Below are 288,358 nucleotides of genomic sequence, written 5' to 3'. Positions count from 1 at the left end.
TTGGAACATTTAACTTAAGGAGAGGGGGATTGAGCGGGTAAACAAAGCATTCCTTTCCCTTTCATCACCATTTAACTGTTCCCTTCACATTCGGTCTCACCTCTCGGCCAATGCCCCCCCCCCCCCTCCACCCCACACCAGAAAACTTGTCAAATAAATATAAATCAAAAAGAAAAGGTTGCGCCAGTAATTTAGCGCTCTGTCGCTTAATCTGTCTTTGTTACTTCTTCTCATTTCTAACAATGATGGTGCCAACTATCTCCCAGAATGCTTGCGGGAGAAGATAGCGAGGCTCAAGTAGCACCATGGCTGTGGTGTTCCAGATATATAGCTTGGAAGGCCATTTGGTTATACTCAAGAGGATGGTTGTTGTGTCAGTCATTTGCCGCGCCTGCTAAAGAGTGCACTTAGCATCCTCTGTTTCCCCCTCACAAGCATGTGAGGAGTGACATGATACTGTACAAGAGTCTGGACAACATATAACATTTCAAAGCAATTTCCTAATTGGTTCCAGGCCAAGGTCGATAGCCTATATGGGAGCAATCCCTTTCGCTCCAACTTTTTCATCCACAGATTGGAAAACATTAAAGTGTTAAGTAAACTTGACCCAGGCAAGCTAATTCATTGGGAAATAAATGGGCTTTTGAACATTCAGTGCTATATCAGTGACAGTCAGGCTGTGGATCACCACCACAACCCCCTTGGACGGTCACCATATGTCTATGGCAATGTTTGCAAAATGGCTTTCGTGTAAAGCGGTGTGAAGGCATTTATGGCAATTACTGTTTTGGAAGATTGACTGTTTCCAAATGATCATAAATAAACTAGCTTGGATACTTAGCAATACTTCTAATAAGGATTAGTCAGTTCTAACTAGTACGTATCTAAATCGTCTAAAAAATTGGAACTTTGTGGTTTTATTTTCCTTATAATTACATTCAGTCTAAACTGAAGGATGATAATAATGGTAAAGGGCACAATTGATCCTATTTTTTGGTTTTTATCTTAAGTATGCATGGACGTGATAGCATCACTTAGACTCACAAATTACGTGACTTATCATACATGGAATTCAACTTTTAACTGCCACTATATTTTGTGTTTTAAAAACTTGGAGAGGGACTAACACCCACAAGGTTAAAAATATTTGGAATCCAATTACTTATTTTTTGTCTTTAGTAATCCTGTCAGGTTATTCAAGAATTTATTTGTCACAGACCACAATAAACAACGCTCATAGTGCCAATACGTTTTTACATGACCTTGTGAACTATAAGCATCAACAAAGACCTGCTAAGTATATCCAACTATACATTTAATAATCGATACTCAAGCATGATTTGGTGTGTTAATTTTTCATAACATTTCATACTGGGCTCTATTGACACATTGCTGACATTGGACATTGTTAAAGACTACAACAGTTTATAAAGTCATATCGTATTTTTATACTCATGACTTCTGGAAGGAATAAACATTTTGATCCACACAAATTTAAAATACTGAAATGAGATGAAAATGAGACAAATAATTGACTTTTCCTATTTCACTGTAGGACAGATGTCCAACAATGTTTTATTGGTTTTAATACACAAAACAAAATGAGGGTGGAATTAATCCAAATACAAGGCTTGTGGACTTGGTTTTGAATTTTATTTATACAGTAAGGGAGTGGATCCATTAAAATATGAATATAGATTATCTGTTATATACTGTATAAGCTCTTTACACTGAATGCACCTCAAAACTCGAGTCCAATACGCAATGATGAGGTAGACAGTAATGGTATTTTCCACCCTCTGCAAAAAAAAATATTGAATACACCTTAAATTACTCTTATCAATGTAAGAAATATATGATTATCATGAAACTCTGTACATCACAAATAATAAAATAATTATAGAATAGAAATTATACCGATTTGAGTGCATTTTGTATATGTACAAAGAAATGCAGTTCTCTCATTTTTTCATTCTGAGCACTTTGTAAAGTTATCGACTATACAAAATATTTACAGCTCAAAAATAATGAACAGCAGTGCATTCAAAGCTAATGTGCATTTTAAAATCGCTTCATTTGCGAGTCTCTCATTTTACATTTTCCTCACCAAACGTTCAAATATCTTCTTGGCGCAGTAAACTGCGGAAGTGCATTTCATAACGATGCAGATTTTTGAGCAAAAAAAAAAAGGTTCACCTCATGTGTGTGCTTTAGACAATATCTTTTTACAAAAACAGAGGGCCAGCAAGTCCGTTTTGTCCTTTTCTGTCCACAAAAGCACACGCTAACCCTCATAGCGCCTCCAGCCCGGTCTGCAGTCAGGCAAAAATCTCTTGAAGGCATTAGCTCCTCTTCTTTGACTCTGTGTGTGCCTGTGTGCGTGTGTGTGTGTGAGACATTCTATCTCCTTTCATTTCTTCTTTTTTTTTTTCCTTCAAAACATGCACTTGTACAGCCTTCAATGGCTCCAGCCGGACAGAGGCAATTATGAGCTGGATGCAGACCCAAAAGAGTCGGCCCTACGGACAGGATTGCACGACAAGAGCTTGCAAGTCCAAACGCTGGCAGCCAAAAAGCCTCTGTGCTCTACAGCCACAGCACGAACAGGTGCACGGTGGCATCCAATGGGATTTTGTCACACAATGAACACATCTCTGGGAAACAAGGGCCTGTTTGATGACTAGGAACTTTTGCATGGTTGGGAAATAACACTTTAAGGCAGAGAGTGTGCATTTTTGTGAGCAGTGAATTAGAATAAATAAGCAAGTATCACATCAAGCGTCCCATGTGGATGTCACGAGTTGAGGTATCCTGTAAGGACTCTTCCACCCATACAACCTTATCGTCATGGATTTTTATGTTTTTCTTTAAAAAAAAAATCATTTTAAGTTGATTGGCCGCTACCTGCACCCACACTGTTCCACCACCATGTCCTCATACTGCTTGTACACCACATTGTTGCCCGAGTCTATGTACAGGATGCTGATTGGGCTCAGTTTGGTGGGGACACAGCAGCTTGGAGGGGTGCTGTTGGGGTCCATGGAGTTCATCAGAGTCTGTATGATGGCATGGTTGGTAGGTTCCAGGTGAGATCTGAGCGGGAAGTCACACACTCCTTCGCAGTGGTACGCCTCGTAGTCCAAGGGCGCGATGATCCAGTCGTCCCAGCCCAGCTCTTTGAAATTCACATGCAACGCCTTTTTGCTGCACCTGGATTTGGATTTCTTCCCGTGTCTTTTGCCATGGCGGTTGCTCAGCGCTGTCCTCCTCCGCCTCCGGGGCCCCTCCCCTTTGACCCCGCTGAGGGACGCACCTTTCCCCTCCACCTCCTCCTCCGCTGAAGTTCTCACCACCTCTATCTCCTTGATAGACCTCCGTGACTTAATCTTCTCCTTCATCTCGTTGAAGAAGTTCTCCCTTTTCTTAGAGCGGGTGTAGACCACCAGGATGGCTTTCTCCTGCTGGGACCGCCCGCTCCTGTCCAGACCCAGCACCCTGAGGTCCAACTCATTGTCAGAATTACTGAGAGTGACTCTGAGCTGAAAGCAGAGATGGTTCCCTTTATGTTCATGATGATGATGATGTTTAAGAGATTTAAACATGTCCTTAACGTCCAGAACCTCCCATCTGGACTTGGTAGCGTCCAAAGGGTCCAGCAGTCTGGAGTCCAGCAGCATATCAGAGTTGCAGGGATAAAGTTGGATGTGGTAGAGGCCTGTCGTCTGTAAGTCTCCCAACGCTCTCCTAAATATCCTTAACTCTGCCCCAACCAGCTCCTCTTTGTCTGAAAGGGTTGAGACATCAAACAGATACTTTTGTCTTCGCAGAGGAGGGTGCAAAAGATCGTCTGCAAGGATAAAAGAAGAAAATAATTGCAGTCAGATTCACTTAGGGTGTACAGTGTTCAGATGGGGGAGGGAGGGGACTCACGGAAGCCTTAGCTCCACCCCCCTCCAAAACCTACACTAAACCAACCTGATAGAAAAACACATTCATTATTTGTACTCATTTTGTGCTTCAAAAAACATCCTCTTCTTATACATTGAAATGTTGTGTTAATGCAAAAATATTATAATAATAAGTGTTTTACTATACTTGAATAGTTATGTATTTTACCGTTCTGCACAAAGGTTTGGTCCCTTACGGAGGCACAAGTTGAATGAAATGGACCGTGTATTGACATAAATAACATCGAGACGTGCAATTTCATGAAAAAGCGCACCATACACATAATTCAGTATTTTTAAGTCATTTCTTGATCAATTGTGCGCCTCTTAAATGATCAATGAAATACATTTGCGTCTGCGTTTGGGGAAAGTTGATCACTAAATGTTGTTGATGTATCTATATTTATTTGTATGTTTATTTATTCCTTTATCGATCTCATTATTTATTGCATACCTGCAAGCTCCAAACTTTCGGTCTTTGACACCTTTTAATTCATACTCCAGCAAACCGCGCATGGGTTCAAAATGAACCTAGATTTCCAAAGCACGCAGTCTTCCAGGCCGTTTGCAAAAACATCTATTTTTGCTTAATTGTTGTCATTTGTTTACTTTCAGGACGCATGTCTCAAACATTAGCCGACATCATTAACGATGTGTTTCGTTTAAATTGCCATCGCTCTCAAATTATGCTTATAGTCGCGGCTTCATTGGTTCTTGTGCGATATCGAAATTAATTTAACCATTTGCATTTATTCATTATTTACGTATATATTTTAAAGAGTATTGTCGATTTTTACAACAACAAAAAAGTTGGGGTAAGTTTGTGCTGCTCAAAGGCAACAATACACAATGCATTATAGAGCACTGCGGGGGGGGCACATATTCCATCAATGTGACGCTGTTGTTAAGAAAAAACAAAATTTTGCAAAGCCTAAAGCAAATATTTGACCTATATCGTCGACATGGCAGACTCGGAAGACACACGATTTTAATATAAGTTTAAAAACGAGAGCGACACTTGTTTTTGTGTGTGTGTTTTTTTTTAATACATAGGCCTATTTTAGCCGGTGAAATCGTGAAACATGCGTATTGTTTATTACTTTGTTTAAATATTCTGGTTGAGAAAGAAAAAACGTTAGAATGAACGCTTGCTTGGGTTGACCATGCAGCATAATATCAAACTTCTTGGAAAAATTAAAGTGACTAGGCTGCGTGCGTACACACTTGTGATTTGTTCAAGCTATTCTAAATAGATATTTGATTCTACTTGTCAGTTTCCCTCCGTGAACCCTGCCGAGGAAAACCGTAAAAAGCAGATTGAAACCTTGTGCTTGTTTCTGTGACTTGCGCGTCTGGTCTGCATTACGTTTCTTTTCTACCTTTTTTTAACAAGACCTTAAACAAAATCGAATATAAGTTCACCAAATAATTAACAGCCTGAATTCCCATCTTTCTCATTAAAGCACTTCCCCTCTTATATTTCATCTCATCTTGCCAACGACAACATCCCCCTTAAAATGGCCCTTGAACCGACTGGGTGAACAGCCTGTTGAAATTACTGACATATTCGTGTTGACAGACAAGAATGTACCACGTTTTCTTAATATCGAGATTCCGTTAGATTGCTTTCTACGCAATTTTTCTCGTATATCAACAAATGCAAATGATATTTTTCAATATTTCAATGGCAATTAATAAAATGAGATATAATGACACCACAGTGGTTTTAGAATTTTGAAACGTTTGTAATCTCGAAATTACATTCAAAAGTATAGCCTTAAAATATGCATGTCTAGGTCTTTTTATTTTTAAAATAATATTGAGTCCAATAAAAATCTTATTTATAATCTGCAAATTAAAATGGGCTGGTGAGGAAAGGCGCAGCGCATGCTTGTGCATATAAGCAGGCCTCAACTTTGCCTTGAGTTTTATTCCCAGTTGAGTTAAATGTTGCAGGTTCCCTAATAAAATGCAACACTTAAGGGATTTTGTGAGGACCCTTAAAAAACAAAGCTGAACGTGAGGCAGTCTATTTTCCATAATGAATTGTAATTGGTGAGGGAATTTGCTACAACAATAAAATAATACAAATCACTTCACAGCAGGGGAAATGGTTATTATTTTTGTTGTTTTACCTTTCCCCCGGCGAAGTCGTTCATTTGGTTATGCATCCTCGTGGCCTTTGAGTCAATACGGAAGAAGACAGTGTTTGGTATGTTATGACATGAACACTCAATTAGATGACTGAGCTCAAATACCCCAATCAGCCGTTCGATGCCATGCGGCTCTCAGAGGGTCTCGACTCGGGGTCAGAGCCACTGACACGCCACATCACAATCACCGGCGAAGAGGGCGACATAAGACCCCCCCACCCCCCTCCCCTCCCAGTCCCATCGCATCCGTTCACACGGCAAAAAGCACAAGGTTAAAATCTCGTTTTGACTTCGTTTTGCGTCTCACGATGAAGCTGGAATTTACTTTTTATTTCTAACTATAGAAAAGCGAGTCAAATGTTGACCGGAGAGCTGTAATAATTTTTATTCTTGACTGCCTGTCTTGTAGCCGATTCATTACAAATAATGTGGACTGACCACGATTAATAAATAGGCCGTGGTGTGTGCAAGTGGTGGAGGGTACCTGTATTTCAATTGCAATATTGAAATGACAATCACCAAACACTTGCCACCACACTATTAATCCCTCAAACACCTGCTCCTCGCACCTATGTAGTTCTCTCCATAGACTGTCTGCAGTCAATTAATTTCCATGGATATTTGAAGGTCTTGTGGAGTTTTTCTTTTTTTTTTTAAGCCTGCACTGACACTGATTTACAACCTTCGTTTAGAGAGCGTCTCAATTAGTGTTTTACTGTCGTGTTACCCAGGGGTTAAGTGTTGCGCGAAAGACTAAGAGGGAAAAGTTTTGTCCATGTGAGAAAATTATGTATCCGCAAATGAATCCAACCGCAATTGCATGGTTTTCTCCATTTTCTAATTCGCAGAGTTTCTTCTATTTTTTTATGCCAGGTAGTTCAACCAAAAAGGAAACTTTGCAAGATGAATGTGACAGAGCTGGCCGCGGCCCCAAACCAACCTGTTCCTCTGTCCACGAAACTTGTTATGGTGTTGGCAGATTTAGAGGAGCGGAAAAAGCTCGCGTTTAGTCCGAGTTTCTCCGCTGCGGAATACGTCCTGTAAATAGAGAGCATGTACTCGTGGGGCACGACATCGTCCTTAAGATCTTCTTTATGCTGGCCCATCATATGATGAGAAGAGGCGAAGATGTCTTTTAGGAGTTTGGTTGACCTTTGTCCGCCCTGATGAGGGAGCCTGGCTCCCCTGTTCCTCTTCGGGCTAGAGGGAGAGATGATAGCAGCTGACTGGAAACATGGTATATTCCAAAGGAAAACAAGGAGCAGGCTCACATAAAGCGTAACAACTCGAAATGCAAACATGGCTGGAGGGTGAGGGGAGACGTCGAATGTGGAAAGATTCGTATTTTCCTTCCCTTGGATGGAGGGGTCCGCCTGAGCCGGAGATGGTCTGCGCGTCAGGGTGTAAGATTGCTTTGCGCCCTCGAGAAGTGCGTTTTGCGCTCTGGACTCCACACAAGAGCAGAGCCTGTTAGGCCGATTGAAACACGCCCCCACGGTCGCCCGGTGCTTCCCAATTTCATGACATCCACTTGCAAACACCGAGCCAAAGGCCATACTAGCGACCCGGGAATCCATGTGGGAAAGTTTTTGTTGTGGTTTCGCAACTCATTTATTTATTGTTTCCCTGATAGAGTCTGAAACATGCAAAAATATGCGTGCCTACAAATATTCCAATGCCATTAAAATAAAACCACATTCATAAATGATGATTTACGACTCGTGTGGGATCAGCATCATTCTTCACGTTAATGAAAGCATAAAATAGTCTTGAGTCCAAAATGTATATGGGATGGGGACTATAATGGTCTTTATCTTAAAGTCGTTGGGACTAAAGCCTCCAAGGACATATCCGATCAGATTAGATAAGATTTTACGTCTAGATTGTTGAAAAGTACTTACTAGTGATCATAAACCTGTGTCAAAATAACCATTATCGATTATGCAACCATGGCAAAATATATTTGCATGTACTTTTCTTTTTTTGTTGGTCACTGGACACCTGCAAATTATGAAGGGGGATTTAGCATCCCATTAATTAACAGAATTGAGTGCACCGATCCTTGCCAAACTTGCAGAACATCGGAGTCCCGTGCAGTACAGCTGGTCAATGACAAACATGCGTTTAGAATGGCTTCAGCGACCTCTAGTGTCTTATTGTTCACCATTGAAATCAACTGCAAACGTTGGTAAACTTTGATCAATTAAACGTCTCAAGAAAGAAACAGCAAACGGTCTTAGAAAAAGAAAGATGTCTTTGTTCACGTGTTTGAAATACTATAGTTGCATAGTTTTACTTTTTGAAACAAACTACTGAAAATAGATGAATTTATGCCTTTGTGCCTTTGTGCCTTTGTGTAAGTAGACATACCTATTATGTCACGCACTCGTAGTCCCATATTGGGAACAGCAAGGTCAATTCTTCTTTTTTTGTTTTGTACTGAAAACATTTATGTTTCTAATCACAAGATGGATTGGATACCATGCAAGAGTTCAGAATTTCAGTTTTGTTTCATGGTGTTTACATATTATTATTATTATTATTATTATTATTATTATTATTATTATTATTATTATTATTATTATTATTATTATTATTATTATTATTATTATTATTATTACTTGTAGCAGGCCACCAAACAAAAATCTCACGGCAAAGGAATATATGCGTACTATTTTGTACCTTCTGCCATCTAGTGGAGGAGCATTTTGTTGTTCTATCACGTCGTCTACACTATGCGACTTAAGGCTTCTCTATTCCATACAGATATGCAAGATATGTTGTATATTATCTGTTGTAAATAGATTATTTGTAAACCAATTAAATCAAATTGGATAATTTCCTGAGACACACGCATCTGATGAATACTCAAGGCGAGGGAAGGCATAATATTATAATAGTATTTGGATATCATTCATGTAAACCACAATACAATTACGTGAGCAGAAACGAACAAAATTTGTGAGTCATTTTTTTAGGGCTTTAGCGACCTCAGATGAGGAAAAAGTCATTACTCGTTACTTCCAGCAGAGGTCATCAGTGACGTCAAAACGTTGTTTGTTTGGTCACGTCCTGACATTTCACTCAGTTCCACCCAGCGACCATTAAGACTCTAATGGCGGTCCACTTTAGCTTGCTTTCAAATGATGAGCACCCACGCGCAATAGGTTCGATAGAACGCATAGGATGAGAATGGCAGTTTTAGATGTTTACTTTAGCGTATGAATAGAGATCGAACATAATAAAAGCCATAAAACACGAGCACCCCACAACCCGTCGTTCAGTACCATGGAGAGCGATCTTGAATTGCATCAAAATATTTTCGTGTTCTTAACTTGTAACATTTATGCTATCTTTATTTGATTTATTCTCGATCTCGATGATGATACCATGGGATGGATTACATCTGCCGTTCCATATTTGCTCATCTTTGTCCCTGCACAGCTCACAGGGCGACTCAAGAGTTAATGCGTTATGTAACACCCAGAGGATGCTCGTCATCATGTGCGCGCACAGTCAGAGGTCCAATGGTGTATGTACTCTCCGGGTCCATCCGTACTGTAGAACACAACCTGGTACCAGCAACTGGACGTGTATTTGTGCGACGTAACCGTCTTCGTGGGACCGCTGCAAAACATCAGGTGAGCATATTGATGGAGACATTTGTATCAAGAATATTGTAGGGATGTTTTTGAACAAATAAACTGCGCACATAAGAACAGGTGTGTGTGTGGGGGGTGGGGGGGGGGATATGTTGTTTATTATGACGATGCAAATAATGGTACTATTTGGAGACCGGTCTGAAATAAATTCTGTTGTGTATGTGTTGATTCCAAAGGGAAAACACATTTAATTGTTGTAGGTAGGGCATCAATACAAAGGAAACAAATTGAATGACGAGTTACAAAAGAAGACAGAAATTTTGAAAATATAATTTGAAGTTCCTTTTACTGTTGTTAGTAATCAGTTCTGAATTATTGCAACGGTCAGAGAGAGAGAGAGAGAGAGAGAGAGAGAGAGAGAGAGAGAGAGAGAGAGAGAGAGAGAGAGAGAGAGAGAGAGAGAGAGAGAGAGAGAGAGAGAGAGAGAGAGAGAGAGAGAGAGAGAGAGAGAGAGAGAGAGAGAGAGAGAGAGAGAGATTAGAGTTCTATTTATTGCTTTGTACCATACTTGCAGAAAATCTAATGCAAGCATAACAGGCTTTACGTAAATTCACATTGTACTCGTCGATTATCATCCGTAATGTCCAAATATGAACGATTCAACACAGGGGTCTGACTGAATTGAGGGAATAAAGAGATAAACAGCTTGACATGAGTCCCTGTGTGGATCATCATTAGAAAGCAGTTGGACTGGAGGGGATTAAAAGATTTTAAAACTAGACTGTTTAAAACGTGCACATACAAATCAGTTTGTTTACACAGAATGAAAGGCATGCAGAATGTGAACGCCTCTGTTTTGTCAATTGGTAGCACCCACACTTAACATTTCAACATTACTAATGAAAGAAATAGTGTAAAGATGAGCTGAAGAGATTGACAAGCTGTGTAAATGAGGACAGAAATGCTCCCTTCCTCAGCATTCCCTTTGTTGCCAAGACTGTTGCTAGGGCACCGGGATAAATGCTTTTCTCTGCTTGATTCTGTTGTGCATCTGATCATGTCCAATGGCACTTGGGTTGGAGAGGATATTGAATCTAAAATACATAATGGAGGTCACCTAGATCTCTGTTCTATTTTGAAGTCTGATAATGAAAAATGGAGTTTCAATCCCATGGCACTCAGCTCTATTTCCACCATCCTTTGTGGTTTGAATTAAGAAGCTGTCATCATCCACATACAAAATCATCTGATTTACTTTTGGCCACTAAATGGTTGATACATGAATGCATATTATAATCTCAATAAATACGTATTGGTGCAAATAAAAAATAATGAATATATAGACCCGACATTTTACAAAAGAGCCAAGCAGGACAAAAATCTGGGGGTCAATTACATCATAGGAGCAATGAAAGATGCATCACATCTGCACTTATGCAACTGACCCATTAAAGAAAGCTGCTGAGAAGCAGTGCAGCGAACAAACCAGAAGTGATGACACAATAGATTTTATTCAAGCATGAGAAGACATTCTGCATTATTTAGCTTCAAAGCATTAATACAAAATGTTTGTTCTTTGTTTAGCTGTGTGGGGGGGGGAGTTAATCCATAGAGAGTTGATTTCTACTTCGGTCTTTGTTTTATTTTAAAGCCAAAATTCCACCTTAATGTGAACATTTTCTGTTTTTGCTTATGGGTTAAGTGGACAGTGGTGTGATTTTTGTGGGGAAATTTGGCCTTACATAATCATAAAATTAAATTGAAATCATTCGTGGAGTGTGCACGTTACCCTCATACTTGCGTTGCTTTTCTACGGGTTCTTCGACTGCCCCCCACAACCCCAAACCATGCATTATAGATTGACTAAAGACTGTCAACCATTCGATGGTGTAACTCGACTCTTGTCCATCTGGGATCTGTGCCTAAGGTTTGTCATTCTGAGCGGGGAAAGCTAAAGAAAAATGTCATTCGTCCATCCATTCATTTTTGATATCACATATTCTGTTTACAGAGAATTGGAGGCTACTCACCCTGGAATGATCACTTTACAAATTGAAAAATGATCATTCACAATCGCATTTTCGCCATCTGAATGGGAACTGAGCACACATGGTCATTGTGTCATCTTTAAAGCTGTAAGGGTTTTGTCGGCATTTAATTCAATACAATTAGAATTTGGATTTAAGTCTATCCTGGTTCAATCCGATCATTAGAAAAGAGCTTTGAGATAGTGTGAAATGCAATAAGGATGCCCTTTTAGAATTTTAGTGTCAATACTCAGTTTGTTTCATAAGTTGGAAATATTAGAATGTACTTCTTGTGACATCTGTACTGGTCTGTGTAATGTGTGCGTGCGCTTGCGTTTATCAATGTGTGTTATTATAGCAATGATGCAACCCAAAGGGGGCCTTTTTCTTTACTGTTTTGTTTACTGTTTGTCACTTCAATTCAAAATTCTGTTCAAAACTCAATTCTTTTTTTGCATGTGTGATCAGTGAGAATCTACTACATGAAACACAATGGGACCATTCCAGGAGTATGAGGTTAGTCGTTATGAATTTGCTGTTAGACATCATTTGGTATGTTTAGTGTACTACAGTACAAATGGCACTCAATGGATGTGTACTTCATACAAGCAGGAAAAGAAGTCTCCACAGAAAGGAAGCCCTCGGAGTCGCATCCCACGTTTGGTCCTCCAGCCCTTCCAGCCAAAGGGCAATGGCTCTCCTCTTTCTGACTCTCCTTTCTCAGAGGAGGAGGGCAAAGAGTGTGACATCAGCTCAGATCACTCCAAAAGAACAATCAGCACCAACAGTTTTTACTCAGGTAAGAATTTCTGTGCCAAATGTCTGTCTTGTCTGTCTGTCTGTCTACTTGACCGAGTGATACATAGATATCAACGTAGATATAAATATATAAATATAGATACAGTGATATTCATAGATATGTAAAACTGGGTCAAAAACAACCCAAATTGAGTTGAAAATTGGACCAGCCCAACAAAACAACCATTTTTTTTCATACAGAACAACCCCGATTTATTTTTTGCAAAACAACTTCTCTAACCCACTTTCCTGGGTCAGTCCAATTTTTAACCCAGCAGTTTTAAAGGTGTGTGTGTGCTTAAGGTCAAGCTCTCGTGTGTCTAGTTTTGGTTATTACTATCTGTGTGCCTATCTACAATATAGATGACACCGGCTGCCCCACTAGTCAGTCTGTGTCCCCCTCCAAAACTCCGTCAGGCTCAGAGGAGAGTGCCCACAGCTCGCCAACACTACCCGAACGTAAGGCCAAAGTGAAGAGGGTACGAGTCATAGCTGAGGGCAGTCGTGAACCACGGAGTACACCAAAGCACAAGAAGGCGCTGAGGTCGGCCATGAAAACCAGAGGTAAAGAAAGAAGCAAAATTTGATTATCTTGCTTTGTTTCTGCTTATTTATTGTTTGAAAAGAAAACCTTTCCAGTCTCAAACTATCTCCATGAAATTACAAATGTATCAGCATCTTACAAAAACTGTGCCAACTAAAGGAGAAAATCATTACTCATGTGTGTTTAACTTTGAGGGAAGTTATCCTATCCCTCTTCTTCCATCTTAAATCTGTAAATACAGTTTGTGACACATGACTCCAGGGGGGAATAAATTGATAGGTCGATGGAAAATGTTCTGGGGCTTAGGCAATTAGGGTGATTAGTGGGAGGTTACTTGACTTGGTGAATGTGAACAGACTTCAAGCTGACTCCGAAAGTGGTGGAGAAAATGTTTTTGCCCAATTAGTTTGACACAGTCATCACTGGACACAGCACTATGGTTTTGTTTGATAACAAGAGCTGTCTCTCAGGTTTGGATGACATTTTATTTTCAATTAAATGTCAGATTCTTTGCCTTTAGCTTCAATCAATATTGATGATCATTTTGTCAATCCTTCAACCGGCTGTGACAGAACCGCTGAGCTTGTTTTCTCGATGCACATTGATGACTTGACAACCAAAGCAAGCATTATTTGAGTCAGCAATTGGTAACATACAATTCTTCCTCATGCAGGAAGTGAGGCAGACTTTAGCTCCTCCAGCAGTACAGGGAGCCTAAAAAGAAGAGAGAGCCTCACCAAATCTGGAAAGAAGACTCTCTCTCGCAGGTATCCTGATTTTCATGTTCTTTTGCACTCCCAAGTTTTTAATTCATTAGATGTGTTTGTTTTTTGCATTACATTAATTTACTTTATTATAATTACTTCACATTGCCCACATCAGTTTGCTCCCAGTCTTCAAACCAGCAGGGAGCCAGTCCCCCAACCGTGATGCAGACCTATACGCTCCTTACCAGGCTCCACCAAGAGCGGCATCGTCAACCAATAGTAGCAGCTGTAACTCCAGCCCTACATCCAGGTTCATATTTTTATGTCAAGCTATGATTTTTCAACACTTTATCTTGTTTACAGTCATATGAAAGCTGACACTAACTCATTTTATTTAGGGCAAAGAGTATGGGGGGGATACTAGATTTACAATCCATGAGGTGACTAGGGCATTGATTCTGAAGTTATCCCACGCCTTCACTTTCCCAAGCAATAAAAAAACATGCCGCTTTTGTTTCACTACATTTCTTTGTTTATTTCAATTGTATTCTTTGTGGATGAGAGGTAAAACACTTTCATCCAAGTCTCAGGGTATCAGGAAATTGTACAGTTGAAAGAGACTAGTTTGCCCCCAAATCCTCCTGCTCATCCTCTACAGGAAAGAAAAAAACATTATTGGAGAATCATGCCATGCATACAATTGGTGTCGAGAGGATTTTTTAGGATTCTAACCCTATCATGTATTTAGGTAAACTAGAATTCTGTTTCTTGTCTGCATGCCAGTAATCCAGCATCAGACAGTAATTCTCTGGCTCCAGTAAACATCTGTCCCGGCAAAACCCTTTCAGACAAATTGCCTATTGCATGCAGTGATTTCAGTGTTTTATAATAAATGGTTGGAGTGTTTTGTTAATTTTTGTTTTAAGTTCATTTCTCTCCCCAACAGGCGAGTAAACTTCAGCCGCTACCATTCATGTGGCGATAACCATGGAATCAGACCCCCCAACCCTGAGCAATACCTCACGCCTCTGCAGCAAAAAGAAGTGGCCATCAGACACCTGAAAACAAAGCTACTGGAATCTGACAGCAGGGTTCATGACAGGTGAGGTAGCATCCAGTTTAGTGGTGATTTTAATTATGTGTGTGTTGGGCGTCATAGATGTGAGATTGTAGATGTGATGTAATAGCCACCTCCTGAAGCGCCACTCGACTGACTGACTAAATTACATAAGCCCCCCACAAATGTCATGACAATGCTCGAGTTTGGTCTTGCATGAAACTTTCTTCTGGATTCAGCTTTGGAATGAATATTTCATAGTGCTCAGTTGGGCTAGTGCAAGATAGTTGGCAGTCGACAGGAAAGTCATGCAATGCCTTCCTCATTATCTTCAAATGACAGTGAATGTTTTTGTTATTTTTTAGGGAGGCAGAAATTGTGGATCTCAAAGGCCAACTCAGCAGAATGAGAGAAGACTGGATTGAGGAAGAGTGTCACCGGGTTGAGGCCCAATTGTCCCTCAAAGAAGCCCGTAAGGAAATCAAACAGCTGCGCCAGGTTGTGGAGACCATGAAGAGCAGCCTGATGGAAAAAGATAAGGGAATACAGAAGTACTTCATCGACATCAACATCCAAAACAGGAAGCTGGAGGCCCTCTTGCAAAGCATGGAACTTGCTCAGAGTGGTGCCAACCTTCAAGAAGACAACACACAGGAATTCCTCTTTCAGAGCCCTGATATAGTTGGGAAAAAGATAGTTGGGGATGAAGAAATTGGAATGGAGCTAGGAGATCAAGGGGTGGAGGCCATGGCTGACAGTGGGCTGCTAATAAATGACGAGATGGCCAACAGAGGTGATATGTTGGAGCAGGTCTTCATGTCCACTCCAGTAGATTTTCGTCTGGACCCCATCAACAAGCCGAAACCTGTGATCGAATCAGGCTTTGGAATGTCCATATTATCGGAAATATCCAATCCATCTCCACCGGCCATACCAGCTACTATCAACAGCTGCGTTTCATGCTCTGTTAAGAAGACCGAAGATAAGAATCTCCAGACTGACATGATGCCGATGTCACATGACCTTCAGGCTCTCCTATACCAGCTTCTCCGACTTGAAGGGAGTAGAAGACAGACTTTGTCCATCTCCAGCACTGTTCTGGTTCTCCCAAACCTGGACACCCCTACGGCCACTTCTGCACATTCCCCTGACTTGAGCTGTCCCCCACCCAACATGCTGACCCCTACTCCACTTGACAGCAAAATCATCACAACTGACTCAGGCATGGGCGACTCAGAACTGGTGGAGAACCCGCGGTTCATGGATGAGCTGGATTTTGAGGTGAGCACAGAGAAACAACATCCTTCACCGGGATCAGGCGTGATCACCAAGCAATACTGGAGCAACAGTTTCCTGGTAGATCTGGTTGCCGTCGCGGCGCCTGTGCTCCCCACAGTGGCTTGGCTATACTCGCGACACGGTGTGGATAAAAGCACTCCAGTCAACATTGTGGCTCTCATCAGAGGCTGTTGCATCATGGGATTGCACTCCCTTCGACACATCGCTCACAAGCCAGACGTATAATGGCTTCCGACTTGCAGGCACACGGCTCACTTTGAATTAGAAGCACTTAAGCATTTTTGAGAATATATTCCTATATTATTTGCTTTTCCTGAACACCTTTCCGCTGTTGAGTACATCACTATATTTACTATGAGTCTAAGCAAAATTATGACATGGAAGGGAATATCTATTAATGAGTGTAGAGTTTATTTATAGTTTCTCAATAAGATGATCATCTGGGCAGATGTTTTTTCTTATTGTTTTATAGATGCTGTCCCAGGTCATCCTTGCTGAAAATCAAAGCACTTGTTCAGTTTTTGGGAAACAAAAGATGGAATGTTTGTATCAGTTTTGTAATGTTGAGTTGTCCAAAAATGAACTTTAATCCTTCAGCCAAAGCTTTAATGTAAAATCTATTTTTTCCTCTTTCCCCCAAATAAGCAGAGATTTATTCCTGTAAGTTGACCCTTTTGTATTAACTGAAAGTTGATGTTTCACAGCAAATGACTGTTTGTGCCTATGTGCAATACCTGTACCCGTGGTTTGCATCAGATGTCCGTGTATATTATTAAAGCATGATTAATACAGTACCTAGACTCCTGACCCTTTTTTTCTAGCTCCACAAATTAATGTGGTACCATGAGACTTGAGTGACTCCAGCTAGAATTTTGAAATGAGCCATATTTATCTTTTTTCTTGTGAGCAAAATTAAAAAAGAAATATTAATGCGGTGTGGTCATAGTGAGCATTTGAAACAAGCAGCCTAGTGAACAATTTTTCATATCAGATGCTTAAAGATGTTTATTGTCAAACTAAAAATGAAGTGCTTCAGATTTTTGACGCATTTGACCCAAACCTGTAAAGTTCAGTCAAAATGGGCATTAGTGTGCATAGTGCCCATTTGGTAGTCCCACAAGCACTTTAGCGATTCGGCTTATGCTAATTTCATTTCCCAGTCTGCTGTCATGCGGCACTAGCAAATTCACAAGTGCAGTATTTTCAAAACATATTTCATAGTCCTCTTTGTTGAGAAATGTATATATTTTTTTAATTCATGTAAGCTAGAGCCATTACAGACTCAATGCCTACTTTTACACAATGGGCGTTGAACACAAACCAATGTAAACAATATAACATTATTTCTATGGGCTTTGGATGAATGCCATTTCCATTCATTTTTTGTGGGGAAAGATGATTTGGGATAAGTCCCAGTGGGGATCTGTTGTCAATTTGACAAATTTTGTATTAAAAAACTGCTTGATATAAGATCAATATAATGTCAAACACTCTGTTGATTTTGACTCGTGTCATATTGATATTTAATTGACATCAGATGCCCACTGGGGTGTTTTGGAGTGATGAGCATGGTTATGAAACAATTAATTAAACTAGTGTCTCAAATCGCCACTGTGCGTCACTCTTATGTAAGAGGCCCATAAAAGTTGGCAAAAATCCTAAATTATTTACGACGTTCACATTAATATATAAAAGGGAGCTATCCAGACTTTACCCAAACAGCATTCCCATGCCTGCTCAGCTTGGATAAAAGTTTTCTCAGTATTCTTTTTTCACATCTTTTAAGCGTCAACAGGGTAAAGTGCATTAAATCCACTGTCATGTCAACTAACAGAGGGAGAGATCATTCCGTCAAAATATCCACGTGTCCTCCTCCAGACCTCCAGGGGGAAGAGAAAAATCAGCCACATCACAATTCAACAAACTTCCTGTCAGATGCCAGGGGCATATTGTCTACAGATCAGCACGTGAGCTCAGCTGGGGGAACAAACAAGGGTTAGTGAAAGAAAAAAATGCTTAAACAGAGAACGCAAAGGAAAAAAACCCCAAAGAGACTCCTCAGTTCCTGGTCAAACACAACTGGTAGGAAATAGACTTGGATGCTATAGTTCTAAGTTTGATTAATGCATAGTTTGTTTGAAATGTTTGGTTTGAGCAACAAGCTGTTTATTTGAACTTTGAGTGGCTCAATCAATTTGAAGTATTCACAAAGGCAAAGTGTATGTTTATGTTTTGCATATGCTTATGTTTAAATGCTGAGTTAAGTTGCTCATTTTCTTTTACTTAGTTACTTATGCTTCATATTTTCTTGGTATATGTATGAAATTACTGAACTAATTCAATGTTTTCTTTGTTTAAGGGAATCAACCTAATCACCCTCTAATTAACCTTGCCATAGACTGCAAAAAGAGAAAGAAGGAAGGAAAGGAAGATCGGAGTTGTTCTTGCAATGCCCTTTTTCTAGTTGTGTCGAAGAACTGGGGAAAATCAGGACAGCTTGACATCCACTTAAGTGGTTGTCTCTGGAGCTGTAAATCTGCAAACAAACCAGGTTAGTGCCACATCAGCTACTATTTCTGTCTACCAACACTTGCATTCAGTCATGATGTATTTAATGACAAGTCTAACATACACAAGAAAAATATGATAAAAGAAGTAAAAGGAAGTAATCCTAATGTGACGTCATTGCACTCTGCCATGTTGTGCTATCTCCATGTTATATCATCAAAATATCTTAGTTCAGTAAGCATCAAGCCTCAGTCAAAGGATGCTGTAACACCCTCCATGGTAGGCTTGCATTATTATTATTATTATTATATTATCAGATGACTTTCAAGGCCAAACAGGAAATATTAATACTGACCATTCACTTCATCATTTGTTGAATCTGTACCTACATTTACAATAAATATCTGATCTGAGCCAAATTAATAAAAGCAGGCTGGCAATTTTTTATTTTAAAGTCACGTTTAAAAAAAAAAGTTTTCTCACCGTCGCTAAAGTGCACTGTGCATGTTGTTTTATGCTGAGTTATTGGAAATACTAAATTAATGCTTAATCTTTTAAATGTTTTTGAAAGTTACCGAATAAAGTTTTCAACATTTCATTCATACATAATACTCGTTTTTATTTTTCCCACCTTCAAATTCCAAATTGTTTGCTTGATGTCAAAGCTGTAAAACAACTTCAAAAATGAACTTTCTTCAAATACCACCTTTTTTAAATTATACTGCTGCTAATTGTACAGTATTTTCACAGCCAGCAGAGAACTCCACATCTACAAAATAAAAATGTAATTCTTTTTCCTGCTCAGTTTACATTATTTCAACTTTTTAAAGGCAAAACTGCGTCATTCATTTGCACCATCTTTCTTTGTTACAGAACTGCGTTTGGTCATTACATCCATTCCAACTCAATTTATTTAAAAAGCATATTATTCACCTGAATCTTACACAAAATGCTGCAAGAGCGTATTTGATGACGATGACTTTAGTAACAGTCCTGTTTTTAATAGTCAAAGCAAAACAATGTAATGTACATCAGAAAGAATACATAAACCATAAATCAATTTCTGATTGAACACACCAAAAGCACCATGCAAACCATTTAAACAGGGAGTGCTTATTGCTTCAGAATGTAGTAGATTCACAAAGGCTGCTGCTGTAAAGACTTGCTTTCTTTATTCAAACCTGGTCATAGTCTTTATTACTAAAGCTGAATAACAATTGCCAGTATGCTTAAGCGATCAATCTCTTTCAAGACTGCAAACCACAGAATTGTAAATTTCACTTCACAAAGGCTGCCAGTGAAAGTCTAATCACAAATGGAGGGGCCTACAATAAGTTATGTAGCTACTGAAAATGATCGATTCCTCATAAATGGCATCTATAAAACACAATTCCAATGAAGTTAGGATGTTGTGTAAAACTGTGGAAATAGAATTCCACCTACAAAGTTTTAAAACTTAAGTGGACTCACTTCTCAAATGCTTATTGAGTGATTTCAAAAGGAAAGGCGATGCGACACAGCGGTAAATATGACCTTGTCCCAGCTTTCTTGGAACATGTTGCAAGCAAAAACTCAAATTGAGAGATATCAACGTTGATCAATTTGAACAAAAATATCTCATTTGAAAATGGGTTGAAATTGATTTTGAAAACATTGTGATCTGTTTTTATTTATGCTTTACACAATGTCCGTGGGGTTTGTATTTGTAATATTGACTAGATAGTGACTGCATATTTTCCATATGTTAATAGCCATGTTGTTACCATAGGAACCCACAGCTTTAAATTACAAGACAGCGTATGCTATTGTCTTTAATTACTAATTTTGCAATGGTACAGTGCAAAAAATCATTGGGGAATTAAACCTTTTAAGCAATGAAACATAAAACCCAAAAACAATTATTAAGCAGACCAATGACACAGATAAACAGCGATTCTTAAAAATAATTACTACATCTCTTTTTTTAACCAGTGTGGTTAAAAATAAGATAAAGAAAATAAATTGTACACCATATATGAAAAAGTTGTACAATACAGATTTGAGTTTATTTACACGCCGTGACCAGGACCTGTGCTTACTAGCACATACACCTAATAGACAGGGGATAGATATTGAAATTCTTTAAGAGCAAATGACTCACAAATATGGTAGAAAATGCAGTTTGTAAGCAAGCCAAGGATTAATTGTTGTAACTCAAAGATGGACGAGAAAAGCGGCTAGACAAGAACAGATTACTGAAAATGTAGTAGTGCAGCATTTTGCAGAACTTTGGATGGTTTGATGATTTTGAACAAACTCACAACTGATTCAGTGTCTTTCCCTTGAGATCCTCTGGCTCAAAACTGAGCACTGGCATATGTTACGAAAGCTTAACCGCCATCTTCTGCTCTTTCTTCATCATCCTCTGAGCCTCTTTTTCTATCTTCTTCCTCTGTTGCTCCATGGACCGCTTTTCTCTGTCAGCCAATTTCTGTTGTCTGTTACAAGGATTACAGTTTACAAGATTTATAGATCAGAAAACATGTTCATGTGCGTTTGAGTGCAATAAATGTCACCTATTTTTTTTCCCCTTATTAATACACAGTAGTGGTACATGCTGCTATCTACTGGTCAGAGTGAACATGCATGCCCATTATCTGTATGACAGTACAGTAATAGATGCTTTACCTGAGCACCTCCTCTGCTTCCCAGGTGGCGTCAGACTCCTCCTCCCAAGCATTGGTGTCCCCCTGCCAAGTGTCCATTTCGCCAAGCTCTGCCTGTAGAAAAACAGACACTGAGAATTCAACAGCATAAATATAACCGAATGCAATCTCACGGTTCTGTTTCTGCATTAAAACAACACAACCACTCGCAGGCCCGGTTTGGTAACGAAATAAAGGTGGACTCTTGCCACTAAATAAATTACAAACTTTTATTTTCATGTTACGCATCAAACGGTGTGCTATTTAAAAACAGAGCACATCATATCAACACTTTTACTGGAATTTTTCAGAGGTGGTGAGGTTGTGGGGAAGCCTGAAAATCTTGATGCAACTGTTGAGACTAAGACAGACATAGTGTAATGACAAACTGAGGGTGAATGACAAAACCAACAAATTTCTAGCACCTATCTTATGGCATGCATCTGTATCTGTATGTTTTTGTGTCGAGCTATGTCATATTTAGCTTGAGCTAAGGTTTTACTCCCCCTCCTTTTTTAAAACCGAATTTGACTTTAAGCTCTACCTGTGTGAAATGTCAATTATCTTTAATTAAGGAATGGATTTTTTTTTATTTTTAAAAAGACTCATCGATTAATTGGAGAAAAAAACAACAACAAATTAATCGTTTATTAGAATAATGTCTTTCATGGCTATAAACATTACGCATGACTGAAGCTTCAGAGATGATAAACGATAACTCACTGAAGGTGGACAGAAAGTCATCATATCCTGAGAGACTGCCAGTCTGCTGGAGAAACCTGCTGACCCATCAGGCACCAGGTAGTTCAATGGCTCCCTTTTCTTTAACACTATCTGCAAAGTGGAACAAGACATACCGTAAAACAGCAATTATAAATCATTAAATGTTTTTTTGAATCTGCAACTTATTTACAATACATACGTATATCGTAATAGAAATTCTAAACAGAATTCGCTATACACCACTGATGGCAAAAATAAAAAATACATCTCCCACGCAGTGTTTGTGGCGCCATAAAAACATGCAAATAAAGGCAGTGCCTTGTTTTACAGTACGACTTACAAGAAACACTTTCATAATTCATAATTCCTCAAGCGTGTCCATCATATTTGACTGCATTAAAATGTTTGATAAAGTTCATATAGCAGCATTATCAAATCATAATTATATAAATTATAAAGATTTCTTTGTGATGTAATTATGATAAAGATATAGCCTACCTTCTGTGTTTTCCTGATGGTTGGTGCCATGTCTTTGAAGTAGTCGGGCTCTTCAATCTCAGTGGGTTGAGGGGTAACGTTTCCATTACCACCTTCGATCTTAATACTTGTTGGAGCATCTTCATCCCAAGAACTCCATTCTTCGACATCTGGCTGTGTGCAGGGAGGAAAATTATGTGTTAAAATTCATAGAGTTCGGAAATGTTGGCAAAACATTTAACAGACGTTCGCCAACAGTTTTTATTATTCTTGTCGCAAGAGAAATACTGGTGAACGTTTGTGACCTTGAACAAACCCTGCCAAAAACGTAACATTCGCTGCCTTTGAACACACTCGCAATTGTTTGCCCCTGAGTGGGATAGGGGAACTTTAAGAATTTTCAAACACAAATGTCTGTCCTTGTGTTTTTTTCCTTCTTACCGGGCTATAGTAGATGATTAATTTCACAGAGTTTACGACTAACCTGTTTTGGTATGGATGATGAGAAATCCACTGTGGTCGGGAGAGTTATTTGATCCCCACTGAGCTTTCGGCCCCTTCCACTCCTAGTTTGTTGGCAAACAATAACAAAAAGAAAGGGAAGTAGTTAAACTGATAAACAACAATGTGCAACTGGAGGCCTGCTGCAACAGCCAGATTAACCCCTTGACTAGTCTAATTAATATATAAATAAAAAACATGACTATATTATCAAACAACCCCACTCCCCCCAAAAATATTCTTCAAAAAACATTATTAATCAGTCAACATACAGAAATTGGAGGGGGGGTTCTTGAATATACAGGAAAAAACAAAAATAAATATGCAAATTATTGATTGTTACAGCTGCAGCTGTTGTAAAATGCACTATATAAATATAGTTGTATGGTATTGTATAAAAAGCGACTGTAGTTTTAACATCACCAACCACCGCTAGTTGGCAGACATGTCTTAGTTTCACTTATTCTGTTCTATAGTCCTTCTTGTTTTATATTGTGTCGCGTACTTGTATGTCTATCGTGTTATGTGTCTCGTCACCGTGGGATAGAGAAAAACGTAATTTCGGTCTCTGTGTGTTGTGACGTGGAGAGATTGACAATAAAGCTGACTTTGACTTTGACTTTGACATGAGGAGGGAGGCTTAATAGTTTTTATGCGATCCCTTTTAACAGAACAAAATAAATAATGAAGTAATTTTTTTTTGCTTGTAACCTTTTCTTCTTGGTTTAGGTTGGTGGATCTTTCATACATGTATTGAAAAAGGCATTGTCAAAAAATAAATCCTGCATGTTTGCACAAATTTAGTCAATATTTTAAATAGTATTTTGTCATACATTTGGTTGGGAAGTACTATGTGGCCCCGCAATAGCAGTGATGAAAAACTGCCAGCATTTAGGATGTCCATCCCTGGTGCAGAAAATGGATGGATGGATAAATTAAGGGCATATTATTCAATTACAGATGCCCAACCACTACAGTTATCATATTAGAATAATACTGATACAGTTGTCCAAATAGCTTGTTCGAAAGTTTTTGTTAACACTTACCTGCATATCAACCTCTTAAAAAAAGACAGCAAACTGGCCAGGCATGTGCAGATCTTAAACAGACGGAATTGAGTGATGGCCATGACGAAATTGAGCTGGTGAAAGAAATAATCACTTTTATCATTCTTGTGGATTTGCTGTCAACTATCAACAACTATATTGTAATATTAAACAATGTCAATATCAAGCAAAGCACCGAATGTAGTAAAGAGAACAAATAATGTAACGTTTGTGCATTTCAAGGCTCTCCAGCAAGCGTTCTCTTTATTATCGATCGTTTCAATAATTCAGCCACAAGCGTAAATTACCGTATGCAAAGCTGATATTCCCTTTTGTGTTGCTGACGAGACAAGTTCATTTATGCTGCATGCTAGCTTAGCCAATAGAAAAGCATTTTATTTCCAAATCCCTCAGTGGCCTGGTGGAATGTGACTAAATCTGCTAGATATTAAATGACGGCGAGGTCACAACCATGAAAGAAATACATACTCCGCTGCTGTTTCATGACAGAACTCTAATGTCGTTGCTCATCTCTCTTGCGCAGCTGCCATCTTGGAGCTCAGTTGGGAGGAGCAGGAACAAGGAAATAAGAGACGCCTTGCAAGCTGCCTTCATTCATCCATTCATTAAGTCTCGGAGTTCACGAAAAAAATATATATATTTGCGTCACTAATCAGAATTACTCATTAAATTGACAGATTCTGGCTTTGAGGATTTATTACACTGTAATAAATAAATATGCTGTATATTTTAATGAATTAAATACGTCGCAACCTCTGTCATTATTATTATGATGATGATGATGATGATGATGATTATTATTATTATGATGATGATGAGTATTATCAGCGATGTAATGCTGCATTGGTGGGAAATCGGTAGGGCTGATTCTAATAAAACAGTTTGTTCACGATACATTTTTTGCCTCCGGCTTTTCTTCCTAATCATTTCCTAAATTTATATAAATAAAAGAACATTGTATCTTTCTTACATTTCACCAAATAACTTAAGGTAGGAACACAACGGCATACCTTCATGCAGTTATTAAAAATTACGTTGTGTTACGTGAAGTTATTTCGAATAACAGATTTTTGTAATAATGATTGAATTATGCTAAATATGTTTATAAACGGTAAATTGTGTTTTGCCTTCTATGTATTTTGGCTTTATGGGCTCGCCATTATCGACTGACGTCATATTAGCCCAAAAGCGTCAGCCCAAAGTACCCAATCAACACGAGAGTTAAACGGAAGTGCAGTATTTAAAAACGTTCAGTTGAGTTTAGGGCGAAAAACACCGCTCGACTTGATAACTCAGTTAAAAAAAGGATTAACGTGACTATCATCTCCACGGTAAGAGCCCCCTAAATATATGTAAGGGTAATAAAAACAAGAACCATCATACGATTTGTCCATAGAATAAAGTAACATAGTGCAATATTTGGAATATTCTGTTGACTGTTTGGCGCATCTTAGGACAAGGCCTGACTTGTGTCTTGTCTGACATCTTGGCAGTGGTAGGGCAAACATATCGTTCGACTTCGGTGAAATAAGGATTAACGCCACTGGCATATTTGCACGGTGAGAGGCGACAACATATTTAGGCATAACAACTCATGCGACTCGTCGATAGTAGCAACCTAGCGTGATCAGTCGCTGTACAAAATCGTAAAGTTATTTTGCGAGGCTCAGCCACGTTAAATGCTTCAAATTTCGCCTGCAGTAATTGTTTTCCCCATTGTTGCTGCATCCACTCATTGTGAACTGATTCTTATTTGCCAATCTGGCTACAACCCCCCCCCCCCCCCCCCCCCAAAAAAAACCCAGCAAAATACAAACAAAAATACATGTACAGTGTTGTCCATGGACATACATGTCGTTATCTCTCTTTAGATGGAAGAAACGCATACGGAGAGAATGCAGAAACTTGCCATGGTTTGTCAACAGCTCAACAAGATTAAAAAACATCTCAATGAAGGTACTTTGAATGCTTTGTTATCCTATCATCTACTATACACAGGTTTAATCAGCTCTTTTTTATTGCCATGACTTTCAGATGACACTGATAATATTAACCAGCTCATCAGCTTAAATTCGTCTGAAGCTTGTCTGTCATACTTGATGAACCTGGAGAAGAAAGGGGACCCACACTCTGATTCGAATCATCTCACTCGACTCATTAGTTTTTACACAAGAGTGTTTTCAAATATGCCACTTGGACTACACTACAAAAATGAGAGTTACGCCAGGATGTTAGTACGATTTGCAGAGTTGAAAGCGTAAGTGACCTTGTTATAAATCATGTGCAAGTGGTTTCCCTTCTTTTCAATACTACTACTGTGATACTGTATTTCTAAAAGGTAGAATTTACCTATTCTGATCCTTTGATTTCTGTATATATCGGCTGCATTTTTAAAAGCTCTAGTTGTGGCAGAGTTTAGGACCAGGCCTTTCAGCCAGAAGACCTGCTTCTGCCACACGGTGCTATTTTCATCTGATACTAATGTTTTTCATTTTGTAGAATTCAAGATGTCAACGAGGCTGAGGCCAACTTCAATTTGGCAAGGTCTCATTGTCAGAACTTTGCATTTGTTCACATCGCACATGCAAAGTTTGTGCATTCTCAAGGTACGAACGAACATTTTTGTATTAGTGTAAATTATCACATAGTATCTGACATCTTTTTTTTTTTTTTTTTTTGTCATCAGGCAACATAAAGAAATGTATGTATATATTGCAAAACGCAATTGAACTGGGTGCCGACCCAAAAGAACTACTGGAGACTGCCTTGCTACGTTTGCAGGGAGAAAAACGTCACAGTTTCTCGCCGGATGACAAAGAAAATTACCCATGTAAGAATCTTTGCTTTCATCTTCCAATTAGTTTCTGGGGCTACCCATCCAAATTCAGTTATTTGTTGTGTTTGAACAAATTGTACTGTGCATGGCTGACAGTTGATTGTAGTCTGTCCATTTTGTGTATATGCTTTGTTGTCCTATCACCTACTGTGCACAGCCTTAAGTTAGAGTTCATCGTGTCTTTAGGCACTTTATACACAGCATTAACATTGACAATATACACGTGTATTTGTCCAGGTCAGGGTGAGAGGTTACTCTATTATTTTCATTTAGAAGTGTCCTCTTGGAATTCTGATCGAACATATCAGTCATTAAAACATTTTCAAGTATACATTATACTTGATGCAAAGTTTATCAATTGTCATTGTATTTTTGACAGATTTGTTAAACAGTACTGCTCATGATGTTAAAAAAGGCTCAGAGTTCCAGAAAGTAAGCAGGATATCGGACGGGAAAGGTGAATTGCATCTGTCAGGCAGTATCAATTTAGGGTAAGGTGAACGACTACTTCCAACTTTGAACCTGCTTCTTGCCATTTAGAAAAACATGTCACTTTTGTTCTCTTAATCACAGAAGTAAAATACTCAGTGTATCATCAGACCAGCTGCAGAATCGGATATCTGCATCTCAATGCAAGAGTCTGGTGAGAATTTGATTCCTCTGTGTTGGTTTTAATTGCTATTTATTATAAGTATATTTATTGGTGTTGAATTTTTTTTCCCCTTTTATATATTAGCCAGGCAGAGTTCCCAATGTTCCTTCCTCCATCCCAGAAAAGAATTGTGATGGCGGTGGTGATTATGTCAATGAGAGCCCATCAAATAGCACTGATGGATTAATTATAAAGAACTTATCCAGGTATATTTTAAACAAGATTACCTGCAAAAGTACGGTCTAAAAAAGCAAAATGAGATATGTACGACAACAAATGTGTTGTGTGTAAATGGTGTCTTTGTGTTTCAGGCAAACGTCTGGTTCTCATGAGATCACAAAGCTTGGGTTATTCTCGGCAAGGAAAGCCCCTGAAGATCACCACTTGGACAGCTTTCCGGTTTGCATTTTGTATTCATGTTTTAGTATTCCTGATCACAGTTTTTAGTGCTCAGTTCAGGAGTGATGTTGTAGCAGGGGTAAAAAAAAAAGAAAAAAAAAACATGTTCATCATTGCAGACACCATCCACTACCCCGGTAAATGGACCTTTTGAAGTCCAGGACTCCGTGGAGCCCATGATTACTCATCTTGATGCGGATGATTCAAAGAATACCCTCAAATTAGACGGTAATAATAGATGATGTTGATACTTGCCTCCATAATACTGGAGTGACCAAAATGTGTTTCTTTTGAGGGGAGGGGTTGACTTTTGTCTGACTTTTAGCTTTGTCTTTGCAGATGTAACTTCCGATTTTGAGCAAGTCCTTCTGTCAAATTCCCTTGAGTCGTGTTGGACTTACCTGGTTAACCTTGAAAAAGGAGGCAACCCTCACACAGACATCAACCTGCTTAACAAACTCAAGGATTGCTATTCTAAAATTTTCATACGTCTGCCCATAAGACGGTACAACAAGAACTCTTGCTATGCAAGATTACTGATCAAATATGCAGAACTAAAGGGGTAAGTGTTCACGTTGTACTTTTACTGCATTACCCTGTAGTGTGTTTCCTAACCTTAAATAATGAAGATCTGAATCATCTCAATTTACTCACACTTTGATTTGCTCATAATGGAATCTGGGCCTGTTTAATTTCACAAAATGTGGATATATTAGTGGGAAGCCATGACTTAATGGGAACCCTGCTTACAAAGGGGTATTAGTGTATTGTATGCGTACAAACACATACAATTGACTGTTTCATAAGAAGACATTTATTTCATGTTTAACAGTGAAGCAGTGCGGGAGCTCCTGAAGTGACATGGGGGAAAATGTTTCTCATTCCAACGGTCTGTTTTTGAAACGTTTCGCATTTAATTTTTTTGTTTTTCTTTTAAAGCATTGATGACCTTGATGAAGCTGAAGACCATTTCATAGTTGCAAGATCCCAGTGCAAATCATTTGCATTTGTGCATGTAGCTTATGCTCAGTTTGTGGCTTCTCAAGGTAATGCAACATTTGTTATTTTTGCCTGCTGATTAAAACGAGCTGTGAAAGCATGACAGTTTGTTGATTTTGTAAATCAATTTCAGAACACTCTTTTTGTCCTCTTTATTCAGGCAATGTGAACAAGGCGATTTCAATACTGCTCAAAGCTCAGTCATTGGATGCCAAGCCAGCTGAGCTGCTGGAGGTGGCGTTGCAGAAGCTGAAAGCTGGAGAGAAACAACTTGTTTCCACCGAGAAAGAGCAACTCTCTCTAGGTATTCTTAAAGCCAGTTATTGGAAGGTCTGGACAGCAATGACATGCAGAGGGCCATGAGCTCTCTTATAGCCTAATTCAAAGCCTAACTCCTTAAAAGGAAAGCTCATAACTGGTGACAGCTTGTTTTAGCAGTTATGCAAATCTTGACTTTAAAATTAAAACCCTAGTAAATCTCAAACCAGTAATCAGCCCATACCTAGTATTTTTTTCCCCCCATTCTTTTTTTAAATTAACTTGCCAATGTTGTTGAATCCAAGAATCCCAGCTCCCTGATAAGGTTGCTGGAAACCAAACCGTGGAAGATCCCAAACCGGCCAGCAAAGAGGGTGTATCAGTTGGGGAATGGAAGATGACAACGCAGAAGGATGTTATTGCAGAGGTTTGACATCTTTATACATTTTCTGCAAAATGTCACCTGACTGTGTGGAGGACTTCTTATGATCAAAGGCCTTTAAATTGGTCACATAAATTCATCAAATATGAAAAATGCGTATGGTCCTTTAAATTATCCATTTAAATTACTACTTGGAAATGTATTTACGATGAAAAAATCGGCGTCCATGACAAAACCGCGTGGAATCAAAGTGTGTAAAATTGAGGTTTAGGTGCAATTGGAATGTCAACCCTGCTAACTTTAGTCACAAAAGAAGCAATATTTTTTTCTTAAAATCCATCAAATGGCCTAATACGATTGGCGTAATGCTGCAATTGCAGTTTCAAGGTCACCTAACTAGTGTCAGGCTGGTCAGTTGAAGACCGTTTTCATGATCTGTGATGTTTTCAAGCCAGAACAGCCATTCCGAATTTGCAACATATTTTCTAATTCAACTTCCTGTCAAATTGAACTCCATTTTGCATGCTTCTTCATCTTATTTTCAGATGAAACGTGTTACACCACCTGATTCCAAACAGATTCCTCATGTCGTGAAATCCATCCCGACTCCATCTCTTTGGCTTCCATCGACATTAAATCCACGGACTCCAAATAACTATAGAAGCACATGTGCAAATAGGTAATAAACACGACCGTTGAATATCATGCATTTATTTGTCTGCCTGCTTTGAACACAAAAACCCTTTAGATTTAGATGACAATTGGAAAGCATTATTGTTGAATGATTTTTTTTTTTTATTTAACAACTGTTACAACTAACTTCTATTTTCAGCTTTATTACTCCTATTGTAAAGAGAGACCGTCCAGGGTTGTGTTCATCCAGAGATGCAGCACACAGAGTTGAACCTGTTCAGCAGCCTTGCACACCTTTGAATCACTCAACTGGATTTCACATTCCACAGGTACAACTTTTTAACTTGTGCAACAACTGTATAGTAAAACCCTGATCACAATTCTTAAGGACGAAAGTGTACTGGAGGAAGGAAACATCTAACAATCTCTACTTACTTCCATTTCCACTTTGTATCACATTCTGTCTGGATATGTGTTACCGGTATTACAATTAAATAACACAATTCAAAACTTACTATGCAACTGAAAAATAAATCATTTAAAATAAAAGTCAATCAGATTTGGTATGACTTAGTATAAATATAACTAACACAAAACTGATACACGTATTTTCTCATACCAACAGGCTTCCCTCACATCACTGTCAAATGACTCCATTACCATAAAAGGCAAGCAGTTCTTCATTCTTAAAATGATTGGACGTGGTGGATCCAGCAAGGTAAATGATAACGGAAAGGAAAGATATATGATGAAACTGTGTTGTGCATATAAAATAATAATACATAGTCATTAGTATTCATTCGTATTGACGAAGTCTTGACTTAAAGATTTTTTTTTTTTTTTTTAGGTGTACCAGGTCCTAGATCATAAAAAACAGTTGTTTGCGGTGAAATACGTAAACCTTGAGGAAGCGGATGCTCAGACAGTGGAAAGTTACAAAAATGAGATTGAACATCTGAATCACTTGCAACAATACAGCGATCAAATCATAAAGCTCTACGACTAGTAAGTACACAGACTGCTTGGAAAGAATTCCATTGTATAAAACAATGAATTATTCTTTTCATCACTTTAGCAGGTCTGGTTTTACTATCTCACAAATTGTTACTTGTACTTCATATTTGAGGGAAATACATGGAAATGCACTATGTAACATTTTTTAATGTTCTCACGGTCCTGTTTTTGCAGTGAAATAACAAACGACTACATTTATATGCTGATGGAGTGTGGCAACTTGGATCTAAACACTTGGCTGCGTAACCGAACGACTGTCAATCCACTTGAGAGGAAGTTCTACTGGAAGAACATGCTAGAAGCTGTCCATACTATTCACAAACACGGTGCATATTTTATTTTCCTCTCATCGTCCCTCATTAGACTTGCTAACATGTATTCATTTCAAACCAATCTTATGCATACTTTTTCTCTTGAATGCAGGCATCATTCACAGTGACTTAAAGCCAGCAAATTTTGTCATTGTCAATGCGTCACTAAAGCTCATTGACTTTGGCATTGCAAATCGCATGCAGCCGGATGTAACAAGCATTATGAAGGACACCCAAGTAAGATATTATAGAGTAGTTAAAAGTCAATGAATGTTCGATGTACAAGTGAAATAAAACATGGTCAGAGTAAATGCAATTGGCGTTATTGTGTAATAGTTGTCTTTCAATCACAGGTTGGAACCCTGAACTATATGCCCCCTGAGGCAATTAAAGATACTTCATCCCAGCATGGAAAAGCACGTTCAAAAGTACTTTTTCTTCTGTTTATTCAACATAATAAGTATCTTTCTGATTGCAGAAGTGTGTCTGATAACCTTTGGGGTGTTTGTTTTGTCTCTCAGATTAGTCCAAAAGGTGATGTGTGGTCCCTCGGATGTATCCTGTATTGCATGACCTACAAAAAGACTCCATTCCAAAGTATCACCAATCAAATCGCCAAGCTGCATGCCATCATCGATCCCAAACATGACATTGAATTTGCTGACATCTCAGAGAAGGATTTATTGGATGTTTTGAAAGTAAGTGACCTGAAACTATACACACTTGTATTGGTAATTATCATTGTATGCTGCAAGCATCGCTCCGCATTTCAATATTTACATTTTGCGTTCATATTCTCAATTTTACAAAAGGCACTAAGGCTGCTTGATTATGGGTAAAAATCATCATCATGATTAGTATTTTCAATATTGAAATCACGATTATTTACACAACTATGTTTTTGAAATTAGAAAAGCATTTATTGAACATGTCTGGAACAGTATTTATTGAACATGTTTATAAAAAAAAAACCTCTCCTGTTAACAGTGTTGGGAAAGCTCATTTTCTACAAAAACTAGTTCAATGTTCAGTTCACAAAATTTAAAATAAATTTGTCAGTGCATAGTTAATAATTGAAAGTTAATGATGTAAGTTAATGGTACCAAAAAATTAACTAAAGAAATGCATATATATATATTGGCTAACTTCTTCTGTGCTGTGTCATGAAGCTGATAAATTTGTAACTGCTAATATCGTCTTATGTTGGACAGAGGTGCTTGGTACGAAATCCCAGAGAGCGAATTTCCATCGTGGAACTGCTGGAGCATCCATACCTGCAACTTAAACCACAAGGTTCTCCGAAAACAGGTATAGACATTCTACACACTAATGCATACAGTAGTACTTGACATGATTAAGCTGTAGCATTTACCAACATTTCTGGACTGAAAAGCACACCACCGGATCTAAATTTAGCCATAAAAATATGTGCATACTGTTTTCTGGCTGCTTCGCTTTACTAGCCACAAATCTGTGTGTTATGAAGTTCTGTGTATTCAGCCTTATTAGCAGCATATGTCAAATAACATTTCTGGAAGAACCTGGAAAAATGTTTGCCACTTTGTCTAGCATATTCCTTAGCTGACAATCCATAAACGCGTTTGCGAAACTACATTCGCCAGAAGTCTCTGGTGGCTAGAATATATCCCACCGGGTTGTCGTAGGGGATTTCTATGCCATGAAAATGAGGCTCTAAAGCAGCTACGCCAGGACAAGATTCCCATCCACGTTTGTTGTCATGTCCAAATTTTCTGCCCCCTCATCTCGCTATTTCATCTCCTCTCAGTGACGTGTGTCTCACGGATGACCACAAAGGGTTCTAAAGCGGCGTGTGAAATTGGGTGTTAATGTATCCCCTATAATTTGGAATGTTGTGAAAGTCAGAATTAGATTCAAAGGCACATTTTCAACTCTTTTCAGAACGTCCATGCAACAGTGATCTCAAGAAAATACTAACTGACCTCGCAGCCCTCCAGTCTCCCAATAGCATCATCAGAGCTGCGAATGTAAGATTTACTTAATAAATTGACTGCTCTTTTTCTTCAGCCATTTCATCATCTCACACTGTGTTTGTCTCTCAACAGAATCTGGCCAAAATGTGCAACAGTGGCAGGAAGCTGGATGTGGCAGAGTGTGCAAAGTCGATTAGCTATGTAGAAAAATAAATGTAAATAGGTTTGTGTGTGTTTATTCTGTTTTTGTTTTGTTTTTTTACTTGGATACAGTGAAAATTAAAATTCTGCAAGATATTGAACAGAATTAAAGTAAAGAGGTTTGCTTTTTTGTTTATTTGAAAATGCAAATTCTGCAAAATATTGAACAAAACACTTTTAGAGATAAAAATGTTCATTTCATCTTCATTTTATTGTCTGTTTAAATAAATCTACTGTATCTTCCTCATCATGTGTTCAAGTAATTTCAAATAGTGCCGTGCAAAACTATAGAAAGGTTCACCATTACACAAAAGAAAGTTACTGGTAATTTTTTACCGGCTTTGATTCGCAACTCCGACTCAATGTGCTTTCCGATTGAAAGTCGGAAAATTCCAACTTTCTCACACTCCCCAAATGCAACATTATAGTCTATTCATATCATGCGTCCATGGTCATATGACATAGATGATTTGCGTACACGCCCCCTCTTTTAACCAATCAAACCACTGTATGTTTCTGAAATGCCCATGCTTAAAAAAATAAAGAGGGTCCACTTTTGCAACAGTGATACTATAGTAACCACTGACATAAATGCATGTTTTTTTATTCTTAGAAAAGTACGATTTTATAAACAAAAACAAAATGTTACAGATCACTTATTTTATCAGCTAAGGCGCTCTTATTTATAGAGGTGGTTAGTTGTAATAGACGATCTTCGAAGTTTGGTTCTGTATACACGGATCACAACAATAATGGCGGCTGCAGCACGACTTTTCCTTCGAGGCGTATACTCGAAACTTCCTATCTCCAGTGTATCGACGGTACCGCAAAGCCCATTTGGACCTGCATTGCTGAAACTGTCACCGAACTGCAACTCCGATCCCAAAACACAGCGTAGACATGCAGCACACTTCACCTTCCAGCCCGACCTCGTCCCGACCCAGTATGGTGAGTAGCTAGCAGCTGTTCAGCTAGCTTTTTTCCCTGCGCTCCTAGCACAAAATAAAGTCATGTAAATTGTAAAAGATCAGTTTGTTTAGAAAACGTAACTACTTCTGTTCACGTAGAGTATATACACCTTTAATCAGATCTATTCTCTTTTGTTATTGTTTTTGTTGTGTCCGATTTTTACATTGTCTCTCTTTATTTATGTGTTTTACTGCTGGCAACTGAATTTCCCCCTGGGGAGCATTAAAGTATCTATCTATATAGAAACTTCAATTTGTTACAATTTTCATATACACTGTTCTACACGGATTACATTTGCAAATTGACTTTTGATTAAATGGATGTTTGCCTCCTCCTGACAATAAACTGTCAATAAGCGCAACAACTGTAAAAGCGACAATTAATATAATTATAGAATAACATAAAATCTACCTGTTTGTGTTAGTAATGCCCTGAAATATGACACCACCTGGACCGTTTGTAAACTTGGCGATCAAATTTAAAACTAGTTTCTGTTAAGCAACAAAATTAAAACCAAAAAGTAATTCATATTTTTTCCCTGTAAATTAAAGTACACAAAACTCTTAGATGACCCATGTCTTGAATTCAAAGCATGCATAACGATGGGTTTTTAAGTCAAAGCAAAAAAAAATCCATCCATCCATCCATCCATCCATCCATCCATCCATCCATCCATTCATTCATTCATTCATCCATCCATCCATCCATCCATCCATCCATCCATCCATCCATCCATCCATTCATTCATTCATTCATTCATTCATTCATTCATTCATTCATTCATTCCCACCCAATCCATCCATTCCCACCCAATCCATCTCCCCTTAGTGGGATAGGGGCTTTAATGATTCAAAATCGTTGCTGATGTTAACAATGGCTTATTAAATGACAAACAATTAGAAGCCAGAGGTTTAGTGCATTCCTTGAAAATTTTCAACCGAATATGTAATTCATGTATGTGTTCTTTAAGTGTTCTCATTTTTAATCTTACACAAGTAACTGGGAGATTAACATATATCTTATGCAAAAAGTGTATTAAGCAATATTCTTCTTGTTGATCTTTTTGTATGTGCACGTTATTGTAGGACCAACACAGAAGATGAATTTTTTCCAGTCAATTACGAGTGCCTTGGACAACACTCTTTCAAGTGACCCCACAGCAGGTATTTTGTTAAAATGTTTTTCTTGTAAAGTTTTTTTAAATTAATTTCTTAGTTTTCACACAGTATATCATATTAGGCAAAAGTCCTGTTCAACATGGAAAACAAGAAGTCAACCTAATGCTTCTTTTTACTCATCCCGCTTTTAAAACAATATTACATATTTGTGAGACTTGTGCCAAAACCAACACATATGCCTTACTCATTAGAGCTAAGTGCTCCTCAACAACTTCTCTTTGTAAAATCTGGGCCCATTTCACTTTGTCAATGTAATCAGACCCTAGCCTGCTTTCAGTTTTTATACAACTGTTTTACATCCCTCATGCAGAGCAAAATGTAACTGTGCGTTGTTTATTTGCAGTCATCTTTGGGGAAGATGTGGCGTTCGGTGGAGTGTTCCGATGCACAGTCGGTCTGAGAGACAAATACGGTAAGTTTAAACCACCTCAACACCATCTATCTCTTCACCATCAAAACGAAACGTCGGCAGCAGCTTTTTCTCTGCTTTGTATTAATTTTCCACAAGGTGGCAGCAGAGTATTTAAAACCCCTTTCACTTTCTGGGGGCTCCAGTTTGGAGTTCACTGTTCACCTAGAGGACCAAAAGGACCCTTTTGCAAATATTTCTTCAGCATAGCCCCAGAAACTCAATATGATGTGACAGTTCTCTATGAACAATACAACTGTAATTATTGTTAGTTATTGCCTATTGTATATACTTGATCATCTGTGTGGCATTGAAATTAAATTCCAATTAAATACATTTAGTTTATTGTACTGCTTGTAACTGATGTGTCAAAGACATACTGCAGGTATAAATACATTGTAGCCCTGACTAAAACGTTAACTTTAACCAAATTAACCGCCACAGCATCATGATATCAATTACTTCTTTGAAACTTGAATGGGAGCAAGTTATTGTGACTTGTGTGTCCTTGCTCCAATCGGTTAAATGTCAGCTGTGAAAAGGGAACTGCAGTAATATGTAATGATTAAAACACAATATATAGCAATTGTTTCCATGTTGTGTGCATTTGAAAGCATTTAAGGGACAGGACAAAAGAGCAGAGAAGCAGCAATTGCTATGCCTGTGACTGGAGTTGTCACTAGACTGATGCATTGCACGTTTCTACAGCAACTGTTGAAACATGCCCGGGGCCTGTCTATCAACACTTTGTTCAGCTCCTGGAGATGTGACGTGATTAAGCTGACTTCATCATTTGTGTATTTGACTGAAATCAGTAAGGCTTTAGTCATTTGCGGCTTTTGATGTTTGTATCGATATGTATGAGTAAAAAATCAAATAAAATAGTAGTAATTTTAACACCAATGATTGTTAAATTGCGGTCAAGTATGTTTTTTTTTTTGGTTTTTTTTAAGTCTACCAAGAAAGCCATTAAAGTAGTATGGTGGAACCTTTTCAGCTCTTACTAGATAAACCGAAAGATCTTATCACATGACAGTAATGTCATAAATGGTCACATACACAACAGTGTACATCATGTGTGTTTTTGTCATTTCATTTTTATCTTACATTGTTGTTGTATTGCCATTCTTTTAAACCAACAGCCAAATTTCTTCTCCAAATAGCAACACTTCTGCTGATTTATACTATTCTCTTAGGTGATGACATGCAGAGAAGAATCGTCTAAAATCATAGTCTCCACGTATTTTCAGTTGATTTTGGTGCGTTTGCTTTGGTTGTGTCTTTTGATATTGTGGAGTCTCAAATCAATCGCACAATAGCTGGCTTTGCCTTTGTTTTCATTGACGTCAGAAATGTTGACCTTTTGGAGAGGGACCATTATTTTCCATCTCATCCTTGTGTACAGTGACAAGCGCAAAGCTGTTTTTATCCCTCTCACCACTGAAAGGGAAGGAGCACACATCTACCACCTGCAGGAACTATACAGAAAAGAGGTTAATGCAGGGCAAGCCACTATATGAATGGCTTTTATGATGTTTTCATCTTGGCTCTCCACCATCACCTTTTTGGCTCGCATTACCTCACTAAAAATATACTATGTTAGGCTAGGTTCACAATGCAGCCTGATTCCAATTTTTTGCCCGTATGGGACACTTATCTGAACAGTTCAATCCAAAAAAAATTCAAATGCAACCAAGGCCTTTTTCATGTGTGGATTTCAATCAAATATGTATGCGGCCTTAGTAGGGCTGCTCGATTATGGGTAAAAATCATAATCACGATTATTTTATTCAATATTGAAATCACAATTATTTACATTATGTTTTTGAAATTGGAAAAGCATTTATTGAACATGTCTGGAAAACTATTTATTGAACATCTTTTAAAAAAAGCACTCATTTTCTACACAAATTAATTCAAAGTTCATCTGAAATTTTAAAATCAACTGGTTAAGTCCATAGTTCACAATTGAAATTGGCACTTTATATGTGAAGGGAGAATGACATTTAAATACACACTGATAGCGTGGGCGTGCCTCTGAGCAATGTGCGTCACTGCGTATGTGACTGAGTTCAAGCGCAGGAGGCGGCAGCCGGCCACGAGCACCAACTGGTGCAGGAGGAGTTAGGACACGAGACAATATCACGTGTTTGTTCTTTTATTTACTGTAAAAGTACAATACATGCACAGTGTGGGAATAGTTATCAAGTGAATGGGAAAGGTTTATGTAGCGTAAACGCATTGGGAAGATTTAACAAAAATTTAATATTGTGTACTGGACCACAACGCAACAGGAAATTCATGACTCACTTTGGTTTCGCTATGCATAATGTCCCCAAGGTTTGTGTAATGGGGCAATTCTTAAGATGGACACTTTGCAGTGCTTTGCAAGATAAACCATACATCTAATTAATGTACAATACACCCATGCCTTCTCGTGGCCAACAAGAAACACTACGTGTTGGAAATTCCAACACATTGGTGTTTAGATTTCTAGAGACTTTGCAGGATTTTGTTTTTCACGGGTGATTCTGGAACGCATCTCCCGTGAAAAAAGAGGTATCGGTGTATTTGAAAAATATTCCGATTTCCTGCCTCGTTGAATAAAATACCAAGTTTTCTTTGACTGATAATATCTGGCTCTTTTTACGATGCTCTGATTATATTAATAAAAGTCTTTTCATATTTTTCTTTGCAAAAAGTCCCCAGAAAATTGCTTTCTCTCTGAAACAGGGACTTCAGTTGAGCTGAGGGAAGTTCAATATTGGTCAATTTTGGCCCCATTCCTTTGGATGTCTGCTAAAAAGCTGAAAGTAAATAGGAATTTCATCTTTCAGCATGACAATGACCCCAAGCATACAGGTACATCCAAATCAACAAATTGTTTAACCAGAAGAGTGTTCCACATTGGCCAAAAGCAGCAAACGTAGGGTGAGAGGCGGGGCACATGGAGTACTGATCAACCAGTCCGTCACATAGCTGACACACACAGTGGGTTTCCATCCACCAGCTTTTATTTGAATTTTCAAAAATTGCAAAAATAACCCAAAAAGGAAACGGTATGAATAACAATTCACCGCCAAAATATTGTGCTTGGAGGAGGTGTATTTGTCAACAAAATAATACTTTGCTCCTTTAGCAGGTTTTGCCAATACGTAAACGACAGGACCAGATACAATGTCGCACATTTAGATCGGATCACAAAACATATCGATGGACGGTAAAGTAAGCTATGTTTGGAGGGAGACGAAAAAAGTAAAATGTTTCTGGATTTATTAAAAGAATCAAACATTAATGGGGGAACGTACCTGTGTTCCCATACAGATGGAGAACAATGTGGTAGTCTCCTTATCTCCGACAGTATAGTCTAGTGGCATATCCCACAGTCCCGTGCCGCTGACCATACGGCTAGTCTGCTTTGCCATTTCTTTGGAAATACACTAGCAGGTGTAAAGGTTTTAAGTAGACTGATAATTTGTAGCAGTGGAGAAGTACGCAGAGACTTTAGACAGGTGAGCAGGGTTTCCTCCAAATTAGGGAAAGCCCACCACCACCACAACCAACAGCCTTTTAAGCATCACTTGTTTGACTCAAACTTAGACTAATAAGCTCACTTTGATCATTGAACTTTTCATTCGGGTTTGTGACAGACAAAGAAAGTAAAGAGAAAGCAAAAATAACTATCTTAATCCAAATTTTAGAGTGCGCATTCTTCCGACTGCATTTTAGATTACAGGGTGGTGAAAGGGAAAATGGAATCCCTGTCAAAAATAGGATCTGTTTTTCCATCATTTATTTTTTTAACAGTCTGGATCACTGAATAGGTTTGTTACATCTAAAAGCTTGCATTGCATTTTCAGAGTGCTGTAGCAGTATTAAGAATGTCTCCTGTTTATATTCTTGCCATTTTATGCAAACTGGTCAAATGAAACATCATGCCAAGTGGTTATTGAATTTGCAGTTACATATATAGTGAATATATACGTATATATATACTATATGCGTGCACAGACACACACACACACACTTACACACGCACACATTTACGTAAAGAAATGCATTTGTAATATACTGTACATGGTACTTTTGCAGTACCTGTATAAAATTGTTTTTAAAAAATTTTGTTCCAGTATATGCAATAATTGCTTTTTTTTGTGTGTAATTGTTTATAATGTTTTAAATGATTGCAATTGTTACCCATATCAGTGTGTTTCAAATTTGCTCCGTAATTATTGTTATTATAGCCTTTTATTACCTCAATTTTAGAACCTCAAATTAACAGAGCTGGGATAGAAAATTGTCTCCATTCAAGTCAAAACACCTCTCTGCAATGTACCTTTCAACAAAGCAATACTAGACCTGCCAACAATATGTGACAACCGTGTTGGCAGGGATGACTTTCCCATCCTATGCAATGCATGGACTTACACGAGGATGTGAGTATGATTGGTTGTCTGTCTATACGAAAAGTGCCCTGCATAAAGTTCGCGACCATTTCAGAAGCCACAGTGGCACGCTTCTGTCTCAGGATAATTTTTTTGTTTGGGATGGATTTCTAAATATAAGATTACTTGCATAGCAGAAATAATCAAGCAGGTAAATGTGTGAGAGGAGGAGAAGGGGAAACCTCTGCCAAGTGCACTGTAGGTTATATTTTTTATGGTAATAGCCAATTGTGAGAATGTTGCATTTATTGTCATTTCAATCAACCAAACTTTCTAGATTTTTGCAGGTAGTCAATGTACATGTTTTTCTCTTACTGTCACCCCAGGTAAGGATCGAGTCTTCAACACTCCACTTTGTGAGCAGGGAATTGTGGGATTCGGTATTGGTGTAGCTGTGGCAGGAGCCACAGCTATTGCTGAGATCCAGTTTGCAGACTACATCTATCCCGCATTCGACCAGGTAATAATATGAATTATGAATACATATGAAGCAAAGTATACATTCTAAGCAGATCTCAGGACCCTCCCATTGTATTTAAAGTATATGTAGAGTGAATTCAGACATCATGTATATTTCTAAATACATTTTACATGTTTTAAGATGATTGCTAAAAACATGCGCAAAGACGGAAAACCATGGTGACCTCAATTGTAGAGATAGTGTAGTACTGTTTTTCAGCTATTCTGTTTTCCTGATTTTTTTTTTAGGTGTGCCATGCAATGCACTTTGAAATCCAAATTTGAGCATCTTTGTTTGCATCACTGGTTATCCAGCCCAACTGTTTTGTTCGCTAGCCTACATTCCGAAAATACGTTTTCCCTTCCATTAGCTGCTTTATCCTTGTTGTCTGCTGTGAGTACATGTGCGTCATGCAGTGAATGAGAGAAAAATGAGGAGAGGGGATTATTTTCAAATCCAATTGACAGCCAGCATGTGGACTTCAGATTGGTGTTGCCACTCCAGTCCCCTTATATCTTACCATCAGTGTCGCACTGTGTCCTCCACAAGATAAATGTGTGTCCCTGCTCTGTCATCTTTGCATGCCACATATTATGCATTGATGGTGTTTGAGGCCAATGTTGAAATACTTTAGTCAATCGATTGATCAATCGTTCCGAAAATAAATAATTAACATCAACCCACAGCTCAGCCTCGTTACGAGGCTGATGAAAATGAAGTGAGCGTGGGCATTTCAGATAGATAATGATCCAAAATGTACCATCAGAGAAACTCTCAGTAGGTTGAAAACAAGTAAACAAAGCTGCTAGATCGGCTCAGGGAATCACCTGACTTGAATCCAATTGAACATTTTTGGAAAGAACTGAAACTCAAGATCCATAAAAGAAGCTCACGGAATCTCTCAGATTTAAAGTTAAAAAGTTTAAAGTCAAGTCAAAGTCCCAATCTCAATAGCGCCTTTGGAAATCTATTTAGTGATTAAAAACGGTGATGTTTTAAATACTTATTTCAGCTGCTGTATATGGAATTGACACCAACATACACTTTTAGAACCTAAAAGTAAGACAATATTTTTTTTCCTGGTGCAGCAACAATACCTTTCCATTTGTTGTATTGCCGCCCAACATTTGTTTGTTGGAACTAACATATCGCTCTCTTTATAGATTGTCAACGAAGCTGCCAAGTACCGCTACCGCTCTGGTAACTTGTTTGATTGTGGCAACCTCACCATTCGGGCTCCCTGGGGATGTGTCGGCCATGGATCCCTCTACCATTCCCAAAGCCCAGAGGCTTTCTTCGCCCATTGTCCGGGCATTAAGGTTAGCCATTCAAGCACCCTACAGTTTCCCAATTGTATGGATTTCAAAAGCGTGGTTCATTTTTGGTTGATGGGTAAAATACCAAATGAACATCAGTGCCCTGTGCTGAAGGTGTTAAACGTCTAGTAGCAGGTTTCAGAAAAGCTGATTTTAATTGTAAAATCAGTTATCATTCAGCCAAACTGAATCAAATAGTTGCATTTTAAAATGTACCATGCTTGAAAACTATTGCACCGCATGTATTCATATGTGCAGGGGTGTAGATATGAATTTTGGTGGGGTTTTTAGATGAGCACCAGAGGTTGTTTGGTGCTCATTTATTTCCCGATCATGCTCATTATTTTGGGAGATGCACACCCTAAATATATTGGTATAAATCGGTTTTATGTTACTGATGATTTCTTTTCATTGAATTTATTCAATTCAAATAATTTTGTCTTTGGATCGCTTTGATCGGTATTATTTTGAATTTCATGAAGTACAGTATTAGGTTTTTACAGACTCAAAGAGTTCATGAAATACGATTATCCAGATTGTGTGCTTCTATTAGAGCATCGCAATTTAGTGCTAATAGTGCGTGCACACAAAATGCCTCTGTGCAACTCAATTAGAGAAACTAGAGTGCTTAACACAGTACATCACACAATACTCATAGTGTGCTGCAGTCTTTATATCATTACATACAGTATGTTATGGAAGTATGTTTTATATCAGCCTTTGCAACACACTAATGATGGAAAACACAGTAAAAAGAAAACACCATTTGCAAGTCTGTCATTATTATTGGCCTTACATAACCCAGAGAAGTGATTCTTGCATTTTCCTTCCATTCCATTCTGTGTTGATACCCGCATGGAGCACTGTGGAAGGGGATGACATGTCAGCTTGAATATGTTTCAAGTTACACAGGGCTGTGGTTTGAGCTTGTCCTCAAACATTTAGGAAGATGCATCTCAAACTGATTATATAATGGACCATAACTCTTAAAAACCATTTTGAATTATTCAAAGAAATGTGACTGGCAGACCAGAATCTGCATTTAAACATAAAAGTTCTAATATTTTTAAAGATATTAACACTTTTCTTTTTTTAATTTAAATTTTAAAAATTAAATTTCCTTATTAAATGACACAATATATTTTGCTGACATTTTGGGTGTCCTCTTTCTTGTCCATGTGGGCACATGATGATGGGGATGAGCTTTTCAGCCCATCAAGAGTCACTTCTTCATCAACATTTTGAGCCAATAAAAACTTACTTTATCCAACTCCTTCACTATGAACAAGGGGTGTCACAAGGTTTCATGATGTACCGATGGATATACTATCTAAGAAAATACAATAATGTTTAAAAGTTTAGTCTCCATTAGATTCAGTGTTATTCTAGACAGTTTTTTTACATGTTATTTATATTTTTATGTATGTTTGTGTATGTTCCAAGGAAACAGAGTACAAGTAGCATCTCTCATTGTCTGTCCCCCTCTTAATATTCATGTGATCATCACAAAAATGGTTTATCTCAGCACAGCCAAAGAATGTTGATATGGTTTAGAGCAAACACCACTTTGACTAAGCATCCAGAAAGTTGTAAACATGTCTCCCAACAAAGGTCAGACTGATGAATGTTAATCTTTGCGCATATAATCAGCCCAGCCAGCTTCATCGGAGGATTAACAAACCCTAAATATTAGCAATTGTTTTGTTGTTTTTTGCTTTGACCTGAATGCTATTCACATTTTCAATGCCAGAAGAAAATACAAATAATGGCAATATATGATATGGCTATTCACACTACACCACTGTAAAAATAAGTAACTTGTTTAGCTATAATGTACTTAATTGGCTTTACATGCCTCACGTTGTGGCCGTTCAATTTCCTCAATAAAATGCGCGCGTCGCTCGGGACCGGCGTGACTCAAGTCCTAAGTAAAAGACTCAAAGACTCAAAAACAAAAGTTTGAGTATTTTAATATTTCTTATACAAATGAAGAGAAGGCTGGTGGCAGAAAATAAAACGTGTCAGTAAGTCCAGTTAATGAGACGAGTAGTGTTCAAGAGAGTTTAGCTGGTCCATCACTCTGTACTATATTTTCCCACGTTTGTAAGAGCAAATCTTGGAAATAATTACAAGATAACAGGTACAGAATAATTCTATGCATGCTCTTTGTATTACTATTAGTATTTGACATGGCTTTAATCCAATGAAATCTATGTCTGCAGGTTGTAGTACCTCGCAGCCCAGTGCAGGCCAAGGGTCTACTTCTCTCCTGCATCGCTGATAAGAATCCCTGCATTTTCTTTGAACCCAAGATCCTTTACAGAGCAGCAGGTAAATTGGATTCTTTTGAATGTAAATTGCAAGGTAAGATTAGTAGGTACTGTAGCTCATTTATTAAACACAGCATTTATTTATCCTTTGAAACTGTTCAGACATTTAATTCTGGTTATTAGTCAAATATAACGTGTCCATCCATCCGTTGACATTCGACATTGCATATCCTTGTCACATTATAATCACAAATATTTTGAAAATTTAAGAGGAACTCAAATGAATTATCCCCCACAAAGGGGTGCAAGTGGCTCACTCACAGACATATTTTTGGAAAGACGTATACAGCTGAAGATTTGCAGGGGTACCTTGACCTACAAGTAATGTAAGCCATCATTTGGCGTCGCAAGCAAATATTTGAGTTACAAGTGCTACATATGGTAGCATATGGTACATTTGGCAGTCAGTGGAGTTGTGCAAATCCATCCAATTACTCAGTTCTTTGATGAAAAATTCGATAGGATAATTCATTTGATTTGATTGAACATGTGAGAGTCTGTTTGCGTTTGGGTCACTCTGTGACATCTAAAACTTTAATCGTGAACAAGTCTTGGTAAACACATGTATTTGCGTGTTGTTGCAGTATAAATGTTGTATGTACTACAAATCTCCGTGACGCGAGAGTCCTGTCTCAATGCTTTTTCATATACAGTGGTGAGTTGCACTCTATTGGGTTTCAAGCAACATGAATATGAGTCCTCCCCTGTTTTGCTGCAACATTAATCAACATGTAGCTGGCAAATATCATTGCTCAAAGATGTGCTGATAAAAGTACAAGCGGTCTTTTCTAGGCAATGGTGTTCTGGAAAAAGCATGTGGTAGCCTTTGAAATCGGCCAGACAAAGTGTACTGTTGGAGGAATGTGTTTTTGATGGTCGCGTCATTCTATTAGTGGTTCTTCTCTTGTATTAAAGTTAGTCGGTTTGTAATTTTAGTATCTTGCTAACCACAGAGTGCTAAATATGTTCTGTATCAACCCTCATAAGTATTGTATCTGCATGTTATTGATGTCATGAACAACTGAGAATAAAATAATCTAATTATCAAGAGGACCATTCTGGGGAGGATTAATTCCATTGCCAAGCGTGGACGTGGAAATTCTTTGTTCAGCCTTTATTGCAGTAGTCCCCAACTCTTTTTCCACTCATCCTTGTCCATACCCTTCGCGGATTGGCAACTATATAACAATAAACCATAAACGTTTAGTATTTTGCAATCCTGTAAAAATATGAAAAGGTTCAGTTGTGTATTAAATGGCTGTTTGAATGGATGCACTGATAATAAGTACTCTATGGTGTCAGTGTTACAATATTTCTTTGCCATATAGGAAATGTGTCAGACAGGTTCCACGAATGGTGTCAAAACAAAATTTCAAATCATACCTCAAATTTTCTACTTTTGTGTAATTCCTGGTGGAACCGAACACATTCGCCCAGCCTTTTCTCTGTAGCTTCATTGTCACGGCCATCTTTATTATGTCTAGATCTTTAAAATGGGTCTCCTTGATAACCTCCATGTGATAGGCAAGATGAGATTAATTAGACAATGCCAGGTCTGGTCAACTTGCTCTAGCATGGTTTTGTGACACCTATTCTGAAAATAATCTGACATAGTGCTGTTAGACCAAATGACATGCCTGAAACATTTAAGGCTGATTGAAGTTAAACCAGTCATCAAAAATAAGTCTCTGTTGTTGACGCTCCAGTAAGGGTTGATAACATTGTACATGACCGACTTGCTGGATATCTCTGCAAGTATGGAATGCATCTCTTGATCTTTGTGTGTTTGCAGTGGAGCAGGTTCCCACAGAAGCCTACACTATTCCACTCTCACAGGCGGAGGTTGTGGAGGAAGGAAGTGATGTCACATTGATCGCCTGGGGTACTCAGGTACGTGATCCTGCACAGAATTGACAACATCTCAGTGGGTGAGCTGACTAGTTTAGTTAGTCTATCTTTGGAATAGTGGATACAAGGAGTTGCGTCAACAACATGTAATGTTCAAAGCCAGTGGATTCATTTTAAGTCTATAAACTAGTCTCCTGTGTCACTGCAGGGTCTCTGAGATGCCTTGCTTAGATTACATGCACAGACATCTTAGAACTAAAGCTGTGCTTGGCTCTCTGTCTCTTAACTACATATGTCTGCAACACACTTTCCATTGTTGATGGTCTTTTCATCAGCGAGCTTTGATTTCTACAGTTTCGTATCACAAAGCCTGTTACTCACCAGGAGTCAGATTCAGTTTGATTGTTCCCAGCCACTTTATCTGGCTTATCCGGGCCCCAGTGTACCTGCAGTCAGGGAGAGGGGGTTCATGGTACTCACAGAAAACACCTTTATAAACGCCAGTGTTATTCTTGAAAGATGATTTGGCAAGAGAGATGATCCAGGAAGGTCGTGGAAACAATGGCCCTCCTTTCTGAAATGCACTTCTTTGTTTCCTACCTCACATGTCCTCATTTGCCTGGCCATCTAAGTTAAGTGAGGAAGAAAAGTACAGGAGTGGAATTTGAGAAGCAGAAGAACAGACAAAGAATTTTCCTTCGGAAAATAATGTAAAGTCAAATGATGTTTTTTTCTGGCAAGGTACCTATAATCTGTTGATACGGTCAGAGAAAATAATTATTCAAAGAACCCAAAAAAATCATCATGCTCATGTGGGCTTTTTGTTTTAGGTACATGTGATGAAGGAAGTGGCACAAATGGCTCAGGAGAAACTGGGTGTATCCTGTGAGGTCATTGACCTACGCACTATCCTGCCATGGGATGCTGAAACTGTTTGCAAGGTACTGTTCAATCTAGTTCTGGAAAACATATTGGTGGTTATGACAATTTTATCCTGGCTAGAATTTTTCAGGTTTTTAACAATTATTTACTGTATTTCACAGTTTGCATGACCAGTTCTTGTTTTATTTTGTAACATCATTAATTAAATAATCTTTGTCGTTCAGCAGGATTATAGGGTACCCATATTCCTGAAAGTTTTACAAACAATTACATTATCACAAACTTTGTTTGGAAAATAGTGGCAACTGTATGGCAATATGGTCAGACACAAAAATACATTAACAATCTTTAAGAAGTAAATTGAAGCATCCCATGCAGCAATGGCCACAGAAAAGTGGGTCGGCAACTCATTATAAGAAACGTGACATGACCTACATCTTTCAGGGGAAAGAAAAACACTACCTTTTTAAGTTAAATAGCTTAAAATCTCAAATTATTCACCTAATAATTAGCTATTGTTTTGTACAGTGAAGCCATTCTTTCTTGGCATAACATATTTTTGTCCGTTGTCTATTTAAGTTCCACGTGCTTCGTGTGTACACAACTAGTTCACAACATAAAGTACATTTTCATTTTGCATATTTGCTGTCCAGTTTTCATGGTCCTCAGCTATGTACTATGCAAGCAAATGTTAATGCCAGCACAGAAGACCCTGGATGGAATTTCATTACCAGGGGAGTAATTTAATGGGGTGTGAGTTGGAAGTGAAAGCACAGGCAGTAGTGGTTGTCACTTTGGAAGGGTTCTTCAAATAACCGCAGTATTTTTAAACTACTTCCTTATTAAAACGCCATGAAATGGAATGGTGTCTTTGTGCCTGATGCACGCTCAATCAAACTTCAATCAAGTTATTGTCTAATTCAAGCAAAATGTGTGGCCTTACTCAGGTTTTTACACCAGCGTACTATTCCTACAATGCTGCTATGACAAAAGAATTGTACGCAAGTTGGAAGAGGCACAAGATTTATAAGTCAAAATTACAGCTAATACTTGTATGAAGACCACTTGCAGGACCTAAATGTAAAATTATAAAATCAAAAACGGTGGTAAGAAGAATCCTTTTCATACCTTTACTTCCTTAGTTGGCTTGATTACTAGAAAGGGGTGCAAAGTATTTTGTTTTGGGTCGTTTGTAACGACAAAACGCTTTTGGTAAAACAGTTGTACACTAATCATCCACTGTAGTTTCTCTGGCGTTTTAAAATAAGACCAACATACATCAAGAATACTATGGTTAAAAAGAATACCGTAATTTTCGGACTATAAGTCGCGGTTTTTTTTTCATAGTTTGGGTGGGGGGGCGACTTATACTCAGGAGCGACTTATATATGTTATATATGTTTTTTTTTTTCACTTTTTTAGGCATTTTATGGCTGGTGCGACTTATACTCCGGTGCGACTTATAGTCCGAAAATTACGGTACATATATATGTACTGTAATCAAAAATCTACTGGGTATAAAGTACAGAGAAGCCACAGTTAGACTCATTGGAGATTCATATAAACCAAAGTCAAGTAATATCTAAAGCTGAAGAAATAGGGTATGGAAAAATAAATGAACAGGTTTTAGTCCATTAATGCATACCAAATCGGTTGTGGCCATGTTATTGAGTCAAGCTAGTATGACTGTTAATTGAACAAGATTGCTGGTATTGATGTTGTGACTGCTGAAAGAATGAACACAATGATTTATTAAGTGTCTGGGGCTTTTAGCCCAGCTTACATTTTGCCAAATGCTACAAAACTGATTGGATGGTTCGTCATTGCGCTGATGGATAGTCATCCTAAACTTAACCGGAAGGACACCATGACTTTTTGAAGGCAAACAGATTGAATGTTGTTCATAGCCAAGTAAAGTCACCTGATCTCAACCCCAAAAGCAGACAAACAAAAAGCAGAACAGCCCACAAATGAGCAGAGACTGAAGACGCTCAGCTTTTGTTGTAAGGATTTCATTTTTATTTTCAACCAAGGGACATTGACAGCCCATTGAAACCCCAAATAGAGTATATTCATGTGTACTGCAGTGACTGAATGTGGTTTGCATATCAAATTCTGAAATGTTCCTATTTAAACTGAGGTCTAATATGAGTTAATTATTAATCTTATTAGTATCAGTCAGTATTTGAACCACTGGCATCATCAACTGGGGCTTATGTCATATGAGGCTTTTCCCCTTCTTAGTATTTTGTAAAGTTCTTCCAATGATGCAACCAAATTGGCTGAACCAAGTCAATCCCCTTGCAGAAGGAATCACTTGAGGACTTCAAGACAGAACTGTGGAAAATTCCGACTATTATTATATTATACTATGATTACACCGCTCATAAAAGACAGTCTTATGAATCAGTCTGGAATGAGTGACAAGTTACCTTTAATGCCTTTTCACACTACACTTAGCTTTCATGGTGTTTGCCACAAGGCAGCATGCCAAGATGAGTGCCCACATTGGAAGCTGGCCCATATTTGGTTGGTTGCTTAACGGCCCACCAGGAAGTACCATTAATGCTTTTCCTGTTGGTTGGTCTATTTCTGTTAGCACTGTGAAGGCATTCCACCAACCCCTCTTTGGATGTGCCTTCTTACACCGCCGTGACAGCACTCTCGAGTTGAATAGCCGTCCTTGCGCTGTCGCGCCCAGCACATGTACAATAACTGGGTTTGTTGACGCTGTACTGCGTGTTGCAAGGACTTTACTCACAATGTAACTTTAATATGGAACCTGATAATAATAAGACAACCAAATATTTTATGCATGTCCAAAAAGAACACTATACTAAGACTGTGGCAGAGATTCACAAGCATAGTAAAAATGTCTTTTTGAAGATTTGAGGGTCACTAATATTTCGAGACAATTTGAGACAAAGACGAGTTCCATTAAGAGCAGATGCTATGATGTACTACAGAAAATATTGGGTAATTCCACATTCATTGTTTTGTTCAGCAGTCATGGAAAAATAAACTGAATTAAAAAAATGTTTGGAGAGCAAAATCAGGTAGACATTTTTAATCAAATCAGTGTTGATTTATGCAATGGCAGGTATAAAGATCACCTTGTAATCTGATTATGTAACTTTTCTTTTGTAGGTGGACAAACCTTTATCAGGTTTCCTGCATGTTTGTTGCCCCAACACAGTAAAATGAAACATACAAGATTCTTGGGGTACAGTTGATACATTAAATTTAGATTTTTATGGACAGTACTAAATGAAAAAGGAATTTTGTACAAGTCTTCTTAAATAAAAGTCAGATGTATTTTGTTTTTACGTTGAGATGCAGTGGCCATATTTGTCACCCAGCGTAGCAATTGGCTCTGCTGTAATTTGGAGCTGAATCAAGGATGGTTTAGGCAGCCTGTGACCGATTAGCACCGTCTCTCAGCCATCATTCCTTCTTTTCCATTTGGATTGAGGGGTGTCAGCCAGCATGTGCTTGCTGGCTTACCACAACAATTGTTATGTGTTTGGCCTGCTGTTCCTCACACTGGAAACAAAGTGAAAAAAAAGAATGGCACAGGAAGAAAGTAACCAAAGGTTTGCGCCGCACTCCTTATGTTTGTATTGTTGTCTCTGTCAGTAATTACAGCGTTAACTGGGCACTTTGGACCAAACCAGGAGTACTCTGTGGAGTGAAAGTAAGCAAACATTTGAGGCAAAACAGAGATGTCAGTCACTGTGCATGCAAAAGAGAGAAAATACATCAGAGAAAACTACATTTGACTTGGGGATTTATCCGATGGGGTTGGTATAAATATGGACTGATTAGAATTTTTTGGGGAGTTGAATATACATGGCATGACAAATTTACTTGCATGCATATTTTTTTCTATTTTGTTAAGTAGGCCTTGGACTTTTCAAAAACATTCCTATAATTTGTGGGTAATATAATGTACGTTACCTGAAGAAGCTATTTACAGGGAAGAAGCGAAAAGCTCGTTCTTCTGTTAAAGATACTAGACATTGTGGTTAAACTGGTTTGGAAAAAGAGAGCCTAGACCAGGGATGGGCATCTGAAATGCTTAAGTGGGCCACCGTTTTTTTCATCACTGCTACTGAAGGGCCACATAGGACCAGTCACCACACACTTCTTAACCCTAACCAGTTGTATGACAGAAATGCCTTTTTAAATATGGGCAAAATGTGCTCTTACAATATTTAATTTTCATAATACATTCCTCAATGTTCCATCCCAAACCAACTCCAAAGGGCTTGACACAAACAACAAAATAACCACACACAGTTTTTTTTTTCCCAATGAACTTTCCCGGTTCTGTTGCTAATCTTAATTTATTTCCTGATGTGATAGACATTGTGTATTTATGGTAAAAAATAACTCCGCTATTTGCAAGTATGAAATGGCTGCTGCCTCACTGGACTGGATTTTATGTATTTTCCACTGAAGAGAACAAAACCTTGGTCTGAGATCTGGGCCGGTTGAGGCGGATTTGCTCGCTCTTCTACAAATTTACGGGAATAACGGAAACGTGAATCCTGATGTCACAGACATGCACTGTAAAGACGGTTTGTTTAGGTCGGATTCAATAGACGTAGGCTCTTGTCCTGAATAGATTGGAATGGGCTTGATGGGGTATTCTGAATTGGATTTGTACATGAAGCATTTTTTATTCCGATCAGGCTTTTAATCAGAATAAATGTGACCTTTTCTCATTTACCATTTGTTGATCAAGGCTATCGTTGGATATAGCCTGCTTACTTTGTGTATACACATTTTCATGACCTTATAAATGAATGGAGACTTCTTTCTGTTAGAGTAAACCAATTTATTGACTGTTGTTGTGGATTGTTCCTACTCATGCAGGATTTCCCCATTATTCCTGGTGTCCTTCTCGATTACAAGTCAATTTAATGGCCACTCTGGATTGAGAAATTCCTTTTCATACCGACTCACTTTTTGCCTGTATCATAGTTTCCATCCGCCCTAAAGAATTACTGTGTCTTTATTTTCCAGAAGCTTTGTCTAATATTATTATATACTATGTACATATTTAGATTTGCAGCGTCAGGTCCTCCATCATCTTATACCTTCTGGAGTCTGTGAGGTGCAATACACAGAAATTTGCACTACTGTACTGTAAGGCGTACACACCAATGCAGGGGCGTAGTACAGTGGTGGTGTAGGACAGGCAAGTAGTGTGTAAGTGTGTGTCAGTGTGTAATTGACTTAAATTGTTTTTAATGTGTTTTCATAGGATGTTAGCAGTTATTTCAGTCGGAGGTCTTCTGGCATTCTTCTCTTTCAGAGGCTGGCTTGGCCCTCTGCCCTGTCCTGAAGCTGTTCCTCACTTTTTCCTTGCTCTTATTTTGGTGTGTTTTTTGTGCGCGCATAAATTCGCATGTGTATCTGGGGGTGTCATGACCACAGTTTTTAAGTCATCGTAGTTGTTCCCAGAAAGTGCACATTTGTTTTAAGTCCCATTGCGGAAGTGTCCAAAATAGCACAGGGAAATCTTTGATTGCCTCAGATCTGTTTTTTTATAGACTTTACTTTTCTACTTCTAAGTTTTAGATTGCACATTCATAGACAATACATACAATGCACACTACATACAATATATCTTACAATATTCATGTTGTTGAAATATGATTTTAATCCATGCAACCAATGTCTATACCATTTTTTTTCAAATGCAAACAGATTTTTTTTCTGTGTACCAAACTCATGTCTGATACAAAGTACTCCATTCTGTTTTTTTTTTTTTGTGTTTTTTTTTAACAACACAAAGATGACAACAGAACATTATCATAGCCATATGGCAGTCAAGGGAGATTCTGTTACTCGCAATAAGCAGCTCTTGAAAAGCCATTTGTATCTGTGCCTCAGGGCGTGTATTTCACAGAGTATGAATGTGTTTGGTTGCATGTTGCAGTCGGCTCTTGGAGACTCTCGTCTGCCTATGTGCGTGATTCAATATATAATCCATGGGAAAGGGAGCGTTGTGACCTTCGCCTTTGAGTGGGTGCCAGGTCGTTGACCGCCAACCTTGGTGAGGCTGCATTGTGGGGAGTGCTGGAAATGACGACACGGACTTCATGAAAGCAAACTAAATGCATGGTTTGAGAAATCGATGAAGGGAGGAGCCAAGAACAAACACGTGGATGAGACAAACCACAATATGAATGAACCTTGGGAAAGCAGAAGCAGGAGGCATACTGATGTAGAAAGAGACTGATCATAGAGGTAGCATGGCTGGAGCGGCTGTGGCAAGATGAAACTCCATGCTGCTCATTACTTTGGGCGTGTATGGGAATTGCAGTAAGCATGACATTTCGCTTGCGACCTTTGAAACGAGTCTGGCATCTAATGACATCCCTATAGCACAATGAGTAGTAATGTGCAAGCCACCCGAGCTGCTGCCCCGCCCAACAATCAGGAGCCCTCTGTCGGGGCAGAGGCTTAAGTCAGAAAAGATGTGTTGCTGCACACTTTTTTTTGTCATGCAGATTTTCCGGTCTGTTGCTTTCGTACTTTCATGAAATGTACACACTCTGGTTGGAGCAACTTTTTCCTTGACCTTCATTGTCACGATCGCGACCTATCTGCATATAAACAATAAGTGGAACGGCTGGTGCTCTGGTGCAGCTAGGACAATCTGATTAAGAGTATGATCAAGAATGATGATTGTCATCCTCAAAAAAAAGCCTTTGCCAGTGCTGACCCTATCCAACTGTCTATTGTCAAGAGACTCGAGAATTTCAAGTTCCTGGGAATTAAAATCTATCAGGACTTGAGATGAAAAGTGTTCTCTGACTGAAACGTGAAAATTGCCATTAATTTAAGTATTATCAGGGTATAAGATTACCTTCATTAGGATATGAAATATCCTTTTCCATATCACCGAACACAATGCTAACATGTATTATTTTATCATATACAGTCCAGTGTAATAGTAATGAAATAAATGATCATATTATTTCAATCCTTCACCCAATGACAATGGATAGGAGAATTGATGAGGAATTGGAGTGAGAATTAAGAAGATATGAAAAAATAATGACTTCATTTTTATTTAGATCCCATCCTATTCATAACTGCATATTTTGCTTAGTTGTTATATCAGTATCGCCACATTGCTGGACATGTTACATTATTTTATCACCCCTATCACTTTAGTGTTTTTGTCCTAATGTGTATTTTGTTATAGTGTTTTTTTTACTGGAGTACTACAGCAATTCCAACTGATGGAAACAACTTGTATTTGTGTTTTAACACTTGGTCAAGGAATACGATTATAATTATGATGTCTGACTTCCAAACCTGAATAATATTTTTTTATTTACACAACCAACCCTTTACTCTTAGCTTTTTCTAAGGAAGTGTTCTTTGATATATTCTGTTATTCAAATATAAATCCATGTGGATGTCATAAAAACATGCCAGCATGGGGTCTCAAGTTTTTAGATTTGAGTATTTATGGTCCTTTCCTCTGTCTGCATATTGCATTTTCCCCTTTTGAAGCCATCAAACTCGTCAACCTTTGTCCAGGTATTTTCCTATGGCTTCATCTCCTACTAAAATGATATGATGCCTTAGTTTCTGTGATTCCCTTAAGACAAATAAAAAGCCAAGCTGACTGCACTACCGTTTACAACTATAGCTGATTGTCTCCTGAATGCGTTCACACTGCTTTTGGGTTTAAGGCAGTTGCATGCTATTTGGCATGATAGTCTTTGAAGAGACCTTCTGTCAATTGTAAAATTAATGGTTTCTGCTGTTTTCATCACCTAACCCTTAACACTCTGAAACTGTGGCAACATATAGTGTTTTATTTCAACTACTGGTACTGTAGTACAATATGTTGTAACTATTACTATGATATTTCAATCTAATCTTCAATTAGACTGAGAGACAATAAAGAACAATTTTTTTGTAGTTATTTTAACTACTTTAACCTAAAAGCGGTATCATATGCATTTCTTTTGTCCCCCATAATGAGGGTTTGTGTATAAAAGCTTCCTTTTCTCCAGTGATGTCCGTCTTGATCTCGTTCCGTCTCTTGTTCGTGTCAATTGTGCGGCACTATTTGCCTGTCGGATGTACATGGGATCAACACACCACTTTTCTCCCCAGTGACCATGTGTCTGGTCACATATCCCGCCGCCCAGCAAAGCACAGCAAGGAACAACAGCAGTCCACAACCTTTTTACTAACGAGCGTATTAGGCATCACGAAAATCAGGGAAAATCCATAGCTACGTCGCACCGGACTACAAGCCGCAGGGTTCAAAGCTTGTGCAAAAAGTAGCGGCTTATAGTCCGGAAAATACATTAGTTGATCCAAAATTGATCAGTTTGCTGTCAAAATCAGGTTCTCAGAAGATGGCTCAGTGAAGTTAGATGGAGGCCTGCACGCCACTTGGTTCCATTCCTGTTCAAAATTGTCATGAAAGCAATTTTAAATCGTGCCATTTGAAAGAGACAACTACAACACAGTGTTTTCGTAAGTTGCGAGGAACATGCATAGCATTGGTCTGGACCAGTGGCAAGTGGATGAGATTATAGTACACCACTAGTTTTATCCTGTGACCAATAACTGGTGGAGCCGAGGCATCCTCATGGGGTAATGGCAGGTTATCGAAAAACCCAAATGCCTGCGCATGGAAGGCTGAGACCTCTAATGTCCATAGTTGTCCCTTTAACCCTATGCACCAGCCTAAATAACCCCTGAAGTTCATCAAGTTCTATTATATGCACTTTACACACATACACATGCGCACACCCATTGAGTTATACAGACACACACATTGCGTGGAGCAAGCTGCTGTAGCATTATGGAGTATGCAGTACATCATCCATTCCAGTACATCATTGGTAACATCACTTTAAGATCAACAGTTGCATTTTAGGTAGTTTTCATATCCCCATGTTCACCACACGTATCATTCAAAGTCACACAGAGTAAGAAACAGACCACACACAAAACAGTTATGACTTTCTTGTGGTATGCAGATAAAGTTATCAAGTCTCCCCTGCCCACCATCCCAGTAACTATTATGCTGTCTCGCTGAGGTTATTTGCAGACCATTTTCACGGTGTTAGTTACTGACTAAATTACACTCTTGACCAAATGCTCTTTAAAAACTGTCTGTGAAAAGCTTTCGCTGTGTACATTTCAATTTTAGTAAATGTTCAATTATGCGTAGATTAACCTTATAACGTTAATTAAACAGGATTTAAGTTATGTTACACGTATTTTATACGATCTTTGCATTTTAAGGCTCATTCTGTGTAGAGAATCTGCAATAATTTGTATTTTGTGTCTTTGTATTGCAGTCGGTGGTGAAAACTGGACGTTTGGTCATTAGTCATGAGGCCCCAATAACTGGAGGATTTGCTGCTGAAATCAGCTCTACAGTACAAGTGAGTGTTTAGCTATTTTGAGAGATTAATGTGTCATATAATGTTAGTTTAACCGTATGAAGCGAGCACACAATATATTACAATATAGTTGACCCCCTTCACTTTTAGTGAGTGCCCTTCACATTGTATACACTGCTACGTCAGTCCGAGGTTCTCATTAATTTTTCTGAAGCTTTTGAATTGCCTGGTATTAGTTACACTCATGGTGCTTTCCATTGCATCTGACTGTAATTTGACCATGCCGTATTTTGTCCAACCAGCCAGGCTATGTTCTTGGACGTGGTTTAGAAGTGTTTCCCAACTTTTATTGAGCCAAGGCACGTATTTTGTATTCAAAATAATAGTAAATATATTGTTTTACTGTATTACAGTATATAATAGCCACAGGCTCCAATACATTCTGTGTTTGAGTATATGGGGTGTCCACTGAAGGAGCTCATGCTTTTCTGGCTCTCGAAGCATCCTGAGTTGCAGACATTTGGAAAAATTTTGCAAGGAAGAATTAGGAAATCAAGATGTGCCGTGCTAACAGATGACAAAGAACAATGAACTTGTTAAAAATACAATGAAGTAGAACTTGTAAAATTACAATGTAGTCAAAGCCATCCCAGCAAAATGCAAAGCATTTGTAGAGAAGCTCCAAATAAAAATATACACAGTAATACCTTATCATCTCAGCCTCTTAACAACATGCCTCATTTTTTATGTTTACATGCATCATTATGTGGACATTTTTTATCTAATATTCATGCTGTTCTTGTTTTATTTTCTTTTTTTAGGAGGAGTGTTTCCTTAATTTGGAGGCTCCCATTACTAGGGTGTGTGGTTATGACACTCCCTTCCCTCATATTTTTGAACCATTCTACATCCCAGACAAGTGGAAGTGCTTTGATGCAATCAAGAAGATGATCAACTTCTAAAGTGGAATATGGTAAGGGAGAACTCATGACTATTTTTTAACATGATTTTTGGAGAGGAAGAATCCTTATTTCCTGCATATTAAAGTCAGTCAGGTGCAGTTTTTATGGACACTAAAAATAGTGATCCGATTAGGACTTGCGTGTTCATGCATCACACTGGAACAAATTATTTTGACATGCGCAAATCAACCAAATGTTTTGAGAAAAGAACAGTAGAAATCTTCTTCTAGTTTGACTTCCGTGTCAATAAAACACTCTTTCTACTTTAGCAGTAATGAATGTGGTTTTCCCATTTTCGCTGTTATGTTAACGCTTTCTCATGGAGCTGCAATGTTTCATACCAGACCAGTTCAGTCTTTTGCTCTTTATGTGAGGTGAAAAGGAGGTTTAAGTATCAGCTGCTATCACATAATATCATAAATTATCCCGACATCTCTAGAATTATTTATACACAAAACAAAACAAAATGGCATGTACTTTTTGAAAATGAAACAAACTTCTTAGTTTCTTTAATTGATTTGCATTTTATTAAACCTACAAAGGTGTCCAATTATTTTGCCGGACACTGCAAGTATTTTCCACCTATACAATCTCTTTGTTCATTCTCTTCATATCAGATATCACAAAATAAATTATCCCGACAGCTCTGAAATTATTTATTCAAGTATTTTCCAGCAAGACAGTCTTCGCGATCACTGAAATTTGAGTTTGACTTTTCACAAACCAACATGAAAATTTAAAAGCTGTCCTACAATTGTGTATGTGGGTTGTTGGATGTGGTCAGCCCCCAAAGAGCAGAATTCTCTTCATTTCAGCCTCTCAACAGTAGATTAGATTAGATTAGATTAGATTAGATTAGATTAGATTAGATTAGATTAGATAGAACTTTATTTATCCCACAGTGGGGAAATTTTCTTGTTACAGCAGCGTACAAGAGTGAAAGAATACAAGAAACTTCTAGTTTTCTGATTTCTGTAACCCTTCATGAAAGCAGGCTGATCTTATGTGTTTAATTAAAATAAAACATTTGCAAACATCTGCTTTGATTTTACAAAACAATGACCGAACCAGTAAATAAATCAGTTTCAAAAAGTCAGAGAGGTCGATGAGTACCATAAAAACTCTTGAATTTTCCGTATTTGGAAAGTAAACTACCTAGAAAACCCGTTTTCAGTTTTATTTAGCATTTGATGGGTGCTGTGTTTTTTCTTTGGCAATGCCTAGCGTGCCTACATGTTAAAAATGAGATTCATAGTGAGGTACTTTTTATAACCACACAATGTTTTGATCCTTACTTAAATTTAGAGCATTTTTGCACAGCACATATGCCACTGCTCCACAGTTGATCATAAACATTGGTTGTGTATGTTTGTGTATGGAGGGTTTTCTTTATTAAGAATCATTGGAAAACATATACATACAAACATATATAAAATATGTTTTTATTTAACTGTTTCTGCCGTTAAATATCGACATTCAAAATCATTGCAATGGGCTGCAAAACTTTAATAAAGTGAATTTCCCTATTTAGGCAATACAGACCCTGATCTTTACTGTTCTTGTATTCACATTAGCAGCTTTTAGCTTCACATAAGTGTTTATGGAGCACTGTTATGTTTGTTGGCTGAGCTTGAATGCACGAGCCAGTACGTTCACCATGTGTTTAAAATGTGTTCCTGTCAGCGGAGAGCAGACAGCTCCTACTGTCAGAATTCAGTGCATAGGTTCAAAACACAGACGTCTCTCACTTAAGGCATGTCTGTGTGATTTTGACATGTGTGTGGCGTGTCCAATGTAGCTTTGTTAACGTTAAAACAGATTTGCTATTCTTCTTCAACACACCGCCAGCAATATCAGTGATCCAGATTATTAATGCCATATCGTTTTTACCCCAATTCATGGTCATTCAAATCCACTGCTAATGCTCAGCAGACGTACGTGACTCTGGAGGCTACGCTATTGCCTGATTGCTTCCAGGAGGGCTCAGTAACCCTGCAAACTGGAGTGCTTTGAATCAGCCACACTTTGGTTATCCCTTTTTACTTTTCATTTTGAGTTATAGTCACTGGCAAGTTGGCCTGAGGTCCCCTCAGCCATTAATAACATTCTCAATCAAATCCAACAGACGTCAGCGCTCATCCCCGCTGTTCGCCATCTCACTCCAGCAAGACTTTTCCGCCTCATCTGTCATCATGGCCAAGTGATTCACTTCAACTATCTCAACCACTCTTGTTCCAGAGCCAGCTCCTGAAAGCCCTAAACGGCGAGCTCCCCATTTTCCTCCTTCAGTGGAGAGCAGCCAAGAAAAGACACTTTGTTGACCATCCAGTAAGGAAGCTGTGGCCAGATGACTCCGTGTCCCTGTGTGCCCTCACAACTAATAACTTGACATGACGTCTGGATTAGAAAACTTTATTCTATAATGTCCTTGATGGCAACTATGAGGGCGACATGATCCATTATTATATTTTACTGTATTTGAGTTGGTCTTCTGGAATAAAATGGCATTCTATCATTTAATTCCTGCATACTTGTCACTGCTTTCAACCCCTACCCCAAGTCCAGCTCCACACATTAGGGATCTAGAAAAAAAATAAATCAATGAACATATTTGAGTGGTACAATCGTCTTTTTATTTGCTGTGTACACACTATTTGGCTGGCAGACTGTAGTGATGGAGTTCACCACAGTGTCAAGAAAATTTTGAACATAATTTATCTTACCACATCCTCACGATGGGATAATTATTGAATATCCACAATGTGTTTCACAACTAGATGAGTTTATTTATTGCTTTGGATTATGTTTTATTTTTCTGTAGTCAGTCTTTTCCAAAAGTAAAACATTGGTTGTCGACGTGTGTTGACTGTAACACACAATTCCTTATAGCATTCACTTTTACATTATCGGTCCTTTAAATTAATTTGCTAGTTTCTCAGTTATTAATGGTGAGTCATGAGGAATCTTTATTAATCCATAAAAAAAACTGTATCCTCACAATCATATCAGCTAAAGAACTTTTCAATTAGCTGTCCTTGCAAGCCATTATGGTATAATAACTTAGATAATACCAGAAAGCTAGAACTTGATGTCTAAGCTACAAAGCATCTATCAATAGTTATGGAGGAGTGGCGACTTGCTAACAACTGTGGCTTTGTACAGTTGAGAAGTTGAGAAGAGAATATTCTTAGGAAATGTTTTCTGTGATGGCTTGACTTAATTTTTTTTAAATGATGGCCTTAAACAATATTCAAAATTGGTGAGTGGAACTGTGCAATTAGACAACTGCAAATTGCAGTCTGAAATGTTCTTTTCCCTGGAGTAATACGCTTTGCTGCAGATAAACATAAAATTATTCATGGACCAATTACTACTCCCTCAAACTGACTGTCAGTTGTGGGATTCCTGCCATTGTGGGAATCATGGTTCAAGTCACAGGACAGAATGTGGAGCAAAAGAACAAGAAAAAAAAACAACATCTCCCTCAAGTGTGGCGGGAGATGTAGAAGTTCGAGGAACATCCCCCCAGGACCTTTCATTGTGTGCCACCAACAGTTTGATAATCCGCGGAGAAAAATGTACATATTATTGACCACTGACTGTGCAGACCATGTTTGTGTTGAAATATGCAGGAACATCTGTTTAATGAATTATCGACTCATAAGAAGTTCAACTTTAACAACAGAACACTTTTACTTAACGCATGTTGTACCCCATTGGCCACTGGGTTTAGGCACATAAACTAAAATAAGAAATTCCAGAGAAGTATTGTAATTCACATCTTTAGGGTTTAGATTACAATTTTATAGGTATGTGTAAAACGACTCCAATGCGTGTACTGACAATAGATGTCTTAACGTTAATTTGATTAAATTCTTACATTTTTCAGATCATATTCTCAGGAGGTTCCTGTAATAAAATGAGATCAACATTAGAGATATGAACTCATCTGTCATTTTGGTCAGAGTGGAAGCGGGTCCTTTGACCATAGTGGTGATTCGGCCCCTCCTTTAGGGCGGGCTGGCATCGATGACCCTTGCGTGGAAGGAAGGCCACAATATCATCTGTGCTCCGACAGTGTGTCATTACACACTATATTTACATGAAACACACAAACCAGGGGTGGTATGTCCCACCATGAAACTCGGGGAGGTGAAGATGCTGTGGTACATAATGTGCAACCGGAGATAACTAGAGATTATCAAACCGCTTAGCCTGTCACGTGGCCTCTTGTGCACTTGAATGGTTTACTGGGTAATATTTTACAGCATCATTACAAATAAATAACATCGCTAGGATGTATTTTTCACCATCCAATGGATATTTTGGTAATTTATTATTGTAGCCCATGCCTGGGAGTTGAATATGACAATAAAGTGAATGATTCAGAAAGAAAATACTGGATGTCATATCAGTTTATTTGACACCAACATCATGGAGAAGTGTTTGTTCTCCACCCCTCCTTTTATTTTGGTAAGGAAAATACTCTTTCTTTTTTTTCATGTTCACTTTAACCTAAATGGAAAGACACTCTTATTACCAGGAGTCTGCATAATAAGATTGACCTATTGGCCTGTGACAACTGTTACGTTACATTGCTGCTTATCATCAGAACCATGCTCAGACATTTTGCTTGACAGAAAGATCAGGCACTGGTGACAGCAGTTTCCACTTCTAATTGAAAAAGCAGAACTGCAACTGAAGGTCTATGTCGAGTTCTTTAACCTGAAATATAATCCATTTCAACATTAGACAGTGAAGGGATTGTCATATCTTGCTTTTCTCCAAACCATAGGGTTAAATCTGTATTTGAGGACAACATTGTCTGTGGGAAGGTAGGCAAGCTTCAGTCAAGTCGCATCAGATGCCTCAAAGACTTTGGACTTTGTGGATGGATTTGCACTGCTTTTCGCACTCTAATCACCCAACAAAGGCAGAGTGAGATAAATCCACCACAGCTCAAACAGATATTCTATAAGAACAAACATGCTTGATTGGCTGTGCATAACTAGAGACAAAGTGTGCACTACTTTTTGCATACATGTAGTCCAATCTTCTAAAATTTGTTTTAAATATGTTAACAGGGAAAATAATCACCAAACAAATACAAGTTATTAAAATATCTTCTTGCCTTTTGATGCATGGGATCCAGGTAGTTCCTTGGATTTTGTGTGATGGCTTCCTAGTCGATTGTATGATTTTGCCCAATACATTAGCAACTACTGTGATGCAACTTCAGTGCTGGTATTCCCAGAATTGGTGATCTCAGAACTCCCGGGTGGTGGGGAATGCATTTATAGTACTGTAGGACAGATAACTGTGCTTGCTTTCTTGTGTCTGCCTGTCTTTGGCTTGCAGTGCCTCTTCTATTGTTTATGGTGTATCATTATTCAAATGCACATTAATTTTTGACTCCGATCAATCTGCATTTGACTTATATAGTACCAAGTTGATAAAAAATAAATAAAAATCTGTGAATTGGTGATTTGTTAACAGAAGTACTGTGTGCATGTTGGGAAACTGACAATAGCCGCAGTCTGTCCTCCCAGAGACGTGTTTCCACTGCATCTGTCTTCCCAGCCCTCTTTTCCAGCTCAGACTTGGAATGGATCACTGAATTACAAGAAAGTAATGCTAAACTGGATATTTATTATATTCCCATTTTGTGAGAATGTGATAACTTTGTTGGACATTTATAAAAGGCAGTGAGTTCAGCACCTTTGACTGTGGCTGATGGTGTTATATAGAAAAATAAATTATAATGATGTGTTACACACAAATCTTACCTCGGTGACAGAAAACAAACCTTTCCAAACCACCAAACGTGTGCCACATTTGAAATAAAACCACGAGTTCAATTCCCTATCTGTAACCTTTTGCTCTTCCAGTAAACGGTTTGTGTATGATACTCCACTCGAGACTGATGAGGGAATCTGTGTGTTTTTGTTCCATTTGCCCTAAGCTTCACTGCCTCATTAAACATTTACCTTTTCATGCACGCGCACAGTATGTTGTGTACATGGCATATCCACTGTCTCTTTCATTTCAAAGACTAGTCGTGACAACGTTAAAGCTTTAAAACATGTCCATCCAAATCACTGCTTTTACTTTCACAATTTGTACAATTTCTCCGATGCCTAAAGGACCTAAGAAAAAAAGTATTTTGCAAACGGTTGCTATGGAGACAGGCTTGGGTGAAAAAAACACCTGGTCAGCTGGGGTAATTTTGCTTCTCTGTGTTGGCGCATCACTGACATCCTCTTGGACACAAAGCGTAGTTCCATCCCCTCCCTTAGGTACAACACTAATTTACTACGTGGCAAAGAAATGATCCCCCGACCCCAATGAAGGGTCATCACATGTTACGCTCACACATGTAAAGCCTTCACACTAAGCAGAAGGCCAGCAACTGCATTTCATTGAGAAGAACACAAGATTGATCGTGATAGTTGATGCAACGCAAATGGTGACCATCTGGCCAAGACGGACATTAAGAGGAACAGGATGTTTCGTAAGATCCAGCTCATGGTTAAGTTTTATAAACCTTGAAAGCTTTCGGAAATACAGTATCAAAGTAAGGGGCAAAATCAGGTCACTATTGCATTGCATCCTGTTTGAGTTTTTTCACATGGCGTCATGATTTGTGATGGACAATTTCATTTAGAACTTTGATAAATGAGTTGCCAGAAAGCCACATGTTTTAGAGTAAACATGAATAGCTCCTGACTACTTTCCTCTTGGAGAGTAGTGATTTTTTTAACAGTGTTTCATAAACATTGTATCATTTTCTTGTCTGGTATTTGAACTGCATATAATTTGTCATTGTTTATTGTTTTGTTGATGTTTTGCCCAAAACAATTAAGAAAATCAGTTGCACGTTGGGATTGCGCTAGATATTTAGCAATCCAGCCCAAAATGGATCTCCTCCACCAGATGCTGTTCTGGCCAAAGAAAATGCTTTGAAAACACAACAGAAAATTTAAAACATTAAAGGGGAAAAACGGAATGTGTACATCAGAGTCTGGACCTTTGCTATGTCAGAATTTCCACCAAAATCCACTTTTACGACTTTCAAACATAAAATCTTTTGCAATCTAGAATGCTTTTCAGTTCCTTAAAAAAAGTGATGTTAAGGATCCTATTTTGAGGACATACACTTCAAATTAAGTATGAAGTACTACGTACTATAAACTATTTTCACCAAATGCAGATGTGCATTTTTCGATGGATTACATAATGATCACATCACGTTTGTTGCACATCTGTTTATTCATGCATACTGTAGACATGAAATGAAAAGATATTTCTGTCTTCCAAGTCGATTCACAGACAAAGATACACTGCTCAAAAAAATTAAAGGAACACTTTAAAGAATGAAAAAAGAATGTTGGATATCTATACTGATATGGACAGTCCTAAAAGGACAGTGATTGATTGACTATAAACCACATGTAAGCCCTAATCGTAAAGGGGTTTCTTTTTTTATACATATGCTTCAAAGTGCATACAGTACATGCAAATGTCTGACGTATGTATGTATACTGTACTGTTATACTGAAATAGATTTTTTTTCTGGTTTACAAGCAGCTGCTAAAATAAAACATCTTGGACACATTTTATTCATACTAAAGAATGCAGATGATGCGGGTACTTCAAAGAATAAAAACATTGCAAAATATGTTACAGCATGCCTTTTCAGGGCTTGCTAAAACTAATACAAAGCAGCTGAGTTCAAAGGTCAAATAAGCATTTTTCTTTATACTGTCGTACAGTGATCCCTCGCCACTTTGCGCTTCACCTTTTTCAATTAGGCTACTTCATGGGTTTATAAAAGCATCGACCGGGGCACAGGAGAAACACGTGACAATATTGTGTTAAATACAATAGTTCCTATTTTGCAGATATTCGTTTCGCGGGTGGTCCTGGAACGCATCTAAACAAGGGATCACTGTATTGGTTTTAAGGGTTAAACACTATCGGTGTCACTAACCTATGAGTTACTTGGCAGTTTCGGCCCATCATGATGTCAATATGTGGTTGCATTTGATTCCTGCTCACAGACACACTTTGACGCCTGAGCATTTTTGCTGCTCGCAAAGTTTTACCGTTTGACCATGCCGCTCGAGGCTTGCGTCATGGCTTCCATCGTGCAACCCTTGACGCATTCTCATTTTTCAAAAACACACAGAGCACTTAATCCTCTCTCGGTTCCCAGATGTGTCAGATGTGCTGCTGAGTGGCGGTGCATAAGGATCTCAAGGAGCGCTATTTTGCAGGGAGGGAAGAGAGGACTCTTTTGAGGTTAGCAAGAGGGAAATGTGTGAACAGTAAAACATTTCACCTTCGTCCAAGCTGACTCAGAGCTCTTGTATCTCCTGGAAGGGAGGTAGGAGGGAGGCCAATCAACTGACCCATGGCACTCCCTAAATCATACTCCTCAAGTTACGCAGACTGAAATGGAGAAAACCACAACACATCCAGATTTTATCACCGCGATTAGTGTCTTTGTTTAGAATGTTTAATTCTGCAGATGTTTTTAAGTTTCTGTCTTTGAATCACTGGTTAGTTAAATAATTCACACTTCAATAAGATTGTTCATGTTGCAGCCCTCCTGCCTTTGTTTCATTTTAATTCATAACTGCTTCATAACATACTTTGTTTCCGTTGCCACCAAAACGCTAAACAAGACATAAACAAGTGTAATAGTGATGACCGGGTGTGGAGTTTCTACTTGTGGAAGTGGAGTCCAGAAAGTGGGGGAAAGTGGAGCACCTGTAAAGACAAAGCATTTTCAATTGTGGAAGCAACATTTCATGACATTTGTCAATTAGTCTAGCAGATCTGTCCTCAGAAAGGAAAATTTACTTGATCTTGTGATTTAGAGTTTGTATTATGTAACTAAGGTTTGCAATATACCCTCTTAAGAAGTAGAACTGTTTTGAAAGGAAAAACATTAGAAAGTCAAGATTACAAGATGTCTGGAAATATATATGTGCTTAGCAATGTCTGGCTGTGAAATGAGTAATCAAGCACTATTCAAAATGAAGGTATTAAAATAACTTTAGTGGTCACAATTTACACATACTGCCCCTAATGGCCAAAAATGGTTTGATGAGTCATGAAAGTTTAACAACAAACAGAAATACTATATTTATGTTACGTTTCCACATGATGTCATACATTCTTAACATGAGGGGAGAGCTCAGCACTTGAACCTGAACAAGAACACTTTGTTCAGTGCGGATATAATTTGAACCTGCCATTTACTTTTAAGTTTAACCAATACAAATAAGGGGAAATATTTTCAAAGCTATGTTGTAGCCCCTCTGTCTATTTTCTCTTATAAAGTCACATGAGCTCCTCTGTCACGTTTTTAAAACATGTGACCAAACTCACGTTGCTGTAGTCCTCTTACTTGGATAAATAAAACTCACAAAAAGTCACCTTCACTGTAGGGTTTGTGATTATGACTTAATGTCCAATTGTTTGTAATTTTCAGTTTGAAAGCTTTGTTTTTGTTTTGGTATATTTAGCCAGCCCTCGTTCTGGGCCTAGTGCCCCCTTAACAGACAGTCTCTAATTAGCTGTGCAGAAATACATATTTAGTGCAGTGTGGCTTTTGAGACTTGCTGTATTTAAGTCACCAGGGAGAACAATGGCGGAAACAATGGCAGGGTCCTCATATCATTGCTTTCAACGTGATGGTCCTGCTCCAACTAAGCCATTATTCTACAACGTATTCAATGCTATGAGTTAAACCTGCATTTTTCCTCACTGACGCTTAATTTGTCTCCTCCGAATTTTTTGTATTCACTTTCATGAAGTTTAGTGCCTTAATAATGACTGCTTTAGTGAGAAACAATGTGGCTCCTTGTGAATTTAGACTATTTGTTTGTGCTCTAATCATGGTTGACGTGAATGACCTGAAGCCTAATAATACACATTTTGAGAGCATTTTAAATCTTCCTACACCAATGCTGTTGGGAACACAACTCCAAACCCTCCTTGGAGTTTATACCCCCTGCTAAAAAACAAAAAAAGACACTTAAGCAGGAAGCCAGGGTGCGACTGGCAGACAATTCTTGCCACTTCCCACTGAGACGCCTTGAAAATGTTTAACTTAGGTCAAACTCTCGAGACTCTCGTAGCCGAAAGAAATAAGAAAAACTACATGAAGTGTTTATTTGTGTGTGTGTGTGTGTGCGTGCGTGCGTGCGTGCGTGCGTGTATACACACTACCGTTCAAAGGTTTAGGGTCAGGTCAGAATTTCCTTATTTTTATGTTTTTCTGTAATCTATTTTTTTAATAAGGATAACATTAAACTAACCAGGAATGCACTCTATACATTGTTAATGTGGTAAATCAATATTCTAGCTGCATATGTCTGGTTTTTAATGCAATAGTAAGTGGCCTTCCAAGGGCCCATAACTGACATGTCCTAGAAAATAGCATTTTCAAAAACATTTTCACAGAGCCTACAATCACTGGCAGCTTGTTTGAGGGATTATTTTTTTTTGTCCAATCATCCATAAAAGCATTTGTGAGGACAAGGCAAAAGATGATTTTGAGACTGAGGTCAGGGTTAGTGAAATTGCTAGATTACCAAAGACATCCAACCATGGACCCTGCTTTGTGCATTTGGGCACAATCATGCTGAAACACAACTCAATGGTCTTGCCCAAACCCCAACTTGTGAACTAACTAATTGATTTGGAGGTGTATTTTTGCTCAGTGGACGGGACTCAATTTGCACAATTCCAAAATTTGGATTATATTGTTCCAAAAAGTTGGGTTGAAATTGCAACAAGCCCTAACTAGGCCAATCATTGGAACAAACAAACACGTGTTTGGTATCTGTATAAGAACAAAAATAATGCTGATGTAGTTCTTAAACTATGCCAATGAGTGGCTGTGTGGCCAATCTGCCCTGACTAAATGATTTGTCCATGTTGACAAATGAGTTGTCTGTGATGACCTGCACTTATGACACTGTTCCACATTAGCCATCTCTCAGCAGGATGCAGTCAGCCCAGATGTCTTGAGGCAAACATCTGGTAATTAGGCCAGAACTTTCTCTGATCTGCTTTCAAAGACAGCTACTTGGTGCAGACGCACCCTCTTCACGGGCCCGGCCACTGACCAGCCAAACACCCAAAGAAAAATATTTTGGGAAATAGCAATGAACCCTTTATTCTAAACACAAATACATGCTTGCATTTGACTTTCTGCACTTGGTAGAACATTCCACTCCTCACTCCCAGATCACATGCTTATGTATTGTGTTAACAGAAAACCATTCCTAACTTGCAAGATATTGTAGACTTTTCCATCCATTCATCCATTTTCCTCTGCTTATCTGGTGTTGGGGCAGCTTTACCATCGAAGCCCAGACTTCCCTCTCCCAGCTAATTCGTCTAGCTTTTCCTGTGCAAGGGCGTTTCCAAGCCAGCCAAGACACACAGGTCCATTCTTTCTTCTTAAACCTTTGTCTCACCCCTTCCGCTAACTCTTTTTTGGAGACGACAAAGGGTGAAAAAAAAAAAAGAGGGGGGGGGGGGGGGAGTACTAGACTCGCGACATCATCACTATTGCTCTGACACCATTTAAGATAAGTAGCTGTAGCGTGTAGCAAGCATTTACCAACAACTCAGAACACAAAATTGTATCAAAGTATAGAACATTTAATCCAACCACGAGTGTCATTATAATGAAAAGCAACAAATTTCATTGACATGTATGTTTTTGTGTGCCACTAAAATTGTGTTTGCTGTGTTCGATACTGTGATGGGTCAAATGCAGCGGTCAATATTTCATGGACATGTACATGTCATGACAAGTACATGACAAAGATTCTTCTTTTTCTCAAGAGCTTTACAAATAAACTTGATTTGACTTTACACTTTGACTTGAACACCCCCAATCCCTCCGGTAAGGAGCCCAGTCAGTCATATCAAATATATTCGATGATTCCTCACAGATGTTTCCAATAACAAAGACACCGCACAGGAATTGGTTAGAGTTAAGTTTAGTTTGGAACCTTGCTTTCCCTTTGGACTGATTGGTATTGTTCCACTTGAACAAGTGAATGAAACTGGCGCAACCAGGCTGAGCTGGGTTGAAATTGTTGAAAGGATATGAAAAAGAACCAGATGAAGATATGTCTGTTTGATTTTAACATTTGTCAAAGCTCTGCAATTTGTTAGAAAGATTATATTCATGTGTACATATTCTAGGTATTTTCTAGAAAATAAAGAAAAATGGCCCCAAATAAGAATTACAGAGGACTTGTATAGCTCTTTATCTACATCATACGTTGCTTGAAATGTTTTAAAAAGCCAGATATCATATATTTGGAAATGTATTACCTTCAGTAGAATCTTAAATTGCATTGTGGCCAGTTGTAGAAGTCAAGTGAGTTATTGCACACATTGATGTTGCAAAAATAGTGCTGATAATATATATTTGTTATGCATGTTAAATGTTTAATGTAGGTGTAAAAAAAGCTTCATGTTTCTTAATGTTGGAAAACTGCAATTAATTATCAGCAAAATTTAAATGGACATCTTTTGATCAGCTCCACTTCAACCGCAGTCATCGTGACCACCTTTATCTTTTGGATTTAAAATTTTGGTGGAGATTGATTATTTTCTGTCATCAAGTGAAGTCAAGCTTTTTCTATGGAGAGGATAACACACTCATAAAATCCAAAATATTCGGGCAATTATTTTTACAAGTTGAATTGGCCATGATTAGATATGTAAACATACATTTTGATGTTGATTGATCATGGCTGTTGGATGTTAAAATGAACGCCTTTCAGTGTCACACATTTTTCAGTGCCATAATTATTATTATTTTTTTTTATATTTAAAAAAGAGACTATTTCCATTGCTGACATTTTAAATTATATCATTCACCTATATCACAAATCTTTTTACACTAAGCGTTTTAGATTGAGATTTAGATAAGGGACTCATGTCGGTTTCTTCTGTTCAGGGCTGCCTTTCATCTTGACACATTGTTAACTACAACTGAGCCCCTATGTGTTTTGTTTATTTGCTCTCCCCACAATCTCCAGGGTTCTTTAAATTAAAACATAAATTTAAGATTGCAGTTGCCATACGCTTGAAAATGCTTTCCTGACATGTTTTACATTCAGTTCTCAACAGGGGACCACACATGTACGCATTCTAATTAAATAGGACTCCTCCGACCAACTGGTAGGTTTTATGGTGACAGCATGATCTAGCTCCTCTTCACACAACCTACTATCCCCAAATAAGTTATTCATTATAGCTGGGAAGGAAAAATATATCTTTCTGATACTTTCGGGACTGTGTTCTAAGCACTGACAGAGAGGATCTTTTCACATGTGATTTAGTTTAATGTTTTTTTTCCTCTTAGGTTTTGTACACGCCTCCTCAGTCACTGCTTGAACTACAGAAAACTTCCAGAAACTATAAATCATTCTCACTACATTCCAACAAACGTGCCAACAAGAATATCTGAGCATGGGTGGGATAGATAGTAGTACACAGTCAAAAGAAGCAATGCGGCGCAGTATTATATGAAGGCAATGTTCTATATTATGTCAACTCATAGCAGAGAACGTCTACTAACTAGAAACACTGTATCAGGGGTGTCAAACTCATTTTTGTTGCAGGCCACATCGTCGTCATATTTTCCCTCAGAGCGCCATTGTGATTGTCAACATCTGCTATATACAGTATAGGCTACAAAACAAACTAATGAATAACTAGTTTTGAAATCAGAGACTAGTAAAAACTGTAACTAACAAATGGTAATACAAATTACAATCAAAATCTCTATTTTTTTTAAGTGAAGACAATTTGTAATTTTGATGATGACACAAAGTCGATACAAAATTTGTCTTCGCGGGCCACATAAAATATTGTGGTGGGCCATATCTGGCCCCCGGGCCTTGTGTTTGACACCTATGATGTACTGTGCAACATAAAATACAGAGACAGGAAATAATTTTATAGAATGGTTTTGACAGTTTTAGTCTTTGCATAATAATTTATTTGTTGGTCCCTAACTAGGTACACTTCTTTAAATCACTTTAGAATATGCACATACTTATCTTTAGCTCTCTCTCTAAACAATTTTCCCCTGCTGAGACTTGGGACTTGAGTTGAGCTCAGACGAAAGATATCAAAGTACTGCGATACCTTGTGGTTTTGGTTTTAGCTGGATTGTGACTTTATAGTCTCCCGCTAAAATAGACAATGTTCTAGAAGTTTATGGTCATATGCACAGCAGCAGAAAATGGAGAAAGGTCTGTTTTCATTTTTCTTTCACACAGCTAAGAATAACGTTCTGAAAGAAATATAACCAGTCCAGGATGCACACTGCCTCTTGCCTAAAGTCAGCTACAATAAGTTAAGATAATTATTTAAGAAATGGAAAAAAAATAAACACACATGCATATACATTATAGACATATAATTGTTACATGCGGCCATGATGGTTTTCCTACACTTCTCCCCCTCGTACTTGCAGCTCCCAAGAGCGAGCGAGAAAGTGGTGAGGAAGTGTGTGTGTGCTTTTTTTTTTTTTGCAGAAATGCAGCACATGGGCCAGAGTTGGTACTCCTCAAGCCTATCCCTTTTCCTCAGCTGCCCCAGAGTACCAATGTCACAATGAAGTGTTCCTTGTTTTAGTTTATTGTTTTAGTTTGGGCTGGTGACCACCGGTTGCCCAATTCATTTATTGCTTCTTTGTTTTTAACATTTCCCTTAGTTTTGTTGGACAGTGCTGGATAGGACAACCTGTGATTTGGGTTACACCCGTGTTTATTTTTTGTTTTTGTTTGTTTGACTATTCCTTTTGGAGGCAAAATAAATCTTAAACCATCCACCCATTCATTCATTTTCTACCATTCTGGATAATTATAATTGATTATTAAAAAAAAATTGCAATACAATTAAACAGCAAATTTGTTCTTTCCGAAATGGGTATCTGTCAGCCCTTTGCTCTGTTTTCAAGAAGTAACTCTTCTTTCCAAAAGTGGCCCAAGGTTGAGGACACTATAGTATCCTAGCATCACATTTGGAGAGGGAGAATAGGCCAACATAGTATGTAGTCTGCCTATTGTGACCATGAAATAACAAAATAGTGAAGGTTGTGTATCAAAGGGAAAAATCAGCCCCTGACCTCCTGAAATATTGTTTCTCAGGGGGCATTGAATCAAACCATGTGGATAGGTGTTTGGCCTTGATTACTGCTAGTGATAATCAGAAACAAACATTCATACGGCCACATAGTGAGATTAGCGGCAATTTGATTAATTCAACATTCTTATGCATATAGACGTCTGCTTAAAAGGACGACTAAAACTATTGCCCTGGTTGAACCCTGTTGCAGATGTAAAGAGCACAAGTGCACTGCTTTTGGTCAATGTGGACTGTGTTGGCCTGCCACACACAAAATTATTGTGTTGTTCCCGTTAGGCCATGAATAGCATCATGCCGTGCTACTACTTGTACAGTAAGTGTCCTTATGTGATCTTAGCTGTACATGCCAGGAAGACTTCAAAGGGCAAAGCACTGATATAATTACACGACGGGTAGATTTTGGTCTTCTTGTACATCCCTCATTTGCCTTTGCCATTTAAAATATTTATTTGGGACAGGCATAATCACAGTGTTTCTGCTGCTGGTCTTGCACCAGTCCACATGAAGCCAACCTGACCCCCAAGTCAGGACAGATTATGGCTCTGCTCTTTGGGTCTCAATGATGGCTAAGAGTATGGGATTTTCTGTGCGTATCGTGCGATGTTTTATTTCATTCAGTAAAGTTCACCCTGCCATTTAAACCCTGCAAACCATATTTTTTGTTTTTGCGTTGGATCACATATGAAACACACAATTTCCTCTGTATATTATCACGTGTCAAGGCTTACAGGTTTTGTATGGAGAAAGCCTTCATTTTCTCACAAAACACCCAAGTATGAATCCGAGCAGAACCCACAGTAGCTTCCCCCACACACGTCGTTGAGAATGGCTCTTGAACTACTCGTCGCTGTGTGGCAGTATGTAGGCAGCGTTCCAAGATTACAGCAAAACCTCAAGTAGCGTACCACTGCCCCGCATGGTCCACGTCCCCCCAATGTCTTCCTGTCTAAATGAGAATGACAGCTACTCCTTCTCTATGATTTCCACCTCACGATCATAAGTTTGGTTCTCATGCGAAGAAAAAAAACAACAACTATGTCGTGCTGATCTAACCTCTAATTACAATTGATGTTTTTCCATGGATTCAGACCAGATTGCTGCAGAGCTGTCTGCACATATAGACAGTAGGCGGAAACCAGTAGCAATTTTTGTCTCCACTTCGAATGGGATTTTCAGTACAGTCTGGCCCATTCAAGATGATTTCAACTGCTGGCAATGGTTTTCCATTTTCCTATTTCTGTCAAACTTACTTTTACTCTAAATCTTGCTGTTAAATATCATCTCCAAATAACTGAGAAAGGTTTGATAGGACTTGGGCAGATCCATTGACTATTGGTCTAACTCGCAGTTCAAAGATTGGGTGTGTTCATTTCAGGTTCGGCCATCGGTTTGCATGTTCCTCCTGAGCTTGTGTAGGTTTTCTTTGCGTACTAAAACCTGCACATTCTGTTAAATTATTTCAAAGACTAGTTATTTGTCTATATGCGTGTATGGAATGCTAACCAAAATTTGTCTTCCTCAGACATGTCCTCTTTTTGGACCTACAAATATGACTCAATTGTGATTTAAAATACCTCAGGATTTCATTAGCTCAGTGAGCAGTAGGCATGTGTTCTTCAGGGTATTCCAGCAAGCACATTCACATTCTCTTAGTGTAAACCTGAGCTCTGAATTGACTTCCTGTGAATTTGAAAACTGTCATGATTCTAGAGAACAGTCACTCTGAATTACTTTAAGCGCGTGCACAGCCACAACAATGGAGCTTTGATAAGTCGAGGCACCATGGAAACCAAAAAAAACATGTCAAGTTACTAACTTTCCCCATGGAATTGGAAATGCTAATACAGGTTTATAGAGACTATGAAAAGATAGATTAAAAAAAGCTGTACAAGAGAAAGAGGCATAGCCTGGGGGAAAATTGATGCATGAGTGAACTCAGAAGTTTGAATCCATTCTAATGGGAGTCTGGTGTCAAGTGGAATCCTTGTTCCTCCATAATTCATTTATATGGCGTATATAATGGTTTGTTCAATTGTTAACATTGTATCATCAAAGCAAGCGAGCCATTTTTTTTCCTTAGATTGATCAATAATTTGCTGAAACAGCATCCACACATGTGGTTTCACTAATAATAGCCTTTAGATTTGAGGGGAAAATAAATTTGATTCATCAAGATGTGACATAGGAGTGTCGAGCTCAACATCAGCGGTATGTTGAAGAACATCTGATTACATTTTGGTTCAGGCTGGCTTTAGAGAAATGTGCTTGGAAGCAGTGTATAATGAAAACTATTGGATCACACTTAAATTGTGTTCATATTCATAAATGTTCCTCAATGTGTAACACATCGGTACACAATTTGATTTAAATATCTGTGATTTGCCAAGTACTCATATATATATATATATATATATATATATATATATATATATATATATATATATATATATATATATATATATATATATATATATATATTATACCGTATTTTCCGCACTATAAGGCGCACCGGATTATAAAGCGCACCTTCAATGAATGGCCCATTTTAAAACGTTGTTCATATATAAGGCGCACCGGATTATAAAGCGGATAGAATAAATAACTCAACGTTGCTCAAACGTTAATGCAATCACAATATAGTAACACTCGAAATAGTGAAAACAATAACAATATATCAATAAATAAACGTTGCTCAAACGTTAATATCACACAAAATAAACACGTAAAGCTTACTTTAATAAATTAGTCCTCATCCACGAATCCATATTGGTCCATATATAAAGAGCACCGGATTATAAAGCGCACTGTCGGCTTTTGAGAAAATTGGAGGTTTTTAGGTGCGCCTTATAGTGCAGAAAATACGGTACATATATTAATATAGTGATCATCTGGCCATCAGCTTGCCCTCACCTGGAAATTTGTCTGTCTCATATGTTCAGAGAACTGTAGTAGATTTGCGGTTGTACAGAATGCCACGGAACAATTTCTAAATATTTCCTCCGCATCTGACTGTGATTCATGGTCATGCAAAGACGTAATCCAGGCTAATCTTTCCTTGCATATCTGACCCAAACCAGTACCTATTAAATCTTCTCCCTTGACCTTTGATTCCAACTGAGGTCTCAGATCACCAGCTGCTTTTGAGTGTCGACTAATGTCATCAACGTCATGAATTTGTAACATCACGGGGGAAGTGAGTCACTGCAACAGGGGCATTTGTTACAGCGTCACTTTGGATTTAAATAATCAGATGATGTTGTGCCAAGGACATTAGAAAACGGAAATTATTTTAAGTAAGTAGTACAATTGACCCTCCAACCTTGCACTTGTTCATCATTTCCAATTTCATGCTGATTAGGAGAAATAAACTCATTGTACTTCGAGTCATGCTTGCTTTTGCTTTTCGTTTGTCTTCGCCGTGATGTAGTTTGGGCATGTGTGCTGTTTTCATTACTAACCACATCTAAAAATGTGATGTTCTCTGATTAAATCATAATACACGCAAACCCTAACATTTTCCATTTCGAATAAAAAGGCCTCACGATACATATAATTTTTCACGATGTCGGTTTTGACCACATGGGGCTAATACTACAGTCGTCCAACCCTAAAGCCCCAATGTTATTTTAACCACTTCACCCTGTTACAGTGATAAAAATGTTCCTCTGACTTGAACCAATGTGCTGTCCTAATGTCATTCAGATAAATCCATGTTTTCTTGGTTTTCTCCTTTGTCTCATTTTTCCTGACATCCAAGTTAGACCCAGAGTCATGTTGTTGTAAATTATTCATTCAATATATTTTAACATTACACATCTACAACAGAAAAGTGCTTAATGAAAAGGCCAGCTAAGCCTCGCATCAGACACATTGAACATTAACTTAAAACACGCTGAAATGACAGGAATGCAATCTGGAAAGGAATTTACAGTGAAGGAAAGACCACCAGCTTCAGTGGATCAGACATCCAGAGTGTGACAAACATGTGACAGAGCCAGCATCCAAACAAAATAATAATGGCTTGGCCTGGTCACAGCCAATGGAAAACAGCTTGTTCTGGTTATATGCGCTCAGTGTGGGTCTCCCAATGAAGCCAGATTAGTAAAAAGTTACTCAGAATGTAATCTAACCCAGGGTTACAAATTAATTAGATTTCCAATCGCCAACCTGCCAAAGTACCAATTGAAGCAAGAAGTGTAATAAATCAACTGTAAATATGGAACAGCGGTGCCGCAGTGGTGATTCCAAGTTTACGACTTGAAGACCCAACTCTCCAACCGCACTTTGGAGACAGCAATCATACATATATCAGATAAGGCAGTATGGAACTTTGTGGATCTTCACCCTTTCATACACAAGATTTCAGAAAAGTGAAACCTGCCAGGCAGTCAGGCACCATATAGATTCTATAGACTCAGGACTTTCAACTGCAGTCACGTGTTCAGATCACGTTTTCTGAATGGCAAATAAAGCCATGAGTGAAGGGTAAAAATTTACAATCATATATTTACTTCCTGTCGGTAGATGATGTATAAAATAACAGACATCCATACTATTAGGAGTAGATATTAGGGTCAAAGACTAGTTTAGTAATGATTCGCGAATCGTACGCACCTCCGCAAAAATACATCGTCTTTTAAGATTACGCTATTATTATTTTTATCATTAGCGTACCCTATTATTCCATTTCTGGTGGTTGCTCCTAAACACTTCCAAAGTGGTAAGGACATCTCAAAGTACGTATGACACTCACTCCCAAAGAAATCTTCCAAATGACTGTTTTGTGCCTGACTGATTTGTCAGAGCCATTTATCCACTCATATTTGCCCGGAGAAAACCCACGCGGGCACGGGGAGAACATGCAAACTCCACACCGGGAGAATTGGAGGTGGAATCGAACTGGCACCCTCCTAACTGTGAGGCGGACGTGCTAACCAGTTGGCCACCGAGTCGCCCATCCCAAAACATAAATGTGAAAAAGCAGAACAAACATTTTTTGCTTTTAATTCCATGCTTTTTCCGCATTCTTCTAAAAAAATCCGCACTAAAAACCAAGCCACTGGTGATCCAATGTGCTAAAGCTTTAGAAGAAAAAAGAGGAGTCTTGTTATCCATGCATCCTTCAGCTTGTCCTCATGAGGATTGTGGCTGAGTTGGAATCTTTTTTACTTCAAATGAGAGGCAGAATACACATTGCACTGATCACCAGTTAATCCTAAAACAACAATTGAATTCCACCTCATTATCTGAGGAATTAAATTGGACAAAGTTAGACTCTTATCATGTCATGTAGGTTTTAGTACATGAAAGAGAATTACAATTTCCCACAAGGACATCATCAATAAAAAGTATCAGGGTTGCGACACATGAAATTCCTTCACTCGTCATGATGGGAATGATTTTATGTTCAAGCGTATGTTTGTTTGAAAAGTTTTCCCTTCATCCTGTTACTACAGTAATGGAGGAAGACAGTACAAAAGCGGGTGTCAGAGACATTACAAATGTGCCTCAGAATCAAAGTGTGTAATAAATTCCAGTGCAGTACATGTCAAGCACAAAAGCCAACAGGCTGAATCCAGCATGTAGCCAGCAACAGCATGACAGCATTTTGATTGGATTAATATACTCTCTACGGTGATTTCTGTCCGATAAATTTCTGTGGTACGAGTACAACCACGAAGATCGAACCCATTGTGGGTCAAGCTCCAGTTTATTCAGACTTCAACTTGAAAGTTAGCACATCTGTCTCTCACTCAAGAGGTCCGAGGTTAGATTCTCAGCTCCAGCTCCCCCTGTGTGGAGTTTGCATCTTCTCACAATGCTTTTCTCCAAGCACAGTACTCTGACTTCCTAATAGGACTGGACGGTGTGGCAAAAGATCTATTATTTTTTTTCATATTGTCCGGTTTCAATCATAGTCAGAATTTTTTTAAAATAGTCCTTTGATAGAAGTTTCAATTTCAAAAATGAAAAAGATGAACATTGAAAAATGTTTGTGTTGTGTTTCTGACCGATTGTTTACCTGAGTAGAAACATCTATGGCTTAAGCCAAACGCTTTTAACTTTCTTCACCTGAATTTCTCACCTCCTCGGTTAGCAATTTTTCTTCCCCATCTTTGAAGGTTAACTTTAAGTCATGGCTGACATCAACAGTCCGCTAATTACTAACATTTATAATCTTCAACGTTTAGCTGCATGTTTGGTCATTCTTTCCTTTTCACGGTGACTTTTTGTTAACTTCAACTTTCCAGGAAGTGAGAACAGCGAAAGGTCGACACCAATTATCTGCTTTCATGCATGTTTGTGAACGAGGACATATGCTCACAGCTGATCACCGACATCAATACATTTATCATCCTGATTGACGATCGTACGTATAATCAACCAGCCCTACTTTCCACGAGATTTCAAAACCATGTACATATGCTAGGTCAGGGGTGTCAAACTCTTTTTTTTCGCGGGCCGCATTGTAGTCATAGCTTCTTTCAGAGGGCCATTTTGACTGTCAACCCAAATAAATGTATGAGCACCTCATATTAAATACAGTAAAAGCTACCAAACAAACTGACAAATAACTCGTTTTCAAATCAGACAAGTAAAAACTGGTCAAATATTAAAAAAGAAAAGATATTATTAAAAGTGAAGACAATTTGCAATTGACTGGCAACCAGTCCAAGATGTATTTTGTATTCCGATGACAAGGATGTTCTTTTAAGTTTACACCCATAATGATCATAAGGGCGCACTAAGAAATAAGTTGGACACCTCTGGACGAGAGGAACCCAGTGTTTCGTAAGTTCTAACTTTACTATAAGGCGCACGCAAAAACCCACTCTGTCAGTTGCTCGCACAGATGTTTAGTCAACAACTTCCCATTTTTGGCAGTCTCGTTTCCACTCTTCGCACTGACCTGCCAGTCCTCTTCCTTAGGCTTGACAGACTGTGTCATTATGTCAAAGATGCTTTCAGCCCCCTTGACAAGAAGCCACTAAAACATTTACACGCAGTAAGTAAGTATTAGTGTCCGACACCTCACGTTTACGTTCACTCACACACACTCACTTAAAGATTACAGTGAACCTTTGCCTTGAGCCAGGCCTCCATCCTGTCATGCGCTCCCCACCGCAGGCAAGCTCAAACACACTTGGAAACGTGTTGTCAATGTTCCATGGAGCATTCCCCAGATTCTGTCTTTACGAGAACGTTTGATGCCTTGTCCACAAGGAGCAATCTGTTACCCTCTCATCTGAAGAGAGCGAGCCAACTGTTTCCCATTTCAAATGTTTTTGTGTGCCTATGTGGTTTTCAATTGACAATATACCTGCTCCCATGCATTGCTCAAGACCATATTTGATGTATTCTTGACATGCTTTGAGTAGTCATTAGGGTAAACACTGAAGTTGGACAATTTGTGTGCATGAAATATGAGGCCACAAGACAACTCCATCGCTAAGGATGAACCCTTCTCTGATGGCTTTACAAAGTTTGGCTGACAGCTGTGCTTGAAAAAGGTGACATGTTGAGCTGGACTAAACTAAAATGTGCTTTCAGGTTGTTTTTCTGTCGGCTGTGTTTATGGATTGAAAACTGAAACCAAAGATTTCCTCATAATTGAACTAAGACTGAACAAAGAGTCAAAGGAGTTCATTGTCACAAACATCACAATAAAAGATTTTCATTTCACAGATGCAGCACATGATGCTCTGTAATCCATTAGAGTTTTCTCCGTTGGATTGGCTCACTTCTTGAAACAGAAATGACACTAAAAAACTAAAAGATCCTTTGGCCAAACAATCTTGGGTTTGTGCATAACAATACAGCTCGTTAGCAAAACCTCATATCTCTCCCAAAATTGTTTGCAAACTCGATCCCTTTCTCAGGTAAGGCGTCGGTAACACCAAAGTTGCAAAGATCCTTCTCAATTGCTTCGGTTCATTTGCATTCAGTTTGTGATTTTGCCAAAAATAACCCAAACGGTTCAGCAGAACACAGTGAATCACTTGCAAATGCCCATATTGCTCTCAAAACTGTAGGCTCGCGTCAAAACTAAACCAATGGAGAAAGAAAATTTAACATCCTTGCGTAACCTAAGCAGTCGTGGTTGGTATATTGATTGTTAATTATTAATATCAATACCAAGTCAGTATCATGATTATTTAGGAATATGGAAATGCCACCTCAGAGTGATTTAGACACTCAAATGAAAACATATACTTCTGTGAGCTATGATTCTGTGCTCAACATTAGCCAATTAAAGACAATCATTTCACTACCTGCAACACAGTATACTAAATTAATGTACGTATCTGTATCTGTTCAAGTACCTATTAGTCATCAAAGTTGAAAATGGATCCTTTGTGGACCAGTGTGTATTTTCCACCTGGAACGCATTGCATTCTTTCCACACCATATTCACCAAATATCAACAAAACGTTGCCATTCCAAGTATCTGGATGATATGAACTACACTGAAGAACATTACATAACATGAGGAATCTGAAAATGATTAAGATGCTCGGCTGACTTTCACTCGTGAAAAACTGGGTTTATTTAACTGGAGAGCACGGAATTTTGTGGGTAGATTGGCTCAATTCAGGAGTCTTATTTTTAAGAAAATCCAAAGACAAATCCCACTAAATTGGGTGATCCTGACTTCCCATTAATCAAATTCTTCATTCCCTAATAATAATCCCATATTCTTGAGACTATGATGATGACTTTGAGTTGTCATCACTTTTGGGTCAGTCCAAAACTTCTTGTTTATTTTGGTTTATGATCAAAACATTCTGCCCGGTGTTCAACACATTGAGCAGTGAACAACAATGGACACACGTACGCGCACAGACACAGACACACACCAACACAAAGCTTTCGACATGATTGTCCATTTGCTGCTTTGTGCATAACTATTAAAACACAAGCTGTCTATGGTTTTTGTTGCATGGACAGCAGATAATGTATTTATTAACGATGGCTTTGTGAGATTTCTATACATATTATCTTGTTGTTCTCTACCTTAATGAGGACAAGCAATAAAGAAAGAATTATACATGTTGTTAAATCAGAGGTGTCAAACTCGCATCATAAGTTGTGATTTCCTTTTGCAGGGCTCTTATGACTGTGAACACATGCACATGCCTTATACTATCACATATACACAAAAATATGTTGGGTAACTAGTTTTGAATTCAGAGACCAGCAAAAAATCGTCCTAGTATTTTCAGATTTGAAACCACAACCTCTGAACTGTGAGGCAGACGTGATAAGGCATTGCATTTTACACGACTGATGGGCCAGGGAACTATTATTCCTAGAAATAAAAGCACGCCAAAGTACTGTTAATGTGTTTTAAAGAAAAAGACAGGTTTATTTGGTGAAGGAAATGCCCGAGTTGGGATTACTACACATGACTGAGTGCATGCGCATGTGTGTTTGTGTTTCCAAGAAGCACTGGAGCAAAGCAGAGGTTGACGTCAAGCATTGACCTTGGATATGTTTACTGCTGCGTGAATTGTCTGCTTTGGCCAATGGTAATACGTCCACCAAGATTGCATTTTTGATCATGATAATGCATTTTTGATCATTTTCCGTGCATATACAGTGAAAAGGCCAGAGGCCATCTGCTGAGACTAACAGGTCCTCAAATTAAACCTAATCACCAGTCAGCTTCTTGGGATGTATGGCTTCAATATACATTCCAGAAGTAGATATCAAATCTCTACAAGCGCTCATTGAAAAGGCACATTTTTGTAAAAGACCAAGATTTGTAAACTTTTACACTTGAATGCCAAAAATGTCTTTCTTTCTTTCTTTCTTTCTTTCTTTCTTTCTTTCTTTCTTTCTTTCTTTCTTTCTTTCTTTCTTTCTTTCTTTCTTTCTTTCTTTCTTTCTTTCTTTCTTTCTTTCTTTCTTTCTTTCTTTCTTTCTTTCTTTCTTTCTTTCTTTCTTTCTTTCTCTTTCCTCTAATTTTTGTGGGATAGCACACCACACACGACAATGATAAGAAAGGAGCGATTTGTACCACTGCTGACCCAGAACCTTTTCTCAGAAAAAATAAATGAACCTACCATTGTTATCATGTTGTCATTAGCACAATATATGGTACTATATAAGTTGTACTTTGCATGCGTCATTTACTCATTACCCATCTGTCATTTACTCATTATTCATAATCATTACCATGCCCCAGAAAATGAATATGGATGAATATGAATATGACACATGCCCCAGAAAATGAATATGGATGAATATGAATATGACGCAATAAGTAGATCAAAAGGCAATAAGATTTCAAACATTCTCTTTAAGCTTGAAATCATATATGCTTCATTCTAATGCATCATTTTCCAATTGCAGTGCTCCTTGAACATCTTTGTTCTTGTAATACGTTGTGTGTCAGCACAAGGATCAGATAGAACACTGCATATTTCATTATTCTTTGATGGACCACGTGCTCCAGCATTTATGCAGTGGCTCTGTTCCCTCTCAGGGCTGTGTGCTAGCAAATAATATCTGTTCTAGTGAAAGCCTTTGATACTGTCATCATTTTGCCTTCTTTGAAAGGCAAAAATTTAGCTGCGTTGTTGACAAGATCTTGTCTGCCCTTTTGTAGCAGGGCTGTAGTCATGTCTACCTTTAGCGAGTCTGAGTCATAAGCTCAAGAGTAAACCGCAAGACAGGAAAAATACTATTTTCAGGACCACAAAATTAGACTTCAGGGACGCATTTGGTTCACACACTAGACAGACTGTCGTTGCATGTAATGTGAACACTTACACACAATAAAAATTGGATTTCACCCAAAAATCAAAATTTGGCCATTAAAACCTACACTCAGAGTGTCATTAAAAAATCAAAAAATTGTCACATATGGGCAAAATATCAAATTAGATCAGACAATGAATCCGACTTTGAATCAAAATTGGGAAGCGAGATTGGAACCTGAATCGTTCAAATTCAGACGATGTCCAACCCCACCTGAGCATAATCAATGTTGCTGTTTATCGCATGGATTCATCTATTTTTCTACATGCTCTGCCTTGCCTCCACATGCCACATAGCTTCGCTTGCATATTTAAGTGGAAAGTCATTCCCTTTTTGCTGCACAATTTCCTCCTAACATGCAGACAACTTCACTTCAGCACCTCAGGGTTTGAGTTCAAGTCTAAGCGCACCTTAAACAACTTATCTCTCTATCATGACAGGCACAGCCTATGGCATACGTAACACAAACGGTTGTGAGTTCAGGAGTCGCTGTGGGACTTCAGGAGGTCTTCAGAGCAGGTTGAGGCAAGCGGCAGATGAAAATGTCAACCAAAGTCAGACTCTCCTTTTGTATCAAGATTTATTTTCTCAGAGCTGGATAACAAACAAGTCTTGTGTCTTAGGGGATGGCTAGATTAGGCTAAATGTATTGTGCATTAACAGTTTGTCTCTCAGTCAAGTGAATCAAATAGCTTTGGCCCTTAACCTGCGTACCATTAATCTTGTTTTCTGGCTTCAGCCACTTGAACATCTGCATTATGTTGGCCCCAGTCGCGCCTGGTGGGGATCACTAGTCATTTATCCTTCATTCATTAGCTTCTGCTGGTGTGCACAGACAGCTGTCATGCATGTTTATGAGTTTCTTCCCTCACTCTTTTATTCCAGCAGAGGTTAACCACAGTAAAAATACGGTGAAAAGGAGAACAGTCTTCTAGCAACCACTGCGCCGCTGAACTTGCATTGTTGCAGTTTCAAACTGTGTTAAAGTTAAGCTTGAGATGTTATATCATGTGTATGGGTATCTATTTTACCATCTATATCTCAGTATCTCTGTTTTTGTTTTTGAAACCACTGTATAAATCATCAGATACACGAGATGAGCATCACTGTTAAAATATGCGTTTAGCCCAGCCAAGCCAAACAGGCACCTTCTTGTATCAGGTCTGTATTTGAGAACTAATTCTAATTTCAATAAATGCAAAAAAATGGCTAAAAAACAGACATGCTCAGTTGCTCTCCAATAATTCACATCCACACCCCTGTAGGTGGTGCTTACATCACATATTTTATGATTTACCTTTTTGTCCTGTATGTGTTATGGTATCTAGGATGCTGTGGTTGACGACACCATAAATCCAAAACTCCCTGCAGTGCTGGAAAAAACAAACGTCAATCTGCCTCACAAAGCTTCTGTTTTGGTTCCATGACTTTTCTTACAAATGCTTTAAGTCTGAAGGTTCTTGTCAAGGAACCCAAGAAACTGTCTTGATTGTCTGATTGTTAACAATAAGAGTCCTGGTCTTGCTTGTAAAAAGCCATCTGTCTGGTGGGACGCCGTGCTACGACCTGCAAACTGAGATTTTTCCCATATGGTGTCTTTTTTTCTCTGCGGGCCAACTCTATGTTTAATGCAATTTAATCTGAATGTTTGCAACCAGTTTCAAAAGTTCTGTATTGGTTGGCTAATTGTCGCTTCCTGTTATAGGAAGAGACATTCTGACATGATCACAACTCAGGGTCACTGCGATTATAGCTAGAATAAAATTCCTCACGCCTGGAAGCCAAACACAGGGAAATCATACAACAAAGAGGGTAGGGCATCAGAGGAAGGGATGGGTAAATAAGTCCAAATATTGGCAGAAGGTTTGTTGCTTCTGGTGAGAAGCGACCACAGCCCGACATACTGAAGCTCCACCTGTGGACTAAGTGTCAGTTACTGTGTTATCGTGTCATAAAAACGTGATGTCCAACTCGGCATATCAAGAAAGTTGAAGACCGTGTTGCGTCTCTGCTTTTAGATTTATGCCTGTGAAGTAGTAGCAGGTACCTCTGAGGCCTTCGTCACTCCAAAAAGATTCAACCAGATGAGTTGGTGTATAGCAACGATTTTAATAAACACACAAGGAGAGTTGTTGAGATTTGTATACACAGTATTTGGTAGCCAAAATGAAGAAAGCCCTGTCCAGGGAAACACAAAATGTGATCGATGGTATTTGGTCATCTCTTGACAAAAGGTGGAAGTTGACTAAGCCAATCCGTCAGATGGGTTGTTTCTCAAAGCTAGTATCTGGCAAAGTGCTGATATATAAACTGCCTGGAAAATGGCAAGTTGTTCTGTTGCTCTACTATGCTCTCAAAAAAAAAAGTGAAACTTTGAAAGCTGCTTTAGTATCCATGATCTATTCTGTGGATTCAATCATTTCTAAGATTGCTGGTGCTTTCCATATTGACGCCATTTTGCTGAAATAAGAGCAATAGACATTAATTGGTCCTGTCTGTTATTGAGCAAAAATAAATATATTCGTGTAAAGCTCGACAAGGTAGAGTTGAACAAGTGATTCATAGTATTTAGTTTAAACACAGGCACAACTGGACAAAACAGCTGTGGTTATTCATCTTTATTTAACTCTTGAGTCTCTGCTCACCCACATATAGCATCACCCGGTGAAACCGTTCTTCCCGTCTGCCTCCCAACTACCAATAGTTTGCCGGACAGATTTTCTCGAGGTGATCAAATTTGTGCAGCCAAAAACTGGCACTGCTGGAGCCCAGAACAACAGCAACAGTCACATGAGGGACTCAGCATGAGCTGGACCGGCTCCCTGACCCAGAGTGGGACTGTAACTTAGATACAATGACCTCATAAAGCACAGGAGAGATGGCCTGTCCTCAAGAAAAACACATTATATTAAGTGGAAACAGATTTAAAGTAGAGGCACTGTTGGAAAAAGACCCAATTCTGCCACTTCCTGGATGAGGTGCACCATCCAACAGGTCTACATCAACTCAAATGCAGCAACACAGTAACTCGTTGAATGAAACGAATATCAGTTGATTTTTTTTTTGTTATTCCTCTGTAAGTCACAGCTATTTAATATCATGTTATAGTGTATGTGCTGTTACAGACATAAGACATTTATTTTTCATTTGGTGCTGTTCATATTCACTTAACATGTTGTAAGTGAACTACGTATATTCTGTAAACGCATTCACGCATGTGACAATTGGTTCTTCCATTGGACAGAAATAATTATAGTGCAGCATGCAGAGCACAGACCTGGAAAAGGAGGAAAACATAGAAGTCCAATGTGTTGCGTTCCTGCTCTGCATATTTGTGTTGTTATTAGAGCTGCAAGATCATTTTCAGTGTCAAGAGCGGATCGTTCAATGCGGATTTTGCGACACTCTCTTTCCTGGACCAGAATTTAAAAACTTTTCTCACTCGTTGGAGTCGTGGGTCCCTCGTCATCAACTACCCTTGGTTCAGTGCCCACTTTGTAAACATTATAAATTTCACTGGTTGTTAAAATGATTAGGGTTACTTTTTTTTTTTCACCATTTCTGTTCACTTTTGTGTAAATTAATGTAGGAAACTGAAGTAGCCCCTGTTCATAACATTGCTTAGTCAAGCACTTCCATATATTTTGCCAAATTTCTCCGAAATGCTGAGAAGGTGTCAAATTGTAGCTGTGAGTTCTCAGGGAAATAAACTGTAATACTAGACAAAAACAGTATAAAGCATTTTACTACGCTCTGTTAGGAACTTCTGACCTCCTGAAAAGGAAATTTGGTATTAAGAATAAAGGAAAGGGCTCATGTAGATTGATTAAATGCAAAAGTCAGTATTCATCCGAAATAATCAACTTCCCAGTATTAATGCTCTGTATGAAAATTCATAGAAAAGTGCAGTATTGCCACAATGCTAGCTTGTCAAAAAAGCAGTTTTAATGTTTCCGGTTTACGCGGGTATGACAATAAGAACTACACTGGCAAGGAACAATGTCTGAAAAGTTCACTGTCAGCTCTAGGCCACATGTGCTTTAATAACACCATCTGGGCCAAATTGCTCAGTGATCCCCCCCGTTGACCTGTCCAAACAATTTAGTTAAACATCCTGTCTACAAATGAAGGACAAGGATGGTGTCTAAACCTTGCTTGGGTCATGTTATAAGCCACCCTGCAGAGTGTTTTGGGTCACCCAGACAGGAAATTAAAGGAAAACTGTGGCAAAGGAGATGATGTGCATGACTCATCGACTTGCTGCTCGAAAGCGACATTAACACAATGTCAATGCCACAGTTGCACAGAACCTTGAGGACCATTGTGGTCTTTTTTTTCTCTCCATATTTAAGTCTTTCGCATGGGTTGTACGTTATCTGTGAAAGTGATGCGGGAGTAAATGGCTGACAAGACCCAGAGGTTCATGTTTTAGTGAGATCCCTTACGTTTGTCACATCAGGTCCAGGTCTGACACGTTTTTTTACTATGTGTTTGGCTTTTTTACAGAAAACCTGTGGAGCACGTTGACGATCATCGCTGAGTCGTCACAGGCTGGGTTGCACCATGATTAACGTGACTCAACAGCAGCAGTCCACTTGGTTGCCTTGGTTGGCTCATGAGTGAACGATTCGTTCAAAAGAATGATTTTTTTTTCAGTTCTCCAACTGAACGGATCTGTGAGTTAACGAGTCAGCGAGTGAGTGATGTGTTCCTTTCCGTGTTATTTGCACTTGAAAAATATTTGTAGAAAAAAAATGTGACACAATTTCCACATCATGACTTTAGAAGCCTTACGTATTAAAGTCATCAGAGGATGTAACACTAAATTACGTTATACATAAATGTTTTCCTCACTGTAAAAATGTGCAGTTCTGCAATAATATGTCTCACTCTGAAGAAATGTAAATATAAAATTTACAAGACATCTTGACAATTTGGAATTTAATTATCAAGTTGAGATAAACTCAACAATGACGATGAAAATCCACTGGATTTCATGAACCTACAAATCTCAACACTATTGTACTGTGGAAGATCCTGTTTAATTCATTATTTGACTTTAAATTTAAAATAGTTGTCAAATGACAGCATATGTGTATGACCACGTACATTACTCTAGTTGGCAGAAAGCAATTTCATATGTACAGTATGTCTTTATTAGTACGCTCTCTGTCAGGCAGTAGCAATGAAGCAGATGTTTGTGGAAAAAAAATGACAACTATAAAAATAAACAAATGCCACTGACCTATAATTGAATATAATTGAATTAAAAGCCAAATTCAATTACTCAATTAGTCCGCTGGAGTTTGTTTTATGATCCATTTTCTAACAGCTCTAGTCTCGTAGCCTTATTTTCCCATTTAGGAAAAGCTCAAACTGGCTGTGTGTGTGGAATTACACCCCGGGATCCAAGCAGGGCAGGCGCACAGAAAAGAAAACAGCTGTCAGACAATGAATTACTGTTCTGTGACCAGACAAGTGCTTCTCTGAGAATTGGATGAGGAAGCTGGAAGTGTGTAAAGAATCACACACATGGACACACACTCTGTCACATGCACATATATACGCAGTTGTACAGTCTCCTACACAGCTGATAAAAGTGCATTCAAAGTTAACCCACTTTCCTTACCTTGCCTGACCCATTGTGAAATCTCTATTAAGTGACATTGTTGAGCAGCGCAGTCCAAACTAAGCCTAGCAGACTTCCCACTGTATATAAACATTATAACGATTTTCCAAAAATGCTTTTCTTTTTCTGGCGAGGGTTCGAGAAGGTCTGCACACGCAGCTCACTTTGGCAGACGCGTGGCTTTGCAGTACAAACAGTGCACATCCTCAGACTGACCCCTGTGAACCGAGCCGGCGGCTCCACACACTGATCCCGGAGCCTGGAGATCTCAATGCAGCCTCTCACACACGCCTGTGAGCGACTGAAGCTCAGAAGACTGTCAGCATAGAAAAGGCTCTTTCAGGGACCTGCACCGGAGGCCTCTATGTATCTAAAATATTTGTCTAATATAAGCATTCATATCAGCCACATTTGGATACTTTACAGTCCAGCAAGAATAATCAGAAGGAAATTATTATTATTATTTTCAATGCCATTTGTTGGTTAATTTTAGTCAGCAGGATCACTTAAAGGCTACATAACGATTTACGTCAAACTAACTAACAAACAGATCAACAAACAAACGCAGTACCCTTTTTTTTTATTATTGATATACGTATATATTGTTGCGTTGCCTTTCACCAAACCTTTTTTTTCATGACCCTGCTGAAAAAGACACCTGGTCTTCTACCCCGTCGAGAATAATAAAATGTTTCTAGCAGAGACCCAAGGAGTATCTTCCTCTATTACAGAGTGGATCTGTGCGTGAGCTCATCACTAAATAATGCTGGATGGAGCGTCTACACTCCTTAAACAGAGATTTGAGAGGAGCTAAAGGTTTTCCATCCTTCAGATAAACACAAGATACTTCCAGGACTCACTGGTGGTACTGGGTGCATTCAATATGTCGATATAAATACCAACAGTCACATTTGTCTGCTAGAATTCCTCACATTTGTGAGCACACATATGGCAAGCACGCACGCACACCCGGGAGCAGTTTTAGAGTTTTGGTGGCAAGGCAACACAGCTGTGGGTGTGAACCAAGGTTCTCACAGAGGCATTCTCATGGCTAAACCCCCCCAACTCGCCTTCCCCAAAAAACAAAACAAAACAAAAGAGTTGCGAAAGAACGTGGTGACTCTCCATTGTCTCAAATGATTTTCAGACCCAGCATTATTTGAATGGACTGTCACTAATTTGAAATTGCAGTATTTCATGGAACATTTACAACCAATGTAGTAAACACTGTAAATCTCCGCATGCTGTTAACTGACTACATTGAGAATCACACAGAGAGGTGCCCAAATCACTTTTTTTGGGGAATAACTGAGCATTAACACCACACATCATATAAACCACAAGGTTTATTTGGAACCTTTCACGAGAGTATTTTTTGCATGCAATATTATTGATGCTTTTTTAAAAATGTTTGTAATGTTTAGTTGGCTCTTTAGGTCTGCTTATCACATTGGTATCTCTACATTCAAACTCGCTGTCAAGTGAAACATTTGTAGCACTGCCTGGTTCACTAACTGTCCTGTCCAATTTGCAACTCATTGTGGGTGGGCCTTCCTCTGTTATTGTACTGTAGCTTTTGCTTCGTTGTCTCTTTACTTGCCATCTGTCCCCTCTCGAACGTTCTGTACAACAGCATTCCCAATAAACATCCATCTAACACACATACTGCATGGCAGAGCAGATTGAAAAAAAAAAAACATCTGTGTGAGGTACAGGATGTCAATTTGTGACAAATGTTTCCCAAATCAGCCCTCAAATAAACTCATCTATGGCTATTGTGCAACATTACATTATCCCCAACATACACACACACTCCAACACAAGCACTCGCAATGCTCTCCTTGCAATTAAATGATTAAATGGCCAGTCACACTCGCATTCACACCGAGGGACAATTTAGACTCTTCAATTCACCAACCATGCACACTTTTGGAATGTGAGAGGAAGCCAGAGAGTACCTAGGGAACATCATGGTCGTATATTTAATATTTCTTTAGACTGTCAGTTGACCGGTGCTGAGTATTACAAACGCCTAAATTACATTTAATAACCACAAGGCGCACACTCTGGAAGGTTTAATGAAGATCCTGTAAACACATCAGTGAACCGCCATCTCTTCTTAGTTCATTATTCATGATTCACCTGGATGTATTTTCTTAGGCCCGATCCTCAGTTTTTGACTGATAAACGCACTCGTTTGGATTTTTGTGCTCTTTCGGCAACACCCTAAGGTGCCAAAGCTAAGTAGGAAAATAATGATTTATGTCAAAGAAGTATGTTGAAGTGATACATCTGAACTTTAAGCCTCTTTGGATTCGAGTTTTTGCTTAGGATCTCGGGCACCCATTCCATGGGATCTGCCATTTCACCCTTAGCCGTCCACTAGCTCAGAGCTTCAAAAAAATGTTCAACTGCTGATTTTAATTACTAAAATGGTTAATTCTGAAAATAATTAGATTGTTTTAATGTGATCTGTAAGTGTAGTTTCCCCAATGCCCTACTTCTATAGTAGTACAAGTTGTACGACTTACATAAAATAAAGCCTCTAACCTCATTGACCCTAATCTCTGAAACGAGATCACCTTCCATCCTCCCCCTCCCCACACCTTTTTCATACTCCCATTCACCCACTAGTTTATCTCCCTCTTTCACCTCATCCTACTCTCTCAACTCAACTCTTTTAGCACCTTGTTGTTGTTTTTTTTACCACAATTGATACAGTCACAGAGGTTGTGCTGTTTTCAGACTCCATAGATAATGAGACAAGAGCAAGAAAGACCTGACCTCATCCTCATTCTCTCTTGCCACACTGACACCTGCTGTCAGCCGCTTTGTTTCCGTGTCCTCTTTTGTGTTGACGTGCAGGTCAACGTTTAGTTCAACTCATATGTTTGGAAAGTTCATTTTCTACATGAACAAGTTCAAAGTTCAGGTCACAACTTTTAAAATGAACTAGTTCAGTTCATAGTTCAAAATGGAACATTTATGAACTAAGTTCATCATTCCAAAAAATGAAAAGTTCATAGTTCTTCTTCTTCCCACAATCATATGGTATAAAAACGACTACCCTTATCTTAAGGTGAGTGAATGGAGTTATTTCAATTGGCCGGAAGTCAGTTGTATTCCATCTCACAACGGCGCAAACACCCTTTTTGTACAGCTAGAGTTGCACTGGGCATCAAAATAAACCCCCAAAAGTTGAAAGTCTGTGGAGATCTCCACAGTACATACAGCATTTCATATTGCGGACATTGTTCAATAACAGCCTTACCAGAATAGAATCACGTTGCAATTTTCCATTACTGTAGAATGACGATCTCAAGCTGTACAATATGAACTTCGCTTTATGAATGACCCTTTTTACTATCTTTTTGACATTGAGAATAAAATATTGGTAGAAACGCTGCCTCTAGTTACGTATAAGTGTTTCGTCATGCAAACCGAGACGTCCATGCCGAGGTCTTGGCATGGATGTGTGTTGTGCATTGTGCACTATTTAACCATCATAGCTTCTGTGCATAACCCATTGCACTATAAGTGTGGTTGTGCTGTTTTTTTCTCCAGTTAATTAGAGCTCTGAATGGTTAAAGTTGGCAGTAAAGGCCCCCCCAAAACCATAATAAAACTTAATGTCGGTTCTGTGGCAGCAGATAGAAAGATGTTGTGTGTGCAATCAGAAGTTACCCTTAGACACACGCTTCTTCCAATCAGAATTCTAGCAGCGACCCCCTAGAATTCAGACTGAAGTGGTAAAAAAGTTCAACAGTATGGCTGATATGTACAGAATTTATTATATTGAAGCATCTCTTTAAAATGAAAAAAAAAGATAATTCCTTGTACTGTAATTTAATTTCTATTTAATACAAAAAAATCCCAATTACAAACTAGACACAAAAAAATAATATGAATAAGATTGTTACTTTAGAAGGAGATTCTTTTTCAACGGAAGAGCTGTTGTACTTCTCTCACAATATACATAGAGTATCCTAACATTTAAATATAATTTGGGACCTGGAATGAATTATTTGCATTTATTTGCCACTGACATTCATTCTAACTTAATATCTCTTCAGTAGCTGTTTACAGTTTGTATATGTCATCCCACTGGAATTTGTTTACATTTTCTATCACCCTGTCTGGAATTTCTTATCACCCTCCTTCAGCAAGAAACAAAAAGTCTGAAAGTATTAAAATCCTAATTACTGAGACAGACACTATATTTAAAAAAAAAGAAAACACCAGCAAGTGGAACTTTGCCGGTCCAAACCCAGCATCAGTATGGTAAAGCCACCCTCAAAACTCTAGCGTGTCCATAAAAACTTTCATCTGGAAAATATTTTTCACTCCAGTTGGGAGGAAAAACGCAGAGAAATCCCAAGGTCACGCTCCAACCCCTGCAGTGGAAAAGACATCAGAGAATAACCCAACTCTCAGACAATCAGGAAGGACAAACTGGAGGATAAATGAAAACTATCTAAGCTATGCAGCTATCCTGTTTACTCAAAGGTATAAGAGATAATTATACAGGGATGAACTCTGTGGTCTGTTTTAGCTCTCAAGCTCCTCCTGCTAGCTCTTAGATGCACGTCAGTGTGGTCTTTCACAACTCAGACAACTGGAAAGTTAAAATCACAGCTTCCTCAAATTAGAAAGGTTTTATTGTTTGATGCTCCCTCTCAAATTAAGGAGTTTGGATTGAGGCCCTTTGGAGCTGCTCTTCCTACATAAAGATGACTTAAGAATTTACCGGAGGGCTCCTAATGTAAGAAAAATGAAGTAATTTTGTGCTTGAAAGCAGGATTGAAAGACAAAACCTTTAGGTACAAATAAAAAACCCTCTCTGTAATGCACTGTTTAATACGACCACCTTTTTTAAATACAGTTACTGGTCCCATTTAAAGTTTCAAGGGAAATTCCCATTTTGGCTTTCACAGTTGTCACCCATTTTACATAGGTAGGTATAGGTGTAAATCCTATATTTAAGGAAAAAAGACAGACCATCTAAATGTGCGAGTTATTATTATATGTCACGCATGATGTTGCTGGATGAACACCAAGGATGTTTTTTTCTCAGACAATGTTATACATAGGACATAAACACATGCCTTTTAAGGTTGTTAGAGAAGTAAGGCATTTATAAAGTAAAACTAAAATAGGTACTGGAAGACAATGTGGCCTTTTCTTTGCAATTTGAAAGTCGCATATTTCCTATACTGGAAAACTGTTATGATACTGTATATGAGCCAATAGAATGTGGCCTTCAATATCCCTTGTGAGAGCTCAGGACAGTGGCTATTAAAAGATAAACTCTTGGCATGTATAGTTTTTTTTTTTTCTTTGGACTTGTGGCGCTTTTTATGACACTAAAGGACATTTTAAGACTCAGAAATTAACACCTTCATCAGAGTTATAGATTTTCAAGTTGTGGAGTTTTATCAAGGTTTAAAGTGCCCCTTTTTAGTGTTGTGCAACAAGTTAAGAATGCTAAAATTTAGATGTGTGAGTCACATTGTAATTAAAATCACCTTCACATTCCACACTTATTATTTGTTAAGCCTAAGGGCTCTATTTTTGGACTGACAACTGACTGCAGAGGTTAGACTCAATGTTGGTAATTGTGGAGAGGGGGGGATGCGCTGCTGTGGGAATGGTCATATCAGACTCCAATCCTGGACAATCAAAGTTGCATGCACAAAGAAAGAGACATTACTTGCAATGAAGTACATGTACGGAAGTAATTGTTGGCGAACTAGCAGGTGCCATGGGCTTATCTTTTTATTATCTCATATACACAGAGGAGCAATTCAGGAAGTGGTGGGAATACAGTATTTAGGGGAAATGAAGCGAGGCTTTTCGATCGCATCTCGTCACTAAAAAGAACGTCGTCACGCCATCGCCACGCGTTATAAATAAACCGTCAACATTGCTGAATTGCTACTATCACAATATATAAAAGACTTTGATGATTGGTTTGTGTATGAAAATCACTGATCAACCTAAGCCTGTCTGCTGTGTCTGTTATGGCTCAAGGAAATAACTTGAATGTGCTTCAGTGACAATGATAATGATCTAATCATGTCTACTGTATATTCTTTCCTACCTCCCTTCATCTAGCACAAATTAGCACGTGACGTGGATCTGTGAGCTCTATTGTAAAGAGTTTATTTCAATCTGACAACCATAAGGCAGTTGGACTCGTCCATATGGGCCTTAGACCAGAATGTTAATGCACTGCTGTTGATCCATGACGGGGTTGCTATTAAAAGAGAATTTGATGAGCACACAGAGATAATCATTGTGAGCATGAAAGTCTTTTTTCTACGAATGCAAATCTCCTCATTTTCAGCTTCTGCACTGTCTGGCAATAGAGGCTACTTCTGGATGAGTTTCTGCTTGGGCCTGCTGGGCCCAACAGGCACTCGCAGTAGGGAACCAATCTAAAAAGCTGCTGAATGGCAGAGTCAGTGAAAAGAGACACTCTTACTCCCTGTTTTTGGTGAACAAAGCTTGGATGCATTTCGAGTTGGTTTCTGTCTGAATTCCATTCCATTCCGCAGCTATCTTTTAACCACAGAAAAACATAAATATATCTTTGGCTCCACTGGCAAGTGGCCTATCTCTCCCCTCATATGTCCAAAAAAAGCTCTTCAAAGGTCAAAAGAAGGATTGATCATGCAGGCAAGTACAGCTTTATCACAGTGAAAGAAAAACATACATCATTATGACCTTATTAAAATGTATTTTTGTGATTTATATATCTCCTCACAAATGAATGGTTTTATGTTGGCTGACAAAAACAACAAAATTTTCCATGTAAGAAAGACAATTGAGCTCACTGACTCACACAGTTCGAACTTCAGCCTGAGTCGGATCATTTTGAATCATATGTTGTTGTTGTTTTTTTAAAACTCATGCACATGTTAAAGGTTTGGGGGAAATACAGGTCATACTTTTTGATTCACTTGAATTATATGTTTTGTTTGTGCTTCTATAAAGTACCATTTTACAAAGAGATGAGTAACAACTTTTTATCATATGCCTAAGCTTGGCTTTGTGCGAGATGGTGAGTTAATCCTGGAGTCACCAACAGTCGATTGCGGGACTGACAAAAAAGACAACTACTCGCAAGCCCATTCACCTCAGGCTATTTAGAGTCTTCATTCAACCTAATATATTGCACATGTTTTACAGACAGCTGAAGGAAGACGGTGTACCTCAAGCACAGAGATACAGGTTAAATGCTCGAGGGGTGGTGGGTAGAATCTGATAGTAGTTTCCTTCAGTCCTTTCCTTACACCACCAATTTAGGATGAAATATTGTTGTAGTTAATATAATGGCATTACATATAATTAATAGATAGAATATTGGATGCTTGGATCTTTTTGAAGAGGTTTCACAAATTCAATCCTACTGTACCCCAGATTCTTCAAAAGTGCTAAAAGATAAGTGTAAAAAGTTGTGGTAACGCTATTAATGCCCTAATATGGCACTTTTGAGATTAGTAAACTAAATCCGCTATCAATTTAGGGCATTGCCTAATGTGAATTCTTTCTATTGTTTTCTTTTCACTCTATTTTATATCTTAAACATCAGTTCTTCCAATAATATATTGTTTCATGACAGCTTAAGTGAAAGCGGCTACAGATATAAAACTTTTATTAATGTAATAAAGCAATTTGTTCAGACTGAAATTATGATTCAAATATAGAAAAAAATGCTCACCCTGACAGTGGACATGTATTCAACATGACGGGAATAAATCGATTTATCAAACGGCAGAAATAATACATCTGCATTACATGGAACGCTATGAGATGCTCCAGAATAGAGCCTCTAGTGTTCAGGCCTGTCGAGCTCTTTAAGATTGATGGTACAATATCCCATAGATTTGTTTGGTGAATTCCTAAAGAAATTCCACATCTATGCAATAGGGTCAGCCAGTGAGTGGCACAAGATGGATTGTGGCGGCTACTACGTACATGGATCCTTTTGAGGCACTTCAGAAAAAAAGTATATCATCTCAATGAGGCTTCGCTTTCAGCAACAGCTCAATGCGACTGCAGTTTTCAAACTCTTGCTTGACAATGTGATCGATATATGCAGTCTTTTGAATTTGTTCAGTGAAAATGACATGATAAATTAATGATGGCTTGAAAGTCAGGACATGAGACATCAGTCTGATTTTCATATAGTATTTTATTGATGAAAACATTGTTAAATTTGGACCCATTGGACACACAACATAACATCGCAAAAAGCAATTGAGAACATATATCCATATAAGTCCAATCACAGATTTAAACATACGCAGTCTTTGATACATTTCTATATACAAAAAAACACTCATAAAAAAAATACACATACAAGACAAGGATGGTTATCTTCGTTCTGTCAAAGAATGCATCATAATGAACATGTTTGAACCGATGCATACGGAACAATGCAGTAATCCACAATCTTTAACTGATAGGCACACTCATTACTGGACAGGCAGACTGGAGCTAGCAAGCTGGCAAATAATCACTGAGTAAAAAAAGGGTAATACAATGCCTGCACAATCCAAAGATTTATCATTAAAGACAATCACTGACAAGAAAGAAATGTAAAAAAAAATGTCTTAGACAGAATGAATGATTTATGGCTTGACTGAAATTCAAAAGTCACAACTGACTTTTTTAGTCATACCAAAAAAAGCTGCAGCATGAGTGAATTGGCAACCCCGGAGCACGTATTCATATATGTACAAAGTTGTTTTATAATGCGGCAGAATGAAGAATTAGCAACATTGATTAAGCAGAGACACTTGTAACACCTTTCAACTCAAACATCTGTTGTAATTTCCTGTTTTCTTTTTTTTTGTTTGACAAAAAAAAATAAAAAAAATCTGAAGGTAAAAATAGCACAATGCTTTTGGTCTCCTGAATAAAAAAAGGAGGGGCAGCACTGTCATTAAATTGTGATTCAGTTTGCACAGTGAAGCAGGCTAGCCTTAGAGATAAACCCCATCACCAGCTGCACCCATTTCTCCAGACTGATTCTCTCCTGCTACATTTCCTTCTACCTCACGTTTTTCTTTCTTCCTTTTTTGCTGCCATCTGAAACCACACATTATCTGTAGCTACACATTCATTTTCTCTACCCAAACCAATGCCTTTAATCAATGTACATGTTACCACAGTTGATCAGCAAAGTATTGGGCAGCCCTTTTTTTTTTTTTAGCCTTCAAAAGAGTGTCTGCAGCAGCAGACTGAGCTGGAGTGCTTGAGCAGCAGCTGAGGAATTCCCTGTCAGGGTGCTACAGCAAATAGTGTCTCATCATCTGAGGTGTCACGGTAAATATTCTTCAAGTTCTCTGTCTGACTCTCGGAACGCAGCCTTTGCTCTCTTTCCGACGTAGCATCGCCAAGGAGTCTGTTGTCATTGCTGTTTTAGGTTGAGAACTACACAAAACGCTCTTTCATTGGTCATATGGAACCTGGGGCCATGACACAATATATTCCATTATATATACAGATGAGCAATGATTGTCCACTTTCTCTTGATTACAAGTAAAATAATGTTAAAGACTAAGAGAATTACTGCACTCCCTGATGGAGTCGGATGGCATATGGCAGTATATGCTATTAAAGTGGCTATTGACCTCTGACCTCTGTGAACTCTGCACATGTAGTTTTTCCCCAGGTGAGCAAAGATCAGCCCTTTACTTCCAAAACACACATTTAACCTTCAGTTGAGGTTTTCCGATGATATTACTGCTACTCTTGCAAGTGCTCTCATTGACAACAATAACAGCATTCAAGTGCGATGTGTGAAAAATGATGATGCGGTTTAAGAATATACTCGCACATTGTCACACATTCCCAATCCTTCCTAGTACCGTTGTCTCATTTGCTGCACTAACAAAAAGCAAATTCAAACAATAAATGGGCTGCTCTTTCTTTTTTCTGCCCACTGAAAGGCACTGTTAAACACGTTCACATATACAAAAAGACAGATCTTTTACTTAATTCCCCATTTAAAAAATAGGGTTTTAACGTCAAAAACAATCTAAAATCTTTGGTCTGCAACAACCATATTCATACCAAATGCAAAAGAGATGCTAGTTGAACAATCAAAGTAATTCAAATAGCAGCTTTCCAGCTGAGAATAGAGCAGAATATCGTGTGCTCTATTTGAGTGCCCTGGAGATTCTTTTGACACCCCCTCAACAACACACACACACACTAAGAGCAGGGGTGGTGGAGTGAAGTGTACTCCCCCCTTGAGCTGGGCTACAGTTACTTTCAACTCAAATTTTCAGATTTTGCTGCTCACTTCTTGACTGATCTGCCAATTGCATTTGCCAAGGTCTCACTTTTGATATATTATAAAGGCGGGGTTGGTATTTCAAGAAACGTGAGCTATTCACATTAACTGAAAATGGACTCTTGTGTTATCTATCATTCATACTCAATGTATGAACAAAAAAAAAAGAACAAGCTTTGATGCAAAACATAAAAAAAAAAAGACCCCCTTTGCTGACAGCCATCAAACACCGGGTAAGTTTGCTCCTGTTCAAACAAAGCTATCTCCTCCTCCTCCTCCTCCTCCTCCTCCTCCTCCTTCTTCTTCTATACTCTGGACTGGCTCAGTTACAGGGCAGCCAGGTGGAGTAGGCAGGCTGCTGGCAGGCAAACACGGGCTGTACCTGTGCTATGTAGTAGTTACTGAAGTTACCGTCTGCCACATAAGGAGCAGGTTGGTAGTAACAGGTGACGTTGGCCACATTGGGAATGACATTCTGCTCAGCCAGAACACGCACTGCCAGCATGGCTATGAGCCCTAAGGTCTGTCTCCTCTCGTGTCCCATGAGGCACACCGTGCTCTCATTCACCACCCCGTGGAGCGTCATCAGGTAGTCGTACTTGCGGTCCTCCAGGCCCACAAAGTGGTTTTGAAGGTAGGACTCGAGCTTGCGCTGCTGCTCGCCGATGTCAGGGAAGTCAATGAAGAAGCGGGAGCACATGTAACGCTGTAGGGACTTCATCTCAGACTCTGATGCCGCCAGGAAACCCCTCACCAGCAGGTGACAGTACTTCAGCAGGCCGCCACCTCGGATCTCCTCCGGGTTCCGGGTGCAGATGACCTTGTGACGTAGATGATCCAGGGCCTCGCCAAAGTCGCCATACACACTCTCGCCCATAATGGTAGGGTGGAAGGTTGCGGTCATAGCGTTCTCTGAGCACTCGTAGAAGAGCAGCAGCGAGTCCAGCTTGATCTGGAAGGAGTCCACACTGAACTCAAACTGTCGCCGAAGAGAGTCCACGAACTTCAGTTCCACATTCTTGCCCCGATTATTGGAGAGGGAGATGAGGCTCCAGCGGTCCGAGTCGTTACACACCTTCACCATCTTCTGCACGTAGGCTTCCTACGAGTGGCAATACATAGCAAGGGTATTTTAACAAACAAAGCCTGGAAGAATCCATTGTCAAATATTGAGCCAGTTATGCATGAATAAGTCTGTTGTCATTCAAGATCCTGTCCTAAACTTGAATATTACAAACAAAGATTGTGCTTGGATATGAAATCTACTGTAGCTGCAGGGTGAGCTCAAATTACCTTCCCAAGTGGTTTAACACAATCCTCTTAGACATCTTTTACTATCACCAAACGAATCTAATTGCACATTAAGTATGAGCACAATGATCGTGAAACCAATTTGACACAAATGCAATTAAATGTCACCACACCAAATGTACAGTAATTTCAAATGGATTATTTGTGTCGGCCTACCTTTAACGTTAAAGAGGTAATCCTCTCTTTATTCACACAGTCGGGTAAAAAGTCCAGGAGACAGTCCAGAACAATGTCCTTCACAATCTGGAAGTCCCGTTCACCTTTCATATCTGCGCAAAATATCAGATCGAGGTCCTTGAAACCCAGTCCGCTGTCTTCGTGCAGTATGTGGCTGGCTGCAGAGCCATTTAACCTAACGTCCCGGACGTGGATTTGCTTCTCCTCCATCCGGCTGCGCACCACTTTGACAATCTGTCGGGGCTGCATCTCCAGCGTGGGGAAGTTGCCCCGTCCGTGGATCGGGATGGTCTCAGTCAGAATCGCGTCCAGACGCTGCACTTGCTCCCAACTCAGAACACTGACGCTGTCGCTTTCTGTTTCAGAAAGACGGCTTTCGATAGAGATACTATCGCTCTCGGACATGTTGATGCAGGGAAAGTCTCGAATTATTTGATTTAAAGCCAAGTGTCAAAATTGGAGCAAATGCGTAATTACGCACCGAATTAGTTTCGGGTATTAACTTCAACGTCATGAAAAACGAATCTCAGCATGTCAAAAAAAAAAAAAAAAAGTTCAGTTTGAAACGAAAGACAAAAATAAAAGGCAACAAAAAGGGTAGGTAATGGCTACTTTACGCAACAAGTGGGTTTCAAAATCCCAGAGGCACTGCTGCAGATTTGTTGATTGCTCAGAGGAGAAAGCGCTCAGCTTGTCAAGAAAACAAACGTGTGGAAAGTGAAGCATCTAACTTTGAGCTTCACAAACGTTCACTCCAGTACTGCTGTGAAAGTGTCCGAGGCGTGCACATCAGTCTTTGAAGGTGCTGCATGATCCAGGAGGTGGTTGCTTTTCCGGCTCCATCGCTCAAAGGCACGCCTATGATTTGATGAATTTGCATGGATAAGCGGATCCTCGATTCACACTTTGGCACAGTCCTCCCTCTGACAACCAACCTCTCGCAAGAAGAAGCTTTTGGGCGCCTTTACACTTTTTAATTTCTTCTCCCATTCCCAAGAAATGTTCCTCTTCAAAATCTCCACGTGCGTCTACAAAGTCCAACTTGCTTTCCTCGGGTCTATTTAATGCCATATATTATTCCGCTGGAGGGGAAGTTAACTGTTACCTGCCCACTTTACATGCCTGGCTCCCTGACGAAGAGCCAGGAGGCCCCACCCCCCACAGTATATCTGCAGCACATCACAAACACTGACACACGTAAAGAATAATTCTGGACTAACAGTGCATGCCTTTCTGTTCAAAATGATCACTCCATCCCCCTGAGATTACAGCCTTTCCCACCATTGCATTTGTTTCAACCAAAATGTGGACAAACGTGGGTGAGGGGAAGAAAACAACATCTAATATATAGTAGCTGTACATCAATCACAGTGGGGTTGAAGGAAACACTGAACCCACAAATGTTGCCATGTCGCCTCCTATAGGCTGTGTTGTGTCCTAACACAAATCTGTACATGAATGCAGTCAAAGGGACTGTGATGCAATTGAATGATCAGATGGATATAGAGCAAGGGTGTCAAACCCATTTTTGTCACGGGCCGCATTGTAGTTGTTAGGGTGGTGCTCACTCTAACTTATTTTGCAAAAACCACATGGGAGACAGTTAAGTCTTTTTAGGCACCTGCAGGCGGAGAGTCCATTCGTCACTGTGCGTACAGCAATGATCGAATGACGTCTGACTCTCGCTTCCCACAAGAGCATCTTTATTAAGAGAAAAAGGGTGGGGGTGACAGTAGACTGAATAGACAAGTTAAAAAGCCCTTGACCTCTAGATTAGCAGAGCAGGGGATGTTTTACGACATTGTGTAGGATGGAACAAGCTAGGTTATTTATTACTGGTTACATACATTCCAACATAATCATATGATCAAGATAGTTTTGGAAAACCCTGACAGTAGTCATAGCTTCTTTTGGAGGGCCATTATGACTGTCAACCCAAATAAATGTATGAGCACCTCATACTACATACAGTAAAAGCTACAAAAAAACTCATTTTCAAATCAGACGAGAAAAAACTGGTCAAATATTTAAATTAAATAAAAAGATATCAAAAGTAAAGACAATTTGCAATTCTAGTAATGACACACGAATCTGATGCACAATTTGTCTTTGCGGGCCACCTAAAATGATGTGGCGGGCCGTATCTGGCGCCCGGGCCTTGAGTTTGACACCTGTGACATAGTGTCTATATAAAGGTCGTGAACCTGCTCTGTCAGGGCTGGGCAGCTCGATTTGGCAGCATAAAGCTCTGCGTCACTAACAGCCGCTGAGCCTAAAGCCTGATTATCCCATTGCTAGGCTCAGACAAGTTCACGCATGCACAGAATTTAATATGAACTGTAAGAATATACATATAGCCAAATGATTTTCATTAAATACCACCATGTGAGCAACTCTCTTTTGCAAGGAGCAAAATTATGCTGCAGAACATTTTCTCGACTGTAACCAGTGAACTTCAATGATTTGTGGTGTTGATGCTACACAGACATTCTGTTTTTAAACACCATTCATAATTATTACTCGTACATTATTTGCAATACAGTAGGTGTGACACAACTCTGGATAGAATAGATAAAAAGTGGGCAAGCACACGCATGTAAAAAGGACTCACGAGTGAATTGGAGAATTTAGTCCGATGTGCTCACCTCCAACACCAAATAGGACAAGCAGTACAGAGAATAAATGAATGGATTCAGATGATCAAATTTACAAACAATTCTCAGCATGGTGTAGTGAAGTTCCATGCCAGTGTGAAATAAACCAGCATTATTAAAAAAAAAAAAAAAGTTAAGCATTTCTTTGTATTGAGAAATCTAACAAAACATTCGAGACGGTGTTATGTTGATTTACACAATTGTTCTAAAACTAACATTTAAAAAAATCTTCTAGTGTCCTTGTACATAATCATCTGACCTCAACAAAACCACCCTTTCCTCTTTTTTATGACACTATTTATGATAGAGTAGCTCCTTGTTCCGCTGTGTGAATATTTGTCAATGAGTAAGCAAATAAAACATTTCCTCAGATTTCCTAGTGATGATTTGTGATTAATATCTATGAACTTAACTGCATGTCATATTTGATCAAAAACATACAGAAATGGACCAGGGCCCCACTAAAGGTGACAACTTCATGATCAGATATGATTGATTGCATGACTGGAAAACAAAGTTCCACTCACTTCTGTGCCTCTTCAATCTCCCTTCACATAAATAACTGGGATTCCAGGAGATAGTTTTGCCTTAGCTTTCCATGTGCTTCTGATTTAGTTGACATTGTGTACCAGACGCCTGACTGACAATAATGTCCTTCCCTTCCTACTTTTCAATCGAAATGCTTCAGACATAGCCGTTAAAAAAAAATCTGCAGAATCGTTCTTGTTGAGTGTAAGGGTCTCTGGAGGGGAGAAGCAGCAGTAATCAGTTCAACAAAGAGGATTCAGTTGTGTTTGAACCCAGACGGACAGCAAGCATGTGATGTGTTTGGTTTCAAGTTCATCTTGTAGATTAAAGCTAAAGGTTACAAAGTGGATCATGTTTCACAAGTGAGATAGGCAGAACCATCTCACTTAATCCGACTTATTACAGGGCTTTTGTAAAGCCCCTATCCTAAACTGCAGGTCTGTTGGCAGCAAAGAAGTCACATTCTGCTGAGGCCCTTTAGGGACCAGTAAATTTTACAGACATGCTGTAAATTCGGTACTTCAGTTTGGAATGATCTGTCTGAACACACTGAATTCAGATACCTGGAAGTAACTGTGCTTGAAGCAGATATTTATATTTAAGTCACACCTTGAATTCATAGTCTTTAGATGGCTATCCTCTCAGTATACACTTAATAAAGATTTAAAATAATCTCCAAGATCAGTGCCAAACTGCTCAGGGACTGTGCAGACCAGCTCTGTCATGTTGTTCTACATATCTTCAACCTGAGTCTTAATCTGGAGAGGGTACTTGAATTGTGGAAGATTTCCTGTGTGGTTCCGGTGCCAAAGATCACAGGGAGCCCAATCACTACAGACCTGTGACCCTGACCAATCATCTGGTGAAGACCATGGAGAGGCTCATCCTGCTATACCCCCGCCCACTGGTGAGCTCAGCGCTGGACCTCCTGCAGTTCGCCCAGCATTGGGGTGGAAGACGCTGTCAGTCACTTGCAATACAGATCCCTCTCTTATCTGGAGCAGACGGGCAACACTGTGAGGGTTCTTTAATTTCTCCAGTGCGTTCAACACCATCCAGCCTGCACTGCTGAGTGGGGAACTGGAGGGGAATTGGAGTGGACAAGCAGCTTACTGTATGGACCATCAGCTACCTCACAAAGAGCATGTAAAGTCTCATTATTGTGTGTCTGATGTGGTAGTCTGCAGTACGGGGGGGCCTCTGGGCACTGTTCTTTCACCTTTCCTGTTTAGTCTCGATACATCACACTTCAGGTACAACTCAGACCACTGCTACCTGCAGAGGTTCTCGGATGATACGGCCATCATTGAATGCGTACCAGACGGGAACGATTGTGAAAAAAATAGATAAATAAATACTCAATATATGCACACGTGTTTGTTTGTGTGTGTGCGTGCGTGCATCACCAGACATGGAGACGTCACAGCTGTTCACTGGCACGTGTTTCTAAGAGCATACGTCACCAACTTGCAGCATTCATGTTCTGCCAGCCCTGGAGTAAATGGTTCCCTAAACCCTTAATTATGTCTGACTTGTTGCCAATAGAATGATGGCCATGGAGGGGTCAGATAATCCAAAACTAACCAGCTCAGTGCTGACTAAATACAATTAAAAGCCTGGCTGAATCGTAACCTCTTGATTGAGGTTAAAATGAACATCTAACTTGAACCTGCAGACAGACATTTGCACCATAAATGATGTGCAAGATACAAAGTAGGAACCGAATGAGTGATTGATGAGTCATTTTCTATTGTCTTCTCATACACATTTGAAATGTACTTGTAACTTGGACCTGTAGACAGACATTTGCATCATAAATGATGTGCAAAAAAAAAAAAAGAAGTGAGTAATTTTCAACTGTCTTCTCATACACATTTCTTTTATTTCCCTAGATGTAATGGCTTCCTTTTTTGGCCCAAGCATAGGGCAAGTGGGCCAAATTCAGCCCTGTTGCTTCTGTAAAATCCTGGCAGCAAGATGCATGCTTTTATTGAGTTGAACAGAAATTTCCATTTCCTCATTTCGACTGCATCCTAAATTGTGTCACATCTGCATAAATATGATTTAACTTTGATAAATCCAGAGTCGAACAGGATGAATGTGATTTCTGAGTTCACTCATTAGGGCATCCACTTGGCAGTATATAGAAGGTAGGAAGTTATTGCATTGAATGTCTTGAACATCCCCCTCTGTCCATAAATAAGAGAGAAGTTATTCTAACAGTTTGGAGGACGTCCTCACAACTTTTCCATCTGGCTGACTGGAAAGATGGTCAGAGTCTGTCCTCCCCCATCTCCCAAGTGACAGATTGCATGCACTGTCCTCAAATCAACCATCTTAAATAAATCGGCACACCTTGAAACAATAAAAAGCTGGTTACCTTTGATGGCAGGACCCCTTCTCTATTCCAGTCTAGAAATAAGAATTTCCAGGGTGGAGTGCGATGGGATTTCTTCGACTGGAACTAACAGCTGAAATATCTATCATAATTTACCTTTTTTGGAATAAATTAAGGATATGCAATAAATAACAGGGACTGGGTAGTTTATTATTTTTCAAACTTATTTCTTCCGCATTTGATCGATATCATCCCACTGTATACTACTACTTTGATTCTACATAATCTGCTATAGTCTTGTGATGAAAAAATACTCCAGCTAAATAGACACTAATGAGGAATTAATATTTCCCTCACAAGAACTCTCTCCCTGACTTCTGATGTGATGTTTTACTTGTAATTACACCTAATATCAGCGGGAAATTACCGCAGGCTGTGTTCAGATCAGGGTCATCACACTCAATTAGAGGCTGAGATGTGCAAATTGTTAGTGGCTCATGCAGGGCAGCCAATGTGTCAGGAGGCTACGTTTTTTTGTAGTAAGATAGAGATTCTGCACCTCAAAGTGAAGAAAGCTGGGAAATAATTAAGGACATCCAAGACATCACAGTTTCCCCTCAGCCCGCTGTTATATCATTACACTCACGTTTCCACTAGGTCATTGCACAGGTGAGATACTTTATTGCATGCCATTTCTCATCTTTCAGGCTCTTTAATACAAACACAACCCAATCACACAAATATATCACATGGTCTAGCTGCGGTACCTACATTGCCTATACTGGTTGAAGCAAAAAGTAAAATATGTAAATGAGTACATAAGGATAAATGTAACGTGATTCTCTGTTATATCCTATTTAGGCTAATAACATCACAGCACCTTCTTGCAACCATGGGGTGTCAAAGGCATCTCCACAAAATCCACCCTGCAAAATATGTATTATGTCACACCAAACCATGGTTTGGAAGAGTGTCCGAGTTTTGTTTCACTCCACTTTTGTATCAACTGATGCTAATGACATCATAACATCTCTGCAAATCAATCAAGATAAAAAAAAAAGCAGGCAGTGTTGCCATTTTCTAGTTTTAGTTGGCACTCCAAACTTCCTCTGGATTACGGAGAGCTTCCAACAAACCAAAACCTTTCTGTACTGTGCACCCCGTGTGTGCGCCTCCATCTCAATTTGGTTTCTTTGGCAACATCACATCACAAAAACAATTGGGGAAACGTTAACTTAAGCCATGTGGGTAATTCCTAAAAACGGTCCATCCTCCAACATCTCAGAGGGATTACATTTTCATATTTTTGACAACATTCCCCCCCGTGACACGCATTCACAGCACAATGCAGCGAACGATGACAACTTGATGTAACGATGCAGAAAGTAGAATTGATTTCTAATCTATAAGCGCATGACATTAGCACACTGCCAACAATCCTCTCATTTTACTGCCATGTTGTGGCAAGTAATCAGTGTTTGTTCCATATTGGGGCTGCCATGGGGAACGGGGAGGCCCTCTCCACCAAGATCAGCTCATCAGGGTTGTCATAAGCCTTGTAATGGAAAAGAAGGTCTTGAATAGCCCGCTCTTCAATCTACATGGAGAGAAGAACAGAAAGTCAGGAAAAGGAGACGTATTTGAGAAAACCTCTTTTCCAACCAAATGCGGTCAGAAAATCTGCCACAGAGGGAAAGGGGGGCAATTTACACTGAACGCCACTACATCACATCTCATTGTTCCCGCTCCCATGACCTTGCCGAAATTTCTGTTGGAGTTTTTTACAGTCGACTGCAGGATCATCAAATAGTGACCCGCTTGCAAAATCTGGCCCACCGAACCGCCTAACCCAACCTACGACTGGATTTCTTAATTATGAGGATCAAAGAGAAAATATCATATGGTCCGCACTAAAGCAACTGGAAAGAGAAACAACTGAGATTATAAAGGCTAAAATGCTTTCAGTTATCTAATGAAATGGAAAAATAAAATATATGAACAATAAACATTATATAATAATGTTGAGCTAAAATTCCATTTTTATTTAAGTTTTATTTGAGGGTCCAGCCCCCTAGGTGACTACTGGAAAATTCTGACAAATATAGTTGTAAATATAGGTGATCTCTGGTCTACAAGCAGATCTGAATTAACATCATACTGGAAAATGCTGGGCAACACTGAGGTCCACTCAAGAGATGAACAACTAACAACAAGCAAAAGAGGGCGTTCCTTCACGTACAGTAAACATGTTCTGCCTTGTGAATATTCATTGTTCCTACACACCAATCAATGCTTAAAATGAGATATTTGAAGGTTTAAAATGATCATAACACATATGCTAAAAGCAGTTAGCTGTGTTTTGTATTGTTCATTAGCATTAAGATAGTAGCATTTGATGAGATAAAATATGGTTTGGTTGAACACTTTGGCGTTAAAATATACATTTTGTATTACACAATTATTTTTTCTGTTTGTTTTGGGTCTGTAGTACAGCAATCTTCAACTGGGATTAATAACTATACTGCCTTTTCTTTGATTTAATTTAAGCAAGAGCATGGAGAAGTAAAACTATCTTTAAAAAAGTCTCTATATTGTAAATTCTCAACAATCTCAGGTGGGCCGGGAAAGTAAGCCCGGCGATAAAAGCATGATGTGAACCATAGTCATTGGGGGGAAAAAAGGCTTCAGAAGGTGCTGAAAGAACGCTGGCTGGAATGATATTTTCCAACCGTGTTTGGAATAGCGTCTTCCAGAAAGGGAGACATTGGCTGTGGTGTGTCATGGCATGTGTACGTCTGCGTCATTCAAAGAAAGCACTACCACACGCAGGCAAGCCGTGCTACCTGGATGAGTGCCAGTGGTTTCTCTCGGCTGCGGATTAGCGCCGCTTCCTGCTGCTGCTCCTCCTCTACGATGGAGGCAAAGGTCACCAGGGAGGGGAGGGGTGGGCTACCGACTGCTGCCTTCACCCAAGGCCTGAAAGGAGAGACGGGTGAGGTATGAGGAAAGAGATGGTGTATGGAGTGCTGTACTCTCAGTGGGAGGACAAAGGGTTATGTGAACATATACTGATGAGCTTCTGTGTGGGGGAAAAAAAACTGCCCATTCATAGGGCGTCACTGTGTAACCCAGCCTGGATCTCCATTTGCGTGGTGTGTATTTCATTTCCAACACTATTAGGCCAAGATTGTTGAGGTATAAATAATCTCAAACTTGGATAAGAAAAGACATTTTGCCACACTACACTTGAAACACTGCATTCAAAAACTGTTTCATAGACCAGAATGTCTATTTTAGGTGACAGTTAAGTTGTCTGCATTTGTTTGGCTTTTCAAGTCTAATAAAAATTCTGACATGAGAAAATACAGAAACTCCTATTCACGGGGAGAAGGGACTGAGTCCAGCCGCAAAGACCAAAAATCTGCAAGTAATTGACATCCAATCCCTATGAAGTTTTTTAATTGCCAAAAGATGGCAGCAAAAAAAAAAAAAAAAGGCTACTCCCTTCAACACACTTTCTTTACACCAGCATGTCACATTATAGCGCCAAAGCAATGCTGCTATTGCTTTGGCCTAAACACGAAAACAGAAACTAAGTACATTTTTCTGTGAATAACAATGGATTAGTTAAAGAACCACCAATAATCAAAGACACATATGATGCAATGTACTGAAGATGACCTGAACTGCATTTTGCTATTTTTTTTTAATTCTTGCTATAGTTTCATACATACAATCTGCTATTATTTTTTTTATTCTTGCTATAGTTTCATACGTACAATCTATGTAGTCGGCGCAGAAAGTAAGTAATTCGAAAAACAGACGGGAGGGGGGTTAAGATCCTGAGACCAGAAATGAATCTCAACAAACGAGTGTTCCACAAGACGGTGTGATTGGTGCTGCTGTTTCTTGAGTCTTCAAGAAACCAGATACCTGCTCCCTCTTCTGTATGACATAATGTGACATGAAGGGTGCCCTTATCAATTCTTATTACAATCACGAGCTTCACTCGAGACTCACACAGCTGTTTAACATCTGGAGTACTCCTTGAAAATCAGCTGCAGGGTAAACATACAGCACAAGTATGATAGCAGAGATGCAACTTTCCGTACGAGCAGGAACTAAGGAAAAAATGATAAGATTTCCGCCTCAAAGGGTCACAGGCTTTCGAAAATATTAACTATGAAACCCATTTTAATAGTTGTGTGCGTGTACATAGGGGAGGCCTTTTTCTACACAAGTGGTTTTTGTTTGTTTGTTTTTAAGTCAGGTTGACTCTTTGTCTAAGGTCAGGTCAACCATGCTGACCATCACTGAGTTGGGTCAACCTACTTCCACTGGAGTTCAGTTTTCTTCAGACTTATACTCCCCTACTCAGCAAAATAGACAGAACACCGAAGCAGTATTTTGACATAAGTGTTAAATGTTTTTTTTTTTATAGTTAAGGGCAAACATATTTCAGTCATGTTAGTAAATTTGATTTACATTGATCATTTGATCCACACAAGTAGTGAGTCTAATATTTTCAATATTTATTTTTGCACGTAATTTTATTGGGGAACCTGTGATTCAGACCAGTGTTTCCGAACTTTCATTGAACCAAAGCACGTAATTTTCAAGAGGAAAAACAACGTGCCCCCTAAATTGCCACATATATTTGCTCACATAATGTTGACTTTTCAATGTTGATCTGTCACTTTCGTAACAATATAACAAATTGAATTCGGAGGCATTGTAGGAAGACGCATAGGGCAGTACCAATTAAGTGAAATTGGATCATTTCCTATGGTACACCAAATGACCCCTTGTGTTTGGCCCAGTGGGTTCACTGGTTTCTGCACAGTATTGAGTAAAGCACTGTTTTGTGACAACAGTGCCTCTCAGTGATAGCAGAACACACTACAAGTAGTTAACTTACCCAGGTTTCTCCACCTCACTGCTGTCAGTGGATTTGAACGCCACTCTCCTACTAACAGGTGTGACACTGACAGGGAACGCTTGAGTACTTTGACCCCTGTGAGTTCCAGGCTGCCCCGCTCTGATGAGTATGTTCTCCTCCTCCTCGAGCAGTGCCCGAAATGAGCAAGGTGAGGGTTGCGATTGGAGGGATGTTGCCCTGATTATGGAAAAGGATGGAGGAGAAAAATAAAACACACTGAAATGGTGGATCTTTGCTGAAGTTGAATGATAAGAGAAAACACGCATGAATAAGGCACAACATAAACCCTGTCTGGCGATAATGAAATGAACCACCTCTCTTCCTAGAAGCCCAGGGACCAAGCTCTGATGACAAGTAATGACACCAAGCCTAAAAAGTTGTTAATTTCATATACTATGTCACAATATGGTGGCAAAGCACAATTGTTGTTTAAGTGAAACTCCTCAATGCACTTAAAGTAGTTCCTTGAAATCAAAATGTTAAGAGGGTGGCAAAGTTTTATGAGCACAAAAACTCAACAGGACAAGCTATATTGAAAATGGATGGATGAATCCTAGAGAACGCTCACCAGGTCTTCCCACTACTGTTCTTGCAAGGCGTGATGGTTGGTTTAGATGCCGTGGACTCCACAGTAGTCTCTTTATTGCCCAAGGACAACATCTTCCTTTGCTTTTGGGACAATTTTGTAGAACCAGGAGAATATTTGCAGAGGGTAGTGACACTGAAGGCAAGCAGTGGGTGGGCATACCAAAAATGTTATGTGCACTGTAAATAAACCGTCAGCAGCAGCTGTGTAAATACATATGATATTTTACCTTGCGAAGCTTTTAGGAGCTGCTTTAAGGGTCTTGACCGAGTTAGCTTCCATGTCCATGATGGTTCTAAGATCTAAGACTGAAGGTGGATGGGAAGGTCTACAAATCGAAGTAACGCAGTCAGACCACAGGACTACAGTAGAATTAAATGCCCAAATCTGTGTGCGCGAGGCGGGCACAACTGCAGAGATGTTAAACGGGGTGTGTGGCTTGAAAGGTTTAGTCTGCTTAATGGGATGAACTAACAAAATTCAGTAGTGTCTATCTTACCCATGAAGGGTCTTTGGAATATCTTTTGGACCAGAGCTAGGGGGAGGTGGGTGGCCTTCCATTGTTAATGTACCGGGTGGAGTCTTCATCCTCGGACACAAGACCCTCTCCTCCTGTGGAAAAGAAAACAAATTATTTTCCAGGTTTTTTCCTTTTCTTTTTTTCATAAATAACATGTGCCCATTACACTAATAGCAATCCAACACTAACCACAGCTCTGTCATGAAATACTGGTGACTGCACATCTCTGGGGCTACCCAGGCCCATGCAGCTCCCCTCCGAGTCTGACGTGAGCAGCTCCTGCAGTGACTCTGTGGAGGTGCCTTTTCGTGCCTTCACCAGGCATGGGGAAACTGCTGAGAGCAATAAGTGCATGTCACTAAACGTTTACATTTCAAGCTTGCCTGTGAGTGTCTGTGCAACCACACCTGTAGCAGGGGGGCTTTGAATAATATCAGACAGCGTGTAACCTCCTGAGCTGTCAGAGCGTCGCCTTGGTTTCTTTTTGGCCTTCATCTTGACTTTCTTTAATAGTACTTCCCTGTGGATGAAGGGTTTTTAATTATTCAAAAGCAAACGTTTACATTTTTTCTTAAGAGGAATACACGTTTTTAAGTATTGTTTATAATGTTGTCATGCTACTGAGATACTACATCAAAAGCATGAAAATAAGAAAAACCCTGTCTTGCTTGTGATTGTCCATGTGTTCTTAGTTACATGAGTTGATTTAGTTATTTTATGATAGTATATCGTGATTGCTGTCAATGGTTGGGAAGGCTAAGGAGTTTAACTATTGAAGCTATTACAGGGGCCCTTTAGTCCTGTGTACCTGCTGGATTGGTCTAGTTCAGATTCTAGTTTCGAGCTGAAGGCAAAGTCAAAATCCTCATCTTCGTATGTCCTCAGATCTGGGGCATCAGGATATGGAGTGACAATTCTCCTACGCATTGCTGGGATCTGAAATCAAATGTAAAAATTCATATTGCATATAATGTACTGTCAGCCTTCCCTCCCAAAAAAAACTAATTCCCTGAAATTACAACTGGCTCCTGATGTTGTTTGGCTTCGCCCCTATAAATTGGAAGTTACCATAGTGGACGACAAGTTTGGCACAATTTCTACGCTCGATGTTCTTCCTGACACCACCCACCCATGGCAGTGGACAAAATGACACCTATAACTAATGATTGGAAATGCCCTACAAAGGTGAATAATTGTTCAGCATGGTAAGAGAAACTATTCAAGGTATGATTTGAAAAATGATAGGTGTCATTTTCAGGGCTAAGGTTGTCTAAGGTTGCTTTAACACACTGTTTTTACCATTTTCCAATGTTGTTGCTCTACTAGCGCTGTTCATTATTCACACATCCTCCTTGAGTGTCAGAACTTGAAGTTGATGGAAAAAAAACAACAATACACCAATGGCAGCGATTAAGTTAATATACTTAAAAAATAAATAAATAAAAATTGGTACATAAGCTCTGATAGAAAATACCTCCAAATTAAGTTACTAAGAATAACATTTTCTTACAGTACATCTTTATCTATACTATATAAAAACAGCAAGAGGCAGCAGTGGCAACATTTATAGGACAGATGTTAGGTGACTGACCATCCCCTTGTAGGCTGTAGAAAGCTCCAGAAGCACTTCATCACTAAGACAATCCAGTGCTCTAAAGATATCACAGAAAATAATACATCATATAGAGTAGAGACACAAGTAATAATAATAGTTAACTATTTATCCAATACCAACAGTATATATCGTATCACTAGCGTTGGGCAGACTTTTCATATTTCTATAACCATCACTTCAGGATACCAAAAGAACAGTATGCTTATTGTCAACATTAATAACATTGTATCATCAAAGAGACCAAGTCATTTTCAACATTCAATATGAAAAAACACACACGTGTGGAGTGCAAACTGACTAATAGTATGGATTTGTGAGAAAATGTTCAATCTATCAAATTGAGAAGTTTCGGCCCGACGCCTGCAATACTTTGGAAGACAATGGATGCCACTGCATAGTTATTATGGTTCTCACTTTGACTCTAGTAGCACAGCCATGTTCAGCACAATGAACTGGAAGCAGGAGAGTTTAAGTTGCTCTGCGTTGTACATGGAGGCAAATTCCAGCAGCTCAGCTGCATTTTTCAGGGTTACTAGAAAGAGCATATTAGAAAGGTTACAATCAGGCACAAAACTATCAGTTTCTAATCATTTTTCAAGTTAAGTTCAAACAGAATAGTAACATTTAAAGCATGAGCGCAAGGGCGCTTTGACGTCAATTTCAGTCAAAAGCAGAGTTTGGTGCAGAATCAAAATTGCAGCGCTCTGAGATTGATGAAAAAGGATGGAAGCCTCACTTTTTATCTAGAATATAAGAATAGCGATGGCCCATACAATACATTAGTGCCAATTATTCTTGTCACTAACTCACAGGGAGACAGAATATTTTGCTTAATAACTTTGGCTTATCCGCCACCAATATGTAGCAAAAATAAACAGGTTGTATATTGAAGAGCAATATCAAAAAGTATTTATAATTGTAATATTTCTATTACCCATGTTGATCATTATGTAAAGGATACCTGCGTTAAAGTTTACTTTAGCAAGAGAAATTTTAAAAATACAAACATGACTTACAATTCTCTGTGATGACAACCTCGCACATTTCCTTTAATCGTGTGATCAGCAGCTGATCTGCTACAGCAAGTACGTTGCAGACAAAAACCACATTTGTAGACTCTGGAGTAAGACGAAGAAAAGCATATTTATGAGTTTCATATGTATTCATTTCCCAGGGAAATAAAAACATCTAGAATTACAAATCTGTCTTTCAAGCATACAATGTGAGCGTTTACCTTTAACGGTGGGACAATCGTCTGTGTAAATATACTCGAGAATGACAAGCAGAACGTCTGAGGTGGTGGGCATCTGAAGTGCAGTACAAGCTGTAGCCTGAGGGAGGCAACAAAGCATCAGCCCTTGAACTAATGAGATATGGCAGGACAGGTTATAAGCAATAATTGTTTAGCAAGATGGTTACCGAAAACAAAAATAAGCACAACAAACCTCAATCCATGAACTGCTCAGCATACTATGGAAGTATTCTGCAGAAATCGACACAAACATAGGGGAAATGAAAATGGACTTTCTAATTGGTTGCAGTATCTCATGTCAAAGCTACCCATTAAATGAGATATCAACTAAAGAAGTAATTCTTCAAACCATTTTCTAATTTACATAATCACCACCCTCATAAAAAGTTTCTTAGCTCAAGACTATTGTGTCAGAGTCAAAATGTAAAGCGGAGCTGCAGTGTTTGCACATAGCTAATCAGCAGCAAGATGCTCATAATTGAGTGAAAATGTCCTTCCTTGCCTTCAGACTCTGGGCCACTGTAGATGCTATGATTCTATTCTATGATTCTTATAAAGTCTATACAAAATACACAAAAGCATTTTTGGGGTGTAATTTTCTTCATACCTTGTCTCGCACAGAGGACACTTTTATGGCACGGGAACTCTTTGCCATCTTCTGATTTCAGAGTAACGTCACACAGGTAGGAACTGCAAGCCACAAGCAGAAAGGAGGATGTTACTCTTTTTACACTCACCAATTCAAGTAAAAACCACTCTGGATATCATCATGCAGGGTTCCCTCAATAATGGTGAAACTCATGGACTAACTTAATGCATTTTGGTACGTTTTATTGCTTCTAAGTCAGTAAAAAAAATATATAGTATTTTTTTTTTCCAAGGGGAAATTTGTTTTACAAAAACTATTGCTATTTATCCTACATTTTTATCCTACAAGTGTTTAGACAGGTGGGAACTGTGTGTATGTATGTGTGTGTGTGTGTGGGGGGGGGGGGGTGTATAATGGGTAAATATAGTAAATTTAAATCCCCCCAGAATAAAAAATAAAAAACCCAACCTCTACTTTGAGTCACTTCACTTATAAAAGTCACTTATACAAATCGATTGTAAAAAGTGCAGGAACATGTAGTGCATTTTCAGAAGACCAACCATTTATTTTGATTGAACTTAAATTTGTTGCCAGTTTTCTTGTCTATAACATGGATCTTTCCGCCCTCAAATTTGACACCATCTAGTCTGTTGAGGAAAAATAAGATATTGTGATAAGAGTGCAATAAATAAGATGGCAGGTAGTGTTTAGAACATTTATCTCACCGTGCAGACAGGATGCCCAGGCCAAGCTTCTTTGCTACCGCCTGTAAAGTTTTTACTGGGTTGTCCCCTCTTTCATGGGTACCTTTGTCACTTTTACCTTTCCCCTTTTTGCTGGGTTTGGAGCCTTTACTTGTGGCCTTGTTACAATCACCTTTGGCTGCAAGGGGAAGGGAGCGGTAGATTTCCAGTGCTGATCGACCTCTAAGACCTAAGGTCTGCAGGCTGCTGATAAGCCTCTCCTCCTCTGAATCCTACCCAGGAAAAAATGAGAGCGCTTACAGTACACAAACAGAAGATGAAACTCTGACCTGATGGAACATAGTCCAAAAATAACAATGACATTAATTATTTTTCATACTTGGCTTTGTTCCATCAGGGATCCATGGTGTCTAGGTTGCGCCCCGTGCACCAAGAGCTCACAGTTATCGGTGTAGATGAAATGCAGGGCGTACTCCAGCATTTCCGGTGCAATGTTCTCCAAAACTAACAAGTCGCAGCCCACAGAGTCTTCACTCTTCTTCACTTCTTTATCAATATCCTCAATCCCACAACGCTCAGCCATAAACTGTTTACGGAAGAACTCAGACCTCATCGACAGGATATATTTGTGAACTGGGAAGGTGCGATTTCCAGCTTGAAGTGTTACATCATGGATACTGTCCATTTCATCTGCTTCCTCCAGAAGTTTCTTGAAGTGTGTGGCAAAGGAGGGTGAAGAGATGCTGGGAATCTCATATAAACTGGAACAAAGGGGGGAAAAAAGTTTTTAAATGCATTTATTTTTAAATGATAGTTTTATGAGCCATCTTTTTTCCTTTTGCATTGTTTTTGTGTTGGGTTTAGTCAATTCAGTAGTTTTGCGCACAAAGTGGTAGTGAGGATTACAATACTGAACGCAGTAATCCGCAACCTTAAAGCCCTTTCTCAGCAGTGGGTTCTACACGATGCAAATTTGCGCCCTTTGCAAATAATTATAAGGCTCTTTGTGTACAGTCTTTCGAATCCTAACTGAGTCTAGTGTTTTTCTCCCATTATGCTCCCCCACCAAATCTGTGCATTGCAGAAATAGAAGACAATTTTAATCAATTACGGTGATGGACCAAACAAAATGTGGGGAATAAGAGGGGGGAAAAAATTGCTAAAAAAAAAAAAAACAAGGGAAAAATATAAAATCTGAAAATATTTTAAAAATACATGAATACGCTAATCTTTTGCAGCTCCTGATGATTTTTCTGGGTAGAAGAGGGGGCAAAATGGCTCTTTGGTAATAAAGGTTGCAGACCCCTGGCCTTCCAGTGATTATGTACCTAGTTTTGGGGTCAACTTGAAGCACTCCAAAATTTCGACCGTTGGAGTCCATGGTGATACTGACAGCTCTGTGAACGTAGGGAAGCTTTTCCAGACGAATTCGCTCAAACACCGAGCCAAAGTTTGAATGTCCACAAACCTCTACATTCATCTCTGATACAAGAATACACATACATAAGAACTATTAGAATACTTAAGCACAATACTTTAATTCACAATGTGTCAAAGGGGTAGAAAGTAATCAATAGGTTTCTTGATAGAATAATACATTTAACAACATTATGTGCTTAATCAAAAGTTATTATTACTATTTCACTGAGTTTACCTTTTTTCTCACCAAACTTTTTATATTCACCAGCCCACACGCCACTGAATCCCTCCCCGTCCTGAGTCACAAACATCATGCCATTTTTGCTGAGAGCAATGTCGGACATGAAAACCTGGCGCCCATACGCCCACTGGCAATGTCTCATCGAGCTACCTGAGGAGCGCCAACAGAACACCTGACAGGGATGGAAAAATACATAAGTTACTCAAAAATCTTAGTCATCATTTCTATCTACAGGCCTCCATCGAGACAAGACCGGTTAGGTTTGTATATCTGTCCACTATGCAACAATATGATGAGTTAGATAAGAGCAGAAACAACAACGCTACAGTAAAATACAAAACAGTATTAGTCTTAATAATAGCCAACCATGTCCGTCATATCAAAAGTACTCAAGAGAAGCCTATACTGTTTCATTCTCCAGTCCATAAGACAATTACTAAGTAGCACTGTACAATGTCAATTCAAGAGGCATTCAAATGTGTTTTTATTGTTTTGTTTTTTATTTACAAAACTGAAAATCAAATGCTAATCTGATTTTTGAGAATCATACATAAAGATGAATGCTGTCATGGTCATTTGGATTCAAAGAAAAAAAAAAAAAAACTAATTTCCTGTTTTACTTTTGTCTGCACTTACCCGACCAGCTTCATCCAAAGCCAGAATGGACAACTTTTCCCCCCCACAATCACTTAGAATCTTGGGGTTCACGCGATGGTCAAGATTTCCACCACTGACCAAGACTTTTTTGATGTTGAGCTGCCTGAATGGGTGCAAGACCAGACAATCGTCATTACTCAAAAGCAACCAGAAACGAGTATCACCTTGTTATAAGCAGATGTTTTAATAGTATGCCATCAAATCAGTGAGTGCAATATAGTTAATTTCTTATTTAAAGGGGGATTTTATAATCTCCCACAGAGTGCGTATGTACCTTTTTAATTATTATGCTCTATCAAAGGCAAAAATAATGACTAGTGATGACAGAATGAGGAAAATGCATGTAAAATATTCGCTTTTGCTGTGATGGGCGTTTTATTGACCTTGATGCCATTTTTTTGCACTGGTAGTCAGTCAACAAGTAGACATCTCCTTTCTCCGTCACTATCACAGTAGCGCCACCACATGCGGCAGCCATTGCTATGTTGACATCCTTGTGGTGCAGAGCAGATACCTGCCGTGGGACTGTTACACATTTCTCCCCATTGGGATCCAACAGGCAACCTGAAAACCAAGCAAATTTTTTTTTTGTTGTTTTTTGTTTTTTAAATACAATGTAAATAGAAAGGGCCTTTGCAGGATATACAGTAGGCACAATCCTAATAAGTTTAGAACATTTACCGCAGACGTAATAATAAATTCCACAAGAGAGATTTTTTTGCAATGTTTTACCTTTCATTTTAACACAGAAAGCAAATGGATTATCTTTAACCGCTATACTTTGTGTCACCTAGCCACACCAGTTTTTTTTTCAGGTCTTACCAAGTTGCCCTCCATTGAGTCCCATTGTATAAACTGCCTCCTTAGTCCAAAGAACTGTGTGAAACCTGCCTGCTGCGACTCCAATTATAGTCTTCCCTTTTAGTGTCTTGGAAACCACCTAAATACAAAAAATTAAACAATAAGACAAAGACATTTGTAGACTTATGGGGTTCATAATTCCAAAATATAAATAGATGACAATTTAAACAGCTATCTAATATGTAATATTCACCGGTTTAGGAACATGTGCCGAAGCAGGTGGAGGAGTCAAGCCGAGCTGGTGGTAAGTGTTGAGTCCAAAAGTGTAAACATTGCCTTCTTCGGTCAGCACCACTGTGTGGTCTTTAGCTGCTGCCACCTGAGAACAGTGTTGGGACATCAGGCCCTTCACCATTCGGGGAACCTAAAGAACATGGTGAAGCAGAGCGTGTACAAACTAGAGCAAATGCTGCTTGGATATTTTATACGAAGCTAGGATGGGCATTGATGAAATAAATCTCACCAGGTAAGTCTGTTCATCTCCATGTCCAAGCCGTCCTCCTTGACCATGTCCACAAGTGAAGACCTGACCTTTTTGAGACAGAAACACTGAATGGAACTTGCAAAGCACCACCTAAAAGTGTGATAAAGAAAACCATTAAGTAGTTGAATTAACCATGTTTGAAGGCTCAAAATAAAATGAATAAAATAAACGTCACTTTTACAGCATAGACAGGACATTCATAAATGCGTTACAGGGGAGGGACAAATACAACCCATCCCTCAAATTGCTGTTTGCACAAAGACTTGTTCCAAATTGACCCCATCATAGACGTCGCCATCTCTTTCCACGTCCATCAGCCAAGGCCACTTGGAGTGATAGTAAAATACTTGGCCAATAAAAAGGCTGGCGGACAAGTGGAAAAGCAAACATCATTACTAATACATGGCCCTCCTCAAACATTCAATAGAGCACAAGGATGTTTTGCCAAGTATGACATTGATGTGGACATCATGGTTGTTCATTTAATTAAAACATGTCAATGTGGAATTAATATTTAACTTCTGGCACCGGTTGCATTGGAATAAGAAGACGAGGGGGATAATATGTGGAGCAACAAAGTCATTGCGCGACCATGAAATTAGATCCACCTGCACTGCAATGGGATGGGATTCATGAAAAGACCCAGGATGACAAGTGATGACAGCACTTCAGGAAAAATATTCAACACAAGCAAAGGCACCTTGCGCCAAACAGTAGGCCAGAACGTCGTCTCTCTCCAATTACACATAAGAGCCTCCGTGTGACAAATTATGTAGGAAATTGCAGCCAGGTTGGCACAGCCTGGCAGTTAACTATATAAACACGCTCAGGCTTAAGTGACAAATCAACGTCTAAAATTGACATTTATAATACCCTGTGCTGACATGGCTGTGCCATCATTATATACTTCTTTTATAAATGAAATAATGTTTTATGTGGTCGTTACGCCATTGAAACAGACATTCTTGTATGAGCTCATTCATTTCCTCTCTCCTCCAGAGACATAGTTGCATAACACACAACTCAGGAGACTGTTTTGCTGGGGTACCCAGGTGGTTTCCTCATTGGCCGAACGGATGGTGCCATATTTTTATGCAACACAAACTGTCCTGTAGTGAGTTTGGATTTGGAGCAGGACACTTTGACTCATGCAAGACCTTTTTAATAGATGGACTAAAAATATGGAATGTTTGGTAAGAGCAACCAAGTTGCTAAAAACACAAAGCCTACCTGCTTAATATAAACTCCAGTCCTGGGAAACACATCCACAAGTTCGGGGTGCTGTCGACTCTCTTGATTACCATGCCCAAGGCTGAAATTAGTATTATTTCCCCATGTATAAACTTCAGTCGGGTCTGTAATGCGTAAAAAGAAAATATATAGTTATATGTAGAAGCAAGCAATAATTAGGACGTACATTTTCAAGTATGGTTCCGTGCTTTGATTAATGTGAAAGTGGAGTATTTATTTGACCACCAAATCATGCTGTGGTAAGGGTGAAACAGTAAATTTACCAGCATTTGTTAACACAACATGAGGTGGTCGGTCCTTCATCACCAGGTCCAGAGTTGAAAGACCATCCTTATCCTGAGTGGAGAGGACTCCACCGTGCTAGACATATAAAGCATAAAAACACTCATTAAACTTACTGGAGCTTAATTTTACGAGATCACATTAAATAGCTTTTACAGCAGCCTGTTGATCGATGACCACCTTGATGTAGTAAATCTCAACTTAAACATGTACCTTGACAAGGGAAAGAAGACAGTGGATCTGTCCATAGAAGACACTGCGGTGCAGAGCAGTCCAGCCCGATTCTTTGTCCTTCACTGTCAAGTCAGCCTTCTTATTTTCCAGCAGCCACTCCAGTAAGGCCTTCTTTCCCAGTGAGGCAGCCAGGTGCAATGCTGTACGGCCAAATTCATCCCGCAAAGTTGCTGCATTGTGGCAGTGCGATGTTAAGAAAGCTCGCAACCGTCCTTCCGAGCCACTCGTTATTGCTGCTGTCACCTCATTTGCATGCTGCAATGAGCGGCATTTTGGAGTACATTCTGACAATTCCAGATTCATTCTGGGCTATCCAAAATCTTCCAAATAAGGCCTGCTGTCTTTTGACACTACCCTAAATTACAAACTGAAATAAAGACAAACCAACATGCAGGAGCAATTACTCATGCACGTTGCAGTGACAATTTGTAATGAAACAAGGCTTCTCTTAATAAGGGAGAAAAAAGATTAACACAAAACAAAAAGTTGAGCTGGCCGTGCTGTAGAGTGCTAGAATTGTGCTTGTGTTGAGGTTCCACTGCACCCTAGCAACCCCAGAAACTGTGTGACTTGCTCAGTCTACCATCTCAAGAAAATACAGATCACAAGCCAAGGCTTTTGCCTCATAATGATCACTAAATAAACAACATCAACCTGTGTTTTATCTTCTGTACAAAATCATACAATATCATAAAAATATAATTTGCTTTTATAATTTACAAAAGGCAAAACATTCAAGAATTCCTTCAACGTTGACACCCTGCAGTCCAACCATCAACTTGAGGGGAAAGCCGACCTTTCCCCTCAAAACTCACGCTGTGCTTTTTAAAACGCCATAATTGAAGGAGAAACCTGTAAAAGAAAAAGTGTACAAATTATTTCATTAAATGAAAGTACAGCACAATTTAAAAATTGGTTCAAATGTGGTTTGTGTCTGGAAAACTTTGACCAGCTGCTTTATCTTCTTAAAATTGTAAACACAGAATGCAATGGACCTGCATCTAAGACTCCAAATGTATGAGTAACATGTTTGTCGTATTGATTAGGATGACTTGGCTGTGCTGTAACAATCAATTTCGTCATTTAATGCAATTTCCAAGCAAAAGTAATGCCTCGGTTTGGGTCACCAATATTAGCAATCTTGGTGACTGCTTGGCTTAGCTACGAAGCGAGATAACGGCTTTATCACTCATACAGTCTAAAGAATAACAATGGAATTACACTTTTTAATGACGTAAAAACTAAATCATTTTTCCAGATTAAACCAACCTGAAAATCATGTTACATTTCAATAAGGATATTAGCCAGAGTAGTTGCTAGGTAGGTTGACTGACACATCATCACAAACTAGCATAGCCGATACGTAATATGAAGTTGTATGAAAATCAATCTCATTACCTTCCGCTAGATAAAGTAAATAGAGGAAATGGTGTAATCGTTGATATCAAACATGTATATCCACTGTTCCATAACTGTAAATATCTTTCACGGTGCCGTAGCGTAAATGTATTTGTGTCCTTGCCTATCCGGGTTAGACAACGCTCGATGAACAACGAGACTTTTGATTGGTGAAAATTTCTGCATTTGAGTCTCCTATTGGATGACTTTTTTGGCGAACCCGAGGCGCTCTGTGATGTACCGTGTTGACCCGAATATAAGACGACCCTGATTTTAAGACGACCCCCCTATTTTTCAAGACTCGAGTTTTAAAAAAGACTTTTTGATCACCAAATTAAATGTTATTACAGAAAATGATTACATCTGAAACAAATTATTATAACAATATATTCGAGAGAAAAAGCATGTCATTTTGCCTCATTCAAACTATGCAAAAACTGTCTATCACATCTTAATATCTGTACATTTAAGTATGTTAACTAAAGTGCAATCACATTTGTAAATGAATGACTTCTGGGTTTTGAAATGTAAATAAAACAATATATTGTGATAAAACAACAACATTGCAATAAAATAATGCAAACTGCTACTGCTATTGTTGGGGAGCCTGAGGACTGGGTTCGCTCGGATGGTTATGCTCTTTTCGGGTGTCGGTCAGAACACAGGATCCCTCCTGATCGGCGTTATTTAAGACCCTGTTCAATCTTTGTGGGGTAATTGAAAATGCAGTCACTGATTCTTTTTTTTATTATGTACTATAATAATAATACAAATAAAATCAAACATATGTGGTAGTGTATTGCTTTCAGCCCCAACCCATGCTTCATGGAAATACTCAGATAAATGTCTCATTGAGCCAGGCTCAGAATACGAGAGGGTCACGAGAGGGTCACGAGAGGGCGAAGCTAGTGTTACACAGGATCCACAGCAGGGCTCCCAATTATGACATATTGATGAGTGCACCCTTACCTGACCAACATAAACTTTAGCACTCATGTGTATAATGATAACAATAGGAATATCTTTCCCAATGATCTCAAGTATTTTTAACTCTAATATGAATGAAAATGAACATACACTTCAGAGTAACTCAGCATGTACTAATTGTGCACATTTTCTACCTACCTATTAGCAGCTCCCCACCAAAAGATGTCCACACTTAGGTCACTATAATATTTGAATGCGTCATGACATTGTCACTAAATTTGTTGTAGCTGAAGTTTAAAAGATCACAGGCAACCATTCAGACACTAAATGACACTTTAAATATAATTACCGTTTTTTTCCATGTATAATGCGCAAAATTTAACTAATTTATTGTCCTAAAATCTGGGGTGCGCATTATACATGGGTACAAAAAATTTTTTTTTTTAATTTTTTTTAAAAATCCGATTATTATACGGAGGCCGCCATTACAGATGCGCTTTCTTCTCTGCTGTTCACTTCAAACACGCTCCATACGAACACAATGCTCTCGTATCAGACGCTTGCTCGATCACCTGCTCGTTTGCTGTCACAATGTACCCTACACAAATCCGAGTTTGCTAGCGCATGCGCAGTGATACTGACCGGCAGAATAACATCTGGTTGTTCCCAAAGATGATCTTTTTTCTGAAATAATTTTACGTTCACGGACTTAAGTAGGAGTCACAATTTGGGTGCGTATTATACATGGGTACAGGCTTTTTTCCAGCATCAACATGCCATTTTTAGGGTGCGTATTATACATGGGGGCGCATTATACATGGAAAAAACGGTAAAACTATTTAAAAAAAAATTTAAATATACAACCACAAATTAGTATCACAAATCCATGGCACAACCACCCCTTTCAGAGGCGAATAATGGTATGGTCCAACCTGGTACGGCTCGGAGTGGTGCTGCTGTGTTTAGACTTTCTCTCCTTGGTTTCCCAGCCGGGTACTGAGCGGCAGACTCCAACTTATTCTGAAAGCACGGAACTGTTAAATAGCACTTCCCGGAGACAAGGTGCATTATCGTTTTCGGTACGATTCAAATTATTTGAACTGAGTTTGACTTGTGAAGAGCGCACGTTTTTATATTATTTTTTGCAATGTATTTTCCCTTATAGCCTGCACGTTGAGGTTTGGAGAATAAACGCAGCGAAGAAGTTTGTCTCCATCGCCACCAGAAATGAAGACCTCAGTGAAGATGGTTTGGGGGTAGATTAATGGCGTTCGAGTTTGAATTAGAACGGATCAAGGTGAGGAAAAACTTCACTCGGAGCTGACTGTTCCAGACTGACATTGCGCACAGATGGTAACAGACAAGATGCGCCTGTTGAGCACATCGTGCTGGTGTCAAAGCGAAGGAATCCGAATGAATGCATTCACGTCCGGTTTGATGCAGCTACTTCTTCTCCTAACTGTCATACTTTCCTGTCAAGGCTGTCCGGAAAAATGCGCATGTTCCGGGCAAACAGTAAAATGCCAAAACCAGGACTTGAACGCAATTCCACATTTCATACCGGCCGATTCCAAGTTCCTTGTGATCACGGGAAACAACATTTCAAGCATAAAAAATGACTCTTTTCCCAGCCGCCTGGATTTATTAACAGACCTTGATCTCAGTGACAATGAGATGGAGGCTGTGGAGGAAATGGTGTTTCATAACTTGCCAAACATGGAGTGTCTAGACCTGAGCAACAATAAAATACAAACTTTCAGCGAAAAGGCTTTTCCAGATGATGACAAATTGCAGGTGTTGAACCTCAGCAGGTCTTTTTACAATCATTCCTCTGTGAGCGGGCTCCTGAATGTCCTAGAGAATGACAAACTCCTCCAGCTGACAGTCTTGGACCTGTCCGACAACGATCTTGTGCTTCTGCCAGATGATTCATTCACGAGTTTATCCAACCTGGTCAACCTCAGCTTGCAGAACACCTCCATCATCTCCGTCCCTAAGGGGATACTAAAGGTGCCACGACTGCAAGACCTTGACCTGAGCCACAACAGTCTCAGGAATATTCCTTACACCACCCTGATGGAGTTCAACCTGAAGCCAGATCTTCATATTCGCCTGGACGGGAATCCCTGGCGTTGTGACTGTTCTATTGAGGATTTGTTGGTGTGGCTGAAGAACTCCACTCAGGTCACGGACATGAAGGACCTGACCTGTGCAGAGCCTGAGCGTCTGAGGCGCCGGCCACTATTACAGGTGGAGCAGACCCAGCTGAAGTGTTCGGGCAACATGGAAGGTGTGCTCGAGACTTCGTATGTTTTTCTTGGTTTGGTGCTGGCACTGATTGGCGTCATATTTCTGTTGGTGCTCTACCTGAACCGCAGAGGCATCAAGCGCTGGATGTACAACATCCGGGATGCTTGTAGGGACCACATGGAGGGATATCATTACAGGTATGAAATCAACTCGGACCCACGTTTGGCCAATCTGAGCATCAATTCAGATGTGTAAGCAAAAGAGTGAGCGGTTGTCCGGGACATATGAAATATGACTACCGTGCAAGTTGCATGAGTCTTCCCGCCCCCTCTTTTGTGCCTCCCAACAAACCCTTTTACCACCTCATTTGTTCAACTACTGCTGCATGTTCGGTACTTTGCAGCTCTGCGATGATATAGACTTGTGTTCATTTTCCTCACGTATGTGATCCTTGCATGCATTAATTACGACGGGCTGAAAAGACTGAAATGCTCATGTTTACTCGACCTGAAGGACAAACAAATGCACTGACTTTTATGAACAAAATGATAGAATAATCCATATTCTATTGATCGTCACGTCCTTCTCCGATGTCTCTGCGGAAAAGAAATGATATAAAGCTTGTCTGTGTTTTTTCTCCTCTGTTTAATATCTAAACTTGTGATGAATGTTGGACTTATTTGTATGATTATAGTGCACAATGCATTTTTTTTATTTATTTATTAGATGGAGTAGTCTCATTTTTCATTGTAAAGATGTCCAGTTAAATAAAATGCCTCTGAATTGCTTGTATCCATATTGACTGAGGGCCTTTTAATCATAGGAGCAGAAATTGGCAGACAGAGGCGTTTGTAGTTATTTGCCAGCTGCACATTAAGCACCCATAAATTCCATCTTACTTGACTAAAAATACCACTCATGATAGCAGTATTTCTAATGCAATTTACTATTTCTCTTTTTATTTTGACATTGATTTGACCGAGTCATTTATCATATACAGCATGCATGATAACCTCTGCCAAAATCATCTTTCATTTGAACTACTGAATCTTACCTTCTATTATCATGATACAAGTATGTGATGCCGCATTAAAATTCAAAACATACTTTACTCTGTATCTTTGTTGTGCTCTTATGGAGTTAGTCCTGCAAAAAAAGAAAATCCCTCTCAGTATTTGCCCCGATTGATAAGGTAACCTTTAACAATCAAGAGAATTTTATAAGCTCCAAATTCATTAAGAGTTGGGATTTGTATTTCTGCTGTATCACAAGGTCAGCAGAGCCTGCAGTAAATAAAATGTAATGTTGACTGTGGTGGGTGTATGACTCAAATTTTATTAATTAAATGATTGAGACTGAAACGGGTGTATTATCATGAAGATTGATAAAACTTCAGAATTATATTTTTTATATTACAGATCCTGTAATGCATCAGGTTGATCGGATGATGGTTAAATATGCCAGAAGTTTTATTCAAGGTCGCAAGTTATGCAAAAAGTTTCCACGCCTGCCAGATTTCAGCTGTCAATTGTTAAATTAAATGAGTTTGAGTTAAAGTGAATTCGGCAATTAGTTCCCATACTGTATCTGCAGGAAGGACAGAATAAAAGGTTAAAAAAAGTAGCTCGATGACTGCGGCAAAAATGATCTATTTTTGGGTCTACAGAAGAGAAGTGTGGCTGTCTGTTATCTCCTGTCCAATTTGCTCCCTGCTGTGAATCTGATAAAAATCCAAGACTTCACTGTACCCCTCCCATCCCCTCCTCAAAATTATTTGAGCTGCAGCCAGTGGACAGGTTTCAAACAGAAGCTCTTACCAACAAAGTCTCATATTCACTTGTATAAATTTCATTATACTCCAGTGGTCGCAAATACCAGAAAAGATCTGAACCATTTCATGGCACATGCAAATGAAGGCAAACGGCTCCCAAAATTGTAATGGGGTGCAGAGAAGTATTATGGAAATGAGCTCAAGCAGCATCATGCCTTAAGGAAACCAACACTAACTGAATGTGTTATCCATCACTTGATATTTTTACTACTACTGCCAGGTTTGATTTGAATTGAGAATTCTACTGAGATACTCCTTTTAAAGCCTTGTTCTCATAGCAGTCAAATTGAAAAAAGAACTAGTATGGCTTGTTAAGGACTACCCACAGATATTTCGTTCATCTAGCAACTCGTCTTGTGTGCACGTAAAAAATACGCAACCGCATGGCTCAGGCAAAGATTCCCCCTCATGCTTTTTCTGTCAGTCATATATCACCCCTGCAGCCTACCAGCTCTGTACATTGTAACTTTGTTATTGCACTTTAAGTTTAACACTTCAATCTTGTCAAATTCTTGGGTGGCATTTGTGCAAAAACAGCAAAGGCAAATCATTTTTGAAAGGATTTGCACCGGCATGAAAGTGCGTACCTCAATTGTCTCAGGCCCTCGGCTTGAACGGCTGTGACTTGAAAGGTTCATTTCATCCATCCCGAAGTTAAAGATTGTTATTCATGAGCACTTGTTTTCGCAGTCTCGCAATCTCTGCTGGTACATTGTGAAAATGGATGGCCTCCCGTCGTAGTCAATTCCCCAAAGTGAGGCCTCCCTAGCACTGTGTCCCATGGGGGTACATACAGAACGTACAGGTGATTACAATGTTTCCACAGAGACCAACAGCCAGGAGTCCTCCACACACACATCCATGAGATTTTTGCCCCGCCACGCCTCAAGCAATGCTTGGCAGCACATTGTAATCACAGTGGAAACAAGGATCGAATGGTCTTGGGAGGTGGGTGAATAAAACAAATGAGCGCTTTCTGTTGTATAATCCCAGTTGACACCTTCGCCGGTCCACTCAGTGGCCCTTTTGTGCTTGTTAGCAATAGTCTCCAAACACCGTCAACATCTAAATGGCCAGCCATTGACTTATGATGTCAGCGCTTGTAGTGGGCAGCATCTCTCTGGACTCTGAGCTGTCAGGGTTGCTGCCTGGAGCTCATTTGCAGACAACTGATGGCTGTTATTGCCAGCAAATATAGGCTTTGCCCATAGCAGTAGCCCAATTCAGTCAAGATTGTCTTTGAACTGTTTTAGTCTGCTCACTAATAATACATCTTTTATTTCAGAATCAGAATCCTCTCTATTGGCCAAATATGTAAGAAGAACAGACTTGAAATTTTTCTCTGGCCATACAGGCCGAGTATTGCTGATATTGATACCAATACGTACTTTACAAGAATTAAGGTAGATGCATCGAATTGCCAATAAACGTTTTTGTGACGTTTTTCTTTTTATCTTATATATAATATTTGTTGGAATAATGTGTTGGTTTTAGTTCCATAGCGCCTGCCTGAAGGAAGGACCTGCACGAGGTGGTCACCGGGATGTGGAGGATTGAAGAACATTTTGACTGCCTGTGTGTTAGTTTTCAGCGTCCAAGTCTTCAAGAGTGGGTAAGAGGGAAGCGCCAGTCTTGGCAGTCCTGAATGTTTGTTGCAGCCGGAGTTAGCCGTTCTTTGTGGCAGCACTTAACCAGACTGTGATGGATGAACACAGGACTGATTCAATGACTGCCTCAACAGCTCCTGTGGTAAGCCGTGCTTCCTCAGCAGTTAGAGGAATTACATCTCCTGCTGGGCCTTTTTACAGATGGAATAAATTATCTTCTCTCACTGAAGAGATTCATTCATGGGAATCTGAAGGTCTTGATGGACGTTCGACACAGAAAAATAGGACAGCGTAACGAACAATGTTTCTTGAACTCCACAAACATCTTTATAGCATGTTCATCTCCAAGTGGTGTTGGCTGCAACAGAGCACCAGTCAATATGCAGACTCGTCATCGTCGTTCATGAGGCCGATGATCGTGGTAGTGTCTTCAGACTTTGGGGGTTTGTGTTGAAGTGCACTTGTGTGGAGGGCGGGGATGGACAACTGGCAGCTTGCAGGTAGATTGATTTACATAATAAACACATACAAAAAAAAAAACATGTTTTCCATACGAGAAAAAAATGGAAACTATCCCAAATATTTTAAAAAATTACTGAAGAAAATCTGTGTAAATTTGGGACTGAAATTTTAAGTTGTAATATCACCGTTCACCAGTAAATGGCAGACATGGCTTAGTTACAACATCAGCAAGCCTATTTCTTCCAGGGTGGATTTGGAATAATATACAGGAAAAACATAATATCTCAACAATATTAAAATTAAAAAGTTGAATCTTGTGATAAAATGCACAAAATGTTCAGCAATTTTGTGCCATCCTTGAATGATAATTTTTATGTCGAATACTTGTTGTTTGGTTAGGCCAGTGGATCCATTATACATGCATTGAGAAATGTATTATGAAAAATGAAATATATTAAAAGCACAACATTTGCACATATGCACACAATATATTTTGTCCATATTTAAAATGGCATTTTTGTCATACACTTCTTACAAAGTGTGTGGTCCTATGTCGGCTCCCATTAGCACTGATTGACTGAAAATTGTGGCCCGCTCCAATATTTATCCAGCCCATACCAGGTGTAGAGAGACAAGAGAAGCAACATCCTAGAGATGATCTTGCATGTAGATGATGTTGTCCCCCTAAACCTCACCTGCTGTGTCCTGCCCATCAGGAAGATTTAGCTCCACTGGCAGATGGTGGGAGACATGCTGAGCTGGAGGAGCTTGGAGGAAAGGAGTTCAGGGTGGATAGTGTTGAATGCAGAGCTGAAGTCCAAGATCCTAATATAGGTCCCTGTGATGTCAAGGTGTTCCAGGATGAAGTGTCGCCCACGTTGATTCCATGATCCACCGCCTTCGAGCTAAAATTTCACATATACCGAAATGTATGATTTGTTCTTTTAGCCGATTTATGATTTATTTTTCGGATAATATCATCCTCAATCTGTTATGACACTGGCACACACCTGAAAGCTAAACGATAGATGGTGTAAAATTCGGACATAGGGATACTAGAAAACTTTGTTTTTGCATAGCCGTATAGATTTTCATACTACATTAAACTGCTTGGAATGCAACTCATCAAATTTTATGGTGCAGAATAAGTAGGCGCCCAACCTGACATTCAAAACCATGATGAGCTGGCACCCATAAAAAAACCCTTAACCAACAATACTCTACCCTTCTGACAACCATGTTTGTTTAGCCACATTTAATTTGCCGGTCCTATTTTCTTGTGTTGAGAGACAGACTGGCAGGTCATCAGACTGCCAGAGAACCATAATTACATTCACAACACAACACTGATCTGCTGCTCCGCAAACACCAGGTAAGTTGCCCCGATGAATGACCTTTCCGTCCGAAAAAGGCGATCTAAGACTGTCATAGGACACAAAGAAAGGACTAGGATTTACAATGTGAAGATTTTCAGTCCCAGTTCCCTGAATCAGCCTGATATGCCATTAATGCCTCTGAGGCCATATACTTTGTCTGGATTTTGTAGGGCATTGCTGACCTCCACTACTTATCATCACCCCCTCAGCATCCCACCTCTACGTGAGGTGCCTCGTTTTCTCTAATGTGGATTTATGATGCTGTACATTAGGTGCTTTGGAAGCAACTCTCCCATTGAGCCATACTCGACTTAATGAAGACGGATCTGAGCTGACAGCGCCGCAGCCTCTCTGAGGCTGTAGCTCAGCCGTTTCGTTCGCCACATGGACTTGAGGGACGCATTCGAGGAAACGCAACAAAGCATTGTGAGACAGACTAAATGTGATACTACTAAGAGTCAAACAATACATTTTTGAGAGCAAGTGTTTCAGGAATGAATGAGGCTTTTTGTTTCTTCTAAATGCTGAATATATCTAACTGAGGATCATAATAATAAACTGACCTTTTGTGGCTGACATTTTACATTTTTATGTTGACAGTAAAGACTAAATCATTTCTCCAATAATGTGTTTTATGTTTTATAGATTAATTTTTAAATAGATTTAAGAACAACCATGTTAAACGGGAAATTAGTGACACAAATGATAAACAACTATTCTTCTCAACATCTGTTTAACTGTAGGAAATTGCTAATATCTTTTCCATTTGCGCAACAACTGTTTGAGGTTTTCGGAGTAAGTTTCCAATGCAGGGCGGCACGGTGCTCGACTGGTTTGCACGTCCGCCTCACAGTGCAGAGGTTCAATTGCGGCTCTGACCTTCCTGTGTGGAATTTGCATGTTCTCCCCGTGCAGGGGTAGGTTTCTTTTGGTTACTTCGGTTTCCTCCAGCGTTTCAAAAACATGCATGGTAGGCTGATTGAGCACTCCAAATTGCCTGTAGGTGTGAGTGTGAGTGCAGATGGTTGTTCATCTCTGTGTGCCCTACGATTGGCTTGCGACCAGTTCAAGGTGTCCCCCCCCCCCTTCAACCCACTGACTGCTGGGAAAGGCTCCAGCCCACCCGCAACCCTCTTGAGGAAAAGCAAGTGGATACTGGATGGATTTCTACATAATTATTGAAGTGTGACAATGAAACATCTTTTGGACATGCATGGACAAATTTTTTGGGTCAATTTCCCAGAGTTGACTAGGATATCTAATCAATGTGCCATCTCTAATGCAGTTTCTATGCATTGGCGATAAATGCAGAACCCACTGTGCTTATTTTACTGTACCATGAAGGACATGCTCTAAGCATCTTAAAACTGCTAAACTGATTAATTGCGTGGGCATGCTAATTTCATTGCCATCCAATGTTTTTATGGATATTTGTCTCTTTAATGCACTAATACTTTGACATGCCTGCTCAGAGGATTGCTGGCCTTGTGCAGTTTCATACATAGCAAAAGGTTTTTCCTCTCTCCCTGGGTTTACATTACTTCACGTGCAGCAGAATGCAAGAGCACGTTACGGTCGGGATCTGATGATTATTGTTTTGTAAAAATATACATGATATAAACAAACATATGGGGCACCTAAAAACAACCACACTTTGACAACAAACAAGCCAAATACTGGAAGATTGCATGAGAATAATTAGAAGGTGACATTGTCCTGTTGGCATGGAAGCGACTAGGCAAGCTGTAGTTATTAGATTAACGGCTGCTGTCTGTTTGTTTTCAGTTGTTGGAAACCTGATCAGGACGACATAACACTTTCTATCCTGAGCTCATGGAAACATTTTCTGAACCCTGTGATATCCTCTGAATGCCTGAAAATGCTTTGATCTGATCATGACTAATGTATGCCAGAACCCTTTTTGAAAATTTTGAGGTTTGAAATGAGCCGCTCTGTGAGGGGAAGTCAAGGACAGATTTTCTTTACAATATATTTTCTTTTTCTTTCTTTTCTTTTCTTTTTAAATTGTGAAGGGTAGAAGAGTCACTGAATATAACCATCCATTTTCTGTACCGTTTGTTCCCACGAGAGTCGCAGGCGTCATCGGGCAGCAGGCAAGGGACACCCTGAACCGGTTGCCAGCCAATCACAGGGCGGGAAATTTGGAGCGCTCAATCAGCCTACCAAGCATGTTTTGTGGGAGGAAACCGGAGTGCCCAGAGAAAACCCACGCAGGTACGGGGAGAACATGCAAACTCCACACAGGGAGGGCCGTAGGTGAAAATCGAACCCGCACCCTCTGAACTGTCAGGCAGACATGCTAACCAGTGCATCATCATGCCGCCTCACTGAATATAGTGACAACTTTTTTGAGTTGGGAGCAATGAAGACAATTCACTGCTTTTATTTGCTTGCATTATTGAAATGCGTGCACATCGAAATAAAAGCAATGCATAATTGACCATTTATTTATTTTGACTTTCCAAAAACTTCAGAGACTTAATGAAATGGGCTGGATGTGGCCCGTGGGCCCGACTTTGCCCAAATGTGCTGTAAGTTCATTCATAGTTTGTTGGGCTGGGAAAAAAAACAAGCAGCACTGTATCTGAGGAGGGAATATTTTTGCTTTTGATGTGGTTGTATAAATTATAACCAAAATACTATATTGAAAATTCCATTTTATGACATAGTGAAGTTCAGCAGACCTAAGAAAAATATTTTATTAATTAATAACTGACAGTGCCACATCATTTGATGAAAAATTTTGTACTGGTCCCTCGCACACGTATATGTCATTAAAAATAAAAAAGCAATAGCTGTGCGCAAATTTGCCTTTTGAAGAGAAACCTTTCATAATACACAATAACTCACAATTACCCCTCTTCAAATACTTTACACCACATGAAAGCAAAAATGTATCTAAAAAAAACCAACAAATCTACGTGTGTGTGCAACTGTAGAGTGATTATACAGTGGTTACACTGAGGGAAGCACTGTCACAAACTTAATGATGTATTTGGAGCATGTGATGCCACATGGTCCTCAGGCAATACTATAAAATGCTTGGTAAAACATTTTAGAGCATTGCAGGTTGTCACAGTGATTAACAACCTCAGTGACACAGCAGCAAAGCAGCGGGATCAGAGACAGCTTGAAGAAGCTTGACTCTACCACCCTGTGAGACTTCTACAAGGTCATATGGTAAAACACCCTCCTTTGCCAGTGTGTACTCTTTTTTTTTCTTCTCTCTCTTTAAATTAGAATGCTCAGCAGGCCTTGAAGAAACCGTCTCACAGCGTCTAAAGCGAGTATGACAGTTCTCTTCCTGCCATTAATCTGTTAGGTGTTCAGATCTTCCTTTTGCAGTAGTGTACGCACAGTGGAAACAGGAATCTGTCTTTTTTTTTTTACCGTGCATTTTTGCTGCGCTTTATATAATAATCCAGTTAGATTTGATAACCTACTCTTTGTATATGTTTCCCATTTCAGCAAAAACACTGCATACTTTCACAGTAGATGAAATGAAATGACATTAAATGACCAAAATTTGTGCGGGGCATATTTGTCAATGGTTGGTGGGGTAGTGGAGAAAAAGATTTGCCGATCGACACCAAAATTTGTGGCAGAACAATTTAGTGCTCCATGTTAACGGGCTTGCTAACAACACCCTGAGCATCAGACAGTTCCTGGCAAGAAGATAACTGTGCTGGAGAAAGCTCTCTACTCATTCAACCTTGCTCTGTGTGATTTTACTTTCCCTCAATGGCACGCTTGAGGGGGTCATCAAGGAGACCCTTTTTGAGCTGAGGAGAATCCTTTGATGCATCAAGGCATGACAGAAAAGGGTAGGAAAAGGACAGACTGCAGGGGCATTACCTCAAAGGGGAAAATATGGACGTAGTTTATAATTTGTATATGAAACATTATGCAAAAACTCAAGAAAAAAAAAAGCAAGATATCCCTCATTCTCGAACTTTTGAATTGTTTGATATTGATTACAAGAATGATTTGTGGTGACTTGTTTTTTTAGCTCACAGTGTAGCAAAGTAATGGGAACATGACGTTTTGACCGCATAAAACGTAGGTATTTTCTGATTTGGAAAAAAAAGATAACGTATATGTTTAAAAAGTATGATATGAAATAATAATTTCTTTTTCTTCAAATTAAATGCATTGTTTATCATTTTCAGTTGTACTTGTGTATTTCAGAGGCTGTATTGTTTTTAACTTAAATATATGAGTTGAATCAATATTTGTACTTAAAAGTAATACCTTTTTACCTAAGGCAAGTCATCATTGTTAGTGGTTCAATACATGGCCAACATGTTCCAGACTCATTCAAATCAATACTTTCTAATGCCATATAGCCTCTTCATTGGATACAAAATGTGAAATTCTAGCCTGGCGAATAATATATGTAGCACTTTTTAGTTAGGCAAATCTTGTGAGTATAATAAATAATAATAAATAATAATACATAAAGTTGGAATACAACACAAAGTGTATCCAAGGTGACTTTTATCTTCCTTCCTACTGCACGCGTCACCACTTTCATTTTGCATGAGTGAATAAATAAAAACACTGAAAACGCTATGATTAAAAACGATAAAAAACCGCAACGCAAAAAGACACTAAGAATTATAAAGAACACGGGGAATAGACTCAACTGAAATTACGACAACCAGAAAAAGAGCGAAAGTGGGCCATAAACTAAAGAAACACGGACAAGGGATCCTTGGTGATCCTTTGCACATACGGATAAAATGTATCATCCTGGAGTAGTGTATAGATTTGTATAGATACAGAGATAATGCTTGAGGAAATGTCTACTTCAATCCACAAGCCAAGTTAAAATCACCCACATTGTCTCACTTTGCATGAGCCAATCGGCTCTTTGAGCAAATTACAATCATACATAATGAAGCATCAAACACCAGGGTTTTCTCACTCCTTATTCTTATTGTCCTTTCCTAAGATTTTAGATTTGTGAGAAAAAAATTCCTACAAATCATCGGGGTGAAGAAAATGAGCAGGTCAGGAAGGATTAATGACCCCCTCTGAAATTCTTTCAACATTGTTGGGACTAAAATAAGCGGAAAACCTGAGAGGACATGTTTCGTAAAGCCTCTCTGAGTAGAAAGCCTAAATGTGTGGCGTTACGTGTCAATTATTCTGCAACTCCAAATCACTGACACATCAGAAATGCGATAAAGTCTCTGTCGAGTTTTTCCCGAGTTAAAATAAGCCACGGGCAATTCATCATTTCAGTTTAAATTTAGGCCTGAAAAGATATTTCTATACTTTTACGGCTCCCAGAAGATAAATCTTGACGCAGTGGGTGAGTCCCTGACATTCTGACCGAATCACATGAAGAAAGATGGTGTCGCAATTATACTGAGTTAAGTCCAAATGAATAGGCTGTTTTAATAAAGGAAAAATATGCAGGTTTTGGTAAAATTTGCAAGGAAAAAAACTTGACTATAAATTTGTGAGGGAGTCTCACATTTCTTGACCAGATGTGATCTGACCAATGCTGGTATGGTTACAAGCTCTTGAGCCACAGGCAACAATAATGCGTTGGAGCACTGAGAGCGATATGAAATGTGAACAACATATCAACTGTGCATTCTGCAACACAACAAACACATCAGTGCTCCTGGTGGCCAAAGCGTCAGTGCTCTACTTGGAGTTGAGGGTTGATAATACTTACGTGCCTCCTATACGTATGTGCCCATTGTGATAAATAACACGAGTGCGAGCTTCGCTTTCTCCATGCTCCACTCTCCAGCAGCACTTTTCTGTGATAATGGTGTTTCCCAAATGATAAAAGTGATAGCAGATAACAAGCAGCAGCAGAGGAAAATGAAAGGGAAACAGCTACTGCGGTACAATCCTGAGTTTGAGACTCTGACAGCCTTAAAGACATCACTAAAACATCAGAGTTCTTAGGTGGAGAGACAAAAGCTACAAATGATGCTTGATGTGAGCTATGTCAAAAGAGATGAAAATAAGATTGAAATAAATGCCAAAGATACAAATGACCCAAAACCTCTCAGTCACGAAAATCCTGCACTGCTTCTTTGTTATTGTTTAGCCATTGAGATACACTGAATGGTTCTGACAAGCGGTGGATTTTCTCCTGATAAAATGCTTCAGGGGATTTTAAAATGTGTGGTGATGAACCTCAAGATAAGAAACCACTCTGCTCAACAAATTATTTTTGACTCTGACTATGAAGCACTTATTTAGTTTTCCATGGAGCATGGGGGCATGGGGTTACCACAGTGTCTCGTCAAAAGACATAATCTGCTTTCTCGAGAAGGTAATAACAGCACCAATTAAAAAACAACAAACCTCTCTCTCTCTCTCTCTCTCTCTCTCTCTCTCTCTCTCTCTCTCTCTCTCTCTCTCTCTCTCTCTCTCTCATTTTTGTCAAATGACAACTGAGCCACTTGAGAAATTAAAGCCTAAATTCTGACTTGATTACAGCCATTAATGACCTCCGTGTTCTGACCCAAACAAAGCAGAAGACATTTGCTTTATTGAACATGACTAACAATTTCGTCCCCAAGACAAGTTGAACCAAAAAAGATGAGATGTAGGGTGACCTGAAAGTACTGTACTGTAACAAGCACACTGACTGATGAGCAAATGTGGTGACCATTTTAGACAAAATACAAAGATAACTGAACCACGGATCCAATTATGCTTTTGCTGCGCATGAAAAAGCACAAACCACAAATAGTGTGTATATGGAGTACATTTATTCTTTTCTTTAACTGCTCACAAACCAAACTGTTCGTAAACCAGGTCGTTTGTGAACCGAAGTTGCACTGTAATAGATTAAGGCTCAATTATTGGTGGCTTTGTGCAGATGCCATTCATTTGCAATCTAGACCCAGTCGGGTCTGGGTGTCCAGAGTTTCTGATAACACCACAAAGTCACTTCATTTTTTACTAAATTAGTAAGTTATTAAATTGGCACTGATTAGCCACTCATTCGGATGATTACCTAGCTCCGTTCCAGTCGTCATAATCATAAAAGTTGAGCTCTGACAAATTTGATGAGATGATATTCTTAACTTGTGAAATTGTCCTCCTCTGCACCTGTCATCTCTGTGGGACAATGGAAGTCTTTGTTCTCAGAGCCTTCATGTTAGAATAAAAGCTCCCATCTCTCAGAGTGAGCTGCCTATGAGACCTTGGTGCACTGAGAGCTATAATTTAGGAGCAGCTCTGGAAAATGAGATTCTCCCACCTGAAAACATGAATGCCTCAGAAACTCATAATGTGCAGAGAACTGGAACCATTAAAAGAACTGGATTTTTACTAGTCACGACAAATCCCTTAAGATAGGTTCCCAGGAATATAACGGAAACGACAAAACTATGGGTAACATGGCAACTGGCCCAAATGCAGGCAGCAAAAAGTTGTACTTCGCCCGTGGGGATCATGTCTCTTTCATTTTAGTCACTGCACTTGCATGGAATGCATTGCCACAGGGTGCCTCAGGTCAGGTACACAAACAAAAAATACTCCACTGCTACAATCACCTGAAGCTCCAGAAGAAAGAGGGAGAGTTATAAACATAAAAGTGCTGAGCAGTTTTATTCTTTGGTCTCGACCAAAAAGCTGTTTTTATGTTTGTAACAGAATTAATTGCCTCAAAATCCAAGTTCTTCTCATTAACAGCTCACAAAACTACGTTGGTCCTAATATAACATTTATTGAAATTATTTTGACCAACTATTTTTTTTAAGGCTGAGAGCTACTCTTGAGGTGATGAGCTGTTAGATGCATACTTTTGAGATAAATATCTGCTCTGACTATCTTCAATAATATTACCTTATTAATAATAAATGGTTTTCATTGATGTGAAGATGCTGATCATGTTAATTGATTTATCACAATAGTCGCTTGTACAACATTCATAGGAAATCAGAATTTACGATCACTGGTTAGATCATGTGACCTTTGGGGGCTACCTGGTGCCATGATGACCCTTGCCTGCACTACGCCCTCAATCGGTTAACCTTTTTACCACCAGTGACAGATCAGCATAAAATTACCCTAATTAGAGTTCCTTTATTGCAGTATGTTTAGAATAGCTTTTAAGTGGTCAGCGAACTCAACAAAATAAAAAATAAAGAAAGAAAAAGGAAAAACTATATTTTTGAATGTTTTTTCATTGCAAGTCAACAGATTGGTTTTCCTCCATTCTGAAGCGTGTCCGAGTAGCACACACACCCAATAGTAAAAAAAGAAGAAGAGGAAATGAAGTTATTAATGTTTCAGTCAAACCAAACCCTGAGAACTTGATTTAAAAACGAATTACTAAAAAAATGAAACACGATTAAGCAAGGTTTTATTGCCATGCAGCGTGTACAAATCTTATTAGACTTAACTTCACCAAAGTGTACTGGCTTGCCTACTCTGGATGTGCTGTTCGGTGTTTTGCATTTACAATAAAAGTAAAAAATGAAAATAAGTAGGGAACAATTCTTTCCACCTTCAAATGAACTGGACCACTGAGAGGAAACACGAAAGTCGGCACAAATAGAAGCTATTTTGGAGCAGTTAAACATTGAACTCTCATCAGGGAAGCAACAAATTGCAGCGGTTCAATCAATTGACATCAGCAGGTCTAACAGCACCTTTACACAAGCATTTGTGCAGTGAAAAGACTTCTGAAAAATATTTGTATCAATAAAAATGTGTTTCAACATCAGGACCACACGACAAAATCAAACACAAAAAAATTCAACCTTAAGAGTGAGCTGCCCCTTTTTCTTTTTGAACAGATTAAGATTAATTCATTGAAACAATCACCATGAACAAACTTTCTGACTCATCAAATATGATCAAGTATTAAAATGGAATATGTATTATAAAAAATGTCTTGGGGTAATTGAAGTGGGTAGTTTCCCAACATAGTTGCCACATATTGTGGTTGAGATGGCATTTCTTGGGAGACCATTCACAGTCAAGGTTTCCCCAAAATATACCGCAAACGATAATCAAAATACAAGCAGAAAAAAAACTGAGGTAAAAAGTAATATCTAGAATTTGTTATAGATATGATTTGAGTGAATGCGTCATCAATCACAAGATGCAAAAAAGAGACCTCTCTGATAAATCAGTCTGCCTCCGGCACTGACTTCCAGTATATATGAATGGACTAAAAATTATCCCCTCGTGCCTGAAGCCCAGGTCTTATATTTATACTTATATATTTTGTGGGGGGGTGAATAAACACCCTGGCCAATACTTGTCAAAATACTTCCTGTATAAATTCAGTCATGGCTGAACTGAAGTGAAAGTGAAAACCATCAAAAGTGATGCAGCTAGGACATGGATCTGTGCAGATTGGAACATTTGTCTTAGCTGTTGAATGGCGACAGACTGGCTTGTCTTTGTCACCCTCATTCCATCACTTGCTGTTCCTGATTTGATCAATCCTTCATTCAGATCTTAACTCGTATAGCAAGTCAGCAGTATGCATCGTTCCTGTTCCATTTCAGTCGTTTGACATCATGTCAAATACAGTACTTTAAAAGCCCGTAATAACCTTGTTAAAACTCATAGCATACTTTTGTCTAATACATGACAATTGGAATTGCTTTGCCTCCTAAACAGCAAGGGAAAATCTCGAGATTCCATAGCAGAAGCTGATTCATCGTCCAAGGGTGGAGAGCGACTATCAAGCAACAGCTCTTGTAGATCAAGCACAGCAGCCTTCCTTCCTATTTCCGAACGAGTCTTCCATCTTGTGTGTCGGCTGTCAGCTCAAAACGTCTCCAGTCTGTCAAACGAAAGCCTTCTACTCAGTCTTTGTCTAACTGAGAGAGAACCATTACACTTTCTTTCCACAGTTACAGATAAAAGTGAGATGCTGTAAGTCCTAAAAGAGTCACAGTTTAGAGCCACTTATGCATTGGTTTCATTAGACAAACAATTGGTGTCCAGGTTTTTTTTTTTTTTTTTTGCTCAAGTCTGTAAGTCTATGTGCACAGACAAGAGTCGTGCTTCCCTTTATAGATTTTCTCGTGTCATCGATTGGTGCTCAATGAGTTGTGCATGTTATTGGAAATGTTTGTCTGTGCAACTATGTGCAAGTCAGACCTTTTAATAGCTGGTCATAATGAGCAGATCAATTAGATGTGAAGCTGGTAAATATTCAAACAAGCCCCATTGTTACATAACAGAAGAGCGGAAAGCGGAATGACTCGCTTACAGAAATGTTCACAAATAGGCAGAAAAAAACATTGATGTAGTTGGGTGGATTGCGTCAGGAAGGGCATCCGGCATAAAAACTCAGACAAACAAAGCAAGCGAGTGATTCACTGTGGCACCCCCTGGCAGAGAAAAGCCACACGTCTTCTTATATCAGACAACTTTCTCGTGGCATTATGGCATAATTGTTCTTCAAACGAAGCCTTTAAATTGAGAGACAGCTCTTGTATTTCCAACAAGCAAAATATTCCAGAAAATGTGATTAGTTATTGAACAAACCAGGAGTTATATATAATACGGTAATTGCATTGGAACCGGCGATACAAACATGTCGAGCATATTCGACATCCTGTATACGGCCAGCCAGGAACAACTGTAAGCAATTTTTTTTCCGTGTCGTTGCACTGTCAGCATCGTTACATACTGTATTGCAGAATTGCTTCCTAGCTGTCCTCAGTTGTCATTGCATTATTTTGCTGAGGCCTCTGCATCAGTCTTCCCCAAGAGCAAGTTGACTTCTTGGCCAGGGCCTGCTTGAAGGCTTGACATGTGCTGCTGAGGCTTTTTGATATCAATGCACAAACTAATGAGCTCCGCAACGCTCCAATGATATGCTCTGTGGCCTTGTTGGAAAGTAGAGATGAAGACCGTTACAGAGGGACTTGAGAAGTGGGGGCCGGGGATAATTTTAACAATGAGGCAATTGCGAAGACTGGAGGACAAGATATTGTAATTAAGCCGAAGAAGTATCCAGAACATTGGAGTGCTTTGAGCTAAATGCTACTGTAGGAATTCTAACAATATGCAAAGTTTGGTCATGCAGTAATACTAGAATACATTCAGTTACTATGTTGACATGTAGACAATATTCAATGCGGTCAAAATGACAAAGTATCTGAATTAATGGCAACACACAGATGTCATGATGCACAATTTCTACGTATTTGTTATACTTTCTACTGTCAATAAAACAGATTCATGTCAAGTCCAAAGCAACGGGTTTCCTCCTTGCCTAAAAAGTTTGCTACGTCTGAGTTTTGCCATGATCGTTTATCTCTGCTTGTATATTTCTGGTGAATTGTGTGCCAGATGTTCAGACGTGTATCTGTATACACATTGTGTCATCTTCAAATTCAATGTATTCAAGTTAGGCTCGTACTTCTGGTACTACAAAAATCAAGATTCCTTGCAGATCGAGCAAGAGCATGTACAGAACAAAAACCAATGCCTTGCTGCAAAGAGATAACCCGATTGTGGTTTACATGACACAATATTCCGGATTTTCGTGATTTATTTAAAAATCCGATTAACAGCATATTCGGATTTTACATTTACTGATCAATGAAGGAACATTTCACTGTGCGAGAAAGTGCAGCAAATTTTTAATTTTACTTTATAGATGCCCATTGCAGTACAATAGTCTAAAGCTGTCCTTCTGAATGTTCAGAACAGATACTCATAACAGTACGGTCCATAGTGCAATGTGCTCAAATCCAGATTGAGGATGCAACATCCTGTGCAAACTCGGACATAAATAACTTAATAACAGTGTCATCATTTCATTTCAGCCCCAGAGTGACTCTGGAGAAGTACAACGATTCTATGATCCTTTTTTCATTGAATGACCGAGGATGCTAAGGATAGATGAACCATTAGGATTGGGTGACTAAAAGAGGAACTCAATCTAATGCCTCATTTCCCCTCAAGAGATGAAACAAGCTTTATGGCTTGACCTCTCTCAAACAGATCTTATTCTACAGTATTGTAATCTCACACATCATTGTCTCTGTAAAAAGAAAATGGATAAATATAAACAACAAATGCATTAGCAGGAGCAAAGACCTGGAAAATCCAATTCAAAACTCATACTGTGCTCTCAGTGAGTTGATCACTCCATATTTTTGATGTCATATGAAGCTTTAATAGGCATTTTAAAAAAAATAAAAAGTCTAAATCGTAGGGACTGCCGAGGGCATTTGCATAAAAAGATGCATTAGGCTGTACTGAAAGACTATTGCAGGATCTAAAATTGTATTTAGAGGCTTCAGTGTCTTGTCATATGATACCACATAAATAAAATGCACCCAATGTCTGTACAGTGTTTATTGCTAATAGGCACAAAATTACAAATTAACTAATTACAACAAATTGTATACCTGTGTTAAGATGTAGACAGGTAAAAATCATGTTAAGTTAAAACTGCAATCTTGTTTTCTTGAAATATGGCATTGTTGTTCTTGTGATTATGTCTCTAATAACTAATTTTCAGCCAAACTGCACGGGCATCACTAAGTAAACTGTATGGGTAAGCATCATGTAGAATGTTCTGTATCTTTTTTATCTCTGACCTTTCCCGACAAATCATTTAGCTATTTTCAATGATTTTTTCAAGATCACACATCCGTGCAGTTTCCATTGGTGGTTATTTGCCTCACTAATCTTAAACTTCAAAATTAAAATACTTTCCAGAAAGTAAAGGAGCAAATGTTCATATGGGCTCACGGCCAGTACTGATTCTATCTTTGGAACAGTAGTAACCATTCTGTGAAATGTCCAAGCTGTCACTTCCACTTTACACAGTACCTATTACAGTGCTGCGGATAAAGGCTCAGCAGTCTATTGTGTATGACAGTCTTGTCAGATGAGTTGTTTCTTTCCTTGTCAGGCTCTTTTACAAAACTAGAAGTAGGAGGTAACCCCCAGTGAATCCTGCACCTCAATTCCATTGGGGTCTTTTTGCCCATAAGAGACCTGTATCATTTTTTTTTTTAAAGACAGTCTGAACGGCTTAATTAGGATTTTTTTTTTAAATCGAGCCACTTTAGTATATGATCCTAGATGGGATCCAAAGCTTTGCAATGTGGTCGTAGTCTGAATGGCCAGGTCGGATAAACGTAGCCAATGGCAAATGGTAATGACAAAAACATTTTCCAGTTCTTGAAAGATGATAAGATGACTTCACCCACCTGGTGGTTCCTGTAGTGACAATTTTCTTTACTTTTATTTTGGGAATTTTAGCCTTGATGTAACTGCTTGGGCTGGAAATTGGAATTTCAAAAACAACCACGAAGAGACTGAATTCCAATCTACTTCCAAGAACTATAGCTGAACATCAAAAGCCTTCCAAAAGTAAATGAGCAAGGAGCTCTCAGAATGTTTCATTATGCCACTATGCTATAAAGCTTAGGGGAAGTAAAATTTAGTTTTAATATTAATGCGGTTGTACAGTAGTTCACACTGCCAATCAAAACCGAACAGTTCTTGAAATGGCTCTCATTAGATTTTGCATGGAGTCATTATAATCCTCAAGCTTTTATCACTCGTAGTAGCTGCTCCTCATAATTGCCTACATTTTAAGTGCAGATGTAGTCAAGTAAACAAGAACCCTTCTAGTGACCTTAATTACAAATTCTGGAGGAAAAAAAAAAGAATAAGCTATTTATGCTGATGTTTTCACAAGCTAACCGTCTGAAAAGGCTAATGAGCTGCATGCTGTCAACAGGCAACAATGTGCTATGCAAAAACTTTTAATGTGACACTTTCTAATCATCAATGGGACAAATACAAAGTATACCTGGAAGTCCTCAAGGCATCGGATTGTGGTTATTGCTGTGTACAGTTTCCTCTGCTCATCATGCTTGAAACAAATTGGTTATTTAAAGCCCGCTTCATATGCACTCGTGGAGAAAGGGCAGAAAAGAAATGAGAAGCTCTTGACAGTTCAGTGGATGTATTTAATTAGCCCATTTATGCTCTGCTTTGCCATCTCAGCAGGCACAATATTGTAGTTCTGTGTTTTTGGAGTAATTGTCACCTGCCGCATCAGCGTTCAGCAGATCTCTGCAAACGGAGGCAAGAACAATAACCCCTTCTTCCTGCGAAGAAGAGTTAAAAATAGATGCGAGAAGGCAGGCAAATATGCTTTCTGGTCAGATGGAACATATGTAGATAAAATTACCATATTTTCCGGACTAAAAGTCACAGTTTTTTTCACAGTTTGGCCAGGGGTGCGACTTATACTCACGAGCGGCTTATGTTTGAAATGTATGTCTGAAATTACAAAACACCGGAGTATAAATCGCACCAGCCATAAAATGCCCAAAAAATTGAAAAAAAACCAAAACATATATATGTATATAAGTCGCTCCTGAGTATAAGTCGCCCCCCCCACCCAAACTATGAAAAAAACGTGATTTACAGTCCGAAAATTACGGTACTCAACAAAATGGATGAATAGTTTTGAAATCAGAAGTCAAGGATAGTAGTTTGTTCAGTTATTGTTCAAGGGTAATTATCTGCTACAAAATCAATCAGCTAATGTACCATAAACAGATAGACTGGAGATGGCCTGACCGTGTAATATATCATAAAATTATGCAAATTGGTGTGTTACACATCCACAGACTAAAACCAAAATAAAGGAACAGACAACCGAATATAATCCCAATACAGAACAATAGAGGTGCATAGAACATTACATGGATAAGAAAAACAATTGGCCATTGATCTATTGCTGAGATAACCAATATTTAAGCCCCTTAACGCCAGGTTGGTTCAGAAAAACTAAACGTTATGTAATGCTTATTCCCGTTTACATATTACTGGTTACTTTTGTGTTGCTGTTGCTTCATGTCATCATCACAAATGTGTCTGCTTAAATTTGGAGGCCTGGCACACAATGTAATTTCTTTGATTTCTCAAAGTTTTATTGCTGGGATTAAGTTTTGGTCTCTTTTTTTCACCAAATTTGTCCATAAATCCCTTCAAGGACATTCCTCTGCGTAAACACCAACAGCATGAGAGCAACTCGGAAGATCATTAATTTGAATTAATGGATTATCTTGTTGATGACGTTGACAACAACAGGATGGAAAAACGCATGGTTTTCACCTCATGGAATGAAGACAAGAATCTAACTAACAAAACCCACAGACAGGTAAACTCATATTACAGTTTAGCTAGTGGTTTGGCTCCAATAAAAAATACATGTGACCATCTAAGTACAGCTAAGGGACATACTAACTACGAGTGGTGTGGTTTGTGAAAACTGGCCAAACTGCTGTTTTTGACTGTTGCGATTCGCTTTTTACAAAACCATCTCGGGTGTACACAACATTAGGGTGAACAAAACAGACCAAACAAATTGCATTATTAATATTACAGATAGATGTATTAAGACTTTAAAAAAAAACATGTTCAATGTTATACCATTATTCTTTTTTTAACAAAAATTACCATTACAATATGCATGAAAATTGAACAAATAGTATGCAAAATTACACTTATCTCACAAGATGTAATTACCCTTAAGTGGTTGATTTGCTGCTGCGCATAGTCTCTAAAATAAGCTTCACCAAGCAGCAGATCCCGCAAATAGATGGACAGAAAGGAAGAGTTTTGAGAAAAAAAAAATCGACACTTTAATTTCTTTTAGTGAAAATGTGTAAGAAAAATACAAAACTCAACTCTGAACAGGATAAATTACAAAACACCTATGATACTATCAAAATAGGATACAACTAAGTATTGCGATTCTAGTGCCACTTTCTATCAATAGCACTAATTGGAATCCTTATGTAGTTTTAATGACTTTTTAAGTACACAGAAATTACATATTTTCGAACGAAGGGAAGGACACTCATCTGCTTCAATAGTTGACCACCAAATAGGGCCTCAGAATCCCGGCAACTCTTCTGAGCATTCACAATTGTAGGTAAGCCACCTGAGGACAACAGGAAGAGAATTGGTTAAGTTCTAAACACAGACAAACATGTATTTTTAGCATTTTGGAAAACTTCTCTGAACTTTCATTCCCAAAAGCACAGATGCACTGGTGTGCTATGGGCCACTAATCAGCACAGCAACACTTGATCAGTAATTGGGGTCTTCAAATGAACCCCCCACAGGTGGCAGGGATTTCACAAGTTCAAAACCACACAGTTAGCTAAATCAAGCACAGAAAGCACTTCAACGAAGCTTGATCCTATCTCACTTCCTCCATCTGCTATTTCTGGCTGTTTGCCTGCTGTAGACAATAGTTGTGTTCCACCGCGGGCTCCACACTGGGATGATGGATGAGGGCATTTGCCTCACTCAAGGCCCTGTCTTCTGTGTTCCCATGCCAATTCTTGCTTGCCACTCAGGCGGATCAACGATAATTCATCTAAATGATAACAAACAGCAAATGGAGGTGAGCTGCCACTAATGTAAAATAGCAGTCCAAAGGGGAGGACCAAATGAGATAGTAAACTGGAGTAAGAAAATATGGAGAAGCGCTCTCAAAATTATAATCGTAATAAAAATGATTATTGTTTTTAAATTCATAAACGCACCGACGGTTAACTTTAAAACGCTACAGTTTACACATCAACAAAAACTATGAGATTTGAAAAAATAGGCCTAAAATGAAACAAAAAAAACAAAACACTTTGCATCTCCATGAAGGTACCGGTGAGACTGCAGTAGAATTTTCTATTTGAACCTGAGTGAGACGAGAGTCAGTGGAGGAATTCAAGGACAGGTGTGATGAGGTCAAACCTTTTTTAGCAGCACCATTTTGGATGTATTGCAGCATCTGAATGTATTGCAGTATCACAAAGACCAGCGTGTTACAATAGTCCAGCCTGGAGGTAACAAAGAAGTTCTTTGAAATCTGAGAGAGTGAGTGTGGGGTGAAGTTTTGGAGTGTTCCTGAGGTGAAAAAAAGGAGGTCTTGCATAAGTGTTGGCTGTAAGCCTCAAAGGTCAGATGATCTCCTCATTCCAGTTTAACACATAGGTTAGTGATTGAGGAGTGGTTAATGTCCTGCCTGGAGGTGATGACAATGATGGTGGATGACTGATGACTCAGATGATTCAATGTTGCAATAAGATTCCATGTTGGCTTTTGACATGAGCAAGGAGGACAGAGTGAAATGGGTAGGTCTGATGCCTGAAGACCCCCACAGGTGACAGGGTGACTTTGCTATTACCAAAAGGACAAACTTTTCTATCAGTCAGATAAGAAGTGAAGAAAGACAACACAGAGCCAGAATCTGCTTTCCAGAATGGCTCGGCCCTGCACCGCCCTGACCAGGCTTAGCCTGGCCTATGTTGCTTCTCCATTGCAGACAGATAATCAAATGGAAAAGGATCGATCGACTGAGTTGTGCAGCCTCCACTACAGACTTGCAGTAGGTGAGGGTCTTCTAGAATTCACACGAGTTTGGACAGTGGATTTGTGTCACGATTGCGTGACGTGACGCCATTGCAAGTTGCAGCCCATCAAATGCACAGAAGCTTTCACACAGACAAATAATTAGTTTACTGGTTTAAGACAGCAAGAGCAAGCAAGCAGTAGGCATGTCTGCCGGGTCTATTTTAAAAAGAGAATGAATGAGAGTGAGTCTCATCTTTCGATATATCCCATAAATCAATATATATGTCCTTCACAGCACAAATCTCCATAATAACACATAATAATGGTAGCATTGACCAGGCCAGTTTGCAAATGTTGGTATTGATGCTGAGTTCAACTGCATTTAACAATTTGAGGTGGAAAAAAATATATAGAAGACATATAGTTTTCTATGGCACAGAACGTTTCTATAAGTCCGGTCTTGGGTCGTGAATGAAGCAATCATGCTGTCAGAAAAATTCTAGAAAAACAGCTGCAGTTCCAATTTGCCTGTCGTTTGTGTTGGTTGATTAATTCTTCAATTAACCATCGGCAAAGTCAGGGCTTTCTTATTAATAAAAATTATTTTGTCATTTACTCATGATAAATTTTAGCTGTTCAGCTTGTTCTTATGATTTACTATGATATATTACTGTGGAGGCTCTTGTCATTAGAATTGAGAAGATGTGAGAAACATGTACATGACAAAAATCTTTTTTTTCCCATCATGATGGATAAAGTTCTCATCAAGCCATTTGATGTGGTTAATGTAGAGGATTGTTAATTTGGCAACACCAAACTAGAAATGGATAACAGGATTTTATACTGATAGCTTCAGGCAAATAACTGCCTAATCCCAACTCATTGCCTGATATCATATTCAGATTTACACTACCGTTTAAAAGTTTGGGGTCACTTAGAAATGTCCTTGTTTTTAAAATAAAATCCCTATTTTTTTTTTAATGAGGATAATATTTAACTTATTAAGGCCCATTTCCAGCAACCATCCCTCCAGTATTCAAATGGTCCATAGTGTTTGCTAATTGTGTTAGAAGGCTAATAGATGATTAGAAAACACTTGAAAACCCGTGTGCAATTATGTTACTTTTTACGGAAAAGACAAAATTGTCTGGATGACCCCAAACTTTTGAACGGGAATTTATTTGCCTCATTTGTCCTGACGAAACAAGAAAATGGACTGCACACAGTACATAAACAGTATTGATGGCCAATAAATGGACTTACAGCTATGTACTCTGCTTGAATAGTAATAGCCATACACTTCGATCACTGCTTGAGTGTAGTGGGCGAAGCCAAAAAGCTTTTATTGTTCACATATTTGTACGCCTAAGCATGCATTCACAAAACAACGTATTGTGAAAAGCATCACTTTCTGATACCTTTTCTGACTAAGTGACTTGGCATTGCCTTGAGGGTGTAGAAGTAGCAGATTAATGAGCCGGGGGCAAAGTGACACCAAGCCAAAATACTTTACACCCCATTACACTGGTGGGTCCAGGAATAGAAGGTGCGGAGCACAGAAAACAAAAGACTGTCAAGAATGCATACTGGGTTGGCTATGGTGCGGTCTTGAATCCATTCACAGAAACTAAAAACGGTCAAACATTTGGAGTCAAACTACATATAAAGCAACATAGAAATTCGAGTGAGTGGAACGTACAGTTTGCTTGCGACCTCATTTCTAGTATGTACAATGAATTGTGGCATCGATACTCTCGATTGATTTTGGTGAGACGGTTTATGTACTCTAGTAAAAGTGCATTATGCAATAAAAAGTTGTAATTACCTTTCTCCGACATGCTTGGGCTGATGTCGAATTGATTGGTTTAGCAATATTGTTAGTTTAGTAACCTACTGAAAACAGTGAACAGTTCACTGGGAAATGGTTGTCCTGGCCATCATTATCGACTTTTTATTTCTCTATATATGGAACCTTAAAAGTAAAACTAACAAAAGTGCAAATATACCAAAAAACAACTCCATTAGGGTAGCACATGTAAATTTTCACATCTACCGATAAAGGCATTTTCAACAATACTAAATATAATAGTTATACACGGTGACATTTCCGAGTTAGGGCACAATAACATTTTTAACCTTTGGGTTTCTCAGCATTCTTCTACTGTTTTCTTGCGTTCCCTGTTTCTACGTACGTCATAATTGTTTTAACAGTGTATTTTCAGAGATCGGATTTTTGCATCTCTGGATGTTTTAGAAGTGCCCCATAAATAAAGGTAATCAAAAACCGACTTTTAATGAGAATATTTATTGCATATCAGTCCCATATAGTCGTCGATAATACTGTATGCTGTAAAAGACACTGTCTCACCACCATTTGTGGACCAAAAGCAAACCCTAAACTACAGACCACTGTCTACTTTCTGCATTCGTTGTATCATGTTCTCTCTAGATATTTCCAAAGCCCCCATAAAGCCCTCTGGCTAGTCTCTGCGACGCTCTGGGTACCATTGTGTTTTCTTCACCATTTCAAAGAAGATCTCAGATACCCTCAAACTAATTCTTGTAACTCTAGATGGTCGTGTGATCGAATTACCTTCCCGTCCTCTGCCGACGACTTCCCAACAGGCCTCCACAATCAGGAAACGTTTGAGTGTATCATTTCATCACAGTCCTTACTGCCACTGTAACCATTTCCAGCAAGCCGACAGATACTATGTCCCATGTCTGCCTTGTGTTTGGAGCCTTCTCAGTTTCACAACAGTCTCACCCACATCAGTCATTATGCAACTGCAGACAGCGATGTTGCTAAACATTAAGGACAACCTACTCCAGTATGTAAGGGTGAAGAAAAAAAAAAAGAACCTGCCCTAACAATACATTTTGTTACTCTCTTGGCTTGAGGTTTTAGACAATGATATGAAAATTTAATTCTGAGAAACAGTTCTTCATTTGAATAAATAGGCTGTCATGTTGTTTTTGTCAGACTGAAAAGTAATTGGACTACTTCAATTTTCGAAGGAGGAATTGGAGAATATTTACTAATTACCGACTGTCATTGTGTTTAGAAAAGCTAAGACTACAGTTGTCAGCTAATTTTTACCCATTTCCTTGCTGGTCAAATACGTTCTCAAGGAGACTCAGGCTAAATATAGATATTGTTCTAATTATAGATAAAAGGTGACTGAAGATCAGGTTAGGCCTGAGACATATTGCATTTTACCCATTAAAAAAAACTCAAAGCAAGAGTTGCAAACCACTGAATTGGAAAATCAATTATAACATATAAAACCACTGCCAACTTCAACTTAATGGGCAAAAGGTCACAACTATAGTGTAAGTGGGGGCCAGGGGTGATCGGTTTTGGCCGAGATACTTATTGTTGTGTTACGCTGATAGAGAACATGTGAAGATTCTTTAAATTATATCTGCTGATAGTACCCAGACTGATATCATTTTGATTCAGTGACGCAAAGGACCCAGCATGCAAGTCTTAATTGTAATTCTAGGGTTATGTCTCACCTTATAGGCTCTCATGTGACGCATTGACGCAGGAATTGTTGCATTGCTGTCTTCAATCACTTGCAGAAGTTCCTCACATACCTTCAGAGGAAGCACCACAGAGTGTCCTGTGGCATTGACCTCCCAGCTGGTGGCAACGCTAAAACGTAGAAAGAGCAAATGATTTATGGTCACTGCCAGAGCCGTGTTCAGTACAACCGGGAAGCCTGAAATAGCAGCAATAAAGCTCATGATGAAAAATTTTCACTGCAGTTTTAATAGAGCCATTTTTAACTACTAACTGTGCAGAATTACAAGACATTAAAGCAGATAGATAACCAGCTTGTGGTTTGCATCGGTACACGTCATTGCAATAGTGAATAGAGTGAGTGAATGTCAAAAGATTGATGCGTCATCATGTAACTGCAGACATGTTGACACGTGTGGTTTGTCTTGATCCAGTGCATAATCACCATCTATGCATTTCCCAGTCTTCAATAAATGTAGTTTACTTAAAGCTACTCAAAGGATAACAATGAATTTATTCATCTTTTTTTTTATAATTTCAGACTAATTATGTGTGAGGAAGGACAAGTAAATTATGTTGTTTGAAATAGATTTTTGTCCTCAGAATTTTGTTTTATGAACAAGACCAGTCATTCAAAATCTTAACCCGTATTGCCAATTAGTATGGGGGAGGACATTGTGCTAAAACTGTGCTCTCACCACTTTTACAGATAAAGCAGATATATCCACTTTTTTGATCAATTAAACAACCCAGATATTATACTAAGGACATTTAGGAGTCGTTTGAAATAAGGGCATCATCATTACCAGCTCAGTGGCCTAGTGGTAGAGTGTCTGCCCTGAGACTGGAAGGTTGTGGGTTCAAACCCCGGCCGGGTCATACCAAAGACTATAAAAATGGGACCCATTGCCTCCCTGCTTGGCACTCAGCATTATGGGTTGGAATTGGGGGGTTAGATCACCAACTGATTCCCGAGCGCGGCACCGCTGCTGCTCACTGCTCCCCTCTCCCCCAGGGGATGGATTAAAATCACACGGGGATGGGTTAAATGCAGAGGACAAATTTCACCACACCCAGGTGTGTGTGACGATCATTGGGACTTTAATCTTTAATCTTAATCTTTTTAATGATACCTCTTTGTGAAATTTGTCTGCTGGCATGCTGCGAGATTTCTGTCTTAAAATGAGAGCCTAGGCAAATTTAAAGTTGGTCAACACTGAGCAAGATTTGTTTGAAGAGCTGAAAGGCGGCCTAATTGAGTGCATTACTTGGGAGGAACAATCAGAACGCATCGTTAATTTACAGTAGTTGTAACTAGTTTGCTTGTTAACTCATTCAAGACGGCTATTGACGTATTTTACTCGGTTGGCAGTGAATGTGTACATCAAAAGCCACTGTGGCCAGCCATCTCATGACACATTTTCTTAACTCTGTTCACATAACTGGTGTGAAAATAATCCTAAAAGAGTTCATCTTTTTATGAATCTCAACTTTAGACATGCACTATATAGTAACTTTCTAGCAAAGGCAGGGTTATATGAGCTTTATTACTTTTTTGACAGCAACTTTGTCAAAACATTGGAAATAGCTTAACTTCCCCATTCTGACTTGACTGCCCTCGGCTGCAGGGAACAGCAGAGTGGATAAAAAACGACCAGTGCTGAGTCAGTTGAAAATAATGAGGGTTGAAGACTCTTCCAGTGGGGTGCTGATTTACAGAGCATGAAGAACCACATGCAGCGCATCCACTGACGCCCTTCTAATGCATCACAGCAAGGTACACAGAGAGTCATAGTGGTCAAAACAAATGGAAGAAGTGCATGCCAAGAGACAACTGAAGACATTTGATGGAGATGTCATTTGAAAAATATGGAACATTGTCTTGGAATGGTGTGGCACTCTGTGTGAGGCAAATGTTGCTCATATCAGATTGGCTACAGCTGACTCTCAGAGTTCCTGAACAGTTGTCACAGTGGCTGAACATTGATAGATGTACATTGTGACCATCCCTGAACAATAATTATGGACATTTATTAGCATATCAGCGCAGCACGTTTTTTTCCTCATGCTTTTTTTTTTTTTTTTGCATATAGGGTGCATCTTGCATCTTCTTGCCTTTGTAGCACCTGGGAAGAAAATCCTGCTCGTATTTTGTTGTGAATAAACGATGTAAACAAACTCTGTAAAAAGTCTTTCATCCTTTGCTTTGAGTTATGGCAGGTGGCGATGAAGCAGATGCACATGCAAAGATGACAGATGAAGGCAAGAAGGAGTGAAAACGGAAAGGAGAAATGTGCACGATGTATTTACTTACTCTTGCTGCTGAGCCCCCATCTGAGAGCAAGCTATGTAGAGGAGTTTAAGGGCTCTTGCAACCTTTGGTGATGGACTGTGATGAGTGTGGGTGCTAGCAGACCACTCTGGGACTGATGCTATGATGGAATCGCTGTTCAGCAGCCAGAGCTGCAAAAGTAGCAGACATGTCACTTCGCATTTAGATTGTGCAAAGGACTAAGTCACATTTGACCCATTCTTTGTCACACAGCAAGACTTTGTTGAATTGAAAAAAACAACAACATCCTAACTTTACTTAAGCCCAATACAGTAAAGTTATTCTAATAATATGCATAAAGAAATAATTGTACTTTTATTTGATTAAATATCACACTATATTTTAATCCTGTTCTTACCAGCAGGAAGGTTTTTCCAGTCTCTGTTTGGACAGAAAAGTGGAAGGAGCTCATTGAGTTGGACAGCTCTGCAAGCCTTGCTGCTACAGTCTTCTCCAGGAAGCGAGATCTATCCAAAACAAATGAAAAAATGAATGAATAGTTGTTAATTTTAGATTTCAACGAATGTTTTTGGAAGCACTGGAAAGCGTGAAAATTACAAAATGGCCTTGAATTTACTTTGTATGTAAGAACTTACACAATAAACGAGACACTCAAAACCCAACAATCCCTCAGGGCTGAATGGCCCTTTTTATTTACTCCTGATTTCCTTGCATTTACCGAAAATGGCCAACTATTGGACTTACCTGGTTAATGACAACTCTGGCTTTGTGTCCCCTACGCTGGACTCCACCACCACCTGTGTGATGTACAATCTCAGCGTCTCTGCAAGTCACAGTAAGGACACCTCGTAAAAACCTGGGGATAGAGGTTTATTGAGGACCAGTTACTCACAGGAAACATACCTGGTGTCAGTGCCTCTCCCAGAACTGAGGAACAGCTCATGCAGGACACAAGTGCCAGTCTGCGGCAGGTTTTCTGTTCATGAAGTACACAAAAGAAACATTTGAACACTTTATACATCGTTTTTGCATGCACAGCCTTAAAAAAAAAACAAGCAATCTTTAGTTCATTAGAACTCGGCTCAAGGAAAAGAATATTTTGCCAAACAGATACATATTAATCTTTCTCCAGGGAGTGCAGGAATTTCCTTTTACTCATACTCAGAGAAAAGTACTGGTGGTTGTACGTATACAACAGGGTTTTGAAAAGGTCCGTTAATCCTGTAATTAAAACATTTTTCATGCTCATCTTCAAAATACACACACACACGGCTCAGAGCCACTGTTAAGGTGTCTTAAATTGTGTAGATATACTACTTACAAAGTGATATTTTTTACTACCTCTAGCAATCCTAAATCAGGAATTGTGTTACAAAAACTGAGCATTGCACACTTAGAGTACATTCTGACACTGCATCTTAGAATTCTGCTGTTCTAGCTGGATCCTTGGTTAACTCAGCTATCCTTTTTTGTGCTGCATGTCACTCACCTTTGGCTCTTGACTATCTTGCGAGTCAGCAGGGCTCACTTCCTGAAGAAGGGTCTGGTCACAGCTGCCATCCCTGGTGAGGAGAAAGAAGGTGTCGCCCACTAAACAATCTTCAGCTCGGGGCAGCATCTTTTTGTGGGCGAAAGGATCTGGGTGGCAGCACCAATCGTCCACAATGGCGTTCCAGTTGCCATTAGGGAGAGGAAGCACTCGCTTAAACAATCTGAAAGTAAAGAATTGTTACAAAAAATTCATTAGCACATTTTTGGAAGACATGAGATATTGATCAAATGAGGTCAGCCATGTTTTGGACATGGCTTAATTTTGCAAACAGTATTTCCAAACAAAACTGGTCACATCTACAGAGTCCATAATTTATTATCACATATGTACACACATGGTAATAATTGTTGTATCTCCTTGATTAAAAAAACAGTCACTGAAATAACCTGAAACAAACAAACGTAATGACAAATTAAAATACAACCTGTGAAAATCAGACTGTATGTACACAGTATAGTTGAGGCAATTAGTTAAGTCCAATCTTTATGTCATACAATAAAGATAAATCTCAGATACTGCAAGTGGGATAGCAATCTCAGAGTTGGATTCCTCAAAAAATACAAATGACTCTTCTCTGTCTAATAGCAATTTAGTAACTACGTATTACAACGTCAGCAAAACAAGCACTGAGCCATTAATCTCCATTAATCGCTATTAGAGAGACAATCTGCAGCAAACTTATTATGGCAGAGCATTAAATTAACTGCAAATCGCATTGACACATGGTGTTGTTTTAATTGCAACCGCCTTCGGTTTTCTACATACGACTCGACATATACTTGCCCTTGTTGAGAGCGGGGGGGAAGTGTTTGACAACTTTTAGTAGGTCACTGCTGAAAAGCATAACCAGAGGCTAAAAGTCTCCATAATGCTGGCACTGTAATTTTCAGCATATCACACTGCTGACCACAGAAATCTATGAGCTGAAGGCAATAAGACCAATACCGCTGGACCACCTCAGGGCGGGAAATACAATCGTTTTTTTTTTTTTCAATAGGTAATGTAAACCTTTATGTTATACTGACTCTACATCAACTGACAATTTTAGCTCCAGCTCCATATATCTATTATTCCTGTAGACAGCTAGGTCACACCATCAAGAAAACCTTCCACTTCTTCCTGACGAGGAGCAGTAGTAGTGATAAGATCACATTTCCAGACTGGCTCCTCCGTGATTGTCTTTTCCTCACCTATCCTCGAGCAGCCTGGTCGTACAGCTCTGACAGTAGAAGCAATAAGTCTGCTGAGTCCGCAGTGTTCTGTCCGAGGACTCTAAAGGGAAACAATTAAAACAAAGCGAAATGACTGTTAGTCTCTGAAAAGAGCAGAAAAACGTTAATAAGCAAACAGCACAAAACCAATTTTATTTTGACAGTTCAATGAATGACAGAAGTTAGCTGTAAGCGTGTTTTGAGAAAAGACAGAATCTGTTATGAGAATTTGGCAAGATATGGAACTCTTGTGAGTGACAAGATGTAATCAGCCACTCGTGGGTACGGTTTTCTCATAAAGTTAACTTCAATGGTTTCTACATGATGTGCGTATGACCAGAATCTTTCATTGTCTTAGTCCATTATTGCATATTGCTGGCATCAGGCCAGACGTCATAGATCACAATTTGAAAATGTTGCTCTTTTTGACGATGCATGTTCATGGTTGAACAAAAAAACCTGATATTTTCAGGATCTTCTGAAAACTGGCTGTTTTGGAGGTACTACAAGGTTTCAGCCTGACGCCAGCACTATGATAAATAAATGCAGCTACGGGTTGAGTTTCTAATATCCAGCAGTACCTTCAATTGTGTTACTTGAAACACTTATTCGCAGCCTGAAATGAAGCTCTTCTTCACAGGATTCTCCCCCAGGTGTCAGAATGCAGGATTCATCCACATAGGAGACTCCTGGGGGCAATATTAAGGTCACCTCGTCTGTGGGGGTCCGAATGTTAAGAGAGGAATCTCCACCGGTCACAAACACATCAGCGGGGTTTCCAGTAACATCTTTCCTAGACAACAGAAAGGAAAGATCATGATACATCTGTAAAAGCAAAAGAGACTTCAAAATGAGATTACGATTATGGAACGAGCAGCTTCAATGCTATTTTTCCAATATTGTGCAGCCCTAATTCAAACCTGTCTACAATTCGATAAAGATGATAATCAGACTGTTTTTATTTGACATTAGTCAAGTACTGAAGAGCATTGTGACAGTGTAAAATAAACTCTTCTTCACAAATATTGAAAGTGGAAATACAAAGATAACACAATATACTTGGACTGCAATTGATTAACAGCTGCACAAGATCAATGAATTCCATATCAATGAATTCCATATCTACAGCTGTAAAATATGTTGTGAGAATGGTGATAATTGATCCTAAAATATTAAATTCCGAATTGATCCTAAGATATCTAATTCTATTCTCCCCATCTAGTGTCCTATTTGTGTACTGTACCCATCACTCCGACCAAAGATCTTCTATTAATAACAGGAAGTCAAACTTGGGACAATATGGTACGTCCATTATACTGCATAAAGATGAGGACATAATTCGATTGCTATATGACCTCAACGGGGTGAACAAATTATCTGAGACATTATTGCAACGTGAAGGATGGAGACAGCATAGTGATGATATGATCAGAATATCCACGATATATACGATCGTTGAAATAATAAAAAATCCTAAATGCTAATTTATTTATTATGACAAACCGATGTCCAATTAGACTGCAACGCTGTACTTTTCACACAATAGGTAAGCATGGTCTTGATAGATACCAAATTGTTATACAGCTCGAGTCAACGCTCACCATGCTGACATGGGTTAGCATAGCTGGTGTGCAATGCAATGCATCGTAAAAACACGCGAATTGATTGCAACAAATCCAACACAAACATTTACCCGATTATTAGAAGTCCACTCTGAAGCCGTTTCCTTAATTCGAGAAACACTCCAACTCCGCGTGTCTTGACTGGCATCTCCAAATCGTATTTAGCCATAGACTGCAGACTACATACAAATATTAACTACAGGCTATAATTTGCTATGTTAAGTTTTTTTTAAAACAATAAACTACTTGAAGACACATGTGTACTTGAGATATCTCTGGTAAAGTGTCAATGTGATAGCATTAAGGATCGTCTGCAGGGTGACTACACAATGACGATTTGCCATATGATAAACAAAAGCATCCGCTGAACATTTTCATAGTAATGTTATTTTGTTTGATAGAAAAGCGTAAAATACATAGATTTTAAGTTTTCTATGTAGTGTATCCAACCGACTTTCCACAAATACATTTATGATAATTCTATCAAACCGAAAGTGAGCGTAAAATGTTTTCTTAAATGTATTAATTATTTTATTTTGATAACACAAATTTTAGTTTCCGTAACGTTTTAGCGTAACAGTGATCATTTTACACTTCCAAAAGACGGAAGACGTCCATGCGGAAAAGCAGGTTGAATGTTACGGTCGGATGTGCTGCGAATCTGTAGTGTAGTCTGGGACCTGTCATTCTATTCCACCGCCGTTGTGATGATGATCTCATGGTTGATGATTCGCACACAGCAGGAGGAAGCACCGGGGAAATATGTAGAATATTTTCAGCCATCGTCTGCTTGCCAAGAGACATAAACGTTGTGAAATAATAAGTGTAAGGGGCCCTACCTCTCCATCCTCTTTAGCAACCTGTTAGCAAACGTTAGCGTCCTTGCTAGCGCGGTTACTGACGTGATAGCTCATTTAATCCACCGAATTTGGTGCATTGTTGAATGACACTTCTCGTCCACTAAGCTATGACGGTAAGCTATTTAATACAATGTTAATTCATTATTTGTGTTTACTGTCAAAAGCAGTTCTAAGACATTTAGCTGTTAGCCCAAGCACCCACTGCTGTTTACAGAAACCTCTGTACATTAGGGACTGCAATATGTGAACAATCGGTCAGTTCTACTGTATATAGTTTCAAGGATTTTTATATATTTAGAAGAACAAAAAAACGTGTGATGACGGTGTATTTAAAGTGAGTAGCTGACTGAAACCTGCTTTTTAAAAATCCCATTAGGTAGCTCCTAAAATATCCAAATGGCACATTATTATCGCCGATTAAGTGCCGTTTGTTTATTTATAAGAGGTGAATACTGATATCTACAACTGATATCTACAACTGACGTTATAATGCCTATTTTTGTGATTTTATCCATAGTAAATGATTACTGTTGTACATTTCGAGTCTGTGGTATTTCACGTTCTCCAGCAGAGTACGCCCTTGGCTTATTTTTGCAATTAACTCACGTTAGCCAACTTGGACAACATCAGTAGAATGTTAGCCCCTATTAAAAGTATTGCAATGACCCTAGTGGATCTTTGTTGTTTCAACTGTGATATTGTGAATATTCCAGAAAAAGTAGCTTAGTCACTTTCTCTTTTTTAGACCAACCTTCTTTCTAGTCCTACACATGGTCATGCGGTATGGTCATGCCTGCCAGGCCTTTAGTGTCATAGTCACCAAAGTAACTTCCAATCACAAATCTGTGTTTTTGTTGTCTCCTTGTGTGCTTTTCTGGATCAGGTGTGATACACACATGCATGCCTGGTGTTCAACTTGAGCACAATAGCCACCCAGGAGAATGAATGCAGAGGAAGTGGAGCTGCTAAGTGACTCCAAGTACAGGAACTATGTGGCAGCGGTGGATAAAGCCCTTAAAAACTTTGAGTACTCGAGTGAATGGGCAGACCTCATATCTGCTCTGGGCAAACTCAACAAGGTAACGATCCAAGTTGATCCTTTTTAATGCACTTAAGCGCACAAGTAGAGAATTCAAAACAAAAACATTCACTGGAATGGATCAATCAAGAATATGCACGAGAACCACTCTTGCATAGCAAAGCTTGCTACTAAACATTCTCAGCACTTATTCAAAACAAAGGGGAACTGGGATCAATGAGAGAGTTGTGTTTTATTATCCTCTCAGGTATTGCAGAACAATGCAAAATATCAAGTGGTTCCCAAGAAGCTGACAATCGGCAAGCGGTTGGCCCAATGTCTCCATCCAGCCTTACCCAGCGGAGTCCACCGTAAGGCTTTGGAGACCTATGAGATAATCTTTAAAATTATTGGACCCAAAAGGCTGGCCAAAGATCTCTTTCTTTATAGGTAATTGTTGCTTTTGCATGTGTAAGTGAAATTACTGTGGAGACACAACTGAAAATAACTAATTTCACATCATCTTTTTACAATGCAGCTCAGGGCTATATCCTTTACTCACCAATGCTGCCATGTCTGTAAAGCCTGTGTTGCTGGGCCTCTATGAGACGTACTACCTGCCTCTGGGCAAGACGCTGAAGCCGGGTCTACAGGGACTCCTGACTGGAGTACTTCCTGGCCTTGAGGAAGGATCAGAGTTTTATGATAGGTGAGAATGGTTGAAATTAGGTTTTAAGGACTTTTGAGAAAAAAAATAATAATCCAGATTGCCCTTTTTTTTTTTTCCTTCAATCAAAATTGCCTCTGTGATTTAACATGCGATTATTTATGATTATTATTTTATTTTAATGAAATTCCATTCACATGAGGTCACAGGTCATGGTGCTCTGTCCAAATTGCACCTCATCAAACCTGTAAAACATCCAGCTTTGACTTTTGGTAGGGTGTATTATACAACCAATATATTATAACCAAGCAGTGGATCTTTGCTACAGAACCAACACCCTTTTGGAGAAGGTGGCAGCAGCAGTGGAGCAGTCGGCATTCTACAGTGCCTTATGGGGCAGTATCCTTACCAGTCCCGCTGTGCGTCTACCGGGGGTCTCCTTTGTTCTACTGCACCTGAACCGCAAGCTCTCCATGGAGGACCAGCTTTACGTCATGGGGAGTGACATCGAACTCATGGTACGGGTTCGGTTCGTGAGAGCCGTCTTTACTGAAGAATGCATTCGATCCCATGCATTTTTTTACTTTTGTGTCTGATGAATGGGTATTTTAAGCCACATCACCAAGCCGGCATGGGATTGGTTCTGACTCAGTGACTGTGAATATTAACGTGAATATTGGTCAGTACGGGCACTGGTGACCATATGAAGGTGGAGTCCACTCTTTGCTCAAAGTCAAATTGAATAGGCTCTCTATCTCTACCTGAAAATCTAAATGGATGCTTTGGCGTCAGAGAGGGAGAGGGTGAGTGCCATGTCTGAATAAAGTTGCTGATAGTTTAGGTAGCATTCTTTTCCCACAGGAAAAAAACTCAACTCCACATTCTGTGGAGATAATGCTAATCATAGTACAATGATTTTCCAATGCTATAATTCTATTCTTTGGCCGGTAAATAGTACTATGCTACATAACCTGAAACAAGTTAAATGAATAAATGCATTAATAAACATTTGTAGAAATCAATTATTCAATAATTGGTAAAATCATCCCCATGTCTAATGTTTCCAAACATCTCTGTATTTTCTGATCAGGTAGAGGCTGTCAGCACATCAGTCCAGGACTCAAGTGTGCTGGTGCAGAGAAGCACTTTAGATTTGATCCTTTTCTGCTTCCCATTCCACATGAGCCAGGTGAGAACAGCTGTTGATGCCATCTGGAGGGAACCTCCCGGCATACGCTGTATTTTACAGTTAGATCTGAACATCAATTTGAGTGCCAGGTGAAAATACCGTTGTTTTACTCAGCGTAATCTTATAAACTTAATATGCACTTGTGTATAATGAGCCGATTTGCTCATTAGATACAAAAAGGGTGCATGTACTATGTATGTATGTATGTATGTATGTAATATGAGAAATAACAGTGCTACTTTTTTATAGCAGTGTTTTAATTTGGGGTATTTAAAAAGACTTATGGAGTTCTCGGTTGCCGTGTCTGTGTGTATGTGTGTGTAAATACTTTGTTCTGCTGTGCTCAGGCTACTCGCCCGGACATGATACGGATCCTGTCAGCTGCTTTGCATGTGGTTTTGAGAAGAGACATGTCCTTGAACCGCCGACTCTACGCATGGTTACTTGGTGCGAAACACACACACACACACATCTGAGCCCGTAGTATATCAGGATCACACTCATTGTTCTTAAATGTCAAAGGTAGACCCTTATATGCTTAATTTCAACTTGTTTACTGGAGAAACACATTAATTACCTTTTCCGAACGTTAACATGACCCAACAATTTTTTTACACAAAACAACGCTGACTCAGACCACCAAGCGATTTGGCGGGTTGTAGGAGTGCCGATTTCTAACATCCACACAATGTGCTCTATGCTACCCTTTTCAATTCTGTAACATTACTTTGTTTTCTTTTGTTTGCAACTGAACTCGGATCCACATGCTGGTAAGTGTCATCGCAATGGATGTATCAAGTTCTCTTGAAAGCACCTTCTACAGTATGCTTGTAACAATAGGATTTAAACTTCTCTTCATCTGAAATGACAAACATATTAACATAGTTTGGTTTTACAACCCTATGAACTCTGATCATAATTGAGGTGAGGAAGGCCAGCGGTTGGTTCTTCAGATGTTTTACTCGGGTTCGCTGTGACTTCCTTAATTTTTGTAGGCCGGTCACCTCTGGGAAGTTTCACCACTACTCCATGTTTTCTTCTTTTGTGGATAATGGTTCTCATCGCGGTTCATTGGAGTCCTAAACACTTCGAAATGGCTTTGTAACGCTTTTCTGACTGCTGGATGTCAAATACTTTATTTCTGATCTAATATTGACTTTGAATACTGGCATGGTGTTGCAGCTTTTTCAGATCTTTTGGCTGGCTTTATTTTGTCCAACAAGTTCTAGTTAGGAGATTTCTTGATTTAGCAGGTCTGGAATGGGTCAATGAAAATGAACTCAGCTCTCCCAAAAATGTGATTTGCCATAGTAAGGGCAACTTTTTTTTCCCACATAGAATCTGTTGTGTTTAAATATTCCTCCCCTTAAAGAATAAATGCACCATTTTAAAACTACATTTTAGAATTTGATTATTGTGATTTATATTCTGTAGGTTTTGACAACAATGGGCTAAAAACAGGCCCCCGTGCCACTCGCCAGAGCAAACCAGAAGAGCATGCTAGCCACTATTTCAACACCTTCTCAAAAGACATGCTTGTCCAGGTAGGAATTTTGCTTTTGAACACAATAGACCAAAACAAGTCACGTTGTAAAGAATTTGGCCATGCTTAAGAGTTTTGTGTGTGATATACGGGATGGTTATTTTTGCCCAATACAATCATCTTTTTTTAAATTTTTTTATTTATCTTCCAGTATTCCAAATCCTCTTGGGGTTTTTTTTGCGCCTTTTCTGGCAGCTAATTTTTTGATGTCTTTTAACTCAGTCCCGCCATGTGCTCTCCTGTGTCACTCAGGGGTTAGAACACACAGCACAGAGAAACCAGAAGGCAAATCTCGTTTTTAGAAAGTATTTTTGTTTTTGTCATTTGCTCCTGTGCCATCTGTTCCAATGTAGTTATTGCAACTCCCTCCATTGGGAGCGGGTTGGCACTACAGGGACTTCGCAGGCTTCAGTTCATTATGTGGCAGACGGAGCGTGAACACATGAAATAAAATAAGGGAAGGGGCTGGAAGATGTTAATAGTAGAATTGGTTTTGCCAAATTTGAAAACAAAGGTGTCAAGTAGTATTTCTCGGTTTGTCAAATGTATTTCTTGTCTGTTTAATTGTGTGTTTTTAGGCAATGGTGGGGATATTGCAGGGTAAAGTGCGAGGCGGAGAAGAGGAAAGCATTCTCATGCATGACCTTAAGCCATTTCGCATCCTTATCAGTCTGCTTGACAAACCAGAGCTTGGTAATATGTCGTATAGTATGAAAAGTTAGCGCTATAAATTCCTATGCCGCTCTCCAGTGTCCAGCTCGTGTCTTGTGTGCCTCTCCCTTCAGGTCCAGCTATCTTAGAGGATGTTCTTATTGAAGTGTTTCGTACACTGCACACAAAGTGTAAAACTGAGTTAGGCCTCCAAAACCAGAGTTCCTTCAGCAAGGACCACACACACCTTAACAGGCAGGTCCACTCAACCACCTTCTCTTTTCACATATTTTGAATTCATAGTATCATGCAAATGTCGACCTTTGAATTGCTTTTTAGCAAACTTCGAGAGAACAAGAAGACAGCGGAACTGATTAAAACAGCCAATCTCCTGTTCAACTCTTTCGAGCCATTCTACATGTGGGACTATATTGCTCGCTGGTTTGAGGAGTGCTGCAGGTTTCTATTTGGAAATAAGTTTTCATTATACCTCATTTTATTTCTTGGGGTAGGGTACACTGGTATCAAAAAGTTGATTTGCTCGTTCTTTTATCCATGACTATGCCAATTGTCATTCCTTTATTGTTCTCACTTTAGAGGAAGGCAGGGCAGTTATTTCTTTTTATTCAGGAGATTCATTTTTTAAATCTAATCAAACATGAAATGGGCCTTTTCCAGCAATCCATTCAATAGATCATTTTAAAAAATTTGGGGTATATTAATGGGTCTTTGAAAAAGAAAAGCCAAAGTGTAAGTTATTACTAATGTGGGAAAGTTTGTGCGAAAGGGCAATAAGATAACATTTATTTATTTTTTTGCACAATGGGTGAATTTGCATAAAAATTGCAGATTTGCCAGTCCTTATAAAGAACATCAAGATTGATCACTTTGCATTCAGTTTGTTTCTTCACCAACCAACAGATACACCATATGGCTTCTTTTGTAGGACGACACTGAATGTGCAAACGAGTATTCCAAAGCATGCCGGGAGTTTAGATACCTCAGAGCGCTCCTTAATGGAGTTTTGCCAGCTAGTTGATTTCCTGCTGGACATCGTTTCCTTGGTAAGTTTACTTGTGGGTTTTTTTTTCTTTCTTTTATGTTGTTGTTGGCTTTCCTACACCATCATCCATCATTCTCTTGTCTTCACTTTAGTTTTGATGTAGTAGGTGTTTGCCTTTATGTACCGTTATAGTACGTTAAAAAGAATCTTCTTTTATTTTTTTAAGTCCTGAATTTAATTTCTTATTTGAATCTTGATTTTAGTTGAATTTTCCAGTTGTGTATAATTGTTGTTTCTGTATTGTTAACTCAAGTTTCATTTATTGTACAGATTTTGTTTCTCTCTTTGTTTTCATATTATTCTGTGTCTGGTCCTGCTTCTTTCCATGCATTGAGATTCCCTTCTTTCCTAGCTCTGCTTGGGCTCTTAATATATTTCTTGCCCCCCCAATTTAGATCATTCACATCCTTTACGGTTTTTTGCTCAGTTCCCTTCCCTGAACAGACACTTCTTGGTCCTGGGATGTTTCTGCTATTTTTAACGTCTGTGCCTCCACTCTTGTTTCTTAGGTGTGCAACGCCCCACACAAGCACAAACTTACTTGTGTGTCTCTTTCCCTGCCCCAAAATATATAGCAGATTTGTAAACTGAAGTACGGTTTAGAAATCTGCTTGTCTGTACTGTATTTCCAATTCAGTTTGGAAATTCTTGTTTATTTCCCTGTTTCAATAGTGTGTGTGTGTGTGTCTGTGTGTGTTTTGGACACTGGCAAGAGAGGAATGTGATTAGTGTGCTGTGGCTTGTGCTCCGCTTGCTCCTGTCTGTTCAAACTATTTGCTCTTTCTCCCTGAAGCCTACTAGAAGCATGAGGGTAATCTGCCAGGTAAAGTACTGCTCTTTCCTGCTTTTTCACCTCATCCTGCTTCACTGAGGCTATGATAGCATTCCTGCAACATCCCACCAACTTTCATTTGGCCTCTAGTTCTACCCAGCTTTGCGTGATCATTTCTTAATTATGAATTGTGCTCTTAACTTCGAAATTCAGATGGGAAAGAAGCTCTGGAAATAATCTCGTGTAATAAAATCTCATCCATAATGTTTGGTGAGGATGTTGTGACAATGAAGTCTTCGCCCAGTGTGTCTGGGCTTTCTTAATTGCATGCAATTTTATGACTTTGTCTTGCTCACATATTTTTAAAGAAATATGAATACCAACTCTGTTTATGTATATTCCAATATTTATTTCATGGTTCATTTGTCCCTTTTTTCAAATTTAGTCAAAATTTCCTCGTTAAACATCATATATATATTAGTACGGAGCACTGTAGACTGTAGTTACTGTACTGTAAAATTTAACCTCTACACAAATGGCAAGAAATAAAAAAAACCAAATGCATATTGCAAGTTAGCATCTTGAAAAAAAAACTTTATAGAAGTTACAACAAAATGACTTCACTTTAACTAGAAATTATAAACACAAGTGGCCAGTGGTCATGACAATGCATAACTGGAAAAATTATATGTACTGTATACTATGTCCTTCAATTGTTTTAACTCACCATCATGACTAACGACACTCCTGATCTCGGCGCAAAAGTTTTGTGGTGGTTAAAGGGAGCCGTAGCTCTTACATAGTGTGAGTGCATAAATAATGCATCCAATGCATCTTTGAGTGTCCAGAAAAGCACTATATAATCTGATTTATTATTATTTTCATTGATATTGTTATTGTATTAATATTATAGTCTCTCTGATTATGTAATGAGAAGGGACAACGCTGCTGTTGTACATTTTGAACAGAGACATGGTGTGAATTTAATATAGACAACTTTGTTACATCTATTGTCACCTATTATAGGAGACGTACATCGAGATCCAGACAGAGCATCTTCCTCAGCTATTGCTGCGCATGGTGGCTGCACTGACCGGTCACCTGCAGACCTTGGGGCTTGGAGAGCTCACTCACTGCCTGCGTCTCTGCTCCAAGATCCTGAGCAAAGTACAACCACCATTAGTGTCCCCTTTGGCTCTGCCCCCAAGCCCCCAGGTGCAGGGCCTTTCCAGCTCCTGTGAAAATTCTACCGACTCCGCAAAGGATAAACAAAATGATACTACAGTGAGTATAGTAAAAGTAGTGACACATTCCACACGATTTACAGCTGTCTTAAATTTTGTAGCAAACCTTCAATTACCCTTCAGAATCAATGTTTTACTATTTTAAAACACATTAAAGAATGGTCTATCTATTATTGAGCACTGTAGTAATGGCTGTGCCGTATACTGTGTTTACTTCAACTTTAAGTTGATACACCTAGGTATTAAATTAAAAGTAGTTGTAAGTGGAAATAAACTACCGTATGCAGCTATAACAGCTTTGAGTTTTCTGGGAGGACTTTTACAATATGCTTTTATAGGGAGGACCATTGTTTTGTATTTTTGGGCAAGGTAATGCTGCAGCAGAAAACGTCATCGGAAACTAAAGAGTTTAGTCCAACTCCTCGATTATTTGATGTGTCTGAAGACTTTTAAATTTTATTGATGTTTATATTGTCCTTGTCCTAACACACAAGTTTGTGCTGTTACATATACATTATGCAATTTCCAATAACCACGTTTTGTTCCTGATAATTGTAGTTCAAGTGTCTTGACCCATTTTGCTTAAATTACCGCCCCCCCCTCCCTTCCCTCCATCCTAAACAAAAAAAGAGAGAAATGTAGTCAGTTCAGATTAGGTCAAGCAGCTCATTTCCAGCTTTGATGATCTGCTTTTGACTAGGTAGTCCCAGCTATGGCCCAGCCATCTCGTGGTCCCTTGAGACTACTCGTTCGCTGTCCCGGTCCTCCTGGTCTCAATAACTGAATTCTGCTTCGTTAAGTGAGTGCAAGCTCACTGTGGCATTCAGTCAATCTGTCCCATGTTCAGAGATGGATCAGTCTACACGGACTGAGCTGTGCCCGTAAGGAGCAAAGAAAAAGATGATAGTTAACCAACAGCTGAGCCCAGCTCGCCTGTACTCTCTTTGGAAGTACAGAAGAATGAAATAGCCTGTAGCTATCTCCAACAGAGTGGAAAACATGCCACATATATCCAACAAACACTTTTAATAGACCTCTGCCCCCACCCTGAGGAGCATATGGATGATGTGTGCTACCCTACATGCCACCTGAGTCCAGGCCCCAAAATGTGCCTGCTGATTTAATCAAGGTGAATCCCAGGATACTTAGCTGCGCCCAGTGACTGAAGAAAAAAAAAAATCAACTTGTTGCACTGTTTGCTGTTTACATGTCAACATCCTTTTTTCAGAACAACAGCTGTGGACAGATGTCAAAAGTTGTAGCACTTGTTCTTTGTTCATTTGTTTCACTGCTGATTAGTGTGGATGTCTGTGCTATGTACGATGTAAAATTGTGAGGGATTGAAGGAATTATTAAAGTGTTATTTTCTCTCCTTTTCATCTTCCCGCAGACCCTTCCTGTGACTGTCGATCCACATGGAAGTGGGGAGGTGTTCAAAGGTGTAGAAAATCATCCCATCTCATCTGAAACTTCCTTCACAGACTTTATCCAGTACCATGAGGGTGGCCCTGATACACATCCTGACATGCACCCAACACATAAAACGGGCATTCGTTCCTCAGGCCCATCACAACTTAAACCTGTGGACAAACCAGTCATGCAGTGCTGCTTGGAACACTTCCAGCAATTTATATCCCGGCTGATTACCTTGTATATATCTTCTGGAGAAGTGAACAAAGACGAGAAGGACAGAGGCCTAGCGGTACAGTCAACTAGCCTTGTATTGGAGAGTACCTCACATTGTGGGCATGTAGATCTTGCTAAGTCAAGCTTGGACACTGTGATGGTGCAGAAAGAGTGCATTGCTGCTTTTACTGCAGCCTGCCAGCTGTTCTTGGAGTGTTCCAGTTTTCCAGTGTACATCGCAGAGGGAAACCTGAAGGCCTCACCCACACAAGAACAAGAATGTGGTAAGTGTCCTAAAGAGTCGCTGCACCAATGTAATCAAAAGGCGGGGCTTCCGTAAAACATCACTAGTGTTCTCAGGCTTGCTTTGTAAAGGTACATGAACGCTCACACTTGATATTCGTTCTTGTCTCAGGTCTTTAAATGTCATACCACTTCAGAGATAGTATAGTCATTTTCGGTAATGTAATATTATGTGAGACTAGGAAACCACTTTTGTTTATTTAAGGTCACATCATCTTTAGAACAAATGTGGAAATGATTACTTTGGACACACTAAAGCTATTGGGTAAACATAATATCTATAATTCACAGTTCATGTGGTGTGATGAGTGGCTTTAGCTAAATGAACATCTGTTTATGAAAGACATTAAACCTTGTGAAAGCAACGCAGTAAATATAATCTATTCAAGTGTTTTTCTGCCCCTATATACAGACAGCGAACAGGGATGTCTGCCAGTGTGGCTGCAGGCACTCATGGATGCCACCTGCTTGGCTAGCAACTTCAGTCTGCAGGGTGTGGCCATTTCTCTGCTAATGGACCTTGTGGGACTCACACAGTCTGTGGCCATGGTAACAGCTGAGAGTGTGGCATCCAGTGGCAACTCTGAGTCTGCCCAGCCAATGAGTCCCAGCCAAGGGCGAGTGGCTGTTGTCATCAGGCCCCCACTCACTCAGGGAATTCTTATGTACATCGCGAACAAGACCGACTTCTTTAAGGTAGTCATCATATGGAACAACCATTTGTCTTTCCTCCTATTTTGCCCCTTACCATTTTGTCTGCTTGTGCATAGAATGTGGCTCTTATCCTGTGGGATCAGTTGAGTGAAGGAACACCTCAGCACCATCAACGAAGTGTGGAGCTCTTCTATCAGCTTCACAACCTTGTACCATCTTCCAGCATCTGTGAGGATGTGATAAGCCAGCAGCTCATGCACCGTGACAAGGTCAGTCCCGGGAATATCGCATCAGTGTGAGTAAAGCACCGCGCCGCAAACAAATCCTTGCTCTTTTATATTTTCTTACAGAGAATTCGCCTAGAAGCCCATGTAAAGTTTTCCGTGCTGTGGCATTTGACACGAGATTTAAACATGACCAAATCTTCTCCTTTTAATCGCACATTTGACAGGTTGGTTCAAATGCATTTGTCTTTGCAGTGCGCTTGGTATTCCTCTAAATTTGTTATTTTTTCATCTTTTATTTTACCCGACAGATCTCTTTTTATCATGCTAGACAGCCTGAGTTATTGGGATCCTTGTACAAGTTCAGTTGGCCGGGCATGGCTTAATCAGGTCCTTCAGCGACATGACATTGCTCGGGTACTGGAACCACTCCTTCTTCTTCTTCTGCACCCAAAGACCCATAGAGTTTCCATTCAGAAAGTACAAGCCCAGCGCCACTGGGCCCATGTCTTTCCTGGCCTGACTGAAAATGAACCATCAGAACCTGTAGACACCAGAGACTCAGGGTTCTCTGAAAGTGAGTCTCCTTCTTTTCATTTTGTAAATGTTATATATTGGATATGAAATATTAGTAGGTGTGACTCATTAGTCATTTCTTGCCTTTCCATTGCCTCGTTACAGTAACATTTTAGCCAGTTTTTTTTATTTCTGTCATTAGACTTCAGCCGTATGCAAGTGGACAGAATGGCACAGAGAGATTTCCCAGGTCTTGAAGTCGGTGACATGGAGCCATTTTGTCTTACTGTTAACCCTCTGAGTGACAGCTTATCCATACTGAGTCTGAGCAGTGAGAATTTACAACTAACTGCTGGATTTCAGCCTGCTGATCAGCAGGAGGAGCCCCATTCCTCTGAATCGACTGGTTCTCATTCCTCTCCAGTGGAAAATCAAAGTTTTGATGAGCCGGAGGTTGTAAACAGCATATCCAATAGTTCAGATCAACAGCCTGCTTCCTCAGATTCTTTGTCTGAAGACTCATTAGAGGAGACTGTTTTCTCTGTCGTAAACGATCTGATAGAAAATGTTCTGAGTTTAGTAGCTGAAGAGTCTCATGATATGCCGATTCAGTCTGAAGACTGGCCTCAGTCAGACTCGGAGAGTACTTCCTCAGATATATCCACTGGTGCCCATCTGGACTCTGGACCTACTCAAAGCTGCAACCACCAGACGCTGCCAGAGATGCTGGCTGAAGGAACACTGGAATTCCTTGGCGTCCCTTCACCTGATGTAGCTGCAGAAGAGCAGCAGCACAGAGAGGGCATCATTCGTCATAGTTCCTCACCTTCCATTGTCACATTACCTGACAACGCAGACCCAGCCATTTCAGACCGCAATCTGCAAGTGGACAACTCTCAAGGACGCAAACGTAGCCATAGCAGCACGCAGCTCAGCCTTAAAGGCAAAATCATGGAGAAGCTGGCTGACAAATCCACAGGGGCTAAGCCTAAGACAAAAAAGTCCAAAAGGAAAGAGGAGGCGAGGCAGAGAAAAGCAGCAACCCAAGCTGATAAAACACAAACACCCAGTATATTCTTTGGGGATAGCCTAGATCTGGAGAACTGGTATAGCTGTGGGGAAGGGGAGGTATCAGAAATCGAAAGTGACACCGGCTCACCCAGTGGCTGTTCAGGTGGAAACGTTGGCGGTGTCAGTGTCGCAGGACGTAGATTGTCTTCCGACCCTTCTCGCTTCAATATCCATCCTCTCTACCAGCATGTTCTTCTATATCTCCAGTTATATGACTCCTCCAGAGCCCTACATGCACTTTCTGCAGTTGCAGCAATGCTAAGGTCTGCTCCCTCTGGATTTGTAAGCGCTATTTCCACTACCAGCATCAACAACACCTACACGCCCCAGCTATCTTTGCTCCAAAACCTGCTGGCTCGTCACAGGGTGTCTGTCATGGGCAAAGACTTCTACTGCCCCATCCCACAAGACTCCCACTCCCACTCATTCCGCAGTGCCATGTATCTGGAAATCATCATATCACTTTGTCTATACTTCCTAAGAAGCTTCTATTCGGCCCATGTGACAGCAGGCTCTCAGGACTTGGCGGGTAACCGTGCCATGCAGCTGACCAGTATAGAGGTCTTAACTCTTCTTTTCAGTGAGCTGGCCAAAGTCACAGGTGGCTCTGCAAAAGGATTTGCTAGTTTCATCTATGATGTCTTGTCCAAATGTAAAGTTCAGAAGGTGGTTCTCCATTGCCTGCTCTCCTCCATATTCAGTGCTCAGAAATGGCATGACCAACGGGTGGCTGGTGTAAACATGTCCACGGTGGAGGAAGGTCTGTCAGAAGATAGTATTATCAACTTGTCAGAGGACCAGATGGACAGTTGTAGTGCAGTCCAGTCTCAATTACTGAGACTACTCCAGAGCCTAGTTGTACTTGAGCACAAGGTTCTTGTACCAGTCGAAGAAGGTGGAGAACCTGCGGCGGGAGCTGCAGGAGCTGTAGCAGCAGGCAACAGCACAGGAACTGGGTTTGAGTTGTTAGGTGGAGATGTGGAGCATGTGAACCCTCAGCAGCCAATGACATCACTACAGTATCTTCACGGACAGCCGATCACAGCACAGGGCATGTTTTTATGCGCTGTGATAAGGGCACTGCATCAACACCATGCATGTAAAATGCACCCTCAGTGGATTGGACTCATCACAGCCACACTCCCATACATGCGGAGGATTCTAAGAAGGGTGGTTGCATCAGTCACTCTACAGCTTTGCAGGAACTTGGACAATCTTCTTCACCAGTACCAATATGAGACTGGGATTACTGACTCCAGGTATTAAGAATTATATCATGGTTATTGCTCATGTGAAAATGATACATATTATATCGAATTTAAGAAACATTACAATTATTTCATGATACACTGCATAAATTGAAGAAAAATATTTAATTTTGCTTTCAAACTGGATTTTTACATGAAAGTCAATTTCTTAACACCAGATGGCACTGTAGGGCAAAAAAAGAAAATACACTACAGTACAACTTTAATTTTGGAGAATATGAAATGTGCTTTACATATAAGATAAAATAATGATACAACCACACAGACAGTAAATTAAAACAATTTAATATGCAGTCTTTTTAATATGCATGTAAAGTAGACTTGGTAAATCCATGTTTTGGAACTATTTCGGGTTTCTTATATACTATATAAACTTTCTTTTTGTAGACCCCAATGGATGGCACTCTGCATTCCTCCTGACCTGTTACTGACAGTACTGGAGGGGATCACTGCAATCATCCACTACTGCCTGCTTGATCCCACTACCCAGTACCACCAGGTGATCCCATAATTCATGTACTGTAAACACAATGACCTTTTTTTGTGCCAAATCAATGCTGAATACAATATTATTGTCTTACTTGTTACGCAGTATGATTACTGATATTAATCATATGGTAGACAATTAGCATTTTTGGCTAGTATTTGCATTGTATTTACATTGCTGACTCTCCTATTGATGACCTGTCAGTTACACGTGAGTGTTGACCAGAAGTACCTGGCTGAGGCTCGCTCAGGCATCCTGTCCATTCTCCACACCATCATGTCGTCTGTCACGCTACTCTGGAGTGTCCTCCATCATGCTGACAGCTCTGAGAAACCAGCTGCTGCTTCTGCTGCTTCCACTTCCAACATCAATTTGGGCTCCACTAAGGTATTTTAACCTAATGGCAGATAACTTAGGACAATGTTTACAGTATTCCAGCAGTTTAGTAAGTTTAGAGGTGTCACTCCGGTGTATTCAATATTGTGTATTGTGTTAGTTGTGCAATACAGCAATCATAGATTTTAAGTGAAGTAGTTGAAGGTGTGTATAATCTAAAACGCTAATGGGTTCCCAGATAGGACATAACAGCATACATTTCTTACTTGTTTCTCATCTACAGAAAATTCGCCAGCAAGTCCTAGAGCTTCTCGGCCCTATTTCCATGAACCATGGTGCTCACTTTATGGCAGCCATTGCCTATGTTTGGAATGAAAGGAAACAGCTCAAGACACCTGTCAGAAATAAAGTGGGTCTCCTTATACCCCGCCACAAACAATAATGTATTGCATTGTACTTGACTAGCATTTTTAGAATACTAGTTTAACATGTATTTTAAGTTTTAAAGGCAAATGATTGGCCTTTATAACTGTTTTGAGAAAAATGAATAACGTGCAACTTTTAACAAAATGGGTGGTTAGTCCAGAGTTTTGTACTACTTGTATGTTTGTATGTCCGATGCCTAATACATTTTATCATGCAGAGACCAATTTACGTATTCCATATGTTTTACTAATTTCCCCAAGGTTCGAGGCACCTCACTATTTTTTTTGCAGAAAATTCTGAATTTCCAGTCAGAAATTCCTGTCAATCCTTTTCTGTTCACCAAAATAGGTACAAAAACTGAATTTAATGTTGTTTTGGTGAATTTGATTGAGATGCAGGCAGATTGCATTTAGGACATAAATCCAAAAAGTACACAGACTTGTTAAGCAATATTAATCGTCCAGTACTGCGGAATACTGCTATAACAAAACCCTTACATTGGATAGTAGTCAAAAGTATTTTTCAAGGTTGCCGTATGCAATATGCATTTACTCCACTAAAAGATAACTATAAAATGCTCAGAATGTCTCTGTACTTTATTTGTCATAGTTATAAGAACTCTGCTTTGGTTCTGTATGACTTTCAGGTGATTCCTGTAGCTAGTGATGAACAGCTGCTGCTGGTTGAGCTGGTTCGCTCAGTGAGTGCCATGCGCACTGAAACTGTCATGCACACAGTCAAAGAGGTTCTGAAGCAGCCACCAGCTATTGCAAAGGATAAGGTTGGTCTTTTTAGACTTTGCTGCCATTACCAAGTAGACATTTGGACTTACACAAACATCCAGTAGCTATATATTTTTTCCACACCACCTATGTAATATAATGTACTTTCAGGCAGTAAGTTAATTTAGAGCAAATTTTGATCAAATAGATGGTGTTATTTTTCTCAACAATGACTTTACCCCCTTTATACATGGTCTCTCATTTCATTGCTTGGAACATTTTAGAAACACATTTCTTTGGAGGTCTCCATGCTGCAGTTCTTCTATGCATATGTCCAGAGGTGAGTTTGTTACATATGAACATCAGTATACCGTACAGTGTATTGATAAAATACTGTACATCAGTTGCAAAGCTGATGATTTGCTCACCCTAATACAGTGCTTCTCAAATAGTGGGGCGCGCCCCCCAAGGGGGGCACGGTGCTATTCCTGGGGGGGCGCGTGTGACCCTGGGGAACAGGCTTTTTTTTTGGCAGTACTAGAATAAAGTGTAATTGCGCGTTTACTACAGCAGGGGGCAGTGGCGCTCTCATTGTTACTTCTGTCACGTTTGCGACAGTGCAACATTTTACGACTTACAAGACAAGTTAGGATAGTCACGGTGGGGAGGGGGGGCGCGAATAGTTTTCTTCTTGCTAGGGGGGGGCGTAACAGAAAATAATTGAGAAGCACTGCCCTAATAGCATGTTTTCTTACTGTCATAGAATCCCTGTATCCACGTTAGTTGATAGCTGGCCTTCTCTGCTGGCTCTGTTGAAGGACTCCGTGCAGTTAGGCTTGCCTGCCCCAGGACAGTTTCTAATACTTGGGTCTGTATTTTAGTGTTTTTCTGAACAAATCAAGATATTGAGATTAAACCTTGTTTCACGCTGACATTTTACATGGTTCTTATATTTGTTTCTGTTCTCCAGTGTACTGAATGAATTCATTTTGAAGAACCCTAATCTGGAAAGTAAGAAGGACCAGCGAGAGCTCCAGGTTAAAACTTTGGTTGCCTACATTTTCAATTGTCTTTTAATTTAATTCTAACATTGCTAACGCATCTTCATGTGCTATGTTTGTTTGCTTGTTTATGATTTTGATGGTGTTCAGGATGTGACACATAAAGTGGTGGAGGCCATTGGGACAATTGCAGGCTCCTCTCTAGAGCAGACCACATGGCTGAGGAGAAACCTGGAAGTGAAGGCCTCTCCTCAGATAGTTGTGGATGGAACTAACCTTGAAGCAGATGTTGAAGGTTATTTTTCTTATACTTATCAAGGACACTGCACAATCATCCAGTCCTATAATGTGCAATCCAGCTAAAGTAAATTTAAGATAATCTGAAAAAATGACCCAGACATTTATACAAAAATACCAATTTACTCATGTGAAGCTTAGAATGTATTATATTTTTTTCATGGGCATGTGCTCCTTAGCCCCTGCTAATATTTTGCATATGTGTGTTTCTTTTTAGATTTAATGCTTACAGTTATGGAGGCCTCTAGCTTCACCCCATCCGTTTACAGCGTTCATGCCCTCACGCTGCTGGCTGAGGTAAAACACTGCACTGCACCAATCCACCGGTCGATCTAACTCTTCATCCTGCACTCACTTGTGAACAAGAACGCAAGATACTTGAGCTCCCCTACTTGGAGCAGGATTTCATCACTAATCTTTGACTAGAACAAAGTTTTCATCAAATGCAACAGAGCATCCTTAAAATTATATTTAAGATTGTTGTAAACCCCTGTAACATTATCCATCACAACACGATGCTTATACATAGAAAAAAATACACTGGAACCTTGGTTTTTCGAATGCCCAAGTTTACTAACATTTTGGTTTATAAACTGTTATTTAAAACTAATAATTACATTGGGCAGTATTTCACACTGAACTTAAATACTACTGCACCCAAAAAGTGTAAGACACAGCAAAGTTATGTGATATCCCGTTGTTTTAGCGTATTAAATTGTGTTTTCATATACTTCTTTATTGCTCAGAATATAATTTTTAACCAAGCAACAATCAGCATAAAGCAAATTTAATGTTGTTCTTTTACTGGAATGGATTAAATGCAATTATGCTCAATTCAGTGGAACCATTTAACTTTTTTTTAAATGTTTTCGTCTTAAAGCAATTTCACAGAACAAATTATATTTGGAACCTGAAGTTCCATTGTATATTTAAACTGTGATTCAATGTAAAGGTGTTGCACATAAAAGTTAAATTAAAAAATATTAGCACCTTAGGTGTCCTAAAACTTTCAGTCCTCTGCCCTATTTAAAGAGGAACAAGTAGTCACTTTGCTTTTTGGGGTCATGGTGTGAATCACAGACCAGAGGAACCAAAGGAGAGAGATGTCTCAGGAGATTGGATTACCAGTATTTGCTACCGTTGCGAGACCTGATACTTACCTTGAAATAAGGCTGGTATCAGTACTCGGACATCCCTAAAATAAATAATTGAAAAAAGCCACACTGGAGTTTGCCAAACTGCATGGTGACAAGACACAAATCTCCTGAGAGAATATCCAATGAATGGACAAGAAAAAAGTGAAACATGGAAAAAAAAAACTTAGCAATTAGTGTCCTTGACTGCATTCTAGAACATCATCGTACCTGTCTACAGGAGCCTTTTTAGGGTGTATACTGCTCAGTAGAGGCTATTTACAACGTTAATAGTAGGTCCATCAATATCCTTACATAAGAAGACAGATCTTTTTGTTGGTTAAGCACCAAGCTTCTATTATCAGGTTTGCACTTACAGGTATACAAACAAGAGTTCAATTTAGTTGGCCTAAACAACTGATATCCTCAAAGCTGATAAATGGCCTCCCACCCCATTTTTATTTAGGACTATTTATAAAGAGTAAAGAAGCCAGCATGTTGCCCTGCTGATATTGGCGAGGTGGGACACATAAATAATTATTAAAAGGTCTATAAATCTAATTTCTTTGGTGCTCTGAAGTGAGCCTGACAAATCACTAACCTCATCATTCAAGCTATACAAGAGAGTCAATGCAGCAGGTTCAGCTTCCTTGTCGCAGTGTTTTCCACTTGTGTTTATACGAGATAATTTATTCTCTGCACGTCAAAGTGTCACCATAATGCTGCAGTGCTATTTGTAATTCTGTTAACTGCCACAGCAATGTTGATAGTCTAGGTGCAGATTTAAATCAGGTGAATGTGGTAGATCAAATCATATTTCGAAAGATTGTCCCTCAGAGGTGTGGCGTTCTCAGGATTTACACAGACTGACTGGAATTCATTGGCAGGTGCTGGCTCACTTGTTGGACATGGTGTTCTACAGTGATGAGAAGGAGCGGGTTATACCGCTGCTGGTCAATATCATGCACTATGTAGTTCCTTACTTACGCAACCACAGGTAAGTGACTGTTTGCGGGTGATGCTAAGATATGACTCAGAATTGTCTGTTGAGTGCCTTCAACTTTGAACCAATGTCATGCATTGTCTTCATCTCTTTTTCAGCGCTCACAATGCTCCCAGCTACCGAGCCTGCATTCAGCTGCTGAGCAGTCTAAGTGGGTACCAGTACACGCGTCGGGCCTGGAAGAAAGAGGCCTTTGACCTCTTTATGGACCACACCTTCTTCCAGATGGACTCATCCTGTGTCAGCCAGTGAGTAAAAGAGTCGGTCAGCGTGGACCAGGATTTCTTTTAAGTTCGGGTTTCTGCTTCAAATTGAGACTGGTGTGCATCACAAACAAAGAAATGAAGGAATGAGTTTCAAGAGAATTTACAGTTTTTGTACAGTATACTGTTGTAGTTCAGAAATTAATCCATGATAAATGGAGACACATTTTTGTTTGTCACTGTGTCTAACATGTATATATTTTTCTTCAGCTGGAGGGCGATCATTGACCATCTGATGACTCATGACAAGACCACATTCAGAGATCTTATGAGTATGCTTTATTTTCTAAATTGTAATGATTTTTATAGAACCTTCATCTGTTGGTGATATCTTTTTTTTTTAGACCTGCATCTGTTACTCATAATTTGAGACTGTTTTTGCCCGACTGGCATTTAAAATCACGTAAACAAATCCTGCATCAGTCTAAAACTATTTTATGTTCTGGAAAGCGTTTTGGTATAGAATTGAGGCTCTGATTTAGAACTGAATAATTTCACATATGTCTGTCTCTGCGTCGTCCCTCAGCTCGCGTGGCTGTAGCCCAGAGCAGTTCCCTGAGTCTGTTCACAAACAGAGATGCTGAGCTGGAACAGAGGGCCATGTTGCTCAAGCGCCTGGCCTTCACAATCTACAGTAGTGAAGTGGACCAGTACCAAAAGTACCTCCCTGACATACAAGGTAATGATGATCTCTAGTAAGGCAACTATTGCTTGTTTCCGATTTTCACTTTTGTACTATTCTAATCTGCCTATTTCACTCTGTGTTCTCTCAGAGCGCCTGGTAGAGAGCCTGCGTCTTCCTCAGGTACCCATCCTGCATGCGCAGGTGTTTCTCTTCTTCAGGGTGCTGTTGCTACGCATGTCACCTCAACACCTCACCTCATTATGGCCTACTATGATCACGGAACTGGTGAGCTGTCAATGTATTTTTCATTCACCGGTACATTGATGTTCACCTTTGTCTATTGTCCATTTCATAACCTCTACGTCTGTTCTTTTTAGGTTCAGGTGTTTTTGTTGATGGAGCAAGAGCTGATATCAGATGAGGACATATCAAGGTAGCGCTGTCAAGAGTGAATATAATGCTACCTCAGCTATGAAATTAATTTGTTTTGAGGCTCTGTTCATGAACCAAAGCAATCTTTTTGAAATGATCAGTAATAGAGTTAATTTGTTCATCCCTAGAACCAAGTTGCTTTTGCCATTGGGCAGCAGACCTGATCAAAGGAATATGTGTACCGAAATATTGCTTGTGAACTGATTTGTTTGTGAAGTGAGGTTCCACTGTAGTGACATATCTCTGTTAACCCCGATGACTAATCTTGTGTCCCAAGGACATCTGGGCCATCTGTGGCCGGCTTGGAAACCACATATTCCGGAGGCAATGGCTTCTCAACGTCCTACAACAGCCAACGCTGGCTCAACCTCTATCTGTCAGCTTGCAAGCTGCTGGACTTGGCCTTGGCCCTGCCGCCCGAAAGCCTGCCTCAGTTCCAAATGTCAGTATTTTGCGAGCCTATTCTATAATAAGTTTTACAGACTCTTAAGTGGGGAAAATCCCAACTGGCATTCACTATTGGGATTGGTCAAATGTCCTTTAAATAGCAAATGGAAGAAGTGAATAATAATTAAATTATAAGATGGTTCTTGGGGGTAAATACATGTGACTGTTTGAAATGGAAGAATCTATTGAAACCACATAACAGTAACAGTATTACTGGTCACTTAAGGCACCAGTCAGCTTTAACAGTTAGGTTTTTGTGTGCTGCCATCTTTATTGATCCCAGGTACCGATGGGCCTTCATTCCTGAAGCCTCAGATGATTCTGGAATGGAGGTGAGACGGCAAGGGACTCATCAGCGGGAGTTTAAACCCTACGTAGTCCGACTCGCCAAGCTGCTCAGGAAACGAGCTAAGGTACAGCATCCTCACAAATCTATTAAATGAGTGTGATCCAAAACTTATTTTTTTAGCAAATGTCCACAGTCCACCACCATTTTCATATTGTTAATTACAGTTATTTGTTTACCAGCATAACTCATAACTTTTGTGGAGCAATATGATAGGCACAACATTTCATTAGGATTTATTTAAATACAATTTTAAGTGTATTGATGAGAGGAAAAAAACATTTGTTGACAAGCGTAAACATTCCGCCACTCTCTGTAAACAGATTGACCTTGCCAGAGTTCCACACTGAACTCCATGCCCTTGTTGATGTCTTCTCCACAGAAAAATCCAGATGATGACTGCTTCACTCGAACACTTTCCTGGGAGCCAGGCCACTTGATGCTAACTCTCTATGTAATCCGCAGCATGGAGCAGCTGCTTCCTTTCTTCAACCTGCTCAGCCAGGTGTTTAACAGCAAAGCCAGCAGCCGCTCAGGTCCCGCTTACGCTCACAACCGTGCAGCTGGCTCCTTCCCTAGTCCAAAGGAGGGCCACAAACTGGAGAGCCAGAAAGTGTTCTGGAGTCGGGCCAGACAAAACATTGAGGAAATGGTCGAAAAGGACTTTCTGGAAGGTCTAATTAAAACGTGAAAACACAGGAGATTTCTACATTCTGATCAGCACTAGTGAAAAACCTCAACTTGTATTACTGCAACAAGCTGATACAATTGTGGGAAAATACTTTGTACATTTTTTGGTATTTATAATTATTTTACATTTCAAAAGCTCATTGATTTTAATTATTTGTACAGAGAGAAAGGCCTTGATGGCTGACTTTTAATAATTCAAGTTAGTCCTGTGGGACCAAGAAAAGATGCCGTGCCATTCCATATCGACGTGACTTAATAAAAGTTTCTAACTAGAGCGGCACACTTCCGATGTTGCTGTCTTTTGAAATGAAGTTTTCTGATTCTTTGCTGAGCTCTAGCCTTTTACTAGCAATGAAATGCCACTAAAATCAGCAGTAAGCACTTTTAAACACGAATACACGAAATGTAACAATTCTGGCAAAGCCACTCACATTTTCTAAAATTTTATTTTATTGTTTATTTGACTGGGACAGTGTATGTCAATGGACATTTCTGTAGCTGCACCAGAATTAGCCAAAGGACACGTGCCTCGGTCAGAGCTGTCCTGTCTTAGCCACGCCCACCACATTAAATCTAATACAAGAGTAGAGGCAATCACAAAAATACTGTTCAATGACTGTATACAAGAAAAATGCAAACTTTAGAAACATCTCCCAATATTAGTTCTACACCAGTGGCTTTACTGTAAAACTGCACATTAGTATCTATGCTTCACCACGCAAGTATATAACTCGCTGATTATTCTTTGCTGTAAATGAAAACACACTGATTTGATTATTTACCAGATGCTTTAGTTTTACAGATGATGCGATCAATTAGATGTATAGAGTGAAACGGCCCTTAAAACAATGTAAAATGCAGGTGTGGTTTATTAACCCTCCTGAATATTTACCCATTACACAGTCTGTACAACCACAGTATAGAGTATAGCACGGAATAATAATAATAATCGTAGTAGTAGCAGCAATGAAGTAAAAATAATCACTCTTTGCACTCAATATGAATAAATAATACAGGATAAGAGCACTGGTAGTGTCGTGATACAAACTATTGCCATTAACGCGGACATGGTTTTCCCAGCTAGGGTGATGCCGAGATAAATATCTTTCTGTGTAAGAAAAAAAAATAAAACAGGTCATGCAAGTGACCCACTGTGGCAACCCCTGATGGGACAAGATGACAGTCACAAAAACTATGATTAAATAACATCAACAAAAAACATTTTAAGATTTCATCGCAGTCATTGTTGAAGGGCGTGAGTGAAGCCAACAGCTTAAGGTAAATTTCTATTTCTGATCAAATAAAATACATTCGCAGCCTGAATCTAAATATCCAGTGGCTGCAAAACCACCAGCCACAGTGTTGCACGAGCAGGGTTGCATGCACAAGATCAGCACCACGGACAGCGATAAAGCTACATGATGGTGACTGCGAGGGGTGTGTCAAGGGTCGCGGGATGTCCCTGATCACCTTCAAGCCCTGAATGTCAACGAGCTTCATTAACCCTTCGCGTCCTTTCTGTCTTCGTCCGCCGCAGTTCTCGCGATGGTAGAAAGAGGCAGCCGCAGTTTGGGCATTGGTACGGCACTGTCACGTGAAACGGCGAAAGGGCGGGGCGCGGCGACAAATGCAAAAATAAATAAATAACAAGACCGAAGAGGACACGAATACAATCACAAAAAAAAAAAAAAAAAGACGCAAGAATATTCGGGGTTTTAAGCGTGCTTCGCCCGGTTTTGTTGGTGGGGAGGGGGCCGCAGCACAGAGGAAGCCTTCAGGGGGAGGAGGTGCAGAAGAGAGAAGAGGAAAAGCGTTGCTCTGGATGGGGATGCTTCCAACCCGGGCCTGATGCTCCTCTGCTCAAACAAGGACTGTCGGAGAGGCTGCGAGGATTAAGCAGGAGGCCGGATGCTGTAAGACTGAGAGGAGGGGGAAGCTTCAAGAGCATCATCCAAAAACGAGCATTTTGTCTCACAGGCGGAGAAATAACGGGTCCAAAGATTGACGGTGATCTTTTCATTTGAATATCCAGACTACACTATCGAGGTGGACCTATAACAGCATCCTGTAAAAACAAATATATATACTTTATTTTCCCCCAAAGACGCATGCTTGGACTGATCAGTCACTTCCACCAATGTTACGTAATAGAATTGTTTGACTTGGAGTTCAGCAGCTGGGAGTACTGAGTCTCCTCTTCATATTTAAGTGGAGGTGGGGGGGTAGGACCACTCGGTCGTTGAGGGTGGACTCCACCGAGAGAAGAAGATGTCGGGTCAGACACTAACGGACCGCATCGCCGCGGCCCAATACGGCTTGACTGGATCGGAGGTGTCTCGAGCTGTGTGTAAATCCACCACACATGAGCAAACAGCCCCAAAGAAAAAACACCTGGAATGTGAGTAGGCTACTGTCTGCGTGTGCCCATGTTTCTGTCTGTCTGTCTAGTCATCTATCCATCTATCCATGTATGCATCTTGTGCATGTAGGCCATGCACCAAAGTCATGGTGGTTGCCTCCCCCATGCAGTCAGCTGTGTGTCATCACATGGATTTATTCTACAGCAATGGAAGCTAGTGCCGTCTTACACCATAATTGGAAATAAGTAACCCCATAAACTGAGGTCTTGATAACACCATACAACGCATTGTCAATGGTGCTAAAGGCGTGATGTGATGCCCCATGCTGCTTTGGTGCAGGTGAATCCATAATTGAAAAGGTCATAACTAAGCGATTTTACTACCACGAACAGAGGCGTCGCCTTGAATTGCTGTCACTGCTTGCCTTGTTCAATGGCACACATCCTATTCTTGGAACTAAATTTGTTGGATTCTGTTGAAAATTGAGACAGAGGTGCAGGTTTTGAGACATGATGTACTGCACACACTCGTAACAACCGTTTACACCCACATAAACTTCTATCGGCGCACGGTATTCCGTTATTGTTTTTGGCATTTGGAAGGAAATTGGAGTGAGAGAACAGCCAGAACTGCTTGACTGTGAGGCAGAAGCACTGAATGTAGCTACACGAGGCTATCAAGAGCGCATCGAAGTGAATTCTCTCTTCACATTTTCAGACAATTAGTCTGGGAAATGTCAGGAAACTCAAGCTGTGAAACATGAATCAATAGAGAGAAATCTCTCTTAATGTGTCAAACTAAGAAAATGCACCAGAATGCTGAATAGAATTGAGTAAAGCATAGCAAGTTTGACTTACTAAAAGTTTGCCCTAGCAATTTGTTGACGTGACTTTCACCCAGAAATTAAATCTCTAGTCTGTGTTGTGTATGGATTTCCTTTTAGAATCCAAATGATGCACATGATTTCATCATTAAAATTGCTGAATTTGCATCATCTTCAAATACATGGGCAAAACAGGAAGGGCAACAGTGAGCAACCCACCATCAGCTCAGCTGGCCAATCGTTCACAAAACGCCGAAATAACACCCAACAACGGAACCAGCTCATGGGTCCACTGCCCAAAAAGATGTTGTGTAGGATCTCCATTTTTTTAGGTCTTTGATGACTATGACTGTAGATATCTACATCAATGAGAATCGAGCTTTTCCTAAGATGTCATTTTCAACCTCCACTGCTGTTTAGCTGGCACACCACATTGGCAGTGGGGCACAATGCATTCTGGGTGTTTTCTTTTTTTCTCCCTCTGTGTTGCTTGCGGGTGAGAGGAGCTATAAATAAAGAGCGTACTTTCATGGTCCATTCATGTGTAACCCACCAAAGCATCACTTATGCAGCATGACTTGTATCACCCTCCATCCTCTTGCACATCCAGAACCCTTTCTACATCAATATTGTGTTCTGGTCTGTATGCACCTAAAATATTATACAGTACCCAAATACGCTAATGTTTGCACTAACTTAATGTCAACATGTGAGTACAACATTGCTTATACATTCGCTATGGTCATGTGGTCACTGTAATTCATCTGTGATGCACTTTGCAGTCTGTCTTTGTTTTTATATTCTGCACCAGGATCTTGCATCTGTGACGGAATACACAACTATGTTGCATTTCTCAAATGATCTCATTTCCCAACCTACTGCACAATCATTGGTCCATTCAGAACACATCTGCTACCATAGAGAGTAATGTTGCTGCTGTTACTAACAAAGGAAAGTGGTCTTGTTAAGTGATGAAGCTGGCATTCAGCAAATAGTAGACGGACATTCATCACAGAGTCTGATCGACATTTTCTGTCATTTAATGCTTCCAACAAAGTATAATTGGATGAGTGTAAGTGTGAAAGGACTATGAGAATCTTTCAGTTGAACTATAGTACCCCAGATATTGCGAGGCATTGTCCAACATCATTAGCCTCTGACCTCGCAGGTGTTCTTCTGAATTAATAGACAAAATTACCCTCGAATACCCCCTAAATTATGTACGGGGAGATCCAGCATCACTTTGTGTAACACATAAATGCTTGAAAGCAACTGCTACTTCTCTCTGCAGCAGCCTTTTCAGAGTGGGGTTGAGTGTAAACAGGTTTGGGGTCGCCTCGTTTCCGCCCAGGTTTTGCCCAGCTGCATTGGGTCTTATTTCTTTATCCTTACAACACTTTGCAAGCAGATACTGATGGAGCATATTTGGACAACAAGCCGAACAAGTTTGCACAACATAAGAAAAGGCTGTAACAGTTCCCACCCCAAGGGTCGAACATGTTGGACAACTCAAAGTTCTAGCAAGCATTAGTAGAAATAATGATTCCAGTCAGCACTAAACAAATAATCATCAGATGTCCACGTAATAAGTTGTCAACCCTATCAGTCTTCCTAAATATGTACAAGTGGGGCATCTGTGTCTTCTTATTCAGGAGAACGGGTTGTCCAGTGACCAATTCAGTTAGGCCAAATTTTCAAATCAAGAAACGTAGCAGGGCCATAAACATTAGGCGCAAATCAATTCAAACAAACTGGACTACAGGCTCGGCCACACGGGGGTTAGATCTGAGCCGCACGTAGCCCACAAAATTCCCATTTCCAGCTACGACCCCTTCACCTCTTAAAAATCAAATCTATATTCTGGTTTTGTTCGCAACACTGTAAATCAGCTTTGCCAGAACCATAAACCAAAATGATAGACAAGAAAGGTGACTTTCTGCAGGAAGACGTCCTAACAACGAAGACCGAAAATTCTTACCCACTGGTGTGCACCTCAAAATATCAGGGGGGTGACAGATGGGTTATATTGCTTCACGTTTATTAACGAAAGAGGCAAAGTGGTTGCGCAGACTTTCTGTTTGGTAAATCAATACAGTCAGTGATGTCTGCCAAAGCACTTTGCTGAAGTCTGTGAAATATGTCCTTCATCAAGCTAAGCCCTTTAGTCTGCCATTCTTTTGATGATGTCCAGTTCGTAAATCTTGTCAAGAAAAAATATATTTGAAACATTTCACAGATACCTCACTATATCATCATTAATTTCTCGATAATTATATAAATAGTTCTGTATATTCTAATTCATGTCTTTTTTGTTATCTTTTTTTTTTTTTACAAAACACTGCATGATATCCTTTTGGGTCAGTCAAGACATCTGATGCGGTCTTTGGAGCCTAAACAAAAGCCCTGCTATTAATAATACATAGGCAAGTTGTTAATGCCTTCTCAAGTTTAACATAGCTAACCAATCACAATGCCAGGTTAGAGCCACGTCTTATGTGCTGTTGCACGATTTTGGCACGTTTATGCAGCAGTTGGGTGGTCGTGTTGGAATAATCAGTGCCACAGTCTGCCAGCCTCAGTGGGATGTAAAGAACGAGACACACACAGGAGAAGTGTGGGATGATGACTCATCAGGCCTGGCAGGCTTATTTTGTGTGTAGTATGGGTGTGTATTTGCAGCTTCACTACAGACGACAGCGTGTACAGCCATCATTGCTGCATCCTGAATGTTACATCGTCGATGGTTATAGGCTTGAATAAGAGTGACCTTGAAGATATTTCGTTTGCATCAACCACATTCCAGAGCGCTGCCTTCCCTGCTTACCCTATCCAGGATGATTGGAAGAAAATAAATTACGTGTGCATTGATAATCAGTGGATTAACTAATCACAATTTGTATTCATACACCAGGGATTATTTGGTGCTTGTGAACAAAAAAAAAAAAACATTGCACGCATGGTACTGAATGATTTCCTGTGTGCAGTACATTTCTTGACGAAATACTGCAGATTGTCAAACCAGTGATTTACAGCCTCATACTGCAGCATGACGCTCTGTGGTAGATGTCTATTTCTCCTGAGTATTCAGTGAAAATGCTTCTTTTAATAGTAGAGACTGTGATAATTCAGATTCTGACGCTTTCTGCAGTGGAATGTCCCATTGTTCCTCTGTGGGTAGTAATGACAAGTTTCACAAATGAACGCAGTAACAGCCAGATGAATTCCAATCAGGCAGTAGTTGTGCAGCACTCATCCAGATACATAATCATTTTGTTAATAGCTCAGCACTCTGGCTTGAGTCACTAACATAGATTGTGTCAGACATAGTTTGTGATAAAGTAAGAGGGATGAATTCACATTAGCAGGGCTTTTCACTGGGCCGTCACGAGACAGGTTAGTTTTGCCCTACTAATAATGTGTTGCCGCAATCGCAATAAAAATGTACTGGCATGGGTACTATTAAGAAAAAATAGGAAAATTATAATCAATCTAGGTTAGAATCAAGCGTTACAGCAATACAAGGTATAAGGAACACACAACAAGTTATTATAGACTTTAAAAAAATGATTAAAAATGACACTCACCTATCAATTCAATCTACCTGTCCTCATTGGGGTCAAAGGCAGACAAAAGCCAATCATGCTCAGCGAAAACATGCTAACCAAGATATTCCTCCAATAGACATTTAAACCATGTATTTTATAACTGTGTTATTTGGCAAATGAAATGTGGGCAGTGGAGTAAAGGTCTTCAAGCACATGTTTAATGGTGCGTATGAAATTGAATATCCCATTTAAGCAGCTGTTCAATTTATACCTCCACCTTCTTAAATGTCATCTCATCTGAATCACTGCATTTTTTTTCCTGTTGTCTTGATTTCAACAAAAGGGTTGCACCCGCATCTATCTACTAAAGTTCTCTCTTCTTTAATTCCCAGACCTGATCCAGGCCTCTCAGGATTCCAGTGTGAGCGTCCCTCAGATGGCCGATACACTGATAGAGAGGGCGGGCAATGCCAGTTGGGTGGTGGTTTTCAAGGCCCTGATTACTACACACAACCTCATGGTGCACGGCAATGAGGTAACAATACACGCATAGATCGTCCAGGCTAAGAAACAAAGGATCTGATTTAGTATGACTCTTTATAGGAGAGACTAAATCCTGCCACTCACTCTAAGTACAGTTGTAAAAGTTTTGGAGACCAACGTTTTTAAAAGAGATATGTGTGCTTTCCGTAGGTATTAACATAAAACATTTGTGAGAACACTGCAAAAGCAAATGGAAGTTTGAAGTAATGCAATTGGATGTGTGAGTGGACAAGGCAGACAAACATTTTACAGACTTTGACAAAAAAGCCAACAAAGAGCCAACAACTATATAAAAGCCGTGTTTTGCTTTTTCTTTCCCAGGCAGTACTTCAACATACCAAATCAGCCTTTACTTTAATAAATACATTGCACGTGCAATTGATCTATTTGAATAAACTCCTCCCAGAACACGCAACAATTTCAAGACGGCAAATCAGTTGAACTCACATTAGGTTTAATAATCCATAATACTCCTCCAATAACGTCTGAATCAACTGTGTCACTGTATTGTGCATTTATGGATCATCATGTATGTGTGCTCTTTCAGAAATTCCTGCAATTCCTTTCATCGAGGAATTCTTTGTTCAACCTTGCCAATTTTCTGGACAAAACAGGCTCCCATGGTGGGTAGTAAGTGGTACAAGTTATATGTTTGCGTATTGTTTTTAATGACGGGTGCACTGGATAAAGTAATACTTGACTTTAATTTTTAATAGATTGTCTAATCAACTGTACCCCACTTTTATGTCTATCAGTATGTCAAGTATAAAAGACAAGCCTTATATTTCCAAAGCTAAACCTTCACAAAATGTTGTGATTTACAGTATTTAATTATTTGTAATATTATAAGTTACAATGCTGACATCCCGCTCCTTCAGTATTATTGGAGATACATCAATGTGTGTGCGTGTATGTTTTCCTCAGGCTATGACATGTCCACCTTTATCAGACGCTACAGCCGTTATCTCAATGAGAAGTCCTTTGCCTACAGACAGATGTCTTTCGATTTTGTCAGAGTCAAGAAAGGGTACAGTTTCTCTTTTCTGTCATTCCTTCACCCATCAAATTTGACTTTTGATGAAAAAAGCACGCCAAATTACACTTGTAGGATGACATGATCTACATTTTGGTTTCAGAACAGTTTTACCAAATGATTATCATCATCATCACAGATTGTTTTTGTAAATCTACTAATTGCAAGCTACTGCATGCTTGGACTAAGCTGCCCTGACGTTCTTCAGATCCTCAGCTTAAAATGTCTCGATACATTGAAACAGAACGTCTTATTATCGCTTTCCGTCACAGCGCTGATGGAGCAATGAGGACCATGACAGTAGAGAAGTTGCTGAAAGGAATGCCTATCCTGCAGGGTCAGATTGATGCACTGCTGGATTTTGATGTGAGTTACTTGAAGGAATCTTCACTAGTTACATCATTTTAATGCATATTTCTTTCATCTCATCAATTGTAATTATGTCCAAAGGTACACCAACCGGAATTAAACAATGGAGTAATAAATGCCTGCTTTCTTCTACTGTTCAAAGACCTAATAAAGTTATATGCTTGCTACAATGATGGCATCATCAATCTACTAGGTACAGTATTTCTGTTCGCCTTCATTTTCTTTCCCAGCATGTTAATTGAATATCATCTAGTGGTGAGGACCACCGATTGAGTAGCCTAGTTTAACATCTTCCTTACATTTATGTAGAGAATTTTTTCCGACATGTTTCTGGGTCAACACAAGCCAGAATCTCTCATTACGGAAGGTTACTAACTTTGTGTTTTAAAAACACAAATTCATTTCTGGAAAAAAATAAATAAAAAAAGGAAAACTACTACTACACAGTATATCAATTTTAATATTGTCACGACTATGTCTTTTAGAGAAATTTTTCCAGATGAAGAGAAGCCAGTGTAAAGATGGACTCGAGATCTACAAGAGATTTCTGACTCGCATGACTCGGGTATCTGAATTCTTCAAACTTGCAGAGGTAATATGCGGATGTGCCCATTGCTCTAGCACTCATTACATACTGGCTGAAATGTCTTTGTTTTGTATTTCCAGCAAGTGGGAATAGACAAGAATGACATACCTGAACTGACTCAAGTAAGTTTGTTACAGCTTTGTCTACTCATATGTTTTGCATAGGTGTACACTAACATGCAAAACTTATTAGTCATACTTTCTTCAGCTCTACATCTAAAGTGTATTTTTTAAAAGACAAAGTAAATATTGAAACACTATATTTTCTCTTCTTATATTGTGTTCTCACTCAAAGAAACAGTCATTTCAAACCTTTTGAGAGACTTGTATGGCTTTGATAGGTTTTATCAAGGAGATGACTTAAGCAGTAAGATTTTAAAGAATTACACACATTTAATGATAGTAGTGTGAATATTTGTCAGTTCTCCCATTTTTTGGATCCGGCTTGCATTGCCAATGGATTCCGTTTTGACCCTCAAAGGCGCATTATAGCACAGGTGGTGCACAAACAGCGATGTACTGTAAATGAGCAGAATAGTTAATCCAAACAGCCTTGCAAACATTGTTAAGTACCATTTAACATGATCGGATGTGCTACATGACTAATGGATTAAATGTCCGTATTAATACGTGTCAGTCTCCCAGATCCTTGCCCCATTGATTATCGTCATCTTTTTGAAGGAGAGCCACATTAGTACAAACAAGACAGTGTAACATGACCATTATTCAGTCATGGATTTTTTGTTTTTTTCTGAACATGGCACCACCAAAAATATATAAGGAATGACCAAACATGACATTTAGGATAACATGCAGGGCAAGAAAAACAACTAAAACCAAATTGTGCCAGACTACCATAATCACCAAGATGAGACAGATGGGGTTAGATTCTGAAAATTAACAAGAATCGTTAAACCTAGAATCTAATCATAATTATTATACTTATAACATTATATTAAGCGAAAACATAGGCCCCAAATAGTATGATCATTATATGAACTAAAAATCTGAAACAAAATACAAAACACAAAATGAATAGCAGCGTTGACAAGCTCAATGTGGCATTTAAACCTTTTAAACCATTTTCCTCTCTGTTCAATCTGTTGCTTCTTGAAATTATGGGTTGTATGAACATGTTTTTTAAGCATCTAACCAATGGTGAACAATGCACAATGATGGCATTTTGTATACTTAATGCATCCATCTTAATATTTTGCCATACTATTTGCCCCCACAGGCCCCAGAAAGTCTTTTAGAATCACTTGAAACTCACCTCAACACTTTGGAAGGAAAGAAGCCGTAAGTTTGTGTGTTGTTTCTTTTTATGGTAAAAAAATACATCAATTAACATTAGCACGATAGTGATCACTTGTAGTTGGCTTAAGGTTGATTTGCATGAACTTAACGACATGTTGGATTGATCTCAAAATAATTGTTTGAGGCTGCTTTAATTAAACTTTGTATTTATCCACTTTGTTCATGTTATGACGGCCAAACATTTAACCTAATGTTCTTCTGATCTTTGTCCAATACAATACAGAGAGGATAAGTAAGTATTCTCTGTTACTCAAAATGCTGAATTTATACCATTACCTGCTTTTTTTATATTTACATTTTATTTTCCACTAGTTTTTCCTTCCTTTACAGAGTTTTTTTTTACTGAATAGAAGTGACCATATCCATTTAAAGTCATACCATCAAAATAACAATATTAAACCAAAGCTGCGTTCACCTTGTGCTTCAATAGTACATTTTATTTATGTATTCATTTATGTATTTATTTATGTATTCATTCATTTATTTGGTGGAGTGAAGTGGAAATGAGTCTAAGATGCAATGATTTAGTATTATGTTTATGTTTCAAATTCTGCCTGTCTAAATTCACCAAATATTTAAAACACTTTATACTGTACCTATGATGTCACTAATTTTCTTTCCTAACCTGTGTGCCATTCTTGTTTTTGTAGGTCACCCACCAAGGTAAGACACCACCAATAACATTAAGTACTTACATACACTAAATGAGACCTCAATAGAGGGATGGATTGGAACTACACATCATCTTCATTAGCATTCAAATATGCCACCATGTTGTCTGTTAATAGGACACAGTGGCCAATAACAGCTCAGCAACTACCACCCCATCTTCTGCACCACCCAAGCCTGCACCGCCTGCTGGCACTGGGGGCCCCCCTGCTCGACCGGGGCCCCCTGCTAAACCTCCACCTCCCTCTATCACACCCACAGCGGTTACTCCCACCACTACTGCCAGCAGGTAAGTGCCAGTGAAAGAACTTATGTTACATTTATTTAACGTTAAAATTGTCCTATTATGGATTGGATGTTTGTGCGGTGTAACATCAGAAAATAGGCAGTGGGTGAAAAATAGTAAAAGGAAATTTAATTTGTCGACTTTATTCCATTGTCATTTTTTGTATTTATTTATATGTGATATTTATAAGATGAAATAATATTTGCCTGCTTCTCTTTTTTTCTGTGTAGTGCCCTTGATGATGGCTTCTTGTTGGATCTAGATCCCATGTCCTCGTCCTCAGCTGGTGGGACTGCACCTCCTTCCACAACAACCGCATGGGGAGGTGAGAAACTGTTGTTTCGGAAACTTCCTGAGCTTTATTTGAAAATCTTATCCAGTGTGACTCTCGCGACATCGCGGTCTATCATGCGCAGCGCTTGGAACGATTCTAAGAGCTTGCACTTCACATGCAAGGCATGATGCCCAATTATTCAATCCCATCTTTTCACATTGCAAAAACAAATTTGCAAAATTTGGGTTTTACATTCATTAATACTTGCTTAGGCGTGTCCTTGTTATCTTTTAACAATGTCATTCATTAATGGTCAACGTTTTGCCTTTTGTTATGCAGACCTTTTGGCTGACGGTGAGTAATCTAATGATCTCTTTCTACAAGCGTATTATGGAGCTTAATAATTACAGTTTAGATTTACCATGAGTTGTCTTTGATATAGTCATTACAAGAAATAAAGTTCTCTGTTGCCTTCTTCTAATTTTTTTTCTACTCTGTGGACGGTGTTTTGTAGCCACTCCTGCTGCCACTAACAATGCTTCTGAAGCTAAACAAGCAAAAAAAGAGCTTGCCCCTGATGCTGCAGCTGCCTCTACAGTGGCTGCATCTACAGCTGCTGCTTCCACTGCTGCAGCCATGCCAGCGCCCATCTCCCTGCCTGTCACTGCTCCCACCGCTGCTTCAGTTAGAGACATTGACTTTTTTGGAGGTTGGTCAGTTGAAAATGTAGACAGCTGGGTGGCTCATCTGCACAAGGTTTTAATATTGTAGTAATCCATAGTAAAAGCTGTTAATTGCGAGTGAAAAATTGCTGAGATGCAGTGCGTGCACTCTGTCGCTACAATTTTTCAATCGCGCTATATGCTATATGTATATACATATATATATATATATATATATATATATATATATGACTTATTTGCTGAAATTACCTTCAATAAATTATTAATAATTTATTGTATTAATTTTTTGAAGACATTGGTTATTTTAATTTCTTACAATAATTAGGAAAACATCTGCAACATTTTATTTTCATAAATCTCTCCCAATGTCAAGATATGCTGCTTTTGCTCCATTTGCAAGCACACTCAAAGATTTCCTCAATAAATGCAGCCTTTTTTTAAATCCTTAAATCAACATGAGCATCATGATTAATTTTATAATTTTTTTAAAGTTCTAATATTGGGTAAAGAAGATGAATTGGTCACAATACATAAGGCTTGAGTCAAAATGTTTTAATTGTATTAAGACACAAAACTGAGACAAAATACAGTAATCTCCCTCTTCTCTCTGTCAACTCTATTTATCATCTATTTTTCCGAGTTGATATTGGCTATGTTGTGTTTTTATCACATTCACTGCTGCCAAATCTGAAGACCAAATGTAGCATCTCTATCAAAGAAAGAATTATCCTAGTCCATCCCTGAACTTAACATACCCCACTTGTCACAGAGTACAAACAACTTGTGACAATTAACCTCATCTCACTGAATACAACTTTATGCAGCCCCTTAAAATTTTCTTCCTAGAACTGATGGTACAGTCAAAGAAATGACTTGGGCTGCGTACTTCTTGTATTCTTTGCCTTTCCCTGATACTGACCTCTCATGTTTTTGTTTGTTTGTTTGTTTTTGTTCATTCCATCTGTTTCTCCATGTGTTGTTTGGTTGTGTTGCTGTGATACACTAGATGCATTTGCACCTTCCCCAGGAGATGGCCCTGTCGCTGTGGCTGCGGGTCCTGCTACTGATGCATTTGGTGAATCTGGTGGGTGAATTTTATGCAAAAACATTCAGAGAACTTATAATAATAATAGAGCCTTTAAAAGGACTTCTTTTTTCAGTCCTCCAGTGATGTGTGCTCAATTGCCTTTCTTTCATGGTTTCCAAGTCTTGTTAAGACATCCACAGGCACCTTGTCTCACAGATATAGTCCAAGTTTTAATCCTCCACCCCCTTCCCTTCTTTTCTCATCAAATCACATCTAACCCTTCCATTCCAACCCCTGCTGCTTCTCCTGCTGAAGACCCTTTTGCTACGACCGAGGGGAGTGCGGACATTACTCCAGGGCTGGACCTGTTTGCTATGCGACCCACTGACACGGGAGCCACTGCCATCACCCCTCCCACCTCTAGTGAGGCGCCGGCCATCGCTGTCCCTGTCGCCACACCCGCCGCAGCCCCCACTCCTTCTGTCACCACCACCACTAGCACCACAGACACCACCACCACAGAGTCTGCAGCCGCTCCGACTCTAGATTTCTTTGGTGGTAATGTCCTTTTGCTTTCATTCTGCTCTCCCAGTCACTCTGCATTATATGATGATGATATTTTGATCTTGATTGCCCTTGCTCTAGAGGTCCTTAATAATGAAATTGGAACATCAGTCACTCAAATTTCTACACCGTCGCATTTTCCCGGTTTGGAATGTTCCAGTTTATGTGCTCAGGGCATAAAAATTAAAATACTGCTACTGTGACATTTTATGACATCTCTTGGGGCCAATGAGCTATGTTGAAGTGAGATGTGGCGCTTCATTTCGATAAAAGTAGTGTTCTGCCACCATCTTGCGGCATTTTGACTCCAAAGAACTACGCTGAATTGAGTTGAGGAGCTTATTTTAGACAAAAATAGTGATATGCTGCCCTATTGCAATATTTCTTGCTCACAGATTTTTGCTATGCGCTACCTATAGATGGTGGTAAACACTTCATTCGTTTGCTTTGGCCATTCAATCAAGCATCTTGACCGCGCATGGCAAGCTGGAGCACAAAAACTGAAATTTGTTTTTGGTGAGGTAAAGTCATGGTTTACCTCAGATTTTTTGTTGTCCTTTCTCCTTCTCAGCAAAAATGGCTCTACTTGCTGTTATTCCTCACCAAATACCAATATTCACCGCCAACATTTAAACGAGTCATCTCCTGCATGTGAAAAGTTTCCAATAATGTCTGCTGAGAAATAATGTATAATTTGTACTTTGTACTCTTAAATTTAAGTGAAATATTGCGTAGTTTTAAAATTCTCTAACCTTGCTTTAAATTCTGTCGTTAACTAATATAATTAATCTGGGAATTATTATGAATTCACAAATATAATCAGAATATTTATTAATAAATGTGAAGCTCGCAATATTTCCCTAGATTTCTAATCTGATATTGTGTTTACATTGCATTCAATGTCCTCTCTGCTTTCCCACACGTCTATTCATTGTGTTTGTGCTGGATTTTAAATCTGAATGTCCATTTTATGATTGTGTGTCCTAGATATGCTTGATTCTATCCCTGAGCAAGGTTCTACCACAGAATCCAAAGCTGCTACCACACCTAGCGTAGACCTTTTTGGTGCAGGTACAGGAGCTGATCTACATGTCTGTGTGTGAAACCTCTTCATTTCTTCTACTTAGCACACCTCCACTCCTGTCTAATACATAGTCCTTCCCTACTACACAATTTTGTTTTCCCCTCATAGTGATATGAGAGCTGTGCATGAAATCCACAAGCATCGTGTTCTCCCCAAGGCTGCTTTTTTTTACCAGAGCTGTTTCTACCTGCTCTGCTAATACTTTTCTTTGCTCCTCGACCACCACCATTTTCTTCTTTCTCGCACTCTGCCTCTTGCTTGCATTGGTCAATTAGACCTCCCTGCTGTTTCACGCGGGCCTTCTCCTTTGCCTGAGCCGGCTCCGACTGGAGACATTGTCACTGGTGAGTTAAGGTGCTTTACTTTAATGGCATCCCTTCTGTTTTCCTTATGTGAATTATGAAGGGTGCAGCAAGCCTCCACTCATCATGATCAACCCTGTTCAAAAGCGGTGGTAAAGATGCATGAAGGCCTGCTTTCCTGCTTTGCTTCCTTTGCTAGAGAATGTTAGCCTTGCCGTGCTGATAAAGTTGCAAAAAAATATTAGGTATATTATTGAGCCTTAATCTGTCTGCTTTCTTGTTGTCTGTTTTCCTGTTTCAAATCATTCTCATCTTCAGACCCTGGTCCTGAGACTGCCCCTCCTCCTGCCCCTGCTCCTGCGCCTGCTTCAGCTCAGACTCCAACTCCAGCTCCCGTTGTTGTTCCTGCCACTGAGGCCTCCTCTCCAACCAAAGCAGAGCAGACCCCAGTTATTGACCTGCTGGGTATGTATTTCACAATGGCCGCATGTACTCTTTTTAATAATTCTTTCTTTTTTTTTTGTCTATTGTTCTCGAGTCCTTCTTGGATATTGGATAATACTCTATCAGATGGATGACATGTATAACTTTCAGCAACGTGCAGAGCTCAAACACTTAAAAATATAAATCAGAGCTGGATTGTTCGGATTCGGATCATGAGAGCAATGAGAGCAATCTGTCCTGTTAGGGACATAGAGATATTGCAAAGTGTAATCAGTCAACCAATTAAAAAACACTATTATGTCACCAAATAAAGAAAAAATACCTTTTTGATAGATATTGTAGATTTCCCTTTTTTTCCATTCAAACTAGTGTTTGAATCAGCACAATTTAGTTCATTATCTTGTCACCCAAAACTTAACATCCACCTCAACTTGCTTCTAAATATAAGCTCCCTCCCAAAAAGTGTGTCACATCCAGAACATGGATTTATATGGATTTTTTTTCTTTTATTATTATTATTCATGTTTGATGCAACACCATATTCTATAATAAAATATTGCATTTAAAACCTTTCATGGTACAGAAAAGGCTGAATTGTATTATTAGATAATGATCACCTGTTACCTCAGTAAATCACCCGATATTTTCTTCAGTATTTAGCACATTAGTTACAGTGAAAGAAATGAAATATTTACTTGAACAATATGTTCAAAATTACTCAAATTCTGTTGTGCTATTGTGTATTTGTGTTGACTACCCTCTTTTTCACTATGGATAATTGCCCCTCCAGACTCCTTTGGTGGGTCTGTGAAGGAGACACAGAGCTCCGCTCCTGGGGGACCTGGAGGAGACCTGCTAGGAGGTACAATTGTTTAGTGTTACACCATATTTATATAAACAGTGGACTCCTGCATTAGCAGGCAGACTGATTGCTGATATACCTGTCCACGATCTGTACTTCGCTAAAAGTCAGCAGGGATGGCTCACCTGCAAACCTAATGAGGACCAGCATTCCAAAAACTGGATGGATGGATAATATTGCAAATGGTAGTCACCACCCGATCTGTCTCTTCATCAGACCTCATGTCCCCCACCTTGGCACCCACCGTCGCCCCGGCCCTGGCCCCAGCCATGGCTCCAGCTCCAGCACAGAATTATCTTCTTGAATCGGGATTCGAAACTCTGGGTTCACTTCCCTCTCCGACACCACCTGTGCCAGCTGTACCAATGGTACCTGCCGCTGCAGAACCTGCAAAAGCCACACCGGCGCCCTCTGGTGGCTTTGATGCTTCAGGTAAATGTCATTTAATGTCATGGAAAGTTTTATGTCAGGGACGGTAGATAGTACTTTTTCAACATATCTCTCAAACATTATTGCTTAGCTGCGAGTAGGTGTGCAAAAGTGTATGGTCCACTGAAACATGGTCATTTGGGCATCAGCCCTAGGCTGCTGTAATTATTGCTGTCTGCTGCATGGATGACACGCTTCTACCTCTGTTGTCAACTGCTTAAATTCTCACCTTGACTGTTTCAATGATTGATCAGATTTCTTTCTTATCTTGTTTCAATGTGGACCATTCACACATGCTGCGCTTTCTTCAGTTTCACACATGCTCTCTTTTGCTTCACTCACTCTTCCCCACCTCCTTCATCTTCACCCCTTCCTCTCTGCTGGCTACGTACCTCTTGCTTGCTTCTTCTAATGTGTAATTGGTGAGTTGAACTCCACAGTGCATTGCAGCATGTGCACTTTTTGAAGTCTGCCTTTTGTTTAAGGTGCATGTTTAAAATGTGTCTCCTGCATGAGACAAAATACACTGGTTTGTGGAATTATTTTCCCCCAGTCCTTTCTTGGGTTGATTTTTATCCAAATGCCAGTAATGTTGCATCATAGCATTGCAATGAATTGGGAGTCATGTATTGCATTCATTCCAATTAGCCATTCCGAATAGTTCGTCTTGCGGTTCATAATCTGCGGTATAATAATAAAAATTAATAATAATAATATTTTTTACTGAAAGTGACAAGCTAAGGGCAACTCCTTGTGCTTGCACATTTAACTACGTCCTGTTGCTATTACAGCTGGATTGTTTCCCTCCCCTTCACGTTCACATCTGCCCACTGCCTGCATTCTCGCTAGAATTGGAAATGAACAACCATGTAATCTGGAGCGACTTTTTAACGTTGCACCTTTCCCACCTTCCTTTCAAGTGTTTGATGCATTAGGTGACTTGCTGATGCCCGCCGTTACGCCACAGAGCACCGGGGGAAGCACAACAGGAAGTGCAGCAGGGAGCATGGGAACTCCCGTCACAGTTGAAAACATTGCAGCTGCTCCACCTGCCACCCCACCCCTAACAAAAGCCATTGCAGGGGATCTTGACTCTTCACTGGCCAACCTGGTTGGAGGTACATGTATTGTATGATGGGACACATCATTGATTTCCCTAAAAACTCAAATCCATTTCTTTTATTTATGCTCCCTTTAGACCTCGGAATGAAGAAAAAGTAAGTATACTCTTTGTTTCTGCTTTCTTACATTAGACACTGTCCATGGTCCATGATACGTCCATGGTGAATCATCTGTTTATTCCTTTTTCAAAATAAAACAGAAACAAATACACAAAACAAAAACATCAAAACAATTATATTTGTTTTCTCAATTTTTATTCCAAAATCCCAAATATGCATGCAACAGATTCATGTTTTATAATGATTCTTCAGTCTTGTTGATGCTATTTGGGGTTATTTAAATTGGAAAATCGGCCCTGGAACAGGATAATGGATGTTGAAAATCAATAGTTTTGATTCAAATGATGTGACTGCATCTAATCGAACCAAACCCAATTGTTCCACTTTAAAATGTATCCAAATATATTTTGAGTTGTAGTTCATTGGAGCGATACACCCTCCCCCTAGATGATCGGTGGTTGACTATAAATAATTTATAGTGCTATCTAATAACCTTCCCGTAGAGATCCACAGAGTGAGAGGAAGTTGACTGGAGGAGCCAACTGGACCCCTCATGTGGCCCCCACAAGCTGGACCACACCAGGTGTCCCCATGGTGAGAACAACTTCAACTTTAATCTGCAGTCAAACCTCATGCCACCTGCACATGTAGGGGTTAGGTAGTTAACAACATGTATGCTTTGACAAACTGTGAATTTACAACCAGGCTGGAGTGGCTCCTGGCGGACCTGGAGCAGCGGCTCCCAGTGGAGCAATGGTACCACCGATGAGTGCACAGCCTGGCTTTGGTATGGTGAGTAAAAGTCCCCAATACACTCTATAAATATAGGTACTTCTGTATAAATAACAGGGAGTAGAAGTACTAATTCAAATCCTGCACTTAAGGGGTTTTATGCAGCCAAACCAATGTGTTCCAACAGCTTTGCTAAAAAAAAAAGTTTAACTAATGATAAAAATACTTTTTTTTTCCAACTTGTGCCTTTAGTGCCCCACAAATGTAGTTGAAAACAAGCCATTTTCTTAAATATCTTAAATAAACATTTAGCTTCTCTCAATACGCGAAGGTAGTATAATCTATACTTAAATGTACCAGCAAAGTATTTTGACTTTATTCTGTCCCGCCACTAGTATTCTTATACCTATGTTTAGAAGCCATACTGTATTTCAAGTAAATAAATATGGTCTGCTTTCAGCAAGATCTAAGGTCTGTAATAAGGTTTCATGGACTCCTTGAAAGATCTGTCTGATTTTCTTTGTGTTAGCCTTTTGTACAAAGCACATGAACTGTTTTCAGCCTGCCGCTGGAGGGCCAGGAGCCCCCATGATGCAGCCCATGATGGGTCAGCCTATGATCGGTCAGTCCATGATGAGACCTCCTTTTGCTGGCGTGGTTGGAGCTGCACCTGGAGGACTTGCAGCACCAGGAGCCCCGGTAAAATTCTTTGAATCAGTGCCGAGTATACAGAATAATATCAAAAACACTCGACATGTCTTGTTTTTTCACAGCTTTCTCCTGGACCTGCAAGCCAGAGTCCCAAAAAGCCTAAAGATCCTCTGGCAGAGCTCGACCTTAAGGACTTCTTATAACACAAATGAAAGACGGGTATGTTGCAGTCCTCATTTTGTTTTCATAGCTATATATTACTTCATACATTATATAGTGGACTTAAAGAATCTTTAAGATTCTTGCCTCACAGACTTCCCATTGTGGTAAACATGAATTGGAAGATGTTAAACAAGTGCAACACAATTTGGTGCCAATACAGCATGCTTTCAGGTTTGTAGAGGCGCTGCATATACATAAATAATACGTTTTACAAAATATTAACTGCACGATAATATTTCTTTAAATGAGATAATGAGGGCAGACTAGCGTGTCCTGCAGACCAATATTTTCCTCTGCAGAGTCGGATGCTCCCCTCGTTTACCCGGCGTCTGTCAAGATCCCAGGAAGCCAGTGGCCCTGCCTTTCTGTCTCTTTTGTCTGCTTCTCGACATAATAAGAGCCTCTCTCCTCTCCTCCATCTTCTTTCTGTTTCCTTCTCCTGTGTGATGTTGTAGCACCAACTGTGAAAGTGAAACCTAGCGGAGTATAACCAGTATACGAATATATATGAGAAAAGAATTCCAAGTGCGTGATCATTTTAGATGTTCTCAAGTTTTTTGTCTCAAGCAAAATCTCACAAAAAAAATCCTGAAAATGTTCTTGAGTGAAAGTGAAGGAGTATGTGATTAGATTTATTGCTTGTGTTGAATGATGGTCGTATTTTGGTGTCCTAAGCTCCACCCAGTCTTGTCCTCTTAAAGGGGCGGAGCCCTTCTTCTTCTGCTCTGATTGGATGAGAGTTTAATTAAGTCCTTGTGGTTTATGGAGAACTATGTTGTGTCCTGTGTACAGAAAGGTCCTAATTTATAAACATAGACTCCACTGGTGAATTTGACAATTACGTCTATTATGTACTGTACGTGTGCTGAAGAGAAATATCAATGTGAATCTGACATGACATTGTGAGGAGTCATGTGAGTGTTATTCAGTCATCATTTGGAGAAAAAAAAAATGTGATAAATATATTGTATATTATGAAACAAATTGAGTGGGCTTTTGAGACTTTGGAACATCAACTGACGCTTTGTGTGTCTTTTTATTTGTGGCTTATTTTTTGTTACTATTTTGTCAGAGTAAGGCAAGTCTTACTTCCAAATCCAATGTTTAGTGAAAAAGTTATACATCATGGAGAAAAACGTTTTAAAGTGCCCCTCATTGAAACAATTCCACTATTTAATGTGTGCACAGTAATGTTTTTTTTTTTTTTTTAATTAAATAAAAATCCTTATTTGTAGAGACCAATAAATTCAATTGGAGTCAAATAACATCTTCCACAATCGTTTTTTGTTTTGGGAAGTACCATGGAACATTTTCTATTTAAATCTACCTTTGTGTTTTACAGCCTAATTACCAAATCTGTGAGGTATTTTTAACAGTGCACTGCAATTTGTTGAATGCTTTTCTTGGGCATCAAGAATTTGTAGTTCCATTGTAAGACATCTAATTGATCATGTATGCAGCGCAGGAACCCAGTCGTTAACGATTACATGCTGCGTTGCATTAGAAATACAATGAGGTACCTCCTCATTTGAGTTGACTTTAAAACGCAAGGTTGTACAAAAGAGTGCTGATTCAGATCAAACATTTTCATGGATGGGTTATAAGCATTTTTTTTTTGTCTAATTTATTTTGTGTATGATGTCCCTACCCATTGCATGTAAGCCCTTTGAGATGCAATAAATGACTGATTGAACTCATTTTCCCTCTTATTTCTGACATACAAACATATAGTCTTATTTATCTCAATTGCTATACGTTTCAGTACAGTGCTTGTACAATGATACACAATCTAAATGTGATTCCACGACCCTTATAGTGGCGCAAATGCAACAATGAGTCTTTCAATTGATGCAAAGACTATTGCGGCAACAATAACACACTTTTCACTCACATTTTGTTACTTTTTCTTTGTTCCTGTGCCCTGCAAATTCTTGGGGACCAATCCAGGGTGAATCCAGCCAGTTTTGATCCAACATCAGATGGGATTGGCTTCTGATCACTCCAACTCTTATGAAGACAATCCATATCGGGAGTAGATGGATACAAATTCCTGATCTTCTTGTTTTCTTTCAAAATGACCACAACATTTTTACTTTGAATATTAATTAAATCTCCAATAAATACATGTCACTAGTCAAACTCGATATTGCAATAAATGTTTGTTTTCTCTCTTGCAATAAATAATCGATACCCCGAGGGCAAATATAGTTTTTTTTTTTAATACAACACACATTAAGATTTACCCCATTGTCACCGTTAGTACTTAATTTCTCCTGTCCTGTTTGTGTGAGCGCTAATCCCATGAATGAAGGTTAAGTAGGCGTAAACAGCGGCCGATGAAGAAGTCGCTTCACGAAGCTGCAAGAATGCAAGAGCAAAAAGCAAATCAAAAAGCCACCCGCAAGTTTCCACTCCAAAGTGTGGACCCACTGGATAAAGAATATGCAATATGCAAAAAGTGTTTTGCCAAGGTAAAATATAACAGCAACACTACGAATCTGCAAAGATCGTTATCACGGCGAACTACTCTTCCAACTTTCCAGGTACTGGAGGGGTGAACATAATTCTGCACATAATTGCTTGCATGTGTCCAATATTTAATGTATTTTTTTCTTGTTTAATTGTTAAATTAAAACAGGACAGTTTTCAGTCCTATTAAGCGCTGTCATGGTTTATGTCATAAACAATAAACTTTATGGTTAACATAATGAATATATAATGTTACCCTAATTTGACTAAACTCACACGAATGACGTGTTGTTGTCTATATAAGATGTTTGTCACTAAGGGGGTAATCTGAGGGCCAAACACAAATTTGTACCAATCATGTTAGTAGTTCCGTCAATGTGCATTTACCCATAAATGTTCTTAATAAAAATATTTTGTTATAGTTATGAACAGAAATACACATATTGATCCAGATTAAATTAATGGTTAATCAATCATCATCACGATTAGTATCAGGAATTTGGTATTTATTAGAATTTACAAAAAATGGGAACATAAGCAACATTAAAAAAAAAAAAAAACATTGCATTTAATATTACAATGTGATGTTATCAAACAATGATTTAATAATGTCTTTGGTCAAATTAAATCCTTTGCATAATAAATCAATTAAATTGTCATGTAAATTATTTAAAGGCTCAGTCCAATTTTAGCAGCCTCAAAATCATAGTTACAGTAGTAGGCTCCCCTTTCCCTGGAAAAAAAAAGCTTAGTTTGATAAATTAGCACCATGTGTTCTGGATAAGCACCAATTATGTGCACATCAATGAGGAAAAAAAAATAATCATTTCACTGCTACAAAAGAAAGCTGGCATGTTAATTTCAATTTAAGGTCCATTGGAACCAGCTCAACGGGAACAGAAAGAAGGCTATCGACATACAAACCAATTTAGACATACATATTGCGAAACACCATCTTGTTAAAAGTTCATTCATTTATTCATTATATCTATAATGTAGTCTGTTTGTGGAATATAGTTTACATAATTTTTTGTCATTGCTCTCAAGCCATCATCATCTCAATGATCAGAACTTGCATGTTGGTCAAGTTAGAGAAGTTGATGCATATTTTAAAAATGTATCCAACGTAGTGAAAAATTGCCACAAATCTAAACAAAAAAATAATAATAATTAAAATACATATGTTTTTCTCCATTTTTTTTTTGTTTCAAATAAATTAGAAAAGCCACAGTTCTCTATGTGTTTCGGAGTTCCTGTTGTTGACACTGAGTCTGTCTGGCTGTGTCATGTGTTTTTGTGGTGGGAGGCACAGGCAGGAAGCCAGACAGGCACCTTGTTGGTGACAGGAGGTGGGGAGTCGAGGAGATTGGGTGTCCTTTGGTTTAAAGGAAATGGATCTGGATCTGTGTTGTTTTAGGATACCTGGCATTCACTTGAGTCCCCGTGGACCCAGTAGCAGATTTGGGCATATTTGAGAGGAGTTATCCTCACTGCCACGTTGTAATCCTGCTGCAGCCCATTTCCATTAACATCCACCCACTGATGACCAGAGAAGACCCCAATGATCTTTCTCTTCCACTTCTTCTTGCCTGGCTCTTTGAGACGGATGTAAACCCCAGAGCCGCTGGAACCGGGCTTGGCGTCGCAGTACTGGTACAATAAATCAGTAGATTCCTCAGACACAGAGCAAAACCTGTATACCAGATTTCCCGGCCGGTCATCATCAAAACCAGAGAAGTGGATTCTTCCTGCAGGGAGCTTCTTGACTGAGGGGATAACACCCAAGTCCATGTGCCTCACTTTGGGGGCTCGCTTTAGCTCCAAAACTGCATAGTCATAATCTGCAGTCAGTTCATCAGACACACCTTTGAACCAACCTTTAGGCACTTGGGTTTTCTTAACCCTGGTCCACCGAAATGAAGGTTTCTCCACCTCTGCGCTGCGGCGACTCCGGCTCTTTCTACCCTTTCCGTCCTTTCCTTTACGGTTCCCTCCCTTGTCTTCCACTTGCTTTATTTCTTCTTTGGCACCATCTCCCTTTCTCTTCTTGCCTTTCCCTCGCCCTCCTTTTCCTTTGCCTCCTTTCCCTTTTCGAGATTTTTCCTTAAGAATACCAACGCGAAGCTTCTGAACGCCCTCCAAATAATCCTTTCCATCATGGATACAATGGGCAGCCGTCAACACGTGTTTAGGGGACACCAGAACTCCAGAACAACCCGTGGAGATCTTGACAGTAGTGGAGAAGGGATACTTAGTGGAGTACTGCTTATCAGAAATAGTGAAGCGGGTATCCGTGCCATACACCTCTCTTTTGTGACGGGAGCTGGAGGAGTCGTTTCTGGACCAATCGGTCACCTCGTTGAGACCTTGTACAGACACCGAGGTATACGTGCGTGTGCCATTCTCATAAACCGTCTCGTAGGATAGGAGCTGCTCCAGGTCATCCAGGGAGGGCGAGGGGAGGCCACGCTGACACTCTATCCCACATGTTCCGCTCACCTCTCCTTTAGGATGAGCTGAGAAGTTGGGACTAGTCAGAGGCAGCGTACGCCTCTTCCTTACCAGAGGCAAATTCCACTGAGGCCAAGTGTACTCGTCGTCAACCGTTGCAGACAGCTCGGTGGCGACAGCCGCCACGACCAATGCCGTCACTGGGAGCAGCACACACAAGTGTAGAGGGCCCATTATGAATCGGGCCTAGCACTGAAATTAAAACAAAGGGGAGGATGGTTACAGTCTTAAAGCATTCATGCATGTCGAGACTCGAAACAGTGATACCTCGACTTAGTGCCCCGAATTACAAGACTGAGTTTACCATACTGGTTTGAATAGAGCAGTTTGTTACTCTCTGATTATCATTTATGTTTTAAAATAAAAACACATAAGCAGCCAGAGGATTTATTTCACAACCGTTATCAAGTGCGTCAAACCTGTCTATACAAAAGAAGACTTGAAAAAATAGCTACAAGAAACTTACGCAGAGACAATTCCGGACGTGATTCACCAGGCCGTAGCTTCCGGTTTGTCCCAACACTTAATATTTAAACTTCATACAACAAATAAGAAATGTATTTCTTGATATTCTCTCGTGTTTTATACCCACATATTACAGTGCTATTTGTGTTCATTAAACACTTTAATTTGGAGGGTGGAACAGATCGATGGATTCTCAGTTTGTATCAAAGGGCAATGTCGATGTAATATATGAGTAAATTGAGGAATGACCTTACTATGGAAGAAATTATACTTGTATGTCTTGTTACCACTAGACTGTATGTAGTATATGTTGTACACTTCAACACTCAGAACTCAAACAGTTTGCGGTCAAACAAGTGAAAATCAAACAACAATAAATAAAAAAAAACAGTAGTCCCCCTTTTCCCTCAAAAATGATTTGATAAACCCGATACTTCACAGTTCCAGGTCGTTTGCAGACTTCCAGTCAAAACAATGTACAGTATGAGTGAATATTAACGAAACATGAATATTAGGTAAATGTCTTTATTTTTACCAATTGATATCAATCCATTATCAATACCCAGAATATCTGCTGCATTATGTAACCATAGTTCTCTTTTATGTAGCTAGGTCAGAGTTAGCAGACATTTCTTCGAGCTAGTAAATGTTACAAGTGGTCAAACGGTACCACTGACTTTCTTAAACTGCAATTGGCAGGCTGAGAAAAATAGTTTTGAAATTCATCCAACCATCCATTTCCTGAACTGCTTTTTCGTATATCTAATAAAAATTGTTTAGAACTATATTGTGTAGAATCAAATATAATAATTGAGTCGCTTTCCTGGGCTACATAGATTTCTCAGGGGATAAAGCCCTCCCTTGTCCCGGTGTAGCACCATCCGTGCCCAACATCCGCCCTTCAGACCGAATGGCCCCTTATCGGATCTGCTCTGTCAGCGCCCCCTAAAATAATGATCGTAGGATTGTCCCTGAAACTGCTTTTTCTCAACTCCAAGCATGTCTATATTGTACATAACCCTATGCAAGGCCCTCGATGGTACCTCACATAAGGAGTGACCCATTACCGGCATGGTAACAGAATAAATTAAACTCATAAGTCAAGCTACTACTTAGATTCCAGTATTTCTTCTGTTGACCATGATTTCCCAAACAAACTGAAGGCCGAACACTGATGATTTTTTAAGTCTAGTTTCTGTGTGTTTGCAGCCAGGACAAGCATCCTTGACATCACGATAATGTTAGTCCCAAAATTACCTCCAATTAAGGACATGCATTTGTTACCTATAAATTATATATGTTGTATCGTAACGCTAAACACAGCCATCAAAAAAATAAAACCATCCACTTCATTAGTGCACTTTGAGGAAAAAAAAAAGGGGACACAGGGAATTCTTTAATTTAAATAAGTAAAATGCAGTTCAGCTTCACTTTCTCAGGTGTATGTATAACTAGGCTTTCTTTAAAATTTGGAAGCCTAAAACACAGCTCCATCTCTGGCCATAGGGAGGCAGTATGTACCAGAGTTCCGCAGACCCTCCAGTTTATGCACAGCAGTTCAGGTACTGTAGTGCTGCAGACCATTTCTCCAGATCTGCAAGTCTGCACAAATTGATCAGTTGTATTCATAGTCTGGCCACTAGCTAAGTTGTTGCATCAGCTCTATGGTTAAGAGATTTATATGGAGTTTGAGTCACTGCTGTGGTTAGCACTGAGGTAAGAATGAACCATCATTCTCAGAATGAGCTCAAGACAGTGGCTTGGATGTTTGCCACACTGGTTAACCTTCTCTTTTAGTTATGACCACGTCTGGTTTCCTCAACACCACTCGTCTCCCGTGTCATTAAATGACAGGACACGTGCAGCATGTGCATTTGGTATGGCACTGATACAACCATATTCCTGATAACCCAGAAAAGAAAAGGCTGTTTGATCACAAAGTTGGAAAATGTCGTCAGCTTCACTGTGGTCATGAAGTCACGCAAACGCATGAAGAGAAAGTCGTTTGGATGCTGCTGCAGACAGTCTGATATCTGCACTTTCCAGCTGGAGGATTTACCTCCGGTGGTGTGCGCTGTGGTGGTGGTTAGGGTGGGCTGAGGAGGGGGGTGTACCAGGCAGCTTCCAAAGACACATTCCTTTTCAGTTATATGGAAGTGCAGTATTACAATGAGCTGCAACTCAGCATCATTTATTGATGAGATGCAATGAACTCAGCTACCAGAAACAGTTCCAGTTTCTTTCCGGACTTGGCGATTGTGCAGAAGTACAGAACCTCCAATTTGTTTGGATTTATTTTTCCCATAGCAAATACTGGGAATAGAATCAATCTGTTTCAGGGTTCTAAACTTCACCGTCATAACATTGATAAAGACTATACTAATAAGGCTTGCACTAACTTTTGACATTTATGCAAATATAACATACAGCTTCACGATAAAGTAATAAACTATGTAGCTGACTATGTAGCATTGAAAGTTTTTTTTTTTTTACACTTATTGCAACCCCTCTTAAGTCCATTTTGCTTTACATCACTGACACAACTGTAGAGACGTATACCAGGTTAAAAAAAAAATGCAAAAAAGCACTTTGAAAAACCGTAAAAATAAAATGACTTCAACTTGAAGACTTGGCTGATGTGAAGCACTCATCCCTTTAAAGTAGGGGCCAAGAAAACCTGCCAAAAACAAAGGATAATAAAACAAGCCCTTAATTGAGACTAAAATGACCTTTGGTGTCTGTTCAACTTCACACTCCTTCAGCCAGATTCAGACTTTACAAGAAAACACTGGAAAGTCTGCAATAACTCACCAGGGTGGAAAGTGACTGATATACTGCCACCATGGCTCTTAGTCACATGAAGCCCTCACATTTGAGTTCAATAATTTTCCACCCAAGTAAGCTGAGCAGCTTTGTGTGCCCTCTCCATCCGTGTCTTAAGCCTGTGTACACTTAATGACCGACAGAGGGCAAAATCGTCCCCAAATTTCCCTCCGAGCACGTCAACCAAGTATTTATCAAGGTCAAAAAGTTATTGCAATAGACTATTTAAACGTACGTGTCCACTTATCTCAACTTGCAAAAATTAAGTTGGTTGAACTTTTACATGAGTAAAGTTAAATGAAAACCTGCAAGAGATGCCAGGTTTTTTTTTTTGCCAGATGTCTGGAAATACTTTGACTGCGATTAAAAGTCCAATAGTCGTTATATTGTAATGTAAACCATAAAAAATAGGCTGTATCAAAATTAACGGCATTACACTTCTTTTGGCTGTAAAAGTATTACATCTCTCTGGCAACTATCCGTTCAAAAGCATTTAAAACAACTCCAATTACATAAAAGTAGTTCAAATGAAAGAATAGAATGATTTAAAAGAAATAAATACCAAAAAGCAAACCATGCAAGATGGAGTGGTTCCTTCACAAGAAGCAAAATCCAATACTAGCCCTACCTGCTTGCATCCGATTGTTGGAGATGAGAAATCCGCAATATCTTGTTTCTTTGTCCTAAAACATGCACAAAGAATGTCCTTTTTTTTTTTTAATAAAAAGAAGAACAAACGGCTGTTAATTCATCCTAGACGTCCTGGCATCAGCAGGGCGACGGCTCCTCTCTCCTCATTGCTCCTTCTAAGTGGCTGCACAGAAAGTTGAAAGCACTTGATGCTGAGGAGGGAGGGGGAGGCAAGCACAATCTGAAAAAGACGTTTTTTTCCCCCCTCATCTCTCTCTGGTGACAAAGCCTTGTGGGTGGTGCTAGAGAAAGCGGCCCAAGCAAGTCACAGCGTTGTATTCAGTAGAAGCCGCAGTGCACAAGAGATGCGATGGTGTGAGACCTGCTCATCGAGGCACAAAACAGGAGGACAATCCAGCCTCATTTTGTCTGTGGGACTTTGCAGGAATTACTTCCACTGGTCTCACAACAATAGTGTGGGAGCGCTCCGGATTTGAATTCCTGACAACATCTGCAACACTTTCCCTCCAAAATGAAGTGATACAATTGTGAGGACAAAAAGACACAGACAATGACACATCCTTCCATGGTATTAAGTAAGTCTGCACAAACTGCTGATTTAAGAGTACAGAGTAACATACCGTCATTTTCGGACTATAAGTCGCACCGGAGTATAAGTCGCACCAGCCATAAAATGCCCAAAAAAGTGAAAAAAAACATATATATGTATATAAGTCGCTCCTGAGTATAAGTCGCCACCCGCACCCAAACGATGAAAAAAAACGCGACTTATAGTCCGAAAATTACGGTATGAAGAAAACACTTTTCAAATTATTTCTTGGTGCCTGTTGTCACTCTCTTGTGCCACAGTGCTCCAAATAAGAGGCAAAGTGTGCTTGCTACAAGTTGCTTATTTGACGGTCACAGTTGAAGTTGAATTATACTTGCATGTAAAACACAAAAAAAGATTAAAACATTATATATCGTAACACAAAAATATTCAGCCACACCGTATATTTTTAACAAAAGTCAGCTAGCGTAATGCTAACATACTATAACAAAAATTCCTTAGTGCTGCCCGCCATGTAATTATACTTGATTGCTTGAAAATCAGTGGGGGGACTAAAGTGTAGGGGCATTAGTTACTTTGGGCAAGAGGTGGGCAACACCTTGGAACACCTAAGCCTCAATCATTGGAGTGTAGAGAGACGATTGTTCACGTTCAGATTCCCACATATGGACAATTTAGAGTGTTCGGATAACCAGATGTGTTTTTGGACTCTGGAAGGAAGCCCACACAAGCACAGCGGATACGTGCTAACTACACACAGAAAGGCCGGAGGAAAGATTCAAACTCCAGAGCTATGACGTAGATTATATTATCATCAAGCATGTTATTTTTTTATTAATAAACAACACTAATCAAGCAAAAGTATGTAATGCCATATTTCTAAATTGAACATCGAATTACAGTTTAAGTGCAACCTGCAGAGCGAGTACAGATTGACCTTGTGATTGAGCATTGTGGAATGTAATTTTATAGAGATAAAAACGGGGGTGATCTGCTCTCTTTCTCACGAGAGAGAAGGTTTTTATTGGTGATGTTTGTTTCTGTTGGATGCATTCAACTATGGCCACTATAAAAAAAAAAAAATTATGTACCCACAATTTATTTATATAACCTTCTCGTATGTGATTATAGGGAAGGAGAGCAGGTGCACCTACATTTTGTGGATCCATCCCAAATTCGACATTTTAGTTCAGCTGGTATTTTGTGGGATTCTACCAAATGAAGTACACATGGAAGACTGGCAAATTATGCTGCACATCTGTTTTTGTCTCATCTCTTTTGGTCTCAGCAAACTTCATATGCACCAACACAGCTTTGATTTGCTGTATGTATTATTAACTGTTTCAAGCGGGAGGGAAAAAGAGTAAAAATACTTATATAGAATCCCTTACTTGACTGTGTTCTTCTAAGCCATCTGTTTATAATATCCCACCACTGATGACGGTGCGAGTGCTTCTGTGCTTGCGCAAATGTTTCGGAGAGGAAGGAAGTGGTCAGGAAGACCCGGGTGGCCATGCACACCTGATGTAGCTTGTTATAAAGCTCCTAATGCAGATCATCATTATCTGAGCACGATGACCACACATGTGAGTGTGCACATTATGAATAAACTATAGGGCACAATCTACTATTTATAGTTGCAGTGGAGAAATATTTTCTTCTATCTAGCAGGGGCCTAATGGAAAATCAGTTGGAAACACTGCCCAAGATCAATGCTAAGTACATATAGTTGCAACAGTTCCCTTGGAGACGAAGCTCTTGACGCAATTGGACGAGCATTTTCCCAAACTGCTGGAGATCATCAGGAGTAAGGGAGGACGTGTGATAAAGCAGACCACCAGGACACAGTAGGTTTTAAATATAGTTGTGAGTGAGCTGGCAGTGGGATCCATAGTTGAAAAGTTGGGCTCTGTGTGTTTGTGTGATTTTCATTTAATAGTTAATAATTGACGGCATGGAGGCCAACGGGTTTGCACGTCTGCCTGACAGTTCAGAGGCTGAGGGTTCAACTCCAGGCATGGGTGTGGAATGTGCATGTTCTCCCTGTGCTTGCATGAGTTTTCTCAGGATATTCCAGTTTCCTCCCACATTCCAAAAACATGCATCTTAGGTTCACTGAAGACCCGATGTTGTCCTTCAGTGTGGAAGTGGGCAAGCTGACCTGGATTGCCTTAGCAATGAGGACAAAGAGCTTTAGTCCATGAAATTTTGAGTGATATTGTTCAACACTGTTGCATTTCAGTCTGACAACCGCATCCATTCCATTGTTAGTAGTAATATGGTTTGGTTGTGAAGCAAATTCTACAGAACAATGATCCTGATCATTTAAAACTTGCTTATGAGTGTCAACAAGCATCCCCCTATCGCTGCATCTTATTTATTTAATCTTATTTTGTTGTTCTACTTTCTTTCTCCCAGTTTACTGGGTCAACCAGGGACCTCCCGTATCGTATTCCGTGCCATATCATGTGGAAAGGTATGTTAGTATGACAACAAAATTCCTTCAATCCTATACCTCGTTGTAAAGATAAAGATTGCGCTTGCTACAACCGCCTTATATAAATTTAGAGAGAGGCAGCTTCCTCACAAGATTTTCTGTAAGTCTAAGACATTTTGACATTTTCTCAATTCAAAGTCAAAGGTAGTATCAAGGAGTCAAGCCTCTGCTTGTAGTCTTTGGTTTTGTGAAAAGCAGTGAGACGTATTTTTCGAGAGGTCGGGCCTGTGTACAGAGGATAGAGGGTCTTTTGTGCCCGTTGTCACACCCTCATGGGAAGTGCTCCCTTTGCTCTCTGCTGTGGTCGATACGTAATTATTGGCGACATAGTAAAGCTCACCCCTTTGCCACCTTTTTGTTTTCACACATTTTTATAAAAGGGGGCAATTCTGATTCCGACTTTATCTTCGAAAACCCAAGTGCCTCTAGTTGTAAATATCAAAGATATTAAAGGCTGTCACCATTGCACAGACCTCTTTAATAAATCCACTCAGAAGGCTGCAGGAGGCTACAGTTCACTTCCACTGCCTTTATTTTGACAACTGAAAGGTCTTTTAGCAAGGCTCCTCACAGCTTTGCTCTAAACAGACCACCATTGATATCCCAGGAATCCTTACCTTACAAATGCGCACTTGCACACACACGCACAATCACACGCACGTGCGCACACAACACGATACTCCCATTTATTGCAAACTTTTCTGTGATTATTCAGTAGTACCGTATTTTCCGGCCTATAAGGCGCACCGGCCTATAAGGCGCACCTTCAATGAATGGCCCATTTTAAAACTTTATCCTTATATAAGGCGCACCGGACTATAAGGCGCACCATTAATGCATCATGTCAGATTTTTAATCCAAATCAAATCATTCTCCATTTTATCTTTTTTATTTCAACTTCAGACGGAAACAAATTACTTTATAATCATAAAATAATGATCCATAGTCTTTTTGAGTCATGATTCATAGTCTTCAGCGGGCCACTTATGATTGATTTCATGACACAATGCTTTGGGCCAGTTTAAATTTAGGAATTTGGTCCATATATAAGGCGCACTGGGCTATAAGGCGCACTGTTGGTTTTTGAGAAAAATTTAGGTTTTTAGGTGCGCCTTATAGGGCGGAAAATACGGTAATCAGTAATTATTTTATCTTTTCAGAATGTTCCAATGACTCCATTTTTTGTGCTTACCTCATGGTATTATTTCAATATCCCATAGCTCTATATTTCAAGCCAAACCTGTCTCCATAGAAGCACGTCCTGATGGGATATGTTGTGTTTGGCTCATCCTCTAATGAAAACACAAGAAAGCTGGCTTTAGCTTTCACTTTAATGATAAACATCGATAGTCTATTGACCCAGTGACTATGCACGTTGGGTTATCGACTGTAAATGTGGATCTCTAAATGTTTATATCACAACTAGAATTACGATGCTAACATACTTGTCAAGCAGATTTTTTTTGTTGCTGTCATGATCTTCTCTTCACCTAGCCAATATTTTATGAAGTGCTTCACAGTGTTACCAAAATACTGTTGCTGATAAGCAAAATAAAGGCAGATGTTCAACAATTCTCAAGTTAAACATTTACATACAATATAAATCTTTTTAACATCAGTCCAAGTGTTTGCTTCGAAATAAACTTCAAACCTGGGGCGTCATTGAGGTAAAACAGCTGTGAAACTTGGTTGAATGAACAAAATTCTGTGAATAATCATTCAGCAAACATTGAATTATTTTCATGGGATTATTGGTGGGACCACCATATATATTGTGAATGTTAGCATCTGTGAGTCTGTGAAAACCATGCTGGATCAAATGGATCAGTAATATGAGCCATACTGACAAACAACAATGAAATTATAATGATTATAAAATAAAATATTAGACTGATTAAGACATTCAGCCATTACTGCATGTTGAAAGTGTACACACCATTCATAATAGTGGTACATAAGGGTACCTGGTTAACCGCCCTAGTAAAAATAAAAGAAAATAAACACTATTCCCAACATGAAATGAAAACCAATGACGAAAATATGTGTTTGGAAATAAATTTAAAAAAAAATGAATTGGGAATATGAGGTGTTGAGCATGGCACTGTTGGGCTGGATTACACTTCATGGTTCAAGTGACAATTCTGATGTCGCTCTGAAATAGCAAAATACAGATATGGCTCATGGGAGCATCATAGTTGTGATGCGATTGCAGGGACATTGCAGCTAATAAAGACGCTAACTTTTAAAGCTAACTAAGGTATAAAAGTTCTAAAGTGTCTTGGGCAGAGGCACCGAGAGTGTTTTGACAACATGCAGATCGGGATCTCTGACTTGAAAACAGATCAGAATGTGCTCCTGTATGTATGTATGAGGCTGCGTTTGTGTGTATGTGTTTACACTGACTGCCGATATTTTCTTTTTCTGCTGCAATAAAAACATAAAAATACCATTCCACATCACACAGCTGTTTGCATCTGAAATATGCACCACAGATCCCTTATTATACATTGAGAATAAACCAGCAACTCAGCACAGTACCTGTTTGCATTTTTTCAACCCCAAATATCTGTGGATGTGGGGTTTCTCCTCATGACTGATGAGCTTGTCATTTGCTTCCGAAACCCCCAAAGTACATTAAGGCTTAGATTTGAAATGGTACTTGAGACTACATGTGGAGCTTGTTAACTGACTTCTCTCTGACATGCAGTGGGAATTATATACAGTTCCTATAGCTCTGTGGATCCCATGCTGAAGCTTTGTTTTCACTAAAATTTATTACCGGTAGCCCATCAAACCATTAAACGAACATTTATCAAGAACAGAGGTCTGGAAAAGGGATGGATGGAATAAAATGTCATAAGACATATACTAGTATAGTGGAGCACATCAAGCAGGGGTGTGCAAACTATTGTGCTCAAGCGTTACATTTGATTTTAAAAAATAAAAAAACAGACAGATGGACCTCGTGGGCAAGGTAAAATAGTCAAAATGTGTATATAAAACATTTAACTGTTTATTCTGTTAATACTCATTTTTTAAAATTTGTTTTAAAATTTAGAATAAATGCTATTTTAATTTTTTTCATTTTCTATTTGAGTTACGAATTTAGAATTATTTACAAGAAATTAATTACTAGACTCCTTAACGTCTATTTCCCAAACAAGCATCTAAGGTGGAGGAGTTGCCTTCAGTGCTACAAAGGCATATTTGATCAAGTATTCATGAATCTTCCTGTTAACTGATCTTCAGCATGTCTGCACTGTGACCTGAGAACTGCTTACACAAGCAAAATATGACATTTATATCCCTGAGTGTTTACATTGAGGATTTGGAAAGACAAGGTGTTTTCAATTCACATTACCCCGCCAGAACTTGAGACATGAGAGAGGAAGAAGGTGCAGATAGATCAAGGTACTTTTGAGATGGTTAACTCGTGTAATTGAAGAAGAATTCCTGCTTCAGATATGTTGTCTTATTTCATTTAAAAAAACATTCATTCATAGTCAAAGGAATGATTGGAATTATGAGGCTAGCAAGAGGGAACATAAAAATATTGTGCAAATAGTTATGGGGTAGCAAAATCATGTACAGTAGGAAATAGTTAGAAACAAGCAATAGAGTGTAATTATGGATTGAAATATTCACACATTTTCATGGTTCAATCAAGTAAAGCTGAAGAATGTCAAAGTGGGCCCCACATCCTACAATTCTGATGTGGCCCTTGGTGAAAAGTTTAGTCACCCCTGCTTTTGGGGTCAAAAAGATTAAATAAACACACTTTAGAACAACTTAAATGCCTTAATCGCCCTCCTTTCCTGGACAAAACGAGAGAATTTGTTGTAGTACCGTGGCACCTTTTTGATGCTTTAATGTTACTTTAAATAAGACTGTGTTGAGAAGGTTTTTTTCTTTCTTTCTCTGTGGACAAATTGAGGCCCACAAAGTTTCAATTTGTTTTTCAGATCTGTTTCGAAAAACCCACTAGACTGGGATTTCATCATGCTTTCATTCTGTATGACACACCTTGATTTGTGGGCACAATTATTATTAAAAGTGGCCAAATCATACTGACACGTTCCCACATGAATGGAACAAACAGACTCCAAGGCAATACTCATATTGAGAAAAAGTATATCTAACCATTTTTATAATGCATATAATTTTTAATTTGTACAAAAATAACAGCAACCAAAGAACCATTATATAGAAATATAACAATATAATAAAAACAATAATACTTCATTACTATTGTTGTTTTTATTATTGTTATTAATATTTATTGTTATAATAATTATTATTATTATTGTAAAATTGTTTTTTTAAAGGTTTAGTTTCACAGGAGTTCACCAAACAGATTCAAAAGATCTGAGAAGAAAGTGGGCAACCAATCTAGTTGATATGGTAACTGCCAAGCAACATTGACTTGTATATAAAAATAGATTAGTATGTCGTGTTTTTTGCCAGCTATTGACTATAAATCCTCACCCCTCCCTACTGATTGATGGAATGAAGGCAATGCCACAAAGCTGCACAATAAAATATTACCATGACTGTTTCTGCAATTGAAAGAAAATCCCATTTTATGTTAAGAAATGTTGATTTCCTAGGTTTAAGGTTGCAAGTGTGTCCTCAGGACATGTTTAGGTTTTCCTTTAATGCTCTTGAGCCATTCTGATCAAGCTCCTTCTCACACTACACATCAACTTAGCTTTCTCTAATAACGTAAGACAGGAAAGCTGCAGCTTAAACTTCTCTATTTTTTCCACCTTCCCAAATATCCCTGGGCTAAAACAGTGGTACATTATGACCAGACATCAATGAAAGAGCACATTGATTTGAGTGGCTGGGGGAAGGTCCCGTAAGGACCGACAGGAAAGCAAGAAAGAAAGGTTTGACGGCAGTATCCCCTACATAACATTTACCCACCATTTCCTCTGCTGATAGGCTACTGTTGGTCCTCGGCATGCCTGAAAACTTTGGACCACATTGGTATAAGGTCAAAATAAATAAAAATAAATCTGTGGGATGACAACATTTGCCATTTCCTTCTGAACCCATCTCGGAAGCAAATGGTGTGAAAGTTGTTCTGTAAAATATTTTAGCATTGTCTGGCATATTCTGATTCCATTCTGAGTCAATTTCAGAAATTCAAAGGTCAAAGAGTTTCCCAGAGGTGAGTACATGCCGGAACAGTTTTAATATGACTCATTTATAGCCTTGTACTTTCACCTGTATAACTCATTTAGCCAATGGGCATTTTGCATGAACACAGTTGACTGGATTTGACCCCAATTGAAGCAGCTCGTGCTTATAGGAGCCTGAAGTGCAACAAGTACATTTAGAAGCAATTGAGTGGATAACAAATTGTTGTCCAGGGAGATTATACAGTTCCTACAGGCACTTGGAGACAATGGTTAGATCGTCTTCATATTTGCTTTTCTAATCTAATCAAGTTATTGATACTTTTAATTATCTACAAATATCATAAAACAACGGTGAATTAATATTATTACGTACTGACAAAAGATGATATTTAAAGTAGAGCTCATGAGCTAAGAGCACCATAACCATGTAATTATTGTTCATTGTTGTTTTATGCTGACATTCCCATGTTCCTTCCATCTTATCTGCAAATCATAAAGATTATACTTGTCCGTGACCACTGCAGAATTGCAGATTGGTATCCTTGGATTCACCTATCACCTGATTGAAATTCAAATAATTAAAAAAAACTTATAATGGACATCAACCAATCATACATGGATTTTCCCTATTCACAAATCGGCCCTTGTGACAAAATGACGTCATTCCAGCAACCACACCGCTTCATGTGGCATCCTCATTGCCCACATTTTCCATACTGTACAACTACAAACATTTGTAACATACGTGGACAGTCAGTAGGGAAAAATATGGCGAACGAGCAAAAGCTGTTGGAAATAGCATGCTGTGACGGGTCGTTTCTTGATCTATCAGTTGCTATGAAATTACTGTAATCCTTTTTTGCTTTATCCCTTTTATTATGTGACCTTTATTCTGTCATATAAGCCGAGTTCTTTGATGTATCACGTGCGATGCAGTTGCTCTGATCCTTTTAAGCTTTGTCCTTTTATTATGTCATATAAGCCTGATGTCTCATGGTATACAAACTCGAGTTACACAGTGACTAATTGTCACTACGTCGGGCTCACTCCCAGGGAGAAAGTCAAGTTTTGTCTTTACATCCAGCCCTGCTCTCTCATACTTTTCAACTTCCCTGTCATGTCTGCATCTGGGTCCAAATCCTACACGTGACATCCCAATTCTTTGTTTACATTTCATTTTGTTAAATGTACGTACACGTAGATACTCTTTACTGCCTCCTACAGTCTGGCTTAAGGCTATAGCTAGATACTAACTAAAAACATCAGACTCAGTCGTCCAGCTACAAAAGTGTAAACGCAGACAATCAGGTGATAGAGAAATCCGCATGACAGACATTGAAGAAGTGCTGATAGTGAAGTGCAGACCGTTTTATCTACAAAGAGAGTTCAGTGCTGTGTGCATGCGAGCATGTTTCCCAAAGACTCCAGAACTATTCCTACTGCATGATCTCATAGATAAACAAGAATGCTCAACCAGATGCCATGTTTGCTGCAGCGGCACATTACAGAAAATTGTCAGTAGGCAAGATTTTCCATGGCTAATGGAAGATAGATAAAACAAAAGAAAAATATGAAAGAAAAGGGGAAAAAAATGTCAATAGGCTCATTCCTAAATGCAAAACCAATATATGTGGGTGGCCACTGTATTATCATGAAAGCACAAACATGTTGTGAAAACAACTCAACTTTTTTTAAATTGTGTTTTTACACACAATTATCTGTTCTCCATTTGGTAGTTGAATTTGTTTCAATGCAGTAAAGCAAAAGCGTAGAAATGATCAAATAATGAATTGTGTTGGCTGATATCCTGCATTCTTTTTTTTTTTTAGTTGCGCAAATGTAGACAATGGCTTTTTTGGAAGCTCTGTATTTGTTGAGACAAATACCTATTTTATTTCGATGAGATTCATCATGTCCATAATGCTATAAATGGATTATTTTGTTCAGACAAACTTTTGTCCACATGGTGATACAATTTTCTGCATTAGGGCAGTGGTGGGAATAACCACCATGCTAATAACCAATTATTAGTTGACTGGCATGCAGACTTTTTATCACTTCAATCAATATATAAAAAACATGCAAACATATAGATGACAAATCCCAGACAGCCCTGTGTTCACTCTTATTTGCTCCCATGATAGAAGCATGAAGATTACACTGGCCCAGAGTGCTTCCCAAATCTCTCCCAGCATTCCGCATGCTCTTTAACTGCCAAATGGCGTCCTGCCTGAACCTCCAAAATAACTTCCCGCTCCTGATAGCAAAACAGAAGGCAGATGTTTACCGTCCAGATTTCAAATGAGAGAAATCCCGATAAGCGCAAAAATCAACGTTAAGCTGAAGCAGGCTGGAGAAATTCTTATTGCTGTATACACACTCGGGTCAAATATGAGGTACATCTATGCAAACTAATGAAATCCAACACAACTGAATAAAATGCATCCATGAAGACAACGATACTCGGTTTGATTATATCATCTGGTCGGATCAGCATTTGTATCGGTCACCTTATTCTGTCCATACTTCAACTACAATTTAGCAATGATAACGTTTCTCCTAAACTCAGCTCTATGTTAGCGCTTGTGAGATTGTAGCTGGAAGATGTTGCATCACAACTGTAACTGTGCCAATCCTGACCTCCGCTTCAAATTTCCTTGCGTCATTCCCATCACACGTACCGTGCCATGTTAAGGATCTTGATTGTAAGAAATGTCACATGAGCATGAATTCAAGCAATATAAGCATTTGTAATAAATTTCGTCATGCTGATTACTCAAAGAAAATTAATATTATCACGGCTAGCTGGTTCTCCAATATCTAACTATGGGCCTGCAAAAAATATATACTCAAAGTGAAAAGTAAACAAAATATGGTAAAGTGTATGAATAAGGAAATTATGATGAACTCATCGCAATGCACAGACACGTTTTTATTTGGAATCTGGGCCTTTTTAAGAGAATGCAAGGCAGACACAGCCGAAAGCGGATATACAAGTTTATTTCCAGCTTCTCCTAACTAATGGGAAATCATTTTATTGATATGCATGTTGCAGTATGTTGATGGCACAGAAATAACTAACTTTCCAGCAAATTAATATGCAATGTCACACAGGTAAACTGGAGCAGAAATTCGAACCCAGACCTTTATGTTTTCCCAAATGCAATGGAAATTCAATAGTTTTATTTCAATATTGCCAGGTGATTTATTCAGTGGCATACTTTCAAACGTTAATTGTGAGTGCTTTAATCCATTACATTGTTTCCAACGGTATTGTACTTGAACTCATCGTCCACCCAGGACGACACTTTGCTCATAAAGACTTTAATGGTTCCAATAAAGTGATTTGTTGATGAAGTGCAGTCGTGTGCCTTCTGCGGCTGAGGTGTGGTCACTTCTCGGCTTGGCTTGGCTTGGCTTGGCTTGGACCTGCACGTCGCATCCACTTGTGTTCACAGCAGTTGTCGCTATTTAGAGACATCAACATGGCACACGGGCTGGCTCGAAGGGAATCCGGCGACCCGTTGATGTCCAAATCAGACGACAACAGGAGAACTTTCTTGTACACAAAAAAGAGGGGCTATGAGGTTACCCGAAACCCTCACCTCAACAAAGTAAGTGTGATGACGTCGGAAAGAGTTTGAACGAATTTCAATGTAGGCGACTAATAGCGTGTCCTGCCGCATTCAGTGCTGTAGGACGTTTAGCAATTCACCAAGTATTTAACTGAACGAAGACAATTAAAACGATTTCAATTCATTTGGAAAAAAAAAAAAAGGATCACTTAATATTCACGTTTCCTAGCCTCCATTTACTTTGATGACACAATATTTCAGGCACTGACAAGTTTCAAAGCCTCAGTTTACTTTAATTTTCATAATTGAAAATAGATCAGTGCTACATTTCTGTGCGCCTGTGTTTTTAGTACTATCATTTCAAACCAAGATAGTATAATATACATCATATTATGCAAAGACCCTGTTAATAAAAGTATCATTTTGGTGGAAGTGCCAGTATACATGACTCCGGAGGAGCATTTGAACACAGCATTAGCCAGAAGGTTCGGTATCAGTCAGTATTAGACGGTTAAATTTAGATTTAAAGAGCCCCGACTGTGTCGCCTTGTCCTGTAACATTTACTTTAAAGTGTCTGCTTGACATTATAAATGAGAAGCGCCCACACAAATATTTATACATTCCATTTGGGTCTAAGATGAAGTCACCATGACACTTGCAGTATTTGTAAATGGCGAACCCAAGTGCTCACTGTCAATAGTTAGAGTAAACCAAGCTACGTGTTGCCCTTTATTGACATTCGTTTCTGTTGAATTGTTATGAGTGTGGTTGTGATGGTAATGGGGACACAAAGAAAGGCAGATGTGTAATCTTGAAAGTGGAGTGACTGAGAGTGTGCGCATTCTTTCACTGCTTGCGGGATTAATCGATTTAAGAGTATCAGCGACTGTCATCCATGAACCACATATGAGAACAATAACATGTTAGTATGGTGATTTTGATAAAGCAAAATGAGGAACTAGGCTCGAAAGTTGCATCATCACGCGGAGAAATGTTGAGCCAACTGTTGAATTTCAGAAGGGGCTGCATGATTTTATTGCTGAAAAATGCAGACGTATACTTCAACCTGTCTCTTTGTCTGCAACAAACACAACCTGAACAATAAAGCCCCTGCCACGGCTGTTCTCGCAAATTCTCTGAGGTTGCGTAGTATAATAAGGGTCTCAGAGGTCATTGGTCCAGCTTGGGGTAATATGAGCTCTGTCCATGGTGCTGATTGACCACTAAACGTTTCAGTGGGGTACAAGTTTTGTCCATTTTCTCTGGAATAGTGATATAATGTAATGTGCCTATTCGTACATTCGCACATAGATAATTGAAGGGAATTGCTAAAATCATATTAACTGCCAATCCAAATGCTCAATTTACGACAAAACCTGTATGATCTATATGAATTTTTAGCAATGACATAGATTTGTATTTTTCAAAGGTTTAGCTAAAGGGTAGCCCTTCGCCTAAATTATGACCCAAATAGTAGCAGTTGGTGTCAAACAGCTCACTCGTGATCACTTGCTGTCAGTAAATGTATTTTTGTCCTTCAGCCTCAATGTTCCAAGTTGCCTGTTGTATATCAACAGCAGTATTTTTTTATTCAACTTTTTCCTTTTTAACTTTTGCACTTGGAAAGGAAAAGGTATTGCTTTTCCACATGTAGGTGTTTACATTTGTGTAAACTGAAAATATGCAATAAAACAGGAGTATAAAATCACATTAAGTGTTCAGCTCGAAATTGTATAACTCAGTACTTGACCACGTGATTTGATTTGGAACAGTTTTCTCCTTTACACTTTTAAGTATGAATGTTTGGAGTAGAGGTCAAATTGGATACTTCAAGCTTCTGGTTTGTTGATATCTCAATTTACACTCCAGGGCCTATGAATGTCCCCACTGTGCAAGAATGCTCTTAAACAGGACTTGATATCTTGACCCAATTCATGTAGTAGCCTGCCTGGTTTACCATCTCAGATGTTACATGCTGTTTTGTTTCTTAACAGAAGCTTTTTATGACCTGGGCACTGGGTGAGGCATTGCGGCTTTTGTGTTAAAACAAAAACAAGCCTTTCCTTTACTCGAGTGGTTCAGTCTTTTTTTTGTACAGTGTTGAAAGTGAATGTTACAACACTTTTAATCCCAGTTAAAAGTTGGCTACCTTACCTCACAATTTGTGCTGCTTTTATAATGCTTGGGAGTGGGACTCATCAGAGTCAGAGTCAGAGAGTCAGAGTCAGCTTTATTGTCAATTCCTTGGTAATTTTATTTTGTCAATTTATTCTTAATAATGCTGGTGTTTCATACATTGGAAAATGCTATATTTGCTATTACTGAGAGGTGGCTCCTGTCAAATCAAAACCTTCTCATCTGTTGTGACACCCGCTCAGGATTTTGAGTAATGGGTGAAAAAAGTGTTTCCTTTGCAGCCGGGTGAAGCCTCCACTGTCAGTGCTGCGCTTGAAGTGGGCCCGAGGAAATTGAAGCAGAAGGTCGGAAATGACTACTAAAGCACGTTAGTGGCCAGGCACAGGCGGGCCTCTGTGGCTTACCCAGTAGCACATTGTTCCTCTCCATCTGATTTCAGGGAACCCTGGGGATGAGGTGTGTTTACCTCACCCAGGTCAAGTCCACTTCACCTCTAACAGTAGCCAGTCACTGCACAACCTGCTAATTGATGCTGAGGGAAGCGGCGCTGAAAGCAGCCTGTCCTCACACTGACAGGCTTTGATTTCCTTTTAATCTCTGCACACACGCTATACGTGCACGCACACTGGGCAATATATGGGTCCATGGCCTCACATTGCTCTTTGGTTAACTTTGCCTCCTCCTTCTTCGGAGGGCGAACCGGATATAATAGATGTGTTTTGTGTGCGCTTGCAGTGCAATAAAGAGACGAAGTGGGGTACGCGGTGTAGAAAGGGGTCTCTGTGGCGAGGACGAAAGTGCTGGCCATGCTCCACAGATGTTCTCTGTCTCTCTGCTTAATCTTACATTAATGAGGCATCTGTTCCGCCTGCTCCTGCTTTGAAAGACAACATCCTCTCTAAATAAAGGCCACTTATAGCACCCAATTGGGGATGCTGTTTCACCTCAAAAGCTCAACTGACTTACTTGACTGAACAGACGCAAAAAAAATTATATTTCACCATACATTGCCATCTGACCCGCCATAGTATATATAGAGAGAGAAAATCCCAATAATTATGGACACTATATCGGATTAATAAAATGTAGATTTTAATGGAAACATTCTTCAAAAGAATTACTAAATCAGAGTGAGAAAACTGTGGAAAGGATCCAAGAACCAGATTTTTAAACAAATAGTGATTGACAAAAACAAGTAAATGTGGGGGGAAAAGAGGAAAAAAAGTTAATCACTGTGCAGACCATGTCGTGACTTGACCTGATAACCTTTTCAGGTGAAGGACTGGAATCAAAAGCCTGTTGTCAGTTAGTGAAAACCAGTGAGTGTATCTGATTGGGCGCTGAAGTTGTGATGGTATGCTAAATACTGCGAGTCCTGATAAACCAGTACAACTGGAAGTCATTAGACTCTCATGTTTGTAACTTCGGTTTGGCTGCAACATTCGTCAACTATTGCTCTCAGATTCTTTCACCAGAACTGAGTTTTCCTTAACACGTGGCCAACATGCATAAATCTATGAGCAAACAGCATACAGAAAACTTCCCAATTTACCAAATCTGCAATGAAAACATGACTTTGGCTGTGTTTGGCTTTACACTTGTTTAGTTACCATACAATTGCCGTCTTCATTTTAATGATTTCACAACTGTAGTGAAACATGTGCACTTGAGTTATTTTCGGATAAAGACGCGTTATCTGTCAAGTCTGTTGGAATGGTAGGAAGAAGTGGAGCTCTCCCACTCCGCAAAACTCTGAAAAACTTACTTTTCCGCTTTAGTCACTAACCTTGAAGATCCACTTTTGAATCAAGCCAAAAGGACCACGTCATCACATCATAGTGAAATTGTACAGACGAGATCCTCAAGCCACAAACTTGAACGTCCTCCACACCTTGGCTTATGCCTAAAAATGATGTCCATAAAGATAATCAACATACCGTAATTTTCGGACTATAAATCGCATTTTTTTTCATAGTTTGGGTGGGGGGCCGACTTATATACATATATATGTTTTTTTTCATTTTTTGGGCATTTTATGGCTGGTGCGACTTATACTCCGGTGCGACTTATAGTCCGAAAATTACGGTAATCAATAAAAAAGGCAGGCATGATGATGCAAACCGTTTTTGTTTCTTGCTGCAGAGCAACAGGACTTGTCAACCCCTACCTCATTTGATGGACTACGGAGCTTTGTGTATGTTATGTGTTTCCGTATGAGTATGTGTGTGTGTGTGTGTGTGTGTGTGGGGGGGGGGGGTGTCTCAGTAGAAGGCACTGGCTGTAGTACAGATATCAGTAATATGATCTGACTATCAGTTCAACTCTCCACACAAAGACTTCATCCACATAGGACAAACTCTCCAGCTCAGAGTTTTCTGTTTATTGTAAGTCAGTCCTCATTCATGTGAGGACAACAGAGACGCCATTAATCTTGCTCAAACAGCACTCTAAGCCTCGTCACCTTCCTATGAAGCTCTTCTCAAGCATCGTACCTCTTCTATTCCTCCTTTCCTTTTTATCAATGCTTCTTTTGTTCAGAATATTCGAATGGTGGCCGCTCTTAAGAGATACAGATGCAAGGATTTAAGGCGGTATTTAGTTTCAGTATAGGACGACATTTTGTTCACATTTTCCAAAGGCCACAAAAGATTGCGTCAGTGTGCCTAATGCTGCATTGATTGACCTTATAAAAATAGAGTGAGAAAAGAATAAAGCAATGGAAAAGGGTTTCTTCAAAGCACTCTTCACTAGCGTGAAAATGCTCTCACTGGTGCATATATTGAATTAATTGTGACGAGATTCTCAAAGCACCCTGAATACAATAACTGACAGAATATGGCTGGATAGATATAATGAGACACCAATATGCTGGAGAATTTCATGAACAAATCTGTCAGATTAGCTTTATCTATATATCTATATATCTATATATACCTGAACAGGGCATCAGAATGCTTAAGCGCTACTGTTCTCTAATAATATAGTTTTTAGGCTCAAAGGGTTAGTTGCCAATTCCTTGTGAAACTTGGCCACCTTCCCAGAAACACTCAAGCTCCTGAGGGATCTGCGTTGAGGAGGATGAAAAGGCCACCTTAAAAGGATCAGCTGCATTTAAGCGCTCCATGGCCCTTGCCTCCACCCTCTCTCAAGGCTGCCCTCCCTATGTCAACAGCGGCTCATTTTTCAAGGGCTATTGGACCAACAAACTTGTCTGTACATTCACAAGTGGGATCTTTTTGATTTAATCAGCCCGAATATTGCACAAGGATGAGGATTTGAAAACAGTTTTGGGTAATATCACAGCTTCTTATTGCCAGTGTGGCATCTTGAGGAGAATTATAGGAACTTAATTATAGAACTTGCTCTTGAATCACAGATGTAGGTTGAGGGGAAAGGTGTGAAGTGCTGCTGTTTTATTGAATTTATATTGGAGCCCCTTTATTACACATTTGCACCAGATTTCACAGCAGGTTTTTTGGACATAACAAGCAGCATTTGTTAGAGGCTAAATGAAGGATTTCATTAAGGGTTGATTGACAGTTTCCAGGACAATTGCCTTCACAACTGAAAGACATGGAAATTACCAGACAATGGCATATTCTTATTCTGGGTTATGTTTACTGAGTATACAAAACAGTAGAATGTGGCAACTAGAAGACATGCCGCTTCTGTATTACTTTCCCAGAATATTGTCGGCAATTCAACTGTCTCTAGTTTAGTCCCTGAAGAAAACCTTAATTTATGCTGAGCATCATAATTATGAGGTTTTCCGTGACCACTAAAGATGCAGATAGTTTGTCTTTGTCTAAAAATCTGTTTCTAGTCTCTGCTAAGTAGAGAAAAAACTACCAATGTTTGAGCAGAGTAGAACTGTTTTGGTTAACACTCGTTTTTTTGCTTTTGCAAATGTTTGTTATTTTTGAAATGACTTTATTTTAAACTAGTATGTATTTTATGAACAGGATTGCTTGCATTTTAAAGCACCCCTACCACTCCATTTGATCTGTCTTATTCTGAAATGGCACAAAGAAGAAATACATTTTCAGTGAATTGCACTTAACCTTTTCTAATACAATAGAAGTGTTGTATGCACTCGATGTGGCTCTGTATTTAAAGCAAGTTAAGCAGAGTAATGCTAGAATCTTATTTTTGTGCTGGTCTTATTCATTTTTGTGAGTAGATTAAGCGTTTAGAAGACAAGTTGCTTGCAAACTGGTGTGAAATATTGTCTCCCAAGATCACTTGTTTTAATCTTGCGTAATATAAAAACAAAATGAAAAAAACATGACCTAATATAATAATGCATAAAGACGAGCAGTATTACAAAAGCATATATAGAATGGTTATGGACATCAATGAAAAAAAATGATTTAAAAAAAAACCAAACTGAAACTGGTAACCATGCAACATTGCGAATTTGACCCAGTAATCAGATAGCATTGCGAGGAGACTCCAAATGGGTGTATAATATGGATAATTGACATTGACACACATACTGAGACCCCTTTTGGTATGATAGCGAGATTTGTTATCAGTAAGTTGATGACTGATGGCAGCCATGGCCTCGACTGATGGCAGCCATTGCTTCAGAAACACACTCCTCCCTTTTTGTATGTCAAAGTGGTTCCAAGCGATGAATGGAGTACCAGGGGGAAAATCTGAGTGAGGATATTTCTGGGGAGACTCGAGAGGTTCCTATTTGTGTTGGAACCAGTCCATCTGGATTCAACTTCATGGTGGTTGTATGTTTGGCAGGTCAAAAACATACGATAGTTAGCATGAGCAAATTCACATGAATTTGCATTCTGGCATGAATGAAAGCACAGAATTCATTCCTGACTTCTGCATCTTCAGCAAGGAAGGCTTTCACTCGCGGTCTGCTTTGCTGTCAGTGTGATTGCATGAAAACTACCAGGCTGAGTTAGCTTAATGAAGTGTAGCGGGGATGAAAGCATTAGAGTTCAAAGAAGATCCGACTCAAAAACAGCATTTATGCGAAAGCAGTCTGGTCGGAAAAGACATTTCATTAAGCTAAATGCCATACCTCTTTGTGGTTTCAGTTACAGTTATAGTGCAGTTATCACTCTCTTTCCTTCCTCCTTTACACTCTTAATTCATTACTTTCTGTCACTTCAAGGCAACCATCCATTCATTTTATATATATATATGGCTGGCCTTAATTACAGGGGGTCAACATGAGTCTATCACCGTTGACTTTGGGCATGAGAAAGTATTCACCATGGAATGGTAATGAGTCAATTGGTGGGCACATGACAGCAACAGACAATTATGGATGATTATGGAAGTGTCTTCAATTGACCTAGAGAGAATGATATAGTACCCCCCAAAAAAACATGCAAGCACATAGAGGGGGATCTGAGGCAAGCTTCAACCTATCTATCATCCATTGTGAGACAGACAAGCTAACCACGAGTACACTGTGCTGCCCGCAGTAAATTATCCAAGATATGATTCAAGAAACTATACTATTTTAAACTTAAAATTTATAAACAGCACAAGGAGACAATGAAGTTTTCACTCCCTTCAGAAAATCATACCAAATTTCTGGATGAACAGTACAAGTGGAAAATACTAAATACAGTTGAAATAAATTGTAGGCAAAAACATATTTTGTAAAAAAATAAAAAATACATGGATGCAGAATTATGACTTCATTACAATGACAGAGAAGAATGTGTTTTTGGAATATATGTGTTTATTGGCCTCAATAGTGGACACAATTGTAAATTAAAAAGGAACAGAGTGCCAAGACTTAACATCTGTTAATGTCAGTGATGGATAGTCATTCTCTCAGCAATAAATTCAGGCTCTGCACAATGTAATTATATTCATTTTACTCTATCAGTTTTGGAGAAAACTATGCTATTATTGTTGTGAATAATAACACAAAATGCATTCTTAGAATCTTCTTTTTCCATAACTATCACCCTATAGCAGATGAATCATCGTTAGTAGATGCTTCATTGTTTACGCTTTCTTTCTCCATTCGACAGTAGTCAATGGGGCCTGGGGCTTTTGTTTCTATAAACGGCAACTGCCAGACAAGTCCCTGAAAGAACTGTAAATACTGGCCTGGTCAGTGGCCAGTTACAGCTGATGAACTGCTATGCTCGGGAGCCAGATGCTTGGACTCGATCATTGATTGACGAGTAAAAAGTGACCCCAACCACATGAAACTGTTTTTCTGCAATTTCTCTCCTCTTTCTAATTCTATCCTCTAATCCCAACTGTGATAACTGTGGGATGAGTCTGCCATTCCTCCCGGACATCCACTCTCTTACCCCCACCAGCTGTTTTCACAGCGTCTAGACACACATGACTCTGCTGATAAAACAAGAAGACACTACAGTGCATTACTCGACAATGAGTATGCTCTGAGGAAGCTTGTTTGATTGACTGGAGTCATAGCTCATCTGTTTTCATTTTATATCACATCTTGGCACATAATGACTTTGTCGTATATACGGTAGACGTGGTCTTGAGCATATGCAGAGAAATGCTCGCTAAACAGTGTTTATATACACAACAGAAAACTGTAGGACTTGAAATGCCAACCGTGTCCGTGTGTGCAGTGTGTGTTTGTAAATAATGATGTGAGATCACTAAAAGAAACCATATTATGACTCATTGTTTCTTGCAACTGTTGGCTGTAGCCCCGTCCTAGTGCGGGCACTATTGGCCATGAATTTGTCAGGTTTCCTTTGATAGCAGCGAGATATTCCAGTTCTGCTGACTCCCAATAAATAAATTAACTCTGCTGTCCAGATTGTCCTACAAAGCATATCTAGGAAAAATGCTGTACAAGAAGGAAATGGCGAGACTGAATCATGTGGAAGAAATGGGTTTGGGTTTATTTCACCCATCAGTGGGAGTAACTGAGATGCAGCACTACTTTGGCTTGTGCTGAATTTTTGGGAAGTAGACGTGGCAGTGTTAGAGAAAGAATGGGGCTTGTGTAGAATTTTGTGGGAACGTTTTAGTGCTCGATGGTCCCTGTTTGGTCAGCTGTTGTAGGTTTTCTGATCTGAGGAGCCCTGACATCACTAGATGAAGTGAATCAAGATTCACAGGCTCAGCCAGTGTGTTCTCATTGTCCATTTCAGTATTACGCAGTACAGTTTAAGCTTTCCATTGTTTTCTTTTTAACTGCGTTCAAAATCAACATTTGTATTGGCAGCTACTGCGGATGTTTTTCGTATGCATTTAAGAGTAAGAATTCTGCGGGAAGATTTTTGACATATTCAAACTATATAACCACCCCCACCACTTTCATTTAATTGAGAAAAAAACACACTAAAGTAGTTCAAATGGGTTTTTGCAGTTGTTTTGAGTGAAGCACTAGTACAGATATTTATATCCATGACCTCAAATCACCCATTTTCTGGGACCTGTTTTCTTCAAACTGTTCTTGAAAATAATTATAGGTGAAAACTGAAATGACATAGCCATAGACAATGATTTCCTTTTTCTGACAACAAATGGACTTTAAATCAATATTCAAGGCAAGGCAATTTTAGGATGGAATTTTGGCCAAGCAGACACATGGTTTGGATTATCACATCCAGATGATAAAGATCCTTTTTAACAGTAACTAAAATCAACATTCAACCTCGTTAACTACACTAAAATAAAGTATGTAGCAAACTTGATTATCTTATGTTGTATAACTTGAATATATTGCCATTTATTATGATAACATTAAATTGGTTTTAACTTTAAGGATGCATGACTTCACAGACATGACCCAAGAAATAAGTAAGGAAGGAAATAAATAAATGAATGAATAAATAAATGAATCATGACATCAATAACCAGTTAAAAATGTTTATGCAAATATTTATTTTAAAACGGGGATTTGTAAAAAAAAAATACAATATCTGAGTGTTTTTAAAAGGAAGAAAATTTGCGATTTGGGCATTTTAGCAAGCAACATCAATGCACATATGTTGCTTATGGAATGAAACCAGATCTGGACCATGGGCCTTGAGTTTGACACCTGTGCCATAATGCATCCATGAAATTGGAGAGTGGCCCGAGTGGCCTGTATTACAAAAATACACAAACATCTTTAAAAGAATTGTTGCCATTTGGTTTTTGAATTGAAATAATCTTCCCATCCCTGGTCTCGATGACTACTCTTACTGTTAAACTGGATTCCATACAGCGGTGGGCGCTTTGGAAAGGTATTCACATATGCCTAGTAACTGTCTTTAAAATAATATCAAATAACCACATTTTCCATTTACTACATACATTTGAGAGATTGGATTTGCTCCTACCATTTAAGATAACTTCAGAATAATGTCTACTTAAACTGACTTAATTTAGTCACGTTGGTCAAAAATGCTGGTGGAGTAACACTGCAACATAAACACATTGCAAATGAGAGGAAAGTGAGGTTAAGATGGCTTTCGCTACACAGTACATTCCATTTAGAACAAGGGGTCAAACAAAAAGTCAATCCCATGTTTATTGTCTTGGCCTCTTTAGATAAAAAAGCAATTCCACGTCCACAATGACTAGAAAAGTGCTTTGCAGTGATCTCTGCCAGGTCCTATATCAGTGCCAAACTTTTAAGCCCTCTCCCTGTTGACCTGCCTTTGGACTTTGGGTCCTGTGTCTGACCAGTGATTGTGGTTGCAAAAGGCTCAATGAGGAGACCTCCTCATCCTTTTAGGATGAGGCCAATCACAATGGTATTTGTTTCTTTCGGTGCAGAGGGCATTTCAATTGAAGTGAACAAAAGAGGGAAAGGGGTCATGTGAGTTGAATTACCACGACTCAACAGACTTTATTTTGGATGCAGGACCGAGTTTTTTTTCCCCCTGAATTACATCATTTTAATGGTTTCCCAGAAAATACATTATTTTTTTTTTAAGTTCAAGTTTCCAATGTGCCTACATTTACAAAATCTGCAGGAAAAACCACCAAATCAGAATTGATTTTTGGTTCTGAAAGGAGATCATTTTCTATTTTATATTGTTGGTGTGACTTTCAGCTTTTCCTATCAAGGATCACCACAATGAGTCATTTGCATGATTTGTTTGGCACAGTTTATACAACACATGCCCTTTTTGATGCATCCTGCCCATTGTTTATCAGAGCTCTGGGTTGGCCGCGGCCTGGTAATGGAGTTCTGAACGGAACATGAACCCGCATAATCTGCTAGGGTGGTAGCAGCATGTACCACATAACTACCAGTGCATTATTTTCTATTTAATGTAACTGAACTTTACTGGACCTATTTGAGATTCTGAGTTTCCATGCAGACGCTAACAAAGGAATCAGATCTTCTGAGGTTACTGTATGGATATATTAGATCCGTCGTTCTATGTTTTATGATAAATCCATATATGATTGTTAGCAGTCAGGAATAACTGACATTAGGTTAAAATTTCAGGGTGAATCTAAAATGCATTAAAACCATGACCTCATCTTAAATGTTCAACTGTTTGTTGTTTCAGTACGCTGGACAAATTGCTGATCTCTAAAAAGGAACAGTGTGGTAAAAATCACTACCGGTACTTGATCCATGAATTGATCTTCACATTTCCATAAATGTTCACGCCTACGTCTTTTTAAGACTCATCCAGTCTCTCTGTATCTGTGTTGGCTTGTAAAAGTCGTGTTGGTCAATTTTCAGGCATTATCTTAGTGTCGGGATGTGTGAAAAAAATACAATGTGCAATTACAATGTTTGGAATATTTTTATTTGACGTATCCATGCCTCTTGTTTTTAATTATTAATGAGCAGATGAATATAGTGGTGCTTCTATGTTTTACACTGAAACTCTTGACGCCTCTCATGTCAAACAATGGCCATCCTGTGAACAAACTCCATAACCTGTTGTTACAAAGCCAGTTTTTCCACTCGAAGAAGACAAAGTTCATGGCAGGGGAAATTACGTACATACACCCGATGAAAGAAATGATTTTTAGACACATGGTGAAATACGAGAGATTATATCATGTGACAATAGTGTGTGAGAATAGTTTCCTCAAAGTGTGCATGTTGTGATAAGGAACTTACTCCTTTGGACCAAGTTAAACAAACAGTGGCGTTGAGGAATTTACAGTAACTCTTCCCAGACTGTAGTTGTAAGGATGGGAGTATCCTGCTGTTTGGCCTCTGCGTGGTTGTGACAGATGGGAATGAAAAGGTTGAAGTAGCATAATGTTTATGTTTTTGAACGTTTACCCTGACACGTTGCATGTTGAAACCGACCATTTCAAACCACTGCGATGCCCAGAAGGAATTTTATCACTTTCCCATTTTGCAACTAATTAGCTGTTTCCTCTCAAATTAATAAAAGTATGGAATAAAAGTATGTTGTGGGCATGGAGGTAGTTTGAAATTGAGGGATGCCCCATGATATTAATTATTTTGACATTTGGCTTCTGGAATATGATGCTGGGGACATCACTTGTGTTGGCACATGGTTCGGCCACTTCACTTCGGATGTGGTTTGCGACATGTGGAAGCTTCTAGGGTTCATCCAGCCCAACCCAATACACAAAGAGAAGTGAACGTGGTAGCAGTCAAACACGATATGACCTGTGTTCAAACAAGCACTATGATAGTGATAGTGTTGTTTGTAAAGCCTTTTTTCTGTGCGAATCTTAAAGAGTGTTGACCGCTTTTGCTTACTTAACTCCAAAAGATGCTCTGATATCATTTTTTCCAATAGATTATTATTATTTTTTTTAAGTAATTCTGGCTATTTCAGTTATGGATCAAATTGGATCATGTTTGCCATTTACCTCCCAAAATATGAACACGCCAAAAATAAACAATAATAAAATATTCTCCTAAAATTGTCCCACACTAACTGACAGTATCTCTTGGGGCACTATTTAGATTGGTGCCTGTTTCCTTCGCGTAAAAACATTTTTGTGCCAGCGCAAATCTAGTCTGCACTCATCTGGTTGTGCTGGCGCAAGAAGCAGACTTGCCTCCGATGCTCCTGCTAATTTAGTGACAGAAAGTAGTCTTGGCGCAAAAATGGACGCATCATCATTTTCATGGAGGAGCAATGGTTTAGTTCGGCATGTTTGGGAATGTGGTCACCTCACTGGGCGTTTCTGCCTTGGCTACCAGCGCATCTGCAACTTTGGTGGAAAAAAGCAGACTACATTCTGGACCGAAAAAAAGCAAGTCTATTATTTGACCAAGGTGCAGCCAGACAAATCAGTGATGGACGATAACGTGTTGTCTGTTTCATTCATAATCATATCACTAATGTGGTACAACCCCCAATCATTAATTGACAGATTATAATCCTCGTCATCATTTAAAAAAGTATTCTGGATTATAAATGCACTCCCCTCACTGTTGTTTGTATGTGTGTGGGGGTCTACTTCCGACCCCCCATCTAATTTCCCCTGGTCAACGTAAATGTATTACTTGCACGTTATCAGATGAGAGGCCAATTAATATTTTGATATAGCGGCCCCTATTCCACTGAGGGACGAGCAATTGCGAGTGTTTGCAAAGGCAGAGAGTGTTGCGTTCTCGGCAGGGTTCGTCACGGTTCATTTAAGGTTGAAAATGGTCACCAGACGTTTGGCAGACTGGACTTTTCTTGTCGCAAGGGAATTTTGAACATGTTCAGACTTTACTTGTGGCAATAAAAACAAAAAAGAAATCACTAAATGTTTGCGACCTTGAACAAACCCCAATAAACTGACGAGGAAAACACTCACAATTGTTTGCTCAGTGGGATAGGCGCTTATAAATCCAGCAAATTGAAATGATCGTCAGATCTATTTACTTGCTGAGAAAAGGCCCATTGCAAAGCCAGTATTAAACTAAAACACAAGTCAACTTTGGCATCAATGGTTCCCACGCCTACTCCAAGTCAGTCCCTGAGCTCTGCTAAACTTGAAAGCATAGGATGCTTTGAAATCATGGGAGTTCTCATGCACAATTACAAGATGAGATCATCTGTTTTTATTCTCTTTATCTTTTTTTCTCCCTGGATGACAGTTGGAAGGATGACGTGATTGATACGTTCTGCTGTAGAACTGCTTCAACCAGTGGCTCCAACTTCTTATAATGCAAAATAAGCAGAACACACTATAAAAATGACATCCGAGCTGAATTCAAACGGAATGTGGAAGGTCTGCTTTATTTTTGTCAATGCATTTCATTATTTGCCTGTAAAGCATGTTCACGTAATCCTGGCTCTCCATGCTCATAGGCCAGCAATAGGTTTCTGTTTACTGTTCCAAATGAATGAAGTCTTATTTGAACATCTGGCCCTGTGAAAAACGCAACCCCTTTTATGATAATTGAGGGAAAAAAAACTCTGCACTGCATCTGTCTGTATGAGGTTTCTTAAATACAGGCTGGACTACAGAAAGATTCAGTGCAGTTTGTGATTAAGGAGTCATACTCGTGTGTCCTAAATCCAGCTCCTTGCTGCACCCAAAAGAGAAAAAATAATGATGCAATGACAGACACGTGCCCCTTGATAAACAAACACAATTCTTCGATTAAAAGCATGTCAAGAACATGACAGGACTTAAATGCTTTTCATGTATTGTTTTTAGAATTTGTTTGAATTCAATCAATACAATCAGACCTATACAGTCTGGGATTAAGGCTTGGCTTCATGGTCAACACAGATGTAGAAACTAACAATACACAACCATATTCACAAGGCGGTGGTTTGGATTACTGTAATTATGATGGCAGGATTTGGTCCAAAGACAGCGTTGTTTACAGTGTGCCCACTACTTTGCAACAAGTTCTAACATGCTGAGGTTTTACTGGGTGGCAGGTCATTTTTGGATTGACAGAAGACTCAAGAGCTGCATATGCTATTTTAAGAATTTGACAATAGATTATAGGCATCATAATGATTATACTTTGGCAGAGTTTATTATGAAATATGAGTTAATTTGGTGGCTATTTTGAAAACCCGGAAATAAGACGCCTGGTTCACTAAAACACCTCTGCTCCAACACACTTGATTAAAATGATCGGATCATCAGCAAGTTCTGCATAAGTTAGTTCTACACGTGAGGAGAGTTCAGACTGGCAGCGCAATGTGTGACTAAGAACCTTGAGAACACTCACCAATTTGACGATCCAGATGATGATACAGTGGTGAAGGGTGTGTGCTTCTGGGCCCCCCCCAGCATTTGTTTGGTCTTGGGGTGTGCCAGTATTCATTGGTATTGCTGGTTGGGATTCTGTGGCTTAGTACTTGTGATTCCTGAGGGAAGACCTTTGCGCTACTGGGAGGTATGACGTTTGATCATCCACCAATGCATCACCAACCACCATGAGTCAGACCTCATCCTCGTTTGAGCCCATCAGTGAGTGCTGAGTCAGTATTAATGGCCAACAGAGCCACTCAGTGTTTAGTTCTTGGGTCTCTTGGGTTTTGGGTGGTACCGTAGTCATGTGCAAATGCACGTGTGTTAACAGTTGTGTCTATTTGTTCCTCTCAGTCCATGGTCATTTTTTTTTCAACACTGTGCATGTCACTTGGTTTATCATTGTTTTCTTGAGAAGAAAACATTATAGTCTGAACACACACCCATTAAGAAATTTTGCTAATTCTTTTCTTCACGATTAAATTGTTCTGAAACGAGGCTGGGGATGGAAAACTTTAGATAGATTATCAACCAAAGATAGCTAACCAACCCTCCTAATAGGGGTTTGACGCCCTGGTAAGAGGTTCCAAGCAGGAGCACGCATATGTACTTATTGCCCTATGTCTCTGTGTCTATACATTAGGATTTACTCTAGTGGACAAGAATGTAACATCCCTTCACCTTTGGGTGGGGGAACGGGTACTGACAGTTGGTGCCTAACACCAAACAGCAGCTCAGAGTATCCACTCTTTTAAGGGGGGTGCTGGACTCCCATTGCTAGGCACTCCCTCATTACACTGACGGATTTAAATGCACATGTGGGCAATGACCCCAAGACGTGAAACGTTCTGATTGGGAGAAACCCACTTCCACTCTTGATCAGAAACCGAGCTGTGTTTGGTATTGTACATAAATTATCATCACAGATTGTCTGTATCAGGCCTGCCCATGTACAGTCTTTGAAAGCCCCTACCCAGCCTGTTTGAGGTGTATCCCTACTTCAACACACCTGTTTAACAAAATACCAAGAAAACTCCACCTATGTGTACAGACTGTTCTTTGGGCTAGACTTGCGCTGGGAACGAAAATAGGGCCCCGTGTGGGCCTCTCACCCACTGACTCTATAGGGAACTTCCTTTTGTCGGGAAGCAAGGTGGCTGTGTTCACGCTCACAATAGCGCAAACCACCCGTTTCAAACTAAACGCGTCTGCAAAAATGCCAAAACAACGGAAACTCCACCCTTGAGCACATTTAGAGCACCATTTACCATAGGTAGGCTGGGGACTAATGTAGAGCCCTGAAATTCACACAGTATAGTGTAATTTACAGTTGCAAATATGCACACCTTTTATATTGCATTTACCGTACTTTCATGCTCAATGTACACGTCCCTTCCAGTGTTAAAATTGGTGGTTATTAATGAGCTTTATCCTGTGTGTTTAAAGGGCATGGCATTCTCCCTGGAAGAACGTCTGCAGCTGGGAATCCACGGCCTGCTTCCTCCATGCTTCATTACTCAGGACGTCCAGCTGTTAAGAGTGCTTAAGAACTATGAAATGAAGAAAGATGACCTGGATAGGTGAGCCTCAAACACGGACTGAATACTCCCCAGTGTGTAGCCACACTCATGTTGTGCTTTCTTATCTCGTTTCTGGAATTTTCATAGATTTCCCAGAGGATTGTACCGCCTCCGCCTGAAATCTATATCTGGATAGTTTTGTATTTAATATCAAATATTTCATTAGACGTACTTGCCTCTTAACTCAGGCTTCCACCAAAAAAAAAAGCCTGTATCCTCTCCTTTCCTCCCACGAGTATTTTTCTAAACCCTAAACGTAACATTCAACATCAATCAGTTCTGTTTGCATGCTTCATTCCTAAGCAGTGTGTACATAGTACATAAGTAAGAGTTGTATGTTGCAATACCAGGCTTGAAGCTGTACTACAGCCTGGTTCATTGGTTTGAGTTATGAGCTAAGTGCTTGGTATTATTATTACTTGTGAATTGGCCTCCTTTGTCACCCGTTTTATCATCAGTCATTTTCATTGTCAAGGATGAGTGATTTTCTTGTGAGACGGACTTAAATAGATTCTTATTGCGCTCTTGCATTAACACGATAATAACACCATAAGTTGATAAGATTTTTATCTCGATTCCTGTGTTGTATTGATGACATTGAAGTGCATTCCATACTTTGTTCCCATGGATTAATGCATGTGAATTGCCTGTCACTGCTTTATCCTGGTTCAGTCTGCTTGACAACTTTTCATCAATGTCTTCAGTTCAATGTTAACTGAGTTGCATTCAATTACTGGCCAACATGATGGGTTTTGCTCTATTATGACAAGTAAAAGCACTGCAGCACAAGTTCAAATCTCTGCATCCAAAATGTTGGCACAGGACTCAAACTGGGACTGTCACCAAGAAGAAGTAAAAAATAGTCCAAGGCTCTGCCAATTTAAATAGTGCACTAAAGACTATCCTGCTTCCCAGTGGTCGTATTAGAGAACAACAGCAAACTAAAAATAAATGTGCAGACCAGAGACTTGAACACTACTGCTAAAAAAAAAAAAGAAAAATAATAAAGATAATAGACTTGTTGCCTGTCTGTGAGCTTCCAGGAAAAACTGAGACAAGATACCATTAAAGTTCAGGTGTGAATAAAATTTTAGTCATTGTGTTTTATTATGCCGCAGTGCAATGCTTAAACGTCAGATTTTTTTTTTCTCAAATGTGATTTCTTGGCTGTTGAAGCAATAAAAGCCAAATATATTCAGTATTCTCAAGATTGGATGTGGGCCAATTTGACATGTGGCCGTTAATCTAATACAGTTTGGATGTTTTACAATCAGACTCAGTATGAACTGTTAGAGTGGAATTCATGCAACCTTGACATGGTCTTACAAAAGATGTGTTCCAAAGCTGCACTCATAGTGCACACTGTTTTGCAAAATTTATTATTTTGTTTCTTTCTCATTCTACTCATTACTTGCTCAACAAATGCACCAAAAAAGACGTTGCAACTGAAAGTACTTCACCTAACAAAATACTGTTTGACAAACGGAAACAACAACAATAACAACACGTTGTTCGAAAAGCCTTTGCAGGCCAGGCCAGCTGCCGCATCGCCTAATGTTTTAAGGTTCAGCTGTTGCATTACCTCAATTCAAAGACATGCATGTAAACAAACTCTGGAGAGGCTGCACCCAAGGTGATGAATAATATAAAACATTAACCAAACATAAACAATGAAACACATGTTTAAGTCACCTGCCATTAAACTAAAACAAATTGCATTACAGTGAAGACATCAGCAGTAACTTAATATTAAGAATCCCATTCCTCAAATTTCCTTTGTCAGAGGTGTCAAATCGAGGTCCAGAAGGTAAAAGCCCTGCCACAGTTTGGGGATCAGCCACAGATGCGTTTATTCAACCGGCCGGTAAACAAGTTTGTTGAATGACCTGTGGCTTAAGCCAAACTGTGGCAGGCTTTTTACTTTCTGGACCTGGATTTGACACCTCTGATTTTCTGTTAACATACTCGTACATACAATTGCGTAAGATGGTTTCAGCCAGCAACAATGAAAAGCTAAGGCGGTACATAAAATGGATGATCTATGGCAAAGGTATCAAACTCAAGGCCCGGGGTCCAGATATGGCCCACCACATCATTTTATGAGGCCTGCGAAGACAGATCGTGCATCAAATTGGTGTGTCATTACTAGAATTGCAAATTGTCTTCCCTTTTCATAATATCTTTTTTTTTTTATATATTTGACCAGTTTTAACTCATCTGATTTGAAAACGAGTTAATTGTCAGTTTGTTTTGTAGCTTTTACTGTATATAATATGAGGTGCTCATACATTTATTTGGTTGACAGTCATAATGTCCCTCCGAAAGAAGCTATGACAACAATGCGGCCCGCGATAAAAATGAGTTTGACACCCCTGGTGTACAGCATTGGAGATTCTTTTAATAAGTTCTTGACAAAAAACAGTATAGAACATGATATATTACATATGGCAGATCCTAATATGGTTTTCCAAAATGAAAACATTTCTCAAGATCAGCCATCACCATCAGGCAACTTTGCAGCTGCTGCAGTTTAATATGTAGCAGAGAGGGTGTGGAATCCTTTCATCCACACAACAAGAGCCACCTTGTGCTTGAGAACTTATGGAAAGTGTTCTGATTAGAAATAACAGTTTTTGGCATGTTCTGGCTAATTTGGGTCCTATGCAACATCTAGTTCCCATTCAAAGACCTCAAACAATAAAGAGCTTGTGTAGGTTTTTCCCAGGATACAAGTAATTCTTGTATTTCACTCGGTTTGATTTTTTGCCAACTTTTGTTTTACTTATTTTGTCATTAGTTTTCTTTCATATAGTCTCTCCCAAGCAGTTCGTCACAGCTCCATTTATCTTGCCTGTTACGTCATTGAATGTAACATCTGACTTAAATAAAACTTCAATAGTTGAGCCCTCCTATGTTCATCAGGTTTGAGTCGTAAAGAGGTTAAATATTAACATGTGCCGTTTTCCACCATGTTCATCTTTGTCATCCTCAGATATGTGTTTTTGATGGGACTCCAGGATCGCAGTGAGAAGCTCTTCTACCGTGTGGTTTTGTCCGACATAGAGAGATTCATGCCTATCATTTACACTCCCACCGTTGGCCTTGCTTGCCAACAATACGGCGTGATATTTAGAAGACCGAGGTGACACGCGCACGCACTCACACACACACACACACGCACACACACACACACACACACGCAAAGACTGAAAAATGACTTAACAAACACACTTCAACCAAATGAATCAAGAACATGAAAACGTGTTGTTTGATCACAGTATGTGGCCCGTGTCTCAAGATCCAGCAAACAGCAGGCGGACAGGGTGGAGAAGGTGTTCATTCGTCAATTTGAATAAGAGAGGAAAATATGTGACCTTGTATGAATTTTGACTTTAGCTTTCATTTCATACCCAGATTGGCATGTTTTTGGGGGCGTGGTTTTTTCATATTGCAGCATATTTCATATTGCATCAAAATGCTATGCTTAGACTAGTGAGCCCACATATGACGCACTAGCGGTGTAACAATGATTATGTATTTTATTTATGTATTGATATGTCGGCCCTGCAATGCAGCTACAAGGATCCGAGCTAGAATAGTTTGCATGGATTCAACCAATGCAATCGTAACGAGAACGCCATGTTTAGACTAATGATGTCACATAGAACATATTCTAGTTAGGAACATTTCTGACTGGACTTTTCCTTTGATGGATTTTTCTTTCTTGAGATATATGTAAATAACAAAAAAATATAAATTAGCATTAAATCTGAATTGAGCACTTGGTCCTGCAGGTGTTCCTTTTCAATGTTAATCCAACTCAACTACATGTATCTTCTGTGTGAAAGTGCACATCAGTACACATGACCAAAACAACAGTCCCACTGTAGGTGTATGCATGCATGTCTTCTAGTTGGACCACCGTCACAGCTTGGATTAGGTCTCTAATCACTGGAACTCAGGTATAGAAGCTTTCTGTGTGGAAACTGCAGCCTTTTCTTGGCATGCTTGACTTGACTAGTTAATCTGCTTCATGGAGTCTAAACACTCCCAACATCAGCTCTGCACAGAAGGCCAAAGGTCAAGCGCTATTAAGTGTGAAAACACGGTAGATTGACTGATCTTTTGATGGGGTGGAGGGAGAAAGGCATACATTCACATATCAGCAGATTAGCAGACATGCTTACCTTTATAGGTTTTAAGAAACAACAATGTTCAATGTTTAGTGGGGCACATTAATCTTTCTTCGTCACTTTTTGCATGTTGTTTGTATAGGCTCACCGTTGACCATCTTTACTGTTGATTAATGATTGTTTTCTCGTGTTAGACATTTTCAGTAAATCCCATGCCAGCATAAGTCTTGTGAAGTCATTCCAGGAAATGTTCAGTAAGCCAAACTAAAGTAAATTAGGCTGTTCAAGGTGCTCCCGTGACATGAGTCACTTCATCTTCTGGACAGAGATGGATGATCATAAGTAGGTCGTTGCTGGAAAGCTGGTAGCAGGCTAAAGTTGAGGAAGTCCATTGTTTGTGAGGGGCTGGAGAGAAATTGCCATGCAGTGAACATAATGAAAAAAAAAGATACAAAGTTACTATGATGCAATATGACGTGATCTATTTAAATCCGTTAGGGGTTCATCGTATGTACTGTACATTCTCAAAAGTGATAATACTTCTATTTGAGCACCTTTTACTTTAATTTGGCCTCTCAATCTTTTTATAGAGTCAATTAGCATGGCGCATGAAATGTATTTGTCCAATATTTCTTTGCTTCAACTCACCAAATATCAGATTAATTGTAACAACATCTCATGTGGTTTTAAATTTAAATAAGTTTGTCCAGTATGCTTGGGGTTGGTGTTATTGTGAAAGAAAAAGAGGACCCTGCCAAGGGTGTAGATCTGGTCCACTGTTCCACAGCGAGAAAAAACCACACTGCTCTTCCTGAATCTGAGATTGGATTTCCTAAAGGACCTCTCCCTCCTCCTCCTCAGCATCCCTGAATTGACCTTACCAGCGAGTTTAGGGAATGTGTAGTCTGTATTTGGAACATATCCTACCCTCCCTGGTCAACCAATGCAATGTTGCAGAGGTGTGTTAAACAGGACAGCTCCACAACAGCCAGGGGCTTTGGGAAGTGTGGGCGGATCTCAATCACCTTCTGGGACTTTAACCACCTCAGTAATCTTAGCTGCAGAGATTGAAGAGCCTACCTCAGATACCCCAGACTCTGCTTCCTCCTCATAGGAATGTGTGTTGATGGAACTGTGGTTACGTTATATTCTGGCACCTATTAAAGCAAATTAGATTTTTGTTTCAGCTGAACGCAGTGAATAAAGTTCTACGATACATTTGAATACATTTTCAATGTGTCCATGCCAACGAACAACCATATTTTTTTCCAAACCAACCTAATGAAAGACATGAGCTTAGCTGCCACGTCTGAAGTGGCACCAAGAGGCTGATGTAGCATTCCACTCTTGTAGATTATGGGTTTTAGTGTTGTGATCTCAATTCACTTAGGCCCACACACAGTGTTACAGTGCAGGTGCTAAGCACAAGTAGGATTGCTTAACATCCGAGGCAAACAGAAATTGTCCTTTTCAACCCTGCAGATAACCTCACAGCCAGTCAATGTCATGAAGAATGACAATAAATAATGGTGGCTACTAATTGCTACATTTATCCTTATGTTTTTGGTCTGCAAATGACAAATATTATTATATGTATGTAAGAGAATGCTTTGTGAATTAGTGAAGAGGAAACTGGTTTGGAATTAAACTGTTGTTTTAGGAAGCACAATTTGAGATTGATTCATACCTTGACCTTAGGTTATATCAGCCTTTTTCAAATTGCATTCAGGATTTAGTTGTATTCTTAAATAAATGTATGTATTTTCCAGATCCCCGGCACAGTGATGCTGTGTAAAGATATATGTAGGTAGGTATGGAATGCTGCCTTTTAGTTTTCATGATTTACAATGTGGCAATTGCTACAGAGCAAGACTTTTGGATTTGGTTCATTTAGGAGGAAATCCACTTTATTCCATTTGGGCTTCAAAAAGTATTATTTTTGGATGTTACAGTGGTGTTCCAGCCATTCTCTTGCTTTTCTCCGGAGATGTTTGGTAACCATGAGACTTAATAAAATAAAAAATAAAACAGGCCATGCAATATGAAGAGTGAAAGTTCATTTGTCTTTTTTTAAGTAACCATAATTTTCTGAACTATAAGTGTATACTTTTGTTTAACGATATAGCTGTGATATCATGCAAGTTTTTTCCACACAGCTTTCATTGGCCCCAACTGGTTTTCTGTTACTCAACTATTTTATTTCCCAATTCTGCACTACAAAATATGATTTACTGATCTTCTTATGAAAATGATTTCATACTCCAGTTGAATAGTTCTCAGCTTTATTTCTGTAAAACAATCCCAAAGGTGTCATTCATGCTATACATTTTGACAAGCTGATGCCAGACATGTTGGAAAGGCCCCATGTTATTTGACAACTTGAATGTGTTTTATTTCCAGTATATTTGAGCAAATTGAAACCTTTGACGGTCAGTGCGAAAGCTGCCAATCCATCCTTCACTCAAAAGCAATATTAGTATAATTCTTGATTGCCTTGAGGATCAGCGCTCAACCTATAAAACTATAAACGATAAAAATACGAGCTTACATGAAGTGTTGGGTGGAACGGCGCCATTTTGGTTCTCTGGCTAACTGTTAGTTTTGCCCTCATCTTAAATCAATACAAAGTTAGAATTGAACAATATTACTGGTATGTCTATTTATGCTGTTAAAGTTGAAATGAGTGAATATTTTTGGATAACATAGCAGATGTTGGAACTAATACATTTGTTGAATCTCACATTTACATTGGTGCCAGATCTCGGTTCACATAAAACATCTAGGAATAGAGGTTAAGGACTGTGGACCCATGACCACAGGAAATTCAGGTTTTCGCTATTAATAATTGTAATAATAGTGATAAAACTATGTCGCCATCCATGCAGTCTTTTCATGCCTGCTTCTCTTATGCTCATTACTTTTGTATGGTGTTCATCTAAGCATGGATATGAGCACAATGTATCCTTTACCTATAAGCCTGATCCCTATTCAAAAAGTCATTGGCAGGGTGAGGATATTTTTATTGGTTAGAAACCACAAATGAAAGAGAAACCTAGTTCCATTGGGCTGAGACTCATCTAATAGCCTACTGAGTTCATCAGGCCTGTGGTTGTGATTTCTTTAGCAGTGCCTTCCTGTACTGGAATAATCCCTTTCCTGCTGAGTTATGTAAGGCTGGCTGAGAAGATAAACTGGTCATCCACACCCATCGTCTGGACTCCTGAAGTTTTCTATTTCACGCAGCAGTGCATGGTCAATGTCCACCTTTGAAATTCCAGACCCTCACACTCTGGTTCCTGTTTTCTTCATCTTGGATGGAGGTTTTCACATATTTACCACAGTGTTCTAGTAAATGTGATGAACTACTGCTAAAACTGAGTAAATTGTACATTATGACCCACAATGGCCTTGAGTTTTTCCTTTCCATAACCAGAAAGCTATGCTGCTGTGTGTTAGACTTGGCTGATTTCAGTGGGCTGCGGTGGAATTAGGTGGGTGCTTTAACTGGTTCTCACTTGTGTAAAAAGAGAGTGATTCAGGCAGTGTGTTGAATGCCGGGATGGAAAAACCTCAAAGTGCGGGCACATCAAGAAGGGTGGGAGGTAGAAGAGAAGGGTGCATTGTCTCTGGAGGGTTGAACACTGAGAGGAGGGTGTGAAAGGAAGTAAAGAGAACAATCCATCAAGAAAATTCCTCACGGTCGCATTTCATGTCCAAGTGATCAGAGGACAGTCTTTGACAGTTGCTTCTTCTATCTCTGATTCTGGAAAAGTGCTTTTGTGTGAAGAAATGATAGAGTTGAGGAAATGTCACGGAATTAGGAACCACATAATTGTTTATTCGGCTGATACCAAACTATTTCCCAACTATTTGGATTACTGCATGTTCTCCTTGCCATATCTTCTTTTCTCTTCATGCTCGTGGCAGTCACCTTTTCCATTGCAATGGGTTATTTCACATCAACTGGTTTATGTGTATGTCAGGCCACATGGCATTAATGTGTGTCATAAACCCAGGCAGCAGCATTTTTCCCCACTGACTTCTGCTCTTCACTGTTTGGCCATTATTTGGGGTACTTAGTGGCACACTGAATTCTTAGTGTGCCAAAGTGTTGTCTGCAAAGATTCTCAAGTCTTTTATTCAAAGGGTTTTAGCAAAAGTACTTCCTCCCATATTGCATGGAAACATTTTGTTTTACGTAAAATTTTGAACTCGCTTTGGCATAATCTGCATAAATGGTTTCCATGGAAAACCACTAGAGTATTGAATACAACTTGTGAAAGGAAACAACATTTGAAAAGAGTTGTATCATTGCTCAGGTATTATAATGCAGCTTGTGGTCTTATACCACATACAATTTATTTGATCTGTTTTAGCGTTTGATTGTACTTTATGTCGTAATGGAAGTCAGGCAGACATTGTAAAAGATGGATGTTGTACACTTTAATCTGCATGTTCATTAAATGGGGTTGTGTTCTTTTGCCCACAGTCCCTGGAGCAGTTTCCTTTTTTTTAACTTGTCAGGTCCAACTGCATATTAATGCAGAATGGTGGGCATTTTTTGGCCCAAGAGTTTTCAGGCGTCACCACAATGAATGAATCTCTCCATGTTCTCTCCATTATATGCTTTCACTCCAGCATCTGCAAATCCTACCTCACCACATCGCCTCTTAATGCTCTCTCTTCCCCTACTAGCTGATGTCTATGAGAGAGTGCCTGTGACAGGTAAAAGTTTTGTTCGTTGAAGAAATCTGCTTATGCATCTTGCAGTAAATCCTGTTTGGTGTCTGTGAAAAAAGGCTCTGTGACTTTTTGACAAAGCATTTAAAACACAATAGAAGTCATCAATACAAGAGGTGATTCACAGGCCATCACCTTTCTTCCCGATAAATATCAGATGGGACTGCTACTCATTTAGACGTATGGTGGTTTGTGTGACCAAAGTTGACGAGTTTATGTATTTGGAACCTAACAACTGTAAACGTATAAACATCCAGTGAAGCAGACCGCAGTCCAAAGAGGTTGTCAAAACACGATTACTAGTAACAAATGGTGACACATAATAAAATGTGGTTTCTTATTGCATTCTAGCAATGTTATTTGTGGTCTGTTAAATGTGTACATTACCTGTAAAATTAGTTACTGGCAACTAAGTGCTTTTTTTTCCCCTGTGGCTACCCTTTCAACCTTCCAACTATAATATTAATTCCGGCATCCCAGTTGCTGGTCTGGCAGAAAAATCCCATGTGTTAATTTTGGAGGGAGTGCTACTCTGAACACGTTTTGAAAAGCCCTGAACCTGCACAAGGACATTCTCTTGTCATGCAGTCTTTAAAATGTTTTTATTATTTGTCAGACAGTGTATTTAGTTTATTTATTTACTTAAAAAAAATTAATTTTGCATGTACAAGCAACCACAGTTTTAAGAACATAGAGCAAAGTGTTAAAAATGACTGGTCGTTTGCGTCCACTCATCTTGATGTGGTCTGCCTCATTGCAGTTCATGCATCGCAAAGATAGATCACAAGCGTTTATAAAGTTGCATCTTAGATTAATATACACCATGTCAACAGCATATGACTTATTGGGATTAATGTGGGCGTAACCGTCTTAATTTCTCGGGTTTCTCGGGCCATGGACAACAGCAGCTGTTTTGTGGCTGCAAGAATTAGCTTCATTAGCAATATATCTTGAAGATAAGACCTCCTCTGTACAATTTATTTGAATGTATATTCCACAGGGGATTAAGTAATCATGTTTTTGTCAGATTTGTTGTCCTTCAGAGGAAAACTCCTATTTTAACTGAGATAAATTAGATCCTTTTAATAAGGAACACTTGTGGTGCATAGACAAATACAAATTTGATCTTTGGTCTTCGATGACCTTCAATTCATAATTTATAAACACTGGGGGGAAAAAACGCTTTAAACTGATTCCCGAATTTATCCAATTGTTTGGTTTGGTGGTCATTTTGAATAGCATCACAACAATTTATAGTGACTAAAAATATACTTTATTTCTAAGATGCCTCATACTAAACAATTTACTTTGCATTATTACGTATATTTATATCTTTTCAGTAGTCAGCCATAATAAGCCCATCACAAGTGTATCAGGGTGAGGGGATCCCTAGTACACAGAACTCTTCAGGTCATTCCCAGAGAAATTTAATTGGATTCAGAGCTGAGCTCTGGCAGGGCTTTAGCCTTCTTCTGGTGTCAGTACTATGAATGTGTTATTGGGATATGAGCGTTGGATCACTGTTGTGCTGAAAGGTGAAATTCCTCTTGCTTTTGGAACACATGCCTATGTTTTAAAACCATTTTTTGTGAAAGAGGGGGTATTTGGATCCAACCATAATTCCCTCCATCTTAACTAAAACAGCAATTCGTTCCACCAGAAGAAAAACAGTGTGCTACTGCCACCACTATAACTTTTTACCTCTTCTTTCACTTATGGAATATGTATTTGGTGGATTTATTTATTTTTGGATGTTTGGGTGTGTAAAAATAAATGATTCGTTTGCCATCCAATATTATTGCAGATAAATATGAAGCTTGTGAAACGTCTTTTCACGCTGATCAAACCCTTTACATGGTTCGAAGAAGACCAAAAATCTCAAATGTGTGATCTTGACCTTTAACACTGTTATCCCAGCCTAACACTTCATTCATAATGAAAAATGTCCAGTACATTGAAGATAAAGTGTTGAGGCTGAAGACGTTTTGTCTGCACACGGGTCAAAGACAGGAGGCCATCTTCCTGAAGAAGGGGCTCAATGTTTTGGGGGGTCTCCATGTGAACCAGCTTTTCCACAGTCCCTGCTGTGGGCTTTGTGTTGGGCTGCAGGTCAGCGGCAGTGCTGTTTCATGTCATCAGGTTGTTTTCTTTACCCTCACTGTTCTCGCCACACTCTTACGGGAAAACCAGACACGGCAGCTCATTGCTTTGTGGTCATCCTTTCATCTAGAAAATGAGGCGACAGCTATGCAGCACTGCTATTTCACCAGCAGCAGTCCGAAAACAAACATTTTCTCCATTAAACAATCCCTTGACTATGACATCCATCAATTTTCCGAATGGCATCCATCCCAAAATCTATCCCAAGATTGTTTATCCCATGACGTTTGCGCAGATGTCATAGACAATGTCGAAATCCAATTTTAGCTGATACTTGCATACTTGTTGAACTTACTGAAAGCCATACTCATAAGCAAAGAATGATTTATTCTGCTTTTAAGGTTTACTATTAACACAGTTGTTAATTATGCACTTTCATGATGGAAAAACATCCACCCCTGAACACCCTAAATGTAAAATAGAAAGGTCAGTGATTATTTAAAGCAATTGTTTAATGTTTTGTCTTCTACATACTTTATATCCCAAAAAAGATATGGTGTTGTGCACTATTTGAGGCTTAAGTGATTTAGTAGCAACAAACTGAATATGCCTACCCTTAAATCTCTAAGATCTTTTGTTGCAATCATCCTTTTATGAAGTGTAGACAAGCTAGAATGACTTCATTTCATAACAATGCACACAGTAATGTGTAATCTCATCCTCTTTCTCTCACACTTCTCTGAAGAGAATAGCACTATTTTACACAGTGATGATGGATTAATAAAACAGTGACTCCTGATGTCATGTATTCCACTTCACCTCTTTGTGCTCTTGTAATTCCTGCCAAGAGTTACGTTCTGTGTGGTGTTTTAAAGCTATTAAAACAGCTTCTCCTGTTGCTCTACTTTGTTCGGGTCAAATGTCAGGAGTTCAACAGCTCATCGAAGTGTGCAGAGAGCCAGAAAATGAGAAATGTATGAGGGATACGTCACTTGAAATGTTTTTGTGAACATTGTCTGACAGAGATTAGGGCATTCCCATCTCTCCGCTTGTCTGCTTTGATCATCTCATACAGTTGTTTTGCAACTGTCATATTGTGGGGCTAAACTTTCCGTGTCATTGCTGCTTGAGCTTCTCAAATCCCGCAGTATAGTCTGTCAGAGATTCATATTCTCTTGTTTGCAACAAACAGAAAACATTACATATCATCCAAGATAATTGTGTAAAGTGTAATACAGCATTCGTAATTTTTTATGTTTTACATATGGCTTAGTCACCGTTTTGTGTATCTTTTGAGTTGAAGTGAACAAAATGTTTTATTTTGTTAATACACAATCAGTTAACTTTGAAAAAAATGCTTAAACTAATAATCTTTGCATGAGGTTTGTGCGACACAAAGTTCGATTCCAAATGTGTTTTTCAATTTGGGAGAATCCAATTTCATGGCACTATGTTAATATGAATGATTGTAATCTGGGATTATCTGGAGAATCTACCTTGTCACTCACAAATTGGATCAGCGGTATTCTATCATTCATAGCTATCATGTACTAGAGTAGTACAAGAGTACCATTCTGTGATTTGCTTTTTTTAATAATTTAGTGATAGTTACAGTAAATGAAAAATATACTGACAGTGTGTCTTTGCTCACCTCAAACTGCCAAATGACTTTTATGGGACACATGTATTCTCTTCTTGCATTAGACATTTCCAACTGTGTTCTTTGTCTGCCATTAACCATAAGTGAATATTACAAAGAGTGACACATTTACTATTGCTGTCACATGGATGAGATGTCAAACACCAACAGATGGGATTCCTGGGAAGCAAAGATGTTGTAGCTGGACCCCACATGCAGACATGATATTCTAGACGACTTTCATGCCGGCTCGTAGAAACAGAATCGGGTGGGGGTTTGGGGGGTTATGCTAGGAGGCGGATGAAGAATGAATATTCTGGTAGCTTGAGGGGTTCAAGATAAACTCCTTGCAGTGGCCAAAGTCTCTCTAGGGTCAATGATAAAGCCCACCTCACCAGAATGCCTTCAGTATTATATATCATCCCGCTTAGGAGAGCTAAAGGCTCAAAGGCAATGACATTTTCACCGGTAAGTGTAACCACTGGATTTTTTTTCAAATCATACAGAGTGCAGTAATATTTTTTATCTACACTCCATGGTGCCCATAGCACTATACAAAGCCTCGCATTCACCTATTCACACACCCTCATACACCAATAGGAGACAATTTTAAAGTACCATTGAGTTGTTTTATTGTTGATCCCAATATTGTTTCAATGCAAATTTGTTCGTCTCAACAGTTGCAAGGAAAGGGGATGGCATGATTTAGTTATATTGGTTAAAATCATAACAATAATCTTGATGTATTTTTCATTCTGCATTCCAGAGGTCTATTCATCACTATCCATGACCGTGGCCACATTGCATCAATACTGCAGAACTGGCCAGAAAATGATGTCAAGGTAATGAATCATTCAAACTGTGCTGCCATTTACTATCTATCAGGTGAGTATTTGTTACTTCGATTTCCATTATTCAGGATATAAAATTGAAGCAAAGCAACTGAAAAATATATTTGTTCGTTCTGTTCATCTCAGCTTATTCTCATTAAAAAAAGTCAAACAGCATAAAATGATTGTCTACACCAATATTTGTACTTAATCCAGAAACATAAGTACTAACTTGATCATTTCTGTTTTTTAATTTTAAATAAAAAAAGATCATGTTATTGCTTTTATGACCAATCAAGTGAGAGGGCCATAATTACCTTGGCCATATTTAATTATCATTCAACTAAAACGCTAATGCTAGTGCATTGGTGAAGCCATCATGCACTATTTTAACATGAGCAATATTCCTTGGGTTTATGCATGGGTGTACTGCATGTAACATGCTACAGATTTTAAAAATATATTAATTAAATCAATTTATTAAGTTAAAATTCATTTTTAATAGATCGATGGATATCAATAGATATGCAAGTGACATATGAACTCGGCGAAGTACGGCGTCTGCACGGAAGCGCGACGCACTGTGAAGTTCTTGGATCTGATATTCTTTTACACCGAGTTTGGGCTGTGTTCTTATGTTAAAACTCATTCTCACGCCCACACACGAAGGACTGGAAAATAACCCAAATCAAGAAAACGTAACCGATCTAAGCAGACTGCTAACAGCTGATTTACCGGGGGAGCATCTGATTGAGCTTTCAAAGAGAGCTGCGACCAACGTGAGCAATATGGGGCCGGGAAAAAAAAAGAACCATGTCCACGGAGGAGGTCGAGGACATAAAAAGGTCACTTGATTTCCGTTCGGAAGAAGTTTCTCCTGTAAGGATGCAGCAGAAAAACATCTTGGCACTGGTGGAAGAGGTATGCTCAAAGCTGAGAAGGACAAGCGGCTTGCCTACCTTGAAAGTCGGGTAGCGGACATCGAGCAATACACAAGAATAAATGTCATCACGAGAATAGCAATCAAACCTATATCTTATGCAAGGGCAGTGACGGCAAGTAACGATGGCTGTGAGCAACATGCAAGCTCAGCCGAGCAACAGGTAGCTGAGTTTCTGCAAACCAAAGGAATAACCATGGACTCCAACCAGGTTGAAGCATGTCATCCACTGCCCAGAAGAAACAGTAACGACAAGCCTGCAGTCATTCTGAAATTTGTCAACAGGAAGGACAAAGTCGCACTTCTAAAGCAGGGTAAGTTGCTCAAAGGTACAGACATCTACATAAATGAACATTTGACAAAGACCAATGCGGATATTACAAAGAAAGCACGTCACTTGAGAAGAATGAAAAGAAATACAGAGTACATGGACCAGAAATTGCAAGATATACATCAAGCTTAATGGATCACCAGAAGAGGCCAAGATACTGATGGTGAGGAGTATTGAAGAAACTGGAAAAGCTCGAATAAGTATCCTCAATAGAAAATCAACTGGACTGGACTTGGAACTGAATGGAGGTAACAACACAAAACACAAACATAATGCTCAGGGACACTACTCAACCTACATCAAGCAACAATGGACATGTAACACAGTGGATACAAGAACATGAACAACTCCAACTAACGTTTGATTACAGTGAAAGCAGCACTCTGGACATAGATCAGGACATCAACCCAGACAATCATTTCTTCTCCACCTCAAACAACACATGTCATTATTACAGCAATCAGTACAATACGGACATCTTAACAAAAGCAATCATCATGTATAGAGCAAAAGCAAAACAATTACCAGACAATATCCAAAACTTATTTACGAATCGGGAGGGAGGTTATAAGTTAAGGGGGAATCACAACTTCAAAATCTTAAACATAAGAAGAACCTTAAAAAGTTTCTGTATAACTATAACCGGGGTCAAACTATGGAACAATCTAAGTGAGGAACTCAAGCAAAGTCCAAATATCCACCTGTTTAAAAGAATGTACAAAAATATGTTGTTTAGCAGGTACAAAGGCTAAAAGTGCCAAAGGGCTACACACAAGTAAAAATGAAACAGAACAATATGTGTGAAAGTGTGTCTACTTGTGTTCTGTTGTAGAAATACAGTATATGTTGAATCGTTGGTTTAATGGATAAAGTGAGAAAGGGGTAGGAATCTAAAAAGCTATGCTTCCTCCTACTCCTTTTCGAGCATTCTTTATTGATTTATTTACTTATGGATTATTATTATTAATTAATTAAGTCATTTATTTCTGTTTGTTGGTTTATTTTTTGTTTGTTGTATAGACTTATATGTGGCACTTTAGAGTGTTATTTGTTTTGTTTTTTGTTTTGGATGTTCGAAATAAAGATATCAATCAATCAATCAATTAAGTAACATTGTGCTGTTTGTTGTCAGGCTGTGTGTGTAACTGACGGTGAGAGGATCTTGGGCCTGGGAGACCTTGGATGCAATGGGATGGGAATTCCAGTGGGCAAACTGGCTCTGTACACAGCGTGTGGAGGTGTCCCACCACAGCAGTGCCTGCCTGTCCTGCTTGATGTGGGCACAGACAATGAGGTAAGAGCAGAAGACCTGGGCAAATATGTACCTCCCTTACCTGCATCATAATAGAAAGCCCAATTCTAAGTTGTGTAAAACGTAAATAAAACCTCCTGTATGTTCAATTGAATACACTACCGAAGCAATATATTTATTGATGATTTACTGATTAACATTGATGTTCTTTTGCAAATATTCTCTCATGTTGAATTTGATGCCTGCAACATGTTCCAAAAAAGCTGGGACCGGACAGTTGAGAGATTCTGGACAAATCATCCCATAAGCAGCAAGGCAAAAAAAAACAAAAAAAAAACTTTGAATGCCCATGACCTAATCCTTCAGTCAGCACTGCATTTAAACGATATTGCAATCATGGGCTTAGGAAGACTATGAGAAAACCATTCTCAGTTAACATATGGTTCATTGCTATGTCTACAGAGTCATATTAAAACTCTACCATGCAAAGCAAAAGCCATATGTCAAGAACACCCAGAAACGCTGCCGGCTTCTCTCGGCCCAGGCTCATCTGAGATGTTCTGATGCAAAGTGAAAAAGTGTGCTGTATTATGATGAGTCCACATTTCGAACAGTTTTTAAAAATCATGGCTGTCGTGTCTTCCGGGCCAGAGGAGACGGATCATCCGGATTGTTATAAGCGTAAAGTTCAAAAGCCAGCTGTGATGGTATGCCAGTGAGGTATGTGCTTATGGCATGGTAACTTTAATTAATGCTGAAAGGTACATGCAGGTTTCGGAGAAACCTATGTTGCCATCCAAGCAATGTCTTTTTCAGGGACATCCCTGCTTATTTTAGCAAGACAATTCCAAACCACATCCTGCATGTGTTGTAACAACGTGGCTTCATATTAAAAGAGTGCAGGTACTAGACTGGCCTGCCAGCAGTCCAGACCTGACTCCCATTTAATATACGACAACACAGAGACTCGAACTGTTAACACACAAGTTGTACATCAAGCAAGAATGCGTACGAATTCCATACAGCACAGTCCTATTTTTTTTGGAACGTGTTGTAGGCATCAAATTCAAAATGATGACATAAGATGTGTTGCCTTTAAGTGTATTCATTTAAATATAAGTTCAAAGATTTCCAAATCATTGTATTGTGTTTTTAGTCAGTTTTACACAACACCCCAACTTCATTGGAATTTGGGTAATAGTCATCCAAGGGTTATAAATAGCTAAGTCCCCGTGTTAAAATAGCATCAGCAATTCTGTTAAGTAATGGAAACCACACAATTGTCACTGAATTTTAAAATGCAAATTCCTAAAAACCTTTTGCCTTATTTTCCAACGGCTGTCTCATCTACTATATGTAGGAGCTTCAATCTGCTGAAAGTACTTTTCAACGTAGAGGACATAGTTATAATTAAACTGCAGCTAAGTTACTTTTAGAATCAAGCAATCAGTAAGTAACTTTTTCAAGGTAACTGTGGCAATACTGCTACATAGGGCTCGAGGTAGTAGGTAGTTACGGTAATCGTGGTGTATTGGTCCAACAAACAGAAATAGATCAAGCAATTGATTCTCATTGCATGCTTTCATTTCATTACTAATTCGCAAGTGCGCTCATGTGTTCGAGTTTTACAATTATGGTTATGTTTTTTTGGGCATCATTCGTCTCCACTGAGCGAGTCTCGTAGGGATTACTGTGGCCCCGTCTACAAAGCCTGTTTCCTTTACATTCATTGGAAGGAGACATGATCATATATACACTAAGTCAAAGGAAAAGGGATAAACCTCTAGGAAAGAAATACAACATACTGTAACCCAGACAGAGAGCTCATTCATACACTATACTTAAATTAGAATACTTGAGCCTTTTTACTGCACCGCAAAAGCTACGTAATCATTTGCGGCAGAGTTTGCCATTTGGTATATTCAAAGTGCTTACAGAAGCATGAGGGATACATGTTTCAAATCACCTTGACAGCACGCTAAGTGATTTTGTTAAGCAGAAGCAATGACAAAAATTTTTACTATCAAGCACTAATTATGAATAGTAAACAGCTTTAATCAGATTGACTATTTTCTATCTTTTATTATTAATGCCAAGCTAATCAAGTGATGAGCTGATTAGTAAGTGTACAAGCATGAAGAGGACTATGATAATATTATGTTCAAAAATAAATTGGATAACCTTCAAAATAATTCAAGTTTAAGCTTATACCATAAGTCAGCTCAATGTATAACTAGCGTGAGAAGTGACTTACTCCACTTTACCCAGGCACGCCTTGCCTCACCCAAATAAAGTGGGCAAAACCCCTTTCAAGACTTTGCATGAACACTGATGGTTACCAGCTGGGAAAGCTCGTCCCTCCTGTGCCCTGTGCAAGTACCAGCCAGCCGGCAAACAGAGCACCCACCAACAGTCCCTTATGCAAACAGTGGGCGGGCTCGTGCATGTGTCTGTAGCTTTGAAGAGGCTAAGAATAGTCAGCGTGCATGTCTATATTAACACATCTCGCCGTGCATTGTATTCATATCATGTCAACCAAAAGGCGTGTCGACCTTAGGAAAGGTTCCGTGCCTGACACAAATAAACTGGGCTTGTCAGATGCTGTCATGTATTTTGCCAAGACAAACCTCAGATGACTCAGCTGCTGCAGTTTCGCTCCAATCCCCCAAATTTCTAATGTGGTTCATGAAATAATATTTGTAGAATGTAAAAGAATGGAGATGCAAATAATGTTTGCAATACAAATGTTGGTTGCAACAACAACAAATGCAAACTATGCCATTTCCAGAACTGAACTGAGATTTAAACCTAGAACCTAAACACTCGACTGTGATGTAGATCTACTATTCCACCATTCTGGCTTGATGGAGATTTTTCTACAAAACATTATCCTCCATACAAATAAGCAATTCTAAAAACACATAGCCATTTGTTTTTGTGCTGAGATATGCACACTATGATTACATCAGACCAGAACGGGCTGAAAATATGTCTGGATGAGGATAAACTATCAAGTGTATTCACATTTAGTTGCTACTCTTGCAACTTTTTCAGAACTTTTTAAAGAGATTAGAGTGCAGTCTGCCCGGCTGCGGTTGAATTTTCCATTTTTACGTTATTCTTAAGAGTTGACAGCCCAAATGAGATGTAATTGGCTAAATGGACTAGCTATATGTGTCTAAAGAGGGGCAGACATACTGCTGAGGCTGCTTTCATTTAGGCCCTGACAGTTTTTAGGCTGCGAGCTAGTAGGAGATCAACACGATGTTTAAAATGACTGCTATTATGGGATTATATCCGTCATTGAGTGGGTCTCTCTCTCTCTCTCTCCCTCTCTCTCTCTCTCTCTCTCTCTCTCTCTCTCTCTCTCTCTCTCTCTCTCTCTCTCTCTTAAAAAAAGTTTTATTTGCACTGTTCCTCGTGAATGCATTTGTTGCAAACTATGCAAGCTTTCCTCATGACTTTTCTCATTGCATGCAATTGCATCACTTTTGAAATGACCACCAAAGTTGCGCTGGTATTAGTCCACTCAGACATCAAATGATCACGTTTTGCCTGTTTAGGTTACAATTTACCTTGGCCAACTCCTGCCTATTACTGTCCAATAAGTGCCTGCCAGGAAATGACTTGTCAGCTTCATATAAATAATGTTTTGGGTTGATTCTTGACCTTGCAATGGAAAGGTGGCTGCTTCTCACTCCATGCTTTGCTTATTTTAGAGCCACTGTGTAATTATATCTTCAAAATGCCTGGGAAGTAAAGGATGCCTGCTCAAATGAGGCGTGAAAGCAGCTGCCAGGATTTTGAGATTAAAACTTCAAAAACTCCTCAGACATATGTGCATAGTCAGTCTAAACAAGAATATATTGCTTTGAGAGACGTTAGGGTTGCAGTCTGGTGATATTTTGTCATTTATATTTAAAAATGGACCATAAAATATATTTACTTTATTTATTTTTCAGGCACTTTTGCAGGATCCACTGTACATTGGGCTCAGGCACAGGAGGGTGCGAGGCCAAGCATATGATGACCTACTGGATGAATTTATGAAGGCTGTGTCAGACAGGTATGTTCACTTTGGCAGTCTCCCGATGTGACTTCAAGACCTGCAGCTCACTTAAGCCATTTGGATGCATGCAGTGTGTGATGCAGACTCATTTGTCTGGAAAACAATTCACCAGTGAATGATTAGACTTTTATGAGTGGAATTTGAGGTTCCGTGCTATGCAAGACCGTGCGTAGTAACCGACTTTGGTCGTTATGACCAGACCTTGTTGAAAAATGATCAGTGAGCCACTCAAACCACCAGAGCTATACATTTCATTCACAACCATTAAAAGTCCTGAATACATGTCCTTGATGACAGTTTTGTCTATATTTGATTCATTAAACATATTGTTATGCATATCGCAGAAGGGAACTACTGAAGCACCATCACGGTTACTTATTTGCTTGAGCTAGGTTAGATCTTGTCAGAACTTAAAAAAGAACAGAAATAGAGTTGGTAAAAAGAAACCATGGCTCTAATAAGTGGGTAGCTTCTCAACTACAGAGAACAGCAGTGCTTTTCCCCAAAAAGTAGGCAAATTGGTGGAAGAAAATGAATAATTACAAGCTCTGGGGTTGAGTGAATGATTATAGCTCTATGGGCTTGTAAGTAATACACGTGTTTATTTTTCTGCCAAACACAACAAGCATGAACCCAATTACTCCCTTTAGCCGACTACATATATACACATTGGATGCATTGGACAACTTTCAGTTGAAATACAGTCATACACAACAACTACTTTGATTGCTTGTTTACAGATTTGACCACAAACAAGTTAGAAGCAGTCACACGCACCCACGCACACACAAATTATTATATTATACTGTTAGTTTGAATAGAAATAGGAATCTCTTTATCACATTTTCAACTAAATGACCAAGTGTAATATCGATGTACATACATACATAAAATGGGCGGCATGGTGGAGCACTGGTTAAAACCGTCTGCCTCACAGTTCAGAGAGCCGGGGTTTTATTCTGGCTCTGACTTTTCTGTGTGGAGTTTGCATGTTCTCCCTGTGCCTGCGTGGGTTTTCTCTGGGTACTCCGGTTTCCTCCCACATTTGAAAAATATACATGGTAGGCCAATTGACTCCAAATAGTCGGTAGGTGTCATTGTGAGTGTGAATGATTGTTTGTCTGTGTGTTTGTCTATGAGACGCCAATGTCTAGCAGAAAGGAACACTATAGAAAGAAGAAAATAGTTCTTTAATAACCTGGGTACAGGGTTTTGACAAATAATAGGTTGTTAGATCGATTGGTCTTGTGGGAGTTATAAGTGGATGGGGGGGGGGGGGCAGTATGTGTGTCCAGGTCAACAGCTGTGTTTGGACTCAGCATGTAACAACATGACTATCTGTCTCAGCCATAAATGCACTTCAAGTAAAAAACATTTTCTTCGTGGCAATCTCCTCCACATAGGATTTGGGCCATTGCAGTACCATTGCAGAGAAAAAAATTAAAAGCTAATTGTTAGAGGGATCCTAATTACTGTTGAGGTGCCCTTGAGCAAGGCACCAATCCGATACCGCCCCAGCAATTTTAAGAAGTGTAGCACTGTTTGTGTGGCTCTTTCACTCAGACATCTCCTTGCATTGCTGCAGGTAACTTAAGATATAACGTAAACAGCAGTATGTAAATTGAATCCCTCCTTGATTGACAATCATAACTCATATCATTAAAAAATAATTACCAGAGGGTTTATACACTTTATGGCACCTAACAGCAATATTATTACAGCACAAGATTTAACTGATTTTTGAATGTCAGATTTTATATGTCAGTTTAATAGCAGTTCCATGAGTGTGTCAATTTGTCAATGTCATATAAATATAAGAACAAAGTAGAAATTATCCAGTATGTCTTTATCCTTGATACTCAGTTATATTTTGCTCAGGTACTGTCACACTTAAAGGAGTTGTGGCTATACTGCGTCACATCTTTAGGGAGGTTTTGTCTTTCCCACCAGGCTTGCTGACAGATGCTCACTCACTTGACAAAGACTTGAACACACAAACAAAGCAACCTTGCTGCCAAATTATTTTGAGTCATGGAATATCTTTTTTATTTCATAGCAGCCATAAACCCAGACTGGACAGAGTCAAATTACAGTATAAGTGGTGCTCACAAATGTTACACTAGTTTTTGCTGTTTTGAGCTAGAGTGGGAATTTACAGATGTTGTCTTTTGGACTTTATAAATCTGGCAAATAAAACCATGTAGCGTGAAGGGAACCGACAAAAAAAAAATCACTTTATTCAGTTTATTCGTGGAAAATAATATGGCAGTTTTGAGGGTGAAACAAAGCATTAAAATCTATCAATAAATGAATAAATAATGACGTCGATCATTAAATTAAGTGATCATCATAGTTGTTACTTGTGGACTAATTTTGACAATTCTTAAAACCTCACTTTTCTCACTGAACTTCTGAACATATGGACATTTTGTTTCAATTTGTTAGATTGGCTCATTATGGTCAATTAATCACATTAGAGGATATACAGCATGCAATTCGTACACAATCTGTGACACCAGACTTAGGGAGAAAAATAATGACGTTTGTGTGAGGTAAAATGAACAACACAGATGTCCTGCACACGCACGCACACACACACTCCCTCGATCGTCACTGTTTACTGGCTAAACACCAAAAAGATTCTAAACTGGGAAGCTATTCCTCTTTTCCTTCAATCCCACAACCTCACTTAGTAGTTAGATGGTTAGAGGACGTCGGTCTCCATTTTTATTTCACGTTTCCATGTCTATCATTCTGATATTTTTATTGAAGTGACTAAGTTTTCCTACCCTATCATCTATCCCTGAAAAAGATTATCTTAACATTTGACAAATTGCAGTATAATCTTTTGCCTTGACTGAATCAGGAGAAGAGTTGCAACATCCTCTTCCTCTGTCAGTGACCATTTAGTCTTAGTTGCGCGTGACCTTTGGTGAACTTGCCAATGGGAAGCTGCAGCAGCAAAAGGTCAGCAGCGCCCTGTAGTTGCTCTTCTCCATTTACTAAAGGGCCCAACACAATAAAAAGTTTATAGCACCCTTTCTGCTATTCTTCGTTGTCTCTTTGCAACTCTTTCGTGCTGCCACGCAGAGGTTTTAGAGCTCCTCTCTCCTTGATAGAAAACACATTTTCTCCACAACACGACTGCTGTGTTGGCAGCCGGGCTCAGTCCCAGAATTAGGCAGCAATTTCAGAAGGAGAAAAAGCAGCGGAACTCTCTTGAAGGCGTTGGCCTTGAATTAAAAATGAAAAGAAAAATAGCATAGAAATGACAAAGAATAAAAAAAGAAAGCAACCTCATGCTAATTTTGTGAAAGAATTTTTTCTCCTTGTTGGGCAGAGAGCACGACAGGTGTGCAATGAACTTTGAGGGCAGTTTGCCACTGTTTGCATGACCTCTCTCAATTTCCTTCTGTTGCTCACTCACTGTAACATAAGCTTTCGTGATTTTATTCTGTTTTCAACCACCTTTTGTGCCCTTGCTTCGATTTTGTTGACTGAATTTATGGGGACTCTAAATGTTTTCCAAATTTTTGTTGTTTTATACACATCTCCCTGTAAAGAGGTTCAACTTCCCGAAACATCATCTACAACAAAGATCACATTTTTGCAACTTTTTTGTTTAGAAGTAATAATAATTCTTTTCGCCTTGGTCAAAATTAGAGATGACACAATTCTACCTGGCCAACAAGTGTCTATTATACAGTGTCTAGTGTAATTTCATTTTATATCTTCAACACAGACAGGCTTCAATGTAAAAATGATCAAATAACTTACACAAATGTATTAAAAAAAAAAAAAAAACATTCAGAGAGCCACAAAAGCTTTACAAAAAATCCAGCTGCCCAACAATAATGTCATATAAAATACAAACAACGGAAAATCCCAATATAAATCCCAAACAAAGGCTCATTCACTTGGACTTTACTGACTGGGGTATTTTTGTCCAATATCTTTATCACAAATGCAGACAGGCTTTGATGTAAAAAGGTCACTTTAATGGCTACCATCTATCATACAAAAAAGAAAATGCTAGAACATCTTCCCAAGGACTAATCGATGTCCAACAAAGTGCCTGGCATAAAATACCACAAGCACAAATGCAGCAATAATAGGGAGTGACTCACTCTGTCTCCATTTTACTGCCTATAATGTTTTTGTCAGATATCTTCATCAGATATGAGCTTTGATCCACGCACTGGGTTTTTCTGTGAAGTTCTAGCTACCCAGAAAGGTGTCTGACATAAGAAAACATGAAATTCAACAGCCAAACACTGCCAGGGTATGCAGTAATAATGGAGAATTTGCAGCAATTCTAACAAAGAATGCTTTTCAACATAAAAATAATTTAAAAAAAGATTACAAGGGGCATAAAATTGATAAATTAATCTAATCTTGGATCAAGATCACCTAACCTAATCAAGGTGTACATGCACATCTCTCCCACAAAGTTAGATGGGATAAGCACGACCCATGAGACCCAGTCATCAGCAGAAAATAAATGAACAAATCACGTACGTTTTTGCAAACACTTGTTGCTAGGCAGAAGCGTTTGTTCTAAAACCTAATATTGGCAGTCAGTCAGTCCATGTTGTTGCCATGGAAACCGGTGAAAAGGTCATCACAATGACACCTACATCCAAATCATTGTTTCCTTCACCAGCCTTTTAATGTTGAAGTGTGAGCAGGCAGCCTTTTATAAACATTCTGTAAATTCCTTAACAGAAGGACCATCTGGTGAAATGCATGGGAACTTGGCATTGCTCAAATAAAATATTGCTTCAAATTCTGATTTCATGCCTCATTACGTTGAGCTTATTTTTGTTATTACAAGCTATTCTTGACTCTGGCTTCTGTGTGGCTATATTGAACATTTGATTGGCTGCCTTAGGAGCAACCTGTTAGCACTGCTGGTTTACTGGGGACACTGGGTGCCCTTTGTGATTTTTATTTTTTTTTGTCATTTTTATGTGTCATCATCAAGTGTCAGCTAGTAATGCAAAACAATGTCCAATGATTTTGTGATTTCATTCATTTTATTTAAAGACTTGTGCTTGACTTGATGTCTTCATTTCAAATCTAAATAGGATGTTTTACTTTAGTTCTTCATGTGCAGAAAACAACTCTTTTTCCACGTCAACGCCTGGCTTTAGGACTCAAAACTGTGGTGCAAAGTGCCCTCCTCAGGGCTGAATTGAAGCAGCAGTTGCAGCATGTGGATCCCCCCAAACGTGACGTCACCGTGACATTATAAGTCACGACAACAATGTTAAAAGTATCCCTCCGTTTTACAGATATGGAATGAACTGCCTGATTCAGTTTGAAGACTTTGCCAACGTTAACGCTTTCCGTCTGCTCAGCAAGTACAGAAACATGTACTGTACATTCAACGACGACATCCAAGGTAGCTCGACGGACACAAGTGACTTTATTTTTTTAAAAAGATGAGTTCATTTCCAACTCGGTGTGTGTGTAAATGTGAGTGTGAATGGTTGTTTGTGGCTGAGACTGAATTATGACCTGCAATCTAAGATGTAGTCAGCTGGGATCGGCCCTCAGCCTTGTCATGGCAGAGTTTAGGGAAAATAAGAGTCCTTTTTCATGTAACTGATGTTGCCCTGTGATTTCCCTTAGGGACCGCTGCAGTAGCTGTAGCTGGACTTTTGGCAGCGCTCCGCATCACCAGGAGCAAAATGAGTGACCATACTATAGTGTTCCAAGGTGCAGGAGAGGTGAGTTTGCCATGCACAGAAAAACTGCTTTAACTACTGCTTTAGCAGCGATAAATGTCAGTTAAGACTAAAACTTTGCAAGCTATAATAATGTAAAAATGAATGACATTTTGTCATGTAATATTATTCTGTTAAAATCTAATTTGTTAAATAATTTTTTCAACGGTCTAGCCACAGCTTTTCAATAATATAAAAATGTACTATACACATCTTTTCTCCCTGTCATGTTTGTACCAGGCTGCGATGGGGATTGCTGAGCTGATTTCAATGGCCATGGTGAAAGAGGGCCTTGCAAAGGAAGACAGTTTAAGAAGGATTTGGATGGTTGATTCCAAGGGCCTCATTGTCAAGGTGTGTTTATTGCAATACTACCATCATAGGTACCAAAAGTCCTCAAACGTGCTTGTTAGCTGAATTGAACAATCATAATTGCTCATAGGTAGGGATATGAGTGTGAGTATTTATCTGCAATTGACGGGTGACTAGTCAAGAGGATGCCCAAAGGAAGCTGTGATAGGCTGTTCTCACCTGTGGCCATCATGTGGACAAGCAGTGACATTTTCTTTTCCTTGACTTGCACTATGTCTTCCTTCCTTAAGTCAAATCACAAATATTTCACAGGTGCATTTCAAAATCAGCACTATATGATTTTAAGCACCAAGACAACCATCAAGGTTAAATAGTTAAAGATCCATTAATCACTTACCATACTTGTTCTTCAACCTTTTCACCATTCCTAAGGGTCGAGATCACCTGACCCACGAGAAGGAGAGATTTGCTCATGAGCACCCACAGATGAAGACCCTGGAGGATGTGGTCTGTGAACTGAAACCCACAGCTCTAATTGGTAAATCACAACAAATACTTTTTTTTCTCTGCGGCGTGTACACACCTATGTAGATGACACTTGAAGGATGCGGCACAATGGCCGCCGCCCTTCAGTGGTTGCAATTTTCAAAAAGGTTACACATGGGGTTCCTCGGTTTATGATATTTCTATGTAAATTATTACGCCTCTAACATAACCCACCTCTTGTTCCTGTCACTATCACATTCTAATTGTAGAAACCTTTATGGAGCTTGTAAATATGTATACAGCGGTGCACAGTCGTCACACCAGTGTGTTTTCTTGTCCTGGGAGAAAACACAATTGTACCTTGCTGCACAAAAGTCATTAGTCGGTACTATGAACCCAGGGCCCCTTGTGTTGTTCATCTGTGCCTTTCTATTTCAGGTGTGGCAGCTGTGGCTGGCGCCTTCTCTGAGCAGATTATCAGGGACATGGCATCCTTCAACAATCACCCCATCATCTTTGCTCTCAGCAACCCGACCAGCAAAGCAGAATGCACTGCAGAGCAATGTTACACATTCACAGAGGTATGTGGAAACGTATCCTTGCTTGCTTTTATTTTACATGGAAAATGCTTGCAGTGTACTTCAATAGAGAAAAATACTGGCCTTGTGCTTTAGGGGCGGGGCATCTTTGCCAGTGGCAGCCCATTCAACCCTGTCACCTTACCTGACGGGAGGACGCTGTACCCTGGTCAAGGAAACAACGCCTATATCTTTCCCGGTGTGGGCCTCGGTGTCACCGCCTGCGCTATTCGACATATCAATGAAGATGTTTTTCTTACTGCTGCAGAGGTAGCATTGACATTTGACACTTAGCACGTATACACTGAATAAACACTACGTTGACATATACTAAGCACGACAATTCAGCCTCTAATACTGCCTGTGTAAAAAAGATGGAATCCAGCCAGGTAAGGTGGATAAGACCCTTTCAGTGCATAATTATTTCCATTTGCAACTAATTATATAAACCTAACTCATGCATGTTTATTAACCTAAGTATTTATTCAACACTGAATGTTGTATTGCCACTGTTAAGGAAGCAATGTTTTCGTATGGGGTAGCATTTGTGGCAGGTTAGTGTTCAGTTGAAGTCCAAATACTAATGTTTATAGCTCTGGTGATGGTTTGTATGTTTACTGTAAACCAGGCTCTTGCTGACCTAGTGACAGAGAAGGACCTTTTAGAGGGAAGACTGTATCCACCTCTCAGCGACATCAGGGAGGTCTCTCTTGTGCTGGCAGTCAAGGTGAGAGTTCAGTTCATGTTCAATGACATTTTCTTAAGTGTTTGTCTTCCCATATGAAATATATATGTTGCAGATAATAGAATATGCCTATGAGCACAACATGGCCACACTTTGCCCGGAGCCCTCTGACAAAGAAGCATATGTGCGCTCACTCATTTTCACCACTGACTATGATGACTTTACTGCGGAGTCATATCGCTGGCCAGAGGAAAGCATGAAAATTCAGTCATGCAAACTTTGACATTGTGAGCCTCTGAGAAGCCATTATCTTCCAAACACACAGGATGGAGGACCTGTCTACAGTTTATTTTTCCTGAACTGTACAAGTGTGAAATTTATGGTAAACAACACTGGCCTGAGAGCACCACAGATTTTTTATGCTGCTGAACAGAATTTCCACGCTGTTTTGGGCATTATTTTCCCTACAAATTTTCCTGGTAGTTGAGATTTACTCATTAATTTAAGGTAATAGGGGTTATTGTAGGTGGAATAGATTTTTTTTCATCAGAATGTCTTAAATCTGAACAGCAGACATATTGCATTGCAGTGTGCAACCCTATCAAATGCACAAATTCTGTGAAATTTTACTGTTAATATTACTGTATTTGCTTAATGCCATCTACTGTAGTATGTGAAATTATTTAGAATAAAAATAGTTTTGAATGTTGTGGTCTTTGTCTTACTTTTGGTTATTGCATGATTTTTTTTGGTTCTCAAAGAAAAATAGTTCAAAAAACATTCTAGTCTTGCTTGAAATAAATAACCAGGGGATTTACAATATTTTGTACTTGCATGAATAGTTAAGTCAACAGTCAATTACTTTGAACATTCTCTGACATTTTTTTTGGAAAGACAATTGTTCACTGTAATCTACTTCCCTCTAGGGGTCAACGTTTGAAGCTGCAAAGGAAATTCAAAATGTGTAACGGTGTTTGGGGGGGGGGGGATGTCACATGAATCACAATTTTTTTTTTCCTTATGTGTCGTTAACTGCAAATTTGATGTTATGCAATTTCCTTCAGAGGTGCAAACTCGTAAAACAATCAAATGGGAAATACTGACCAAGAGTGGTAAATGTAGGCCACAGTGGAATGAATGTGTTGTTTTAAATCAATGTTCTACCAGTTTTAAGTTTTACATGATTTTCCATATTTATAACTAGTATTCATCACTAACCAAGTTCAAACCAAGAGAATCCGATTTTTATTTATTTATTTTTTAAACGAGCACCGGGTTTTCAAATTATATCACATGGAAATATCAGCCTTGTCCAGTTTAGTAAGTCATTTATGGTAAAGCATTTATTTACATCCTGTTTTGTCAACAAGTGTGCTGTGGAATTGTCATAACACATGATGTGTTGACTGCAAGCCACAAGGAAATGTTAGTAACACAACAGTTGGTGTCTGTGAGGTTTGAATTAAAGCAAATAGGATTTGACGTTAATTGATTCCCAGTCAGATAGTCACTACCAGAGGCACTGGCTGGCCCACTGGCCATTCCAATATGGAATCAATATGGAGGCAACTGGACCAGTCAGCATTCAGTGTTCAGCGTCCCCGCCTCTGGCAAGGCTCTGTGAGATAGACTTGTGCGTTACTCGCTTTCCTTGCTTGTCCCTCCTTTCAAATAGCCCGAAATGGCCCAGGGCACCTACTACTCTCACATGTGGATCAATATGTCTCGATATCCACACCATCCCTTGTGCATTAACTGTCTGGAGCCATCAGCGGTACAGTAAATGGCTTATCACCATACCCCAAAAAAGCTGAGTTGATTTTACTAAGGAAATGTACGTATACAATTGCTTGAGAGTTACTTTGCCAATTTGTTTTATTTAGTATGATCAAATTAAAGTACCTTAGGTGTTCAGTGTTTAAAAGCGTAGTAAGCAGTTAAGCATATCGGTTTTGTTTGCAAGGGACTACGAGTAAACTAAGTACATAAAAAAAAATACATTTCATGGAATTGCAGTTAGATTGATGAGTCGTAATGGCATTTAAGATCCACAAACTTTGTTCTACTCTAGTACATTTTACCTTTATAGAAAGTGTACACTTAATAGTTCACTACTATTTTCACTACCTGTGGACATAAAAATTCCATTCATCCATTTCCTGTACTGCTTGTACAAATTCATTATTCTCAAGAAACTATGTCAACATTTAAACCAACCAGACTTGTAAAAATACGTCGTGATGAAGTTGTGTTTTCGTGTTCCAACAAAGGTTTTTGTAATTGTCAATGAGAAAACCATCATTCTGGAGATCTAAAGAGTCTCTCTGTGTTCACCTTGAAACTCTTCCTGCCACCTTTCTCATCAAAGATGGGGTGGGCGACAGCTCCATCTTTTTGACCTTGTTTACACTCTCACATTAGATTGCACCTTGCTAGGACCTTGTGATTGGTGCCAATCAGCAAAGGCCCTGAGGGATTGCCGCCTGTCTGTCTGCCCATCCTCCCAGTCGTCTGTCTGACACTCGGCTCATATTGGCTTTCTCACCCGGCTTAATTGTCACAGCATCTGATAATGAGCAGCAGAGGGCGCTCTAATACACAATTTAAATAAATAAATGAATAAATAAATAAGTAAATAAGTAAATAAGTAAATAAAACTGACACTTATTTGTTACATGAATCATAGCCTGTCCAAAAAATATAAAATATTCTCTATGTAACATATGCAATCAGTAATGTTACAGTATCTCATATAGTTAGACCTAAAGTATAAAACAAGAAAAGACAAACCTTGAGGCATCTTTGAGCAGAAGTCTCGTCGCATTTCAAACCCTGCCTGATAGGTTGATTAATTGCATCCCGTGACCTCCCAATAAATACAATCTGGTTGGCTGAAATTATAGAATCACACTTCTTGCAGGATGTAATGTAGAACAAATGCAGATTTTGGACGAAAACAAAAAAGAAAAAACATTTCAAACTGCAATTTTCTGGATTTAAGAAAGGTCCAAAGTATTCAAGAGGGAAAATGTCTTTGGCAATTACTTGTTTACTTGTTTTAAAACGTATAAAAGAATATAAAAAATGACTCTAAGGAAAGAAATGATGGACTCGTGAAAATCAACAACAACCAGTTTCTTCCCATTTCTTCTTCCTTTGTTTCGCTGTGAATTTTCTGTTTTGGAGAGGTTGCTTTAAGTTTTCTGTCTTTATGCTTGATGTCTTCCTTGGTTTACCACTATGCATGTTTCTTACACTTGATCCAGATTTTAGACACAGCTGACTGGGAACAACCAACATCTTTTGCGACACTGACCCATTATTTGTGCACCTTTAAGAAGCTTGATCATAATCTCCTTTCTTTCATTGACATCTCTCATATTGGAGCTATGATTTGGGTCAGTCCAAGGTGCGATCGCTCTTGTTTAATGCAGATTAACAAGCGGATATAATCTCATTGGTGTTAGATTTAGAAATAGAAATTTACAGGGTGATTTCATCAATTTTGCCTGGTGTTAGATTATAAAACATTAACATTGTATCTTTGGCCAGGAGGTAGTGTGTCTAAACCAATTGCACAACAACTTTTTGTATTTGTTTGGATTTTTATTATTTTATTTAGGACATTATGGAAGACTATTATCAAGTCAGCATCTCTGCACGTCGCCTGGCTTCCCATTGTGCAGCTCCTGTAAATGATCATTTGAGTAATTCGCAGAGACGACCCTGTTTCGCAGTTTTTCAAGACCGACCGCACAGGTTTTAGCCTCCGAGGTAGTGATGAGTGCAGGTTTCAGACAGCCTGTTGTTTCTTGTGCGGGTACCACACACGGCTACCAAGCAGAAGTGCCGACGCCTCAGCGACTTTTCCATAATTAGATGAGGCCTTACGCTCCGTCTAGGGTTATTTTCCAGAAATTTGACATGACATGTGTGAGTACGACCCAAAGTCATGTCAAATTAATTTTTACAGCAACGTGGGGTGCTGGGCATGATTCCCTGCAGCTTCCTGTTCTAACAAAAAGTCCACTTTGATAACGTTTTATGTATCGCTGCTGAAATGCATATTTTATGCTGAACTTCGACTGGTAAACTCACAGAAATCATTCACATGATCTTAATTTTATCATGTTTTGTCTTAGTTAAGCTAAAATGCACACTCCGTCGCCTTCAGCTGCTGAGCATGTCCTTGCCGCCTTTTGAATGTCGGCACATGCTAGCAAGGCTTGTGCTTATTATTCGGCTGTGGGCTCCAGATGGATCAACACATGCTGAAATTATTACAAGGAAGAGATTTGCATCTGACCTAAATCTCTTACTTCTGCTCCACCATGAAAACAAGTCAGTCCAACAACATTCTGTGACTCCAATTTGGAAAATTTACACAAAATTTATTTTAATTTTTTTTTAATAATGTCAATTATTATTTAATGGATGGATGCTTTTACTGTTTCATGTTTGTATGTTAACTGTGCAACTGCATGATTACATTTTCATAACACACATGGTGAGGTGAATATAACTGGGTACTCCCTGGACTGGTCCCAGTTAGTCACAGAGAACATAAAGTATAGACACAAGTCTGAGCTGACATTCAAACCCCTTTGAACGTAGCATTCGTGATATATATATATATATATATATATATATATATATATGTATATATATATATATATATATATATATATATATATATATATATATATATATATATATATATATATATATATATATATATATATATATATATATATATATATATATATATATATATATATATATATATATATTTCTTTGCGCTAAACACCTATAAAGGTTACATGTTTGCTTTTTTACTGACTGGTATTAATTAACATTTTATGTGCAATGAGTCGTAAAATTGTATGCATTTTTAACGTTATACACAGATTAACTAATCAGTATTTTTTTTTATAGGTTCTGAAGCCTGTTGAAGAGCATAGGTTAGCTTCAGGATCGAGAATGACAGATAAATGTTAATAACATGGATAGGCAGTCATTGTCACAACTTGTCTGATTGTTTTATTATGTCTTGGTTGTTATGGTTTCTGTCCGTGTCGCTGTGTAGTCGCCCCTCCCCTCCTGTGTCTGCCCATGATCAGTGTGATCATGACCCTCACCTGCCTCGCATTACCTGTCATGTATTTAAGTCCTGTCTGCCCCTTACTTCCTGTGGGATTGTTCTCGTCCCACGTCTTGTCTGTCGTCCCATGTACTTGTCTGTCAGTGCCGTTTGTATTAGCCAGTCTGTCGGTCAGTCATGTTGTTTTGTTAGGTCGTTATGTTTGTCCGTCTGTTCCCATTCATCCTCCATTCCAACTCCCCTTTTCCTTCAATAAACCCTGGTCCAAGTTGCATTTGGACGTCCTGCTCAATTCCAATCCGTGACAGTCATAGGAAAATTATACTGCGTGTGATTTGGTGCTTGTAGAAGTGTCCAGAGTTTTGCTGTCTGCATATAATTGATCTATTTTGAGCAGGCACAATGGCCTAGAGACCATCCTATGCTGGCCTGACGACCCCCTGCACAATACCTAGAAATGGTGAGTAACTTAATTGAAACCACAGTCCAACTAAAACATGAAACTGTCTCAAAATGATGAAGATGATGATGATGATAATGAAGAGAAAACTAATGTTCTTTTTCTGTATTTGGTTACTGTGTGCTCAAATGGAAGATTCCTGAGTAAAGCATATGTTGCCATTCTTTTGGGTGGGTGGTCAAGCTGCTGGTAGACTTAGGGACGTGTTTTTAAAAAAAATAATAATTATAGTAGTTATTTGGATGCACTACAATGAATGAGCTCAATTGCTTTGCAATTTAAAATTGATTGCATTATCCCACTAATGTATTCTGATCATTTCCAATATGGGATATATACGGTACCGTATGTATGCCCGGAAGGAAGGAAATCGCACATATAAGAGTTGTCTTGAACATTCCAAATGTGGCCTATATGAACTGGAATGACAATTGTGGTAATTTTCTTCATATAGGTCATTCAGTCTACATCCATCCATCACTTCCACCCACCAGGAGCTGTAATAGAATGAGATGGAGAGAGCAAACAGGAAAAAATAGAAGCTGCAACCTTGTATTTATCATGATTTAGTAAAATTGTGTATGGTGAAACAGTAATCCAATTAGATTGGAAAAAAAGAGTCAACATGAGTATTTTGCTCGCTATCTCAGAAGCTGTGCCCTGATCATAAATGCACTAGTTAGCTGTCAACTAGCTGGTTTCTATTATTCTGTCCTCTGATGTTATGGACCTAATTCTTTGGATGCCTTTCCTTGCAAGAAGAAATAAAGCAAAAAAAACATCTTTACAGTAATATGTCTGATGCGTTCCCTCCTGTCAAATCACAATGTTCTGATGAATACTGCAGTTGTGTAAAATAAATCCAACTCCAAAATCCATTCATTTTAATCCATCTCAGGTGGTGAATTTCTTTTTGCTGAAAATGACAGAGCTCAGTTTGTGAACGTCACATGACCAAACCCAGAAATCAGCAAAACAAGCCGTGACAGTTGTTACCTGAGCCAATGTGGTCATTTTCAGTCAACAGCAAGTGGCAAAATGGCTGCCCCTGACATGGATAAACAGGTAGAAGCAATGTGAAGAAGCAGGGAGAACGTTCATTTTTGTCCAGACCTGTTTCATGTGTTTTTTGAAATAATTTAAGTGACAATTCAAAAGCAATGTTGGAGTTTCTTTGATTTTTTTTTTTTATGCATTACTGCTTGTGTCAAATTCAAGTAATCCGTTATCACTGTAGGTTTTATTTTGTTAACAGAGGGATACCAATGATTTTGTCGACATGTATACGTGTTAAGCCTTTGTTAACCAGCCCAATCCTGATAAAACATCCTTTTCTGATTGTTGGGATGGAATCCAGATGTTCATTATGTGGGATCTCCATCAACTGGAACAAGGTCATCATGTGACCCTTGTGTCTGACCATGCTGGTCTTTAGGTCGGTCATTCTCGCTTCTCCTTGCTGCACTTTCAGTTTTTTAGGTTTGAGGGCATCAAGGCTGGTCAGTCAAGTCACATGGCTCCAGGCTATGGATAAACTCGGGCAGGTCTTGGGCCTGAGGTGCCGCATCAGATTTGCAGTTAGTTGGTCTGAAGGGCCACTCTGATGGCTTAGAATATAATCGAGTTGGAGGAGCGCTAATCCACCGAACTGGTTGGGGCGGGTTGCGACTCTGGTGTCCCTTAGAGTTTGGCCTCGAGGATCATAAGGTTACAATTTCAAGAGTCTGTAAAAGTAATGGGCGATATGATCCGAAGGTCCACAATGAAGGGATCGTTGTAGGCCACCCTACCAGAAAAAGTGCTTGAGGCTGTCACAGACTAAAGCCGAGAGAGAAAGTGGGAAGAGCATTCTGTAACCTCTTTGAACCAGCGAACAAACCGTTTTTGCTTTGTCCTTAATCAGAGGTCCTGCTTGTAAACATGGGAAAGTTTTTTTTATGTGCTTTTTAGTAGCAGTAATTGGTATTTTAAAATTTCTCTGGTATGAATACAAAGAAAGTCTTTAAGCATTCTAAAGTTTTCAAATGTCCACTGTGAGATGGATGGCCATCTTGATAAGAATTTGCAATGGAAGAGTCAGCATGAGAAAAACAAGGAAAACATTTGTCAATTTAGGGCACTGGTGTCAAACTCAAGGCCCGGGAGCCAGATACGGCCCGCCACGTATGTGGCCCGCAAAGACAAATTGTGCATCAAATTCGTGTGTCATTATTAGAATTGCAAATTGTCTTCACTTTTGATATCTTAATCTTTTTAAAAATTTGACCAGTTTTTACTCGTCTGATTTGAAAACAAGTTGTCAGTTTGTTTTGTAGTGACTGTATATAATATGAGGTGCCCATACATTCATTTGAAAGAAGCTATGACTACAATGCGGCCCGTGAAAAAAATGAGTGAATATATTCCTACTATTGAATAGCAAACATTCCCAGGTGTGTGTATGATCAGTTATTTAGGACACTCACTTCCATGACAAATGAAAAGCCTGCAGCCAGCATTTCTCAAATTAAAGCCGATGTAATCACATTCAATTACGTCCAGAGGGAAGGGAGTGCCCTTGTTAGATTCTTTTTTTTTTTTTTTTTCCAGTTTTTCTTAGAGAGTTCAGCTCATGAAATTAATTGGATCCAACCCCTGCTTGCTTTATTAAACATGACACACATAACAGGCCTGCTCTTTATGTCATGCAATATGGAGGAGCGTGATGGGATGGTATTAGGAAAAAATAAGAATAATTAAAAATAAATGATTGACCAGTTAATTTGGCAATTATGGTCAATTAACCAGTACGGGAAATATGTGATAATTGTATCAGGCCTTTAGCTTCAAAATGAGCATTGTGACACTGTGACCAGCTTTTGCCTTCTGGGGCAAAATAAGGTGGGCTGACTTATCATCTCAGTTTACATTCTACAGTAATCCTTTTCCAAATTATAAATTTATGATGGTCATGTGGTGGAAGGAAAAACTAATGTTACTGCTCTGCTGAGAAGCCGAGATAGGAGCTTAGTGTCCATTCAAGTATTTCATTACTGCAGATTTTTATAAAGTGAAACATTACAGAGCACAATTTCTCCTGAATAAAAAAACAGCAATGCAATGGGGGGCTGGAACAGATCAATGGCATTTTCATTTATTTAAATGAGGAAAGATAATTGAGCTAGTCAAGAGCAAGGTTAACAAATGAATAAAATTCATCTTACGGGACCTTTGTAATTGAAAATAATTCCGTTCATTAAAAAAAAAAAAAAAAAACTTTTTCTTTACAGGGTTTTGTGCTGCTCAGTATGTACGCATGTGCTGCGTGTGCTGGTGCCGAGTTAGCGAATAGAGCCGAGCCGTCAGCTTGCAACACAACAGCAGTGGAACACAATAGGAGGGGAGTAAATTGTGCCCGCTCGGACCTGAGACAAAAGCAGCAAGTATGGCAACCTGGCTGCAAAACTGAAACTATGGTGTCGATCTCATCGCGCTAGTATTGATCTGATATTGATACTTGGTATCAATATTTGGATCAATCCACCATCACAATCGAATATGTAATTTAATGACTTACTGCATCTCGATGTTCAATTAAACTTTAATTGATAATTGAACTACCTTTAATTATTAAAGGTAGATTCATTCCATGGTCTTAAAGAGGAAAATGCTACAACAATGGAGTGAATAATAGAACAGCAAAATTGCCATTGTGCTAAACAGCACATGCCTGAACCTCAAAATCTGCAGTTTGTAAGTTTACGCCTGAGCAGCAGAGAAATACAACCTGCCGTGAGAAGGCGTTGTGGCAATCGTGCTGTGCTCTGTTCAAGACATAACAGCTTTTGTATGGCTCAGAGGTTGTGGAAAGGAAGAAAGTTGGATATGACTCACTTCCTCACAGTAATAAGCAATGCAATGTGGTGGTGCACTGGTTAGCACGTCCGCCTCACAGTTAGGAGGGTACCAGTTTGATTCCACCTCATACCCTCCCCGTGTGGAGTTTGCATGTTCTCCCTGTGCCCGCATGGGTTTTCTCCGGGCACTCCGGTTTCCTCCCACATCCCGAAAACATGCTTGGTAGGCCGATTGTAGACTCCAAATTGTCCCTAGGTGTGAGTGCAGGTGGTTGTTTGTCTCTGTGTGCCCTGCGATTGGCTGGCAATCGGTTCAGGGTGTCCCCCGCCTACTGCCCAATGACTGCTCCTTTTAGTTAATTTGTCACCCAAATAAAAGGCTAAAGGCAGCTGGCTTCATGTGTCATGTCTAATCGTTTAAATTAAAAACCCTAACCCTTAACAAATAATTATTACTATATACTTTGATGATTCGTGGCGAACGGGTGGTATATGCATTGGGGAGACTTGCAGTGGATGCTGGCACAAACACACTGGTAGTATTGGATGTGCTTGGGTGGTTAGTCTCTTCATTTTAACCTGTTACTAAACCGAACACGAACAGCTGTCAATCGCGTCTACTTCAACGGCAAGCAAAGAGTTCATGGTCATGGTGCAGCCTTGCTGCTCCTGAAGACACGAACAGTACATTCATTGAGGTCAAACCTTTCAACATGCAGTTCACTAGAAGTATATATTTATTTTGACAGGACCCTTGTTATCCTTACAATTGCTTCATTTCTAATGGTGAGCCATCAGGTTCTTTTTATGAGGTGTGAAGGAGAGAGGGACACATGATGGCTGCTCTCTATATAGTCCTCATTAGAATATGAGACAGGTCTCAATGCTGTGACCTTTGTGACCCAAACATGCAATCATAAGCATGTCTCCTGCAGCCCCAGGCAATGAGCAAACAACACAAACATGCATCTTACCATTCGCACAGTACTAGAATGCTCGAAAACACATTTATTCTTGGGAGAATTGGATTATTCAATTTCATTTAATGTTATTCTCTGGTCGAATGGTTACAATCGGGTAAATCTTCATTCAAATTGTACAGAAAGAAATATTTTCAACCTCATGTGGTGTAAAGAAATATAACAGTACCAACAAAAATCGTTGGATTTTTCCTGGTTGTAATTTTTTTTTCCTCAAATGACTTTTTTTGACCAATGTGTGGATATTCTTTCTCCTTGCTACATACTCTTTCAGCGATATTAAAGTTACAAAAATGTAATTGGAATTGAATACCTAATAATCCTTGACACGAAAATGTACCAATGTACTCTCTCAGTGTTAGCTGAAAAGAAAATGACATTGACTCAGGATAATTATTACACATTATAAGGGCAAGGAATGAAATAATTTAATTTGTCAACATGTTATGGACATTCTGTCCTGATTTACCAAGTGGCCATCACTGTCACGAGGAATAAGGGGCCAATTAATGAAAACACACGTCGCAAAAATGAACTTCATTTACTAAGCTTCCAGGCATTCTTTGTGTTTACAATTCCATACCAAATACAGTACCATTCACGTGAAAATGTGCACACAGGCAAGGCAAGTCAGTTCAAAGTTTTATTCTGTGACATTATTCTTTATGTTCTAATAAATCAGCATTCAGCCTAAAGCAGAGTTACAAAATCACAATGAGAACGGAGAAATACAAGCACAGAGCACGGCGTAGCATTACGAATATGCACTTGAATCCAGTCCGATGCACTTTTGCAGAGTGGAACGCCTTTATGTTCCCTCCAGCTTTGAAAATGGCTCAGGCCTCTCTCCGACCCCAGGGCAAGGCATTCGTGTAACGGGCCAAGCGCACATTAGACACATATGGTGCCGAAACAGATATAAAAAATAAGCTGTCATCAAATAATCAAATTATTCATGTTTCAGGGAGCAATCATGGAGGAATGTGAGCAGAGGTATGCGGGCGGAACCCTTTCTAGTGGGATGTCTTTGTGTGGGCTTGGTATGCCTGCAGACAAAGGCTTGTTACTGTCTCGGCCCCTCTACTCTTCATCATGCATCGCAAAGCTTTCAAAACCAAACATCATCACATCAGTACAACAAATAACAAAACAATATAATCGGACCGGTTCAATTCAAATTAATGTGTATCGCTTTGGGAAATAATTTGTAGTGTGAATTTATAAAAATAAAAAAAAAGGTCAAAGTATTTGCTCTGAATATTTTATAACAGTAGCAAATAACTAATTTTGAAAATAATTGTGATTTGCTGAGAAAAAATACACACACTCACATATTGTAAGATATTTGAAAAGGAATGTGATTTTATTCAAGCTTTACTAACAAGCCATATCTACATAGAAATATTGGGAATTTTTTGTGTTTTCACTCCTCATGCATTTTTGTGAGGAGTGTTTGAACATACAACTCTATAAATGTCGGAATGTCCCTGTTATTGAATCTAGAGTGTGTTGCCAGTATTTTGGCACAAGAGGCTGTCCTGGCTTTTATATATGCAGCTCATGCACACACAGAATTTACTATTCCCTTGATAAAATAATGGTGTATGTATTATTTTTTTTGCCTTGATCATCTCAGCATCTGCCACCTCTGCTGAAATTGCCCGTGTCGTCATTTGAATTGATCATGCAAATTTATTGTTATTAATTATCAGGTGATTGGTGTTCAGATTTGGTGTTATTTTGTGTTTTTTTATTTTACAAATGTCACAATACAAAACTAATGCAAACTTTTGAATTGGCTAATCTATTAATTGTTTATGACACTTTACATATTTTATCTTTGATAACGGAATATCTAATCTAATCTTATCTAATGTAATGTAGTTTGCAAGAATGTTTCCACTTCAGCGAGTAGCTCGCAGATTTGTCGCTGATAAGATGAGCGATGATCAATTCGCATTGATCCAGATAAGCATGCAAACAATTTAATTAGAGCCTTATCCAAGCAGAGGCTGGATATGATGCACACTATGCAAGCACTAGAAAAGACAAGCCGTTGTCCCTGCGCCTTGTCGGCATTCATCCCATCAACGTCAACGGATCGCAGCATCCTCACTGAGAAAACGAGTTAGCAGAGAGGAAACGAGGAAAAAACATGCACCACTAAGCCCACCAAACCCCAGGCTCTGCTTTTTTTAACCCACGCCTCCGCCTCTGCCCCGTCTGCTCGCTAACCCCCCCCCCCCCCCCTCCTCCGCGCCACACACACGCACACTCACCGCCGCCACCCTTGCAACCCAAGGCCATGCACCCTGCCCGTGCATGACAGCTCGCAACATCCCCTGCCACAAATGTTTTCCCCGAGCATCCACTTCTGTGACCCTATCAGCAGATCGAAGCTCCCCACAACCCCTGATGGAGGGCTCCTCTCACTTTTTTGAACGTGTCAACAATTTCTGGCTCGTTGGCCAGACACTTCATCCTGGCTATGTACAGTATACGCCTGTGTGTGCGTCCACGTGCAGGCGTGGCTTTTTTATCCTTGAACATATTTGTCTTGGTGGTTTTGTCATCTTTTTCTACGTAAATCATGAAAAGAAACGACCATGTCATTCTTCCATAACTTAATCAGGAGTTACACACAAGAGAGCGCTGCTGCAGCAAAGACCTCCCTGATCATGTTAATGAGGTCCCCTGGCGATATAGTCATTGAAGTATAATTGACTTGTTCGTCTCTTATCTTCCTAATAGACACTCTGACCCAGAACACGTTTATTTTGCTATGAGAAATGTCAAGAAGGATTGCAAGTTTCTTCCGTGTGCCCATTAAAACTGAAGGCATGCCACCCTGTCTCCAGCCAGCCGGGGCAGCCATTGGCTCCCTGTCTCATTATGCAGATGCCAAATGTAAATAAATGATTTGCAGATCACTGCTGCCCCCACCGCCCCTCACCATGTGCCTTTTTCCCAAACTGTGGTCTTTTCTCCAAAGATGGGAAAGGAGGACAAACAGGAGGGAAGTGGGGGAGGCAAATGGGAAAGCACGAAAGTCCATAAAGCACCACGAGGATGCGTCTCTTTGGAACAAATAAGTGACACAAAGGTAGTAATTTAAGTAAGACATATCCCTAACTTGAAAACCTGGTGAAGCGCATTGATGTTGTTACTGTTGCGTATGTCTCCTGGCTTTCAGGACCCATCACAGTCAAAGAGAGCTGTGCGTAATGCGGCGGGACCATGAGGCAAGCTGCATAAGTGGGCGCCGTGCAAGGACAAACCAGCGACTGTGGTCACATGCTTGTGGATATGAGAGGAAACATCTGGGCAAATCAGTGGGCCTACCATCGTTTCATGTCCACCACGTCTTTTTGGCTGCTTTGAATAGTCTACAAAAGCACTTTTTATTCTATAATGAGAAACAAACTCATTGCTTGTTCCCTCTTCTTTGACAGGGTACAATGTCTTACCTTCTCAATGCCATGTTCATATAAACTCTAGTAGAATGTTGAGATAGTTTCTTTTCATTGTTGAATGGTTATCTCTAAATGACATTCTGTAGAGCGCTTTGTAAAGAGCAAAATAACCCGAGTTATGTAATTCAAAGATCCATTCTCATCATCTTCCTCAATAGAAGCCTTGTGCTCAATTTGAACAATACAATACAATGCATCTTTATTTACACTACCGCTCAAAAGCATGCGGTCGCTTAGAAATTTTCTTATTTTCACAGTAAAATCGCAATTTTTTTCAATGAGGAGCACATTAAAATAATCTGGAATACACTCTATACATTGTTAATGTGGTAAATGACTATTCTAGCTGCAAACATCTGGTCTTTAATGAAAAAGGCCCATTTCCAGCAAACCGTCCCTCCAGATTGTGTTTCCTCAAATTTCCTTCATAAGAACGGAGATACAGTCCTAATCTTTTTAACAGTGTAAGAAATAAGACAAAAATGATCAATATTTGTCAGTAATACCTCTTGCACGATTCTCATTCACACAATGAAAACTCCCCCGGCGCACTTGCCAATTTGGTGGGAAAAAGAAAAAACTACTTAAAACCATGTCTAACTCATGGCGCAGGTGGAGTACCATAGGTTTGATGGTTTTGATCAAGGCAAAAGCAGACCGATTCAGTGCTTTGCACATGTGTGGTGGAAGTGAAAATAGTGTGGGACGATCCCTCTGAATTATTGTAGGAGTCAATAAATTGATAGAATTATCATCATCATCCTCTTAAAAATATTTTAATAGCACCCCTGCCCTCCACTCGTTACACAGTATGTGTGGTCCACTAGATCATCCACAAAGCAAGATCTCGCAGTTTCAAATAAGATTAGATAAGCGAGTCAATTTCTGGTTACACAATGTGTTTCCACAATGATTTTAATGGGAATGAGGGGAGCCACTTTGATTGGCTGGGAGTTGACTTCTTCCATCCCGCACGATTGCCCCCATACGCCCATTTCAACTTTCAGTCTAAAAGAGAAAAAACTCCATGACTCCTCACAGTTAGACTTGAGCTGGGCACAAAAATAAGGCCCGTGCTTCCATCCTTCTACCTTTTTGTGAGTTTCCTGATATCCACTTTTTCTAAGAAATTTTCAAAATTACTGTTTGGTGCTTAACAAGAAAAGCATATCCACCCATATTAAACACAGTTTTAGTCACACACTAAAAACTGCATTCTTCTGGAGTGGACTTGAGTGTCTTGTGTACAACATTTTTAAGTACCTATGTCGCTGCCTACTTGTTGTGCACCATGATAATGCTCCATTTCACAGATGAACAATTAAAAGTGTTGCAATTAATGGAAAAAAGATGAGAGAGCTGGTGAAAAGCAAGATGAAGAAAACTGGAACAATAGTGAAGTGTTATTGAAAAAAAAAAAACATTACATCGCCCTGAATATCCACTTCAGAAGCATGGTCACAGGATTAAAATGTTTTAAATCATCAACATATAAATAATGCAAATGTATATCCTGTCTATACTCATTGAGTTTGAGAGGTCTGTTTTAATCTCTCTGTAAATGTGGATGGAGCTGAATCATTTTACCATGCTTTAATGAGGTATTCATGCCAAGGCCACGATGGTCATTATCTACATCTTCTTTTTAAATAACTCTAAATGAAACATTTAGCTTCTTTTTTTGGAATAACAAAACATCCCTATAATCTCATTTACACCCAATGACAGAAGGTAGGGAGGACTTTCAATATCGTCTACAAGCGGATTGCATGCTTAATGCCATATATTGATACTCGTAGTTTATTAGCACAAGAGCTGGTAATCACTGCTTGGACCTTCTGCAAGTGTAAAGTTTTTTTTTGTGCGTGGTGTTAGTTTGTTTTCATTTGTGTATGAAAAGATAACTATGACATGACTATGGGGCAGCACGTGTCCTTGAGTGTGTGCGTGTGTTTGTGTGTGAGCGACAGCACGTGTTGAACATGTGCTGACGTTCTCAGAGGAACAGCAGGGCTCTAATAAGGACTAGTCCTAGATGGCAGCTGGTAAAATCTGTCCTCCGAATAGGTGTCCATTATTCATGCACAAAGGAATGCAAATTAGTCCCTGTGCCGAGTGGACACTGAGAACAAATTCACATGGCACACATTCACTCTGAAACATACATTGAGAGTTGCACCACAATGCAACTTCCTTCAATCAAAAGAAAAGACAATGCGCACTAATGATGCGACCCACCCGCACAGCTGTTTATTGTGTGAGTGCAAATGTGAGCAAGAGTGTTTGTGCGCGTGCGTGTGCACTTAGTTTTGTGATTCGCATGCTCCTTCACCAAGGCTAATTTTCGGATTTGTTACATTATGTTCTGTTCCCGACTGTACATAATGGAAGGTTAAAGCAGTTGTTCTTGCTTACATGAACATCTTTTTTTTACTCCTCTGTCAGCATATTACAGGTTACAGCTCGGTGACCTTTTTTCCAACTGCACTGTGGTCCCCTTGGAACAATCCTATTGTGACATCTTTCTTTTTCTTTTTATAAGTTAAGGCCTTTTCTTTGAATGTAGTGCATTACGTGCAGCATCAAGTCTAAAAGAACACATCTATAAAAACACAAGTATTTCTAGGCTCAAAGTTCAAAACACATTACATTTCAGGAGTGTAAACACATATATTTCTCTTTTTTTCGTTTTCATTCTGTATAGTCTTTCAGGTTGTGGGGTCTGATAACTTGTCGACCCAATCTGGTCCCTTGTTCCCCTGCTGGGGTATCTGAGGATGTGGCCTCCTCCGTGGGTGTTTGTTTGGCTCTGTAACTGACATTCTGTAAGACTGCGCCTGAGGTGGCGGCGATTCCTTCTCAGGACCCCGCCTGAGTCTAACTCCACCTCATACGATCGGTGGCTCACTTGCTGAACCACCTTCCCTGCTCTCCAGTTCTTGTCTGTGAGGATTGACAATGCAACCAAAAAGAAAAAAGCGCAGAAAAACACGCAACACATTCAGAAGAATCGACTCTTTAGGAGTGTCATATTTTATAGCAAGTCAATGTGTCATTGTTTAGTACTGCATTCAAAATGTTGTGATATTCCTATTGTAAATCGCATGCTGTATCTCACTGCAATAGTTGAATAGTTACCTTCTTGAATGGAATGGAGTGATTGGGTCAAGAGTATGCAAATGTTTCGTCAGTCTACAAATGAGAGAAAATAAGCTCTTGAGAGCATTCATTACAGTATGTGTATGTGCAAATGTAAGAGGCGAACTAGGAACTCATCCATACTAAATAGCTGCATGTAACTAAGATGATTTTTTATTGTATGGGCCCACTTATTGCATATTCATCATGCAATAACTATAAAATAATAATGGTTGAAGAGCCCCTCCAAAGCATTCACATCCTACAAGGTCAATTCTAGATGAAGTAATTCTAATCTATGCACCTGTACAGTTGGAACCAATATTTGGTATGTGACACATTTTACACATGAATCTTTTTTAGTGAAAATAAATCAATACTTAGATGCTTAATAAATATGCAATGAATATGTCATTGGAATACAACTTCTTAGTTTGAGTTTATTTCTCAGCAAAGTGCAGGGACCTCTTTTGTATGAAAACAATATTTTGCAAAGCAATGATAACTGGGCAGATTTCCATCTCAACAAATGTTTGTTCTTTGTTGCTGAAATGTACGCAGCGCTGTAAGAACACGTATTGTTTTCATACAAGAGAGGTCCCTGCATTCTGCTGTTGCCATTCTGAATATCTGAATGCCCATCTCCATGGGAGATGGATGTGTCATTGTGGCCCATAAGAGTGACCTTCCAAGACTATGGCCTTTACATCAGGATTTGGTTTTCTTTTGGCAAGTCTCATAGACAAAACCAAAGACTTGGAAAGATCGTAAAGGGCGAATACGAGAAATCCACTCATTTTCAAGAGTTCCTGATAGTGAGATGGAATGACGTGATTCCTGGGCAAACCTGATTGTGAAATTTATGTATTTCGTTTCAAGTATCATTCTGCTACAGTTGAAGCCATCAGCATTCTTGGCAGACATACAGTCGTGCTCAGTTTATGTACCCGTACGGTATGTAAATTTGTGAGCACCACTGAGAAGAATTTAGTGCTGAAGATTCTAACATTGAACCATTTGCACCTTCTAAGTGGTCCAGGTAGTTTTGGCATGGCTAAAAACTCGCCCAATGGCTCAGTGGCATGAGTCAACCGTCCCCCACTACTGAGCGCCACCCTTTCATCTGTGGCTATATCGTTTATTAATAAAACCCTGGCCCATTTATACCATCAACGTGCTGATAACCCAAAAAACTGTATTATGTGTGGAGAGGGCGGATGGTGAATTGAATGGCTCAACTGTGAATTGCCTGGTCACTAGCAGCTGTAAGCAAATAGCTCCTTGCGACCTTGTGACAGGCATGAGCACATCCGGTATGTATTGTTTTCTTTGACAGGTGAAGGTTGAGCACGGCATTTTTCCAGGACACACTCACGCTATCCTACAACTGGAAACTGGGCTCTATTCTTTATGATTATAGAGCCATATTTTATATAAGATGTTTAATTCGCTCAAATTTGGAACGCCTGTTAACAATGCGTGTATCTGTGATGTGTCAAATTTACAAGATATTTTAAGTACTGTAATTTCTGGACTATAAGCCGCTATGTTTTGCACAAGCTCTGAACCCTGCATTCTATAGTCCAGTGCGGGTTTATCTATGAATTTTTCATGATTTGTATCATATTGTAAGAGGATTTGTTTTGGTAATACAGGTAATAGAAATGAGGACATTTCATTGAAAACACCTGCGGCTTCTAGTCCAGTGTGTCTTATATATGAACTAAACAAGATGTTCTCCTAATTTTAGCTGGTGAGGCTTATATTCAGATGCGGCTTATAGTCCAAAATCACGGTATATTTCGGTATGTCACCGATCGGAAGGATGGCACTTTCATTTCTATGTGTCAGTAGACCATTTTTTATTGTTGTATTTTGGAGCATGGTGCCATATAGAAAAATTCTACTCTGAGGGAATAACATGAATAGATACCCTGTCAGATGCAGTAGAGGTGACCCGATGCAGATCAAAGAGTGCCAGCTGTTTTCTCAATCGGAGGAAATAAGAGGCTTGTGAGGGGCTTGGACTGAAGAGGAAGATTGAGATGACACGTTGGATATCTAGGAGTGTCACTTTGTGTAATAGGTGAGTGGCGGGTATTCATCTGCCCTGAGAGAGCAAGGCAGAATACTCTACATGGACTTCAATGAGACTTCAGTAATTACTTATTACTGCACATATGGATGAGATTGCCGACGAAAGGACTTGAAATGTGCGTGGCTCTTCCTCCATCTGAAATCCACCTCCAGCGTGACTTCAAGAACATCCTCACAATGCTCCAAGACAAAAGTCTCATTACATGTAATTATGGACTACCGACATGACCCCATCTTCCCATTTCTGCTGCAGCTCGCTATCTACTTTTATCCCTTCATTCAACAGGAGTATCAGCCTGTGAGAGACAAGTAGGGATAAAATTGGGTATGGGGATGAGGAAGGGGCTATTACCTGAGGGCTGACACTGAACATGGCCGCTGACGCTTTACTGCGCTTCCATTCATGTGGAGTGGCTCACTTGTGGGCACCAATTATAGACCAAATGATCCAAACTGGGCCTTATGATGAGGTACTATAGCTCCCCCATTCTTCTTTCATTGTCTTCTCAATATTCTATTATATGATAGCTGACAGGGCAAGGCTCCCAGCTAATAATACTGTATGTGTTGGTGCATAAAGATTTGTGAAATAAGCCCCTAAATGATAAATTTGTATTTTACATTGAGATTTGGACATGAATGAAATGGTGCCATTTCCAGAAGACAAAATGCTTTATTTGCTCTATATCTATTGCAGATCATTTAGGTGGGTCAAAATTGTGGCTTCTTCATTTGTAAACGTTGACGGCACTGACACAGTGTAGTCTTGCTTTAGGTTGCATCAAAACAAAAATGTTTCATTTTGAGAAGAATCCACTTCATGTGTGATATTTCTTGTTGTGATTAAATTGCTAAGCGCAGTCTTGATTCATGAATACAAATGCACAATTAGGGTTACACTGGCATACACAGTTGCAGGTATAGGAGAGATGTATAGAAGAGACGTGAATGGCTGTAAAGTGACCTAGATCAATGTATTTTTAAGAACACATCAATTTTCACACTACTGGTAATTAATGTTTACCAATTGGTGGCTCAAACTCAATTGAAGTGGTTGTTGTACCTCCAAGTCTTTGCGTACTTGGCTATTTGAAACCTTGCAGCACCCAGCCAGAGGACATGTAGTTTATGTTTTCATGCAATTACTCTTACTATGAAATGAGGCACGTCA

The 288,358-nt window shown here is 39.2% G+C and overlaps 13 protein-coding genes across 21 annotated transcripts; 7 read left to right on the top strand and 6 right to left on the bottom strand.

The window, feature by feature from the left end:
• Positions 1-1,639: 1,639 nt before the first annotated feature.
• On the bottom strand, positions 1,640-7,594 carry gdf6a (growth differentiation factor 6a). Its single transcript, XM_061289826.1, has 2 exons — positions 7,041-7,594; positions 1,640-3,847 (listed from the first exon to the last, which is right to left on the bottom strand). Exons 1-2 carry the CDS (start codon positions 7,399-7,401, stop codon positions 2,901-2,903), a joined length of 1,308 nt encoding a protein of 435 aa, XP_061145810.1. The 5' UTR covers positions 7,402-7,594; the 3' UTR covers positions 1,640-2,900.
• A 1,953-nt stretch (positions 7,595-9,547) lies between these two features.
• sybu (syntabulin (syntaxin-interacting)) lies at positions 9,548-16,906 on the top strand. Of its 2 annotated transcripts, XM_061289254.1 has the most exons (8): positions 9,548-9,741; positions 12,198-12,245; positions 12,342-12,528; positions 12,891-13,091; positions 13,745-13,838; positions 13,954-14,088; positions 14,725-14,880; positions 15,201-16,906. In XM_061289254.1, exons 2-8 carry the CDS (start codon positions 12,222-12,224, stop codon positions 16,357-16,359), a joined length of 1,956 nt encoding a protein of 651 aa, XP_061145238.1. In that variant the 5' UTR covers positions 9,548-9,741; positions 12,198-12,221; the 3' UTR covers positions 16,360-16,906. The 2 variants fall into 2 exon arrangements, with proteins under 2 accessions (XP_061145238.1, XP_061145239.1); XM_061289255.1 differs by lacking the exon at positions 9,548-9,741 and having other exon boundaries at positions 11,231-12,245.
• Positions 16,907-19,607: 2,701 nt separating this feature from the next.
• On the bottom strand, positions 19,608-24,723 carry ebag9 (estrogen receptor binding site associated antigen 9). Its single transcript, XM_061289449.1, has 7 exons — positions 24,563-24,723; positions 24,074-24,168; positions 23,011-23,092; positions 22,548-22,700; positions 22,050-22,160; positions 21,310-21,401; positions 19,608-21,119 (listed from the first exon to the last, which is right to left on the bottom strand). The coding sequence occupies exons 2-7, from the start codon at positions 24,154-24,156 to the stop codon at positions 21,002-21,004; spliced, it is 639 nt and encodes a 212-aa protein (XP_061145433.1). The 5' UTR covers positions 24,157-24,168; positions 24,563-24,723; the 3' UTR covers positions 19,608-21,001.
• A 542-nt stretch (positions 24,724-25,265) lies between these two features.
• On the top strand, positions 25,266-33,978 carry ttk (ttk protein kinase). The gene is made up of 25 exons (XM_061289027.1): positions 25,266-25,425; positions 25,966-26,050; positions 26,129-26,351; positions 26,594-26,700; positions 26,781-26,924; positions 27,310-27,421; positions 27,504-27,573; positions 27,667-27,788; positions 27,894-27,981; positions 28,101-28,209; positions 28,321-28,543; positions 28,921-29,027; positions 29,141-29,284; positions 29,544-29,665; positions 30,166-30,299; positions 30,453-30,582; positions 30,879-30,971; positions 31,101-31,258; positions 31,442-31,593; positions 31,691-31,815; positions 31,932-32,006; positions 32,100-32,276; positions 32,790-32,886; positions 33,499-33,584; positions 33,663-33,978. Exons 2-25 carry the CDS (start codon positions 25,966-25,968, stop codon positions 33,741-33,743), a joined length of 2,964 nt encoding a protein of 987 aa, XP_061145011.1. The 5' UTR covers positions 25,266-25,425; the 3' UTR covers positions 33,744-33,978.
• A 298-nt stretch (positions 33,979-34,276) lies between these two features.
• On the top strand, positions 34,277-60,445 carry bckdhb (branched chain keto acid dehydrogenase E1 subunit beta). Of its 2 annotated transcripts, none has more exons than XM_061289030.1 (11): positions 34,277-34,679; positions 35,786-35,863; positions 36,222-36,290; positions 41,059-41,192; positions 42,356-42,511; positions 44,731-44,839; positions 46,631-46,728; positions 47,517-47,627; positions 56,919-57,005; positions 57,785-57,936; positions 60,164-60,445. In XM_061289030.1, the coding sequence occupies exons 1-10, from the start codon at positions 34,484-34,486 to the stop codon at positions 57,923-57,925; spliced, it is 1,179 nt and encodes a 392-aa protein (XP_061145014.1). In that variant the 5' UTR covers positions 34,277-34,483; the 3' UTR covers positions 57,926-57,936; positions 60,164-60,445. The 2 variants fall into 2 exon arrangements, with proteins under 2 accessions (XP_061145014.1, XP_061145012.1); XM_061289028.1 differs by having other exon boundaries at positions 34,278-34,679; positions 60,051-60,445.
• A 37,248-nt stretch (positions 60,446-97,693) lies between these two features.
• tent5aa (terminal nucleotidyltransferase 5Aa) lies at positions 97,694-102,335 on the bottom strand. Its single transcript, XM_061289521.1, has 2 exons — positions 101,290-102,335; positions 97,694-100,924 (listed from the first exon to the last, which is right to left on the bottom strand). Exons 1-2 carry the CDS (start codon positions 101,713-101,715, stop codon positions 100,145-100,147), a joined length of 1,206 nt encoding a protein of 401 aa, XP_061145505.1. The 5' UTR covers positions 101,716-102,335; the 3' UTR covers positions 97,694-100,144.
• A 5,153-nt stretch (positions 102,336-107,488) lies between these two features.
• On the bottom strand, positions 107,489-124,021 carry ibtk (inhibitor of Bruton agammaglobulinemia tyrosine kinase). 2 transcript variants are annotated; one of them, XM_061288607.1, is made up of 29 exons: positions 123,863-124,021; positions 122,444-123,316; positions 122,212-122,308; positions 121,928-122,052; positions 120,677-120,787; positions 120,407-120,577; positions 120,175-120,292; positions 119,736-119,916; positions 119,332-119,455; positions 118,690-118,867; positions 118,364-118,517; positions 117,415-117,796; positions 117,057-117,307; positions 116,892-116,978; positions 116,350-116,432; positions 115,936-115,973; positions 115,725-115,821; positions 115,507-115,608; positions 114,905-115,022; positions 114,467-114,527; positions 113,684-113,811; positions 113,283-113,395; positions 113,065-113,210; positions 112,855-112,967; positions 112,585-112,683; positions 112,338-112,490; positions 111,749-111,946; positions 109,674-109,806; positions 107,489-108,427 (listed from the first exon to the last, which is right to left on the bottom strand). In XM_061288607.1, the coding sequence occupies exons 2-29, from the start codon at positions 122,765-122,767 to the stop codon at positions 108,302-108,304; spliced, it is 4,011 nt and encodes a 1,336-aa protein (XP_061144591.1). In that variant the 5' UTR covers positions 122,768-123,316; positions 123,863-124,021; the 3' UTR covers positions 107,489-108,301. The 2 variants fall into 2 exon arrangements, with proteins under 2 accessions (XP_061144591.1, XP_061144592.1); XM_061288608.1 differs by having other exon boundaries at positions 113,065-113,207.
• Positions 124,022-125,674: 1,653 nt separating this feature from the next.
• tpbgb (trophoblast glycoprotein b) lies at positions 125,675-131,072 on the top strand. The gene is made up of 7 exons (XM_061288610.1): positions 125,675-125,868; positions 125,955-127,079; positions 127,168-127,236; positions 129,561-129,624; positions 129,697-129,818; positions 130,156-130,273; positions 130,365-131,072. Exons 2-7 carry the CDS (start codon positions 126,140-126,142, stop codon positions 130,381-130,383), a joined length of 1,332 nt encoding a protein of 443 aa, XP_061144594.1. The 5' UTR covers positions 125,675-125,868; positions 125,955-126,139; the 3' UTR covers positions 130,384-131,072.
• Positions 131,073-146,261: 15,189 nt separating this feature from the next.
• Positions 146,262-160,249, bottom strand: ube3d (ubiquitin protein ligase E3D). Of its 2 annotated transcripts, XM_061288245.1 has the most exons (10): positions 159,961-160,248; positions 158,849-159,060; positions 158,247-158,328; positions 156,994-157,216; positions 156,408-156,480; positions 156,249-156,327; positions 155,902-156,010; positions 155,526-155,674; positions 153,205-153,343; positions 146,262-148,270 (listed from the first exon to the last, which is right to left on the bottom strand). In XM_061288245.1, exons 1-10 carry the CDS (start codon positions 160,056-160,058, stop codon positions 148,250-148,252), a joined length of 1,185 nt encoding a protein of 394 aa, XP_061144229.1. In that variant the 5' UTR covers positions 160,059-160,248; the 3' UTR covers positions 146,262-148,249. The 2 variants fall into 2 exon arrangements, with proteins under 2 accessions (XP_061144229.1, XP_061144230.1); XM_061288246.1 differs by lacking the exons at positions 146,262-148,270; positions 153,205-153,343 and adding an exon at positions 154,329-154,970 and having other exon boundaries at positions 159,961-160,249.
• A 232-nt stretch (positions 160,250-160,481) lies between these two features.
• On the top strand, positions 160,482-183,073 carry dop1a (DOP1 leucine zipper like protein A). 4 transcript variants are annotated; one of them, XM_061288242.1, is made up of 37 exons: positions 160,482-160,862; positions 161,633-161,828; positions 162,036-162,217; positions 162,306-162,476; positions 162,763-162,952; positions 163,525-163,623; positions 163,971-164,070; positions 165,085-165,167; positions 165,745-165,859; positions 165,952-166,072; positions 166,157-166,276; positions 166,764-166,881; positions 168,679-168,936; positions 170,287-170,806; positions 171,238-171,521; positions 171,596-171,748; positions 171,830-171,930; positions 172,015-172,280; positions 172,422-174,549; positions 174,946-175,057; positions 175,250-175,432; positions 175,665-175,790; positions 176,454-176,588; positions 176,814-176,869; positions 177,293-177,397; positions 177,500-177,566; positions 177,681-177,825; positions 178,045-178,124; positions 179,848-179,957; positions 180,062-180,211; positions 180,437-180,498; positions 180,753-180,905; positions 181,000-181,136; positions 181,229-181,284; positions 181,561-181,725; positions 182,014-182,143; positions 182,459-183,073. In XM_061288242.1, exons 2-37 carry the CDS (start codon positions 161,691-161,693, stop codon positions 182,765-182,767), a joined length of 7,428 nt encoding a protein of 2,475 aa, XP_061144226.1. In that variant the 5' UTR covers positions 160,482-160,862; positions 161,633-161,690; the 3' UTR covers positions 182,768-183,073. The 4 variants fall into 4 exon arrangements, with proteins under 4 accessions (XP_061144226.1, XP_061144225.1, XP_061144228.1 ...); XM_061288241.1 differs by having other exon boundaries at positions 165,058-165,167; XM_061288244.1 differs by lacking the exons at positions 160,482-160,862; positions 161,633-161,828; positions 162,036-162,217; ... (2 more) ...; positions 163,525-163,623; positions 163,971-164,070 and adding an exon at positions 164,077-164,393 and having other exon boundaries at positions 165,058-165,167.
• A 1,421-nt stretch (positions 183,074-184,494) lies between these two features.
• Positions 184,495-204,448, top strand: snap91a (synaptosome associated protein 91a). Its single transcript, XM_061290157.1, has 29 exons — positions 184,495-185,164; positions 189,887-190,029; positions 190,585-190,660; positions 190,962-191,064; positions 191,343-191,436; positions 191,521-191,632; positions 191,925-192,031; positions 192,106-192,147; positions 193,262-193,323; positions 193,565-193,573; positions 193,992-194,004; positions 194,130-194,299; positions 194,527-194,621; positions 194,910-194,924; positions 195,085-195,279; positions 196,260-196,337; positions 196,596-196,703; positions 197,832-197,915; positions 198,204-198,272; positions 198,549-198,695; positions 199,465-199,536; positions 199,753-199,968; positions 200,901-201,083; positions 201,164-201,182; positions 201,650-201,740; positions 201,852-201,938; positions 202,440-202,577; positions 202,652-202,748; positions 203,051-204,448. The coding sequence occupies exons 1-28, from the start codon at positions 185,035-185,037 to the stop codon at positions 202,730-202,732; spliced, it is 2,739 nt and encodes a 912-aa protein (XP_061146141.1). The 5' UTR covers positions 184,495-185,034; the 3' UTR covers positions 202,733-202,748; positions 203,051-204,448.
• Positions 204,449-205,705: 1,257 nt separating this feature from the next.
• Positions 205,706-211,972, bottom strand: prss35 (serine protease 35). The gene is made up of 2 exons (XM_061288957.1): positions 211,648-211,972; positions 205,706-207,923 (listed from the first exon to the last, which is right to left on the bottom strand). Exon 2 carries the CDS (start codon positions 207,903-207,905, stop codon positions 206,634-206,636), a length of 1,272 nt encoding a protein of 423 aa, XP_061144941.1. The 5' UTR covers positions 207,906-207,923; positions 211,648-211,972; the 3' UTR covers positions 205,706-206,633.
• Positions 211,973-212,012: 40 nt separating this feature from the next.
• Positions 212,013-268,811, top strand: me1 (malic enzyme 1, NADP(+)-dependent, cytosolic). 2 transcript variants are annotated; one of them, XM_061288956.1, is made up of 14 exons: positions 212,013-212,245; positions 240,145-240,278; positions 243,271-243,420; positions 253,657-253,732; positions 256,124-256,285; positions 260,206-260,309; positions 265,607-265,716; positions 265,947-266,044; positions 266,282-266,395; positions 266,786-266,891; positions 267,278-267,420; positions 267,514-267,687; positions 268,046-268,144; positions 268,218-268,811. In XM_061288956.1, the coding sequence occupies exons 2-14, from the start codon at positions 240,148-240,150 to the stop codon at positions 268,383-268,385; spliced, it is 1,635 nt and encodes a 544-aa protein (XP_061144940.1). In that variant the 5' UTR covers positions 212,013-212,245; positions 240,145-240,147; the 3' UTR covers positions 268,386-268,811. The 2 variants fall into 2 exon arrangements, with proteins under 2 accessions (XP_061144940.1, XP_061144939.1); XM_061288955.1 differs by lacking the exon at positions 212,013-212,245 and adding an exon at positions 223,256-223,475.
• Positions 268,812-288,358: the final 19,547 nt, after the last annotated feature.

This window comes from Syngnathus typhle, linkage group LG10, assembly GCF_033458585.1.
Source record: "Syngnathus typhle isolate RoL2023-S1 ecotype Sweden linkage group LG10, RoL_Styp_1.0, whole genome shotgun sequence".
Classification (NCBI taxonomy): domain Eukaryota; kingdom Metazoa; phylum Chordata; class Actinopteri; order Syngnathiformes; family Syngnathidae; genus Syngnathus; species Syngnathus typhle.
The sequence above is the reverse complement of the archived record's forward strand: the minus strand, read 5'-3'. Positions and strand labels throughout refer to the sequence as shown.

Bases quoted from the DNA above. Each gene is read 5' to 3' on its own strand.
- snap91a (XM_061290157.1), top strand. From the start codon at position 185,035: ATGTCGGGTCAGACACTAACGGACCGCATCGCCGCGGCCCAATACGGC. The intron at 194,300-194,526 runs GTAAGTGCCAGT...TTTTCTGTGTAG, and splicing joins CCCACCACTACTGCCAGCAG to TGCCCTTGATGATGGCTTCT. The intron at 196,704-197,831 runs GTGAGGCGCCGG...TGTGTGTCCTAG, and splicing joins CATCACCCCTCCCACCTCTA to ATATGCTTGATTCTATCCCT.
- tpbgb (XM_061288610.1), top strand. From the start codon at position 126,140: ATGGTAACAGACAAGATGCGCCTGTTGAGCACATCGTGCTGGTGTCAA. The intron at 129,625-129,696 runs GTGAGGCCTCCC...ATGTTTCCACAG, and splicing joins GTCGTAGTCAATTCCCCAAA to AGACCAACAGCCAGGAGTCC. The intron at 129,819-130,155 runs GTGGGTGAATAA...CTTTTATTTCAG, and splicing joins GGATCGAATGGTCTTGGGAG to AATCAGAATCCTCTCTATTG.
- ibtk (XM_061288607.1), bottom strand. From the start codon at position 122,767: ATGAATCTGGAATTGTCAGAATGTACTCCAAAATGCCGCTCATTGCAG. The intron at 122,309-122,443 runs GTACATGTTTAA...TTATATGTCTAG, and splicing joins GTCTTCTTTCCCTTGTCAAG to CACGGTGGAGTCCTCTCCAC. The intron at 114,528-114,904 runs GTGAGAACCATA...TGATATCTTTAG, and splicing joins GCTGTGCTACTAGAGTCAAA to AGCACTGGATTGTCTTAGTG.
- prss35 (XM_061288957.1), bottom strand. From the start codon at position 207,905: ATGGGCCCTCTACACTTGTGTGTGCTGCTCCCAGTGACGGCATTGGTC.
- sybu (XM_061289254.1), top strand. From the start codon at position 12,222: ATGGGACCATTCCAGGAGTATGAG. The intron at 12,529-12,890 runs GTAAGAATTTCT...TCTACAATATAG, and splicing joins CACCAACAGTTTTTACTCAG to ATGACACCGGCTGCCCCACT. The intron at 14,089-14,724 runs GTTCATATTTTT...TCTCCCCAACAG, and splicing joins AACTCCAGCCCTACATCCAG to GCGAGTAAACTTCAGCCGCT.
- gdf6a (XM_061289826.1), bottom strand. From the start codon at position 7,401: ATGTTTGCATTTCGAGTTGTTACGCTTTATGTGAGCCTGCTCCTTGTT. The intron at 3,848-7,040 runs GTTGGTTTGGGG...TTATCCTTGCAG, and splicing joins TTTCGTGGACAGAGGAACAG to ACGATCTTTTGCACCCTCCT.
- ube3d (XM_061288245.1), bottom strand. From the start codon at position 160,058: ATGGCTAAATACGATTTGGAGATGCCAGTCAAGACACGCGGAGTTGGA. The intron at 156,328-156,407 runs GTATGTTTCCTG...TGTGACTTGCAG, and splicing joins GGGAGAGGCACTGACACCAG to AGACGCTGAGATTGTACATC. The intron at 153,344-155,525 runs GTAAGTAAATAC...TCTACGTTTTAG, and splicing joins ATGGGGGCTCAGCAGCAAGA to CGTTGCCACCAGCTGGGAGG.
- me1 (XM_061288955.1), top strand. From the start codon at position 223,347: ATGGCACACGGGCTGGCTCGAAGGGAATCCGGCGACCCGTTGATGTCC. The intron at 265,717-265,946 runs GTAGCTCGACGG...GATTTCCCTTAG, and splicing joins ATTCAACGACGACATCCAAG to GGACCGCTGCAGTAGCTGTA. The intron at 267,688-268,045 runs GTAGCATTGACA...ACTGTAAACCAG, and splicing joins TTTTTCTTACTGCTGCAGAG to GCTCTTGCTGACCTAGTGAC.
- ebag9 (XM_061289449.1), bottom strand. From the start codon at position 24,156: ATGGCCATCACTCAATTCCGTCTGTTTAAGATCTGCACATGCCTGGCC. The intron at 22,701-23,010 runs GTTAGTCGTAAA...CCCTGCACACAG, and splicing joins CATCATCCATACCAAAACAG to CCAGATGTCGAAGAATGGAG. The intron at 22,161-22,547 runs GTAGGCTATATC...TCCACTTTGCAG, and splicing joins CCATCAGGAAAACACAGAAG to ATAGTGTTAAAGAAAAGGGA.
- bckdhb (XM_061289030.1), top strand. From the start codon at position 34,484: ATGGCGGCTGCAGCACGACTTTTCCTTCGAGGCGTATACTCGAAACTT. The intron at 35,864-36,221 runs GTATTTTGTTAA...GTTTATTTGCAG, and splicing joins TTCAAGTGACCCCACAGCAG to TCATCTTTGGGGAAGATGTG. The intron at 42,512-44,730 runs GTTAGCCATTCA...CTATGTCTGCAG, and splicing joins CCCATTGTCCGGGCATTAAG to GTTGTAGTACCTCGCAGCCC.
- tent5aa (XM_061289521.1), bottom strand. From the start codon at position 101,715: ATGTCCGAGAGCGATAGTATCTCTATCGAAAGCCGTCTTTCTGAAACA. The intron at 100,925-101,289 runs GTAGGCCGACAC...TGCCACTCGTAG, and splicing joins TTACCTCTTTAACGTTAAAG to GAAGCCTACGTGCAGAAGAT.
- ttk (XM_061289027.1), top strand. From the start codon at position 25,966: ATGGAAGAAACGCATACGGAGAGAATGCAGAAACTTGCCATGGTTTGT. The intron at 29,028-29,140 runs GTAATGCAACAT...CTCTTTATTCAG, and splicing joins TCAGTTTGTGGCTTCTCAAG to GCAATGTGAACAAGGCGATT. The intron at 32,277-32,789 runs GTAAGTGACCTG...TATGTTGGACAG, and splicing joins ATTTATTGGATGTTTTGAAA to AGGTGCTTGGTACGAAATCC.
- dop1a (XM_061288241.1), top strand. From the start codon at position 161,691: ATGAATGCAGAGGAAGTGGAGCTGCTAAGTGACTCCAAGTACAGGAAC. The intron at 176,870-177,292 runs GTGAGTTTGTTA...TTACTGTCATAG, and splicing joins TTCTATGCATATGTCCAGAG to AATCCCTGTATCCACGTTAG. The intron at 177,398-177,499 runs GTCTGTATTTTA...TCTGTTCTCCAG, and splicing joins GGACAGTTTCTAATACTTGG to TGTACTGAATGAATTCATTT.